A 288,358-nucleotide genomic window follows, 5' to 3' on the forward strand; every position below is an offset into this window, starting at 1 on the left:
TATAAGTTCCTCAAGCCTCATTTTCCATGAAGTGGCAAACACGCAGTGCTTATGATGTGCTGGGCATTGTTTTAAGTGCTTTGCACTTGTTGCTGTGTGCCACGTTGACTCGATTCTGACTCATAGCAACCCTACAGTGACTCTATAGGACAGAGCAGAACTGCTCAAAAGGGTTTCCTAGGTGGTCATCTTTATGGCAGCAGATTGTCAAGTCTTTTCACCCACAGAGTGGGTGATGGGTTCAAACTACCAACCTTTCAGTTAGCAGCCAAGCACTTAACCATTACACCACCAAGGCTCCTTCTGTGAGGTGTCGGTACTATTATTATCTTCATTCTATCAATAAGGATACTGAAGCCCAGAAAGGCTAAGTATCCCCCAAAGTAGCAGAGCTGGGACTAGAACCCAGGCAGCCTAGCTTCAGGGTCTGTGTTAACACTCTCCTGTCCTGCTTCTTGTGAAATCAAGATAATACTAGAACCTTCTTTGTAGGGTTGTTGTGAAGGTTAAAGACTGTAACGTGCAGAGGGCCCAGCAGAGCTGAGCAATGCTGTTATCACAGGTGTGTTCTCTGTGCAGTGGAGCCCAGCCTTCACACAGAACTCTGCGATTTCTGGGCCAAGCTGGAGGGTGTGGGGCTGTGGCTGGCTCAGGGCAGTGTCCACTTGGCTCTGGTGCGTGTTATAGGGCTCTCTCTGCTTGGCAGAAGGACTTTGCTCATAATGCTCATTTGTCTGAACTGTAGTTCAATGACTTCTGCATTCTCTGCACGCACTCCCCTGGGCCCAGAGGGGTCAGAGGGGGACGGCATGGGCTCCGGCCAGGCCAGGGAAAGCTGGCTGGGTCTGGGGCAGCAGCATAACCTAGTGTCGAGAAACCCCAGCTCTGCCATTGCCTAACTGTGATACCTTAGGCAAATCACATAACCTCCCGAGGCCTCAGGTCCTTCATCTGTGAAATGGGGACGCTTAGTGGTACGTGGGAGTCCCTGGGTGGTGCAAACATTTAACGTGCTTGGCTTCTAATGGAAAGGTTGGAGATTTGAGTCCACCCAGTGGCACCTTGGAAGAAAAGCCTGATGACCTACTCTGCGAAATCAGCCATTGAAAATCCTATGGAGCACAGTTCTACTCTGACACACATGAGGCCACTGTGAGTTGGGATCAACTCAATCGGAACTAGTAATGGTACTTACTTCATCTGGTGGTTGTGAGGATGAAAGGAGACGTGTATTGCAATACACGTCATGGTGCTGAATAAATGACAGCCAATTATTAGTCTCCAGGCTTTTTTTTTTTTTTTTTTTTAAGCTGCCTGGGGTTCATTCCTGGCTCTGCCATTTCCCAGTAGGTGACCTCAGGCAAGTTGCCTAACCTCTCTTTGCTCAGTTCCTCGCTTGTAAGTTGGGCACAATGACAAAACAATATTAAAACAATTCAAGCTCTTAGGATTGTGCCTGGCACATAAAAGTTGCTTGCTCCATACATGTTAGTGCTTGTTGTTCCTGAAACCCTGGTGGCGTAGTGATTAAGAGCTACAGCTGCTAACCAAAATATCAGCAGTTCAAATTCACCAGCCGCTCCTTGGAAGCCCTATGGGGCAGTTCCGCTCTGTCCTATAGGGTCGCTATGAGTTGGAATCAACTTGATGGCAACAGGTTTTAGTTTGGTTTTTACTATTCTCCAACTGTAAGACCTCGAGCAATTCTTTGTCCCTCCTCAGGCCTCGGTTTCTCCCATTTGTTCAATGAAGTTTGGATTCAACTGTGCCATTTGCTGTTCCCAACTCTGCCTCACTGAATAGGTCCCCCTGAGCAACAGAAATAATATTAGGGGAGGCCAAAATGCCCTGTCTGGGAGGGCAGCCACCATGGCTGCCTCAGTCCCAGCTGTGTCCCCAGTACCAGACCTGGGCCTGGCACATGGAAGACCCTTGGTAAATGGTTATTGAATTAATTTTTTTCATATAACAAACACTGAATTGTGCTTACTAAGTGCCAGGCACTCTTCTGAGAGCTTCACAGATACAAATGCATGTACTCCTCAGCAATCCTGGAGAGGGGAATATTATCCCCACTTCACAGACAAGGCAAATGAGGCAGAGAGTTAAAGCAACACACCCAGGGTTACATAGATAGTTTGTGGCAGAGTCAAGATTTGAACCCAGGTACTCTGGTTTTGGAAACCCTGGTGGTATAGTCGTTAAGTGCTATAGCTGCTAACCAAAAGGCTAGCAGTTCAAATCCACCAGGCACTCCTTGGAAACTCTATGGGATGTTTCTACTCTGTCCTATAGGATCACTACTATAGTTGGAATCAATTTGACGGCAACAGTTTTTTTTTTTTTTTTTTTTGGTAGTCTGGTTTCAGGGTTCATCTTCTGACCTTCTCTGACCTCGTCCCTTCTATTCAGGAGTTGGGGGGTACTGGATACCCATCCACTGGCATCCATTACTTGTTCCCTGGAATGGGACCTTCCCATCATTGTGGGTAGCTGAGCAATGGATCTAGCCTCCAGAGGACAGCCTGCCAACACCTGCCACTCCGCCAAGTCCCAAAACCGCCTGGGCACAGCTCACATCCTGCTGTTCTTCCGGAGCAGAGGACAGAACAGGGAAAGGCCAAAAGGCCTGGCTTACTGCTGAGTCATCGGGAGGTGGGGTGAGCAGCCAGGATGGGAAGGGCAAGGGGTTCCTTACATTCATCCTCTTCTCAGACATTCGCTGCTGGGGTCAGGTTTGGCCAGACCCCAATGCGGGCCTCAGAGCCAAAGGCCTGAATCCACTCAGCCCAGGCCCTCTTGATGCTCAAAGACTAGTGGGAGAGGAGAAATATGTTAGATTTAAAACCTGTGCCCTGTGTTACTCTAGGAAGAGGAAGGTCTTTGCTCGGCTGAATACTTTGATGGCTGCATTGGGTGTGAGAGGCACTGTCCCCACCCTGGCCATGGCCTGGAAGGCTGGAGGGCTGGAGGGAGGACTCTGGGTAAGGAAGTCTAATAAGAGGTGTGTGTGTGGGGTGAGGGAGGAGGTACTTGAAACCTGAAAGCAGGAGGGAGGGACGAGAGCAAAGAGAGGGAACCTGAAGAGAGGAGCACCCCGTCTAGAATCATAGGAAGGTCAGCCCAGAAGTCCCAAGGGTGGAAATGTTTGCTGGACCTTTAAGAACAAAGGTATTTAGCTAGAAATAGAACTACCATACCATCCAGCAATCCCACTCCTTGGAATATATCCTAGAGAAATAAGAGCCTTTACACGAACAGATATATGCACACCCATGTTTATTGCAGCACTGTTTACAATAGCAAAAAGATGGAAGCAACCAAGGTGCCCATCAACAGATGAATGGATAAATAAATTATGGTATATTCACACAATGGAACACTACTCATCGATAAAGAACAGTGAGGAATCCGTGAAGCATTTCCTAACATGGAGGAACCTGGAAGGCATTATGCTGAGTGAAATTAGTCAATTGCAAAAGGACAAATATCGTATAAGACCACTATTATAAGAACTTGAGAAATAGTTTAAACTGAGAAGAAAACATTCTTTTGTGGTTATGAGAAGGGGGAAGGAGGGGGGAGCACGGGAGAGGGGCATTCACTAATTAGATAGTAGATAAGAACTACTTTAGGTGAAGGGTAAGACAGCACACAATACAGGGGAAGTTCAGTACAACTGGGCTAAACCAAAAGCAAAGAAGTTTCCTGAATAAACTGAATGCTTCAAAGGCCAGCATAGCAGGGGCAGGGGTCTGGAGGCCATGGTTTCAGGGGACATCTAAGTCAATTGGCATAATACAATCTATTAAGAAAACATTCTGCATCCCACTTCGAAGAGTGGTGTCTGGGGTCTTAAATGCTAGCAAGCAGCCATCTAAGATGCATCAATTGGTCTCAACCCACCTGAATCAAAGGAGAATGAAGAACACCAAGGACACAAGGCAATTACAAGCCCAAGAGACAGAAAGGGCTACATGAACCAGAGACTACATCATCCTGAGACCAGAAGAACTACGTGGTGCCTGGCTACAACTAATGACTGCCCTGACAGGGAACACAACAGAGAACCCCTGAGGGAGCAGGAGAGCAGTGGGATGCAGGCCCCAAATTCTCATAAGACCAGACTTAATGGTCTGACTGAGACTAGAATGACCCTGGTGGCCATGGCCCCCAGGCCTTCCGTTGGCCCAGGACAGGAACCATTCCCAAAACCAACTCTTCAGACATGGATTGGACTGGACAATGGGATGGAGAGGGATGCTGGTGAGGAGTGAGCTTCTTGGATCAGGTGGACACTTGAGACTATGTTGGCATCTCCTGTCTGGAGGGGAGATGAGAGGGTAGAGGGGGTTAGAAGCTGGCAAAATTGACAGGAAAAGATAGAGTGGAGGGAGAGAGCAGGCTGTCTCATTACTGGGAGAGTAATTGGGAGTGTGTAGCAAGGTGTATATGAGTTTTCGTGTGAGAGACTGACTTGATTTGTAAACTTTCACTTAAAGCACGATAAAAATTATATATATATAAAAAAGAACAAAGGTATTTGATATTCCAATTTCAGTTGTTTAGCAGTGGCGTGCCCCACTGTCACCACAAGCCTTTCAGACCATCGGTCACACTGCAGCCTGCAGCAGTGGTAAATGTGGGAGTGCGAAAGGATGGGCCAGTGTCCTAGGAGTGGGGCGGGATGTGGACAGCAAACAGGAGACACTAGAGGCACCTCGGGATTGAGAATTCAATGCATGCAGCCCTGGGAGGCTGATGGGAGGGATGGCCTGTAACCTTCACATCTCCTGGGGGTTCAAGCCATGAGGTTAACACTGCAGACTTTAGAGTCCAACCCACTTACTACCTGTACAACCTTGGGTGACTTACCTATACTTGCTGAGTCTTGGAAACCCTGGTGGCATAGTGGTTAAGTGCTATGGCAGCTAACCAAAATGTTGGCAGTTCTAATCCACCAGGCGTTGTTCCTTGGAAACTCTATGGGGCAGTTCTACTCTGCCCTATAGGTTTGCTATGAGTTGGAATCAACCCGACAGCAATGAGTTTTGGGGCTGAGTCTTAATTTCCTCACCTGTAAAGTAGAAATAATAATAGTGAAGACTAGCATTTTTTTTCAGCCCCTATGGTAGTACAATGGAGCCCTGGAGGCATAGTGGTTAAGATCCCAGGCTGCTAACCAAAAGGTCAGCAGTTCAAATCCACCAGTCGTTCCTTGGAAACCCTATGGGGCAGTTCTACTCTGGCCTATAGGGTCGGTATGAGTCGGAATCAAGTTGATGGCAACACGTTTGTTTTTTTTTGTTTATGGTAGTGCAAGTGGTTTGCGATTGACTGCTAACCTAAAGGTTGGCAGTTCAAACCCACCCAGTGGCTCTGCAGAAGAAAGGCCTGGCGAGCTGCTTCCATGAAGATTACAGCCAAGAAAACCCTATGGGGCAGTTTTAATGCATGGGGTCGCCATGAGATGGGGGCCTACTCGAAGGCAACCGACAACAACATTATGAGCTAGGTATTGATATAAATGCTTTAAGTGGACAGTCCCATTTGATTCTTGCCACAATCCTTTGAAGTAGATGCTGTTTTCAGTTGGGGAAACTGAAACCTATGGAGATTAAGCAACTGGCCAAGTCTACATAGTAAGTAGTGTTGTTAGTTGCCATGGGGGTCAATTTTGATTCGTGGAGACCCCGTGTGTGCAGAATGGAGCTGCACTCCATAGGGTTTTCAAGGCTGCGACCTTTCAGAAGCATATCTCTAGGCCTTACTTCTCAGGCACCTCTGGGTGGGTTTGAACCAGCAACCTTTTGGCTAGTAGTCCAGTGCTTAACCATTTGCGCCACTGAGGGACTCCATCCAGTAAGTAGCGGGATATGAAAACCCAGGGCTCACTCCAGAAAATATGCTGTTAACTGTTACATAGACCTTCTACCTCATAAGGTGATTGCGAACGTGTTATCAGAGAGGATCTGAACATTAAGGGAATTTATTATTTCACCAACAGGAAGTCAAGGGGCATTTCTGGCCCCAGGGTTTAATTGATTCAGTGCCTCAGTGATGGCATAAAGACCCAGGAGCTTTGTCTCCTGCTTTGCCTTCCTCCACATTGGCTTCTGCCTAGGGTAACTCCCTTCTTGGTGGTAAGATGGCTGCCAGCAACACCTGTGACAATCGTCGTCCTTGCTCTTCGCCAGCAAGAGAAAGGAGCTGTGCCCCTAAACCAGGCATTTCAATCTCTCCCTTCAGTCATATTGGGTGAGTGGGACCATGTGGTCATCCCTGTACCGATAATAGCACCAGGAGTATGCCAGGAGCTGACTGGCTTAGACTCCTTTGCATCCACCAGAGCTGAGATAGGGGCCCACTTCCCCAGAATCGGGGGGCTCCCTGGAGGAGCGTTCAATTTGGAAGGCATGCGGGGAAGCAGTGTGTGGATGCAACTTTAAATAATTAGTGACCCCTGCTGAGGGTGCCCAAGGTACACAAATAATTTCAGCACCATGTGTTCATCCAGTGGCGAGTGGTGCCAGGTCCAGAGGAGGAAGTGGTTTGTTTGGACTGAGGGTGGAGGTGTGTTTGTTAGAGTATCCCTGGAGGCTTCTCCTCTGAACCCTGAAATATGAGGAAGCTTTCTTTAGCTGGAAAAGTCTGCTAAGGGGGTCAGCAGTACAGCAGGAGCAAAGGATCTGCGGCTTGCGGGGAGAAGGGCACCAGCCAAAAGCCAGACGGGAGCTGGAGCTTAGGGGGAGGGTAGCCTGGGAGTGGAGACAGGTGCCCTCGGAAGACAGAACTGGCTCCTCTCCACCTTCGCTTGCGGTCTGAGAGAATACTAATAATATAAAAAAAATAATAATATCCGCTAACACATTGTTAAACACATTGAGTGCGTAATGTGCCCTGCACTTTATATGCATTTAATCCTCGTCACAGCTCTATGTGAAAGTACTATCACTCCTCCATTTTACAGAGAGGTTAGGTAATTTGCCCAAGGTCACACAGCTGGCAGGGGCAGAGCTGGGCTATGAATCCAGGCAGTTTGACCCAAAGCCACTCCTCTAAAAATGTCCTCTACCCCCGTCACTGTGCCCCCTCACAGAGGAGAGAGGGACACAGCAGTGCAGTGAGTCACTGCAGCTGGAGGTGGCCCCAGCAGGGACCCGCATCTGGCAGACAAAGACAGGAAGCCGGGTTTTGTCTCTGGTGGGCAGGGGAGGTAGCCATTGTTTACGCGTAGGAACCAACTTGACAGCGTCTAACAACAGCCTCGCTCCTCAGACTTGAGAGACAGGGAGGAGGTGGGGGAACTGGTGTGCACAAGAGGATATGGAGCCTGGAGGCCTTGCTTCCCAGGGCTTCAGCCAAGTCTCCCTTTTCTCATGTGAAATTAAAATAATAATTCTCATTATTTCAAATATCAGGCCATGGGAGGGGGCAGACAGAAGGTGGTAGAGAAAGCAAAGCTGCTTACTCCCACCTCATTCAAAGGTCGTTTGTTTTCCTTATTAAAGCAGAAATCCTGGGCTGAAAACGTTAACCACGATTGCCGTTACGGCTTAACGTTTACTTCTGCTTTTCTAGTTTTTGTTTTGTTTTTTTTCAAAATTCCCTACGATGAATATGTGTTACTTTTGTTCCCCTAAATTTTATTTAGTTTGTGGTTGTTGTTGAGAATATACACAGCAAAACATGCACATTTTACTTTTTAACGGACCAAAAAGGAAAAAAGAACAGTAAAATTCATTATTAGAATCCCTCCATGGGCTATATCTACATAAACCTATGAATACTTGAATAGAATGTCTTTGGAAGGCAACCCAGGAAAATGATCAATGTGGTGGCCTGGGGGAGGGGACATGAGAGACTACAGGAGTGGGGGGGGCGGCTTTTCCTCTGTAAGCTCGATGGAATTGTTTGAATTATTATTATTTTTAAACCATATGCTTACATAACCTCTCCAAAAAAGGTTTTTTAGGTGGAAAAGTATAACCAGACCCAAGCCCCAAATCCCCACTGGGTCCTCCTCTGGCTGTCCTTGGGATCCATCTCTGGACACCCCTCTTCCATTCGTAGTCCTGGTTCTTTAGAGACATCTCTTCTGGGGAGACCGTGGGTCTGAATGGAAGGCTCTGGAAGATGGAGCCAAGGCCCTTGTCCTGGGGAGTCTCCCAGGCTCCCAGCCAAGAGGCCTGCAGCTCAGGGAGCAAAATTTAGAAGATGCTTCCCTGCCTTTTTCGCTTGTGTGTCCCCACAATGTTCACATTAATAAAGTCATTTCATGCCTGTCCCCACTCAACCTGGAGGGCCCAGGGTAGGGGTACGCAGCAGCTCTTCACTGGCTTCTCACTGCCCCTCCTCCCAAGGAGAGAGACCACACTTCTTAGCACAGTGCGAGGCCCTCCCTGACCAGCTCTGTCTTCCTGTCCAGCTTCATCCTCTCCACTCCCTGCTCTCAAACCAGCTGGGTACCAAAAAGGGCCTATTTTCTCTCCTCTCCAGACTTTCACACACGCTGTTCTCTCTGCCTGACATTCCCTCTCCTGCATCTGCCCAACTAATATCCACTCATCTTGCAAACCTTGACTTAGACAAGGCCTCCTCCAGGAAGCTTTTGGTGATCAATCCTGTCAGGGGACCATTCCTCGGGACTCCCATAACACCTTGGGCTTCCCTGGTGCAGAATTCTAACGGTGTCGCTTTTACACTTACCCTGTAACTCTGGGCAAATTACCTAACCTCTCTGTGCCTCAGTTTCCTCATCCATAAAACAATGCTTACTTAGCTCATAGAATTGTAAAGATTACATGACTGTCATGGATTGAATTGTGTCCCCCCAAAATATCTGTCAACTTGGCTAGGTCATGATTGTACGATTATGTACCATTTTGCCATCTGATGTGATTGCCCTGTGTGTTGTAAATCCTATCACTATGATGTAATGAGATGGATTAGTGGCAGTTATGTTGATGAGATCTACCAGATCAGATAATGGGTTAAGCCAATCTCTTTCGAGATGTAAAAGAGAGAAGCAAGCAGAGAGACAGGGGGACCTCTTACCACCAAGAAAGCAGTGCCAGGAGCAGAGCGTGTCCTTTGGACCCGGGGGTCCCTGCGCTGAGAATCTCCTTAACCAGAGGAAGATTGATGAGAAGGACCTTCCCCCAGAGCTGACAGAGGGAGAAAGCCTTCCCCTGGAGCTGAGGCCCTGAATTTGGACTTGTGGTCTACTTGACTGTGAGAGAATAAATTTCTCTTTGTTAAAATCATCCACTTGCGGTATTTCTGTTATAGCAGCACTAGATGAATAAGGCAATGAGTTAATACAGAAAAAATGCTGGAAACAGTGCCTGGCACATAGTAAACCCTCAATAACTCTTGGTCCTTATCACAGGATATTTGGAATTGCCTGCTTGTTAAAAGCTTCCTGAGTGCTGTGGCTGGGTCATGTCATCCCAATTCCAAAGTTCGCAGCATCTCAGTTGGGGCCTGGTACATATTGTTGTTGTTGTTAGGTACTGTCGAGTCAGTTCCGACTCATAGTGACCCTATGTACAGCAGAATGAAACACTGCTGGTCCTGCACCATCTTCACAATGGTTGCTATGTTTGAGCCCATGGTTGCAGCCACTGTGTCAATCCATCTCGTTGAGGATCTTCCTCTTTTACCTCTGACCCTCTGCCTTACCAAGCATGATGGTACGCATTAGGCTCTCAAAAGGTACTTGTTAAATAAATGAAAAGAAACAATAGATTCAAATTAATAAACATTGCTTGAACACTGGCAAAGCATTTGAAGTATCAGAACACTTACTTGGTGTCAGGCACTGGGCTAAGTACTTTCTATACATTATCTCATTGAATCCTTGTGACAAGGGTTTGAGTTAGGTACTTGTAGTATCCCTATTTCACAGATGGATAAATTCTCTATCCTCTTGACTCTGTTTCATTTTTCATCATAGCACTTATCACCCCCTGGCATGTTATAGATTTATTTGTCTGTTTGTGATCTGACCAGGCTTCCCATGACAGTGGAAGTTTCTCTATTTTGTTCACCTTGGTGTTCAGGAGGCCTAAGAGAGTGCCTGGTACATGGCAGGTGCTCAGTTTGTATCTGTGTTAAGCATCCCTGTTTCTGGAAAGCCTTCCATCCGGACTACGAAAGACGTCCCTACTATGTGCCCCTACTTTCAGAGCACATAGTATGTACACTTCCCAGAAACCAGCAGTTATCAGGCTTCATTGATATTGCTTCTTAAATCTGTGGTGTTCTTGGCCAGGCTGCCAACTCCAGGAAAGGCAAGGCCTGAAGTTAATAGCAGTAATAACAAACATTTGTTGAGCATTTAGTGTGTACCAGCTCTTCACACGAAGCATCTCACTGAGTAGTGTCAGTGTCTCTGTGTGTGGTCCCCACTTTACCGAGAGGGAAACTGAGGCTCATGGAGGTGCAGAGGTTTGCTCAAGTAAGTCACTTGCTGTTGTTAGCGTTAGCTGCCATAGAGTCAGCCCTGATTCATGGCGACCCCATGCACAAGAGGATTGGACCATTGGCTGATTTTTGGAAGTAGATCACCAGGCCTTTCTTCCAAGTCTTTCTGAGTCTAGAAGCTCCGTTGAAACTTGTTCAGCATCACAGCAATATGCAAGCCTCCACTAACAGATGGGTGGTGGCTGTGCTTGAGGTGCATTGGCCAGGAATTGAACTCAGGTCTCCCACATAAAAAAAAAAACCCACATAGAAGGTGAGAATTCTACCACTGAACCACCAAGCAATCTGGATTTAAAGTTGGGTCTTTAACCACTATATACATTGCCTCTTCGAAAAAGATCACAGTCATGTGTACCACATACTGAATGGGAGCACTTGACAACTGTCTTTCCAGCACCGCCTGACAAACAGGAACCAGAGAAAAGGTGGTTCCCTACGTCCTGCTGATTCTCCAGCCCCACTTGAGATGATCTGGCAGGGGGAGGTGCTGAACTAAAGTCTGCCAGGGAAGGACTTATGGCCATCTTTTTGGGAAGGCCATAACAGCACTTCGTCCTCCTCCACTTTCCAGGGTGGGCCCCAGAGGCTCCGAATCCCTTGACGTTTTCACTTTGGAAAAATGCAACGGATGAGCCCGCTGTGTTCCAAGCTGGCCTGTCTTTGAGGCCCAGCCCCGTCTGCCAGACACCGTGGCCCCAGTGATGATGATCTAAGAGGGCTGGATGTTCTCCCTGGCTATTAGCAAAAGGGAAACTAAACAACCCACAAAAAAAGTCCTTAAAAACAGAAATAATAGAATGAATTCTGGCACCTCATTCACTCTCAAAGGGATTAGGAGAAAAAAATAGCCTGGATTTCAGTTGGGGATTCAGCTTTGCCCTCCCTTTGAACCTCAATGACGGCTGTTTTATTTTGAAATAATTTCAAATGAACAGAAGAGTTGCAAAAATTATGCAAAGAACTCTTAAATTTTCTCAGATTCACCAGTTTTTTTTTTGCATTTTGCCACATTTTGTTTATGATTCTCTCTCTCTCTATACATACATGTATATGTATATATGTACATATATGCCATGACTATATTTGTGTATATAATGTATATGGAATCCTTAGTACTGCAAGGGTTAAGCACTTAGCTGTTAATTGGAAGGCTGTAGATTCAAACTCACCCAGTGGCTCTGCAGGAGGAAGACCTGGCAATCTGCTCCCATGGAGATTACAAACTAGAAAATCCTATGGAACAGTTCTACTCTGTCACATGAGGTCACCACGACTTAAAAATTGACTTGACAGCGCCTAACAACACAACACAACACAACACACACACTCACACAGAGTCCCTGGGTGGCACAAATGCTTAAGCACTGGACTACTAGCCAAAAGACTGGCAGTTTGAATGCACCCAGAGATGCCTCAGAAGTCAGACCTGGTGATTTGCTTCCCAAGGGTCACAGCCTTGAAAACCGCGAGGAGCGCTATTCTCCTCTGCACACGTGGGATCGTCAAGAGTCGTAATCTACTTGATAGCAACAATATATACACGTGTGCATACACACAGTTAATTTTTTCTGAACCATTTGTAAGTTGACTGCAGACACCATGCCCCTTTACCTGTTAATACCTCAGGGTGGATTTCCTAAGAACAAGGACATCCTTTTATACAACCACAAAACAACGATCAAATTTAGGAAATTTCACATTGATGCAATGCCATTGTCCAATTTACCATCTGTATTCTAATTCCGTCAACTGGCCTAATAACGTTCTTTTTAGCATTCTTTCCCCTCCTACAGGATCCGGTCCCTGATCACATATTGCATTTAGCTGTCGTGTTACTCTTCGGAAGAGCAACTCTGCCTTTGTCTTCCATGACATAGAAATTTGGAAGAATGTTGTTGTTAGGTGCTGTCGAGTTGGTTCCGACTCACAGTGACCCTATGCACAACAGAACGAAACACTGCCCGGTCCTGAGCCATCCTTACAATCGTCATTATGCTCGAGCCCATTGTTGCAGCCGCTGTGTCAATCTACCTCTTTGAGGGTTTTCCTCTTTTCTGCTGACCCTCTACTTTGCCAAGCATGATGTCCTTCTCCAGCGACTGATCCCTCCTGACAACATGCCCAAAGTCTGTAAGACACAGTCTCACCATCCTTGCTTTTAAGGAGCATTCTGGTTGTACTTATTCCAATACAGATTTGTTCATTCTTTTGGCAGTCCGTAGTATATTCAATATTCTTTGCCAACACCACAATTCAAAGGTGTCAATTCTTCTTCCGTCTTCCTTATTCATTGTCCAGCTTTCACATGCATATGATGCGATTGAAAATACCATGGCTTGGGCCAGGTGCATCTTAGTCTTCAAGGTGACATCTTTGCTTTCCCCCCACGTGTCTGTCAGTTTGTCGTACTGTGGGGGCTTGCGTGTTGCTGTAATGCTGGAAGCTATGCCACGGGTATTCAGATACCAGCAGGGTCACCCATGGAGGACAGGTTTCAGCTGAGCTTCCAGACTAAGACAGACTAGGAAGAAGGACCTGGCCGTCTACTTCTGAAAAGCATTAGCCAGTGAAAACCTTATGAATAGCAGTGGAACATTGTCTGATATAGTGCTGGAAGATGAGCCCCCCAGGTTGGAAGGCACTCAAAAGATGACTGGGGAAGAGATGCCGCCTCAAAGTAGAGTCGATCTCAATGATGCGGATGGAGTAAAGCTTTTGGGACCTTCATTTGCTGATGTGGCATGACTCAAAATGAGAAGAAACAGCTGCAAACATCCATTAATAATCAGAACCTGGGATGTACGAAGTATGAATCTAGGAAAAGTGGAAATCATCAGAAATGAAATGGAATGTGTAAACATCGATATCCTAGGCATTAGAGAGCTGAAATGGACTGGTATTGGCCATTTTGAATTGGACACTCAAATAGTCTACTATGCTGGGAATAACAACTCAAAGAGGAATGGTGTTGAACGTTGAAGAATACAGACCAGTTACTTTACAGAACGTTACTCAGTTTGGGTGTGTCCGATGACTCCTCATGATTAGATTCAGGTTATGCATTTCTGACTGGATTATTACAAAAGTAATATTGTGTGCTTCTCAGGGTATCACTTCCAGAAACACCACATGTCTGTCTGCTTTGCAACGGTAATGTTAATGTTTACCACCTGGTTAAGGGGTGGTCTGCTTTTTCCACTGTATAAGTTACAGTGACACTCTAAGACCAGGTAAATACCCTGTTCCTGCTGATTCTTGCAGTGTTTGTTTCTGATTAGCAGCAAGAAGTGCTGGGTGCCCTTTCACCTTCTTCATCCTTGTCATCCTCACCGACGGTGGGGGCTGGGATGGACCTCTCAGCATAACAAAAACCAGTTTCAGTTTTGTTAACTCTGATTCATGGTGATTCCATGTGTGTCAGAGTAGAACTGTGCTCCATAGGGTTGTCAATGGATGATTTTTTTCAGAGGTAGATCCCCAGGCCTTTCTTCTGAGGTGCCCCTGGGTGGACTCGAACCCCCAACCTTTCCGTTAGTGGCCAAGCGCTTTAACTGCTTGCACCACCCAAGGACTTAGTATAATAAGGTATCAAAATTATCCTATGAGATGCAATTGATGTTAGCAAGAGGACATTTGTGGGGCTTGTACATACCCCTCCTTGGGAGCCTGCATGGGTGGGAGGGGAACCAGGGACTCTAGTGGGGTGGAGCCGGCACCCGAAGGGTCTGGGCAGTTCTAGGGGGAAAAAAGGACTCCTTCCTTAGCCTCACCTAAAAACTAAGAGGCAACCAGATGGGAAAAGAAAGTTAAGTGTTGGACTCCAAACTGAGGACCTGGCTGTGTCTGTGATCAGCTCAGGCAAGCCTGTTTTCCTTCTGTCAGGGACTGTCCCTCGTGTGCTTTCAGTCGCAGCAGGGCACAGCGCCGTGTTACACAGTGTTCCACACAAACACTGGGAGTCCTCATCTGGATGTACACATGGCAATAGGACGCACAGCTCTATGAGAAGAGATTAGCAACTGTCTCCTGCGGGAAGCAAGTGAACGAACAAATAAATCCAGCCAGGCCGTCTGAGGATCCCCCAGGTCCCCAGTGAGTGAGTAAGGCGGGATGCAAGTGCGTGGGCTGCAGCTGGGAAAACATCAGACTCCCTCTTCCTTTCCCACACTTGCGGGTGCTTCCCTCGGTTGCAGGTTGCAGCGACTGTAGCCGGAGTGCTTGTTTATTCTTTTGAAGCGTGAAGGACATTTCTCAGCTTGGAAAAAGATACAGTTGCCTGCTTGAATTTCAAATAGTTGAACACCCCCTCAGCTACCTAGCTGTGATCTAAAGGGCCGATTGTTCAGGGCTTAAAGTACCAAACAAATGAACCAGAGACTTCCAGGGGTGGAGAAGGAATGCCCTCATTCAAGCCAAACTTTATGACTCTGAAAGGATTGTTAGTTTTTTGCTCTGATGGTACAGGGAAGGAGCTGGGAAGTGAGTCACTCCTGGACTTCTCCCGGGGCAAGGTGTCCCTGTACCTTCAGGCAGTGGGAAATGGGTGACAATGTGCTATGGGGGGGGGGAGGAGGGGAGCAGGGCAGTGTAGCTCTAGAGTCGGAATTGATTTGAGTTCAAATCCCAGCTCCGCTGTTTACTTACGAGCTGTTTGACCTGGGGAAGTGATTTAAACCCTCTGAGCCTCAATTTCCTGCTCTGTAAAATGGGGGCAATATTAGTGTCTAAGTCTCAGACGTGTTATAGGTATTAAATGGTTCATATACACAATCAACTCAACCAGGGACACAGTAAATGCTCAATACCACTATAATAACAGTATTGTTGTCAGTGGTGGTGGTGGTGGCAGCGTAGTGGTTAAGAGCTCCTCTGTTAACCAAAAGGTCACAAAGGTCGGCAGTTCAAATCCACCAGCTACTCCTTGGAAACCCTAGGGGGCAGTTCTACTCTGCCCTATAGGGTTGCTATGAGTCAGAATTGACCCCACAGCAACGGATTTTATACACAATGCACTCAACCAGGGGACTTAGTAAATCCTCAATACCCCTATAATAACAGTATAGTTGTTGTTGTTGTTGTTGGGTGCCATCAAGTTGATTCCAAATCACAGCGACCCCATGTAACAGTAGAACTGCCCATAGAGTTTTCTTGACCGTAATCCTTAGGGGGGGAAGATCACCAGGTCTTTCTCCTGAGGAGCCTCTTGGTAGGTTCGAACTACCAACCTTTCAGTCAGCAGTCGAGCACTTATCCATTTGTGCCACTAAAAACTAGGCTCTAATAATAATAACAACGATGATCACTAATATTATTTCTGAGCCTCCAGGCTACTATGTTAGGCTTGGCTAGGAAATTGGGACTGGGTTTGGGGTGGGGACAGTAGTCAAGGGAGCAATGGGTGTCATTGAGCTGAGGCCACTAGGCACAGAATGTAACCATTCTGGTGGCCAACTCCACCAGTGTCCACCCCGTCAGCAGCTGCCTTCTCAGCAACCTCCAACATCATTTTTAATGGCTTGTATTATCCCATTATTTAGATGAATTAGGTTTTATTTAAGCAAGGAATCATTTTTTAAAAATGATTTTTATTGTTCTTTAAGTGAAACTTTACAAATCAAGTCAGTCTCTCACATATAAACTTATATACACCTTACTATATACTCCCATTTACTCTCCCCCTAATGAGTCAGCCTACTCCCTCCTTCCAGTCTCTCCTTTCGTGACCGTTTTGCCAGTTTCTAACCCCCTCTACCCTCCCATCTCCCCTCCAGACAGGAGATGCCAACACAGCCTCAAGTGTCCACCTGATACAGGTAGCTCACTCCTCATCAGCATCTCTCTCCAACCCATTGTCCAGTCCAATCCATGTCTGACGAGTTGGCTCCGGGAATGGTTCCTGTCCTGGGCCAGCAGAAGGTTTGGGGACCATGACCACCGGGGTCCTTCTAGTCTCAGTCAGACCATTAAGTCCGGTCTTTTTATGAGAACTTGGGGTCTGCATCCCACTGTTCTCCTGCTCCCTCAGGGGTTCTCTGTTGTGTTCCCTGTCAGGGCAGTCAGCGGTTGTAGCCGGGCACCATCTAGTTCTTCTGGTCTCAGGATGATGTAGTCTCTAGTTCATGTAGCCCTTTCTGTCTCTTGGGCTCATAATTACCTTGTGACCTTGGTGTTCTTCATTCTCCTTTGATCCAGGTGGGTTGAGACCAATTGATGCATCTTAGATGGCCGCTTGCTAGCGTTTAAGACCCCAGACACCACTCTCCAAAGTGGGATGCAGAGTGCAAGGAATCATTTTTGATAGCTGCAGAATATTTCAATGACTGGATAGACCAGATTTTGCTAGGGAAGCAAAGTGGTGTATTAGAATCAGAACAGGCTTTGGAGATAAATCTTCAATCATTTAGTCATACTTTTTTCAACACCAGCTTTACACCAGGCCCTGTACTATGTACTGGCCATACAAGGGTGAAGAAGATAGACATAGACCTTGCCCTCAAAGAGCTTACAGTCTAAAGGGGAAGACAGGCATGTACCTGGACCTGAGTTTAAGCCCCTGGTTGTGTGATCTTGAGCAAGTTACATACTCCCTGAGTGATAATTGCTTCATATGTGCAAGATCAGTGTAGAATGTTATAATCACAGTGTGCAGTCAACCAACATTAGTTCTCCCTTCTAATGATTGGTAATTTTAATTTTTTTCTTATTCTTTTGCATTTATGGGCGTACTTAGATATATCATCTTTTTCTTTTAGAGATGGGGTTATTTATTCATTTTAGGGTAATTCCTGTGATTGAGCTAAAGAAGTTTTTCTATATCCTCTTGTGAGTGTTAAGCTTGTGTGTCAGCTTGGCTGGGCTACGATTCTCAGTGGTTTAGCAGTTATGTTGTAGTCTGGCAGTCGAATGATGATGCGATCACTTGCATGATGAGATTTGATATAATGTGATCACCTCCATGATGGGATCTGCTGTGAGTAGCCAATCAGTTGAAAGGGAGTTTCCTTGGGGGTGTGGCATGCACTGAATACAAGTGGACTTTCTGGCAAAGCTCCTGGGCTTTTTGCTCGCACTAGATCCTGCAGCTGGCCCCTGCTCATCTGACCTCCGGTTCTTGGGACTGGAGCTAGAAGCTTACCTGCCATCTTACTTGCTAATCTTTGGATTCATCTGTCTTCGAAGACTGTGAGCCAGGGCCTTGCTCTCTGACCTGCTGACACTGGATTCACCAGCCTCTGTGCCTATGTGAATCAGGAGAAGCCTCTATCCTGACCCGCGGACTTGGGATATTCCAGCCTCTATAACCAAGTGATAAACAGAGAAAAGATTGAAGTTGTCAAGGGTTTCATTTTACTTAGATCCATAATCAAAAGCCATGGAAGCAGCAGTCAAGAAATCAAAAGATGCATTGCATTGGCCAAACCTGCTGCAAAGGACCTCTTCAAAGTATTGAAGAGCAAAGATGTCACCCTGAAGACTAAGGTGCGCCTGACCCAAGCCATGGTATTTTCAATCACATCATATGCATGTGAAAGCTGGACAATGAATAAGGAAGACAGAAGAAGAGTTGACGCCTTTCAATTGTGGTGTTGGCGAAGAATATTGAATATACCGTGGACTGCCAGAAGAACGAACAAATCTGTCTTGGAAGAAGTGCGGCCAGAATGCTCCTTAGAGGCAAGGATGGCGAGACTGCGTCTTACATGTTTGGACATGTTGTCAGGAGGGATCAGTCACTGGAGAAAGACATCATGCTTGGCGACATACAGGGTCAGCGGAAAAGAGGAAGACCCTTAACAAGGTGGATTGACACAGTGGCTGCAACAATGAGCTCAAGCATAACAACGATTGTAAGGATGGCTCAGGACCGGGCAGTGTTTTGTTCTGTTGTGCACAGGGTCGCTATGAGTTGGAACCAACTCTACGGCACCTAACAACAACAATAACAACAACAACCACGTAAGCCATTTCCTTGATATGTATACCCTTTACTGGTTTTGCATCTCTATAGAACCCAGCCTAAGACATGTCTTTTACTCTTCAGTGTTCACTAGGCAGAGTAGAGGACAAGAGCCACTAAATTGGTGGCACAAGATCAGGAGAAGCCAGTCACCAAAATTGTCTGGGCATGAACTTTCTTATCTGCCTCTCCTTACTGTTCCTCCAACATACCAAGTAATTCCTGCCTCAGGGCCTTGGCACTTGCTGTTTTCATTTCCTAGAGCATTGTTTGCCGGGAGATCTTCCTTATTTCCTTTAGGTCTTTACTCAAATGTCATCAAAGAGGCCATCTGTCTCCTCTCCTCCCCAATCTCTCTCTCTGTCTCCTTACTCTGCTTTGTTTTTCTTCATAGCTCTTATTTTCTCCCAACATCTACATATTTGCCTGGGTATTGGCTAATTGTCTGTATTCACAAATAGAATGTAAGTTTTATAACACTTTCTGTCCTAGACCTGGAACAGTGCCTAGGACAAAACAGGAACTCAATAAAAATTTGTGGTGTGAGTGAATAAAGAGATCAAATGAGCAATAGTATTTGCTAGTGTCTGGAAACAGTAAAAAGCTGTTCACATGGAAGGGAGAATAATAATAATTGGAAACTTAATACAATACCTTATTTGGATGGTAGGCCCTGGCGGATCTTGGCTGGAGCCTCTGTGGGTGGGGGAGGAAGGATTTCCTCTCTGCCAAGCTGCAGCAAGAGTCTAATGGTCTCTAAGGGGATCCAATCCAATTAAGGCCCTGGCTCCAAGTCAACTCGGGTTCTCTTCCTGGCTGGAGCGGCTTCCAAGTAACAAAATGAAACCTGTAACATCCCCAGGATGAGACAGTCTTCAGGCAAGCAGGGCAAAAAGGGGTTGAGGGTAGGGTTTCTGCCCTCAGGGGAATAGATCTGCATTGCACCCAAGTGGTTTGAATTCAGGGTGTGTGTGTTTGTGTGTGTCTGACAGTGCCAGACACAGAGGCTAGGACACCATCGTCATCCCCAACCAGTTCCTTGCAGGGAGGCAGCTGGATGGCTAGGTGCAATGGAAAGGAGTCAGATGCAAAGTGAGGAGATGTGAGTTCTAGGTTAGTTCTGCTCCCACTCAACTATGTGACAGGGAAGGAAGTCTGTCCATGGGTTTAGGCTTAATTGCACTGAAAAGGCTTCTTCAACTTTTTTTTTTTAAACCAAATTTTGGATAGGTAATACATACACAAAGGAGCCCAGGTGGAGCAAAGTTTAAATGCTCGGCTATTATCTAGAAGGTTAGTGGTTCGAACCTACTCAGCAACTCCATGGGAAAAAGACTTGGCCATCTGCTCCTGTAAAGACTTCAGCCTAGAAAACACTAACGGGCAGTTTTACTCTGTCACATGGGGTCATTAGGAATCTGAATGCACTCCACCACTCAATGGCACAGAACAACAGCAAAAATACATATACATAGGACAAAATTTAAAAGGTCTGAAATGAAATGAAACAGTGTATAATAAACATATTTACACCTCTATCCCTAGCAACCCAGTTCCCTGCCCTGGGGATAAACACTGTTACCAATTTCTTGATTATCCTTCCAGAGAGGAATGCACATGCAATATAAAAATGCATTGTGGTCAAGTCAATTTTGACTCATAGGGACCCTATAGAACAGAGTAGGACTGACCCATAGGGTTTCCAAGGAGTGGCTGGTGGATCCAAACTGCTGACCTTTTGATTAGCAGCCAAGCTGTTAACCGCTGCACCACCAGGGCTCCATATATGACATACAGTTATGCAAATATATGTTATTATTAGGTGCCGTCCAGTCGATTCCAACTCATAGAGACCCTATAGGACAGAGTAGAACTGCTCCACAGGTTTTTATTGGTGGAAATCTTTGCAGGAGCAGATTGCTGGGTCTTTTTTCCCTTAGAGCCACTGGTGGGTTTGAACCATCAAAATTTCAGTTAGCAGCTGAGCGTTTAACCATTTGCACCTCTGGGGTTTCTTTGAATATGATATACAGGTACACAAACGTGATATACAGATATCATATTAAATTTTAGATTAACATTTGGTTGTTAGTTGCCATCGAGTCAGTTCCGACTCCTGGCAACCCTATGTGTGCAGAGTAGAACTGTGCCGTAGGGTTTTCAAGGCTGCGACCTTTCGGAAACAGATCGTCAGGCCCGTCTTCCCAGGAGCCTCTGGGTGGTTTGAACCACCAATCTTTCAGCTAGTAGTTGAGCACTTAACCTTTTGCACCACAAGGGACTCCATTAGATTAATATAAAAAATAGGAAGACCTAACATCATGATAATTTTGAGTCTCCCTAGCTAAAAATGGAAACCCTGCTGGTGTAGTGGTTAAGAGCTACGGCTGCTAACCAAAAGGTTGACAGTTCAAATCTACCAGCTGCTCCTTGGAAACCCTATGGGGCAGTTCTACTCTGTCCAACAGGGTCTCTATGAGTTGGAGTCGACTGGATGGCAACAGGTTTGGGTTTTGAGTAGCTAAAAATAGATTATGCTTCTCCATTTATTCAGGCATTTTTCAAAGTCTTTTTGTGTGTGCGTGCGTGTGAGTTAAGCATAAAAAAAACAGGCATAGGGGATCATAAATAATAACTAACTTTTACTGAGCACTTACTATTTGCCAGGCACTGTGTTAAGTGTTAAGTGTTTTACATTTATTAACTTTCTTAATCCCCGTAACAATCCTATGAGGGAATAATAGAATAGGTATAATTAGAAAACATTTTCTAATATATATGTTCCTTAAATGCATTAAAATCTTTTTTTTTTCCCCAAATGGGGTTTGCACATATTATTAAGGTGATTTCCTAGATATTTTTTTGTATTTTTGGTTGCTTTTAAGAAATGGGATCTTTTCTTCCATTACAATTCCTAACTGGTGGGGCTCTGTATATAGGAAGGCATTGATCTTTTAAAAAAAATTAACTTTGTATCTTGTGAATTTTATTATTGTTAGTAGTAGTTTTTCAGTTATTTTTCTTTGGAGCTAAAGGTGAAGACAGCTAACCCAGTAGAGCCTGTTCCCGTAAGGCTTTGTTAATAAATTCTTTTTGATGCTAATAATGACCCCTTGGAGCTCTGGTGGCAAAGTGGTTAAGAGCTCAGATGCTAACCAAAAGGTCAGCAGTTCAAATCCACCAGCTGCTCCTTGGAAACTCTATGGGACAGTTCTACTCTGTCCTATAGGGTCACTATGAGTTAGAATTGACTCAATGGCAACAGGTAAACTTGTGTAAACTTTCTCCCCCCTCCCTGCCTCAACACGAGCCTCTGGTCTAGACATTATTCCCCCACTTGACAGAAGAAGAAACTGAGGCTCAGTGAGGTGAAATGATTTGCCTAAGCTAGTTAGTGGCAGTGTTGATATTCGAATGGAGGACTGTCATGCAAAACCTTTTAAGCTCAGTACCAGGAGGCAAAGGAGAGATGGAGTTGGTGGAGGTTGTTTGCAGAAGCAGAGGGTGACGTTTTCTGAGTGTCTACATTGTGCCAAAAGCTTTATGCATCATCTTTTTTTTAACACTCCAAGGACTCCCTGAGGCTGGCATTATGAGCAGATGGCTGGCCAGGGCATGGGCAATGAGGACAAAGAGATCTGGGTTTGATTATAAGCTCTACCATTTACCCACTGTGTGAACCTAGGCAAACTGCTTCATGTCTCTGAGTCTCAATTTTCTCTACTGTATTCTTGTTACAGTAGTACCTGGGTAGTCTTCCCCAAAATGAAGATCCATCTCCTGGAGCTGTGGCCAGGGAGCATTGGAGTCAAGAACTTGGAGCATCCACAAACTGGAACTCTGTTCCTAGAGCCTGGAAAAGTTGAATTCAAAATGTGTCTCCAGCTCCTTTATTAAGTGACTACTCTCCCCACTCCCCACCTCCCCCACCCCTCCAGCCAGGAGCCTAGATCTACAGGGAGGCTGGAAAGGTTGGTGCTTCTGTGGACACAGTATTTAAGACAGGATAAACTTCAGCCAAAGTTGTGGTTAAGTCACAATTAGCAGATTTTATAAGACCTTTCGGGATACGTATCCTTGGGGTTACATTTGAAGTTCAAAGCTGAGTTGGGATTTTCCATAGCTGGGTTGACTGGCATCACAGGGACTAATTGAGCACCTGTTATGTGATAGGTATAGTGAGGGAAACAAATGATAATGTAGCTTAGGAGATGGGTGATTAAATGCAATGCTGGGACATTTATTTTATTTATTCTTTCACTCAACCTGGTTTGACTGAATTTCTTTTATGTGCCAGGTACTGTATTAGACATGTTGTTCTTGTTAGTTGCCATGGGGTCAGCTCCAAATCATGGAGGCCTTACGTATAAGAGAAGGAAATGTTACTAGGTCCTGAGTCATCGTCATGATTGTCTGAGTCCATTGTTTCAGCTACTGTGCCAATTTATCTTCCTGAGGGTTTCCCTCGTTTTCCCTGACCTTTTCTCGTGACTGGTCTTTCCTGATGATATATGAATTAGGCATCTCATTGCTGTGGAGTCGATTCCAACTCATAGCGCTTGACCATCTGAACCATCACTGGGACTCCCCAGTAGGAGGAGACTGGTAATAAACAAATAAATAAGTAAAATATATATCAGGTGGTGGTAAGTGTTATGGAGAAAAATAAAATGGCAGGTGCAGCCTGCAATATTGAGTTGGGTGGTATTTGGGGAGATGTCCATGAAAAGGTCACATGTGAGCAAAGACTTGAAGGAGGTGAGGGAGTGAGAGTTACAGGAATTCTGGGGGAGGAAAGTTCCAGATGCAAAGGCCCTGAGGCAGTGTCCTTGGTAGGCTCAGGAAAGCAGCAAGGAGGTCAACATGGCTGATGAGGAGGGAACAAAGCTAAGAGCAGTAAGAGATAAAGCAGCAGGGGTGTGTGAGAGAGAGCATCTCCACCCATCTTCAAGATTTGTGTGTGTGTTATAAAAACAAACATGAGTTTGGAATATAAAACACGCACACATTGTTAAAGTTGGAAGAGGAGCCTTGAATGCCATGTGTTTATGAAACCTCTCCTCTATAAATATCTCTTCCTCTCTATCTCCCCAGGCCAGCTCTGTCAATCTAAGTAAGCCACACAGGAGTGGAAATAATTGGGAAACCCTAGGTATGAGTGATTGTGACTGGGCTCTGGAGCCTCTGCCTGGGGGGCTTTCTGGGGAGCAGATAGAGTCCCTGAGAGATCCTCACTGCCTCGGGGCTCTGTGGAGGGGAATGCCACTCACTTTCTCCAACATAATATCTGTACCTGGTCAATGAGGCCTGAAGAACCCTGGTCTTCTCCTGCTTCCTTGGTCAAGTCATCTCTGTACACGGTGCTGGGACGCAGAGCTGGGCCTACAACACTCACCACAGGGACTCTTTGCTGACTCAAACTGAGTTTGATGAATCCCTCAGGCACACCTCAGAAAACAGGAACATCTCCGCCACCCCCCACAGGAACACACACAAGGTGTTCCTTGCCTAAGAGCCGAGCTGGGACTTTCTTTGAGGTTCCATTTGATCTTCTTTTGCTTGGATCTGCGTTGAACAGGTTCACCATTTTTGTTCCTTTTCATTTGGGGCGGAGGGGGAGCCTGGAAGGGACTTTGGTTCAGTTCACGATCTGGTAAAAAATTAACACTGGATCCAGTTCAGAATCCAGCCAGTCAGTTCAGTTTGTTTTTGGTTCATATCCCCATCTAAGGGGCAGACTGGTGGACTTCCTTTTCAACAAACAAGCGAGTCACTGAGTGCCTTGAGTATGGCCTGCAGGGGCAAAAGGGGACAGTACAAGACCCAGTGCAGTTATAACAGCCATCATTGAGCTGATACAAGGTTGGGCAAGTACCAGTAATTAGCCCCAACCCCTTGTAGATAATCAAACACAGGTTTAGAAGTTTTAAGGACCTTCAGGTGTCAGGATTTAAACAGTCTGACTCCAGAGTGCTCCTAATCTCTGGGATACACTGTCTCTTTAACAGTTGCTGCAATAAAATTCAACTGGAGCAACTTGCTGGGAGAGGAAAAAATTCTAAGTTTCACTGTATTTTCCATTTGTTCAAACATTCTGAGATGTGCTGTACACTAAGGGTATGGAGACAAATCTCCAAAGTCTAGCCATTCCAGAACTCACCATTCAACCTAACCTGGGGAGTGGGGAGCAGAAGCTACCAGTCAAATATTACAGAAAGTCATAAGAGGAGATAAATAACTGTTTCCAGAGGACGTGACATTTGCCCCAGACATTCAACAGCAGGAAAAAATACATAAATAAAAAATGTGCTTTACAGGAAGGTTTACAGAGCAAATTAGTTTCTTATTAAACAACTAATACACATATTGTTTTGTGATGTTTGTTGCAACCCCGCAACATGTCAACACTTTCTCCTTTTCGATCTTGGGTCCCTATTTCCATTCATCCAGCTTTTCGGTGTCCCCTTCTGCCTTCTTGTCCTTGCCCCTGGGCTGGTGTGCGCATTTAGTCTCATTTACTTGGTTGAGCTACATGTATTATTGTTTTATGGGCCTGTCTAATCTTTGGCTGAAGGGTGAGCCTCAGAAATGACTTCAGTTCTGAGTTAAAGGGTATCCGCGGGGCCATACTCTTGGGGTTTCTCCAGTCTCTGTCAGACCAGTAAGTCTGGTCTTTTTTTGTAAGTTTGAGTTTTGTGCTGTATTTTTCTCTATCTCTGTCTGGGACCCTCTATTGTGATCCCTGTTAGAACAGTCGGTGGTGGTAGCCAGGCACCATTTAGTTGTGCTGGACTCAGTCTGCTGAAGGCTGTGGTAGTTATGGTCCATTAGTCCTTTGGACTAATCTTTCCCTTGTGTCTTTGGTTTTCTTCCTTCTTTCTTGATCCAGGTGTGGTGGGACTGGTGGAGTATCTTAGGTGGCCACTCACAAACTTTTAAGACCCTAGATGATACTCACCAAAGTAGGGTGTACAACATTTTCTTTATAAACTGTGTTATACCAATTGAAGTAGTTGTCCCCTGAGACCACGGTCCTCAGCCCTCAGCCCAGTAACTTGGTCACTCAGGGGGACTAGCTGTGTCTATGAAGCTCCTATGACCTTGTATTGGTCAAGCCGTCAACAGCAGAAAATTTGATGGGAGTGCCTACCACGTGCCTGGGTGAACACATCACAGTCTCTGCCCTCAAGAGTTTCTTTCAAACTCAAAGCAGTTCCACTGGTTTGAGGATCACCTGCTTCAGAATTGCCCCAGAGATTGTTGAAATGTGAATTCCTCCCTTTTCCCGAGAATCTGATGAAGCAGCTCTGGGTGTAGAATCCAGGTGATTCTAATGCAAACCCGAGATTGCCAGGTGAATAGAAAGAGATGGTTCCAGGCAGGGGAACAGCATAGGCGGCTTGGAAGTCCTCAGTAGCCTTTAAGCACAGGGGCTGGAGTTCAGGACTAGACTCTGGGAGGGATTATTTAGTACGCAGGGCCTAGCTCAGAGCCTGGAACACAACAGGGCCTGTAAGTGTTAGTATTCTGGCTCCCCAGATAGAAACATTTAGTCAAAGGGAAACTAAGAAGTCACAAGAGGAAGAAAGGGGTGTCTCTGAGGGGATGAAAATAACTTTCCGAAAGGCTGTCCAGTAAAAGGCAGCCCCGTGTAACAGAGGGAGCTGGGGAGGTGGCCGCTGCGGGAAGGGGAGACGAGTCCTGGGGCCTGAGCCGGGGGAGACGGCGAGAGGCGCCTTATCGCCTCCCCAGACGGGTCAAAGGCGTGAGGTCACCTGGCACCACACCCGGCGCAGCTGCGGAGGACTCGCCTCTGCTGCAGCGGGAGGCGGTGTCAGGCTCGGGTCTCCGGGGAGAATTTCTCTCCCGCCCCCTCGAAAGGGGTGGCAAGGCGATCCATCCGCCGCTCCCCGCAGGCTGATTCTCAACCACCCCCCAAGGCCACGCCCCGGCCCTAGACCACGCCCCCATAGCAAGTCCTGGAGGCGTCCGAGTGGTTTCTCCGCCGGCGCCAGGCTGGTCCCTCCGCCTTCCCCGCCCGAGGCCACGCCCCCGAGCTCCAGCCGCTCTATTTCCTTTGGAGAGTCCGAAGGCGCAGGGCCTTGGCCCCGCCCCCTGCGCGGGAGCCCGCCCCGCCGCGCCCCGCCCCGCCGCGCCCCGCCCCGCGATTTGAAGTGGCTCGGGCTGCGGCCGCCTCAGAGTCGCGCGCGGGACGTGGGGCGGTACTGACTCGCTGTGGTGGCCGCGAGCTTGACGCCCGGACTCTCGAGGGAGACGCAGAGCGGCGGGAGCCGGCAGCCAGAGCAGCCTCGGAGTAGCAGCCGCCGTCTACCGCAGAGCCCAGCCGACCGGCCATGGCGTTGTCTATGCCGCTGAACGGGCTGAAGGAGGAGGACAAAGAGCCTATCATCGAGCTCTTCGTCAAGGTGAGCGCTCGCCCCGCTGCCCAGCCGGGACGAGCCCTCGGTGCCTGCTGGGCCGCGGGGGCGGTGTCCCGGGCGTGGGACGCCCCCCGCCCCAGCGTGCTGGAAGCGCCCCCGCGAGGCGCCCCGCGCCCGGGTCTGAGGGGAGCGCTGGCCCCCGCGCCCCCGGCCCATTGTCTCCGGGCCACCCGCGCCTTCCCGCCTCCGAGGGCCTGTCGAGGGAGCGGGGTGGGGACCGGGACACAGAAAACCAGCAGAAACGGGGCGGCGGGCTCCGCGGGCGTCGGGCGGTCGTCCCGCGCCCCGGTGGGTCGGGCAGAGCTGCCGGCTGAAAGGCGCCGCTCCCCTCCCGCGACTCCCCAGGGTGAGGGCGGCGGAGCGTCCTGTCACCCAGCCCACCCGGGCGCTCGGTGGTCCCCGACCCCACCCCACCGCACCCCACCCATTGGCCCCCCTACATCTAGGCTCAGCCCGGGAGCCGGAGCCTTGAGACAGTCGTGAGATGATAAACTGAACTTCTCAAGGCGCTTTTTGAAAGAAAATTCCGCTCTCTATAGGTATGAAACCATAACTTTAATTTTCGAAGCAATCTTAAAAAAAAAAAAAAAAAAGACACACACCTGGGCTGCCGGAAAAGACCGAGATTCCCAACTTGGATTTTCCTTCCTTAGGTATTTTACCACCATCTGGTTTTCTTGTTTTCAAACGCGGAGTGCTTTGTATGATGCAACATTTTGGCTGCTCCCCCCGGTGTTGTTGCCTCGGGAAAGGTTGTGTGTGCTCTTTTGTTTTGAAAGAAAAACTGATTCGGAGAAAGAATTCATAACTTGCTTGGGCTCTGAAAGGGTTGATTTTTTCCCCTCTTGTCTCCTGACTTTTTACATCCTGGAACTACCCTTTTTGCTTACAAATACTACCCCTTTTCTTTTTCTTTTTTTTCTGTAATATTTTTTCGGTTTAGGAGAGGAGAGAGAGTAGAACTTAAGAACATCTGGATCCAGCTGCCTTCCTCAAAACTTCTTGGAAATCCTTAGAGTTCTCAGTAACCTCCTTAAACAGTCTCATTCAGAGCTGGGCAACATACTGGGAAGTTTGCAGGAATCTAGAATTATTTCGTTCTTTTTTTCCTTGAGTTTTTATTTTCAAGAAAGGGTGACAATGAAGCGTGTATTTGAGAGATGGAGAGAAGAAATGATGTGCAAGTGATCAAAACTGTGCTTATTTTAGGATTTTCTTTTAAGTAATAGTTTTGGAAGCTATTTGGTCCTGGAACGGAAATAGACAGGTATAGAATCCTTAGAGAATATTCCAAAGGTCTCTTACTTTGGGTGGCAGATAACAGTATTTTCTTTTTACATCCATGTTTTTATTTGTTTTTCTTCTAAGTTTTATTTAGTTTGTTGCTGAGAATATACACAGCAACCAAAACCAAAACCAAACCAAGCCCAGTGCCGTCGAGTTGATTCCGACTCATAGCGACCCTACCGGACAGAGTAGAACTGCCCCATAGAGTTTCTGAGGCGCGCCTGGCGGATTCGAACTGCCGACCGTTTAGGTTAGCAGCGGTAACACTTAACCACTACGCCATCAGAGTTTCCATACACAGCAAAGCATACACCAATTCAGCAGTTTCTACATGTGCAATTTAGTGACACCGATTACATCCTTTGAGGTATGTAACCATTCTCATCCTCCTTTTCTGAGTTGTTCCTCATTAACATAAACTTACTGCCCCTTAAGGTTCCTATATAATCTTTCAAGTTAAATGTTGTCACTTTGATCCCATAGAGATAGTTCTTCAAAGAGCATAATTCTCAAGGCAGATCTTTTTAATGGCTCCAGAAAGTCTGGAGTCCATGAGAATTTGAAATTCTGTTCTATATTTTCTCCTTTTGATCAAGATTCTTCGATGGAATCTTTGATCAAAATGTTCGGTAATGGTAGTCAACACCACCCAGTTCTGGTCTCATGGCAAAGGAGGTAGTTCATGGAGGCAATTAGCCACACACTCCATATCCTCCTATTCCTGACTCACCTTCTTCTGTTGCTGCAGATGCATAGAGAACTCTTGTTGAGCCCTGCATGGCCCCTTGAAAGCTTTTAAGACCCCAGGCACTACACAGTGAACTAGGAGGTAGATCAGGAGCACTAATTAAGCAATTAACTGGGATGTCCCATGAAACCATGACCCTAAACCTCCAAACCAAGGAATCAAATCCCGTGAGGTGTTTGGTTGTACAGAAGCAGCCTCAGCAGCAACTTTTTTGTTGTTGTTAATGTAAATATATCACAAAACTTTTGCCAATTCAACTTTTTACATGTGTACAGCTTATTGGCTGCAGTTAAAATAATTGGCTGTGCGACCCTACCATTAATCAGTGCGATTTTTCTATCGCTGTTAACCCCCCTTTTTCCCCTTCCTCTCACCCTTGGTAATCACTAATAAACATTGGTCTCTATACATATAATTTGCCTTTTTTTGTCTCCTTGTATACGTGAAGTCATACAATATTTGCCCTTTCGTGATTGGCTTATTTCGCTCGTCACAGTGTCTTCAGGTTCCATCCATATTGTAGCATGTACCAAGACTTTATTTCTCCCTTTCGCTGAGTAGTATTCCATTGTATGTATGTACCACATTTTCTTTATCCATTTATCTGTTGGTGGGCGTTTAGATTGTTTCCACCTTTTGGCTGTTGTGAATAGTACTGCAGTGAAATTGGTATACAAGTCTCTTTGAATCTCTACTTTCAAGTCATGGATATATACCTAGGAGTGGAATTGCTGGGTTATATGGTAGTTCTATTTTTAATTTTTTGAGGAACCACCACACTATTTTCCACAATGCTGTACCATTTTGCATTCCCCCCAGCAACGGGTAAGCGTTCGAATTTTGCCACATCCTTGCCAACATTTATTATTTTCTGTTTTTTTAATCTTAACTATCATAGTGGGAATGAAATGGTATCTCCATGTGGTTTTGATTTGCATCTCTGATGACTAATGATGCTGAGCATCTTCTCATGTGTTTGGTGGCCATTTGAATGTCCTCTTTGGTGAAATGTCTATTCAGGTCCTCTGTCCATTTTATGATTGGGTTATTTGTCTTTTTGTTAAGTTGTCAAAGTTTTACATACATTTTGGTTATTAGATTCTTGTCGGATACATGGTTTCCAAAGATATTCTCCCATTTGGTATCTTGTCTTTTCACTTTTTTGGTAAAGACTTTGGATGAACAAAATTTTTAGTTTTTGTGAGGTCCCAATTATTTGTCTTTTGTTCTTTGTGCTTTTGTTATTATATTGGATAATCCATTGTTAAAAGGTGGGCCTGACAGAGTTGCCTCTGCTTGTTCTAAGAATTTTATGGTTTTAGTTTACACATTTAGGTTCTTAATCTATTTTGAATTTGTTTTTGCGTATGGTATGAGGCATGGATCCTGTTTCAGTTTTCTGCATGTGACAATCCAGTTTTCCCGGCACCATTTATCGAAGAGACTCTTCTTTTCCGTTCAAATGGTCTTGGCACCCTCGGCAAAAGTCAGTTGACCATAGATGTGTGAGTTTATTTTTGGACTGTCATTTCTGTTTCCATTGGTCTGTGTGTCTCTTGTTATACCAGTACCTGACTGTTTTGATTACTGTAGCTGTATAGTATGTTTTAAAATCAGGAAGTGTGAGTCCTCCTACTTTGTTCTTTTCTTTCAGCATTGTTTGGTTCGTCTTTCGGTTCCATATAAAGTTGAGGATTGGTTTTTCTATTTCTGTAAAGAAGACCATTGGAATTTTGATAGGCATTGCATTCAGTCTATAGATTGCTTTGGGTAGTGTTGACATCTTAACAATATTAAGTCTTCCAATCCATGAACATGGAACATCTTTCCATTTATTTATGTCTTCTTTAATCTCTTGTGGAAACCCTGGTGGTGTAGTGGTTAAGTGTTAGGGCTGCTAACCAAAACGTCGGCAGTTGGAATCCACCGGGTGCTCCTTGGAAACTCTGTGGGGCAGTTCTACTCTGTCCTGTAGGGTTGCTATGAGTCAGAATCAGCTCGACGGCAATGGGTTTGATTTTCTTGGTTTTAATCTCTTTCAGCAATGTTTTATAGTTTTTATTGTTTAACTACTTCATGTTTCTGGTTAGATTTATTCCTAGGTATTTTATTCTCTTAGATGCTATTGTAAATGGAATTATTTCCCTAATTTCCCTTTCAGATTTATCATTGCTGGTGTATCGAAACCCCAATTTTTTTTTGTTTGTTGACCTTGTACCCTACAATTTTGCTAAATTCCTCTATTAGGTCTAGAAGTTTTCTTGTGGACTCTTTGGGATTTTCTCTATGTAGAATATCGTCTATGAATTGAGATAATTTTGCTACTTTTCCAATCTGGGTACCTTTTTTTTTTTTTCTTGTCTTGATTTGCTCTGGCTAGGACTCCTAATACAATATTGAGTAGAAGTGGCAAGAGTGGGCACCCTTGTCTTATTCCAGTTTCAAGGGGAAAGCTTTCAGTCTTTCTCCATTAAGTATAATGTTGGCTTTACATGTATGCCCTGAATCATATTGAGGAGTTTCCCTTCTACTCCAATCCTGTTTTAGGGTGTTCAGTAAGAGAGTGTTTTGAATTTTATCAAATGCTTTTTTTACATCGATAGTGATGATCATATGGTTCCTTTCCTTTGTTCTGTCGATGTGGTGTATTATGTTGTTTGATTTTCTAATGTTGAACTATCCCACCATTCCTGGAATAAATCCCACTTGGTCATGGTGTATGGCTCTTTTAATGTTCTGTTAGATTCTGTTTGCTAGTATTTTGTTGAGGATTTTTGCATCTATATTCATAAGAGATAGTGGGCTGTAGTTTTCTTGTCGTGTCTTTGTTTGGTTTTGATGTCAGGGTTATGTTTGCTTCATAGAATAATTAGGGAGTATTCCTTCCCTATATTTGGAAGAGTTTAAACAGTATCCGTGTCAATTCTTCTCTAAATGTTTGGTAAAAATCCCCAGTGAAGCCATCTGGTCCAGGACTTTTTTTTTGTTGGGAGGTTTTTGATTTCTTCACTTGTTATGGGTCTGTGAGACTATTTCCCCTTGAGTCAGTTTTATTAGATTGTGTGCTTCTAAGAATTTGTCCATTTCATCTAGGTTATCTAGTTGTTGTCATACGGTGTTCCTAATAGTCTGTCATAATTCTCTTTCTATCAGGTCAATTGTAATGTCCCCTCTTTAATTTTTTATTTTGGTTATTTGCATCTTTACTCTCCTGACACGGTACTTTAGTGGTTCAGAAGGTGTAGGAAGGAACCTCAAATAAGAGAAAGGAAGAAAGAAAAAGAGGAGAGTGAGAAGCAGCATGGAGAAGGGAGAGATGTAGGTTAGAGATCAGTGTTAAAAATTTTTTTACTAAATGTGTTAGTCTTCTAGTGCTGCTACAACAGAAATACCACAAGTGGATGGCTTCATCAAAGAGAAGTTTATTCTCTCACAATTCAGCAAGGTAGAAGTCTGAATTCAGGGCACCGGCTCCAGGGGAAGGCCTTCTGTGTCTGTTGGCTCTGGAGGAAGGTCCTTGCTACCAGTCCTCCCCTGGTCCGGGAGCATCTCAGTACAGAAACCTCAGGTCCAAAGGCCATGCTCTGTTCCGGGCACTGCTTTCCTGGGTAGGAGGTCCCCCACTCTCAGCTTGCTTTCCTTTCTTTTTATCTCTTGAGAGATAAAAGGTGGTGCAGGCCACACCCCAGGGAAACTACCTTTACATTGGATCAGGGATGTGACCTTAGTAAGGGTGTTACAATCCCACCCTAATCCTCTTTAACATAAAATTACAATCACAAAATGGAGGACAACCCCACAATACTGGGAATCATGGCCCAGCCAAACTGATACAAAATGCTTTTGGGGGAACATAATTTAATCCATGACAGCTAGGAGTAGAAAGGACTTTCCATGAACTCAAAAAGTGTATCCACCAAAAATGATACTTAATAGTGAAACTTCAGAAGTAGCATTAAATTTAGAATCAGATAAGGATCTATCTGTTATGGCTTCTATTCAGCATTGTACTGGAGGTCCTCACTAATGTAATAAGACAAGAAAAAGAAATGATGCATAGAAGGGAAGAGATCAGTGCTGAGTGCCCCCCCGCCAAACAAAAACAGAAACAAAAAATCTAAACCTGTTGCTGTTAATTCCAACTCATAGTGACCCTGTAGGACAGAGTAGGACTGCCCCACAGGGCTTCTAAGGCTGTAATTGTTACAGAAGCAGACTGCCACATCTTTTCCTGCAGAGTGTCTGGTGGGTGCTAACCTTTTGGTTAGCAGCTGAGTGCTTAACCACTGTGCCACCAGAGTTCCTCAGAATCCCCCAGTATTAATGTAACCCTTCAGTGAGAAGGAAGTGGGTGTGGTACACTGTTTTCCAAACTTCAGTTACTTGCTTTTACCCCTTCCCAGGTTTCTATATTTGTGTTAAATCTGTGCTATTACTTACTAATACAACCTGTTTTTTTTAAAAAAACAGCTTAGTTGTAGACATAATATCTATAAAACTATGGATTAAATGTGCTAATTATGTTTTTTATATGCATAGCTTTTAAAAGTAAAAAATGTTTGTGAACTGCCTAAAAGTGTCCTGTTTACTATTAGTTGTGAGCCTTTCTCACTAGGTTTGATGGCAGAGAACCAGGGTGCAAGTCACAGTTCTGTACTTACTGGCAAGTTGTTTCCCCTCTCTGAGATTTATTTTCCTCATTTGTGAAATGACAGGTTTCTGCTGCCCTGGGATTCAGCGTAGGCAAAATTTTGCACTGTTACAGACCAGGATAGTTATTTCAAAGACGAAGAAAGGGACCAGGTCAATTGTGGTAAAGCTATTCTTGATTTCTTGTCAGTACCTGTGTGTGGGATATGCACATGGGGGAAAATGACCTTATAAATCATTTTGGAAGCAGTGAGGGGCCAGAGGTATGCATCAGGGTTGTTATGCCTTTACCATACTTACACAATCTGTATGCTGAGCAAATAATCCGAGAAGCTGGACTATATGAAGAAGAATGTGGCGTCAGGATTGGAGGAAGACTCATTACCAACCTGCGATATGCAGATGACACAACCTTGCTCGCTGAAAGCGAAGAGGTCTTAAACTCTTACTAATGAAGTTCAAAGACTACAGCCGTCAGTATGGCTTACACCTCAACATAAAAGAAGCAAAAATCCTCACAACTGGACCAGTAAACAACATCGTGATAAATGGAGAAAAGGTTGAAGTTTTCAGGGATTTCGTTTTACTTGGATCCACAATCAGCACCCATAGAAGCAGCGATCAGACAATCAAATGACATACTGCATTGGGCAAATCTGCTGCCAGAGACCTCTTTAAAGTGTTAAAAAGCAAAGATGTCACTTTGAGGACTAAGGTGCACCTGACCCAAGCCGTGATATTTTCAGTTGCCTCATATGCATACAAAAGCTGACCAATGAATAAGGAGGACTGAAGAAGAATCAATGCCTTTGAATGATGGTGTTGGTGAAGAATACTGAATATATCATGGACTGCTAGAAGAACAAACAAATCTGTCTTGGAAGAAATAACAGCCAGAGTGCTCCTTGGAAGTTGAGGATGGTGAGACTTCGTCTCATGTACTTGGGATATGTTATCAGGAGGGACCAGTCCTTGGAGAAGGACATCATGCTTGGTAAAGTCAAAGGTCAGTGAAAAAAAAGAAGACCCTCAACGAGATGGATTGACATGGTGGCTGCAAAAATGGGCTCAAACATAGCAATTGTGAGGATGGCGCAGGACGAGACAGTTTTTCATTCTTTTGTGCATATGGTCGCTGTGAGTCAGAAACAACTTGACGGCACCTAAAGACAGTAACAACCTTGTAAATGTAATTATTTTGAAAGCAGTGAGGGGGCAGAGGCTCCAGTTGTCCAGAGTAGTGTGTTAAACCGTGCTAATTATTTTGCCCAGAGGTGTCTGAGTCTGTAGCAGAAAACTATTATTTACAGTTATTGCACGTAGCAGAAATAGGATAATTAGAAATGGGAGGGGGGCATATAGGGGGTTTAAGAGGATATGGAGGGTATCTATCTAGGACTGAGCTTTAAATTTAAGAGAATTATGCTTCCCAACTAACGTGACTAAACTTACAGCCACATTTCCTTCCTTTTGAGTATTATTTTGGCGTTGTTTCCCATTTTTGTTTGTTTACCGCAACACCTAGAGGATAAGACACCCTCTCATTAGTAAAAGAGGCTTCTAATGGCAGTCTTCCTCCACTGTGGAGATGCCCTCCTGCACACCCTAAGGATCCCAATACCAAAAAACAAAAACCGAAGCCATTATCGTTGAATCAGTTCCAACTCACAGCGACCCTGTAGGACAGAGTAGGTCCAGACAGGTGTGTATGTTCTGATACCAGCCTCATTTGGGAATCACCCTTATAATCTGATCTCTCTCTCTGGATTTCTAACCCCAAGGCAAGTTACTTCATGTCTGTGTCTCATCTGCACAATTGGGATACTAATCGACTCAGCCTCATGGGATTAAATATATGTAGTATGGGGCCCTCTTGGCGCAGTGGTTAAACATTTGGCTGCTAACCAAAAGGTCTGTAGTTGGAATCTACCAGCTGCTCCTTGGAAACCCTATGGGGCAGTTCTGCTCTGTCCTGTGCGGTCACTATGAGTTATAACCGACTCGACGGCAGTGGGTTGGATTTTTGGTTTTAGTATGCAATAAGTTTAGAATGTTGTCCAGTACTCAGTAAGCAAATATGTGTTATTGTCACTTGTATGTAAATGTTTATATGTAGATCTCATGTGTTAAATAGACAATAAGTTCTTTGAGGGTAGGACCTTTGTTTTCACAGTGCCTGGTACATAGAGGGTACCAAGTGTTTAAAATGAGGTTTCTCCCTCCTATTTCACAGCATTTTGCTGTCAATATATGTGTCTTCTGGGCTTTGAATCAGAAACCACTTAAATAGATCCTGACTATCTGAATTTCAAACCTTGGTCCTTTGTCCAACTTTCCCTAGGCACCAAAACTCCATGTGATTTTATCTACCCATCTCTTTTTTCCTCCATTATTACTTTTAGTTTTTTTCCTGTATCTACCGTATTTTCTACCGACTGTTCTTCTTGGCTGTGTTCCTAATTTGGAGAACCAAGACTTCTGTAATGGGTAAAAGTAAACATCTGTTGGGCCACAAAATGAGAGAAGTTGGGAGGATACTGGATTTTTTTCATTTGTTTGTATAAGCCCAGCTCCTGTTGATGCTGTTGCCTCTCTCAGGCCTGCCCCGTAGTGTTGTGTGAGATGATGGCTGTTTCCGATGTCAGTTTTGGAAGTGGTCTCTTTGCAGAGCTTTAGGGGCTAGAATTTAAACTTGTCGTTTTACTGCTGTGAATAGTAACAGCTATTTTTTATCATTGCTGATAATTTAAATTTAAATTTAATAATTTAATAAATTTAAATTTAATAATTTAAATTATTAAATGATAACTTATATGTATTAATTAGGGTTGTCTAAGGGGACAATGGTGGTTCAGTGATAAAATTCTTGCCTTCCATGCTGAAGACCCGGGTTCGATTTCCCACCAGTGCACCTCATCTGCAGCCGTGTCAGTGAAGGCTTGCATGTTGCTATGATGCTGAACAGGTTTTAGTGGAGCTTGCAGACCAAGAAGGACTAGGAAGAAAGGCTTGGTGATCTACTTCTGAAATCAGCCAGTGAGAATCCTATGGATCACAATGGTCCAGTACCCAACCTATGTTGGGAATGTTGTGGGGATGATACAGAATCAGGCAGTACTTTATTCCACTGAGTATGTGGTTTCTGTGAGTCAGGGGCTGACTCAGTGGCAGCTAACAATGCCACCAACAAGCTTTTGATAAAAGTATCCCCCTTAAAGCAATGGATCAAATGAGATGGAAGTTTCTTTGTTACCTAGCAGTCCAGGGAGGGTGTCGTAGATGTTGGGGGGCTTTCCTCTCAGAGTAATTTAAGGACCAAGTTTTTTTTCTGCCACCCCCTAGGCTATTGTCTTCCTCTGAGTTGTCAGAGTGGCTGGCAAGTCCTGACTGCAGCTAGTGGGAAGTGGAGAGTGTAAAGGAGCTACATCTCTCTCAAGGTTTCCAGCCCAGAGGTTCCACCTGTCATTTTGTTTCACATTTAACTGCAGAGAACTTAATCACATGGCCTCATTTAACTGCAAAAAAGGCTGAGAAATATTGACTAGCCGTGTACCACCGGGAAACCCTGGTGGCGTAGTGGTTAAGTGCTACGCCTGTTAACCGCAGGGGTTGGCAGTTTGAATCCGCGAGGCGCTCCTTGGAAACTCTATGGGGCAGTTCTACTCAGTCCTATAGGGTCGCTATGAGTCGGAATCGACTCAACGGCACTGGGTTTGGTTTTTGGTTTTTTGTGAAGCGCTAAGAACGGTGCTTGGTTGTTCTGAATTGTTGTTAATATTAATTGCAGGCTTCATCAATAGAATTCAGAGGATTCTGTAAATCTTTTAAATTACATATAAAACTCCATGTAAACCTTCTTCCTAGAGGTTCCTAACCCTTGGTTAAGAACCACTATTGTAAAAGAAGTAAATGGTAGAATTTTGAGAGTTTACAATAATTCATACAACTAAAATATAAAAGGAGGGTGTCTTATCATCTAGTGCTGCTATAACAGAAATACCACAAGTGGATGGCTTTAACAAACAGAAGCTTATTCTTTCACAGTCTTAATAGGCTAGAAGTCCATATTCAAGGCATCAGCTCCCGGGGAAGGCTTTCTCTCTTTTTTGGCTCTGGAGGAAGGTCCTTGTCATCAGTCTTCCTCTGGACTAGGAGCTTCTCAGTGCAGGGACCCATGGTCCAAAGGACCCGCTATTCTCCTGGCCCTTGCTTCTTGGTATGAGGTCCCCAAATTACTCTGCTCCCTTCTCTCTCTTATATCTCAAAAGAGATTGTCTTAAGGCACAATCCGATCTTGTAGATCTCATCAACATAACTGTCCATAATCCACCTCATTAACATCATTGTGATAGGATTTACAACACATAGGAAAATCACATCAGATGACAAAATGGTGGACAGTCACACAATTCTGGGAATCATGGCCTAGCCAAATTGATGCACATATTTTTCGGGGGCACAGTTCAATCCATGACAAAGGGGTTGGGCTAGGTGATCACTAAGGTCATTTCTGGTTCTGATTATCTGTGACTTACAGTATTAGGCATGAGCTAAGTGCCTAATACTGAGCTAGGTACTGTGGAAGATATAAAAAGTTATATTTCCTGTCTTTAGGTCTATACATTATGTTGGAGAGAATAACAAAAAGATGGCATATGCTTAAGGAGTCAAATGTGGTTCACATTAAGTTGGGCTAGGAGATGTGGGGAAAGATGGAAGTAGGATCGACCCTGACCTTGAAAAAGTGAGTGAATAGGTGGATTGGGAGTATCCAAGAATGGGAATGTTAGCTTTTAGCCATCAGTTACAAACTCCTTATGCAGGAAACATTTGATAGATTGGTAAGATTGAAAGAAGGAAATCAAGAATGATTCGAATCCATGGTGCCAGGGAGACAATTTATATAATGTCAGGGAGACAAGTTATTTAAAACTTGAGGATGGTTTAGGTCTTTGCTCATACATTACAATTTTTCTAGCCTTTTTCATGGCTCCTGCATTTGCCTATTTTTCAGATTGCTGTCTGTTCAATAACTGCTGTCGAGTTGATTCCGACTCATAGTGACCCTATAGGACAGAGTAGAACTGTCCCATAGGGTTTCCAAGGATGTAGATGTTTACAGAAGCATACTGCCACATCTTTCTCCTGTGGAGTGGCTGGTGGGTTTGAACTGCTGACCTTTTAGTTGGCAGCTGAGCACTTTAACCACTGCACCACCAAAGGCTCCTGTCGGTAGCAGTTAGGAAGGGGAAAATGGATGATACAGATGAGCAGACTCTCAGCTATTTTGCCAGTCTAAAATGGAAGTTCTTTATACTTTGTTTCAATGGTAGACTTCAACCTGAACTTTTTGTTTTATATACACAGAGCAAATGAAATAAAATTTCTATAGGAAATTATGCCAAGAACTTTGTTCCAGTAATTGAACAAAAAGTATTTTAACATCAAGACAGTATTGCCTTGAATCTAATAGGTTTGCCATTTATTCAGGATTTCCAGATGGGAAAATTTAGGAGATAGAAATGAACATAAAATGTGAAGTTATTGTAAACTCTTTTCTTTGTTACTTTTTGCCTGAGCTGTTCCTAAAAACCCAAGGTGGTGATTTTGGTTAAATGTAAAATTCTGAGAGAAAGGGGCCCAGAATGGGGAAGAGACAGGAGGCTTCCTAGCCAAGTGGTTTGGACACATGGGAAACCTAACGTAGCCTGAGCAATGACAGGAAAGAGGCAATCAGGAGGACCTGGCTGTCACTAAAAGTCACAGTTGTTTTAGAAGGATGCTTACAGAGGTGTCTAGAAGCCGATAAAAGGATGGTGAGCAAGACTTTCCCACTTCCTGTTTTTTAGAGCTGTGGAGCCTTAGTGTTCTGGAGCCTCGTGAATAGGAAATTAGTGAGTTCATATAAGGGAAATGTGTTAGGATGGGAAGTATAATTAAGGCATGAATTAAGATTTTGATCAAGTAGGGAGTAAGCTAGGATGGGTTTGTCCATTTTAGAGGCTTTGATAAGGAATGGACAGGGAATTTCTGAAGGAAAATAACATTTATGGCATGATTACAAAGCACCTAAGTATGATTTAACAAATTTAATTCAGGGTATCAGTTTGTGAATTTTCTTGGAACTTTGAATTCTGTTGCCATTTTTGAATCTTGGCTGTCCCTCAGCGCTTAGTACCAAGTACAGGTATAAGGAATACCAATTAGCCTTATTTGGGTTCTGTTTATTTCCTTTATTTAAAATACAAAACCAAGAGACTGTATTATCCTAATTATAAATTTATGAAAGCGACAACTTAATGTAGATAAATAAGACTGTATTTGAAAGTTGTGCCGAAGATAGATTAGGAATATCTTAAATTTTAACATCCATGTTTTGAAGAAGTAATAGTATTAGAACCAGTGCCAAGTATTGGCCTTAAAGTTCATCCTGTATGTATTTTACATACTTTTAAACTACCTTTCATATATTTTTTGTTTCTCTTGAAGTTGCAATACAGCATGACTCAAGTTTACGCTAGGAGTATAACAGATTTTATTTTTTTCTTTATGGTAATAAAATTATTTTTCCAGCTTTACCTGTGCAATAATTCATTCTCATGAAAAGGATTTAATTCTTGTTATAGAATAATAAAAGTGTCAGTCATCTGTAAAGACTGCAAGTGTTGAATTCTACCACCATGCAGTTTAGCTGTGCAGTTTTGTATGTGGGAGAAGAAAAAGAATCTGAACAAACATTGCCGAATGAATACAAAAACATTTAGACAAAAGCTGAGGTGATTAATTAAGAACTTCTAAGAATAGGTGAATTCCATGTATGTTTTCCTCCAATAACAACCAGATACTTAATTTTGGAGGTAGAGACCAGGTGCAGTTATTCTAGAACATATTCAGAAAAGTTCCTAGAGTGGATGTTGATTAAAACCAAATTAGGCTGTTGTGCTACTTAGAAAAGTGCAAGAGTGGTAGCTGTGAGAACATATTCACAAGACTGAAGTGAAAATTTCTCAAAGACATAAACTTCTGAAGAATGTGCAGTTTTATATTACTTGATGTTCTAGGTTACAGCACATTTCAGTTAACACAGGGATCTAAAATTTTGGCTTAAAAATATTTAGAGCTTGTCAGTTCTTCATTAAATCATGTAAAAACTGCTGCTAGCCATCAGTAACACAGACTTTATTTACATTTTGTAATTGTCAGTAGGATCCTTGATTATAAATTCACTTAAAGTAATTTAGCATGAGTAATTTTTTAATTTTTAACCTTAAGTCTGTTTTTAATTATTGGCTCAAAATTTGAAAAGTAATGTCATTGCCTTTCTGCTTTCTAGTATATTCACGTGTGTATTATGCTTTTTGAAAATAAGTGTTTTTTGCATTTGTAAAACCTACAAAATAAAAATAAACATTACTATAACCCTACCTCCTAGAAATGACTATTGTTATGTTGTTATATGTCCTAGTCATTTTTCATAAACTTGCATGAATTATTAATGAAAGTTTATATATAATCTTTTAATGTTCTTCATAGTAATAGAATATTTAGATCAGTGAAAAATGAAATCCAATATGATATGTAACATGTTATGAATTAAGTTAGTCATGTCAAGGGTTTCATTTTACTTGGATCCACAATCAACACCCATGGAAGCAGCAGTCAGGAAATCAAAAGACACATTGCATTGGGCAAATCTGCTGCAGAAGACCTCTTTATAGTATTGAAAAACAAAGATGTTACCTTGAAGCCTAAGATGCACCTAACTCAAGTGTTTTTAGCTACCTCGTATGCATACAAAAGCTGGACAAAGAATAAGGAAGACTGAAGAAGAACTGACGCCTTTGAATTGTGATGTTGGCAAAGAATATTGAATATGCTGTGGACTGCCAAAAGAACAAACAACTCTGTCTTGGAAGAAGTACAACCAGAGTGCTCTGAAAAGCAAGAATTGTGAGACTGTGTCTCACATACTTTGGGCTTGTTATCAGGAAGGATCAGTCCCTGGTGAAGGACATCATGCTTGGTAAAGTAAAGGGTCAGTGAAAAAAGAGAAGGACCCTCAAGGAGATGGATTGACACAGTGGCAGCAGCAGTGGGCTCAAGCATAACAGCAATTGTGAGGATGGCACAGGACCGGACAGTGTTTCATTCTGTTGTACATAGGGTTGCTATGAGTCGGAACCGATTTGGTGGCACCTAACAACAACAGCAACAAATTAAGTGAATTGGTTTATTTTATTTAGGTTTTATAAAAGAAACTCAGATTATATCTGAATTTATCTTTCTAGCAACACTAAAAGAGCATTTACTCTGTTTGATCTTTGCTGGAAGGAAGCAAATACAAACCTTTATGTTGTGACATCTGGCAACACCTAGAATTGCTCATGCAGTACATACGGTTTAAATGGTGTGAAGGCAGGCGTTTCCTTTGTTGGCCTTTAGGAGAAATTTGTTCTGAAAGTCCAAATTATTTTTTAGTATTAATTTCTCCCTTTAATATCTATGTAATGGGTAAGATATGCCCATTTTATAGTTGGAGATTATAAGATACAGTCTTTGGCTAGGAACAGTCTAGCACAGTATAGGGACTAAAATAGAAGTAAATGTTGAATATTTTCCATGTTCTAAGTGCCCGAGAGATCAAAGAGTAAGAACAGGCCCTTTGTCTTCAAGGATCTCACAATGTAGCCTAATGAACAGTCAGATGGCAAGTAAACCGTCATGGTTGATGATGGTAGTCAGGTTCTTAGCATCATCTTTTTTCCATAAAATATATTGACTTTTTGTCTCATGTGCTTTTTTAATCCAGCTGAATTAAAGCCTTAAGAAATGATTTATGTGGCAACTTAAATGAGATAATTGACTTACAGATAAATGAGGTGTTTATGTTATATTCTAATAGGTAAAAGGTAGCTGGTATTTCTAAATCTGCTAAGTGCAGTTTATTGCCATTTATTTAAAGAAGCGTATATTTTCCCTCAATAACTAGTTCTCTGTTATATTTTGCAATTTTAATCTAAAATAAAACTGATGTTTTTTGCCTCAAATCTTAAATGGATCCGACCGTCCCTAGTTGCTTATTGAATTAGGTATAAACTCCTTGATCCTGTAGTTATAGTCTTTCAGATGATGTATTATATTTCCAGCCTTGTTGACCACTGCAGCCCCAGATATACTTCATATTCTAGCAAGATTGGTCCTGAACATGCTGTGTACTTTTCTACCTTTGTAGAAGATTTTTTCTGATGGTTCCGTTGCTTGACATACCTTTGGCCTCTCCAGCCTCTTTCCCTATCCCTAATTTCTGCCTGTCAGAATAACATCTGTCTCCTTTCATTCATTTGTTTAACAAATAATTGAGGCACTGTTCTAGGTGCTGGGATGCATCAATGAACAAAGTCCCTGCATTATAGCAGTTGTGTTGTAGTTCGGAGAGGCAAATGATAAATATATGTCTACTAGTGATAACGTGCTATGAAGAAAAATAAAATAGTGTAGAGAGTATAGAGAATGGCAAAACAAAACAAACGAACAAAAAACCCCAAAACCCCCAAGACCTTTTGGTAAGCAGCCAAGCTCTTAATCACTGCATCACCAGGGCCCCATAGAGAATGGCAGTGGGTGCTAGTTTTAGCTTAATAGGATCATTCTGGTAACCCTGTGCATGATAGAATATAGGGAGACAAGGACAGAAGCAGGAGTACTATCTCAATAATTCAGGCAAGAGATGATGGTGGCTTGGACCAGAATGGATACAGTACAGGGAGGAGTGAGAAGTAGTCTGATTCTAGATATACTTCTGAAGTGGAGATAAGCATTTCCTGATGTGGAGATAATAGGGTTTCCCGATGGCTTGGATGTGAAATGCAAGAGAAAGAGCACCCAAGGATGATTCTGAGGTTTTTGTCCTGAGTAGCTAGAATGGTGGAGTTGCCATTAACTGAGATGGGGGAAGGCTGTGGGAAGAGCTGGTTCTGATGGGGAGAAAATCAATTTTTGACATGTTAAATATGTTAAGACTTCATGAAACCTGTAGTCTAGTGGGAGAGACTTCTGTTAAACACAAAAGTAAATACAGTATGTAATTAAGGAAGAGAATAGGGCATCTTGAGAAAGAATGATGGAAATTAGCTGGAAGCTCACTGAGGGCTTTTCTGAGGAAATGACATAGGGAAGAGCATTCCAGCCTGAAAGAGTCGGCGTGTGTAAAGGCTGGAAATACTCAAGAAATTGAGGTGAGTATGGCTGGAATATAGAGAACCAAAGTGGGGAATGAGGGAGGCTAGATCATGGCGGTCCTTGCATGGTATGAATTTTATCATAAAATGGCAGTTTTCAAAAGGGTTTCAGTGAGGGAGTGATACGGCTAGATCTGTATTTTAAGATGAGCACTCTGGCTGCTGTTTGGAGGATAGATTGAAGGGAAGCAAGAGTGGAAACAAAGAAAACTCTTTGGAGGCCATTACAGTCAGGAAAGATGATGGTGACTTGGATTAGGGTGGTGATGGAGAGAAGAGAAGAGATTTGAGATTTTGGAGGTAGCGGAATAGGAGATGTTGACAAAGAGCACGTGTGTGTGCAGGAGAATTGGGTTTCTAATTGATGAGGTGCCTTTGAGATGGATGAGGGGCAGATGTTGGAGGGGTTATCAGATGTTCATTTTTTTTACCTAATGAGTTTGAAGTGACTGAGATATCAAGTAGAAAGGTAGGCATTTAGTACAGGTCTGATGCTTAGAAAGAAGTCTAGGCAGGTGAGAGAAATTCAAGACTTGACATATATATGATATTCATGTGCTATTTATTTAAAGTGGTCGAAGTCATTCTCTGCATGAGTGAAGAATAAGGAAAGTGCCCAGGACCAAGTTCTCAGGAATTCTCAACACTTAAGGGTTGGGGGAAAAAAAAAAAAATTTTTTTTTTTTTAAGGGTTGGGTAATGGAGGAAAAGCTGGGAAAGGAGAACAGGGAGGGGTTTAAATACAGTAGTAGTAGTAAGAGGACAACTATGAGAGTGAAGTGCTTGAGAAGCTACTAGCTAGCTGCGTGAGTCGGTTTGGACTCATGGCGACCCCACATGTATCTAGGAGACAGTTTTAAGATGAGACTGACCAGTTGTGTTGCAACTGCTGGGAGTCCAAGTAAGATAAGACTGTGTTTTGGAAATTGAATGCAAAGTTTTAAAAGTTTTCTCCTGATGCGTGGCTAGACTTTGCAAGATTAACTCTCCATAAGATGGTACATTTGGGGGCATTAATATTGTACATTTTTTCTCTGATGTTGGAACTAAGAACAGTCCTTCCCATAGGCAAAATGAAGTTCTAGCCTGAATAAAATCTGTCCTTTACCGTTTAATTTGACCTCTTATAAAACTTCCCCTGCTTCTGGTATCCTCTCCTGGCATTTCACAGAATTTTTATCATTGCTTCCTTCCTTTATTACTGGCAAATATCCCTTTAAATGTGGTAAGACGGTTGTAATGTAAGGCATTTGATTACTTGCCTAAACCTATTCCTTTGTCTTTTATTTAAAATAATATCTTGTGCTCAAATTTAGGACTCACCGATAAAGCCCTAAATTCCTTCTTATTTACGAAGGAGTTTGTGCATTCTTCTACTGCAACTCCTTTTTTAGTACCAGTTTAAGCAATCATTCATTAAACAAGCTAAGTGCCAGGAACTGCTCTACACTCTGGGGAAACAAAGAAAATGTGTCTTCAAGCTCCAGTAGACCAGACATGGTCCATAATGTAGGAAGGAATACTGTACACCATCCTCTTAGAGGGGAAAATATTATCCATGGAATCATCATAACTCATCAGCAGGGGAGACTGAGGCCTTTTTCACTATTTGGAAGGTCTGGTTTGCATATTTATTCCCACTGACTTACTTTTCTGTTCATTTCTTAAATACATGATATAGAAGAATATTTCATGCTTAATAATTGTAAACATTTTTACAGCATTTTCTATATGCCAGGCACTGTGTTAAGTGCATTTCCTGTAATAATACATTTGGTTGTTACTCAATAAAATGTTGAAGAAATGTACTGAAGCTCTGTTTTCCTTGCACAGACTTGATTCCAGAGAGGGTGGTGGAAACAAAAGAAATAAAAGATCATGTAATTGTCTGGGAAAAAGCAAATGCCTATTAAATTTACAGAAATCATTGTATAAGAAGCCATAGAAATAGGTTGAGAGAGTGATTACAAATCACCTCAAACAACAAGGGCTCAGTTCGTATTTGCTGTTTTGATTTAGTGCTTCAAAATGATTCTTCTAGATTGAAATGAAGAGATTTACTTTTTTTTTTTTCCTCTCAAAGTAAAAGAGATTGAAGGGAGAGTCCAGGACTGTGCTTCGGCCCTCAGCAAGGTCTTTGTGATTCCATTTCTTTGTCACTGGAATGAAGAGCCGTGACAGTCATTGTCCTGATGATCCAACAGGGACCCCTATGCTGGATTATAATGTTGCCTCAGTATTGCTTATGAAGGTTATTTCTATCCTTTGTAATGTTGCAGACTTGAAATCTCAAGATGAGTGCAACGGGATGGTTGTTGAATTGAAGTATCATTTGTATTCCCTGCGTAGGCACTGAAATAGTCTGTTTTGAAGTTGAAGATTGTTGAAATTAGTATGTCAACTAGGCAATTGAGTTTTCGTGTGGAAGACTGGATCTTTAGTGTTATGTTGTCATAGCATAGTGGTTAAAACGTGGACTCTGGAGCTGGGTAGCCTGTATTTGAATCCTGATTATGCCTTAGAATCTCCACTGGGGTCATAGGATCTACCTCTTTGAGTTTCTGTGGTGATTAAAAGAGTTAATATTAGAAAAACACTTAGAACAGTGCCTCACACATAGTGAGCATTGTTTGCTTATTCTTCCATGAACCTCTGGGGATGCTGAGTTGAGAATGTGTTGACCCGTGATTAGTTTATATTAGTTCAATATGTGTAGTTTAAACCTCCAGGATGTTACTAAGAGGAGTATCTACCAGCCTGCCACTACACATAGGTGGGGAACTTTCCCTTATTTATCAGAAAAGCATGATTAGTGCAAAAAAAGTCTGAGGTTAGACTTGCATTTATCTGTGAACTTCAGTGAAGCGTGATCCTAATATGTGTCAACACTTACTAGGTAACTAAAAGACAATGCGATTGGACTCTGACATCTTAGACCGTCTGCCTCAGCAGCTCTTTCTGGACTTGTAGCTAAAGCTGAGAGTCCGTTATTAGTAAGTTTTTTTTTTTTTAAGTGGATGTTAAAAGAATAGGAATAAGATACTACATATAGGCCAGAGTGGTTCTGAGGAGTACCTTTGAATTATGGATTTTGGCTTCTATGTGTTTCTCTCCCTCTGCTACTAAATTTTACTATTCCCTTATTTTTATGGTATTCAGTTCATTTTATCTAATGATCTCTTTAGGAGAAATACAGACATGTTTAATAATGTTTTAATCTTTATTATCCCAGAGAATTCTTTATCTAATTTCTAGCAGAAGAAAATAAGATACTGTAGGTTTATAGGTTTTATGCTTAGTATTTGAAGCAGTAGGGAACCCTGGAGGTGAAATGGTTAAGCGCCCGCCTGCTAACCGAAAGGTTGGTAGTTTGAACCTACCAGGGGCTCTGTGGGAGAAAGATGTGGCAGTCTGCTTCTGTAAAGATTACAGCCTTGGAAACCCTATGGGGCAGTTCTTGTCTGTCCTATGTGGCCACTGTGAGTAGGAATCGATTCACGACAACTGGGTTAGGTGAAGAGGTAAGGGTAGAGTTGAAGTCTCCTATTTCTTAATTTGTTTCTAGACCCTAAGAATTTTTACTTTTTTATTTTTGCCTTATACCACAATAAGATGGTAATAATGTTTTAAAACTTTAGCATGGCCGTAATTGATAGAGGTAAGGATTGTGAAATGACTTTAAAATTCTTCATTTTATGGTAATGTTATAAACCCCTTGAAACTGCTTAGTTTATTTCTATACAGGATAGAGGACACTATAGATAAAAATGAGCAGTAGGTTTTTGTTTTCCCATAACATTAATGCTTATTATGGACCAAGTACAAGCCCTTTTATATATGTTAGCTAATTTAATCCTCATAAAAAAAAAATAGACACTCTAAGTACTATCAATTTTTACACATAAGATTTAGACAGGTCATTGCTTGTCCATAGGGCAGGAATTTTTACCAAGGTCTTTGTGATGACAGAGCATGAATTCTTGACCACTAAGAACTTTTTTTCTTTTTAAGGAGTCCTGGTAGCACAGTGGTTAAAGCGCCTGGCTGCTAACTGAAAGGTTGGTGGTTCAAACCCACCAGCCACTCCATGGGAGAAAGATGTGGCAGTCTGCTTCTGTAAAGATTTACAGCTTCAGAAACGCCATGGGACAATTCTGCTCTGTCCTGTAGGGTCGCTATGAGTTGGAAATGGCTTGATGGCAATGGGTTTGGGTTTTTAAGAGCTGTAAGGAGCCTTGGTGGCACAATGGTTAAGCACCTGGCTGCTAACAGAAAGGTTGAAGGTTTGAACCCACTCAGTGGCTGCGTGGGAGAAAGACTTGGAGATCTACTCCCATAAAATTGTTGTTGTGTGCCATTGAGTCAATTCCAACTCATACCAACCCTATATGACAGAGTAGAATTGCCCCATAGGGTTTACTAGGTTGTAATCTTTTTTTTTTTTTTTTAATAATTTTTATTGAGCTTTAAGTGAACATTTACAAATCAAGTCAGTCTGTCACGTATAAGCTTATATACACCTCACTCCATACTCCCACTTACTCTCCCCCTAATGAATCAGCCCTTCCGGTCTCTCCTTTCGTAACAATTTTGCCAGTTTCTAACCCTCTCTACCCTTCCATCTCCCCTCCAAACAGGAGATGCCAACACGGTCTCAAGTGTCCACCTGATAAAAGTAGCTCACTCTTCATCAACATCTCTCTCCAACCCATTGTCCAGTCCCTTCCATGTCTGATGAGTTGTCTTCGGGAATGGTTCCTGTCCTGGGCTAACAGAAGGTTTGGGGACCATGACCGCCGGGATTCCTCTAGTCTCAGTCAGACCATTAAGTCTGGTCTTTTTATGAGAATTTGGGGTCTGCATCCCACTGATGTCCTGCTCCCTCAGGGGTTCTCTGTTGTGCTCCCTGTCAGGGCAGTCATCAGTTGTGGCCGGACACCATCTAGTTCTTCTGGTCTCAGGATGATGTAAGTCTCTGGTTCATGTGGCCCTTTCTGTCTCTTGGGCTCATAGTTGTCGTGTGACCTTGGTGTTCTTCATTCACCTTTGATCCAGGTGGGTTGAGACCCATTGATGCATCTTAGATGGCTGCTTGTTAGCATTTAAGACCCCAGATGCCACATTTCAAAGTAGGATGCAGAATGTTTTCATAATAGTATTATTTTGCCAATTGACTTAGAAGTCCCCTTAAGCGATAGTCCCCAAACCCCCGCCCTTGCTTCGCTGACCTTTGAAGCATTCAGTTTATCCCGGAAACTTCTTTGCTTTTGGTCCAGTCCATTTGAGCTGACCTTCTGTATATTGAGTATTGTTTTGTTTTTTTTTTTAATTGCGCTTTAAGTGAAAGTTTACAAATCAAGTCAGTCTCTCATACAAAAATTTATATACACCTTATTATATATTCCTAGTTGCTCTCCCCGTGATGAGACAGCGCACTCCTTCCCTCCACTCTCTATTTTTGTGTCCATTCAGCCAGCTTCTGACCCCCTCTGCCCTCTCATCTCCCCTCCAGACAGGAGTTGCCCACATAATCTCATGTGACTACTTGATCCAAGAAGCTCACTCCTCACCAGTATCATTTTCTATCCCCTAGTCCAGTCCAATCCCTGTCTGAAGAGTTGGCTTTGGGAATGGTTCCTGTCTTGGGCTAACAGAAGGCCTGGGGACCATGACCTCAGGGGTCCTTCTAGTCTCAGTCAGACCATTAAGTCTGATCTTTTTATGAGAATTTGGGGTCTGCATCCCACTGCTTTCCTGCTCCCTCAGGGGTTCTCTGTTGTGTTCCCTGTCAGGGCAGTCATCAGTTATAGCTGGCCACCATCTAGTTCTTCTGGTCTCAGGCTGACGGAGTCTCTGATTTATGTGACCGTTTCTGTCTCTTGGGCTCATAATTAACTTGTGCCTTTGGTATCCTTCATGCTCCTTTGCTCCAGGTGGGTTGAGACCAATTGATGGACGCTAGATGGCCGCTTGCTAGCGTTTAAGTCCCCAGACACCACTCACCAAAGTGGGATGCAGAATTTTTTAAAATAGATTTTATTATGCCAGTTGACTTAGATGTCCCCTGAAACTATGGTCCCCAAACCCCCGCCCCTACTACACTGGCCTTTGAAGGGTTCAGTTTATTCAGGAAACTTCTTTGCTTTTGGTTTAGTCCAGTTGTGCTGATCTCCCCTGTATTGTGTGTTGTCTTTCCCTTCATCTAAAATAGTTCTTATCGACTATCTAATTCGTGAAAACCTCTCTCCCTCCCTCCCTCCCCACTCTCGTAACCATCAAAGAATATTTTCTTCTCTGTTTCAACTATTTTTCGAGTTCTTATAATAGCGGTCTCATACAGTATTTGTCCTTTTTCAGCGGACTAATTTCACTCAGCATAATGCCTTCCAGATTCCTCCATGTTATGAAATGTTTCATGGATTCACCATTGTTCTTTATCGATGTGTAGTATTCCGTTGTGTGACTGCACCCTAATTGATTTATCCACTCATCCGCTGATGGGCTCCTCGGTTGCTTCCGTCTTCTGCTGTTGTACACAGTGCTGCAAAGGTTGTTGTCTTTAAGGGAATAGATCACCAGACCTTTTCTCCTGTGGAGCTGCTGGGGTCTTGGAATGGTGACTCCAGGGCACCTAACAAAGAGCTTTGTTGTTGGTTTATATTCTTCTCTATTTAAAACTTGAGTTTTTACCTAACAGGGGTTTGGTTTTCATTATTTGCTATTTTCAATTACTTTGAAAAAAGAAGAAAAGAAAAAATTCTGAGAACATTTAAGAATATTTCTAAAACATACTAACACCAGTGAGCCTAGATGCTCAGTAGGTGAATTTGGCTGCTTTTAGTCTCTTGGTTAACTTTGAAAGGAAACTGTAAAATTTCCATTATCTCACCTCTTTGCATTTCGGGGGCCTGGGTAATTAGTATTTTTTTAAGAGTTACAAACTTGTAAGGAAGCTGACTTGAATTTCACATATATTTGGTTTTAGGTTTGTTTGGGGACCTGGGTAATTAGTATTTTTTTAAGAGTTATAAACTTGTAAGGAAGCTGACTTGAATTTCACGTATATTTGGTTTTTGGTTTTAGGTTTGTTTTCCAACTTAGAAATCTGAAAGTGGTCTGGGTTTTAAAAAGTCACATACTAAACTGTTGGTATTTTTCTCTGAGCTTTTGTTTTTTTAAATAACTCTTCTTGTTCAAAGGACCCAATCCTTAATCTTTACATTGTTGATAGACAAAAAAGCAAGGAAGTTTCTTTTCGTGGAGAGAGGAAATGGCTGTCAGTTCAGGACTTTATCCATATTAGGTATAAACTAAATATAGTTGTATGATCCAGAGGTGAAGTCACATCTATAAATAGTTTCTTAAGCAAAACTTATGAGATCAGCCAGTGCTTTTAGAGCCAGTTTTTTTTTTTTTTAACTTTTGACTCTCTTTAAAATGTTGCCAAACTGATTAGTCCTATAGTCTGCCTTTCTATGTCCCTTAAAAAAAATTTTTTTTTTTTTACAAGGAATCTTTCCTTAAAACAAATTCTACTTTGTATGTGTCTCCTTTTGAGGTGAGGTTGTTTGTATAGTAATTCCTTTAAATTTCTTATTCTGTCATTTTCTTATTGCCAATTTTTTTTTTTTTTTTTTTAAGTTGGTATTATCCTTAAGTCTTTTTCACCGTGAGGCTGGATTCTTCTTGTCTTGTGTAAGAAACATCTGTTTTACTTAGTATTTTCTTGCTTTATTCTGTTTTTAACCATTAAGTCAGGTCTCATGTGGTTGGTTGGCTGGTTATAGAGATTCTGGTAGAACAGAAAGAGGGAATAAATCTGTTTCTGGCCAAAGCACATGTTGTTCTCAAAAAAAGACTTTTAAAAGCCCCCCAGAAGCATTCTTATTCACGATAACTGTTTTCAGCTCTTTGCTCTGCAGAGCTCTTTGCAAGCATGCCAGAACGTTCAGGCACTTATGAATGCGCTTTGCTTCTGAAGAGAAGAATTATATATGTTTATGGCATATTTTAAGGAGCCCAGGTGGCGCAGTGGTTAAGCGCTTGGTTGCTGACCGAAAGGTCAACGGTTTGAAACCACCAGCTGCTCTGCAGGGGAAAGATGGGGCAATCCTGTAAAGGATTATAGCCTTGAAAACTATGGGGTGCAGTTCTGCAGTTCTGCCCTGTCCGGTAGGGTTGCTATGAATCGGAATTGACTTGACGGCAGTGGGTTTTGGGTTATGGCATATTTTATTAGAGATATTTTGGAATACAACTTCACTGTAAAAAGTTTAGCTTAACATCTCATTTCTAGGGGCGGGGGCGGGGGGGGGTCAGTTCATGAAACCAAATGCCCTCCAAGACTTACCTACCACACCTGCCACCAAATCAAAACCAATCCAGTTGCTGTGGAGTTGGTTCCTGCTCATGGAGACCCCGTATGTTACAGAGTAGGACTGTGTTCCGTAGTGTTCCAGTGGCAGTGCCTTGTGGCAGTGGGTCACCAGGCCTTTCTTCTGAGGCGCCTGTGGGTGGGTTCAAACCACCAACCTTTTGGTTTGCAGCCAAGCACTTAGCTATTTGCACTACTCAGGGACTAAAATAAATTTAATAATAAACCACAAACCTTGATATTTGGGAGATAATGCATTAATTCAGTAAACATCTTTTAGTTCATTTGGGCAAATTGGTATGAGTGGTACGGGGATAGAAGCATGTAGGAGAGTATCAGGTCTGTTTCTAGTGTTGTGTTGTGTGTTACCTCATAGTAAAATACCAGAGATAAAAGTATTCAGTTACTGAACTTGAACATGTAATTTGGGTTTTATGACTAGTCGCTCACTAGATAGCTATTGAGCTAAACTTAGTAACAGATTAGTTTAGAGGACTAGAATCTTGAACTTATATGACTGGAAGCCCAGGTTCAAGTCCTGTGTGTATCATACTGATCTGCTATTGTTCTCATCTATAAAGTGGGTATGTTTTTTAGAGGTGATATCTAACCTAGTATGGATTTATTTTATGCACCAGATTAACCTTAGTCTTGGGTGTTTAGTTCAAGACATAACTTTGAGACTTGAGATTCCAAAGTCAGATCCGGAGAATTAAATTCTCATAACTAGAAGCACCCTATTAGAAAACAAAATGGTGGACCAAGTAAAAGTCTTCTGTGATAATAGGAAATTTGCTCTGCAAGTAGAAAATACTGCTAGAGTGAATTCTTTGACCTGTAAGAATATATTGTATTTTCCAAATGTGAACTAGCTGAACAATACAGTTGAAGGGAAGGTTTTTTTTTTTTTTTTTAATCTAAAATAAAGCACACAGAACTATTCCAAGTTAAAATGTGCCTTTATAATATTTAAAGCACTTGTGCATTGAAGTGGTAAATAAAAAATTTCAATAAGCATACTGTCTTGTACTATTCAGGGTTCAAAATTTATTTTAGGCCAGCCAAGAAGATAGATAAGAATTCTGAATATTAACTTTTCACAGCTTCATTAGTAACTTATTTGGTAATGTTTTTATGGAAAATTGATAATTCAAAATAATATCTCAGATACACTCATTGATACACTTATTGAGCAGTAGTATTTTGTTATTGAAATATTTTTCTTTAGCATCTGAACCACTATAATTTTTTTATTGCTCATTGTCATCATTCAGAGTAGCTAATTCACTTAGTCATAGAAAGGTTCAAAATTCTGCTCTTAAACAATACTGTGAGGTATATCTTTATAGCCAGTTTTTTGTGTATATCCATATCGTGGGATTCTGTTTTAAAAATCCCACACAAACCTCACTTATCCTTTCAGTTCTTTTCTTTTCTTTTGTTTGCCTAACGTGTAATCTCTTAGGAAAAAAAAAAATGCTTTCTGGAGAATTTAGAATTTGTACAAAGGGAGAAATTGGATTTTTACTTTACTGCTGAACTCTTGGAATTCTAGTTAAAATTGTTTGGTCTGGGAACTTGTTGATAAACAGCAGTAGCTCTCTCACCCACTAAATTTAGGTAGCTGCCATAAGCACAGATGGGGGAAGAGGGTATTTTTCTTGAACACTTAATTGGTTTCTGTCACTCTTAGGATTCTTTCTGAACCCAGTTTATGCTAGGGCATGTATATTTTTAAACTACTCTAGGGAAAGTGGACTGCTGGATTTTGACTTGCAGAAGAATTTCACCAATCTCCTAACTTATTTGATAAACAGGGGAAGGCCCTGGCAGTTAGTGATTTTATTATCTTTAGTTAAAAAAAAAAAAAAAAAAGAGGATATTAAAAGAATGAGACTTAGGCAATGAAAAGCTTGAGACAATTTTTTTTAATGTGACCAAAGTGAGAGTAACCAGTTATAAAGGGTGAATGTTTCTTTTTTAAATATTTTCATGCCTTAGTAAACACAAATTAGCTTTTTGTAGTCCTGAAATTAGCTCGTTTAATTGCCAAACATTCAAATTCAGAATAGTTTTATCTGAAAATGTCTTGCCTTTGCTTTCATTCTTTAAAGATATTTTTGTTGGATATAGAATTTTGGGTTGATTTATGCTGCTGCTGCCGTTTTCCCTCCAGCACTTTAAATATGTTGTTTTATGATTTCGGGCCTCCAGTGTTTCTGATAAGAATTCAACTGTCGTTCAGATCACTGTTTCCTTGTATGCAGTATATTTTTCTCTAGCTGCTTTAAAGATTTTATTTTTGTTTTTTAGCGTTTTCATTATGATATACCTACATGTGTTTTTTTTATATTAATCCTGATTTTGATGTTCACAAAACTTCTAGATTTGTCTTTATTTGGGAAATTTTGGCTGTAATTTCTTGAAATATTTTTCTGCCTCCTCTTCTTCTGGGACTCTAATTAAACATATAGAAATTATGATATTTTCTGCAGATCTCTGAAGATCTTTTTTTAATTTTCCCCCCACCTCCTTTTCAGATGGAATAATTTCTTGAATCTATCTTCAGGTTCACAGACCTTTTTTTCTCTTTTCTCCATTCTCCTGTTAAGCCCATCTAGTGATTTTAAAAATTTCATATATTTTTTACTTCTAGAATTTACATTTGGTTCTTTTTTTGTGATCTCTTTCTTTACTGAAAATTTCTATTTTCTTTATGAGCATATTTTCCTTTATATCCTTGAGAATAGTTACAATAAATGGTTTAAAATACTTGTCTGCAAATTGTAGCATCTGGGTCATTTTAGGGTCTGCCTCCTTGATTATTTTTTCTCTTGAGAGTAGATCGTGTATTTTTCTGTTTTCTTCCTGTGCTAAATAAGGGGCAGAGTAGGCAGTCCCACTTTCATTGCTAACTGCGTGCAGCATGAATTGAATTCCCACCTGGAAATGGACTCAGTCCTCACCTTCCCACTTCTCCATCCTTAGTTGCCAGCTGCCCTGTGGCCATGATCAATTACATCACGGCTCACGATAGTGAGGCTTAGTCAGTATTGGGCCCCCAGTTGAGCCTCTGTCCTTGGGACTCTTGTCAGCTTCACCAAGTGGCCATTATAAATTTCATCGTGCCTCCTGAGGCTTAGTGTCAGTCCCCTGGGTGGTCCAGCTCTCTGAACCCAGAACCAAAGGCCAAATTGCTATCTGTACCTCGTACTTCCTATGTGGAGTAATTTTGGGTATTGTGAATAACATGTTTTAGGAATTTTGGATTTTGTGATGTTCCGCTGAAGAATATTGATTTTTTTTTTTTTTTAAAGCAGGCAGTTAATTTAGCTGAACTTAAATTTCAAAACTCTGTCTCCACTGTGGTAGGTGGCAGCTCAAACTTCAGTTCATTTCCTTTAGCTGGCCTCCTTGGAATCCACTCTGCATGTGTGCTTCAGGGATCAGCCAAAGATTTGGACAGAGTTTATAACACAGAATTTGGGGCTTCCCTCCTTGGGTTCTCTTTTTCAGGGGGTTCTTAACCTCATTTTCTAGGTTGCTTCAAACTCTCTCCTTTGGTTCTTCAAACCAGCAGGACTGTGCATTTTCCATTGGCGTTTTAGTTGCTTTGCATGGCACTTTTGGGGAATAGATAAAAATTGGGGACAGTCATCCAAGTGCAGATCTTTTCTTTCACGTGTCAACTCCCTTCCAAAATCTGTCTGTTTTTTACTGTCCAGTACTTTCAGGTGGTTGTTTTTATCTAGAAGTTAATCATTGTTATGGGGTGATGAGGAGGCGTGAGGAGGTTGATCAAAACAAAATTTTTTAAATGAACTTTTAAATTCTAGAATAGTTTTAAATTTACAGAAAAATTGCAAAAATAGTACACAGTTTGCAAATTAATTCTAAATGAAATTATTTCTGAAATGTATTAATGCTTCCTGAACTTCTTAAAATGCTGAATGTAACTGCCAATTAAGGTTCAATACTCCAAATATAAATTAATCTCTGCAGTGCAGTGATGGCCTCAGGAGCTGTTGAGGTATGTAAGACAGCTTTTGCCTTTCGGCAAAATGGCCTCAGCTGTTAGGCTTTAGGAACCTGGGTGTGTGTGTGTGTGTGTGTGTGTGTGTGTGTGTTTTCGTGTGTGTGTGTGTTTTCGTGTGTGTGTGTGTGTGTTTTCTATTTCTTCCTTTGGCAGTTTAGCTCAACTGAGGCAATCCATTTCCTTTAATTTGCTATTGTAATCTGTTTGTGGCTCAGTAAGCCAGATGAACAAATTTGTTAAAATTTATTTGAAATAATAATTTCTGAGAGCTTGAATGTTGAATTTATGAGTCAGGTACATGATCTTGGTGACATTGATGTTGATTGTCCAGAGGCTTTTTATGTAGATGTGTGCGGTCCAGTATGGTAGCTTCTAGCCATATGTGACTGTTGAGTCCTTGAAATGTATCTAATTTGAGTTGTGAAGTATAAAATATACATCAGTTTTAAAGACTTATTAGCACAAAGAAAATAATGTAAAATACTTCATAAAAAGAAAATAATGTAAAATAATACTTCATAACTTCATATATTGATTACATGTTGAAGTGGTAATATTTTAGATATATTAGGTTAGGCAAAATATGTTATTAAAAATTAATGTCACTTGTTTCTTTTTACTTTTTTAATGTGGCCGCTAGAAAACTTAAAGTAGCATTTGTAGTTACATTTTATTAGTTGTAGTTCAGAATTTATCTTATTTGATAGTAATGTCCATGTGAGTGAGGTAGTGCTTGTACAGTAAGATCGTGACACTGAGCAGGTGAGATTCCAACATCTCATCCCTACCTTGGTGTAAGACACTGTAGAGTCGTGGGTGATAGCATGGACCCTAGAATTCTAACCTCAGTTCTGCCTCTCATCAGTTCTGTGACCTATTGCAAGTTAGTTTTTCTGAACCTCATATTCCTCATCTGAAATATGAAGAAAACAATACCTAATTTCATATGGTTATTGTGAGAATTAATATATGTAAAACACTACGATTATAGTGCATATCAAGTGCTAAATGAACGGTCACTGTTAACTTGCTTCCAGGCAGTTTTGGAGACATTTTGATTTCTTCTAGGTGATACTTAACGGGGAGTAGAATTAGCATTAATCCAGACAGGAAAATGGATTATGCCTTTGGTTACCTTTTGATTTTTTTTCTTGTCATTTAGTATTTTTAATCAGACGGTTTATAATTTGTTCTGAAGAAATAACAGACTTTGCTCCTCCTGTTGTAGGCTTTTGATGAATGACGTAAACATCCCAGCAGAACTTGTTTCATTATGATTCTGTTGTGTTTAGGTAGAAAGTCTGGTCTTTGTATATCTGATACTTCGTTTTAAAGAAAGTTCTGGTTGAGACATTTCGGATTTGGTTTTAGTACCATTGTTGTTCCTAATCATAGCGAGCTTTAGTTTTCATCTTAAGCATGTGCTTCACATATGTAACAGAACAAAAAGTACTCCTTAGAATCTTTTCTCAACTGTCATTAATTCCCTTTCTTTTTTCAGCTAGTAGTTTTAGAGTGGCAGTTTTGCATCCAGCATTTTTCCAGGCAGTATAAAGAATTAAAAAGAAGTTTTATAGTGTTCAAGCAAGTTCGTATTTTGGCAAGGATTAGGGTAAGGAATGAGGTTCTCGTGTGTCTAAGCATTTGGAACATATTCTTGTATGATTTTCTTAAATCTGAAAAAAGAAAAGTAAAACATGTTCATTATAAAAAGGCAAATAGTACAGAGTGTGTAGCCCTCTCCCCAAGTATGTCCTGGGAAAACAACGTTAATTTTGGTTTGTAGCCATCCGCCATCTGAGAAATATTGTCCAGATATAAATGCAAAGATTATAGCTCTTGGAGGGTTATTAATTACTAGCTCTTGGAGGGATTTTCCTTTCTACCCATTAGCAAAGCGTATTACAACCCCAACCCAAGGCTTTCCTCTACCGAGTTGTTCAAACCAGAAACTAGGAGTTACTCAATTTCATTCTTTCTCTCACTTCCCACATCCAAACCATTGACAAATCTTTAGGATTGTACCCTCACCATTACATTTAATCCATGCATTTCTTTCCATTGCCTCTACGCTAATTCAAGCCAAATTTCACCAGGACTGTTGTAATAGATACCCCAGCTTCCATTCTTCATCAGCACCATGCTCTCGCTCTGTTTTGCGGAAGGTAGCGAGTGTTACTGTCTTAAGATGGAAATTGGTTTTTGCCCTCATATGCCTCCACCAAAACCCTTCGGTGGTATCTTCTTACCCCATTCGCTGGCATCTCCTCCCTCTCCCTCCTCAGTGGAAGCCCCATGAAGTCAGGAGCGTGTTCTCTGATTGGCACATAATTTTTTACTGAGCGCTTACCATATGCTGAGCAATATTTTAAGAGCTTTTTATATATTAACTAATTTAATACTTATGACAACTCTGCGAAGCATGTTGTCTTACATGTAGAGAGATAGATTGACAGATCAGATGGCAGGCCCCTGGCTCATGGACTGCGAAAGCTGACCAATCCAAGATTGGGAGTTAAGATGGCAGGCCACTGGCTCAAGTCCAAGAACTGGAGGTCGGATGATAACGAGCTGGATGCAGGATCCAGAGGGAGCAAAAGCCAGCGAGCTTTGCCAGGACATCCATATATATATTGGATGCAGGCCACACCCTTGAGGAAACTCCGTTGACTGTTCACATCAGATCACATCATGGAGGGTAACTACATCAGTACCTAACTGCCACACTACATCATTTCATAACTGCCAAACCACATAACTTAACCACCACATAGGTATTTTCCCCATTTATGTATAAGGAAACTGAGAGCCAGAGAATTTAAGTCACTTGCCTGAGGTCACATAGGTGGTTAAGTAAAAGAATCAATAATGTCTCTTACCAGGCAGTCTGCTTCTAGAGTCCTTGCAGTTAACTATTGTGTTATGCTTTTTTTTTTGACACAGTAGGTGGTTGGTAAATATTTGTTAACTGAATGAATAAATTCTTCCCTTTGGTGAGCATAAAATTCAAGCTTTTTACTTAGATCTAGAAAGTCTTTCATGATCTGGCCCCTACTATCATTAACCAGCTGCGTCTTGTACTCTCAGCAGTCCATCTACAGTGGCTGCTTGCATGGCTGGCTCCTTCTAATTTTTTAGGTCCAATTTTTCAGTAGGTGCTTCTTGTCCACTCTTAGTACTTTGTTTCTCTTTAGGCAGCTATTACAGTTTAAAAATTCTAACTTGATATATTTATTGTCTGTTTCTACTACAAAAATCTGAGTCTCATGAGGCCAGGTCTTACCTGTCTCATTCATAGTTGTTTCCCCAATGCCACATAGTCCTCAGTAGCTGTTGAATGGTGAGGAAGTATATTGGGGTTCTAGGAAAGGAGAAAAGAGCCCTGGTGGCTCAGTGGTTAAGTGCTCAGCTACTAACTGAAAGGTCGGTGATTCAAACCCACCAGCCACTCTGGGGGAGAAAGATACGGGCAGTGTACTTGTGTAAAGATTATAGCCTTGGAAGCCAGTGGGCAGTTCTACTCTGTCGTACAGGGCTGCTGTGAGTCAGAATCAACTCACTGGGAATGGGTTTTTGTTTTGGTAGGCAAGGAGGTGTTCTGTAACATGTTAGGTGAGTGAGGAAAAAGAGCCACAGTTTGAACTTAAGTGGTAAATGCTACCGTGACCCCTGAATTCTTAGAGCAAAGTCTAAATGGCGGCTTATGGAAAATATAATTACTTATAAGCAACCAGAGCCCTGGAATGGCTGCTATTTCTCCTTTAACTTATATGTAGAATTTTCTTATTTTTAACCACTCAAACATTTTTATTCTTCCTACTAGTCTTTGTTGTTGTTTTATTGTTGATTGGTTTCTGACTTTGGAGAGACCCCATCTCACAGAGTAGGACTACTTCGTAGGGTTTTTCTGGCGCTAATCTTTATGGAAGCAGATTGCCAGGCCTGTTTCTTCTATAGTGCCGCTGGGTGAGTGAGTTTGAACCGCCAACCTTTTGGTTACCAGCCGAGTGCAAACTGTTTGTGCCACCCAGGGACCTTTCTACTAGTCTTAATTAGAGATAGATAGCAATATCAGTTGGGATTCTTACAGCTGCATATAACAGAAAATGGCACCTCAAATGGGCTTTAACCTCTAAGGGGAAGTAGTAGTCTAGTAGGAGAACTGCTTCAAGTGTAGTATGTCAGGGTGTGGCTCTCCCTCTTTGTGATTCTCTTGGCTCTGTGCTCTTCTGGTGTTGGTTTCAGCTCCCGACTAGTATCTAGCTGGCCACTGCAGCAACAGGTGTCATATCCAAGGGTTTCCTCTTCTGGTGTCTTTGAAGAGTGAGGAATTTTTCCAAGATGTCCTGGAGCAGGCCTGCCCTTGTGTCTCATTGACTAGAACTGATCACACGATTAAACCTACATCAGTCACTGGTACGAGAAATGGAACTCTCATGACTGACTGAAAATCAATCAGGATTTACTCTTAGAATTGGGGAATTGGGTCATCATCTCCCGCATCTCTTGAGGGAAGGAGGAATGGGTGCCTGATCAAAAATAGGCGTTGAATTGGCAGAAAAAAGTGGGAGGATAGATGCTGAGCAGCCAGCTCTCAAAGTCTGCTGTAGTGGCTTTTATGGCTTGTAAACTGCCTCTAGATGATTCGGAGACCTAACTTAAAATTTTGAGAAAAATGAACTATTCAGGAAGATTTGATTTAGTAGATTTTCTTTTCTTCCTATACTGATAACCTGGAATACACTACTTAGAACTCAAAGATTTTTATTGTCATGCAGTCAGCAGAAGCTGATAAGCAGTAAAGCATCTGTAGCCGGTGCCGTCCTGTGGGAAACTTAAAAAAAAAAAAAGCATGCCCTCAGTGAGGTTACAGTCTAGCTCAGGAGATAAGGCGTAGACACGTGAAAAGTAATAATGTGGAGTAACAACTGGAGAGATGAAGAGGCAAGGCGTAGACACGTGAAAAGTAATAATGTGGAGTAACAGCTGGAGAGATGAAGAGGCAAGCCGTGATTAGTCGTTAAACACCTGGTATAGGTTGGGAGCTTGTTAGAGATGCAGAATCTTGGGCCTCACCCAAAATCTACTGAATCGCAATCTGTATTTTAACAAGATCCCTTGGTGATTTGAAAGCACTGCAGTAGAGGTTTCTAGGACAGGTAACTGGTTTAAGCTAGAACGATCTAGAAAGATTTCTTAGAGATGAGACTTAAGCTTGACCTAAAGGACGGGTGTGGCAGTGGGCATTTTAGGTTTAAGCTGATGTGAGTTTAGTCACCTAAGTGTCCAGATTTATGTGGCCTTGTTGTACAGGATGAATGGGGGGAATGTGGAGGAGTGGTATGGGTCCTACAGAACACCAAAGGGAAAGCTATCCTAGGAAAGGACAATGCATAAGACCTCACTTTTAGAGAGTGTTGTAGACATTCAGAGTTTTTGTTTTTAAATTAAATGGCTGCATTAGGTAACTGAATTATAATTTAGTTATTAACTAAAGGAAAGAGAAGCAGACAACCCTTGAAACTACTAGAAGGGGAATCATCTTTCCCATTCAGTAAGTTTAAACGTGGATAGCTATGGGTGGAACAGCTTAAAAAAAAGAATGCTGTTTCCCCAAACTGTGATATTAGCTGAAATCATTTGCAAAATTGTATATTTTAGTTTATTTCCTCAAGCAGCATTCAGGTTACTTTGAATCTTAATGATTTTAGTAATAACTATACATTTTTTAGTAGGTTATTTCTGATCGGTAAGCATGATAAACTTTGGCTATAACTTTAGTCACCTCTTCCTTTTATTAAAATTTAAAAACAAAATGAAAAGACATGTTTTTCTATAGTTTTGAATGATTTCTGAATTCACACTGATTTAAACTAAAGAAAGAAAATATCAAATCTAGTGTTATAAGCTGAATCACCAACTCACAGGAGGAGCCACTGGCAAGCTTATAAAACTGAAGCTCACAAAACCAGGATTTATTGGGGGAATGTTTATGAAGGTTTTGAAAAATGTTAAACAGGTATTATTTCAATTGTGATAAAGTTGGGGCAGTAAATATATTTTCAGGTTGCACTGTATCCTAACTAGGAATATTTACTTTTGGTGTGTTCTCAAATTTTAAATTATTCAGATTAAACTTTCTAGAACATAGATACAAAGATGAGAGTCATATCTTCTCGTTTGTTACAGAATCTCCAGTGTTTAGTGTAGGTCTTTACATGGTTGGTGAATGAATAAAAAATAAAAATTTTAACTTTAAAAGATTGATTTTTATCTACATTTGGAGATAATATGTATATACAATAAAAGTGAACTATAATATAGTTAGAAACCATTAGGACTAAAGTGGTAGCTAGATAATTTTTTAAAACTTTGTTTGGAAATAATTTCAAACTACCAAGTTGCAAGAATAGAACAGTACAAAGAACACTCACATACCCTTTACCCAGATTTGCCTATTTTTAGTGTTTTATCCCATTAGCTGAATTATTTGCTCTTTCACTCGTAAGTTGCATATATCATGGCCCTTTACCTCGAAATATTTTAGTGTGTATTCCCTAAGATGAGTGATATCTTCTATAACATTATAATTGACAACTTTAGTAAATCAATCCTGCCTTCTCCCCGCCCCTTTCCAGAATAAAAAATTAAGACTCAAAGAGGAACTACCCATGGATTATATACTTCTAAGTGGAAAATCGATCCTGGTTTGAAAATCATATATTATCTCTGGTCAGCAACATCACAGCAGAATCTTTTGGTTTTTTCCTGTGAGAAATCCTATAGTAATAACAACTTAAAATTGTTGTTCTAAACCAGATATAACTACCCTGCAGCACTGCATCTATAAAGGGACTCTGTATCACTGAAATTGTCCCTGTTTGGTTATAAGGCAGACTCTTAGAAATGTTAATCTTCTGTTTTCCACTAAGAGATACTTGCCTCTGCTTCTTAGTTTGTGTGGCATAAGAATGTCCTTTGATTAGAGTGTCTGGGTCTTATGAAGCTTCAGGCTGGCTTGGTTTAAGTCTCGATATGCCCAAATTAGAGGCAGGATATCTTGGCATTCCTTTAAAGTGAGAGAGGAGGCTGCTGTTTACCTAATCTGACCCTGACAGTGACCAGGTTACGGGCCTACAAAGGGCAAAGTCCAACAGGCATCGTGAAGAAAGAATTCAAAGGTTAACCATGGAGCGAATTTATTTCCAGTCCTGATTTTTTTTTGGGGGGGGGGGGGTGTACTTTTTTTCTAAGTCAGTGTTTGTCTGCCCATCAAATGCATCAGAATTAAAATCACACGAAATGCTTTTCTACCAATCACCCATCTACCCATTGCCTTTGAGTCGAATTCTGACTCATAGTGACTCTACAGGACACAGTAGAACTGCCCTGCCCTGCCCTATAGGGTTTCCAAGGCTGTAATCTTTATGGAGCGGAGCCTTGGTAGCACAGTTGTTAAGAGTTCGGCTGCTAACCAAAAGGTTGGCAGTTTGAATCTACCAGCAGCTCCTTGGAAACCCTATGGGGCAGTGCAACTCTGTCCTATAGGGTCGCTATGAGTTGGAATCAACTCGACGGCACCGGGTTTAATCTTTACGGAAGCAGACTGCCATGTCTTTCTTTTGCAGAGTGGTTAGTGGGTTCAAACCACCAACCTTTTTGTTGGCATTTAAGCACTTAAACCACTGCTCCACCAGTGGAGACATTCTGAATAAGAATATCTGGAGGTGGGACCTGGTAATCTGCATTTTAAACCCATTTACTTGAGGATTTTTGTGTATTTTAAGATTTAGAATCCTCCTATGTACTTTTGTTATCTGTATTTCCTTCATCTTCAGAGCTTTTCACATTCATTTTATAATTTATGGTGTTTTACTTCATTTGCATGTGTTTATGAAATCATTCAGCTCTGGGTGCTAAGCAAAAGGTTGGTGGTTCAAACCCACCAGCTGCTCTTTGAGAGAAAACATCTGTATATATGTTGCTGTAAAGATATCAGCCTAGGAAGCCATATGGGGCAGTTCTTTTCTACCCTGTAGGGTCAGTATGAGTCGGAGTTGACTCGACTGCATACAGCAACAAGGGCGGGAAGATTTTTGTTTGCTTGCTTTTTTCTTTAAATGGAGGATTCATGTGCATAGTACAAATATCAAAAAGTATGAAAAGAGAATTTAATGAAAAGTAAATCTCCCTCCCCTGTCTCTCAGTTTTCAAACATTGAGCAGGTACTATTCTGAGTTCTCTCTATATATTAATTTATTCAGTTCGCCCAACAACCTTATGAGATAGGTGGTTATTATCATGATTGTATAGAAGCCGAAAACAGGCCCAGAGAAACTAAAAACACTTCTTCAAAGTCACACAGCTAGAAAGTGGTGGAGTTGTCTGGCAGTCTGGCTCTGGAGTCTGGCCGGCTCTGCTGAGTGGGAGGATATAAGGATTAAACAGATTAATACATATAAAGAGCTTGTTTTAGGAAAGCAGGGAGTTTGTCTTTAGTAAGGCAAATGTTCCATGGGAACTCTTTAGTCCTAGCTGGAGTTTTATGATATGGTTATGGCCAGGAAAAAATAATACATTCTTCTTTGCATGGCCCAGAGATTTTTCACATCTTCTTAAATAAAGGCTATCTTTGCATCCCTCCATTTATTGGACTGTTTAAACTTTACATAGACTAATTCTTACAGCATAGGGCCATAATATATATCATTTAGAAGAACTTATATTAAAAATACTCAGACTGTTTCTCCTCTTATTGTTTTTTGAAAGAATAGGGATTCTAATGACAAAGTGGTTGAACTGAAAAACCTGTTGCTAACCTTTAAGTTTTGTGCATGAAGTGTCTTTAAGGTAACACTAAATTCTTACTGTATGCCAGGAATCGTGTGTATTCTAATGGATTTGATCTCAGTAGTAACATGGTATAGGAAGATATCTTTAGTTTTGTGAACAGACAGGAGTTTCACAGATACGAAAGTAATTTACTAAAGATTACACAGCTGAGAAGTGGTGGTGAAGTCAGGATTCAAATCCACATATGTCTGATTCTAAAACCTTTTTATTTCCCGCGTGCTATGTAGGCCCTGTAGAAGGATAACAGTTTATTAAACCTCTAGACTGCAACCTTGGTTCCAGCATGTGTTTAGCAAAAACGTGAAAGAAATAGGCAATGGCATCAGGTGACTTTGTTCAATAATTAGGTTGTTTTGTGACTTTTAAGTTAACCTAAATCAAGGCAAACTAATTTGTGTCTTGAAGTGTTTAACTTTATTCTTTTTGACAGCACATTGCTTCAGACAGTCCATAGAAGATGTATCAAGGAAAATAATTTAATGATTGAGTAGCTCATTCTTACCTTTAGGTCCCAGCATTTCTCTTTTACCCAGTCATTTTCACCCCTCACCCTGCCATAAACACAAAGAAATAGATGGGAATGATGTTAAAAGGTTCTCCTTTTTGGGTGTTTTAAAGTCTAACTATTCTAAAGACTAATTAAGCTAGGTTTTCTAAGTGAGCAGTTCCTTAACCTTGAATTAGTAAAACATTAAAATATTTGTTGCATTTACTGTTGACCCCTATTCTGCAATGTAGGAGTTAATCCAGCAGTTTCTGATTAAATACCAGTATTATACAATTCAATAATTACAACAGGGGTCTGGGGAAAGGAAAGTGAGGCTAGTAGTTATTCTGAGGAATAGTATGTGAGAGGAACCACAGGTAGCAAGGTAAGCGAAAATACCCCCTTTTGTAAGAATAAAACCAAATTAATGCCAAAACTCATTCTTTGTCTGGAAAATAGCAGTTATTTCTGAGTTGGTAGGATTATTCAAGTTTTTTCTTTGATTATTTGGGTTCCCAAATTTTTAAGAAAATTTCATAGATGTGTGTTTTTCTGTAATACAGAATCATTATTTGAAAAATATATATTCAAAATTAATAAATTTCTTTTCAGTGTTTGTGTGTGTGTGTGTATTTATACTTGTAATCTATATCTGAGGAGTCCTGGTAGCACAACAGTTTAAGCTGTAACCAAAAGGTTGGCAGTTCAAACCCACCCAGCCACTCCACAGGAGAAAGACCTGGTGATCTGCTTCTGTAACTGCCCCATAGGGTTTTATCGGTTGTAAAGATTACAACCGATAAAACCCTATGGGGCAGTTTTACTCTGTTACATGGAGTCTCTTTGAGTCTGAAATTGACTCAGTGGCACCTAAATGATGACGAGAATCTATCGGTGTATGTTTTTAAACAGCTTTATTGAGATAATTCACACACTGTACAGTTCACCTATGTAGAGTGTTCAGTGGTTTTTAGTATATTCACAAAATTATAAAACTGTCACCACCATCTAATTTTAGAATATTTTCATCACTATAAAAGGAACCCGTAGTCATTAACAGTAACTCCTCGTTTCCCTTTCTTCCTCTCCCCTGGCCCCTAATAAGCATTAGTCTACTTTCTGTCTCTGTGGATTTACGTGTTCTGGACATTTCATGTATATGGAATCATATAATATATGGTCTTGTGTAACTGGCTTCTTTCACTTCACATAGTGTTTTCGAAGTTCATCCACATAGCATGTATCAGTACTTCTCTTTATTGCTGAATAATATTCCACTATTTTTCATGCCACATTTTATATACTTTTTATTTTGCTTTTTCAATTTTGTACTTCTAAGGGACTTCCATTACTGGGAAAATGGAGTAGATATACTTTTTGCTATTCCTCCCACTTAGTACAACTAAAATCCCTGGACATTATGTATAAAACAAACATAAAAACAATCTGAAAGGTGGGGAGAGAAGCAAGACCAGCTAGGGACCTTGGGAACCAAGAAATGATGCAGTGCTGAGTTCCCTGAGGTTTTTTTGACCTCATACATCCCAGACTTGAAGCAGAAGAAGCTGGCAACCTAGAAACACCAGCAGGTATAGATAAAAAAAAAAAAAAGCTCTAACAAAAGTCTGCTCTCTCTAGTCAGAGAACCAGGAAAGGGGCAGCCTACTAAGACAAAACATTTAGACAATAACTGCTTTGCTTCTGCCAGATGCCACAGAAAAAACTGCCCCCATGCCAATGCCTACAAAAGCTGAATAGGGAGTCTAGACTTCTACCCTTAGAGACTGTAACACCCCTGCCAGGGTGGTATCAGAGAGGGCCAGGTAGAGAGCCGGGGCTTTCTTCCTTGCTGTCCAGTAAAGAGGAGCCCTTCTCCTTGCCCGCATGGGTGGTATCAGAGGAGGCCTAGTGGAGAGTCAGGACTCTCTAATGAGTCACATCCACTGCTGTGTCAGTGGAGACCACATGGGGAGCTGGAGCTTCCACTCCTGCTTGGCAATAATGAGGAGCCTTCTCTCCTTGGGTGTCAATGGAGGCTGAGTGAGAAACCTGGACTTCTGGCTCCATTTGGTAGTAACAAGGCAGTGCTCCCCACTACCCTTCCAGAGTGGTGTCAGAAAGCCAGCTAAAACAAGAGGGTTTAAACAAGATACAGAGTATCACAACATAGTACGAAAATGTTCAGGTTTCAATTGAAAATCATTTACCAGACCAAAAACTAGGAACATCTCAAACTGAATGAAAAAAGACAGTAGATGCCAACACTGAGATGACAGAAATGTTAGAATTACCTAACAAAGGTTTTAAAGGAGCTGTGATAAAAGTGCTTCAGTGAGCAATTATGAACATGTTTGAAACAGATGGGGCGGCAGGGTGGGGGTGCGGGGGGAGGAAGAAAACTTCAGCAAAGAAATGGAAGGTATAAAGAAGAACCAAGGGGAAATTTTAGAACTGAAATAGGCGGTAACTGGAATACAAAGCTCAGTGGATGGGCTTAACAGCAGAATGGAGTGGACAGAAGAATCAGTGAACTGGAAGACAGATGAACAGAAATTACCCAATCTGAATAACAAATACACTGAACATTTAATACTTCTGTATTTCCAGGTTTGATGTTATCCATCTAACTGTCCTTTTCAGAGGCTTCATTTTATTCTATTGACCCAGCAATTATACATACAGAACTTTTTCTATAGAAACACTTATACAGCTGTCCAAAGATACAAATAAAAAAGGAGAAATATTGAAGCATTGCTTGTAATAGCAGGACACTGGAGACCATCCAACACCCATCAGTAAGAAATTTGTTAAATTATAGAACACCTATAAGAAAAAGAGTTTAAGATTGATTACATTAAGTTTAGAATAAAATATAAATTGTAAAAAAGTTATGTTTGGTATGATCACTTTTTGAAAGAAAAAGGTATATACATAGAAAATAAATCTGGAAGAGTATGTGACAAACTATTGGATGGTTACCTCAGGGTAAGAGAACTCTTGACTTCCTGTAGTGTTTTATTTATTTTTAAAATAATGAGCCTATATTACTGTTAGCAGTTTTTTAAAAAAGACATACTTTTCTTTGATGCTAGTGTTAGATAACATGTATTTTTGATCATACCTCTTTGTTGAAATGGCATTTTATCCGTATAACTTGGTTTAAAGGAGGTAGTTTTTTATTTGTAACTTCTAAAAATCAGAATTTCTCCACAATTTCACAGTATTTACTGAAAATATCATCTGACTAAGTAGCTTCCAATTTTCTAATACTCCTAAAACTTTGAAAGAACTGGTACATGGCAGTATTTCTTGTTTGAGTTGTCATGAGTTTTGGGGGGTTCGTTAACGAAAGGCTGTTTTTCAGACCTATCTTGGAAGGATGGGCATGTTGCATGTGCGTGAAGGAAAGTAGTTTGGTGTGGAGTAAGAAATGTGTAACAAGTTTCTGATATACCTGAAGGAGAAGTAAATTGAGAAGTTTTCCAGAGAATTATAAACAGAGGAGGCAGTCTGAAAGCAAAAGGACATTTACATACTGAGCAGGTATTTTGAACCTGCCTGTGTTTAGGGGGAAACCCTGGTGGCATAGTGGTTAAGTGCTACAGCTGCTAGCCAAAAGGTGAGCAGTTCGAATCCACCAGGCGCTCCTTGGAAACTCTATGCGGCAGCTCTACTCTGTCCTACAGGATTGCTATGAGTCGGAATCGACACGACGGCAATGGGTTTGGGTTTTTTTTGGTGTTTAGGGATTCTCATGTCTGTGCTTTAAAGTATACTCTGCAGACCGTTGTGGGAGATCGCGGTGTGGTGTTTTTGATCTAAGCACCAGCCTGTTTTTTTTCCAACTGGCCTTTAGTTTAATGTGAGTTTCTAAGTGTCTACGTGTAAGATCTTTATGACATCTTCTTTACCAATTTACTTATTTTAATACTGCTATGACACGTAGTTTGGGAATTTATAGTTCATTTTATAGATTAAGTAAATGAACTAGTACAAAGATCTTGAGTCAAGACTAGTTTTTTGTTTATCAAACTGTTCTGCTTTTTCAGTAAGTCTCAAGTTTGGGATACTTTTTCTTAGAAGAGGTTGTATCTTGTATTTATACCACTGCAAGCATGTTTAAACCAGTAGGGGGAAAAAACAAAAACAACAAGATATCTGAAAGCCAGAACTTGGTGTGAAAATATTCACCGTTAAGCTATTTAATTAGAAAGGTAATGTGTTAAATTTATTTTGTCTATAAAATCACTTGTATATCATCTTTGTTCCATCCTGTGAATGAACAGTCAGCATCTTCAAAAAAGCAATTTTGGGTAGTAGTTTGTTATATACCCACCCAGTAGCAGGGCGATTTAGTCCTATAAACGGACTTGTGCCTTGAGGAAGGAATATCCTAGCCTTCCCAGACCAGTGTTTCTCAATGTGGTCAGCAAATGCCTTACTACGGAATCTCTTGCATACAGAATCTCTGGATTTAAGCCCCAGAAATCTTCATTTTAAAAATTCCCTGTAGGTTGTTATTAATCCCACTCAAGTTTAAAAACTCGTTAGTTAGATGCCATCTTTAGGAAGTAAATTTTTGTACCAGTTGCAGTATTAGGAATTAATATGTCCTGCTCTGGTGAAAATTTTGTGTGTATTTGGCTACTAATAAAGAATGATCGCCTTTTTTAAACCAAGTTCAGATTAACTCATGCTCTCTTATTAGGGTAGGGTTCTGGGATCCTCCTTGTATGCCCATTGTTTTGTTGATTGCATTATATTTAAACAGTTAACTGCCCTTTTTTTTTTTTTAATGCCCCCCCCCACCCCACCATTGGTTTAGGAATTAATGACTTTTACTAATGTAGCATTTTACACAAGTGCCCTTGAGTTTTTTTGAGGGATGCTTTAAGAAAATCCATGGTACTTTTCCAGCATCTTTGAATGACTTGTTTAAGAGTTGCTTCTGGCTTTCTCTCCATGTACTCCATGCTTGAGTGGGCTGTGTTGATCCCTAGTGAGTGCTAGAGCAGCCTCTTCCAGCAGGCCCACTCTCTTTCCTCCCCCCCCTACTTTATTTCTTCTCTCCCTCCCTCCTTTTTAAAGTTGGGCCCTACATGATTGAATGAAAGATGATTTCTTCTTCTACCTCATGGTTGAAATTGGGAGCCAACTGCTCTTCATTAAGCAGGATTAGAAATAGCTTATAAAGATACGTTTGTTATGTTCTTGTTCCCTGAAGGAATGTATTAAACAAGATATGGGATATTTATTATGAATATTTATTAAAATGAGAGGGGGAGTGGTGCTTATTTAAGTTCTTTGGAGACAGGTACACTTGTAAGTTTCCTTTTTGATGTTGACATGTAATGAATACTGTCAAATAGGATAAGAAATGACTTCTACATGTCATAAAACCCATGACAGACATTGTTTTTGTCCTGAGGCAAAGTTATATGTACGCCCTGGATTGATTAGATCTACATTATCTAACATGGCAGCTATTAGCTACGTGTGGCTATTAAAAATTTTTAAAAAGTAAATGAAATTAAAAATTCATTTCAAGTACTCCATGACCATATGTTGCTAGTGGCTACCATATTGGACAGTGCAGACATTGACAATTTCTATCATTGGAGAAAGTTCTTTTGGACAGTACTGTATAATACTGGCCATTTCTTAGAAAGGAAAGAAGCAAAGGAAAGAGTAAAATAATAAAGACCTGGATTTCTGCCCTTCCTTCCACAATATAACTTTTCCTGTCTTCTTGTACTCTTGATTAAAATTCAGAAAGAGGTCTGTTGTTTTGAGTATCATCTTTTTGACCTTGTTTTTTTTTTTTTTTTAACACTTCTGTTCCTCAGGCCGGCAGTGATGGTGAAAGCATAGGAAACTGCCCCTTCTCCCAGAGGCTCTTCATGATTCTTTGGCTCAAAGGAGTTGTGTTTAGTGTCACAACCGTTGACCTGAAAAGGTAAGACATGATTGCAGTTTGGGATCAACTTAAATTGAGAGCAAATGCTTTACTGTCTTTTCAGTTTGATCCATTCCCCAGTCTCACATTTTGCATATATTGTATTAAAGTTTATCTGATTTCTAGACGAATTTAATTTTGCTGAAGATAATAAAACTTTCTCAAGATCATTAAACAGTTGCAGCAGTGCATGGACAGGGAGCTGCCAGAAATTCAAGCTGGATTCAGAAGAGGACGTGGAACAAGGAATGTCATTGCCGATGTCAGCTGGATCTTGGTTGAAAGCAAAGAATACCAGGAAGATGTTTACCTGTGTTTTATTGACTATGCAAAGGCATTTGACTGTGTGGGTTGAATTGTGTTCATGCAGAACCTGTGCATAGACCAAGAGGCAGTCATTCCAGCATAACAAGGGGATACGGCATGGTTTAAAATCAGAAAAGGTGCATGTCAGTGTTGTATCCTTTCACCATACTTTGTCAGTCTATATGCTGAACACATAATTGGAGAAGCTGGACTATATGAAGAAAAATGCAGCATCAAGATTGGAGGAAGACTCATTAACAACTTGCGATGCACAAATGACACAACCTCGCTTGCTGAAAGTGAAGAGGACTTGAAGGACTTACTGATGAAGATCAAAGACCACCGCCATCAGTATGGATTACACCTCAACATAAAGAAAACAAAAATCCTCACAACGGGACCAGTAAGCAACATTATGATCAACAGAAAAAATATTGAAGTTGTCAAGAATTTCATTTTGCATGGATCCACAATCAACACCCATGGAAGCAGTAGTCAGGAAATCAAACAACTTATTGCACTGGGCAGATCTGCTGCTAGAGACCTCTTTAAAGTGTTAAAAAGCAAAGATATCACTTTGAGGACTAAGATGCGCCTGACCCAAGCCATGGTATTTTCGATCGCCTCATGTGTATGTGAAACCTGGACAGTGAATAGGGAAGATCGAAGAAGAATTGATGCATTTGAACTGTGGTGTTGGTGAAGAATACTCAATATGCTGTGGACTGCCAGAAGAAGGAACCAGGCCTCTGAACTGGTTTGTTCCGGTTTGAACTCCTGCTGAGAATTTGCATTTCTAATGAGCTCCCAGGAGATGCTAAAGCTGCTGGTTGGAGACCAGTTCTGAGAACCACTAGTGGAGTGGTGGTTCTCAAAATTTACTCTACATGAAAACCATTTGGGGATCTTGTTAAACGTAGCTTCTGATTCAGTATATCTGGGGTAGAAATGTAAGTTCTCAGCAGGGGTTCCAACTGGAACGAACCAGTTTGAAGCCCTGGACTGAACAAATATGTCTTGGAAGAAGTACAGCCAGAATACTCCTTAGAAGCGAGGATGGTGAGACATCCTGTCATGCACTTTGGACATGTTATCAAGAGGGACCAGTCCCTGGAGAAGGACATCATGCTTGGTAATATAGAGGGTATTTGAGAAAGAGGAAGACCCTCAGTGAGATGGATTGATCAGTGGCTGCAACGATGGGCTCTAAGATAGGAATGATTGTGAGGATGGTTCAGGGTAGGGCAGTGTTTCGTTCTGTTATTCACAGGGTTGCTATGAGTTGGAATCAACTTGACAGTACCTAACAACAACAATAAGTATTTTGGACAATTCACAATGTCAGTAAATTACATGTAGCCTCTCAGCCTTTTTAGGAACTCTTGTGTGTTTACCTTAAATTTACCAGAGGAGCACCAGGACCTAAATTTTCACAAAGACCCGAGGAACTCTTTGAACTTTCTAGTGTAAACTTGGAGCTATAAAGTACTTTCTAAGCAAATAACACATGGCCTATATAATTCGGATCCCTAAAGACAAGAATGGAATTTTAGGAGGATAAATACCACTGATGCTTATTTCCTTTAGTCTGCTTTTCAGGGAATAACTAGAGTTTTCCATAAAATGATTTTAGTCATGTTTGGTTAAATGAAATAGTAAAATAAGAGCAATTTTCCATTGTCCTGTGATTGTTCTTGCAAGTTGAAAATTTGCTTCTAGCTTTCTCTTCATAGTGGGCAGAGCTGAGAAGAACCCTGATGTGTAAGCTCTTTGTACTCAGGAACTTCTGTTCTCCCTTAGTAAACAGGTCTAAGGTAAAGAACTTCATACTTAAAAAAAAAAAAAAAAGAAAAGATCATGTCAAGGATTAAGAATGGCTATCTGGTCCGTGGGTGGTGCAGATAGTTTGCTAAGTGAAAGGATGGCGGTTTAAACTCACCCAGCAGCCCCACTTTTAAACTTACCCACCCTGACAATCTGCATCCATAAAGATCACAGCCAAGAAAACCCTATGGAGCTCAGTTCTACTCTGTAACACATGGGCTCACCATGAATAAGAATCGACTCGACGGCAGTGGGTTTGATTTTTGGTACCAAGAGAAAAATCTAGGATTTTGGCAGTGGGAATGTATTACTCTGGGCACAAATGCCACAGCATGGTTTGCTGTTTATTTTTTAAATGTATAAAGTCATGAATGGTATCCAAGAGAAAATATAGACAAGGCATTACCTAATAGATGGCAGAACTCTTTGTCTGTTACCTCTCTGTGGGCATCACATACTGAGAGTTGTTTGAGAGCTGTGATGCCATTCCGAGTTATAGGTGGTCATACTCTGGGGTCTTTATCAGTTCCTTAAAATTTATCCTTTACTTAACTGCCAGTGACACATATTTGAAATTTCCCAAACTTAAAATTTATTTATTGAAAATGAGCCATGAAGTCTTTTAGGAACACCTTGTATGGAGCCCTGGTGACACAGTGGTTAAGAGGTTGGCTGTTAACCAAAGGGTCGGTAGTTCAAATCCACCAGCCACTCTGTGGAAACCATATGGGTACAGTTCTACTCTGTCCTGTAGGACCGCTGACATGGATTGAATTGTGTCCCCTCAAAATATGTGTTAATGTGGTTAGGCCATGATTCCTAGTATTGTGTGTTTGTCCTCCATTTTATGATTGTAACTTTATGCTAAAGAGGATTGGGGTGGAATTGTAACACCCTTACTAAGGACATATCCCTGCTTCAGTGTAAAGGGAGTTTCCCTGGAGTGTGGCTTGTACCACCTGTTATCTTACAAGAGATAAAAAGAAAGGGAAGCAAGCAGAGTGTGGGGACCTCATAGCACCAAGAAAGAAGCACCAGGAGTAGAGCGTGTCCTTTGGATCCAGGGTTCCTGCGCGTTGAAGTTCCTAGTGCAGGGGAAGACTGACGAGAAAGACCTTCCTCGAGAGCCAACAGAGAGAGAAAGCCTTCCCCTGGAGCTGATGCCCTGAATTTGGACTTCTTGGCCTACTGGACAGAGAAAATAAACTTCTCTTTGTTAAAGCCATCTACTTGTGGTATTTTTGTTATAGCCACACTAGATGACTAAGACAGTAGCTATGAGTTGGAACTGACTCGATGACAATGGGGTTTTTTTGTTATATGTATGAATATAGAGATAAAATTTGGAGAATAGTAAGAGTTAAAATTAAAACTCTAGGCTCTTGGAAGACGTTACCTTTTCATGTTGGACAGAGCTGTTGTAAGAATGAAATAATTCATGGAATTACCCTTCTATTACTGTTTTTTTCCTACATGCATTCACAAAGTAAGTTTCCCAGCATAACTCCTAAAAATAGACTCTGCTGTCCAGCACACACCCTTACTGTGTCCTAAAATACATGGATTTCTCCTATTCCATTTTTGGCTTGGAGTAAGTGAGTTGACGGCCATGCTTTGAAAAAGCCCTCTTTGAACAGCTCAATACAGTGCTTGATTATGGTACATACCAGTAATAGTGTCATAAATGATGTGAATCTGTGGTTCAGAAAAGAAAGTGAACCCACCAACTTTATTTCAAAGAGGTCTGTTTTATTTTCTATAATTAGAAAATATTGCCACTCAAAAGAAGATGTATGCTTATTTCCTAGGGCTTTGATTAAAATCAACAGTTCTAATAGCACTTAAAATTAGAGGCTAGATTTTTAGTGTTTCTTAAAAAATTTTAGGTTTCCAGTACATCTAAAAAATACTTCTGAAGGGCAATTAAAAATATGTAAGTGTTAGATACGTGATAATGAGTTCCCTTCTCCACCAGCCACTGGTCATCAACTTCTCCTTCACAGAGGTAACTGCGTTCAGGTTTGGTGTTCATCCTTCCACATGTTTCCTATGAGTTTACGTGCTAAAATATAAAAATACAGCCTTGAAAAGCGTTTCAAAAAGAAGGTACTCCAAGAGAGTGAACATCTCTCAAAAGTACAGTGTAAAATAAAGTTGTCATAGAGAAATAAAACATCCTATAGTAATATCTCTTTTATTTTAAAACATTAAATATGACTGTTTTTAGAAAGCTGTGGGGGAGAAAATGCCCACGGTGCTTATTTTCTTGCTTTTCCTGGTGGTTGCCTAATTCCTCAGCTGAAAGTACTGATCCCAGAACAAACCAGTGGAGAGCAATAGACCTCTCCTGAGAGCCATTTTAGCAGCCTACTCTATGCTCTGGAAAAATTGTTGTTATATGGCATTATACCCATAAGAACAAAACCATTTTGAGTTTTGGCACTGTGTAACATGTTCTCTTTGAATCTCAATAGGTGTTAATGACTATCCTGGTAGTGTTCATGTATCCCTTGTGAGGTTTTGAACAGTCTCCCATTACTTGCCTGCCAGTGCAGCCTTAATGCTTTTGTGGAAGTCATTTCTAAACCTAATTTTCTGTTCATGCTGCAAATGTATTAAAGAACTTTTGGATAAAAAAGAGTCTTCAGAAGAAATTTAGGTTTACATCAACTACCATTTGAATAAAAAGTTCAGGTAGTTATTGTTAAAACTAAAAATAATATTAAGCCAATAATAGAAATTGAAGTTTATTTAATATATGATTTGCAAATCGGGGCAGCATTTCCTACTAACGTGTAACCTGTTGCTGTCGGGTCAGCAGAGTAGAATTGCGTCATAGGGTTTCCAAGGACTGGCTTTTGGATTCAACCTGCCCACCTTTTGGTTAGCAGCCAAGCTCTTAATCGCCGTGCCACCAGGGCTCCCATTTCCTACTAGAGAGTCAAAAATGTTTCAAAGAAGAAAGAACCTTCACAGATTTTTTTTTTGATACCCCAGTTTATTGTTAGTAATTATACATTGCCATGGAAACAGGGCCAGAATGAAGTTTATAGAATAACTTGTAGACATGGGAAACCCTGGTGGTGTAGTGGTTAAGAGCTCTGGTGGCTAACCAAAAGGTCTGCAGTTCGAATCCACCAGGCATTCCTTGGAAACCCTATGAGACAGTTCTACTCTGTCCTATAGGGTCGCTGTGAATGGGAATTGATTTGACAGCAATGGGTTATCAACGGGTTATTGTGGACATGCAGGGTTCCATATATATATTTTTTCTTTTTAATTTTTATTGTGCTTTAAGTGAAAGTTTACAAATCAAGTCAGTCTCTCACACAAAAACTTATATACACCTTGCTACATACTCCCAGTTGCTCTCCCCCAATGAGACAGCCTGCTCCCTCCCTCCACTCTCTCTTTTTGTGTCCGTTTCACCAGTTTCTAACCCCCTCTACCCTTTCATCTCCACTCCAGGCAGGAAATGTCAACATAGTCTCAAGTGTCCACCTGATCCAAGAAGCTCACTCCTCACCAGCATCCCTCTCCAATCCATTGTCCAGTCCAATCCCTGTCTGAAGAATTGGCTTTGGGAATGGTTCTTGTCCTGGGCCAACAGAAGATCTGGGGGCCATGACCACCAGGGTCCTTCTAGTCTCAGACCATTGTGTCTGGTCTTTCTATGAGAACTCCATATATTTTCTTTGAAGACAATTAAAATACTTACTGATTGACCTGAAGACAAAACTTCTAGCCTGACTTTTGGAATTGCTGTTGTCAAAACTGATTGCACATGGATGATTCTTTAAAAGAGCAGAATACCAGGGGCAAACTAACTATTGTTTGACTTAAAGATGACTTTCAGGAGACCAGTTTTAAGGTTCTAAGATTACCTCAGGGCAGTAGTTTCAGGTGGGTCATTTCAACCTCTGTGGCTCCAGAAAACGTGGATTCCATGAGAATTAAAAATTCTGTCTGTATTTCACAAGGTAATTATGAGCCCAAGAGAAAGAAGGGGCCACATAAACCAGAGACTACATCAGCCTGAGACCAGAACTAGATGGTGCCCGGCTACAACTGATGACTGCCCTGACAGAGGACACAACAGAGAACCCCTGAGGGAGCAGGAGAGCAGTGGAATGCAGACCCCAAATTCTCAAAAAAGGCCAGACTTAATGGTCTGACTGAGACTAGAATGACCCTGGTGGTCATGGCCCCCAGACTTTCTGTTGGCCCAGGACAGGAACCATTCCCAAAGCCAACTCTTCAGACAGGGATTAGACTGGACAGTGGGTTGGAGAGGGATGCTGTTGAGGAGTGAGCTTCTTGGATCAGGTGGACACTTGAGACTATGTTGGCATCTCCTGCCTGCAGGGGAGATGAGAGGGTAGAGGGGTTAGAAGCTGGCAAAATGGACACGAAAAAAGAGAGTGGAGGGAGGGAGCAGGCTGTTTAATTAGCGGGAGAGCAACTGGGAGTATGTAGCAAGGTGTATATAAGTTTTTGTGTGAGAGACTAACTTGATTTGTAAACTTTTACTTAAAGCACAATAAAAATTAAAAAAAAAAATTCTGTCCATATTATAAATGAAAATACAAAAATACAGGACATATTTAAAGGTGTTATTACAGGTCATCAAATAAAGAGTAGCCATGGTATGTAGAAAGTACCAGGAGTAGAAACCTGGTTCTGCGTGGATAGGGCTTACTGGGACCGTGAGCATACCCTCATATTTAAATTCACAAAAGGGAAGTTGTCTTGGCTATCTATGGCTGCTGTAACAGAAATACCACAAGTGAATGGCTTCAGCAAACAGAAGTTTATTCTCTCACAGTTTAGGAGGCTAGAAGTCCAAATTCAAGGTGTCAGCTCCAGGGGAAGGCTTTCTCTGTTGGCTCTGGGGGAAGGTCCTTGTGATCAATCTTACCCTGGACTAGGAGCTTCTCTGCGCAGGAACCCCAGGTCCAAAGGACGCACTCTGCTCCCAGTGCTGCTTTCTTGGTGATAGGAGATCCCCCACTCTCTGCTCACTTCTCTTTCCTCTTATCTCTTATAAGATAAAAGGTGATGCAGGCCACACTCTAGGGAACTCCCTTTACTTTGGTTCAGGGATGAGACCTGAGTAAAAACGTTGGCATCCTACCCTAATCCTCTTTAACATAACCCATTCTTGCCTCATTAACTGCAGGCAGAGATTAGGGTTTACAACGTATAGGAAAATTACATCAATCACGAAATGGAGGACAACCACACAATACTGGGAATCATGGCCTAACCAATTTGACATATATTTTGGGGGGACACAATTTGATCCATAAGAGAAAGGAAAAAAACCAAAATATTTCTTCAGTGTCTACTGTGTGCAAGACACTGTTGGGGGTACTACTCTTACCATCCTATTTTCGGACCTGCTGTTGAATAGAATGCAGTGCTTCGTTTTGCTGGTATCACAGGGCCTTTCTGGCTGACATGTTCATGGCCATGATCAAGATCTTTATCTGGAAGACTTCCACTGTCTTCATTATACCCGGAAGTTCCTAAATCAGAGATCAGCATCTTTAGTCCACAGTTAGATCTTAGTGAAACCTGTAAGTGCCACAAATAAGCCTGAAAGAAGAAAGTAGTAGAACTGTGATGAGAGACAGACACATTGAGACACTGACTTGGATATGGCTGATTGTGACCATATATTGTCATGTATGTTAGGGTAAACTTGTGTTTTGAGAAATGGGTATAGAAATGATAACTATTTCAGAAATCAGTTTTTTTTTTTTTTTTTTTAACATAATAGCAATTCTGTATTACGTTACCAGTGAGTAAAATCCCTGGTATTCTTTGAGAGAATAAATAAATTGGGCAATACCACTTATAAAATGTTTGGAAAATGAATGTTTCCATTCTCCCATACCCGTTTTAAATACAGAAACTGTCTCATCCTTTGCATTGTCACTAATGATTTCCTTCTTCATATGTAAACATACAATTTGTAACTTGTTGTATGAGCCAACCCACGTGCAGGTTGCTGTAATAATGGCATAAAGGTTTGGAAGATCATTGTCATACTTTAGACTTTAACAATATTGTAATAGTTTAAAGTTTTATAATGGAAATATGAAATCGAGAGTTCTGCACATCTTAAATGGCCGTTACAAACTCAGAACAAAATCTGATTTCCGAATAGATTCTTCTGTTAGTTTTGCTTTCATTATCATGTCTCTGTAGTTCCACTCTCCTGAAAAACAATCTTCAGCAAGTTGAGACACTGATTTCCAGGAAGTTCTTCAGTAATAGCCCGAATGACACATGCAGAGAAACTAAATGGGATGGAACAGATCAGTATTGTAGAGAAACCATCCATTCATTTTGTATTGCTGGCCAGTCAGGACAATACATTTTTGGCTCTTCCCTTTTGTAAAGTTAACTTGAGCTACTTGAACCTCTTGCTAGTGTTATTGTAAATTGTGGGTTTGAGTTGTCTGTTGTAAAGTTAATATTGAGACAGGAGGAGGTAAGTAGTAAAAAAAAAAAAAAAAAAAAGTAGTAGGAAGGTTTTATTGAATACTGGTATTTAAGAGACAGGGGGTTAAATTTTTAAAAAATTTTGTCCGTCTTAAAGGGTTGATGGGAGTGTTTTATACGGGAAAGATCAGGGTTATTTAATGTTTTGAGTACGTAGTTTACAGATGGTTTTATACATTATAAAACAATTATAAAAATTCTTTACTAAATTAAAGATAAATATGTCAGGTACTTGGACTCTGATTAGTATATTTATAATAGGCTGAAAAACTTTTATAAGAATTTCTCGGCTAGCAGAGTCATTTTGTTAAGTCTACTGTGGCTGAGATAGGGAGTAAGAAAGAAAGTTTTTCTGTTGGTTTTTAGGCTGAAGGCCATTTTTTAACAGAATGAAGAAGAGAGACTGAGGCTACAGGAGTCGAGATAGTTTTGTATTTTGGGGGAAGAGATTGGTGTGGTTGGTGTAATTAAAAAATGTTTAGAGATTAGAGTATTATGGTGTTAGTCATGTTAAGTTTTAAATCACCTATTTTGAATAGGGGAAAACATGTCGTAAGGTATTAGGGTGTTTGTTATGTTTAAGAGTGGAACAGGCTGTTCAGTTATATTTTGAACAGAGTCTGTACTATTTTTTAAGGACTAGGATGGGCAGAGATTAATTACAGTTTATATAGTTATATTAAAACAAATGAGAAAATATATTTTCTCTAATATTAAAACACTAAAGAAAATGCATTTTCGCTACTTTACTACAACAGTCCTGGATTCAAGATACATGTATTTCATGTATGTATTCAGAATTACACGTTTACCGTGTATAGGGTATGTACGAGAAGTTTCCTGCTGCATGTTGCTGTGTTCCTTTTTAAGATGATTTAAAAAATGATAAATCCTGTTGAGGCCACTAAAAGCTGAATTAGAAAAATTAGTTGCTGGTGAATATTTTTCTATCCCTGTCATCCTATAAACTCTATAAAGTTCATTAAGAGTTATAGAAACTATTTGAAAACTTCATAGCTACCATTTTGTTTTAAAATGATTGATGTACAAGTTGACATTAAATTATGCAAATATTAGCAGTTTAGCAAAGTTAATAAAATAATAATAAAAACAAATAAAATTCTTAAATGGTTAAATTGGGAAAATAGACAAATGCTTAATAACTCGGAGTCTTTTGTGTGTTTTGAGTTATGTATCATTCATTGGAAACCCTGCTGGCATAGTGGTTAAGAGCTATGTTGCTAACTAAAAGGTCAGCAGTTTGAATCCACCAGGTGCTCCTTGGAAACTCTATGGGGCAGTTCTACTCTGCCCTATAGGGTCGCTATGAGTCGGAATCAACCCGACCATAGCAGGTTTGGTTTTTTCGTTTATCATTCATTTAACGACTTTTATATTAATCAAGCCTGAATACAGCAAATCTGAAAAAACCTGTTGCCATCAAGTTGATTCCGACTCATAGCGACCGTATAGGACAGAGTAGAACTGCCCCATAGGGTTTCCAAGGAACAGCTGGTGGATTCGAACTGCCAAGCTTTTGGTTAGCAGTTGAGCTCTTAACCACTGTGCCACCACGGCTCCGCAGCAAATCTAGTAAAGAATAATTAAATTGTTCTGAAACAAATGTAGGATTCTGTGGTAACTTCTTTTGTGTGTCCAGTATTCTCTTGATCTGCGTGAATTAATTTTATGTCTTGAAACTTTGTTATAGATTGAATTGTGTTCCCCCAAAGTATGTATTATAATTCCTAACCTCTAGGAGCCCTGGTGGTGTAGTATTTAAGAGCTTGGCTGCTAACCAAAAGGTTGGCAGTTTGAATCCACCAGCTGGTCCGTGGAAATCCTATGGGGGCAGTTCTACTCTGTCCTAAAGGGTCATTGTGAGTCGAAATCGTGGGTTTGGTTTACCAGGTTTTTATGCCTTTGGTTATAATCTCATTTGGGAGTGGGCTGTCTTTGTAATGCTAATGAGGCAGGATTAGTGTAGGTCTCTATTCAGCCTCTTGAGATATAGAAGAGATTAAACAAGCAAGGGAGAGAAGCGGAGATGGGAAAAGACAGATGCCAAGCTACATGAAGATCGCTCAGTAGCAGGAACTCAGAAGAGACAAGGAGCTTCCTCCAGGGCTGACAGAGAGAGAAGGCATTCCTCTACAGCTGGCACCCTGAATTCGGGCTTCTAGCCTGCTAAACTGTGAGAAAATAAATTTTTATTGGAAAGTCACCCAATTATGGTATTTCTGTTACAGCAGCACTAGGTAGCTAAGACAGCCTTCAAAAGGGAGCTTATTTAAAGTCTGTGTTCTATGTTCTTAGTATTCCCTCCACCTGCCTGCCCCCCAGTTATCGAGTCAGCCAGTTATAGGTAGGTCATCTCCAAGAGCCAGCTTCAGTGTCCTCAGTATTTTGTACCTGTGCTGAATTTATTTTATACCAAGCAGCTGAAACTGAGCCACCAGCCTGACATTCTCCACTTGTCGCAAGTGCACCAAATTAAATTTTAATTGAAGCTAAACCACTTAAGTTGCTTAAAGTATTAGCTCCTACAAGACTCCTCCTTATTGTTCCTTTTTCCTCCCGTTTCTTCTTTTTGTTTATTTCTCTTTATTGCCTTTTCTTCATCTAGAAACAAAGTAGAACAGAATAATTTCCTTTATCTAAAAGGCTAGTGTGGTAAGATTTAAAAAACAAAATCTAAAGAGTTTCTGTGTTCTCATCTCAAGGCTTGTGAGTTCTATACCCTATGCTTTTTATAGGTAATGACAGTCCTGGGGTTACAAACTTCAGACTTACTGGACAACTCTGGGCAACTTGTACCTGCACTTCAGTGTTATGTAAATTTGCCCTCAGTTTTAACCAGTTGAACCAACCTGAAAATCTTCATCACAGTCACCTCCACTTGCTGCGTGTGCAGCTTTTAAATCATTGAAAAGGCTTCAAGCCTTTCTTGGACTAAAATAAGGCTAAATAAGAACCATATGCACCTATTCTGACTTTCCTCCAAATTCGACTTAAAGACACCGTTAAGAACGAATCTCTTTTGTAACCCGGGGACTGCCTTTTATCACTTTAAGGGAGATATAAACATTTGGATGAAATGGAATGAATTGTTGAATATGTATTGAAAGAAGCCAAAGATATCATGAAATCTTCAACCATTGCCTATTGGTTCAGCATTTATCTCAAATGGCAGTTCCTGTAATGTTACATTTCTGTGAAGCATCTGTAAAATGAACCTTTGTGGGTCAGATAAAACATCTGAGACCTCAGAGTGCCAGGTGAGCCCTAGACGTTGAAGAATCTTAGATTCTATTTGATTGATGACTTGAGATAGCTGTAAGCTAATCACCTCACTGCTTAGAATTTGCCCTTTCATTGAAGTCTACTAGTTTTTTTTTTTTCTTTTTTTTTTTAGAGGCACTAAAGCTTCTCCTCAAATCTACTTTCAAATGGAATAAGGACTTGACATAGTTGTTCTTCATCTCAACAGTTAATCCTAGAAAATAATTTTATTATCTTTGATATTTTAAATCTATATAGCCTTTCAAGAAAAACAAGATTGACTATTAATTAGTCACTAATATTACTGAAGGAGCCCTGGTGACACAGTGGTTACAGCGTTCAGCTGCTAACTGCAAAGTCGAACATTTGAACCTACCAGCCGCTCCTAAGGAGAAAGATGTGGTTGTCTTCTGTAAGGATTACAGCCTTGAAAACCCTATGGGTCAGTTCTACTTTGTCCTACAGGGTCTTTGTGAGTTGGAATTGACTCGACAGCAATGGGTTTTGTTTTTTAATATTAATGAAATATTGGTAATGATAGGCCTTGTTTCACTTTCCTTGGCTCTGTATATGCCTCTAAATTAATCCAGTTTCTTCTTGTTGTTATGTGCTGTTAGGCCGCTGTTGCCTCCAGGCAACCCCATGTGGTAGAATAGAACTGCCCTATACAGTATTCTAGGCTGTAATATTTATGGGAGCACATCTCCAGGTCTTTTTCCCATGCAGCTGCTGAGTGTGTTCAAACCACCAGCCTTTCATTTAGCAGCTGAGTGGTTAACCATTGCTCCACCAGGGCTTCTTAATTTCTTATTACTAATCAGTTAATGCTGCCTAATCAGCTATGCACCATCAGACTCAAATAGAGTTTAAGTTAAAACTGCCAGTTTTATCTCCTGTGATACCGAAAGTAGTAATGCCTTTCATTTGCATAATTCTGTTTAGTTCACTTTTACGTATATTATTTGATTTGATCTTTACAGGCAAAGTAGGTGTTAGATCCATAGTACAATACAGATGAGGAAACCCAGGCGCAAAGCTGTGATTCAGTTAATAACATAGCTGGTAAATTGGCAGAGCTATTCGATCTGGGGCTTCAACCAGGCTCTTTTTCTTATAGTCTTTGGTTTGTCTCTACCATGCTAGCTTTCTCCCTCCTCTAATAATTACTTTTGTTTGGAGACCTTAAAAGCTATCATAATTATAGAAGCAATAGCTGTTACTTATGTTTGCCCGTCCCCCCACCCCACCATTATGGGTCACTTTAAAGCATTGGCCCCTTTCTTCCTCTTTACTCAAACCTCCACTTGCTTATGGAAAAGTTATTTGTAAAAAGACAGATTTATATTATAACCTTACACTTAAGCGTTTGACTATTTGCTAATCATAAAAAATGCTGATGGTTACATTTTACAACTTTGGAATGAGCAAATTGTTTTCCAGATACTTGGAATTTGTACATGATAAGATTAAAGAACATTCTTATCACTGACATAAATCCATTTGAGATGTATATGTTCTCTTTTTTCTTGTGTATTTTATACAAAATTTTTTAATCCTACTTACTTTGATCAGATACTGTTGTTCTTGACCTTTGTGCTACCTTTTTTTTTTTAAATCTTTTTTAAGATGTTAAGGTTTGAAAATAAACATAATCTTTAACTTATTAGGGTTTCTAGATTCTTGATTGTGTCAAGGTCTCCCTGAGTTGAGGAGGAAACAAATTATAAGTGGGAAAAAAATGTGCATCTGTGTGTGAGAATGTGAATGGGAGACTTGAAGACAAAAGGTAACTACAGTCTTAGATATGATGCCATCCTTTAGTGATCAAGGTAGAACAGGTGGTCTGGATGATGAGTGAAAAGGAATAACTAAAAGAAACCGATGAAATGAAGAAAAGTATTAGCTCTAATTTGAGGCTGAGTTACAAAAGTAACTGGAATCTTTTATCTCATTATTTAAATACATGTGGGAAGACCTCATTCAAGTTTCATGCATTCCCATCATTTTGTGCTGATTTTTTTTACATTGTTAGACCAAAGAATGTGCAGTGAAAGAATGTTGAAAATGAAATCAGATTTTGATCTTTTAAAGTCCACCTTTGAAGCCTAAGCTCTTATAGGAGTTGATAGAAAACATTTTTTTTTTCTTTTCCTTTCTTTAGCTTTGGGAGGAGACATAGGCTTTAGAACTTGGATGGAGGGAGGACTCTGAGTTAGAAAAGTTAATTTGGACAAGTCAGGTAATTAAGTAAGTTTTGTATCTTTGGTTGGAATGTATTTATAGGAGAATGAGATACTATCGAAACCTAATTTGAAAGAAATAAGGGAGGGAAGAGGTTGAGAGAGAAAGAAATTGGGAGAGAAAGAGAGAGAAATGAAAGGAAGAAGAATGAATAAGACCAGGGGAAATGGATAAGTTAGGCTATAAGGCTCAGTATAGTTTTTAGGGCACACTCTATTGTGAAAACTCTTGTTAATGAAAACGTATTTCACTTTCACAGTACCTTTATTTTATGCAAATTCTGTGAGTTTGTGTTCCTTAAAAAAAGAAGGAAGGAAACCTATTTCAAAAACAAGATAAACATCTCTATGGGCTAGATACAGAATAGAAATCCAGGGAGTAGGGCTGAAACCTTTAAGTGTGATGGACTCTGGTTTCAGAAGCAGGCAGAGGCAACCAGGGGTTTGATTTCTGAGGGTGTAAAGTGGTCCATTGATTGAAACCAGGGGCTGGCAGGGACTCTTCTACCCATTTAAAAAGCTAGGAAAAAGCTACTTATTAATGCCTGGGTTTATGGCTTATGTGAAGCTGTGTGTATCCAGGGAAGTGGGAGCATAACAATACCTCAGATTGCTTGCCCTCTTGGTGACAGGGTTTGTACCTAGAATGTTACCACAGGCTTAGAGCATCAAATCATTAATACACAATCTGGTACTGGATCAGAGATCCACAGGATCTACATGGAGGCAGGTATAGAAGTACTAATCAAAGAAGGATGAGCACAGATCAGGAGGAAATAAAACCAATACAAAACAGTACCCTACATTCAAGATACGTCTGTAAACAAGATTTCAAACAATGAGAAGAAAACTAATAATATGAAAGAGAAAGATGATAAAATAAAAATTAGGATGAATTCACTCCAGACAAAATTAGTGGAACAATGTGAGATGTGAAAAATTCTGTAAAATTAGTTTGGGACCCAACACTAAAGACCATTCTAACATGGGCACGATAGATGATCCCAGATAAAATGGAAGAAGAATGTAGAACAAACTTCAGATTCCTAAAAAAAGGTCAGACGTACTGGACCAGTAGAGACTAATGGATCCTCTGAGACTATTGCCTGAAGATACCCTTTAAACTTGGAACTGAAGCCACTCCTGGAGGTCATCATTTGGCCAAATAATAGATTGGTTTATAAAATAATATCTCCCGTGAGTACTGCTGTCCTTTAAATAATCATTTATATGAGCCCACAGTCAATATTTACCCTAAAGCAAAGATGAGAACGTACGGGTAGGAGAGGGAAGCTAGATTAATGGAAACAGAACAGCCAGAATGGAAATAATAAGAGTGCTGACCCATTGTGAAAAGTGTAACCAATGTCACTGAACAATATATAGAGAAATTTTTAAATTGAAACCTAATTTGCTGTGTAAACTTTCACCAAAAATAAAGAATAAAAAAAAGTTGGTTTGTGACCTTTAAAGAGATAAAGGGAAGAATAACATTCTTAAGAAAGAACATGAGATGAAACAAGAACAGGCAGAAAGGAAATAAGAACAGGTGGATATAGAAAAGAACCATTTAGAAATTTTAGAGAAAAAAATTTTTTTTAAAGCAGACACCTACAATTCCACAATCCTAATTTGTCATCCTAAAAAGCCTACTGGAAACCCTGGCGGCATAGTGGTTAAGTGCTATGGCTGCTAACCAAAAGGTCTACAGTTCGAAGCCACCAGGTGCTCCTTGGAAACTCTAGGGGGTAGTTCTTTTCTGCCCTGCAGGGTTGCTGTGAATCGCAGTTGACTCGACGGCAGTGGGTTTGGGTTCTGGTTTTAAAAGCCTGCTAATTTTCAGTGTTCTTTCGTTCCGTTCCAGGTATGCGTTGGGCTCATTTCTGTACATATGCTTTGACACGGTATTGCTTTCTTCTCCTTTACGTGATATTTAAGTGTTTTTATATTAATATTAATTATTTTTAATGATTGCGTAATATATTGCAGTTAAAGCAACTTGACTGGTAACTGAAAGGCTGGCAGTTCAAAACCATCAGCTGCTCTGTGGGAGAAGGACGTGGCAGTCTGCTTCCCCAGAGATTTACAGCCTTGGAATCCCCATGGGGTCGCTGTGAGTCAGAATCAACTCGATGGCGGTGGATATATTATTCCCTTATAATTAAACATCTAGATTGTTTCCTGCACTTCGCTACATAATACTGCAGAACTTTTTAGCTATTATTTGCCTACAACAGATTCTTCGGAGTTATATATACTTGAGTTAAGGATATAAACATTTTCATGGATTTTAAAATGCCATTGTCTAATCCAGTGGGGGTTAGTAGGGTGGGATGTGTATGAAATAAAATGGACCAAAATTGATTTGTTGTTGAAGCTGTGTGATGGGTACGTGGGGGGTTATAATCCTGTTCTCTCTACTTCTGGTTAGTTAAAGCATTTTCCATAATAAAAAAATTAAAATCATATTGCCAGATGTGCGTCACGAACTTCATGTTCCTACCCTTTTTTACCCAGTAATTTCAGTTTTGGGGAATACAGACAGTCCCTGGGTTACCAACGTCTAATTTACAGACAGCTCTTCTAATTTATGGACAACTCATACTTGCTCTTTAATGTTAAGTAAATTCACCTTCACTTTGAAACAATCAAACCAGCCCCTACTTGGAACAAAATCTTCATCACAGGCACCTTCACTTGCTGCATGTGCAGCTTTTAAATCATTGAGAAGGCTTCGAGCCTTTTCTTGCACTAAAGTGAGGCTAACAAGAACCGTACTCACCCGTTCCACCTTACCTACAAATTCGATTGAAAGATTTGAAGACACAGTTAGGGATGGCTTCCGTTCGTAACCCAGGGACTGCCTGTATATCCTAAGGGAGTAACCTAAAAACCAGGAAGATTTACTTATAATAAAAGTTGTGCACTGCAATGTTATTTACTTTCTTCCCGTTTTTTTGTTGTAAATGTGCCTTAAAATGATTAAGTTAATTATGAGTCAACTATACAGTGACATATTGGACAATCATTTTAAGATGTTTATAATGTTTTTAATGATTCTGGGCTTTGGAATTGGAGAAACGTGAGTCATGGTCCACCTCTGCCACATACTAGGTTTATGGCCTTAGTAAGTTACTTGCTTTTTGTGAGCATCCTGCCTGGTAGGATACCTCCCTCCTGGGAGTAAGGTGTAAAGATTATGTGAGATAATGCATGTAAAGCCCAGTGCTTGGCCCATAGTAAAAGCTCACACGTCACATTATTTATTTTAAAAGAACATAAAATTGGTAAATACAGTATGATCTCTCTGTTAAAACTTAAGTAGGTTGGAAGGAGGTACTATTCTAAGTTAGCTTGATTTTCTAAATGATTGCTTTCTTTAACTGTCCTGTGTTTTCCACTTTTTTTACAGTAAGCATATATTCTTATAATTGTTGTTAGGTGCCATTGAGTTGATTCCTACTCATAGCGACCCCATGTGACAGAGTTCTTTCTCCCTCAGAGCCTCTGGGTGGGTTCGAACTGCCAACCTTTTGCTTAGCAGCTGAGCACTTAACTGAGTGCTGTCAGGCCATATTGCTTTTTGTAGCTTGCCTTTTTTCTTTAATTATGAAAAAATTTCAAACCTATGAAAGAATAGCAATAATAGTACAGTTATCAAGAGTTTGCCACATCTGCTTTGTCCCTCTTTTTTTTTTTTTTTAATTTTCTTTCCTGAAATGTTAAGCAAATCCGGGACATACCATCTCCCCAGACTTGCTTCAGTGTATATCTCCAGGCAGTATGGACATATTCTTATCTAACCACAATGCCATTATCACATCCTGTTGTCATTGTATAATCAGATTTGTCCTTTTATCTCCAAAATATCTGTTTGTCCATGGTTGGCTTGTTCAAACCAGGACCCAGACAAATTCCACTCATTATATTTGGTTGTTATGTCTCTTAAGTTTTTCTTAATCCATAAGTCTCTCCCAGTTCCCACTTAGGACTTTTTTCCTTATGCCGTTGACTTGTAGATCAGTGGAGGTATATTTTGTCCCAGATTTTGGATTTGGCCCAATGCTTCCTTGTGTTATCATTTCACTTTGTCCTCTAACTTCTGTGTTTCCCGTAAATGAACTCTTTGGTCTCAGGGCCCCTTCATGCTTGCAAATTATCAAGGATACCAGATAACTTTCAGTTATGCGGTTATACCTATAGATTTTACTGTATTAGAAATTAAAGCCGAGAAATTTAACAAATACTAATTCATTCAAATATAACAATAATAAACCTATCACTTGTTAAAAGTAACATCTTAAAATAAAAAATAACTATTTCCCAAAACAAAAAAATTAGACGAGTTCTATATTTTTGCAAATCTCTAATGTCTTTCCTAGTAGAAGACAGTTGGATTCTCATTGGTGGCTCTATATTAATTATGTTGTGATATCACATGCCAAGTAGCCTATGGAAGCTGTGCTATACACGCTTGAGAGAATGAGAGTGCAAACGGTAAATGATCGTCTAGTATTGGAATAGTTTTGACCTCATGGACCACCAGTCACCTGGATCACATTTTAAGAAACCACTCTTCTTGTAGAGACTTGATTAGATTTTTTGGTAAGGAATCTTTCATAGGGGTGTGTATGCTTTATATTTTATCATTAACCAAACCCACTGCTGCAGAGTAGATTCTGACTCATTGCAACCCTATAGGACAGAGTAGAACTGCCCCATAGTGTTTGCAGGTTAGGAGGAACATAATAGATGATTTGTCACTTAATGATTCTTTTTAATAGGGTAGTACCAGTATTCCTTGATATGAAGAGTTGTAAAGATATCAATTTCACCGTATTATGTGTTCTGTGGTATTTCCAGTTTTTCCTAATTCATAGAAGAAAAATGTCTTCATTGTTTAGCTTTGAATTTCTCTGATACTTGTGATGTTTTACATTTTCCATGTGTTCACTTATTATATCTATCACTTATCAATTGCTTTTGACCCTTACCTATTTGATTTTTTTTTATGAGTTTCAAAATGAATTTAGACAAGATCCTTATGTAATAAAGATTTTAAGCCTTACTCACCATGTTATTTTGTCCAGTTTGTTTTGCCTTTTTCCTTTGGCTATGCTATACTTTCGTTTTTTTCTTCCGGCTGTGCTATACCCACTCCTCACTTATTGACATGGTTAGGGTCTGTGGTGTAATGGATTGCTTTTGTGTGGCCTTTCTCGCCATGGTTTTGTAACTCCCACCCAGGTGATTGGGTGGGGCTGAGTGTTAGGGTAATTGCGGCCCACCAAGGGAACTGGTCAGTTTTACCATCCTGCTGGGTTTGAAATGAGCCACCCCAGAGGCAAGAAAGGGAGAAACTCACCACCACCAAGGAAGAACAGCCAGGAGTCACCACATCCTTTGGACTCGGGATCTTTGCACTTGAGAAGCTCCTGGAAGTAGGAGACTGAGAGAGCATGAGCGAGTTGTAACCCTGAAGACAGTGAGAAGCAGTGGCAGAGACGTGGCAGCAGGAGATGGTATGGTGGGCTTCCTGGCCCAGGAGAGAGAAAGATGAGTGCCTTTGGGCAGAGGCCCAGGGCCAGGAAGAGGTGTGCCTGTGAGCACAGCTGAAAAGAGGCTGTCCTGATGGAAGAAGTGTATTCTGAGTGTTCCTTAGCTTGAACTGTAATCTGTTACTTCCCTAATAAACCTCATAATCAGGAGTATTATCTGTGAGTTCTGTGTAGCCATTGCAATGATGTACTGAACTCAGAAGAGAAGTAGAAAGTACTGTGGGCGGGGGGGGGCGGGCGATAGATGTCAGAACTGGTAAAGATGGCGGAGAGAGGAGGCATGTCTGACTTCCACCTCATAGGAATCAGCCTTGGGCTGTTGATCTTGATTCTCCTTTCCCTTTTTGAAGTTAGAGGATGTCAGACACTGCCCCCACACCATTTTTGCAGTTGTCCAAAGTCCAGTCATTATGTGAAAATTGGTGTAATGTGAAGATGGAGGATGACCACATCAGATCACAAATGGAAGATGACTGCATCATTACATAACTGCCAAATTACATTATTACACAACTGTCAGATTACATCATCACATAACTGCCAAACCACTTAAAATCATGGCCCAGCCAAGTTGACACCTAACCTTAACCATCACAGCCACTGTTACTCTTGTGTTGCACCTCGGCATTTGTTACTGCCAGACATACGTCGTTAATGTGTAAAATAGTCGGAGAGTAGATTTTTTACTATTGTTGTGAATGCAAAATGTTGGATACAAGATAGTCCATAAATGAGGAGGAGGTGTATTTCATACCTGTTGCTGCCCAGTTGATTTAGACTCATAGTGCCTATAGGGCAGAATAGAACTGCCCCATCAGGATTCCTAGGCTATAATCTTTACGGGAGCCGACTGCCACATCTTTCTCAAGTGGAGCGGCTGACGGGTTTGAACCACCAACCTTTCAGTTAGAAGCCAAGCACTTAACCACTGTGCGACCAGGGCTTCTTTTGCTATGTTTTATATCTGAAGTAGTTATTAGGTAGTCATATGTGGTAATTGTTATCCTTGTAAGCCAGAACTTCCAGGAGAATGAAAAAGAGGTTGAACCAGAATTTGGAATCTTGCTGTTGGAAAGGACTGTAGGAATCAGCTGCTTTTCTCTCTTAGGAAAACATGAAGAGAAGTTCTGACTTATCTGTCTTTACATGATGAGTTGGTGCCAGAGTTGAGACCAGGGGCTGACTTCCCAAGTCTTTTTTTTTTTAACCTCATCCTACCACCATTTCTATTAAGCACGTAAGTTTACTTTGGAATGAGAATGAAGGACTTTGTCTTTTGGTTAAAATTAAAGACTCTTTCTGAGGATTTAAAGTATTGTTGTCTTCTTAACATAAAAAAGATCAGATTTTGACCATTATTTTGCCCAACAGGAAGCCTGCAGACCTGCAGAACTTGGCACCAGGGACCCACCCACCATTTATAACTTACAACAATGAAGTCAGAACGGATGTAAATAAGATAGAGGAATTTCTCGAAGAAGTCTTGTGCCCTCCTAAGTGAGTATGAAACAGAATGTGCGTGGAAATACTGAAGCTTTGTCTTATCTGACCCTTAGAGACCTTTCTCCTGATGGCACTTTAATTTTCACAGGGTTAATTTTGCGATGACTAGGAGTCCCTTCTAAGGTGATTTATCATTAATGCTACATAGATGTCAGAATTGGCTTTCAGCTAGGCTAATAAGCCATTCTAAGAAAGGTGGGAAGCTGGCTAAGCTGTATGGTAAAAGCAGGTTTGGGAACATGTGAGATAGGTGAGGAGAGACTGGTTATTTGAGGGATATAGGTCCCAAACAGAGATGGAAGTTTAGTGGGGAGAAAAAAATGGGAGAAGGCCAGGTTTCAAGCTGAACCCCCAGCAGCCAGAATGTTTAAGCAGGAGTGTAGTGCAGGCTGTCAGGTGATTTGCCGTCAGGCCTTTTTAAAGGTAACTTTCTGATGGAACTTGCAAGGGAATTGACTTTTCAGACTTTGTCCTTGGGATTCAGAGTTTTGTATTTACTTTTTTCAAGGCGTTTCAGGTCCCTAGACTGAGCATATTAACCTACACGGTTAAGGATTTTAAAGTGCTCAAGTAATTTCTATAATGTGAGGTACAGTTGAAGAACAGATGTATTGTGAAGATAAAAAAAAAAAAAAATTTTTTTTTTTTATCTTAGTTAACCTAAATTGCAAATGTGCAGTTTTGCATCATACTATAATCTTGGCATAGGTTCAAATCATAATTGGTTTCTTTTAAGGTTTTTCATGTTCACTATCCTGAAAACAGAAATATTGTATTTTAGTCTTTTTCTCTGACCCGAGCCTTTCTTGCTTCTTACAACTTTTGACTTCTACAAAAAAACTCCATGTCCAAATAAATTGTCAGGAATGAGATTAGTGAGTTAGGAGGCTCGAAAATAATCACTCACTCAGTATTCACCCATTCATTTATTTATTTGTTCCTTCTGCAGTTTACTGAGCAGCAAAGCACTATGAGTATCCTAGTGAACAAGGCACACAGTTCCTGTCCTTAGGAAGCACAGTCAGGTGTGGGCTGGTGGGGATGGGAAAGTGAGTGGAATCAAGAAAAATTTTAGAGAAGAGATAAACTTGAACTGAGCTTTAATTAAAAAACAAAAAAGGTGGCATTTGGCAGGTGAACCAGAGAGTGACAAGCATTCTAGGCAGGAGAAATATTTTTAATGAATAATGTTTTTTGGGGGGACCTGATGGTGGTTCAGCCAGTGAGATGGTCAGGATCAGAGACGGTAGGTAGGAAGGCTTCTAGGAGAAGTATGAGTAATGATACCTCTGCCTACAACTCGCCACCTTCTGTGGTGAACAGAACTGCCCTCTGTTTAGCAATCTTGTGTTAAGCCTAAAATTTCATTTTCTTAAACCTTTTTAATGCTATATTCTAGAAGCATATCCTCTGCCTTCCTTCTTGTCCTTTTCAGAGCCTCAAACGTCCTTTATCTCTACTTTCCAGAAATGCTAAAGCTTCCTTCCATGCCCAGTAAAGTCATATCTCCAGACCAATTTTAACAAAACTGTATCTTGACTTTTCCCCTGGGCTATGTTAGAACACCAATAAATCAAAGCTGGGATGTTTGTAAACTGTAAATTGAAGTTTTATGCACATGAGTTAGGAACTGTTATGAGCATGCATTCAACTTAGAGGAAATGACTTTTGAGAGATTATTGCATAATGGAACCCCCTTGATCTCTTTTTACTCTTAAAGTTGGCCAGCTCTAAGGGAAGTTCACGTTTACCGACTTGTCCTCAGACACTAATTGAAAGTAGTCTTCCTCTCATGTAACTACAGATCATTGTATCAGTATTTAATTATAAATAGAGAAAATAGACATTTTCTCATATTCTCTTCTGGCCTTCAGCAACAACAACAAAAATCGAGAGTTTATTTTTCCGTCTTGTTATTTCTCTCAGAGGGAATAGACATTAAGAGAAATAGTAGAGGTAATATCAGAGTATTCTGGTTTCTTGGCATGCAGTGGAAACCCTGGTGGCATAGTGGTTAAGAGCTATGGCTGCTAATCAAAAGGTCGGCAGTTTGAATCCACCAGGCGCTGCTTGGAAACCCTATGGGGCAGTTCTACTCTGTCCTCTAGGGTCACTATGAGTTGGAATTGACTCGACAGCAACGGGTTTGGTGTTTTTTTTTTTTTTTTTTGGTGGCATGCAGTGCTCTCTGCAAGACATAATAACTGTGGATTGGACCTTAAAAATAAGCATTGTCATTTTGCTTTTTATATATAGACATTCTAACACTCTCACTTTTGTTTGGGTACATTCATAAAGACACTGTAATCAGAGATGGGCTTTTCTTTTGGTTTAGATTAAACCCTTGAAGACATTTCTGTTATAAAGTGTTCATAGCATGCTAAATTCTCTCTAGTGGTACTTTCCTTGTCTTTGTGTTATAGTTGCTGGTCTGAAGAAAGTTTCTAAATATATTTTTAAATTTTTACTATATATGGAGAGGATAATTCTCGATGCTGCTAATGTCTGTGCAGTTATTATTAATTAACACTTGAATACTTATGCACTATGCTTTTTAGATTATTCTGTGAATTATTTCACTTAATCCTCAGAGAGGCTTTGAAGAAACTAAAGATGAATAATCCAAATAATTTGTCCAAATATTGACAGTTACTGGTGGCAGAGCTGGGATACTTTCAAAGCCAGGCCAATATGACTTTAAAAATTTGTTTCTTCTATTTTTTGGTTTCCACTTCTCATTTCAGTGGGGCTGGCTTTTATAAAAGAGGTAAAATATAAGTCTTTAATTGGGATTGTGCTTTTAATCAGTACAAAATTAGAGGCTAGCCTAAGCTTAGAGGAAGGGTGGAAGAGAAACCAAAGACAGTTTACTTGACAGTGATGAGCAGGTGGAGCTGAGGAGGTTGTCAGACTTAACTCAGTGAATCCTTTGAAAAAGCAGGTGAGGTACATAACATCAGATGAAATTTTTTTGTTCTGTACATTGAAAATACAGGGAACAGCGTGTTTGCGTTGGACCTACCTTCCCCCTTGGTGGGCGCTGCAACCCATAATTGAAATGCTGATCAAACAACATAATCTCTGTCAGGGGGAATTGTTTCTAGAGGATGAGTGGGAAGAGGACATGCTTCTGGGCCCAGTGCATGCATCCCTTTTCCTTTCTCCTGTTGTTGTAGGGTACTTGGGGACCATCTTGGCTCATTGCTCTTTCCCTCTGGGCCCAGTGTTGCAGATCCTCCTCACATTCTTAGGATGAGGAGAAAAGGCAGAAGTGTTGTGCAAGCTGGTAGACTAAACTCTAAAAAAAAAAAAAAAAACTCTAGTGTTTCTAATAACATGTTTCTGGCATTTGATGCTCCTGAGAACGGTGTTTTGATGTGAGCACTTCCTGATTTAATCATATAAACATAGATAAATGCAAGCAACTGTCTGCCCTAGAGTTGTTTATAATTTAGAGACTAATGAAACGTTAAATTAAAGAACTGTTGTTGGCCTGTGTAACTACAGATTTTAAAATGAACTTTCTCGTCTCCTCTGGGGAAAGTGTTTCTGTATTTTTTTCCCCTTTACGTGAATGAAGGAGCTACTTTGTCAAAAAGCCTTGAAACTTGGATTTTTAATTGAAGCAGACCTCTCTACCTGGCTAATTTACTCGTAAAAGACGAGAAGGAAGATAGAAGGAAGCTAAATAATTTTGGAGGAGAGCTCTATACAGCGTTAGGCTTTTTTTTCTTTTTTTAAATGAGAAATGCAGACATTGAATGCTGAATTTCAGAAACTGACTTCCAAGAATAATTCGATAGGCAGTGTCAACAGCCTTTAGTCTTAGATTAATGTGAGAAAGGAGAAAATGTCTGCGTTCTTTCCTAAAAGGATGGAAATATTCTTCGCCAGTGTACCACTGATAGTCCATGATGTCATACAGCACAAGGGACTGATCTGAAGTCCGTAGCCCCTGGAAGCTCATACCCATTCTGGCGTTGGCACTCGGCCTTTTCTGAATCTTTGCCCTTCTTTTGTTAAATGTTAAAACAAATGCTCACATTAAGTAAATCACTGCTTGATCAAGCTCTTTGCTGAAACTTAAACAACGGGCGAATTATTTAAAATTCAGTGTCTGGGGTGATGCATACAAAGTTGGCAACTGATTTTGGACCAGTTTGTTCAGAATTTGTGATTTGTCTTTTAGAGAGAATCTGCTCTGTAATAGAAAAGAAACACTGGGCTAAGGGGCAGGATATCTGAGTTTTAGTTTTGTCATACTTTTAACTTGTTGAGTGACTTGAGGGCCAAATATGTAAGCTTTTTGGAACATCCTTTCCTTTTAGGCAGACTGAGACATTCGGGATGAGTGGCCTCGTGTAGCTATGCTATTATATGTATTAAATTAATCGTACAAATTTAATAATTTGGATGGGGGAGAATGGACATGTTTAATTTGCTTTAGAGAGCAGTGTTTTTTAAGAATCCTGGTAGCATCCATTTCCATACAATAAAAGTATGCTAATTTTAAGTTATTCTTCATTCTTACCTGTTTACTAAAATATATTTCTAGTTGGAACTTTCTAAAAAGTATTAAGTGTGTTTCTGTGTGCTCATCATTACATCCTAGCACTTACTTAGTACAATGCTTTGCACATAGTAGATAATAGTTATAAGAGCAAATGAATGTGTGCATGAATAAGCGAATATATAAATGGTGTGTAATTCAAGCCTGCCTTCCTATAAGTTATTTCGAGAATCATGAGGTTTACTTTATTAGATAAAGTAGGTACAGCTAAATATTGGTTGGGGAAAAGAAGACTAATTTTAGAAACTTGGCTAGAGGAAGACACAGATTTATTGGAGAGGTACTTATGTTCCTGGCACTATTTTTGGTTTGGAATGAGTCAATGAGTGTACTGTATTATAAGCAGTAAAAACATTTTAAACTGGAGGCTGGTTTGGTTGTTTTTATAGTTGAAGGGAAACCTAGGGATATATTGAGCCTGGGGATTAACTCCTGTTACAGCTCCTCCTTTATATCCTTCTTGTCAATATCTATGTCCAATTTTTAGAAGCTGTATCTCTTCCTGAATTTTAAATAGTAACCAGAAGAAATATGAGAAGAATATATAAACTAACCTAAAACTACAGCTTGCAACTGAACTAAATTTCTTTCTAAATATAACCCCATTTTTAATTTAAACAATTGAGGCAAGACAGTGCCTCTTAAAATATATGAGTAAATCAGAATAACTGGTTCCATGTGAGATTCTTTCCAAAGCCTTAACTGCTTCAGAGACCATTTTCTTGTGAAATTTTGCAGGCCCATTAAGCTAATAGATCTTCCCTGAAATGTTGCTAAGAATCGGACTTCCTCTGGCGAGTCTCACTAGAACTGACGCGAGCTCTGCTGCAGGCATGAGTGGACGGTTGAGCTTTTGCACACGCATTTTCCAATTAAAGGAAGAAATAATACCTCTCTGAAAGTCATGGTCAACACTGAGTATATGTGTTTGAAATCAAATATGTAAAATACACATTTGTGTGATTTTTTTTCTTTTTTAAAGCTGATGTGTCTTAAATGCCCAGCCTCAAAACAGAAAACAAAAAAAAACTTTGAACAGTACAACAGAGCACTTGTCATGATAGTTTCTTATAGCTTATTTTTCTGTCGTTCAGGATACCCTTATAAATTTACCATGGAGATTTTTAGTTTTGGAAAATCCTGAGTAGAGGATTGAAGTGAGTGATATGCCTCTGTCTTAATCATCTATTGGTCCTATAACAGAAACTCTGCATGTGGATGGCTTTAACAAACAAATTTATTCTCTCACTGTCTGGGAGGCTAGAAGTCCTAATTCAGGACGCCAGCTCCAGGGGAAGGCTTTCTCTCTGTGTCAGCTCTGGGGGACGGTCTTTGTCTTCAATCTTCCCCTGGGTCTAGAATTTTCTCAGTGTTCGGACCCTGGGTCCAAGGAATGCGCTCCTCTCCGGTCTCTTCTTTCTTGATGGTAGAGGTCCCTCTCCTCTCTGCTCGCTTCTCTCTTGTTATATCTCAAAAGAGATTGACTCAAGTTACAACCTAATCCTGTAGATTGTGTCCTGCCTCATTAACATAACTGCCTCTAATCCTGCTTTACTAACATGGAGATTAGAATATACAACACACAGGAAAATGACATCAGATTGTAAAATGGAGGACAACCACACAATACTGGGAATCATGGCCTAGCCAGGTTGGCACACATTTTTGGGGGACACAATTCAATCCATAACAGCCTCCTACTACTTTTGACCTTAACCTGCTGTGGATGATCAAGATGCTTGACCAGCCTAGACTCTTTTCCTACTGTCAAGGTTCTCTGCTGCATAGGGCATGGCATACCAAGGATTTTGTGGACATTGCTATTTGAGCAAGCCCTAGAGCTATGCTGTCTACTAGCTTTTGAGTGCTTGAAATGGCTAGTGCAACTGAAGGAGTAAAATTTTATTTTATTGTGATTAATTTAAATTCAAATAACTATGTGTCACCAGTGGCTGCTGTATTGGACAGTGCAGATATAGAACAGTTCTATCATTGCAGAAAGTCCTCTTGGACAGCGCTGCTCTTAAGTTCTCATTCTTAGATACCCGCTGGCCTGGTGCAGATCTCTGAACAAGTAGACTGTTTACCCCAGTATTAATTTATAAAATGGAAATAGAGCACAAGTGCCCTTTTGTTGCCAAGAATATTAGTATGTGAATTAAAAACAAACTGCTGAGCTTTGTTGTTTCCAAAGGAGGGGAAAAATGCATCTTAAAGCTACCATAGAAAACAGACGATGGCATTTCTTTGAGTAATAAACTATTAGAAGATGTCCAGGAACTACTAGCAAATGGTTTGTTGATTGAGAGAAGTTCTGCTGATGCGTCTTTAGAGGCTCTATAATCTTTGTCACTTTTTCTATTTAGGTACTTAAAGCTTTCACCAAAACACCCAGAATCAAACACTGCTGGAATGGACATCTTTGCCAAATTCTCTGCATATATCAAGAATTCAAGACCAGAGGCGAATGAAGGTAGCAGAGAAAAGATTGAATTAGCCCTGCAAACAAACAAATGAAAACAAAAATGTATCATGACAGTGATTATAGATTAATATTTTGGAGTCTAAGCATTTCCATAAGTATGAAAAACTGTCTTTTAGGGTCTGTCAGAGATTTGATGATAAATGGGGATAAACCCTTAAATTGCTGCTTCCCCAGCTAGTGGCACAGTGCTTAGCACATGGTGGGTGCTTGATAAAATGTTTATTGAGTGAATTAGTTCTCCTGTTCTTCTGAGAAGTTACTGTGAAGATAGCTTTGCAGAGAATTAATGGTATCAAAAACTAATGGATGGTATGGTTGGGACAGTTTGGAATAGATTAATTTAGCTTAATGTAAACTATTACTAAATCTAAATCTTTTGTTTATTATGAAGTGTCAACAACCTAATATCAGTCTGAGTAGTTTTTTGTGTTGTTGTTGTTAGTCGCCATCAAGTTGGCATACGCCTTGTTCATAACATGATGAAACGTTGCGTGGCCCTGCACCACCTTCATCGTTAGTATGTTGGCACCCATTTTTGCAGCTATTTTGTCAGTCCATCTCATTGTGAGGGTTTTCCTCCTTTTCGATGACTCTCTACCAAACACGATGCCCTTTTCTGGTGATTGGTCTTTCCTGATGACGTGTCCAAAGTAAACGAGACAGTCTTGCCATCCTTGCTTCTAAGGAGCATTTTGGTTGTATTTCTTCTAAGATTGATTTGTTTGTTCTTCGGGCTGTCCACCATGTACTTAATATTTCTTGCTAACACCACGATTGTAATGCGTCAATTCTCCTTCTGTGTTCCTTTTTCATTGTTCAACCTTTGCATGCATGTCATGTGAGGCTATTGAAAAGACCATGGGCTTGGATCAGGCACACCTTAGTCATCAAAGTGACTTCTTTTTAAAACTTTAAAGAGGCCTGTCTGTTGGAGCAGATTTGCCCAGTGCAGTATGTCGTTTGACCTCTTGACTGCTGCTTCCGTGGACATATGATTATTGATCCAAGTAGAATGGAATCTTACTTCATTTATTGTGATGTTAGTCCAGTTTTGAGGATTTTGTGTGTGTGTGTGCTAACTACCCTTAAAAAGTAATAACTGGAGTTGCTTAAAAAGGCAATTAGACTTACTAGCCTTCCCAAATTTTTCTGCATTGTGCTAAGTAGGATTTTAATTCTAATTTATATTTTCATGGTGAAAATTGCTTAGGCCGTACAAATAGGATTTTCTTACTTAATCAAGGACACTATCTTATTATTTCATTTTTCAAAGTTATGGTATAGTGACATGAAGTCACTTTGACAGAGGGCCCATTTAATGAATAGTGTCTTATACCATTTGGTAATTTCCCTTTTTCCTCTCTTTGGGATGTTAAGTATTGTTCTCTCTGGGAAAGCTGTATAAAGAACATTAGAGTTTATTTAAATGTAACAATAACCAAAATACCTAGCTTCTAAAAACACTTTAATTCATCATAGTTTTAGATAAGTTGGTAGCTTGGGTGGGGTTATCTTGACTAGATGTTTATGGTGGCAAATGAACAAGAATACCAGAGGGGGAAAATCAGTGCTGATTAAGCGGGCGTAAGTATCTTCTAAAAACCGAAACACTTGCTCATTTCCTCATGCTGTCTCAGTGGGCAGGTGTCCAGGTCATCACGCTGTTTATTTTTTCATAATTGCAATATTTCGTATTTTAGTATTGAGTTTCCATTTTTTTGCTCTTGGATTCTGCAATAATATCCACTGCATGAATGTTTTTCTACAGCAAAAGGCGGGCAGGTGGGAAGGGAAAAACTGTACTGCACAGGCCTGGCTTACATCTATTGAAGGTGTTCTAGTAGCTCCTTGGTTTGGGAGCAATTTTTCTTAGTAATTGGCCTTTTATTTTCCTGACTGTATGTTTCTGTTGCAGCAATTTATACATTAACAGTTACACTGGAGTCCCCCGCTCCCCACAGACAGTGTCTTCTCTGTTTTCCCCTTCCTTCATGTAGGCCGACTGCTCTTTTCATGAAACTGTCTTCTTAGACCCTGATGCTCTTGCTGCATAGTTCTTTGATTGATTAAAGTCATAATGTTTTTATTTCTCCCTGTGACTTCTGGGAACTGGAGGGTGGTTGAATTTCTTCTGACACTTGGTGGGAAGGAGAGAGGAAGAAAATGTGTTTACTTTTAACAAAACAATTGCTTTTGGGGACACGGTTGGGGGAAGAGAGCAAGGGAAAAAGTGACTCATTTAAGTATAACTTTGTATTCTATTTTTTCCTATCGTAATACTGTCTTAAGTAGCCACCTACGCTTACTGTCCTCAGAGTGCTGTACCGAATAAGAACAAATGACATAATGGATTAGATAGTGCACAGCTTACAAGGTTTTATATCAAATTACCTATTGATAAATAAGAATTTTGGCTGCCAAGCAACTTCTCCCCACAGGGACCTGTCATTGGCATGAGACATTAGAAAACATATTCTAAATCACTTTGGAGCTTAATGGGCCTCCCTGATGGGTGTGTGTTGCAGGTCCCTTATCTGTCTGCTTAGTGCAATGAAATGCTCTTTATAAGCCTGGGAAATTAGTGATCTGCCTTCTTATTCCCCTAAATACCCACCCAAACAATAAACAACTTATACAGAGATTTGTCATTTGTGTGGTAATTCAGAGTAGGCGAGTCTTTGATTTATTAGCCTATTAAGTATTTTATAGGAAACCCTGGTGGTGTAGTAGTTAAGTGCTACGGCTGCTAACCGAGAGGTCAGTAGTTCAAATCCACCAGGCGCTCCTTGGAAACTATCAGGCAATTCAACACTGTCCTGTAGGGTCGCTATGAGTTGGAATCGACTCGATGGCAGTGGGGTTTTTTTTTTTTTTTAAAGTATTTTACAAGATCTAATGTATTTGGATTGTTTTAAGACCCAATTCTGAGTAAGGGGCTCGATGCCTAGATGCTATGGTTTTAGGCTAGTGAAAGTGAAACAAAAGGACTAATGTTTAGATTGGGGCACAAAGTAAACAAATAAGATTTAAAGAACAAGATAAAGAGAAACCCTGATGACTGATTGATTGATAGGTGGGTGGAAGGAGGAGGGGAAGGAGGTAGGGGAGGAAGGGAAGGGAGGGAAGAAGAGGGGAGGGAAGGAGGAAGAAAGAAAAATAAACTATATGATTCTTTTGGTAAGTTGTCCAAATTGATAGGGAGTAAGAGTTTACGTAGTGTTTTGAAGCATTAAAAGAGCAATTAATAGATAAATCATTTTATGGGGATGATTTAGGTATGACTTGTTTCAGATCTAATTTTTTTCTGTTTTGTGATTTCATCAATTTATATATTTTATTAAGCTCACAACTGTAATATGTAGTTTCTTGGTATTTATAATATTCTTAAGAGATCAGTTAATTTGGTAGTGATGAAATATGTCATTATATGCTTTGAAGCATCTTTTATAATGTCCAAATTCCTATTTTTAAATGAAGGCAAGAAATCTAAGGTGTCTTATTTTGTAGTTGCTTTTTATTCAAGATCTTCTTTCTAAGGAAAAGTCTCTGGAATCAGGATGTTTGATCATTACGGTATCTGTGAAAGCACATAGTATATTTAATAGTCTTTAAATACCCATTTTCCACTGATTATGTAACCTGGCCTTTAAAAATTGTTATAAGGTCACTTTTATTAAAACTAATAGTAGTTTTAAAATATAATTTTATCCATGTAAGTGCTCATAATTTTTAAAAGGTCTTTGTGGTCTTCATTGTGACTTGTATTGCTTTTCAACAACAGATACCCTCTTTGTTACATTTAATGCTTTTTGACTTGAGTCTTACACATTGAAATTATATAAATTATGGAGGAATGTGTGTGTTTTTAAAAGGTAAAAATAGCATGGAAGTAAGTTTTAACAAAATTCATAGCCCTGCCTTAATCCTGTTCCATAACCTCTCCCCCCAAATTTAATATGTACCCTTCTTTTTTCTGTGTAATTTTGCAAATATTGTATGCAAATGTATTTATATAGAGAGTTACATTCTGCAGTTGGCTTTTTTCATTTAGGGTAAAAATCCTTCTATATCAAAATATAAATACCGTATTTTTTGTGCAGATAATGCGTGTGCCTTCTCTTTGTGTTCACCAGCTGCTCCTGTGAGGTATTTTTATTAGCAAGTTGTGCTATTTTTTTTTTTTACAGCAATGTGTGTAAGAGGACTGGCATGGCAGCACTCGTGAGGGTGCGTGTTATTTGCATAAAAATGCGGGTATACCCTCGTTAAAAAAATGCTGCTTAATATTTTATAATATGGATTTTTGTTTAACCATTTCCCTGTTGATAGACATCTAGGTTGTCTCAGGTTTTTTACCCTGACAAACTCTGCTGCCAGTGATGTCTTGGTGCTATATTCCTAGAAGTCAAATAGGTCCAAAAGTTCATACATTTTAAGTTTTGCTTGATTTTGCCATATTGTTCCCCAAGTCTATACCAGTTTACATTTCCATTTAAATGAGAATATTTGTTTCCCCACACTCCAACCCTGGTGTGTGTGTATGTGTGTATTTTTTAATTTCGCTCTATTCATAGGCAAAAAAGTGATTTGATTTTCATAATTATTCAGTGATTGTGCAGCCTCTCTAGCACTTTTTCTTTTCTTTTCCTTTTTTTGAAGATTATTTGAAATAGTCTCAGGGACATCAACATTACTACAACAGGAGTGTTAGAGAATAATAGTGTTCCTTACTAATTACAAAACAAGTATTACTTTAATGGCCTTCTACTGCCTTCTAGTGGTTAAGCTTGACACTTTCTTTGTATTAGCCAATTTCATGTTCCTTGGTAATGGGAGAAAAAAAAAAAAACCACTTCTTTCTCTCTGGTAATGGGAATGGTTTGTCTTCAAAACTTTTATTAGGTTTATTGAATGATGCTCTTTAGTAGTATGTCTTAGCACTACTTAGTATCTTTTTTTTGTTTGTTTTCTTGGCCATTCCTTATGTTGGTAGATAAAAAATTATATCAAACTAATTCATTAACGTGCTCTTTGTTTTCATTAATATGGCCTTCATTCGGACATTCTTAACTGACGAAGAAAAATCCCTGATGTTCCAGTCAGGTACAGAAGAGAAGCCAGTGTCATTACGGGAGTTTTGTTAAGGCCAAAATTATAGAAAGAAAAGTGTAACTACCATGTTTTTCTTAATTTTGTCAGTGTCTTACTTCAAGGATTATAAACATTGTATGTTATAAGCATTGTAAATGTAGGTTATTTTATTTTTGTATTGGACACATTGAAAATTAATTCAGGAAGAGGATTACTGCACTGTAGTTCCGAGATCATAAACTTGCTATACCTCTCAAATCCACTTTGAAGACATTTATTTCAGTGTTTTAATTCAGGCAATGTTATTTACTTTATAGACCATGATTGTATTCATTGTAATCAAATCGAAGAATAGGTCCTTAGACTCTAATATGCAGTTATTCTGTACTCACTGCTTTTCTTTGGACACGTATTGAATCTTTAAGTTTGTTCTTTTATAATGCTGAGATTTTGCTGTCTCATTTTTTTCTTTTTTCCCTTTAAGACTACCATGAAAAATTTTCCATCATACCTGGGACTTCTTACTAACCTAGCTATTTCTCACATTGCATTCTCTTGTTAATTTATAAACTTTACATCTCAGCTAACTGTATGCATTTTGAAGAACATGCATATAATTGATAAAAAGATCTCTCTATTATGTTTGTATTTTTAGTCTTTTATTGTTAATGGCTGCATTCCCTGTCACTTCTCCAATTCCAATTGAGAACTCTTAACTCATCAACTTTATCTTATTGGGTTCTAGTACCCTCTGCTGCTTATCTGTTCTCTCTAAGAAATAAACTAGTTTGATCTTGGCTATGGCCAGGGTGACCTTTTATTAATAAAATAGGTAATTCTTTGATCTTTAATCTTTTCACCTATTGCTTGAGATGACACATTCCTATCTGTTTGATATTTACCTAAGATAAAAAATACTACCAATTCTTCCTTACATTTTTAAAATGCATATTAGTCAAGATTCTCCAGAAAAATGAACCAGTAGGATAGATACAGAGATAAATAGATAGATGATTGAGATATATATATAGGTAAAGAATGAGAAATCGATTCATTAATTGATTTCAAGGAATTTGCTTACATGATCTGTGGGGTCTGACAAATCCAAAATTTGTAGGCTAATCAAGCAGGCCGGGAACTCTTGGGCAGGAGCTGATGCTGCAGTCTTGAGGCAGAATTTCTTCTCCCACAGTATTCTACTCTTAAGGCCTTTCACCTCCATTTGTCTGTCAGTTTGTTGTACTGTGGTGGTGTGGGTATTGCTGTGATACCCACATAGCTGGAAGCTATGCCACTAGTATTTCAAATACCAGCGGGGCCATCTTTAATGGACAGATTTCAGTGGAGCTTCCAGACAAAGACAGACTAGAAAGAAGAACCTGGTGATCTACTGTATTCCTGAAAAAAATCAGCCAATGAAAACTTTATGGATAGGAGCAGAACATTGCCTGAGATAGTACTGGCAGATCAGCCCTTCAGGCTGAGAGGCAGCCAAAATACAATTAGGAATAGCTGCCTCCTCAAAACAGAGTCAACTTTAATGATGTGGATGGAGTAAAGTTTTGGGGACCTTCATTTGCTAATGTGGCGTGACTCAAAATGACAAGCAGCTGCAAACACCCATTAGTAATCGGAACGTGGAAAGTACGAAGTATGAATCAAAGAAAATTGGAAGTTGTCAAAAATGAAATGGAACACTTGAAGATAGGTATCCCAGGCATCAGTGAGCTGAAATGGACTGGTACTGGCCATTTTCAATTGGGCAATCATGTGGTCTGTTATGCCAGGAATGACAAATTGAAGAGGGGCATCACGTTCATTGTCAAAGAGAACATTTCAAGGTCTATCCTGAAGTACAGTGCTGTCAGTGACAGAAAAATATCCATACGCATATAAGGAAGACCAGTTCATATAACTACTATTCAAATTTATGCATCAACCTCTCATGCCAAAGATGAAGAAATCTGAAGATTTTTACCAGCTTCTGCAGTCTGAAGTTGATCAGACATGCAGTCAGGATGCGTTGATAATTGCCGGTGATTGAAATGTGAAAGTTGGAAACAAAGAAGGATCAGTAGTTGGAAAATAAGGCCTTGGTGATAGAAACAATGCCAGAGATAGCATGATAGAATTTTTTAAGACCAATGACCTATTCATTGGAAATACCTTTTTTCAACAACATAAATGGCAACTATACACGTGAACTTTGCCAGATGGAATACACAGGAATCAAATCGACTACATCTGTGGAAAGAGATGATGGAGATGCTCAATATCATCAGTTAGAACAAGACCAGGGGCCGACTGTGGAACAGACCATCAGTTGTTCATATGCAAGTTAAAGTTGAATTGAAGCTGAAGAAGATTAAAACAGGTGCACAAGAGCCAAATGATGACCTTGAATATATTCCACCTGAATTTAGAGAATATTTCAAGAATAGATTTGATGCTAGCAAGTGGCCATCTAAGATGCATAAATTGGTCTCAACCCACCTGGAGCAAAGAAGAATGAAGAACACCAAAGACACAAGGTAAATATGAGCCCGCATAAACCAGAGACTCCATCAACCTCAGACCTGAAGAACTAGATGGTGTCCACCTACCCCTGATCACTGCCCTGGCAGGGAACACAACAGAGAATCCCTGATGGAGCAGGAGAACAGTGGAATGCAGATCTTAAATTCTCGTAGAAAGGCCAGGATTAATGGTCTTAATGAAACTGGAGGGACCATGATGGTCACAGTCCCTGGACCCTTTGATAGCCCGAGATTGGAACCATTCCCGAAATCAACTCTACAGACAGGAATTGGCCTGGACTGTAAGGTAGACGATGATGCTGGTGAGGAGTGACCTTCATGGCTCAAGTAGACACATGAGACTGTGCGGGCGACTCCTGTCTGGTGGTGAGATGAGAAGGAAGAGGGGGGACAGGAGCTGGTTGAATGGACACGGGGAATATAGGTTGGAGAGGAGGCATGTACTGTCTCATTAAGGGGAGAGCAGCTGGGAGTGCATGGCGGGGTGTGTATGGCTTTTTGTATGAGAGACTGACTTGATTTGTAAACTTTCACCTAAAGCACAATAAAAAAAAAAGATTTGACACATTGAACACTAATGACTGAAGACCAGACGAGTTGTGGAATGACATCAAGGACATCATACATAAAGAAAGCAAACGGTCATTAAAAAAACAGGAAAGAAAGAAAAGACCAAAATGGATGTCAGAAGAGACTGTGAAAGTTGCTCTTGAACTTAGTGTAGCTAAAGCGAGTAGAAGAAATGATAAAAGAGCTGAGCAGAAGATTTCAAAGGGCAGCTCAAGAAACAAAGTATAATAATGAAATTTTCAAAGACGGAGTTAGAAAAACAAAAAGGGAACAACACGCTTGGCATTTCTCAAGCCGAAAGAACTGAAGAGAAAATCCAAGCATTGAGTTGCAATATTAAGGATTCTGTGGGCAAAATTTTCAGTTGCTTCATATGCATTTGAAAGCTGGACAATGAATAAGGAAGACCGAGGAAGAATTGATGCATTTGAATTGTGTTAGTGAAGAATATTGACTGCCAGAAGAAAGAACACATCTGTCTTGGAAGAAGTACAGCCAGATTATTCCTTCAGAGGGAGGATGGCAAGACTTTGTCTTGCTTACTTTGGATATTTTATCAGGAGGGACCAATCCCTGGGAAAGGATATCATGCTTGTTAAAGTAGAGGGTCAGGAAAAAAGAGGAAGACCTTTGCCAAGATGAGTTGACACAGTAGCTGCAACAATGGGCTCAAACATAGCAACGATTATGAGGATGGTCCAGGACTGGGCAGTGTTTCACTCTGTTGTCAGAACCAACTCATTGACACCTAACAACACCACGGCCTTTCAACTGATTGGATGATACCTACTCACATTATCAAGAGTAATCCCTTTTACTTAAATTTGATTGTCGATGTTAATCTCATCTACAGAGTACCTTTATAGCAACACCTTGATTAATGTTTGATTAAATAACTGGGTAATATAGCTTAACCAGTTGATACATAAAACTACTACAAAAGTTTTTTTCTCTCTGTAGAAATATACAATGCCTGCCTTCTCAGCTGCCCATAAAGATATAACCATCAACTACAAAATTTTCCACTCATCTTACTTTAAAACTGAGTGTCCTTTCTACATTTTCACCTATTTTCCTTTTGATCCTTCTTCATATATTTCAGAAATCCAAAATTCGTATACTTAATTATGGGCCTTTTAAGTCTGGGCCAGCTGTTGACTAAGTGCCCAGAATGTACTTCAGTAGTGCCAGGAATTGTAGGGGATTCAAAAGAAGCACAAGACACAGATTTTACCTTCAAAGAATGTATAATGAAGTTGCGGAAGCAAGAATAGTGCATTAACTTAATAACAGGCATTAGAAGGGAGAAGTTCATGATTTGGTAGACTATAAGTTTAGTATAAACTAGCCCTGAGTTTAAAAAATTAATACCTTTAGAAGTCTAATAGTAATGGTAGGTACTCATATCAAGGACTGAACATAATTAATACATTTTAAAAGTATATTTCAAAATAGAATATATTCAGTTATCAGATACTGACTTTAAAATAACTTTAAAATATTCAAAAACTAAAAGACAATGGAGAATTTCAGCAAAGAACTGGAAATTATAAAAGAAAATGGAAGTTCTAGAATGAAAAAATATATCTGACATTAAAGAACTTGATAGATGAATTTAAGATTAAACATTGATGAAGAAAGAATTAGTGAAATGAAAGGTCTGAAGAAAATATCTAAATGGAAGCACAGAAAGACAAAAGGACAAAAAAATATAGGAAATAATGTGACAAATACGGGCACAGTGGAAAAGGGCTTGTTACCGAAATTTTGCAAGTTAGAGCTGCCTGCTGCAAACAGCCAGTTCTTGAGACGGGTGAGGTGGGTAGCAAGAGCTTTGTTATATACTGATATATAGGAGACAGAGGAGAATAATCTCCTCCTAAACCTGCTTCTCTGAACTGTAGGCGAGCTTGAGGTTTTATAGGAAAGGGGACATGGGTTTTAGGAACTTGTGGAATGTCTGTTCTCCTTCTGTGTGGTCACGGTGGTCATGTCTGAGACATGTTGACCTTTTTCTGTCATTATCTCATGACTGGCACCATCCTGGTTCGTGATCACAAGATGGGTGCATCGTCCTGTCTAATGGACTTAGATCAATATCACTTGTTTTTCCAAAGTCTTAAGAGGAACATTGTTTAATTTTTAACTTTTAGAGGAACTAAACAGCAAAATCATACTTGGAGATGGAGACAGGCTAGGGGAGGAAAAATGGTGCAGGTTTTGTTCAAGATATGGCTAAGCAGCCTGTTCCAGGCTGACATATATGTAATTAGAATGTTAGGAAGAGAGTAGAAGCTATATTTAAGGAGGTAATTGCCAAGAATTTCCCAAAATTGACATAAGATAACAAGCAATAGAGTCTAGCATTACGAAACCCAAGAAGGCCCAGTATGAAGAAAACTATACCTATATACATCCTAGTTAAATTGCTGAAAGCTAGAGACAAGATCTAAAAAATGACAGCTCAGTAAGATTGAGCATTGATTCTCAACAGAAACAATGGAATTCAGAAGACAATGGTATGAGAACGTCAAAGAGCTAAAAAAATATATGAATTAGAATTCTATAAGCAGTGAAATATTCTTCAGAAGTGAAAGCTAAGCAGAAACTTTCACTCCCATGGCTTCAGTTTTCATTTATGTTTTAAGGACTTCCAAAAATGTTGTTCTAGCCTCAGTCTCGTTCCAGCCCCTGACACCTAGCTGTCTATTGGATGCATCTGCTCAAATGTCTTACAGACACCTCAGACTCAACATGTATTGAAGACCTCTCCATATTCCCTAAATGTGCTTCTCCTCTAGGGTTCCAGCATTCACCCTGGGAGCAGTTTGTTGATCAGCTTCTCTGTAGTTCTCCTGCTGTCCTAAAATGTAAACTCTCTGTGACTAGGGACCTTTAATGTTTTGTTTAATAGTGAATTTAACAATGCTTAGAGCAATACTTGGCACGTAGTAGGGGTTCAATTTTTATTTTGTTGAACACATCCATCTCCATTCTTCCATATTCCCTTTGGTTTCCAAGCTCTGTTGGTTTTGGTCTAAAATCCATTCAGTCCTTTTTCTGCCTCCAGCCCCTTACCTAGCCAAGTCTGCCATCTATTTCCTGGACTGCCATAAAGGGACCAAGGGATGAATGGGTGGGAACAATTTGAAAGAAGTAGTATTGGCTTGTAAGACATATTTAAGTTGCTGGTGAAATATCCAGTGTGCAACATCTGAAACTTTGCCTTTTTCCTTAAAGGTCCCAACAGTGACACTTTATTCAAACTTGTAACTATATAGATTGTCACCTCATGAATTTCACTTTTTTTATGACCAAGTACTGTAATTATCAGTTTAAGTTACTTTATTCTGGAGGTGGGAGTGAAGGTGGGTTGGGAATGTAAAGAATAAAAAGGGAGAATAGAGGACCTATCTGTTGTTATTACGTATCGGTCATTCTTTTCTAGTAACATTCCCAGTTCGCCTGTGCTAAGGGTCACTAACATTGACTTTCCAGATACACAGTGGTGGCTCTGTCCCACTTCACTCTGAATTGTAACAATCATAACATCTTAGTCTCTTTGGATTAGTCTCTGAACCGCTCTCATCTGACCCCTGTGTTTTTCCCGTGCTGGTCTGGGCTTCTTATTTTTAAGATAGTGTAAAAACTCCAAAAAGAAACGCTTTGACTTAAAAGTTTTCTGCTTAGACTGTTTATATTGGAGTTTCTTAATACATTTCTTGGTACTAAATCTAATATTCTTGGTGGAGCAAGATTTAGAATTGAGGGCAAGAATCTCTGACTCTGCAAGATTTTCTTCCCCTAGATTTAATAGGTTTGCTTCTTTTCATCCATTTTTCCAGTTTAAACATTACCTGTTTTAGGCCATATGTGTTCATGGTGAGACATTTAGCTATGAGCCAGTTTTTACAGATGCCACTACCTGAAACTGTCCTGCTTCTGTGTTTACCTGAATAAACTTGTCTGTCTCATTCCCTGTTCCTCCACCTTTACCCCCCAGTGTCAATAAGCTTCAGGAGAACAGAAACCTTTATCTGTAGTGTTTTATAGTGCCTAGGGTCAGAGCAAACATGAGATAAACAGCTTTGGATGAAAAAGCAATGCTTTTACTTTGAGGTTTTGATAGTCCCCTTCTTAACAGCACTCCGGTCTTTGTTTCAGCGTTAGAAAGGGGTCTCTTGAAAACGCTGCAGAAACTGGATGAATATCTGAATTCTCCCCTCCCTGATGAAATTGATGAGAATAGTATGGAGGACATTAAATTTTCTACACGTAAATTTCTGGATGGCAATGAAATGACATTAGCCGATTGCAACCTGCTGCCCAAACTGCACATTGTCAAGGTAGGCCTGTTGGATGTGGTTTCAAATTGCCATTAGACCCAATAGTCTTTTTACTAAGATAGCACTTCATTTGTGCTTAAAACTTTTCTGATGGTCTGATACTTGTTGTTGTTAGGTGCCATCGAGCCAGTTTAGGCTCATAGCAACCCAATGTGACACAGTAGAACTGCCCCATAGGATTTTCTTGGCTGTAATTTTTATGGAAGCAGATTGCCAGGCCTTTCTCCTGTGGAAACGCTGGGTGTGTTTGAACCACCAACCTTTCAGTTCGGCTAGCACTTAACTGTTTGTGCCACCAGGGCTCCTTATGGTATTTGACTAAGAACTTAATAATGCTTAGACAATAGTTTAAACACCCAAGGGTTAATTAAGTAGAAAATTATGTCTTGTAAATTGAGGTATATGAGAAAGAGGAATTATTTTTTTTTCCATGACTGCATAAAAATTCAAAGATGTAATAGATGACTTTGAGTTGGAGTTTATACACTGACTCATATTGTTACATTCTGTTCTGTGATCACTCGGCCTTTTCTATTCAAGGCAAAAAAAATTTATCGAGCATTTATTATGTGAGACACTGTGCTAGGCACAGTGGTAAATAGAATAGCAATAAACACTAGTTGAAAAGTAGAGGTCTACGGTAAGAAAAACAGAAGTCTAAAATAGTATGTGTGTTTTCAAAAGTATTTATCCAGTGATTACACTTGGCTGTCTGCATGTCCAGGAAAGGCATTTGCAATCACTGTCACACTTCTAAACCTCTGGTGTGTCTTGAAGTTCTGGTCATTATTTAAACCTCTAGTTAGAACGAAGATAGCGGGCTTCTTTCCAAATAGAAGCACTTCTTAAAAAGATTTACGGAATTAATAATTTGCTTTAAAATCACAGGTCTGATTTATAAGAAATGGAAAATAACTGTTAACTTTTGATCTCTTTGTTTTTCAGGTGGTGGCCAAAAAATATCGCAACTTTGATATTCCAAAAGAAATGACTGGCATCTGGAGATACTTAACGAATGCTTATAGTAGGGATGAGTTTACCAATACTTGTCCCAGCGATAAGGAGGTTGAAATAGCATACAGTGATGTAGCCAAAAGGCTTACCAAGTAAAGGAGGCTTTACTTAAACTAGTGAGGCTTTCACATCTTGCCCTAACAGAATATGCTTTTCCTAACAGACTGTTCCTCTTCCTGTGACGCAGAAATTTTATTTTGCATGGACTTGTAGTTACTCAAGATTAGGATAAAGGGATAGACACGGTGGTATAGTAGCTATCTTAAAATACACACTCCTAAGCAGTATTATTTGAAAATTCTCTTGCCCCGCTTACCTTCCCTACCCCTTTCCTCCTCTCCTCTAATTTGGAGGACACTTTGTCACAAACTTTGCAGTTTAGAGGTAGTTTGCCATCTTTTTGGAGCCCTCACTGTATGTCCTTCACTGTGTATAGCTGGCAGGACTTTCGAGGTGCAATGTTTAACTGTTAACATAGCCATGACTTCATCAGTCAGCCCCAAACTGGTGCACAATGCATGGTACAAGGACTATTTATGTATTTTTGGAATTTTATAATATTTAGTAAGAGTATGTGAAAGGATTGCTACTGTATCAGAAATATGCTGTTTCAATTTAGTCTATCCTGGATATGTACTACCACCAGAGAAGAGAGCCTTTTATGAAAAGTCACTACAGATCTTGCTGTTTTCCTTTGTAGAGGGATTTTTATTTTTGCCTAAAGGCATCTATCATTTATATCAATTTTAACATCTGACACTGTATATAAGCTAAAAGCTTGCAAGATCTTGCTCAAGCGTTTTATCCTTCTAAGAGAAGCTGATGGGCACCTGATAACACTCTGTCTAAATCTGTTGTTTGGTATATGTATTTTGCCCAGTGCCATTCATTTGGAACATTATTGCTTTTTTCTGTTTTGTATTAATTGTTAAAGTTCCTTTTAAGGTAAGCATAGACTTCTGCTGCTTGTAGATCTTTTGAACTTCACTACGTAAACTAATATTTAGTTGATTTAGCTATAGCAGTACAATGATTAGTAACGTAAGTATTAACACTTAAAGAAATTAACCTAAGTAATGTAGACCGGGCTTGTCAAAATATCAAGTGAAGTTTTGTTTCTAAAGCATATTTAATGTAGATAGTTAATCTAAAGAGTGCATTAACCATCCTATATTAAATATAAGGTAAAACACAGTTCACCAACTTTCCCATTCCACCCCCATTTAACGTTAGACTTTGGGTAGAGGGTTGTTCACACCTTTTGAACTAAATTGTAGTTGTGATGACTATGTATTTTCTACAGTTTTGCCTAATCTCAATCAACACACTTCTGTGACTTTAATTTTTCTACAGCTATATTGAGGAGTAGCACTCTGCATATTTTTGTTTATTTAAATTAGAAGTCCTAAACCAGGAATTATTTGTGTTCTAACAGGGGAGGACAGACTTGGTGAAAATAAACAAAAGTTTCTATGTATTTATTCATTTTTATTTTTTAATAGATTTTCTAAGTACTACTCCAAAGACTGTGGTTGTGACTATAATACATTTTTGGTAAATTTTTATACCTAACTTGTTTTAAGAAGTGCTATTTCTCATAGGCTAGTTTTAGACATTTTAAGTACATTGCTTTAAAATGGCAATGTTTTCCCCCTCTTATATGCTAACATTTAGTAAACTCTGGCTTTTTGATAGCAGCCTGACTTTTATAAGCATACTGCATTTTTTTACCTATCAGTAATTAGCTTGGTATAGAAAGATAAGTTCCACATTTCATCCGTTTGGTTCAGGGAGATTTCTTTGTCTTTCATTTCTTAGAACTCCTTATTGCTGAATTAAAAATTCTGACACTTATCTTTTTGTAATTAAATATTGGACAGTGATTTATCTGGTTTCAGGAAGAAGTGCTGTCAGGTGCATCAAGCAAATTATTGAGAAATTACATTTCACCAGCTTGAGTGGGTGAGAGTGTTATATCTGTACCAGTACAGAGGCAGGAATCATCACTTCACTTACTTTTAAAATAGTGGTAACTTGGCATGCAGATGACATGGTGTGAAAAAGATTCCGGAGAAGGGCTGTGTATTCTTCCTAGTGAATGGTGGACTAAGTGGTACAAAGGGGAGGGCAAATGGAGGAAGCAGCTATGTTCCTCAAAATACAGTGATCAAAAACACATTCTGAAACTCGGCTGTGAAGTTATTTTCACTTTGGATATCTATTCTCTTCATCATTTTTTAAAGTACTTATCCAGTGAGTATACTTGACTGGATGTTCAAGGAAGGCATTGTGCTAATTGTCGTACTTGGCTGGTCTATGTGATTTTGACCAAGGCAGAATTATTTTTATCTGTAGAAAGATAGATTTTATTACATCATCAGGGAAGATAGTCAAATGAAATTGAGATTGGAAAATGGACAAAAACTGAGAAAAAGGATGGTCCTACAACATGCTTTTACTTCATCATATATTTGTGGGAAGATCATAGCTTAAAATCTTGGGAGATTTGGGACATTAAAGTTCATGGCAATTCATATAGTGTATGAAATCATCTGATATTGTTTCTACAACTACCAAATCATTTCCCCCTTCAAACATTTGAACTCTTTTTATTCCACTTCAGTGAGGAGACTAGCATCTGAATGGAAGGTCCTCCTACTCTCTGAGGAAAGCTCTCTACTGTTTCTGTTGACATAATCCCCTCCCCACCTTTTTTATGTAGACAAAAATTTTTTATACAGTCGTTATCTTCTTTTACTAGTACTGTTAACTTGTGATAGAATTTAAATAAGATCTTATTTCTCAGTAACTTTGGCTTTTAAGATTTATTTTTAAATCCTTAAGCAACCTGTATAAAATTAAGAGATTGCTGACATTTATTCTTACACTAAGTTGATAAATGCTAGAATTTAGGCATTTTTACTTCTGTGGAGTTTTGAATCTCTAGAGTTGTGTATAGGTAGCTTTTATTTCTGTGCATTAAAAAAAAAAATCCATTTAGAAAATGCTACAAAGTAAAAATGAGAGGAAATAGAAATGTATTTTTTCCATGCACATTTTGGTACACATTTCATTAAGTTTATTGCTTAAACAATGTCTAGTCTTAACACTGATTTTAATCAGTATTTGATTCAAAGAGAAGGAAGCATTCATTAATACTATATGGCCTTTTTTTCATTCTACCCTTTTAAATTATCAAGGTTGGAGCCACCAGAATTGTATTTTTATCGTGGAAAAAAATTTCAACTTCCCAAGCCAGAATGCTAATATTTTCTTTTCTCTCTCTGGAACATTATACACCAGTATGTTGCTGGCAGCTATTGTATTAAAAAAATAAAGTATATTTTCACTATCACAAAGGGCTCTTTTTTCCCCCCTTCATGAATATAAATAACAACTTGGGATAAAACTGTTTTGAGACTACCTTTTTTTTTCCCCCCTCTGCAAGTGGAGGAGTCAGCATATTTAATCAATTAAAGGGGGGGAACCATATGATCATCCCATAGGTGCAAAAAAAGAATTCGATAAACACTTCCATGAAACTCTTTCTTAGCAAAATAGGACCAGAGGTAACTTTTTTTTAACTTGGATAAAGATGTCTACAAAGAATCTACAGCAAATGTACATGAAGATGAGACAGAAGCCCTCTCTTTAAAGTCAGGATATAAGACTGAATCGCCCTCTATCACAGCTACTATCCAGCTACTTTCCACAGCTTTTTTATTAGAGACACCCTAGCCAATGCAGTAAGACTAGGAAAAGGAATAATGAATGACAAGTGACAAAACAGTTGCTATTTTCAAATGATTTATATAAATAGAAAAATCCAAAAGAACTTACAAGCCATTAGAAATAAGAGAATTCTACTGGACACAAGATTGTGGAACAAAATCAGTATATTACTATATACTAATATTAACCACATTAAAGACTTAGTAAAGCATTTGGTTACTTCCGGGGCAGGAAAACTGGGTGACTGAGGAAAAGAGGTGGGAGATTGTTAATGTTTACTTGCTTGAGTCATTAAAAATTTGTAACATGAACATATTATTCTAAGAAATAAAAAGTGCTTTTAAAGATTAAAAAAGATACTAAATTTTAAGGTATTTAGAACAAATTTAACAAAAAATATGCAATTCCTTTATGTAGAAAATTGAACAATATTATGAAGAACCTAATAGAATATCTGCCTAATGGTTAGATATACCATGTTAATGGATATAGAACTCAAAAACTTAAGGATTTCACTTCTGCCCCAAATAATTTATAAATTCAGTATATTTCTAACAAAATCCAATGACTTTTTTGGGCGGGGGGACTAGGTGAAAGGAGTCTAAAAATTGATATGGAAGAGTTATGCCCCAAATAGCTAAGATATGTCTGGAGGTGGCCAGGTGGGGAGAAAGGGAAGTTGCCTGACAAAATATCAAGACTTACTAAAAGCTTGCAATAATTGATGGATAAGATACAGTTTGTCACAGCAACACAACACTCCTGCTGCAACAACCAGCAAAGGCTGGATTAGAACACCAAAATAATATTTTTAAACACCAGAGAACTCTGGAAGCAATAAGGACTAAACAATTTGAAATTTCAGAGGGCAGGGAAGCCCTTCTGAGGTAAGCCGATGCTCTGGCCATTTTCTCCCACGAATGCATTTGCTAATTTGGGGCCCATGCTGGGGGTTGGATTTGGCCCCATGCAGAGGGGCTCTACTGAAGAAAAAAAGACTTTTGGTTATAGGGCACATTGGAAACTTGAGGCACCCCAAACATATGACTGGTTTTCCTACAGGACATTTGCTGAACTCTAGAACTGCACATGGCATGCTGGAAGCTAAGCCCAGGGATTCTGAAAAGCAGACTAAAATCTGTGGTCTCAACAATGCTCAGGAGACAACATTTTATTAGAGGGGGGAGCCTGCCCCAAGCACAAAGAAAGCAGCTTGGTTGCCTGAGGTGGGAGTGGGGATTAACTGTGAATGGGCATGAGGGGTCTTTTTGGGGTGATGGAAATATTGTAAAAATGGATAAAGATGTGGTGTCTAGAATATATAAAAATTATTTGAACTCAACAATAAAAAGAGCCCGATTAAAAAATAGGCAAAGGATTTGAATGGACATTTCTCCAAAGGAAATATACAAATGACCAACAAGCATATTAAAAATGCTCATCATTTATCATTCAAAAAAACCGAAACCCATAGCGGTAGAGTTGATTCCAACTCATAGCAAACTATAAAAACGAAACTAAACCTGTTGCCATTGAGTCAATTCCGACTCATAGTGGCCCTATAGGATAGAGTAGAACTGCTCCATAGGGTTTCCAAGGAGTGCCTGGTGGGTTCCAACTTTTTGGCTAGCAGTCGTAGCCACCAGGGTTTCCATAACAACCTAAAGGGGAATGCAAATCAAAACCACAATGATATATCACTTCCCAACCACGAAGATGGCTGTAAAAAATGAGTAACAAATATTGGCAAGGATGTGGACAAATTGGAACCCTCATAGGTGGCTGTTGGGAATGCAAAATGGTAAAGCCACTTTGAAAAGCAGGTTGGCAGTTCCTCAAATCTTTAAGCATAGAGCTGCTGTATGACCCAGCAATTCCACTCCTAGGTTTAATACTCAAGGGAATTGAAAACTAATGTCCAAGCACCATCTTGCACATAAATGTCCACAACAGCATTGTTCATGATAAAATGGAGACAATCCGTCAACTGATAAATGGATAAACAAAATGTGGTATATTCATACAATGGAATAGTATTCAACAAAAAGAAATGAGGCACTGATACATGCTACAACATGTGTGAATGTGGAACGTGTTAAGTGAAAGAAGTCACAAATGATTTCATTTATATGAAATGTCCAGAACAGGCAAACCTATAGGGACAAAGTAGATTAGTGATTGCCAGGGGCTGGAGGTAGGGAAGAATGGGGAGTGATTGCTAATGGATATGAGGTTTCTTTTGGGGGTGGTAAAAATTTTCTGGAATTAGTGGGGATTAGGTGCACAATTTTGTGGAATATACTAAAAACCACTGAACATATACTTTAAAAGGGTGAACTTTATGGTATGTAAGTTATATCAATAAACAAATTTGAAGGGAGCAATTCTGTCTTGCTAAAGGTTTTAATCAGTATATTGACAGGTTGATTGGCATAGTTAATGATGTGAGTTTCCTTCTTTGTGTTTGAATAAATTCAGTTTAAATGTCCAAAGTAAATATAAAATGAATCGTGTTGTTGCTTTTGCACAACTCTCTCAACGGGTGGGTTTTATAGTATGTAAATTATACTTCAGTAAATCTTTTTTAAAGCTTAAAAAAAAAAAGCAAACTTGAAATTAATTAAATTGGATGGATTTACAGCAGAATAGGCCCAGCAGGAGACAGAGTTAGTGCTTGAACATAGGTCAGTAGAGAATATCCGAGTTGAAGCACAGCACAGAGATTAAAAAGAATGCAAAAACAAAAAACAAGAATAGAGCATAAGAGACATGTAAGACACAGTCTAAAAAAAAAAAAAAAATTTCAAGTTCCAGAGAGGACGGGACAGAAGCAATATTTGATGAGATAATAGCTCAGAATTTTCAAAAACTAAAGAAGGGCATCGACTCAGATTCATGAAACTCAGCAAACTCCATGTGGAATAAAAACATAGAAACCACACCTAAGAATATTATGGTCAAACTACTGGAAGACAGAGAAAATTCCAAAACTTGCCAGAGAAGAGTGACATAACTTTTGAAGGAGCAAAAATAAAATAAATGGCAGACTTCAGCAGAAACTTTGGAAGCCAGAATCTTTAAAGTGCTGGGGAAACAAAACAAAACCCTAGAATTTCATACTTAGTGGAAATAGTCTCAAAAGTAAACACAAGCCTGCACACGAACAGATACATGCACACCCATGATCATTGCAGCACTGCTTACAATAGCCAAGAGATGGAAGCAACCAAGGTGCCCATCAACAGATGTATGGATAAATTATGGTATATTCACATAATGGAATACTACTCAATGATTAAGAATAACAATGAATCTGTGAAACATAACATGGAGGAATCTGGAAGGCATTATGCTGAGTGAAATTAGTTGCAAAAGGACAAATATTGTATGAGACCACTATTATAAGAAATCAAGAAAAAGTTTAAACACAAGAAAATATTTTTTGATGGTTATGAGGGTAGGGAGGGAGAAAGGTATTCGCTAATTAGATAGTAGACAAGAACTGTTTTAGGTGAAGGAAAAGACAACACACAATACAGGAGAGGTCAGCACAACTGTACTAAACCAAAAGCAGTTTCCTGAATACAACTGAACTCTTTGAAGGCCACAGTAGGAAGGACGGGTGTTTGGGGACCATGGTTTCAGGGGACATCTAGGTCAACTGGCATAACAAAATGTGTTAAGAAAACATCGTGCATCCCACTTTGGTGATGGCGTCTGGGGTCTTAAACGCTAGCAAGCAGCCATCTAAGATGCATCAGTTGGTCTGGAGCAAAGGAGAAGAACACCAAAGACAAAGATGAGCCCAACAGAAAGGGCCAAATAAACCAGAGACTACAACAGCCTGAGGCTGGAAGAACTAGACGGTGCCCAGCTACCACTGATGACTGCCCTGATAGAGAACATAACAGAGAATCCCTGATGGATCAAGAGAACAGAAGTATGCAGATCTGAAATTCTCGTTAAAAGGCCGTACTTAATGGTCTGACTGAGACTTGAGGGACCCGGAGGTCATGGTCCCTGGACCCTTTGTTAGCCCAGGATTGGAACCATTCCTGAAGCCAACTCTTCAGACAGGGATTGTTGTTGTTAGGTGCCATTGAGTTGGTTCCAATTCATGGTGACCCTATGTACCACAGAACGAAACACTGCTTGGTCCTGTGCCATCCTTAAAATCATCATCCTTCCAATTGTTACGCTTGAGTCCATTGTTGCAGCCACAGTGTCAATCCATCTCATTGAAGGTCTTCCCCTCTTCCGCCGACCCTGTACTTTACTAAACATAATGTCCTTCTCCAGGGACATCTCTCATGACAACATGTCCCAAGTATGTAAGATGCAGTCCCACCATCCTTGCTTCTAAAGAGCATTCTGGATGTACTACTTTCAAGACAGATTTGTTTGTTCTTTTGGCAGTCCATGGTATATTCAATATTCTTCGCCAACACCACAATTGAAAGGTGTCAACTCTTCTTCTGTCTTCCTTATTCATTGTCCAGCTTTCATATGCATATGATGCAATTGAAAATACCATGGCTTGGGTCAGGCGCACCTTAGTCTTCAAGGTGACATCTTTGCTTTTCAACACTTTAAAGAGGTCTTTGAAGCAGATTTGTCCAATGCAATGCATCTTTTGATTCCTTGACTGCTACTTCCATGGGTGTTGACTGTGGATCCAAGTAAAATAAAATCCTTGACAAATTCAATCTTTTCTCCATTTATCATGATGTTGCTCATTGGTCCAGTTGTGAGGAATCTTGCTTCTTTATGTTGAGATATAATCCATACTGAAGGCTGTGGTCTTTGATCTTCATTAGTTAGTGCATCAAGTCCTCTTCATTTTCAGCAAGCAAGGTTGTGTCATCTGCATAACGCAGGTTGTTAATGAGTGTTCCTCCAATCCCGATGCCCTATTCTTCATATAGTCCAGCTTCTCAGATTATGTGCTCAGAATACAGACTGAATAGTTTTGGTGAAAGAATACAACCCTGATGCACAACTTCCCTCACTTTAAACCATTCACTAGTATCTCCTTGTTCTGTCTGAACAACTGCCTCTCGATCTATGTACATGTTCCTCATGAGCACAATTAAGTGTTCTGGAATTCACATTCTTCTCAATGTTATCCATAATTTGTTATGATCCACATAGTCGAATGCCTTAGCATAGTCAATAAAACACAGGTAAACATCCTTCTGGAATTCTCTGCTTTCAGTCAGGATCCATCTGACATCAGCAATGATATCCCTGGTTCCATGTCCTCTTCTGAATCCAGCCTGAATTTCTGGCAGTTACCTGTCAATATACTGCTGCAGCCACTTTTGAATGATCTTCAGCAAAATTTTGCTTGGGTGTGATATTAATGATATTGTTCAATAATTTCCTCATTTGGTTGGATCACCTTTCTTGGGAATAGGCATAAATATGAATCTCTTCCAGTTCTTCCATTTGATTGGCCAGGTAGCTGTATTCCAAACTTCTTGGCATAGATGAGTGAGCACTTCCAGCGCTGCATCCGTTTGTTGAAACACCTCAATTTATATTCCATCAATTCCTGGAGCCTGTTTTTCACCAGTGCCTCCAGTGCAGCTTGGACTTTTTCCTTCAGTATCATTAGTTCCTGATCATATGCTACCTCTTGAAATGGCTTAATGTCAACTAATCCTTTTTGGTATAACGACTCTGTGTCTTCCTTCCACCTTCTTTTGATGCTTCCTGCATCGTTTAATATTTTCCCCATAGAATCCTTCACTATTGCAACTCGAGGCTTGAATTTTTTTTCAGTTTTTTCAGCTTGAGAAACACCGAGTGTGGTCTTCCCTTTTGGTTTCCTATCTCCAGCTGTTTGCACATGTCATTATAATACTTTGTCTTCTCGATCTGCCCTTTGAAATATTCAGTTCTTTTACATTATCATTTACTCCTTTTGCTTTAGCTGCTTGACATTTGAGAGCAAGTTTCAGAGTCTCCTCTGACATCCCTCTTGGTCTTTTTTTTTTTTCTGTCTTTTCAATAACCCCTTGCTTTCTTCATGTATAATGCCCTTGATGTCATTCCACAGTTCGTCTGGTCTTTGGTCATTAGTGTTCAAGGCATCAAATCTATTCTCGAGATGGTCTCTAAATTCAGGTGGGATATACTCAAGGTCATATTTTGGCTCTTGTGGACTTGCTCTGATTTTCTTCAGTTTCAACTTGAACTTGCGTATGAGCAATTGATGGTCGGCCCTGGCCTTGTTCTGACTGATGATATTGAGTTTTTCCATCATCTTTTCCATACATCTACACAGATGTAGTTGATTTGATTCCTGTATATTCTATCTGGTGAGGCTAGTCACCATTTATGTTGGTGAAAAAAGGTATTTGCAATGAAGAAGTCGTTGGTCTTGCAAAATTCTATCATTCGATCTCCAGAATTGTTTCTATCATCAAGGCCATATTTTCCAACTACCAATCCTTCTTTGTCTCCAACTTTTGCATTCTAATCAGCAGAAATTGTCAATGCATCCTGATTGCATGTTTCATCAATTTCAGACTGCAGAAGCTGATAAAAATCTTCAATTTCTTCATCTTTGGCCTTAGTGGTTGATGCGTAAATTTGGATGATAGTTGTATTAACTGGTCTTCCTTGCAGGCATATGGATATTATCCTATCACTGACAGCGTTGTACTTCAGGATAGACCTTGAAATGAAATGTTCTTTTTGACAGTGAATGCAACACCATTCCTTTTCACGTTGTCATTCTTGGCATAGTAGACTATCTGATTATCTGATTCAAAATGGCCAATACCAGTCCATTTCAGCTCACTAATGGCTAGGATATCGATGTTTATGTGTTCCGTTTCACTTTTGATGAATTCCGATATTCCTAGATTCATACTTCATACATTCCGTGTTCCGACTATTAATGTATGTTTGCAGCTGTTTCTTCTCATTTTGAGTCATGCCACGTCATCAAATGAAGGTCCTGAAAGCTCTACTCCATCCACGCCATTAAGGTAAACTCTGCTTTGAGGAGGCAGCTCTTCCCCCGTCATCTTTTGAGGGCCTTCCAACCTGGGGGGTGCTCATCTTCCGGCACTATATCAGACAATGTTCTGCTGCTATCCATAAGGTTTTCACTGGCTAATTCTTTTCAGAAGTAGGCTGCTGGGTCCTTCTTCCTAGTCTGTCTTAGTCTGGAAGCTCAGCTGAAACCAGTCCTCCACGGGTGACCCTGCTGGTATCTGAATACAGGTGGCATAGCTTCCAGCATCACAGCAACATGCAAGCCCCCTCCACTATGACAAACTGACATGTTAGACTGGACGATAAGACAGAAAATGATACTGGTGAGGAGTGAGCTTCTTGGCTCAAGTAGACACATGAGACTATGTGGGCAACTCCTGTCTGGATGCAAGAGGAGAAGGCAGAGGGTGACAGAAGCTGGCTGAATGGACACGGGGAATACAGGTGGAGAGAAGGAATGTCCTGTCTCATTAGGGTGAGAGCAAGGAGTACATAACAAGGTATGTGTAAGTTTTTGTATGAGAGAGTGACTTGATTTGTAAACTTTCACTAAAAACACACACACAACAAGAAAGTAAAGGCAAAATAAAGCCATTTTTAGAAGACTAAAGCTGAGAAAAGAACTGTACTATAAGATTTTTTTTTTTTTTTTTAATAAGAAATACTAAAGAAAGTACTTCATCCTGAAGGAAAATGACCCCAGATAGAACTGTAGCACTGGAAAGGGTTAATATGTAGCAAATACAAAAGAATATTGACTAAACAAAAATATCTTGAAGATTTATAAGAAATGCAAAAGTAAGTTATATAACAATTATGTAACAAGAATGGAAAGAAGTTAAAAAAACAACCAAACTCACTGCTGTCAAGTCGATTCCAACTCATAGCAACCCTATAGGACAGAGTAGAACTGCTCCATAGAGTTTCCAAGGAGCACCTGGTGGATTCGAACTGCCAACCTCTTGGTTAGCAGCCATAGCACTTAACCATTTCGCCACTAGGGTTTCCAGAAAAAAGTTAAGTGGAGTTCAATACTTGTAAAATTGTTTATTTGGGAAGTGGTAAAAGTACTAATATAAAAAAGACTAAGAAGTCAAGGGTGAATATTGTAATCTCTAGGGTAACTAAAATATTTACAAGAATAAATAGCCCAAAACCTAAGATTCAAGGGAGAAAATGAAATTTTTAAAAATCTAAATAATCCAAAAGAAGGCAAGACAAGAGGATTAAAGGAGGAGGTGGACCAAGATGGCGGAATAGACAGATGCTTCCGGGGAGCCCTCTTTACAACAAACACCCAAAAAAACAAGCGAAATGAGTATATTTATGACAAGCTAGGAGCCCTGAGCGTAAAAGGCAAGCTTAGAAAATGAAATGAGGGGCAGGGGAAGGAAGAGACCATTCAGAAGCAGAGAGGAGTTACTGGAGCTAAATCTCAGGGAGCCCTCAGGCACCATTTCCAGAGTGGTGGTGGCCAGCTGGTACTAGCGTTAGGCCACAGTTTCCTCAGGGAGAAGCAGCCAGTCACACAGTCTACTCACACCTCCAGAACCAGAGAAGAATGGCGCTGTCAGCAAAAGCTAAATACTTGCATATATTTTGACGTGCCCCCATACCCCCAAGCTGGCTTCAGTGGCTGAATTCCCTGGGCCTGAGATAGGCGCTGTTAAGCACCTAGAGCCATCCTACCAGCCTTGAAGAATGAAAAAATTTGCATTTGGGGGAAAAGATAATTTGCCAGCTCCACTAACTGGGGGAGCTCAGGACAGAATCGGCTCCTGTTCAGGCATAAACGGTCTGTGGACTTTGAACACCTTTCCCCTCTGCATGGACCTGTGTGGGCCTATTTCAGGAGAATAGGCCCTTGTTAGCAGACTCCAACCATTTCAGCTGTGCGCTGGAGAGGTGAGTGTTTGGTGTTTGACATTGCTTTGCCTATTAAACAGGGTCCTCACCTACCCACATCAGGGGCCTAAGGACTGGTAGCTCCACTCAGGTCACCCAGCCACCGGCAACAGGGGTCCAAGGATAACTGGTATCTCCCAGTCCTTACAACCAAAAACATTGGGTGCCCACGGTCCATCTGCAGAACTCACCCACCTGCATGCTCTAGGGAACAGGGATGTGCTTTCCTTAGAGACACTCAGGGGTCATTTCTCAGCCCCCTGCCTTGTTCAGAGTGTGACCCCCTGCAGCAATCAGATACCGGGACCTACACCAATCACCCCTGCCCCTCTAAGACTATAGGACAGAACCTGTACTGCACACTTGATGATCAGCTTCCTGGACACCTGAGCTGAATTCATACAAAGGTGAATGGACTCCTAGACTGATATACCTGATAACAGCTCTAGCCATCTGGGGACAAGAGGTCAGAGTTCCAAAGGTGAAAATAATCAAGCTAGCTTACTCAAGCAACCCATCTGGGCATATCAAAACAAAACAAAGCAAGAAGCTATGACACACTAAGCAAACATAAACTAATACAATAACTTATAGATGGCTTGGAGACAACAGTCAATATCAAGTCACATAAAGAAACAGACCATGATCACTTCAACAAGCTCTCAAAACAAAGAATCCAGGGATCTTTAGATGAAAGTGCATTCCTGGAATTACGAGAGGCAGAATACAAAACATTAATATACAGAACCCTTCAAGACATCAGGAAGGAAATCAGGCAATATGCAGAACAAGCCAAGGAACACACAGATAAAACAATTGAATAAATGAGAAAGATTATTCAGGAACGTGATGAAAAATTTAATAAGCTGGAAAAATCCATAGAAAGGCAGCAATCAGAAATTCAGAAGATTAACAATAAAATTACAGAAGTAGACAACTCAGGAGAAAGAGTAGCAGAACTGAGCAAGTAGAAGCCAGAATTTCTGAACTTGAAGATAAATCACTTGGCACTAATATACTTGAAGAAAAATCAGATAAAAGAATTAAAAAAAATTAAGAAACCTTAAGAATCATGTGGGACTCTATCAAGAGAAATAGCCTATGCGTGACTGGAGTACCAGAACAGGGAGGGATAACAGAAAATACAGAGATAATTGTTGAAGATTTGTTGGCAGAAATCTTCCCTGATATCGTGAAAGATGAGAAGATATCTACCCAAGATGCTCATTGAACTCCACATAAGGTAGATGTTAAAAGTAAGTCACCAGGACATATTATAATCAAACTTGCCAAAACCAAAGATAAAGAGAGAATTTTAAGAGCAGCTAGGGATAAATGAAAAGTCACCTACAAAAGTCACCTACAAAGGAGGGCCAATAAGAATAAGCTTGGACTACTTGGCAGAAACCGTACAGGCAAGAAGGCAATGGGATGACTTATTTAAAAAATTGAAGGAAAAAAATTGCCAGCCAAATCATATATCCAGCAAAACTGTCTCTTAAATATGAAGGTGAAATTAGGACATTTCCAGATAAACAGAAGTTTAGGGAATGCATAAAAACCAAACCAAAACTACAAGAAATACTAAAGGGAGTTCTTTGGTTAGAAAATCAATAATATCAGGCATCAACCCAAGATCAGAACACTGGGTAGAGCAATCAGAAGTCAACCGAGACAGGGAAATCAAAAAAACAAAGCAAGATTTAAAAAAAAAAAAGAAAAGAAAAAGCTCAAAACAGGGTAACAGAGATGTTATTATATAAAAGAAGACAACACTAAAACAATAAACAGGGACTAAGAAATGTAATCATAGACCTTCCATATGGAGAGGAAGATACGGCAATACAAAGAAATAAAAGCTAGGTTTAAATTTAGAAAAATAGGGGTAAATAATAAGGTAACCACAAAGGAGACAAACTATCTTACTCATCAAAATAAAATACAAGAAAAAAAATAGAGACTCAGCAGAAACAAAATCAACAACAAATATGAGGAAAAGACAATATATAAAGATAATCTACTCAGCACATAAAATCAAGTGGGAAAAAAACTGTCTACAACACACAAAAAAAGAAGTCAAAATGATAGCACTAAATTCATACGTACCCATAATTACGCTGAATGTAAAATGGACTAAATGCGCCAATAAAGAGACAGAGAGTGGCAGAATGGATTTAAAAACACGATCCATCTATATGCTGCCTACAACAGACACAACTTAGACTTAGAGACACAAACAAACTAAAACTCAAAGGATGGAGAAAAATATATCAAGCAAACAACAATCAAAAAAGAGCAGGAGTGGCAATATTAATTTCTGACAAAATAGACTTTAAAGTTAAATCCATCATGAAGGATAAGGAAGGACACTATATAATGATTGAAGGAACAATACACCAAGAAGATATAACCATATTAAATATTTATGCACCCAATGACAGGGCTGCAAGATACATAAAACAAACTCTATCAGCATTGACGAGTGAGATAGACAGCTCCACAATAATAGTAGGAGACTTCAACACACCACTTTCGGTGAAGGACAGGACATCCAGAAAGAAGCTCATTAAAGACACGGAAGATCTAAATGCCACAATCAACCAACTTGACCTCATAGACATATACAGAATACTGTACCTAACAGCAACCAAGTATACTTTCTTTTCTAGCGCACATGGAACGTGTGCAGAATAGACCACATATTAATTAGGTCATAAAGCAAGCCTTCGCAGAATCCAAAACACTGAAATTCTACAAAGCATCTTCTCTGACCATAAGGCCATAAAAGTGGAAATCAATAACAGAAAAAGCAGGGAGAAGAAATCAAACACTTGGAAACTGAACAATACCCTGCTCAAAAAAGATTGGATTATAGAAGACATTAAGGATGGAATAAAGAAATTCATAGACTCCAATGAGAATGAAAACACTTCCTATCAGAACCTTTGGGACAGAACGAAAGCAGTGCTCTGAGGTCAATTTAAATCAATAAATGCACACATCGAAAAAGAAGAAAGGGCCAAAATCAAAGAGTAATCCCTACAACTTCAACAAATAGAAAGACAGCAACAAAAGAAACCCTCAGGCACCAGAAGAAAGCAAATAATAAAAATTAGAGCTGAACTAAATGAAATAGAAAACAGAAAAACAATTGAAAGAATTAGCAAGACCAAAAGCTTGTTCTTTGAAAAAATCAACAAAATTGATAAACCATTGGCCAAACTGACAAAAGAAAAACAGGAGAGGAAGCAAATAACCTGAATAAGAAATGAGAAGGGCGGTATTACAACATACCCAACTGAATTTAAAAGAATCATATCAGATTACTATGAAAAATTGTACTGTAACAAATTTGAAAACCTAGAAGAAATGGATGACTTCCTAGAAACACACTACCTACCTAAACTAACACAAACAGAGGTAGAACAACTAAATAGACCCATAACAAAAGAAGAGATTGAAAAGGTATTCAAAAAACTCCCAAAAACAACAAAAAAAAGCCCTGGCCCGGACCGCTTCACTTAAGAGTTCTACCAAACTTTCAGAGAAGAGTTAACACCACTAGTACTAAAGGTATTTCAGAGCATAGAAAAGGATGGAATACTACCAAACTCATTCTATGATGCCACCATATCCCTAATACCAAAACCAGGTAAAGACCCCACAAAAAAAGAAAATTACAGACCTATATCCCTCATGAACTTAGATGCAAAAATCCTCAACAAAATTCTAGCCAATAGAATTCAACAACATATCAAAAAAATAATTCACCATGACCAAGTGGGATTCATACCAGGTATGCAGGGATGCTTCAAAATTAGAAAAACAATTAATGTAATTCATCACATAAATAAAAGACAAGAATCACATGATTTTATCAATTGATGCAGAAAAGGCATCTGACAAAGTTCAACACCCATTTATGATAAAAACTCTCAGCAAAATAGGAATACAAGGAAAATTCCTCAACATAATAAAGGGCATTTATACAAAGCCAACAGCCAACAACATCCTAAATGCAGAGAGCCTGAAACCATTCCCCTTGAGATCGGGAACCAGACAAGGATTCCCTTTATCACCGCTCTTATTCAACGTTGTGCTGGAGGTCCTAGCCAGAGCAATTAGGCTAGATAAAGAAATAAAGGGCATCCAGATTGGCAAGGAAGAAGTAAAATCATCTCTATTTGCAGGTGACATGATCTTATACACAGAAAACCCTAAGAAGTCCTCAGGAAAACTACTGAAACTAAAGAAGAGTTCAGCAGAGTATCGGGATACAAGATAAACATACAAAAATCAGTTGGATTCCTCTACACCAACAAAAAGAACATCGAAGAGGAAATCACCAAATCAATACCATTTACAGTAGCCCCCAAGAAGATAAAATACTTAGGAATAAATCTTACCAGAGATGTAAAAGACTTATACAAAGAAAACTACAATACACTTCTGCAGGAAACCAAAAGAGACCTACATAAGTGGAAAAACATACCTCGCTCATGGATAGGAAGACTTAACATTATAAAAATGTCTATTCTACCAAAAGCAACATATACATTTAATGCAATTCCCATCCAAATTCCAACGACATTCTTTAATGAGATGGAGAAACAAATCACCTACTTCATATGGAAGGGAAAGAGGCCCCAGATAAGTAAAGCATTACTGAAAAAGAAGAACAAAGTGGGAGGCCTTCCTCTACCTGATTTTGATTTTTAGTACCTATGGCCACAGTAGTCAAAACAGCCTGGTACTGGTACAACAACAGATACATAGACCAATGGAACAGAATTGAGAATCCAGACATAAATCCGTCCACATAAGAGCAGTTGACATTTGACAAAGGCCCCAAAACAGTTCAATGGGGAAAAGCCTGTCTTTTTAACAAATGGTGCTGGCATAACTGGATATCCATCTGCAAAAAAATGAAACAAGACCCATACCTCACTCTATGCACAAAAATGAGCTCAAAATGGATCAAAGACCTAAATATAAAATCTAAAACAATAAAGACCATGGAAGAAAAAATAGGGACAACACTAGGAGTCCTAATATTTAGCATAAACAGTATACAAAACATTACTAACAATACAGAAGAAAAACTAGATAACTGGGAGCTCCTAAAAATCAAACACCTATGTTCATCCAAAGACTTCAGCAAAAGAGTAAAAAGATTACCTACAGACTGGGAAAAAGGTTTTAGCTATGACACTTCTGATCAGCACCTGATCTCTAAAGTCTACATGATACTGCAAAAACTCAACTGCAAAAAGACAAATAACCCAATTAAAAAATGGGCAAAAGATATGAACAGACATTTCACTGAAGAAGATATTCAGGTAGCTAACAGATACATGAGGAAATGCTCACGATCATTAGCCATTAGAGAAATGCAAATCAAAACTACGATGAGATTCCATCTCACTCCAACAAGGCTGGCATTAATCCAAAAAACACAAAATAATAAATGTTGGAGAGGGTGTGGAGAGACTGGAACACTTATACACTGCTGGTGGGAATGTGAAATGTACAACCACTTTGGAGATCGATTTGGCATTTCTTCCTTAAAAAACTAGAAATAGAATTACCATACCAAAAAGCAAACCAAACCCAGTGCCATCGAGTTGATTCTGACTCATAGCGACATTATAGGGCAGAGTAGAACTGCCCCATAGAGTTTCCAAGGAGTGCCTGGAGGATTTGAACTGCCAACCCTTTGGTTAGCAGCCATGGCACTTAACCACTATGCCACCAGGGTTTCCAGCAATCCCACTCCTTGGAATATATCCTAGAGAAACAAGAGCCTTTACATGAAGAGATATATGCACACCCATATTCATTGCAGCACTGTTTACAATAGCAAAAAGATGGAAGCAACCAAGGTGCCCATTCAACGGATGAATATATAAATAAATTATGGTATATTCACACAATGGAATACTACACATCAGTAAAGAACAGTGATGAATCTGTGAAACATTTCATAACATGGAGGAATCTGGAAGGCATTATGCTGAGTGAAATTAGTCAGTTGCAAAAGGACAAATATTGTATAAGACCACTATTATAAGAACTCGAAAAATAGTTTAAAGAGAGAAGAAAATATTCTTTGATGGTTATGAGGCGGGGAGCGAGGGAGGGTGGCAGGGCGGTATTCACTAATTACAGAGTAGATAAGAACTACTTTAGGTGACGGGAAAGACAGACAATACAGGCGAGGTCAGCACAACTGTACTAAACCAAAAGCAAAGAAATTTCTGGAATAAACTGAATGCTTCGAAGGCCAGTGAAGTTGGGGCGGGGGTTTGGAGACCATGGTTTCAGGGGACATCTAAGTCAATTGGCATAAAAGAATCTATTAAGAAAACATTCTGCATCCTACCTTGGAGAGAGGCGTCTGGGGTCTTAAACGCAAGCAAGCAGCCATCTAAGATGCATCAATTGGTCTCAACCCACCTGGATCAAAGGAGAATGAAGAACATCAAGGACACGAGGTAATTATGAGCCCAAGAGACAGAAAGGGCTACATGAACCAGAGACTACATCATCCTGAGACCAGAAGAACTAGATGGTGCCCGGCTACAACCGATGCCTGTCCTGACAGGGAATACAACAGAGAACCCCTGAGGGAGCAGGAGAGCAGTGGGATGCAGACCCCAAATTCTCGTAAAAAGATTAGACTTAATGGTCTGACTGAGACTAGACGGACCCCAGTGGTCATGGTCCCCAGACCTTCTATTGGACCAGGACAGGAACCATTCCCAAAGCCAACTTTTCAGACAGGGATTGGACTGGACAATGGGTTGGAGAGGGATGCTGGTGAGGAGTGAGCTTCTTGGATCAGGTGGACACTTGAGACTATGTTGGCATCTCCTGCCTGGAGGGGAGATGAGAAGGTAGAGGGGGTTAGAAGCTGGTGAAATGGACATGAAAAGAGAGAGTGGAGGGAGGGAGTGGGTTGTCTCATTGCGGGGAGAGCAACTGGGAGTATGTAGCAAGATGTATATGAGTTTTTGTGTGAGAGACTGACTTAATTTGTAAACCTTCACTTAAAGCACAATAAAAATTATATTTAAAAAAGGAGGAATAAAGGAACAAAGCCTAGGACAAACTGAAAGAGTAACAAAAAAAACAAAACAGAAAAAAACAAAACAAAAGGTTAGCTATAATCCCAACTATATTAGGAATTATGTTACATGTGATGGACTAACCAACCCAATTAAAGTGAAAGAGTGTCAGGCTGGATAAAAAAAGTCAAAACTGTTTAAAACAGAGAAACTTTAAGGGCACAGAAATATTGGAATTCAAGAATGGAATAGAGTTAATTCATTGACAAGATAAACAAAAGAAAGCAGATGTAATATACATCATACAAAGTAAGCTTTAAGGCAACAAGTATTACTAGAGATAAAGGACATTTTATAATGATAAAAGGTTTGTTTCCTAGGAAGATACAACAATCCTAATTTTCTATGCATCTAATAACCCAGTTTTGAATACATAAAGCAAAATTTGACCAAGCCAAAGAGAAACAGACAAATACCTAGTGACTGATAGAACAGCAAGAAAAAACAAAACTAACAAAGCAATAAGGGTATAGCAGATTTGAATAACACAATTAACCAATTTAACCTAATTGACATATAAAACCCCCCAAAAACCAAACCTGTTGCCCTTGAGTGGATTCTGACTCATAGTGACTCTACAGGACAGAGTAGAACTGCCTCATAAGGTTTCCAGGGAGTGACTGGTAGATTCTAACTGTCAACCTCTTGGTTAGCCACCAAGCTGTTAACCACTGTGCCACCAGGGCTCCATCAAGTTGACATATTTAGAGCTCTATATCCACTAGGCCCTGTTGGCACAATGGTTAAGTGCTCAGCTGCTGATTGAAAGGTTGGTGGTTCAAACTCACCCAGCGGCTCTGAGGGAGAAAGACCCAGTGATCTGCTCCAGTAAAGATTACAGCCTAGGAAACCCCATGGGGCAGTCCTACTCTGTCACTTGGGTCGCTATGAGTCGAAAGTTGATCCAACGGCATCTAATGACAACATAAACATATCCAACAACTGCAAAATGCCCATTGGACATGGAACTTTCAGCAAAGTAGATTGTGTGCTGGTCCATACAGCAAGTCTCAACAAGTTTCAAAGGACTGAAATCCTACTGTCTTAGGCTGGGCTCTCTAGAGAAGCAAAACCAGTAATGCATATAAATATATAGAGAGAGATTTAGTTCAAAGAAACAGCTCACGTGATTGTAGGGGCTGGAACATCCCAAGTCCTTGGATCAGAATAGATTCCTTTCCCAATTTACAGAGCTGCAGAGCTGGTGAACCCATGATGAGCAGGTCAAAGAGCAGGACTCCTGCTCACAGGCTATGACAGTCAAGGAATCCCCAAGGTCAGCAGGTAAGACCGCAAGGTTTCTCCTGAATCACTTACCTGCAGGGGCTGGTGAACCCAAGACAGGCAGGTTGGGGAGCAGGACTCTTGCTTGCAGGCTGTGAAGATCAGCGAATCCCAAGATAGACAAGTAAGCTGCTAGCTCAAGCCCCAAGAACCAGAGGTCAGACAAAAGACAGCTGCTGAATCCAGAACAAGCCAACAACATTTGCAAGGTGAGCAGGAAGGAAGTAGGGGGTGGAAGGTGGAGAGATGAAGGCTGGCGGGGGGGGGGGGGGGGGGGGAGGTGAGGACAAGCCCCACCCCCGCCAGTACCACTCAGCAGATTCCATCATGGGGGTGATCACATATCAGATTTCAACAGGGAAGTGATCACAACATTATACAAATGCCATATCATGGGAATCATGGCCCAGCCAAGTTGACAAACAATCTTAACCATCACACATACAAAGTAATGTTCTCCGTCTGCTGTAGAATTGATCTTTCAAAAAAACCAAACCCATTGCTGTCAAGCTGATTCTGACTCATAGCAACCGTGTAGGACAGAGCAGAACTGCCCCGTATGGTTTCCTAGGCTGTAAGTCTTCGAGGAAGTGGACTGCCACATCTTTCTTCCAAGGAGCAGTTGGTGGGTTCCAACTACTGACTTTTCAGTTAGCTGAGGGCTTAACTGCTGCACTGCCAGGGCTCTTCTGGAATTAAACTAGAAATCAATAATTGACAGATAGCAAGAAAATCCCCAGAATAAGGAAGCAGTTATTTACAGTAAGTGCAACAAGCCTACAACCTTTATAGGAATTTCAAAGTTTTAACAAACATGTTTATGTGCCATGAACTATGCTAAACACTTTACATATATTCACTTAGTCTCCCTAACAATCTTATGTGGTACAGACTGTTAGTATTCCATTTTACAAATAAGGAAATTGAGGCATAAGGAGGTTAAGAAACTTGCCCAAGGTCACACATCCAGTAAGTCGCAGAGCCAAAGTAGAATCCAGGGACTGTAACAATGTGCAGTGTGCCATGTGATCTTTAACATTGTTTCTGCCTTTCACTTTAGCACAGACTTGCTCCTTATCGCTGATGGTCAAGGTAATTGGGCTGCCAAGTAAGCAGAGCTCCAACTGAGGCAAATCTATTCATGGGTTTGTTTCTCTGGGGCAGAAAGTAGAGGATCTAGGCCCAGACAAGTCCCGCATCCCCCATATGGGTTTACCACCTTCTGCTGGAAAAGGCATTACCGGCGCCCTTGACCTTAAAGCCCTTGCACGCCTTCATCAGATGGGTGCGGTTCTAAAATGACCAGCAGGGGGCGCCAGTTCGCCTCCTTTGGGTTCACTTCTGCAAACAGGGCTGTGACAGCTGCAGTCTGGGGAGCTGTCAGCTCGGTTCAGCAGCGTTGTCTGCTTCCTTCCTCTTTATCAGATCTGTCAGGGCTGTTGCGTGTTGTCTTCACCTCCGGCCTCCTTCCCTCCTTCCTGTGTCGAACGGACGTTCTCTGACGCAGCCCCTAATCTACACCTCCGCGCCTCCTGCCTGGGCAGAAGCAGGGCCAGGTCCCCCTTTCCCGCCCCCACTCGTACCCTTTTGGCGGGCGGGATCCTGCTTTGAGGTCAGGTCGCCCCAGGGCTTTGGCTTCACTTCCATCCGACGATGCAGAGCCCAGCATGCGCTGGGCTCTTGCAGGTCTTTAGCACTTCTGCAAACCCTGGCGTTGAAAAAGGCAGCTGGAGGAAGCGCTTCGGAAGCAAAACTAACAGGTCTGGTGGCAGTTGGGTCGAGGGAGGGCAAGGTGCTCTGCTGCGGTTAGTGCCGAGGGACTCCTCCCGGCCCCTCCCCTCACCCCTCAGCCCCGGGGGTCGCAGAGGCCTCTGACGTCCATATGACTGAAGGGTATTTGTTGAAGGCCTACTGTGTGCCTGCCACTGTGCCAGGGGCTGGGATGTGGTGGTGAGGACATTGGGCAAGCTCCTAACTCTCCAGGAGCCCGCACAGGTAGACAACCACACACAAAGCAGGCCACCTTGAAAGACATCAAGTACCACCTGGAAGTAACACTGAAAAGTGGGTGGCCAAGGGTCAGGGCTGCTTCTGCAGGACAGACAGGGAAGGCCCCTGGGAAGAGGTGACCTCTGCCCTCAGACTTCAGCGATGACTTTTTCTCTAGGAAAACAGTCTACAGTTCCAGAGGGAAACTTCCCCCCTCAGCCCCAGGACCAGCAGAAGATCCTCCCCCTTGAGAAGTGGCATCATGTAGGGAGAGCAGGCGTCAGGACATCTTTTGGGGTAAAAAGGGAAAGCCAGTGACACATTTCTGATCCCATTTCTTATAAAATAGGAGATGGATGTACCTCAATTTCTGCAAGTGTACCCTCTCTCTGATTTCCTCAGCCAAATTATAAGGTTAGTTTTCATGTTTCTAGCCTTAATCTTCTCAACAATCTCATGAGGTAGGTACTATTGTTATCTCCATTTAGATGAGGAAACTCAAGCACAGGGAGGCCAGACAGTTTGCTCAAGGTCACACAGGCCCTCTGGCTCCTGAATTGGAAGCCTTCATTTTCCCTCTGTTGGGAGGGGCTGAAGTGGGGGCCCAGGGAGGCTGATTCTCCAACCAGCAGTGGAGGAGCCTGGAGCTCCCCACGTGGGCTTTTTTCTACTGGAAGCTCAGAAGGCTCAGGGATGCACCACATCAAATGGGGGTGACAGATCCACCCATTGCCATTGAGTAGATTCTGACTCGTAGCCACCCTGTAGGACAGAGTAGAGCTGCTCCATAGAGCTTCCAAGGCTGCAGTCGTTACAGAGGCCGACTGCCACATCTTTCTCCCACAAGCGGTTGGTGGCGCTGGTGGGTTTGAACTGAAGACCATTAGGTTAGCAGCCAAGCGCTTAACCACTGAGCCATGAGGGGTCCTTGGTGGTGACAGAAGTGGAACTAAACAGTTCCAATACTAGGCATTGAGTGCGTTGTTACCCTATTTTTTTGTGTAAATGAGGAGGGGTCCTGTTTGGTGAAAGGGGACTCTGGGAGGCCAGCAAGAGCAGAAGGCACCCCCTACTGTTCTTGGCTCAGAAACGGTGGCTCAGCCCCCTGCTGTCTGCAGAGCTCACAGTAAGCTGGATGAACCGAAATTTCCCAGCCATGGAAGGGGCAGGAGAAGAAAACCCAGATCTCACTCCATTCCCTTCCCTAATTGGGCACATTTATCCAAAGGATTTCATCTCATTCCGTTAATTAGTTTACTGCAGAGGAATTGCTCCTAACCTCTATGTTGTTGTTGTTAGGTGCCATCAAGTCAGTTCTGACTCACAGCAATCCTGTGCACAACAGAACGAAACACTGCCCAGTCCTGCGCCATCCTTACAATCGTTGTCATGCTTGAGCCCATTGTTGCAGCCACTGTGTCAGTCCATCTTGTTGAGGGTCTTCCTCATTTTCACTGACCCTCTACTTTACCAAGCATGATGTCCTTCTTCAGGGACCGATCCATCCTGACAACACGTCCAAAGTATGTAAGATGCAGCCGCGCCATCCTGCTTCTAGGGAGCATTCTGGTTGTACTTGTTCCAAGACAGATTTGTTCGTTCTTTTGTCAGTCCATGGTATGTATATTCAACATTCTTTGCCAACACCACAATTCAAAGGCATCAATTCTTCAGTCTTCCTTATTCATTGTCCAGGTTTCACATGCATATGATGCGATTGAAAATACCATGGCTTGGGTCAGGTGCACCTTAGTCTTCAGGGTGACGTCTTTGCTCTTCAACACTTTAAAAAGGTCCTTTGCAGCAGATTTGCCCAAAGCAATGCATCTTTTGATTTCTTGACTGCTGCTTCCATGGGTGTTGATTGTGGAACCAAGTAAAATGAAATCCTTGACAACTTCAATCTTTTCTCTGTTTGTCATGATATTGCTCATTGGTCCAGTTGTGAGGATTTTTGTTTTCTTTATGTTGAGGTGTAATCCATACTGAGGGCTGCAGTCTTTGATCTTCATCAGTAAGTGTTTCAAGTCGTCTTCACTCTCAGCAAGCAAGGTTGTGCCATCTGTATAACGAAGGTCGTTAATGAGTCTTCCTCCAATCCTGATGCCCCATTCTTATTCATAGAGTGCTTCTCAGATTATTTGCTCATCATACAGATTGAATAGGTATGGTGAAAGGATACAACCCTGACACACACCTTTCCTGACTTTAAACCACTCAGTATCCCCTTATTCTGTCCGGACAACTGCCTCTTGATCTATATATAGGTTCCTCACAAGCACAATTAAGTGGTCTGGAATTCCCATTCCTCACGATGTTATCCACAATTTGTTAGGATCTCTATAGATCTTCCCAAAATTCTGTGGTCCTTGGGAGAATCTTGAAGTTGCCTATTATAATTTAGTTTTTTTCTTGATCAGAGAAAAAGACCAAAATGTGAATAAAATGGAGCCCAAATCCCTGGCTCCTCTCTCCCAGGTGCACAGTGTTGATTTGATTATCAGTAGAGATTTTTGCTTTTTAAAAAGAAAAGTTCCGCAGTGTTCTAAAGTTACTTTTCAACTTGATATTCCGAACTGACATTCACTGTCAGAGGCATTTTAGAGATCATGGTGACATCACGAGGGAAACAACCTGGCCCCCTTGTCTCACTGATGAAGGAACTAAGGGTGAGTGATTTGTCCAAGGCCCCATAGCTAGATAGTTGCAAAGCGGGGACTCCTAAAATAGTGCTCTCAGGACTAGAAGGTGGATTTGGCATAAATATGTGATGGCCACCAAGTAGGGGCAGAGTTGCCTCGAGAACCATGTGTTGATCCTGATGTCATGATTCTCCTTGGCTTTCAGGGAGTTCTCTGGATGAATTTAAGGACTTAAAGATTGTGTTTAATAAAGAATCTTTGGCATCCAGAGTCTTTATCTCATGTTGAAAAACAGATATACCATTGACTCTATAGGATACCCCTTCATTCAAGAATTCCACAGTTGAGTGCCTGCTGTGTATAAGGCACTGGCTAGAAGATGGGACTAAATGGAGACACGTGATTTCTGCCTTTTAGGAACTGCCAGAATGGCAATGGAGAAGGGACAGAAACACAAATAGCCAGGCTATAAAAGCAAAAGGTGAGAACCGATTCACAAGAATGCTACTCATTTGTTCCCTAGAATATTTATTAAGCCTACTCTGTGCCAGCTCTGGAAACCCTGGTGGTGTAGTGGTTAAGTGCTACGGCTGCTAACCAAAGGGTTGGCAGTTCGAATCTACCAGGTGCTCCTTGGAAACTGTGGGGCAGTCCTACTCTGTCCTATGGGGTTGCTATGAGTCAGGATCGACTCGGCGGCACTGGGTTTTGGTGGTTTGGTGCCAGCTCTGAAAGGGCATGATTGCTTTCCCCTGGGAAAATCAACAGGTTATCAAGACGGTATTCCTAAAAGGTTTTTTAACTGTTTAAATGATTATCAGAGTAATTCTGCTCATTGTAGAAATTCTGGAAAGTACAGAAAAGAGTACAGAAACCCATACATAAATTTCCCCCAACTTTACCACTCGGAAGCAACCCATTTTGTGATGTGTTTTCCAGCCTATGGCCTAGTATTTTTTTTTTTTTTATTAAGAATTTTAGAGCTTACTTTCTTTTTATTACAAGCTTATTATATCATAAGTGTTTCCATGTTGTCTAGAACTCTTATATTGTGAGGCTATTTACTCAGTCCTATCTGTATGTCATACTGTGGTGGGTTGCGTGTTGCTGTGATGCTGGAAGCTATGCCACTGGTATTTTGAATACCAGCAGAGTTACCTATGGCACACAGGTCTCAGTGGAGTTTCCAGACTAAGACTAGGAAGAAAGGCCTGGTGATCTAATTCTGAAAATTAACCAGTGAAAACCTTATGGGTCACAGCAGAATACTGTCTGATGTAGTGCTGGGAGATGAGCCCCCTAAGTTGGAAAACACTACACAATAGCCGCAACAGTAGACTCAAACATACCAATGATCATGAAAATGGTGCAGGACCAGGCAACGTTCTTTCTGTTATACAGAAGGTCACTAGGAGTTGGAACCGACTCAATGGCACATGGACGTATTGTGAATTACATATACCCTTCCTCCCTGCTTGGAGGACGTTTAGGTTGTTTCCAGCTTTGCGTTGTTACGCATTTACATTGCAGTGCACATCTCTGTACGTACATCTCCAGTCGTATTTCAACTTCTAGGTTTTGGAGACAATAATCAGACACGTGAACAAAAACAATGGGCTAGTTTTCTTTTTTTTTAGTTAAGAAGACTGATAAATATCACTAAAGTATTTGCCATAGGTTTCTAAGGAAACGGGAAAAAACGTGGACAATAGGTAGGAACATTTTTCAGGCTTTTGATGAATATCAGCCAGGGGCTTGCCAGAACTATTTCACCAGTTCACAGCCCCACCCTGGTGCCTCAGCTAATGCCAACTTCCTGCGTTGCAGCTAGCAGGGAGCAGTACCCATTTCTTCACCGTGACTAATTTAATGTTATCTCATTGCTGTCTGCATTTCTTTGACCCTTAGAGAAAGTGAGCTTTTTCTTTTCCTCTCCCAAATGTTGATTGGTCATTTTATAGTTGCTTTTTATTGTTTCTGTCCTTTGCCCTTTTATCCATGGCCATCTTTGTGTTTTTCTTATCGATTTTATGTGGCTTCTTTATAAATTAAGGACCCGAAGCGTCTATCTGTGGTATTGGCTGCAAACATTTTTCCAGTTGTTGTCTTTTAATTTTGCTTTTTTTAAAATCACACCGGAATTTTTTATTTTCATATAGCACAAATCAGTCAAACATTTCCTTTGTGGTTTCTTCCACAGCTTTGAAGCTTAGAAAGGCCTTCCCCATGTAAAGAGTAGTTGGCTGAGGGAGTTCCCAGGTGAGAGATACTATGGGGGCTTGGCCTGGAGGCTGGAGGTAACAGTGTTGGGTGTATGGAAGGGACAGGTAGGCGCGAAGGCTGAACTTGTCATTTGGGGTCTGATCAGGGACGCCTTTTAAGGCTGTGCTGTGGGCTTGTAGGAGTCCCTGGGTGGTGCTAACGGTTGTTGTTCTTGGCTGCTAACTGAAAGGTTGTAGGTTCAAGTCCAGAGGCACATTAGGAGAAAGGCCTGGCAGTCTAATCCCAAAAAATCAGCCGTGGACAACCCATGAAGCACATTTCTACTCTGATGCACATGGGTTTGCCAGGAGACAGAAGTGACTCCACAGCCGCTGGTGGGGTTATAAGTGAAAAAACAAACAGACCAAATCAGACCAGTTGCTGCGGAGTCCATTCTAACTCTTGGCAGCCCCACGTATTTCAGAGGAGATTTTTCAATGGCTGTGATCTTCTGGAAGTAGATTGCCAAGCTTTGCTTCTGAGGTGCCTCTGGGTGAATTTGAACCACCAACCGTAGTAGCTGAGAGCGCTAACCATTCGCACCACCAAGGGGGAGTTAATGAAGGTATTTGAGCAGGGGGATGGCAGATGTGAGAGGCTGCAAAACGGATTCTGTATCTTCAGGACGATACCTGAGTATTGGAATGTTGGATTCTTACCAAGAACAATGCGAAATCTATTCGGGGAAGCTATTATGGGAAATGCAAAGTTCATAGCTCAGTGAAACTTGAGAATTCTCTCTGTTTTCGTCTGAGTCTGCAGCTGCTTTGGGGATTGCAGGGTGATATTTCTGCCCTGGTTCTGTGCTATCAGCACCGGGAAGGATACTCCAGACCCACAAACTTCCCTTTGGCTTGACAGCAAGTTGATACTGCTCTGTTTGCCAGCCATGTCACGGACACCTTCTCTCTCTGCTTGGCATGGCTTCCCTCCAAGCCCGGCCGGGCTGCGAACCTTGCAAATACGCCTCCAGTTTTTACCTTTCCTTAATGAAAACAGTAGTTGCACTAACCGATTTTGCTAGAGAAACCACACTTGAACAATTTGTAAAATCCCTAGGATGGAGTTCTTCTGGGTGGCCAAGTTTTTTGGCAAATAAAGACCTAACTCCTTGGAGGACTGTATTTTACTCTCTGGTTAGACACCTTTTAGAAATGTATATACCTCTCTGCCTGCCCTCTTCCCCTCCTTCTTTTTTTTTTCATTCTCTTTGACAAGACAGTGTAATACATTATGAAATGAAATAGTTAAATATTGAAAAATTACCCAGAAACACAAACATTTCAGTTTTTTCCATCCTGCCTTCTGTGTGTGTGTGCATTGTATGGGGGCTGCAAATCACCTTAGGGGCTCTTTTGTGGTTCTGCCCTTTCTGGTGACCAGAGCTTGAGCAGTGTCTAGATCTTACACGGTGCAGTGAAACGACAATTTTAAATACTTTTTGTCAAAATAGAGTGTACCGGCAGTCTAATACGCCAATCATAAATATACACCTTCATGAATTTTCACAAACTGAACACACCCAGGGAACCAGCCCCCGATCAAGAAATAGAAGCTTATTAGCACCTTGAGTGGCCTCCTGACCTCTCCTAAGGCCTGATCTCTCCCCTCCACCCCAAAGGTAGCCTCTGCCTTAGCTTCTAACAGCAGATTCGTTTAGACTGTTTTCATGCGTTGCAGCAATAAAATCCTGAAGTTGGTCCTCTTTGGTATCCGGCTCCTTTTGTTCCACATTATGTTTGTGACATTCATCTGTGTTGAAGTATGTAGCAGTGATTTGTTCATGATCATGGGGTATGGTATTCCATCGTATGGGTATTGTTTATCTATTACTGTGGAACAAATTGGAGCCCTGGTGGCACAGTGGTTCAGAGCTTGGCTGTTAATCAAAAGGTGGGCAGTTCGAATTTAACAGCAGCTCCTTGGAAACCCTATGGGGCAGTCCTACTCTGTTTTCTAGGGACATTATGAGTTGGAATCGACTTGATGGTAATGGGTTTTTTTGTTTGTTTGTGTTTGTTTTGGTGGAAATATTACCCCCAAACCTAGTGACTTAACACAATAACAACATGTATGATCTTTCACAGTTGTTGTGGGTCAGGAATTTTAGGAGCAGCTTAGCTGGGTGGTTCTGGTTCAGCATGTCTCATGAAGTTGTAGTTGAGAGATTGACTGGGACTGCAGTCATCTGAAGACCTGATTGGGGCTCGAAGATATCTACTTTTAAAATTGCTCACCAACATGGCTGTTGGCAGGAGGCCTCAGTTCCTCTCCACTTGAGCCTCTTCTTAGTGTGGCTTGAGTTTGTTCATGACATGGTGGCTTGTTTCCCCCAGAGTAAGTGATCAAGAGACCAAGGTGGAAGCTGCAACGTTTTTTATGACTTGTCCTTGGAAGCCACACATGGCCATGTCTGTAACATCCTATTGGTCACCAGACCTATTCAGTGTGGGAGGAGATTTCACAAGGGCATGGCTACCCAGAAGCGAGGATCATTGGGGGCCTCTAGGAGACGCAGTGAGCTCTGGTGGTGCAATGGTTAAATGCTCGGCTGCTAACCAAAAGTTTGGTGGTTCGAACCTACCCAGTGGCTCTAGGGGAGAAAGACCTAGCAACTTGCCCCCGTAAAGATTACAGCCTAGAAAACCCTATGGGGCAGTTCTACTCTGTCACGTGGGGTCTCTATGAGCTGAAATTGACTCGATGGCACCTAACAACAACCACAGAAGGCTGGTACCGAGTATGGATAAACTACGGATTGTAAAAAGATCATTTCTTCTGTAGTATCTTCCATCACATCATTGTATTATAAATTGTTTGCTATTACAGCTAGAGCTGACATGGATATCTACATGCCTGTAGCTTTCTATTTCTGCTGAAGTAGTTCAGAGCAATACACTCCTGAGAATGGAATTCCTGAGTCAAAAGATCCCAGCTTGTTTACGGTTCTGGTACCACTGTCACCTTACTGCTTTTTAAAAGAACTGTGCTCATTTTCAGTGCTACTGGCAAACAAACAGTAGGCTGATTCCACTTCAGCTTTACTGCATTGGGCGTTAACGTCACCGGGCAAAACACTGTGCACGAGACATCAGAATGACCCTCCGTCATGAAGAAAACAACGACTGATAAACCTCAGCCACTGTTCCGGTTGCGATACAGCTATGCCTGCAGGGGCAGCTGCAACACGAATGCAGGGGTCCTTCTCTAAGTGGCCCCAGATGGTCAGTCCTCTGGACGTTTTTCGACCAAGCTGGTTTTGAAGTTGCATTTTCTGTCACCTCGTGGAGCGGCAGCCTGGTGGGGTGGAAAGAGTAGGGGCTTTGTAGCAAGAGAGTTTGGGGTTCAAATTTTAGCTCTACTGTGTACTAGCTGAGTGAACTTGGGCACATTGCTTTCCTCAGTATCCCCATCTGTAAAATGGGATCATAACCTCAAATTCCTAGGGTGGTTTGAGGATTAAAGAGACAATGATGTAGCATTCCCGGCGCCCTGCTTGTTGCATAGTCGACACTCAACATGTCTTGTTTTTCTCCCTTCTTCTCCCATTTCCTCTTCTTGGGTCAATAAGTTTCACACATTTTACACCCACTTTCTGTGATAGGTCCTTGGTTCTCCTGAAGAAAAAAAGTACAGTAGTTTTTGTTTTTTTTTTCTCTAATTATAGCAGTGGTGCACATACACCATATAAAAATTTTGGAAACTGTGGGAAAGTACAAAGAAGGAAATAAAAATTACCCACAATTTCACACCCCAGATCTGGCACTGCTAACGCGTGGGTGTGTCTCCTCCTGGGTGTTGGGCCACTTCTTGTTCTCAAAATTCTAAGGTATGGGGCAGTGTGACAGTCTGTCCAGGCCCCAAGGCTGTGCCCGGGGTCCCCAAGCCAGCCCACCTTTTACTGCATGTGTGGGAACTCTGAGGAGCAGGGGATCTCTGCAGGGACAGCAGGTAGACTCAGTCCTTACCACCTGCAGGGAGCAGGACCAGAATTTCCTGGGGGACAAGAATGTTCTTCAGTCTCCCCTTTCCCCTGCAAGGCCATGGCCTCTGGGATTGGCTGCCCTAAACTCATCTAGACTTTGGGCACTTCCTGTCTCTGAGCCTCAGTTTACTCATCTGTTAAGTGAGCAGCTGGCCTCTATTTCCAGGTCTAATGGGGCACGGGAGGTGTCTGTGAAATGCAAAGTGCTTTGTAACTTGGAGGGTCTTCTATATACGTATGGAGTCCCTGGGTGGTACAAATGGTTAAATGTGAACTGCTAACCACTCTTCTGAGCAGCTTTAATAGGTTACCCTGGGAGGAGCCCCCTTGCCCCCCCACACACATAGGAGGCAGAAGCCTGCCCAGTAGCATCCGTCCCGGAGGAGAAGACAACAGTGCAGGGTAGGGAGAGGACAAAAGGAATCCTGGAGACCCTTTCTCACCATTTCCTTCTCTTTTTCTTTTTTTGTTTGTTTGATGGAAAATAACTCTTTATACATTTTTACATCAAATAGATTTTGGGCACCTCCTATGGACCAGGCAGTAGCCCACCTGCTGGGACACAGTGGTGAATAAACTAACATGTCACCGCCCTCATGGAACTTATATTCTGTTATGGGATAAAAACAATAAATAAATAACTATACAAAGTATAACATGTAGTGATAACCCATAATCACTATTCCGACTCATAGTGACCCCACGTGTTATAGAGTAGAACTGAGCTCTGTAGGGTTTTCTTGGCTGTAATCTTTTTTCAAAGTTTTATTTTGTTGTTGCTGTTGAGAATATACACAGCAAAACATACACCAATTCAACCACTTCTACATGTCCAATTCACTGACATTGATCACACTCAAGTTGTGCAAACTGGTCTCACCCTCTTTTCTGAGTTGCTCCTTCCCCATTAGCAAAAACTCACTGCCGCCTGAGGTTCCTAGCTAATCTTTTCAGTTGCTGTTGTCAATTTGATCCCATATTGTTGTTTTTAGATGCAGTTGAGTTGGTTCAAGCTCACAGCGATCCTAGGTACAACAGAACGAAACACTGCTGGGTCCTGCGCCATCCTCAAAATAGTTGTTATGTTTGAGCCCATTGTTGCAGCCACTGTGTCAGTCCATCTCACTGAGGGTTTTCGTCTCTTTTGCTGACCCTCTGCTTCACCCAGCATGATGTCCTTCTCCAGGAACTGGTCTCTGCTGATAGCATGTCCAAAGTACCTGAGACGAAGTCTTGTCGTCTTTGCTTCCAAGGAGCACTCTGACTGCCTTATTTCTTTCAAGGCAGATTTGTTTGTTTTTCTGGCAGTCCACAGTATATTCAATATTTTTCAACAACACTATAATTCAAAGGCATCAGTTCTTCTTCAGCTTTCCTTATCTATAAGATCCATATAGATAGTTCTTAAAAGAGCAAGGCGGACATTTTTTTTTTTTTTAACTGGTTAAGCTATACTATTGTTTGGTTTTAAAGAAGATTGCAGGGGGTATTTTTGTTTAAGTTTTAAAGATTCTCTCAGGGCAATAGTTTCAAAGGTTTACCCAGCCTTCATGGCTCCAGAAAGTCTGGAGTCCATGAGAATTTGAAATTCTGTTCCGATCTCACCATTTTCTTTTTTAAAAATTATTAGTATTAAAACACTGCTTTTATTGTAAAATGTTTCAAACATTTCATAGAGAAGAAGTGTAAGAATAATCCAACGAGTATCTGTACATCCACCACCTAGATGGAATAACTTGACACTTGGCCACATCGTCTTATCTATCCATATTATACACGTATAATGTCTGTACCATGGACTACCAGAAGAAGGAACAAATCTGTCTTGGAAGACATACAGCCAGAATGCTCCTGAGAATTGAGGATGGCGAGACTTCATCTCACATACTTTGGACATGTTATCAGGAGGGACCAGTCCCTGTAGAAGGAGATCATGTTTGGTAAAGAAGAGGGTCATCAAAAGAGAGGAAGACCCTCAATGAGATGGATTGACACAGTGGCTACAACAATGGTCTCAAACATAACAATGATTGTGAGGATGGTGTGGGACTGGGCAATGTTTGTTCTGTTGTACATACGGTCACTATGAGTCAGAATTGACAGCACTGAACAACAATAACAGCAAAGCTTCTAAGGGGCTGAATCAGGGCTCCAACATGGGAGGTTTGTTGGCTCCTGGGATTACACCTTGAGAATTGTGCCCCACAGGGCAATTTTTAGGGGGCTATTCCTAAAAAAAAAAAAAAATTTTTTTTTTAGGAGCCTAATTCAGGCCCAGAGCACTGGAGAGTCTGTAGTAGGTTTGGGGTGGGGCCTAAGCAGTTGGATTTTAAACGAGCTCTTCCCACTCTGGGGCGATCCTGCTGTGTCCCCTCGTTTAAGAGCACATGGAAATTCAGGGCCCAAGCCCTCTCTCAGCCACTGCCGGTGACTGTTTGCTGACCTGTGAGTCCCCAAGGGTAGAAGTCATGTCACCTTCATGTTTATATTCCACCCTTCTTGTCCTGGAGGTGCAAAACGGGATCAGGGAGACACCAGGCATTCTGTGACTCGGGTCGAACAGGGCCCCAGTCTCATCACCGCTTTCCCTGTAGCATCAGACGCAGGGTGTGGTTGGCAGGGAAGAGGTGAGGTTGAATGTGGCCCCCACAGGCACCAAGCCATCCTGGCTACCCTGGTCACCCTAGGGAGCCTGGAGGCTGGGAATATGACTGCTCTGGGCTTCCCAGAAAAAGGGGCAATGTTGCTGTCTCCCCTGTCTTGGCGATGACCATCAGCTTGGGTCTGGGACAGTCTGGTGGGGGTCCCCCAGGCTGGTGGCCAGTGCTGGGGGCTCCTAAAGCCTTCCAGCCCTGACATCATCCCCGAGGGCCCATCCGTCAGACAATAGACAATTTACCACGTCTCTCCCAAGATGTTGGCTCACGGGGGTGCAGGCCTTCAGACGGCACACCCTTCTGACAGAACCTGTTGTTCAAGTTGACAAATTCACTACAGAGGTTACGCAGTTTGGGTAGATCTTGTAGGAGGGGTGGGGTGCGGCCTTGAATAATTCCAAATTTGCACTAACCAGTCTAGGATTTGCCAGGTTACCTGTTCTCCAGAACAAACACCTCTCTGGGGCCACATCAGAGCTCAGCGGCCTTTTCTCAATCATCAGATAAGGTAAGGCTTTTTTGTATTTGGAACTTGAAAAAAATCAGGCTGGGCTTGAAGATCAGGCAGGAGACCAAAAGGACACTTGAATTGTGAATCCCTTTTGTTTGTTCTGGGGGAGGGGCAATTAGTAGACCTTCTTGGCTGCTGCTGGGCTGTAGAAGCTTCGATGCCAGCATCCTGAAGGAGAGGTTGCGGGAGGAAAAACCAGTTGCTGTGGGCTCGAACCACCAACCATTTGGTTAGTAGCCAATCGCTTAACCATTTGTGCCACTCCGGGACTCCTTAGGCAGGGGAAAAGGGTGGCTGTGGGTGAAGGGAATGGCATTGGTGGGTATGGCTGGTAACTCAGACTGAGGCCATACATTTGTGGGGAGATGGGACTCCCCAGGTTCCCAGAGTCAGAGAGGAAACTGAGGCTTAGAGGGGCCAGTGTTGTGCCCAGGGTCACATGGTCAGGGGCAGAGCTTGTATGTACACCTTCAGTGGACATTGGGCATCTTTCCAGGCCTCGCTCTGTCCTGCTTCCTGGTGACAGACCTGCCCTCCCACCCCGAATGCTTGATCGGTGCCTGGACCGACCCCGCCCTAATGGGGTCCGGTTGTTCCTTGCCCTTATCCACTTTCAGGCTTCCTTCCTGACTGCCAGGGTGGCTGACCTATAGCGACTGCAGGCCCCACACCAGTGGTTACAGGTGCCCTGCCAGCTCCCTCACTGTGTCAGGGCTAGCCCTGTACAAACCCCTCATCCTCGGTCCCTCCTGACTGTCCCGCTTTTCTGGCAGACGTCGACTGACTGGACGCTCTGCTCCCTGGGCTCATGCTCTCTGGCTCTCTCTGACCACCCCTTCTTCCTCGTTCAGTCATTTCTTCCCCCTCACGCCCTCAGTACAGGCCCTCCCAAGGTTCCTACTAGTGATAATAGCAATGACATTAAAAAGGGTAATACCTCCTGTTCACTGAGACTTTGAACCAAGCACTGTGCTAAGTGCTTTACAAGCATTACGACCCTCACACGACGCCACAGGTTTGGGGGAAGAAACCGTCTCCTGCTGCAGCCAGGGGGGGGAGGGGCTGGCATTTTTGGAAAACGTGGAGTTGTTAGGTCTTTTGGCGATTGGCCAAGATGTCCTCCTTAGAGGAAAAGAAATTAGAAAGTGTTATGTGCGAGTGTGTTGAGTGAATGTGTGTGTGAGTGTGAATATGTGTGTGAGTGTGTCAGACCATCTTGTACCAGGCCTGACTCCTAAGCTTCACAGGAGTGGCCAGTGGGGGACAAGCAAGTGAGGCCCAGGTGCTCTCCACAAGTGACTGTGACCTCCAGGAACCCCAGGGCTCTCACTTGCCCCCGGCCCCTGACCATGGAAGGTGCTACACAGAGGGACCCCTCTTGGGATCGTTCCAGAGTTTGAGGTGTGCAGGTATGTTTTCTTCTCTCAGAACAGCTCTGTGTGCGCGCGCGTGCAAGCGCTCAAGGTCCGAGCTTATCCCATTCCCCGCGTCTCCCCTGACCTCCATCCACTAGACTTTGTGGAGTCGTTCTCGTTAGCTGGCGTGATTCATTGTGTGAGGGGGGTTTAGTGCCGCTCATAAAACACCACTGGACGTGCTGTTTTCGTTTTTCCTCTTTCTCTCCCAGCCCCTCCGCTCTAGCCTGGGATTCTCCCCCGAGTTTGGCCAGATATATAAAATAAATACCTGCCGTGCGGGAGGAAATGACCTGCGGGTTTGGGGAGCCTTTTTAATGGGGGCTGAGAGCTGCTGACAGTTCCACGTTTCCCCCGTTTTACCATTTCATGTTCTGAGACCTGCCTGCGAGCTGAGCAGCAGATCCCAGGGTGTTTCGGGGAGCCTGGGGTGGTGGGGGGCGCCTCACCACATATTTCAGTAAGGCGGCAGCTCCCCGCCTGGTTTCTCAGCCCAGTTTCTCATTTAGCTTTGCTCTGGGTTTATCTCTGTCCATGGATTTCTTTCTTTCTTTCTTTTTTTTTTTTTTTAAAGCTTTTTGATAAGAAAAAGAAATGCATGTTTGTCTCTAAAACTATAAAACCAGTTGCCGTCCAGCCAGTCCCAACTCACGGCAACCTCATGCGTGTCACAGTAGAATTGTTCTCCACAGGTTTTTTTGTTCTTTCCCTTTTTATTGTGCTTTAGGTGAAAGTTTACAGAGCAAATTCATTTCTCATTCAATAATTGATACACAAATTATTTCGTGACATTTGTTGCAATCCCCATGATATGTCAACTCTCTCCCCTTTTCCACACTGGGTTCCCCGTTTCCATTCGTTCCGTTTTCCTGTCCCGTCCTGCCTTCTCGTCTTTGCTTTTGGGCAGGCGTTGCCCACTTGGTCTGGTATACTTGATTGAACTAAGCTGCATGTTCCTAAGCTGCATTGTTTGTTTTATAGGCCTGTCTAATCTTTGGCTGGAGCTCTGGTGGTGGGTGGTTAACAAATCGGCTGCTAACAAAAAGGTTGGCAGTTTGAACCCACCAGCCACTCCTTGGAAACCCTATGGGGCAGTTCTACTCTGTCCTATACCTATAGGGTTGCTATGAGCTGGAATTGACTTGATGGCAATGGGTTAATCTTTGGCTAAAGGGCGAACTTTGAGCGACTTCACTTCTGAGTTCAAAGGGTGCCCTGGGGGTCATAGTTTGGGGTTCCTCCAGTCTCTGTCAGAACAGTAAGTCTGGTCTTTTTTTGTGTGTGAATTTGAATTTTGTTCTATATTTTTCGCCAGCTCTGTCTGGGACCCTCTATTGTGATCCCTCATTGTGATCCCCGTCAGAGCGGTCGGTGATGATAGCTGGACACCAACAAGTTCTTCTGGGCTCAGGCTGGTGGAGGCTGTGGTCCATGTGGTCCATTAGTCCTTTGGATTAATATTTCCCTGTGTCTTTGGTTTTCCTCATTCTCCTTTGCTCTGGATGGAATGGGACCAATAGTTGTATCTTAGATGGCTGCTCCCAAGGTTTTAAGACCCCAGGTGCTACTCCCCAAAGTTGAATGTAGAACATTTTCTTTATGAACTATGTTATGCCAATTGACCTGGATGTCTTCTGAGACCATGGTCCCTAGCCCTCAGCCCAGCAACTCAGTCCCTGACAGAGTCTGGATATGTCTATGAAGCTTCTATGACTTTGTCTTGGTTAAGTTGTGCTTACTTCCCCTATATTGTGCACTGTCTTTCCCTTCGCTAAAGTAACACTTAACTACTGTCCAGTTAATGGTTTCCCCTCCCCATGCCTCCTCTCCCTCGTAACCATCAAAGACTCTTTCTTTCTGTGTAAACCTTTTTTTAAGTTTTCAGAATAGTGGTCTCATACAGTATTTGTTCTTTTGTGATTGACTTTTTTCACTCAGTATGACGCCCTCCAGATTGATCCATGTTGTCAAATGTTTCACAGATTCATCATTGTTCTTTATCTTTGCATAGTATTCCACTGTGTGTATGTACCATAATTTGTTTATCCATTCATCTGTTGATGGGCGCTTAGGTGGTTTCCATGTTTTTGCTATTGTGAATAATGCTGCAGTGAACATGAGTGTGCATATGTCTATTCATGTGACAGCTCTTATTTCTCTAGGATATATTCCTACAAATGGGATTGCTCAATCATATGGTATTTCTATTTCTAGGTTTTTAAGGAAGTGCTGTACCATTTTCCATAGTGGTTATGCCATTTTACACTCCCACCAGTAGTGCATAAGAGTTCCAATCTCCCTGCAACCTCTCCAATGTTTGTTATTTTCTGTGTTTTTTTGATTAGTGCCAGTAATGTTGGGTTAAGATGGTATCTCATTGTAGTTTTGATTTGCATTTCTCTAATGGCTAGTGATGGTGATCATTTCCTCATGTGTCTGTTAGCTGCCTGAATGTCTTCGCTGTTGAAGTGTCCTTCATATCCCTTGCCCATTTTTTAATTGGATTGTCTTCATTGTTGAGGTGTTGCAGTGTTTTATAGATTTTAGAGACTAGGCCCTCATTGGATATGTCATAGCCAAAAAATTTTTCCTAGCCCATGGATTCTCTTTTTACTCTTTTGGTGAAGTCTTTTGATGAGCGTGTTTGATTTTTAGGAGCTCCCAGTTATCTAGTTTATCTTCTGATGTTCGTGCATTGTTAATTATGGCTTGTATCCTATTTATGCCATGTATTAGGGCTCTAACATTGTCCTTATTTTTTCCTCCAGGATCTTTATAGTCTTAGGTTTATGCTTAGGTCTTTGATCCATTTTGAATTAATTTTGTGTATGGTATTAGGTATGGATCCTGTTTCTTTTTTTTTACAGTTGGACATCCAGTTTTGCCAGCAAAATTTGTTGAAAGAGACTGCGTTTTCCTCGTTTAATGGACTTTGAGCCGTTGTCAAAGATCAGCTGACCATAGGTGGATGGGTTTACAACTGGGTTCTCAAGTCTGTTCCGTTGGTCTACGTGTCTGTCGTCGTACCAGTACCAAGCTGTTTTGACTACCGTGGCTGTATAGTAGGTTCTGAGACCAGGTGGTGTGAGGCCTCCTATTTTGTTCTTCTTTAGTAATGCTTTGCTTATATGGGGCCTCTTTCCTTTCCATAAAGTTAATGATTAGTTTTTCCATCTTGTTAAAGAATGCTGCAATTCCTATTTGATAAGAATTACATTACATCTGTAGATTGCTTTGGGTAGAATCGACACTTTCACGATGTTGACTCTTCCTATCCAGGAGCATGGTATGTTTTTCCATTCATGTAGGTCTTTTTTGGTTTCAGAAACCCTGGTGGCATAGCAGTTAAGGGTTCGGCTGCTAACCGAAAGTCAGCAATTCGAATCCACCAGGTGCTCCTTGGAAACCCTATGGGAGCAGTTCTACTGTGTCCTATAGGGTTGCTATGAGTCAGAATCAACTCGACGGCAATGGGTTTTTTTTGGTTTCTTCCAGTAGTGTTTTCTGGTTTTCTTTGTACAGGTCTTTTATGTCCCTGGTTAGATTTATTCCTATTTTATTTTTTTAGGGCTATTACAAATGGTAAAATATTTTCCTGATTTCCTTTTTGAGCTTTCTTTGTTGGCATGTAGGAATCCAACTGATTTTAGTATGTTGATTTTGTATCCTGCTACTCTGCTGAATCTTTCTATCAGATCCAGTAGTTTTCCTGTGGTATCTTTAGAGCTCTCTATGTATAGTTTCATATCATCTGCGAATAGGGTTAGTTTTACTTCTTCTTTACCAATTCGGTTGCCCTTTGTTTCTTTTTCTCGCCTTATTGTTGTAGGTAGCCTCCGCAGGTTTTCAATGGCTGATTTTTCAGAAGTGATCGCCATGTCTTCATCCCGAGGCACCTCTGAGTAGACTCAAACCGCCAACCTTTTCGTTAGCAGCCAAGAGTGCTGTTTGCACCACTCAGGGACTCCTTAAATCTACAAACATAGAAATGAAGACCTTCCCTCCCCCTTTCTGTCCTAATGTCTCTCCCCACAGGAACAATGCAACCTGCACTGTGTTGGGAGCAACTATAGGTTTCTCACCTCTTTTTCTGAAGTATAAATTGCTTGAGGCCTCTGTTGGAATCATCTTTATCCCAGCATGACCCCTGGCTTATGGCTGACCCTTGGCAAATGTTGGATGAATGAATGGAAATGATGAAACTGTGTCCATTCAGTCTATCCCGAAGGGCAATTGAACCCAGGAAGACATGTCTCAGCCACCCTGGAGTTGGAAGATCTGTATTTGGGGTGTGGTCCTACCCCTTCATCCCTGCATGAATTTGGGCAGGTGTCATTTACATTTTGGAACTTCAGTTTTTCCATCTGCACAATGGGGATATTACCTGCCCAGCTTGTTTCTCAGAGCTGTGAAGGTCAAATTAGAAGGCAGAGGGAAAACATTCCATGTAAGATAAAGCCTGGAGAAATCTCTGAGACAAAGCACTGTGTGGGAAATCAAGTTAGGACCAAGCAACACAGGATGGTGGTGTTCATTATTTTTCATGTCTCCCCCCTCTCTCTCTCCAGATGAGAAGACAAAGGCCTGGAAATTACTGTCCAAATCAACGCTGGCTGCCTCTGGGAGGGGTATACAGTTAGGGGGTGGGTGGCCAAGGAACTCTTAGCTTTATTTGCAATATTTTAACTTTTTATAACTGTGATGTACTCATGTTTTACTTTTGTATTGAAATAAATTTTAATGTATATGTATGTAAATAAAGTACAATTAATAGTAGTCTCCATTTACTGAACTCTTACTCAGTAACATGCTGTGAGGACTATGATTATGCCCATTTTACAGATGAGGAAACTGAGGCACAGAGAGGGGAAGTGACTGGCTCAGGGTCATGCAGCCAGTGAAAGCTAAAACAGAGTCTGAACTCAGGTATGGTTGACTTCACTGGGGGTTGTTGTTGTTATTGCTGTCAAGTGAGTTCTGACTCATGGCAGCCTTGCGTATAACAGAACGAAACCTTGCCTGGCCTTGTGCCATCTTGTTTGAGTCCATTGTTGTACTATTGTGTCAATCCATCTCATTGAGAGTTTCCCTCTTTTTCGCTGATCCCTGCTTTACCAAACGTGACTTCCTTTTCCAGCGATTGGCCTTTCCTGATGGCGTGTCAAAACAAAGCAAGCCAAAATCTCACCACCTTCTCTTCAAAGGAGCATTCTGGTTGTAAGTTTTCTAAGATAGCTTTGGTAATTCTTCTGGAATTCCATGGTATATTCAATATTCTTCGCCAACACCATAATGCAAAGGCATCAATTCTTCTTCAGCCTTCCTGACTCATAGTCCAACTTTCGCATGCATATGAGGTGATTGAAAAGACCCTGGCTTGGGTCAGGCTCACCTTAGTCATCAAACTGACACCTTTCTTTTTAAAACCTTAAAGAGGTCTTTTGCAGCAGATTTCTCCAATGCAGCTGAGGATTACTAGTCCCCAAATGGACATTGGCAACAGCGGATCCTGGGCAAGGCAGGAGAAGGCAGTCAGAGCAGCCTTGTGACACAAGGGGAGAGATAGCCCACAGCGTGGTTACCAGGAAGTGATGACATCATGTTGAGGAACAAAGGGTTTGGAGTCAGAAAGACCCTAGCAGTGCCACTTCTGGCTGTCTGACCTTGGGCAAGCTTCTTTGCCTCTCTGGGCCTCGGTTTCCTCATTTGCAAAAAGGAGGGAGAAACCACCTACCTTACAGGCTTGTGTGGATTGAGCATGTAATAGACATAAGAACACCTGGTAAACTGTGAAGTGCTGTTTATTTGTACCTGAAACTAGCGTTTATTATGCACCCCTTCACGAGGGGCTGGGGATAGAGCAGCAAACACAACAGACAGGATCCCGGTCCCCTGGATGTTGCTTTTGAGTGGCTGAAGCCAGTCAACCAGCAAACCAGTAAGATACTTCAGAGCGTGGTGAGTGCAACGAAGGCCATGACACAGGACGATGGGATGGTGCCAGCCTTGGAGGCTGCGGGGCTTGAGCCAGGGTGACCAGCACAGGCCTCTAGAGGAGGTGACCTCTGAACAGAGGCCAAATGGTGGGAGATCAGTGGAAGCTTGTGTGTTGCTATGTTGCTGAACAGGTTTCAGCAGAGCTTTCAACTAAAGTGGACTAGAAAGAAAGGCCTGGTGATCTACTTCTGAAAATCAGCCAGTGTAAACCCCTTGGACCACAATGGTCCAATCCGCAGCCAGTCACGGGATGGCACAGCACTGGGTGGTTCTCTTATGCATGGAGCTGCCACGAGTCACAAGTCGACTTGACAGCAGCTGACAACAACAACACATCACGTTAAATGCATTTCCTTGTTTGTCCCACCTGACTCGTTTTGGGTTAGGAGCTTGATGGGCACGACTCTACATATCTAGTACTAGCACCAAGCTCTAGAGAAGTTCACTATTGTTGTTACGTGCCATCAAGTCGTCTCCAACTCATAGAGACCCTGTGCACAACAGAACAAACCTCTGCCCAGCCCTGTGCAATCCTCACAGCCGATGCTGTTTGAGCCCATTTTTGTAGTCACTGTGTCAATCTATCTCTTTGAGGGTTTTCCTCTCTTTTGCTGACCCTCTACTGTACCAAGTATGATGTCCTTCTCCAGGGACTGATCCCTCCTGATAACAGGTCCAAAGTACTTGAGATAAAGTCTTGCCATCCTAGCTTCTAAGGAGCATTCTGGATGCGCTTGTTCCAAGACAGATTTATTTGTCTTCTGGCAGTCCACGGGATATTCAATACTCTTCACCAACACCATGATTCAAAGGCGTCAATTCTTCTGTCACTCAGACGTTCACTGAGGCACCTGCAACGTGCCAGACCTCCTAAGGGCTTTGTGTGCATTGCCTAGATTAATTTTCCCAACAACCCTGAGAAGTAGATACTATGATTCCCATTTGCCATCTGGAGGATCTGAGGTTCAGAGGTGGAGGGGGTGCCCAGTGCCATCTGCTGTGAGTGGCAGAGCTGGGACTTGAACTTAGCTTCTCTGGCTGAGTGAAGGTCATGCTTATTAACCACAGGAGCACAGAGCCTCGCTCAGCACATCCAGGCGGTGGGATGGGATTGCATGAGACGTCCTCACTGGGAACACTTTCAGTTCAGCTTCTGGAAGCCTGTCCAAGCCCCTCCGTCAGCCCCTTGCAGATGAGGAGGCTGTTCCCATGGCCGCTTCTCCATTCTGGAATGACCACAAAGCAGGCGGGGATAGCAGGTCTGACCACAAATAGACAGATGTTTCCACATGTGGAAGTTGAGTTTGAGTTTTGGTGCAGTTTTCGTGGTTCCCTTTTCACTCTTTTGGGTCATGGTCAAGTAGCTCTGATGTGTCTCCATCTCTACTGCTCACTGTGTTTACCAGCACCGCCACCAGTTGCCATGGAGTTGACTCCGACTCATGCCGACCCCGTGTGTATCAAGAGTAAAGTTGTGTCCCATTGGATTTTTAATGGCTGATTTTTTGGAAGTAGGTGGCCAGGCTCCTCTTCTGAAGTGCCTCTAAAAAAAAAAAAAAAAAAAAGGTGGACTCAAGTCTCCAACCTTTTGATTAGCAGCTGAGAGCATTAACAGTTTGCACTATCCAGAGACTCCATCACAATCTTTAGACTGTTCTTAATCACTCCTCCCACCCCTTTTTAGCAGAGTACTGTATGGTCTGCATCACGCTTTTACATGTACTAGCTCAGTGAATCTTCCCAGCAACCCTGGGACGTGGGCCCATTTAATAGACTGAAGCTCAGAGAAGCTAATTGACAGCAACAATAATTAGCTGCTTTTTACTGAGCTCTTAGCATGTGTCAAACATGACACTAAACCATTTTGCACATTGTATCTCATTTAATCTTCATAACCACCCTGTGAGGTAGATATTATCCCTCTTTGGACAAAACTGCCCCATAGGGTTTCCAAGGAGTTCCTGGTGAATTTGAACCGCCAGCCTTTTGGTTAGCAGCCCTCGCTCTTAACCACTGCACCACTGGAGTTTCCATCCCTATTTTAGAGGTAGAGAACTTAAGCTCAGAGAGCACAATGGACTTGTCCAAGGTCACAGAGTGACAAATCCAGACCTAGAACCCAGGTCTCTTGACTCCTGGTCCAGTGCTCTAACCAACTCTTAGAACACCTGCAAAACATCTGTACTATAGTTCAACGCAGCTCTGATACCATTGGCTATAAGACACATCACTCTTGTATGTACCACTAGCGAAGAAAAAATGCTGTCAATTAAACTAAGACACAATACTTTCTTATCATTTAGAATTTTAATTTTGTACTTATTCAAAGAGCACTTTTAAACTTAATTAAATGCAGATTTTAATATTCATCACTCTGTGCATACACAAAAGAATGGTTAAGACTTTTCCACATTCAAAAATCTGACTGACTCAGAATGGCCAATGTCCATGTTTTTCCTCACAATATTGTCCTTTGCGCCAGCAAGTGTTGGTGACATAGATTTCTCTCTTTCTCTTTTTAAAAACATTTTATTGAAGTATAACTTACATGAAATAAAGTGTACAAGTCATAAATATACTTAGTGAGTTTTTTACCCATGTAACCCAACCCAACCCATTGCCCTCAAGTCAATTCCAACTCATAGCGACACTATGTAGGACAGAGTAGAACTGCCCCATAGGGTTTCCAAGGAGCGGCTGGTAGATTTGAACTGCTGACCTTTTGGTTATCAGCCATAGCTCTTAACCACTGCGCCACCAGGGCTCCTTTGCTTATGTACACACCTATAATCAGTGGTGGGCTGGAGCTGGCTCATACTAGCTCATGAGAGCCAATTGATAACAATTCAATAATTTAAAAATCAGTTGCTAAACTCTTAGTAGTTTAAAGTCAGCTCGGTGGGAGTGGAGCCCTGATGGTGCAGTGGTTAAGAGCTTGGCTGGTAACCAGAAAGGTCGGCAGTTTGAATCCACCAGCCACTCCTTGGGAACCCCATGGGACAGTTCTATTGTGTCCTATAGATTGCTATGAGTCGGAATCAACTTGATGGTGATGGTTTTTTTGATTTATGGTGGGAGTATTTACACCATGGAAATTGGCAAATGCTACAATTCAGTCCCTCCCTTCCCCTCAGTTCTGGATCTAGATTACTCAACTAGCTCACCACCAAGTGTAACCACTACCCAAATAAGAGAAAGAGTTAGAAACTCAGAAGGCTCCTTTGTGCCCACCTCCGCAAGTTCCTTCTCCAAGGGGACCAATATTTGATGCAGCATTTCTTAAAAGAACCCACAGAAGAGCTGAGAGCCACTGGCACTGGGCTCTTGAGCTGGCTTTGCCCTCGTGCAGAGGTAGCCCACTCTGATTCCCATGTGAGGAATGCTGCTAAACACGTCTGATTTACCGCCTCCTCCCCAGGAACTACAGCCACTTGATTCCTAGAGGTTAAAAGAATATTCCTCTATTGTCTCCAGAATTTTCTTCTAAACCACAGAAACCCAGACTGTGAGATCTGATGTTTGGCATGGGCAGGCAATGACAAATCCATTAATTGCCAACGGCAATTGTAAATCACACCCCAAATTCCAGAGCTATCGAAATGTGAAAAGTGAGCTCCTTGAATTGTGTGTTTCCCTTTTGAATGTTGTAGTTTACTGTCTCGAGGGCTGATAATGAAGCCCCACCTAGCAGATGTGCCCCACGTCCCCCTCACTGGCAGCAGTGTCTCACGGGCCTCTTCCCGGGTCAGGGTAGTGTCTGCCTGCTTCTCTGATGGCTCAGCCAGGTGTTATTACCTCTGGCCCTGACCTGAAAGGAGAGGATCAGGATGCTGTGGGAAACCTCAGCTCTAGCTTTAAGCTGCTTCGGAATGATCTTTTCTGGGTGCACATGGAAGCTGGGCCTTTTGGGGACTGTTCAAAGTGCTCGTTAGGACGCATTTCTGTGATGACCGTTTCATTGTTAGCTTTGTCTCCTTAATCTGACGGTGAGTTTCTGGAACTGGATTTTTTTTTTCCCTAACTTAAACAAATATTTTTTTTACTTTGTTTTCATTTTTATTTTGAAGCAATCATTTCCCACCCCACCCCGCACTCTGAACTCCTGGTAGCCACTAATCTACTTTGGTCTCTATTCATTTGCCTATTCTAGATATTTCATGCAAGTGAGATCATACAATATTTGTCCTTTTGTGTCTGGCTTATTTCACTTAGTGTAATGTTTTCTAGGTTCATCCATGACATAGCACGTATCAGAACTTTATTTCTCTTTATGGCTGAATAATTTTCCTTTGTATGTATGTACCAAGTTTTGTTTATCCATGCACTTGTTGATGGACACTTAAGTTGTTTCCACCTTTTGGCTATTGTGAATAGTGCTGCAATGAACATTGGTGTATCTGTTTGAATCCCAGCTTTCAATTCTTTTGGTATATATCTAGGACTAGAATCAATTATCTACCACTCATCTCTCAGATTGTCGTACTGTGATGGCTTATGTGTTGCTGTGATACTGGAAGCTATGCCACCGGTATTTCAAATACCAGCAGGATCATCCATGGAGGACAGGTTGCAGTGGAACTTCCAGACTAAGACAGACTAGGAAGAATCTACTTCTGAAAAAATTGGCCAGTGAGACATTATCATAGTAGTGGAACATTGTCTGATACAGTGCTGGAAGATGAGCCCCTCAGATTGGAAGGCACCTGACTGGGGAAGAGCTGTCTCCTCAAAATAAAGTCGACCTTAACGACATGGGTGAAGCGAAGCTTTCGGGACCTTCATTTGGTGATGTGGCACCACTTAAAATGAGAAGAAAGAGCTGCAAACATCCATTAATAATTGCAACGTGGAAGGTACAAAGTATGAATTTAGGCAAATTGGTATTAGTGAGCTGAAATGGACTGGTATTGGCAATTTTGAATCAGACAATCATATGGTCTACTGTGCTGTGAATGACAAATGGAAAATGAATGTCATCGCCTTTGTTGTCAAAAAGAACATTTCTGATCTATCCTGAAGTACAAAGCTGTCAGTGATAGGATGATATCCGTACAGATACAAGGAAGACTAGTTAATACAACCATTACTCAAATTTAGGCACCAACCACTAATGCCAAAGATGAAGACATAGAAGATTTTTGCCAACTTCTGCAGTCTCAAATTGATCAAAATGCAATCAAGATGCATTGATAATTACTGGTGATTGGAATGTGAGAGTTGGAAACAGAAGAAGGATTGGCAGTTGGAAAATATGGCATTAATGATAGAAATGATACCGGAGATTGCATGATAGAATTTTGCAAGACCAAAGACTTACTCATTGCAAATACCTTTTTTCAAGAACGTAAATGGTGACTATACACACGGACATCTCCAGATGGAATACACAGGAATCAAATGAACTGCGTCTGTGGAAAGAGACGATGGAGAACCTCAATATCACTGGTCAGAACCAGGCCAGGGGCCGAATGTGGAACACACCATCAATTATTCATGTGCAAGTTCAAGCCGAAGCTGAAGAAAATTGAAACAAGTCCACAAGAACCAAATTATGACCTTGAATATATCCCACCTGAACTTAGAGACTATCTCAAGAGTAGATTTGACTCGTTGAACACTAATGACCGAAGACCAGATGAGATGTGAAATGACATCAAGGACAGCATACATGAAGAAAGCAAAAGGTTATTAAAAAGACAGGTAAGAAAGAAAAGATCAAAATGGATGTCAGAAGAGACTCTGAAACTTGCTCTTGAATGTTGAGTAGCTAAAATGAAAGGAAGAAATGATGAAGTAAAAGAGCTGAACAGAAGATTTCAAAGGGTGGCTCAAGAAGACAAAGTATTATAATGACATGTGCAAAGACCTGGAGTCAGAAAACCAAAAGGGGAGAACATGCTTCAGTATTCCTCAAGCTGAAAGAGCTGAAGAAAAAAATTCAAGCCTTAGGTTGCAATGTTGAAGAATTCTCTGGACAAGGAATTAAATAATACAGGAAGCATCAAAAGAAGATGGCAGAAATATACAGAGTCACTGTACCAAAAGGAATTGGTTGACATTCAACAATTTCAGGAGGTAGCATATGATCAAGAACCAACGGCAGTGAAGGAAGAAGTTCAAGCTGCGCTGAAAGCATTGGTGAAAAATAAGGCTACAGGAATTGATGGAATACCAACTGAGATGTTTCAACAAACAGATGCAATGCTGAAGTGCTCATTCATCTACACCAAGAAATTTGGAAGACAGTTACTGGGCCAATCGACTGGAAGAAATCCATATTTTTTCGCATTCCAAAGAAAGTGAATGGAATGCAGACATTATCAAATGGTATCATTAACATCACATGCAAGTAAAATTATGCTGAAGATAATTAAAAAATGGTTGCAGCAGTACATCTACAGGAAATTGCAAGAAATTCAATTTGAATTCAGAAGAAGACATGGAAAAAGGGTTATCATTACTGATATAAGATAGATCTTGGCTGAAAGCAGAGAATACCAGAAAGACGTTTACTTGTGTTTTATTGACTATACAAAGGCACTTGCCTATGTGGATCCTAACAAATTATGGATAACATTAAGAAGAATGGGAATTCTAGAACACTTAAATCATGCTCATGAGGAACCTGTACATGGGTGAAGAAGCAGTCTTTCAAATAGAACAAGGGGATACGGCATGGTTTAAAATCAGGAAAGGTGTGGTCAGGGTTGTATCCTTTCACCATACCTATTCAATCTATATGCTTAGCAAATAATCCAAGAAGCTGGACTATATGAAGAACGGGGCATCAGGCCTGGAGGAAGAGTCATTAACAACCTGTGATATGCAGATGACACAACTTTGCTTGCTGAAAGTGAAGAGGACTTGAAGTGCTTATTAATGAAGATCAAAAACTACACAGGCTTCACTATGAACCAAACCTAATATAAAGGAAACAAAAATCCTCACATCTGGATCAATAAGCAAGCAACATCATGATAAATGCAGAAAAATGTTAAAGTTGTTAAGGATTTCATTTTACTTGGATTCACGATCAATGCTCATGACAGCCGTTGTTGTTGTCAGGTGCCGTTGAGTCGGTTCCGACTCATAGCAACCCTATGCACAACAGAACGAAACACTGCCCGGTCCTGCGCCATCCTTACAATGGTTGTTATGCTTAAGCTCATTGTTGCAGCCACTGTGTCAATCCACCTCGTTGAGGGTCTTCCTCTTTTCCGCTGACCTTGTACTCTGCCAAGCATGATGTCCTTCTCCAGGGACTGATCAGTAGTGGTCAATAAATCAAATGACATATTGCATTGGGCAAATCTGCTACAAAGACCTCTTTAAAGTGTTAAAAAACAAAGATGTCACCTTGATGAGTAAGGTGCACCTGACCCAAGCCATGGTATTTTCAATTGCCTCATATGCGTGCAAAAGCTGAACAATGAATAAGGAAGATCAAAGATTTGATGAATTTGAATTACAATGTTGACGAAGAGTATTAAATATGCCATGAACTGTCAGAAGAACGAACAAATCTGTCTTGGAAGAAGTACAGCCAGAAGACTCCTTATATAGTGAGCCTTCATCTGGCTCACCTTGTGCACGTTATCAGGAGGAACCAGTGCCTGGAAAAGGACATCGTGCTTGGTGAAGTACAGGATCAGTGAAAAAGAAGACCCTCAATGAGATGAGTTGACACAGTGGCTGCAAGAATGGGTTCAGACATAGCGACGATCGTGAGGATCGCACGGGACTGGGCCATGTTTCGTTCTGTTGTGCACGGGGTCATTATGGGTCAGAACCTACTCAACAGCACCTAACGACAGCAACATGTTAATTCTGTGTAACTTTTTGAATAACTGCCAAATGGTTTTCCGCAGCAGCTACATCATTTTACATTCCTATCAGCAATGTATGAGCGTTCCAATCTCTCCGTATCCTTCACCAGCACTTATTATTGTCCATCCTTTGAGTGCTGAAGACAATTCTTCTCCTTCCCTGTTGCCTTCTCTCCAGGCTAAATCACATTAATCACCGTGGCAGCTGCTTCTCCCCTTTTCCTGTTTACACACAGCAAGAAACATTCTTTTATGGTTACCAGGGATGGAAAGGGGAGGGAGGGAGAATTATTAATTAGATAATAGACACGTGTTAATTTTGGTGAAGGGAAAGGCAATACATAATGTTGGGGAAGTCGACATAGTGCAACCAAGGTAAGGGATGGTACTGAGAGGTACGTGAGAATGTAGAGTGACTACAGTAAATACTACAGCATATGTAATCCTGCAACAACAGTAATAAGAATTTGTGAGTGGATACATAGGTAGACATGTATGCTAAATAAGTGTGGGAGGTCGTATGGCAGTGTGCTTACACACATAAATAGGTATGGTTGTGGCTATTTCTACATACCTATTTCTATGTACTGCATGTATATTCATATATATAATAGAGCACATGGGGGCACCATTATGGAAACTTCTTAGACATAACCAAACATCTCCCAGGACTGAGATACTGGGATTGAAGGTTTAGAACCATAGTCTCAGGGGACACCTAGGCCAATTGGCATTAAAGATTTCCTATTAAACATAATGTTCTACATCTTGCTGTGGTGAGTAGCATCTGGGATCTTAAAAACTTGCTAGGAGCCATCTAAGATACAATTATTGGTCTCTTACCGACTGGAGCAAAGGACAGTGAAGAAAACCAATGACTCAAGGAAGCGATTAGTCCAAAGAACTAATAATCACCCACAGGAACCACAGCCTCCACTAGCCTGAGACCAGACGAACTAGATGGTACCCGGCTACCACTTCTAACTGCTCCTACCAGGAACACAATAGAAGGTCCCACTCAGATTGGGAGAAAAATGTAGAACAAAATTCAAATTCATAAAAAAGACCAGACTTACTGGTCAGATACATACTGGAGGAACCATTGAGATTATAGCCCTAAGACACCCTTCTAATGTGGAACTGAAGTCACTCCTGGAAATCACCTTTCAGCCAAATAATAGACGGACCTATAAAATAAACAATAACACCCGAGAGGAATGTGCTCCTTAAAACAATCACCTATACAAGATCAAAAGGGCAACACTTGCCCAAAAGCAAAGATGAGAAGGCAGAAAAGGGCAGGGAAACCAGATAAATGGGAATGGGGACCCCAGAGTGGAAGTGGAGAGAGTGCTGACACGTTGCAGGGATTGCAACCAATGTCACGGAACAATTTGTATATGAATTATTGAAGGGGAAACTGATTTACTATGTAAAATTTCACCTAAAGCACAATAAAATATTAAAAAAAAAATCCATAATGTTTAGCTAGAGTGATTTCAGGGTTTACTATTAGCTTTGGGGGTTTATAGAGCAATTATTTGGCATTTCCTGAACATTAATTAAAACAGACAAGGGCCTTGTCCATGCAGTGCACATTCTAGACAATGTTTCCAAAGTGGACAATTGGCAGCATGTGAGATATTGTAGGTGGTACATGAATTAATTTCTTTTTAATTTTAGCATTTTTTAAAATTTGATTCCTTTGATCTAGGCATTTCACTTTTGGTAGTGATACATATTTTTTATTTTTTTATTGTGCTTTAGATAAAAGTTACACAGCAAATTAGTTTCTCATTAAATAACACACATATTGTTTTGCGACATTGGTGCCAACCCCACAATGTGTCAACATTCTCCCCTTCTCAACCTTGGGATCCCCCTTACCAGCCTTCCTGTCTTCTCATCCTTGCCCCTGTGCTGGTGTGTCCATTTGGTGTCATTTTGTTTTATGGGCCTGTCTAATCTTTGGCTGAAGGGTGAACCTCAAGAATGACTTCAGTATTGAGTTAAAAGAGTGTCCGGGGGCCATACTCTCAGGGTTTCTCCAGTCTGTCAGGCCAGTAAGTCTGGTCTTTTTTTTTTAGTTAGAATTTTGTTCTACATTTTTCTCCGGCTTTGTCCTAGATCCTCTATTGTGATCCCTATCGGAGCAGTTGGTGGTGGTAGCTGGGCACCATCTAGTTGTGCTGGACTCAGTCTGGTGGGGGCTGTGGTAGTTGTGGTCCATTAGCCCTTTGAACTAATCTTTCCCTTGTGTCTTTGGTTTTCTTCATTATCCCTTGCTCCAGACAGGGTGGGACCAGTGGAGTATCTTAGACGGCTGCTCACAAGCTTTTAAGACCCCAGACTCTACTCACTAAAGTAGGATGTAGAACATTTTCTTTACAATCTATGTTATGCCAGTTGAGCTTGATGTTCCCTGAGGTCCCCAGCCCTCAACCCAGTAATTCAGTTTCTCAGGGCGTTTGGATGTGTCTATGAAGCTTCCATGACCTTGCCTTGGTCGAGTTGTGCTGACTTTCCCTGTATTGTGTTCTGTCTTACCCTTCACCAAAGTTACCACTTACCTATTGTCTAGTTAGTATTTTTCCCTTCCCATCCTTCCCTTCCCTAGTAACCATCAAAGACCGTTTCTGTGTGTAAACCTTTTTGTGAGTTTTTATAATAGTGGTCTCATACACTATTTGTCTGTTTGTGATTGAGTTATTTCGCTCAGCGGAATGCCCTCCAGATTCATCCATGTTGTGAGATGTTTTGCAGATTTATCATTGTTCTTTATTGTTGTGTAGTATTCCATTGTGTGTATGTACCATAGTGTGTTTATCCATTCATCTGTTGATGGGCACTTAGGTTGTTTCCGTCTTTTTGCTATTGTGAACAATGCTGGATTGAACATGGGTGTACATAAGTCTATTATTTATTATTTATGACGGCTCTTATTTCTCTAGGTTATATTCCTAGGAGTGGGATTACTGGATCATATGTTATTTCTATTTCTAGCTTTTTAAGGAAGTGCCATACCATTTTCCAAAATGGTTGTACTATTTTACATTCCCACTAGTAGTGCATAAGAGTTCCTAGCTCTCTGCAGCCTCTCCAACATTTGTTATTATCTGTTTTTTGATTCGTGCCAGTAATGTCGAGGTGAGGTGGTGTCTCATTGTAGTTTTGATTTGCTTTTCTCTAATGGCTAGTGATCACGAGCATTTCCTCATGTGTCTGTTAGCTGCCTGAATGTCTTCTTTGGTGAAGTGCCTGTTCATATCCTTTGCCCATTTTTTCATTGGATTATTTGTCTTTTTGTTGTAGAGGTGTTGGATTTTCCTGCAGATTTTTAGAGATTAGAACTTTGTCGAATTTGTCACAGCCAAAATTTTTTTCCAGTCTGTAGGTTTTCTTTTTATTCCTTTGGTGAAGTCTTTTGATGAGCCTAAGTGTTTAATTTTTAGAAGATCCCAGTTATCTAGTTTATCTCCTGGTGTTTTTGTATTGTTAGTTATAGCTTTTATACTATTTATGCAGGTGTAAGGGCCTTGAGCATTGACAATTTTTTTTTCCCTATGATCTTAATAGTTTTTAGTTTTGTATGTCGGTCTTCGATCCATTTTGAATGAGTTTTTGTGTATGGTGTTAAGTATGGATCCTGTTTCTTTTTTTTTTATAGACGGACATCCAGTTTTGCCAGCACCATTTGTTAAAAAGGCTATCTTTTCCTCATTTAATGAACTTTGGGCCTTTGTCGAAGTCCGGTGATCGTAGGTGGATGGGTTTACATCTGAGTTCTTGATTCCGTTCCATCAGTCAGTGTGTCTATCATTGTACCAGTACCAGGCTGTTCTGACTACCATAGCTGTATGAGGTCAGGTAGCACAAGTCCTTCTACTTTATTCTTCTTCTTCAATAGCACTTTACTTATCTGGCACCTCTTTCCCTTCCATATAAACTTAATGATTAGTTTTTCCATCCTGTTAAAGAATGCTGTTGGTATTTGGGTCAGGATTGCATTGTATTTGTAAATCGCTTTAGGTAGGATCGGAAACCCTGGAAGCATAGTGGTTAAGAGCTACGGCTGCTAATCAAAAGGTCAGCGGTTTGAATCCATCAGGCACTCCTTGGAAACTGTATGGGGAAGTTCTACTCTGTCCTATAGGGTCGCTATGAGTCAGAATTGACTTGACGGCAACGGGTTTGGTTTCTTTTTTGGGGGGGTAGGATCGACATTTTCACAATGTTGAGTCTACCTGTCCGTGAGCATGGTATGTTTTTCCATTTATGTAGGGTTTTTTTTTTTTTGGTTTCTTGCAGTAGTGCTTTGTAGTTATCTTTGTATAGGTCTTTTTTGTCCCTAACTATTTTAATTTTTTAGGGGCTATTATAAATGGTATTACTTTCCTGATTTCCTTTTTGTGGTTCTTTTTATTGGTGTATAGGAATCCAACTGATTTTTGTATGTTGATCTTGTATCCTGCTACTGTGCTGAATCTTTCCATTAGTTCCAGGAGTTTTCTTGTGGAGCCTTTTGGGATTCTCTATGTATAGTATCATATTATATGCAAACAAAGATAGGTTTATTTCGTCCTTATCAATTTGAATGCCCTTAATTCTTTTTCTTGCCTTATTGCTCTAGCTAGGATTTCCAGCACAATGTTAAATAGGAGTGGTGCTAAAAGGCATCCTTGTCTTGTTCCTGTTCTCAGGCGAAATGTTTTCGGCATCTCTCCATTAAGTATGATGTTGGTTGTTGGTTTTGTGTACATGTCCTTTATTACGTTGAGAAGTTTCCTTTTTATACCTATTTTATTGAGTTTTTATCAGGAATTGGTATTGGACTTTATCAAATGCCTTTTCTGTGTTGATTGAGATGATTGTGTGGTCCTTTGGTTTTATTTATGTGGTGGATTATGTTGATTGATTTTCTAATGTTGAACCTTCCTTGCATACCTGGTATGAATCCTACTTCATCATGGTGTATTATTTTTTTTTGATATGATGCTGAATTCTATTGGCTAGAATTTTTGCATCTGTATTCATGGGAGATATTGGTCTGTAATTTTCTCTTTTTGTGGTGTCTTTGCCTGGCTTTGGTATCAGGGTTATGCTGGCTTCACAGAATGAATTTGGAAGTATCCCTTCATTTTCTATGTTCTGGAATAGTTTGAGTAGTATTGGTGCAAGCTACCTCTGAATGGTAGAATTCTCCAGTGAAGCCATCTGGGTCAGGGCTTTTTTGTTGTTGCTGGGTTTTTTTTTTTTTTTTAATTACCTTTTCAATCTCTTCTCTTGTTATGGGTCTGTTCAGATTTTCAACCTCTGTTTGTGTTAGTTTAGACAGGTAGTGTGTTTCGAGAAATTTGTCCATTTCCTTTAGGTTTTCAAATTTGTTGGAGTATAGTTTTTCATAGAACTCTATTATGATCTTTTTTATTTCAGTTGAGTGTGTTGTAATGACCACCATTTCATTTCTTGTTTGGGTTGTTTGTGTCCTCTCCTGTTTTTCTTTTGTCAATCTGGCCAGTGGTTTGTTGATTTTGTTTATCCTTTCAAAGAACCAACTTTTGGTTTTGTTGATTCTTTATTGTTTTTCTATTCTCCGTTTCATTTATTTCTGCTCTGATCTTTATTACTTCCTTTCTTCTGGTGGCTATGGGCTTCTTTTGCTGTTCTCTTTCTATTTGTTTGAGTTGTATAGTTAATATTTTGATTTTGTTCCTTTCTCTTTCTTTTTTTTTTTTTTTTGAAGTGTGCATCTATTGCTATAAATTGACATCTGAGCACTGCCTTTGCTGTGTCCCAAAGGTTTTGGTATGTGTGTTTTCATTCTCATTTGATTCTAGCAATTTTTTGATTCTATATTTGATTTATTCTATTACTCAGTGGTTTTTAAGCACGGTGTTATTCAGTTTCCATGTATTTGATTTTTTTCTTTGCTCTTTCTGTTATTAATTTCTACTGTTATGTCATTGTGATCAGAGAAGATGCTTTGTATTATCTCAATGTTTTGGATTTTGTGGAGAGTCACTTTGTGGTCTAAGATGTGGTCTGTTCTGGAGAACGTTCCATGTGCACTGGAAAAGAATGTGTACTTTGCTGCTGTTGGGCGGAGTGTTCTATATATGTCTATGAGGTTGAGTTGTCTGATTGTGAGCTTTAGATTTGTACCTTTATTGAGTTTCTTTCTAGATGTTCTGTCTTTTACCAAGACTGGTGTGTTGAAGTCTCCTACTATTATTATGGACCTGTCAATTTCTCTTTTCAGTGCTGTTAGAGTTTTTTTTTATGTATTTTGGAGCCCTGTCATTGGGTGAGTAGATATTTATTATGGTTATGTCCTCATGATGGATTGTCCCTTTAATCATTATGTAATGTCCTTCCTTGTCTTTTTTTTTTTTATTAACTTTTATTGAGCTTCAAGTGAACGTTTACAATTCAAGTCAGTCTGTCACATATAAGTTTACATACATCTTACTCTGTACTCCCACTTGCTCTGCTCCCTAATGAGTCAGCCCTTCCAGTCTCTCCTTTTGTGACAATTTTGCCAGCTTCCCACTCTCTCTATCCTCCCATCCCCCCTCCAGACAGGAGATGCCAACACAATCTCAAGTGTCCACCTGATATAATTAGCTCACTCTTCATCAGCGTCTCTCTCCCACCCACTGTCCAGTCCCTTTCATGTCTGATGAGTTGTCTTCGGGGATGGTTCCTTTCCTGTGCCAACAGAAGGTCTGGGGACCATGGCGGCCGGGATTCCTCTAGTCTCAGTCAGACCATTAAGTATGGTCTTTTTATGAGCATTTGGGGTCTGCATCCCACTGATCTCCTGCTCCCTCAGGGGTTCTCTGTTGTGCTCCCTGTCAGGGCAGTCATCGATTGTGGCCGGGCACCAACTAGTTCTTCTGGTCTCAGGATGATGTAGGTCTCTGGTTCATGTGGCCCTTTCTGTCTCCTGGGCTCTTAGTTGTCGTGTGACCTTGGTGTTCTTCATTCTCCTTTCCTTCCTTGTCTTTTATGGTGGATTTTATTTTAAAGTCTACTTATCTGAGATTAGTATTTCCACTCCTGCTCCTTTTTGGTTCCTGTTTGCTTTGTATATTTTTTTTTCCATCCTTTGATTTTTAATATATTTATGTCTTTGTTTCTAAAGTGTGTCTCTTGTAGACAGCATATTAATGGGTCCTTTTTAAAATCTGTCCTGTCACTCTCTGTCTCTTTATGGTTGCATTTAAGCCATTTATGTTCAGTGTGATTATTGATAGATGTGAGTTTATTGCTATCATTTTGTAGTGCTTTTTTTGGTGATACCGACATTTTCTTTGTTCCTCTTACTCTCCTGTGCTGATTTCTTTTGTTTGTGGATTTTTGTTTGTTTGTTTCATTTTTGTAGATACTGAGACTTTGTTTTTCTTCTTTATTTTGATGAGTGTGTTTATTAACTTTCTTTGTGTTTACCTTGAAATTTATTTACCCCATCTTCCTAAGTTTAAACCAGTCTTTTATTACTTGATATCACCTTGACTTCCTCTCCATTTGGGAGTTCTATACTTACAATATCTCTTCCTTCTTTTATTGTTCTGATGTTGTTGTCATTTACAGATTGACCTCTCTGGTTCCCTGTTGTAGATCTTTTAGTTTTGTTTTATCCTTGAGAGTTCATTACCTAGATTGGTATCTGGCTGATACTGTCCTGTGTCCTAGATTCAGGTTGTTGTCTGATGTTGTTGGTTCTCTAACTGAAGGAGTCCCTTAAATAATTCTTGTAGGTATGGTTTGTTTTTTACATATTCCCTTAATTTCCATTTATCTGGAAGTGTCCTAATTTCACCATCATATTTAAGTGAGAGTTTTACAGGGTATATTATTCTTGACTGCCAATTTTTTTCTTTCAAAGTTTTATATATGTCATCCCACTGCCTTCTTGGCTCCACAGTTTCTGCTGAGTAATAAGAGCTTAGTCCCATTTTTCCCCTTGGTATGTGACTTTTCATTTTTCTTGAGCTGCTCTCAGGATTCTTTCTTTGTTTTTGGTTTTAGTGAGCTTCTTGGATGGTCAGCTTTTCATTTTTCATGATATTAGGAAAGTTTTCTGTCACCAAATCTTCAATGACCCTCTCTGTGTTTTCCATTTTCTACCTCTGTTCTGAAACTCTGACAACACACAAATTTTTGCTTTAGATCATATCCCACATCATTCTCAGGGTTTCTTCTTTTTTCTTCATTCTTTTCTCTGATTTTTACTCAAAGTGTTATCCAAGGATTTGTCTTCAATTTCACTGATCCTGTCTTCCACTGTTTAAAATTTGCTACTAAAACCTTGTATCATACTGTCCATTTCCAACCTGTTCTTTATCTTTTGGGTTTCTAATTGCTGTTTTTGTATGATTTCTAGTTGTTTGTTTATTTTGACATTTTGTTCTTATATTATTTTCTTGAATTATTCCATTGCTTTTTCTGTGTTTTACCTGATTTTCTCTATTTTTCCTTATTTCTGTCTGCATTTTCCTTCTTCTCTTTCTGAATCTCTTGGAGAGCCCTGAATATTACAGTTTTGAATTCCATATCAGGTTGTTCCCAGTGCCTTTTCGTCTATCAGAAGGTCATCTGGTGTTTCATTTTGGTCACTTTCTGGAGCCATCCTGTCCTTTTTTTTTTTTTTTTTTTTTTAAAGTTTTGATATTTTCTGCTGTCTCCAGGACATTCAGGAATTATTTTCTTCATTTACTGATTGTAGGTTTGTTTGTTTCATCCTGCTTTTTTTGTTTTATTTGGTTATATATGGGCAGGTGGGCTAGGTGTGTTTTGTTGCTTGCTCATCTGTGGGCACAATACTTCTCACCACTTAGTTCAGGTGGCCAGTCCAGTCCCTCAGCTACGGTCCAGCAAGGCAGGTCCAGTGGGGGTGAGAGGAGCAGGGATGGGTTGTTTGTGTCATGAACTGGGGCTGATGGGATGGGGCCATGAGGCAGTGTAGGGCGGGGTCCAGGTGTCTGAGGGTCCATGTTGGTGCTGCTTGGGGGTGCAACACTTAGTGCATGGTGCAGATAGGAGTGGGAAAATGAGAGGATGTTATGTGTGGAGCTAAGGGGGTGAGAGAAAGAAGAGAAAGAAAAGAGAGAAACAGAAGCAAAAAAATGAAGAAAAAAGTAAATAAAATGGTGGCATGGTAGGATTTGGTGGGTTGGGTTGGGGCAGATCCTGCAAGACCATGTGCCAATGGGTCTCTGACTCAGTGGCCAGACCTGTCGAGAAGGGGTATAGCCAGCACACAGGGCTAGGTGGATGGGAGAAAGGAAAGGAAAGAAAGAGAAGAAATAAAAAACAAAACAAAACAATAACAAAAAGTAAATATGGTGCTGGGGGAGCCGACTGTTGAGGGTGGGGTGCAATTGGGGCTACAGCAAGCTGATACCTCTCTCACCTGGTGGTGCAGCATAGCCCATCAGGAAGGGGCAGAGGCAGTGCAGGGCCTAGGTGGGAGGGAGAAGGAAAAGGGAGAAGGAGAAAGATAAAGAAAAATTAAAAAAATATGGCACTGAGGGAGCTGGCCTGTGGGAATGGCGCAGACCCAGGGAGGCCGTGTGCCATAGGCTCTCTAGCTGAGTGGTACAGCACAGCCTGTTGAGAAGGAGGTAATGGTACATGGGGCTAGATGGGTGGGAGAAGGGAAAAGAAGGGAAAGAGAAGAAACAACAATAACAACAAAAAGAAAACAAACAAACAAAAAATGGTGCTGAGGAAGCCAGTTTGTGACAGCAGCACAGACCCAAGGAAGCCATGTCCCAGTGACTCTCTAGGTGAGTGGTGCAGCACAGCCCTTTGAGAAGGGGTGAGGGTGGTGCACAGGGCTAATTGGGCAGGAGAAAGGAAAAGAAGGAAGGGAGAGAGAGAGAGAGAAGAAACCAAAAAAAAGAAGAAGAAGAAGAACAACAACAAAACAAATAAACTAAAAAATATGGCACTGAGGTAGCCAGTTGTTGGGGGTAGAACAGACCCAGGGAGTCCGCGTGCTGGTGGCTGTAGCTGAGCAGTGTGGTATGGCCCTTCGAGAAGAAGTGGGGACAGTGCACAGGGCTAGGTGGTTAAGAGACAGGAAAGGAAGGAAGGGAGAGAGAGAATAAACAAAAAACAAAAACAAAGCAAAACAAAAAAATCCCAGCCAAACAAACATGCAAAATATGGCACTGAAGGAGTCAGCTGTGTGGGTTGCATGGGCCTGCAGAGGCCATGTGCCAGTGGCTTAATAGCCAAGTAGTGCAGCACGGCCTGTCAAGTAGGGGTGGGGATGGCACATGGTGCTTTCCAGATGGGAGAAAGGAAAGGAAGGAAGGGATAGAGACAGAAGACACAAACAAATATATGGCACTGAAGGAGCTGGCTAGTGGGGGTGGCGTGGACCAGGGGAGGCCTGTGCCAGTGGCTCTCTAGCCAAGTTGTGCAACACTGCCCATTGAGAAGGAGCAGGGGCAGCCCACAGGTCTAGGTAGATGGGAGAAAGGAAAGAAAGGAAGGGAGAGAGAAGAAACTGAAAAAAAAAATGGCCCCGAGGGAGCCTGCCAGTGGGGGTCGCGCTGATCCAGGGAGGCTGTGTACCACTGGTTCTGTGGCCAAGCGGTGTGGCACAATTCGTCAAGAAAGGGAAGAGACAGCACATGGAGCTAGTTGGGTGGGAGAAAGGAAAGAAAGGAAGGGGGAGAGAGGGAAGAAACAAACAAAAGCCAAAACAAACAACAACAACAAAAAATGGCACTGAAGGAGCCAGCAGGAGGGCACAGGGCAGACCCTGGTGGTAGTGAGCTAGTGTCTCTCTGGCTGAGCAGCCATGGCCCATTGGGAAGTGGCGGAGTCCGTGTAGGGGGAAGAAGGGCTTGGGGCAGGGGGTGGTGGGAAAGTATGTATCCCTTGTTACCAGGTATTCTGTCTCCTGTTGGGGGCTCCATGAAGTTGACTTCTGTACTTCCTGTCTGTGTTCCTTGGTGGCTGTAGTCCAAGATGGTGAATCCATACCACATCAGCTGGTAGAGGACCTCCACTCCCTGGATTTCCTTGTTCTTTCTTATCTGTCAGTTTCTTATTCCATTTGGTGCTTGATCAAGTTCTCTATCCCTTCATTTGATGCTTAGGGTTCCAGGATTGACGTTTGTGTCTGTTTTACTTAGTTTTTTGGGTCTTTGCTGCAAAGGGACGGCATGGTGCTTCTGTCTATTTTACCATGTTGGCTCTGCCACCTCCCATATTTTATTTTTAAAACCATGAATATTTAAGTCAAAGAAAGAGGCAACATTTTAAAGGTAAACGCTAAGTAAAATACTAGTGTAGCCGATCCTCAGATATGGCAAAAAGTGGAAAGGTTGTACTTGAGTGAGTGATGTTTGGGAAACACTGTTTCTAGTGAATTCTTGCTCCTTGATGGTTTCTTCTCGCTTGGGGAGATCTTTGTTCAGGAAAAGATGCCAGAACTTGAGGAGCTGTGTCCATCCACCCTGAGGGCCAACTTGGCAAGACCCCAGCCAGGCTCCCGCTCCTCTGCTCTCCCCAGAATTGCATTTGTGGATAATGGATCTCCAGAGTACAAAGGAGTGATGCCTCCTGCTCACCAGCTACCAGCCACACCTTCCTTCTCACCTGACCAGGCCTGATTCAGCTGCCAGGTCCAGCACCTCCCTCATTTGGCCAGCACAGTTCCAAAAACAGCCTTGAGAGCATTCGAATATGTTTTCCAGCAGGACTAATGGAGCTCCTGTCCAAAGCCTGGACCCAGGCTCCTGTTTCCTCTTGGTAGGATGGCAGTTCCTCACCTCCTAGAAGGTGGCATAAGTGTGGTTTTTCATTTTCTTGCTTTGCTTTTGAAACATAAGCATCTTTTTGAGTTTCTTTGGCCAAACGATGATGGTGCAGGTCATCAGCATCCCTGTAAAGCCAGTGTTCCATGAGCTGCCTCTTACCCATCACCCTGATGTTCCCAGGCAATGCTGAGGGCCTAACTTGGGAGGAGACTGTAGCTGACACTCCATTTATGCGAGCCTTCCTTGGCTCCTGTGTGTCTTTGTTTCTAACAGCCTGCATGTGTGACTCTCTGCAGAGGCCTTCCCTTGGGCTACTAGAGCTGCTTTGTGTCCCTTTCCCCTTCCATATACACAGACCAAGCCAGAAGTACCTAAACATTTATGTCCCCTGGTGCCACCCTTACCATGGTAGTGACTGACAGGTGAGTGTGCAGGAGTATGAAAGCCCAGCTCACTTGTCTCAACTTGGGAACAAACTCTCCAGAGCCCCCCAAGGCTCAGGCTCAAGTTGACTGTTTGCCTTCTCTGTTTGCCTCCCCCCCCATCCCCCTTTTGTTGGTTGTCCTGGGACCACTTCTTTAAGAAATAATTTTTTTTTAGGAATCCTCTTCTCAATGTCTGCTTCTGGGCAGCGCAACCTGAAACAAGTGTCCATACCTGGAGCCTGCTGCAGCCAGGAGGGGTAGGCAAGAACTCAGCCCAGGGGAACCACGAAAGGGCCTACCTCACAGGAACATAAGCGTTCAATGATTCGAGGGTGATGGTACTTTGTAAATGGAAAAGCCCTCGAGAACACTGAGTTGTTTGCCATATGAGTCTCCTGCACGTTTTGCTCAATTGTCCTTTCCTCAGGCAAGCCTTCCCCAATCACACAGTCTAAGAACTGCTAACCCTGTTCCTTTCAGGCTGCTGACCAACCAGCTAGGAGTTAGTGCCTATATGTGACTCAGGCTACTTCTTCCTTCATAAGATGGAGATGACCAGATCTATTGCTTATGACCTCACATGCTAACCTGTCTATGAACAAGATGTGAGTCCTTTACTCCTCTGACAGGTGATTGTAGGAAACCTCCCATGAGGCCCTAGGTGTGTGTTGAGGGGTAGACATAGGTGCAATAAGAAGTAGGTGACATGGGGGTCTGGCCCACATTTTCATGTAATATTCTTGTGCCCTCTCATCCTGCCCAGTCCTGATTAGTTGTACAGTGAAGTGCTTCTGTGCCCTTCTAATATTATGACTTGGTGGCTCGGATAATGTCCAGCTCATTATGGGAAGCTCAGGTGACATAGTTTCTTGGAGTCTCATGGTCAGGCACTCAGTCTCTACTAGGATCCAGTAAGTATGCCAGAAATTATTTTCAAAAGAATAGTTTTCTGCTGCTGATAACCCTAGGGTCTGCACTGGGGATTTTCTACTAAGCATTGCCCAAACTCTACCTAACAACCTTATCTAGCACCATGGAGTCTTCTTGGTCATATGATTCAACTTCTTTCCTACAGATTGGACCTGCTGCAGAGATATCTCTTGTTTTGTCTCAGACTGACAGCTTTCTGAATCACCTAAGAAATAGGTCAAAGGAGTAGTCCCAAGTGTGGTACATGCTGCTTCAAAATTCAAAGATGCCATCCAAAGCTGAACCTCTTTTTGGTGGTGTGTATTAGTTTCCTGTAGCTGCCATAACAAATTATAACGAACTGGCTTAAAACAACAGAAATTTATTCTCTTAACACTTCTTGAAGTCAGGAGTATGAATCCCAGGTGTTGGCAGGGTTGCATGCCCTTTGAAGAATCTAGGGAAAAATCTGTTCCTTGACTCTTCTAGCTTCTGGTGGCTTCAGGAATTCTTTGGCTTGTGGCTGCACCACTCCAGTCTTTGCCTCTGTGGTCACGTTGTCTCTTCCTCTTTTCTTTGTGTTTCTCCTATGTGTATCTCTTATGAGGACACTTGCTATTAGATTTAGGTCCCACCTGGATAATGCACAGTGATCTCCTCATCTCAAGATCCTTAACTAATTATATCTGTAAAGACCTTTTTGCCAAATAAAGTCACTTTCACAGGTCCTGGGCCTTAGGACATGGACATATATTTTTGGGGGTCATTTTCAGCCTGCTACCTGGTGGAAGGTGCAAGGTGTAGCAATTTATCTTTTGTCTTAGAGAGGGTGCCTTGCATGCCTCAGATATTGGTTCCCTCAAATCTTCATCAATATGGTGGGTCCCTGAATCTTCTTGGGGTTGATCTTCCACCCTTTGGCATGCATGTTTCGCTAAGGCATCCAGGGTCCTTGCCACTTTCTGCTCACTGAGTTCAAACCAACAAGGGAGCAGGGGCAACACCCAGAGAAAATGTCTGGGTGGCTTACTGACAGCATCCGCTATAATTCCCTTGATCATTTTGACATTCCGCAGACATCGGTTACCCTGGTCCACTATTTTATTGACATCATTTAAGTGCTGGCTGCTAACAGCTCACATCTGACCCCTTCTCTGGAGAGTTGCTTCCTGCCAAATAGTAGGCACCTTACCAGGGAAGTATGCCCTTCCAGGGAGTTGGCCAGCCACACTGACAGACTGACACGGGAACTCAAAAGGCCAACTCCCTTATCTCAAGGGGTGCAATTCATGCTCCAGAGCCCCTCAGGGACCAGAATGAGGGTGGCCTCCCGCCCAAGGACATCATCGCTTAGCTAACTGTCCTGCTTATTTTATTCCCTTCTCCTGAAAGTACTGCCACAAAAATCTCCACCTCTGGATTTGCTTCTTGGAGGTCTGACCTAAGATACCCCATGAGGATGATATTATGATAGAGAACAGGAGAGTGAAGAATAGTGAAGGCATTCTGCTAACCCTGCCATGTAAAGGTAAACAGCTTTGCTTCTTTCCGCTGTTGGGTATCATGAAGAAAGTATTTGCCAAATGAATACAGTTGCATACCAAATTCTGGAGACTGTGTTGATCTGCTCCAGTAAAGATACCACATCTGGCACAATAGTTGGGATTAGGCTATAATTGGCTGAATTTATGGTAGTCTGCTGTTATCCTTGCTACCTTCTCAGGGAAACGTTCCCTGACTATCTTATCTAATGTTGTCTTCCAATTCCTAGTCTTCAACCATCACGTTATCCTGTTTGTTTGTTTGTTTTTAAAATAGCACTCACCACTGTAATGGATTGAAAGGCGGCTTGGTGGCACAGTAGTAAAACACTCAGCTGCTAATCACAAGGTTGGCGGTTGGAACGCACCAGCCGCTCTGTGGGAGAAAGATGTGGCAGTATGCTTCTGTAAAGATTTACAGCCTTGGAAATCCTATGGGGGCAGTTCTACTTTGTCCTATAGGGTTCTTATATGAGTCAGAATTGACTCAGTGGCAGTGGGTTTGGGCTTTTTTGTTTGTTTGTTATGGATTGAATTGTGTCCCCCCAAAAGATATGTTAAAGTCCTAACTCTTGATATCTGTCAAATGTGACCTTATTTGGAAATAGGGTCTTTTAAGATGGAGGGCCCTGGTGGTGTAGTGGTTAAGCCTCCACTGCCAACTGAAAGTTCGGTGGATTGAACCCACCAGCTGCTCTACAGGAGAGAGACGTGGCAGTCTGCTTCTATAAAGATTATAACCTTGGGAACCCTATGGGGCAGTTTTACCCTGTCGTCTAGGCACTGAGAGTCAGAATCAACTTGATGGCAACAGGTTTGCCTTTTTGGTTTAGAATGGACCCTAAGGTCCCTGGGTGGTGCAAATGGTTTGTGCTTGACTACTAACCTAAAGGTTGGTGTTTTGAACCCACCCAGAGGTGCTGTGGAAGGAAGGCCTGGTGATCTGCTTTCATAAAGATTACAGCCAAGAAAACCCTATGGAACAGTTCTACTCTGTAACACATGGGGTCACCATGAGTCGGAATCAACTTGACAGCAAAGAGGTTTTTTGTTTTTGTTTTACGGTGGGTCCTAATCCCATCCGAGTGGGGTCCCATAAAAGAGAACAGACACAGAGAATAAGGCAGAGGAAGCATGGCCATGTGGCGACAGAGGCAGGCGCGGCTGCAAGTCCAGGAAGCTAGGAGACAGGAATGCTACAGTTCTTGTCTCAGAGCCCTCAGAAGGAGTCAGCATGGCTGATACCCTGATTTGGGCTTCTGAGCCTCCAAAACTGTGAGAAAATAAATTTCTGTTCTCTAAAACCACCCAGTTTGTGGCATTTTGTTACGGCACCCCCAGGAAGCTAAGACACTAGCTGAAATTATGTGATTTATTTATTTATTTATTTATGGCCTTTCTCCTCAACTAGAGCGCAAGCTCCCTGTGCCTAAGGACTTTGACTGGTTCTCAAGCACCCTACGTTATAAAACAACAACAGCAACAACCAAACCCATTGCTGTTGAGTCAATTCCAACTCATAGCGACCCTACCTTAGAGTAGATGATAAATTGATACTTTCTGAATGAATAAAACAGCATGCCAATGTTCTTTCACCTGAAGTAGATAAAAAGGAAAATGTTAGGTTTCTGTGAAGATTCTAAAGTGGAGGCCATTTCTGGGGGTCACTAGGGTGGGGGGAGGCAGGTCAAGGTGGGCTGTCTTCTAGGTGGTAAAAATGCTCCTGGCCCGTGCCAGCCCCTCACGGGCCTGTCTTTTTGTTGAGTCTGGCACAGACCTCAAGGAAACATAACATTTTTAATAAAACCTCAGAGTCAATAAAGGTGAATGGGCTTGGGTGCCTCCCCTGGCGGCCCCAGCTGTTGACTTTAGAAGTCAAGAGTTTAGGATGTTGCCCAATTCCCGTGCAGTTTGGAGAGATATAAGCTAGAAGGGCCTGGCCCATTTTATATGAAAACAAAACAAAACAAAACAAAACTCGGTGAGCCCTGGAAAGATTCCACCGCCAGCCAGAATCCAACGTCCATTCAGAGTGACCGAACTCCTCACGTTGGCTGCTAATGGAAAGCTAACTTCTCATTCCTCTGTGCGTTTCCAGGGGCTGCAATGGAAGGCGTTGCCGTGGAGCAGTTGGCCACCCCTTCTGCTGCCAAGAGGGCCCTGCCGGGTTAAAATAGTTTTATGATAATATGAGCCTCGTATTTTTCTAATTTCAGGCATGGGTGATTTAGGACTAAGTTGTTTTCATGGAAAAAGAAATAGGAGCTGTTTGAGGCAGAGCAAGACTGCCGCCTCGACAGATATTCCCACCATGAGTATGGATCTAGGGCGGGCGACCTGCTTTGAGGAGGCTGGAGACCTGCCTCCAGAGCGCCCTTTTGGGTAGGGGAGGACAGGCTGGGGTCACGGGAGGGACACAGAGATGGTGATTTCTGTTGTTCAATTTCATAGTTTGTGAAATCTTAAAATCAGCTCAGAACAGTGGGCCTTCACCCTCAGAAGCAGAGAAAGGGCCAGAAAGCCCTTCTGCTTCTGTTTTTTAAGAAAAGACATTTCCTCATTTCTTTTTCCCGCTCTTGATCATCAGTCTTTACAGCAAGCCTGCGTCACGGGGCACTTACACATACACACTGTATAGACAGTATATCAATTATGTAGTCAAAAATAAAGATAAAAAGAACCTAAATCTCCGGAAGGATCGGATTATGGCTGTTTTCTGTTTTCTTCTTTATATTTTCCAAGTTTTCTAAAATGAGCCCATGTGTTATGTTTAATAAGAAACACTACCTCTTTCCTAAAGTCAACTTAATTCTTACATTGAGCCCCCAATACCTTTAGCTGGAGGGAAACTCAAACAGAACTGTCTCAGGCGTTCCTCTAGCCTTGTCAGGATTGGGAGGAGACTCTGCCTTTGTCCCTCAGTTTTCTCATTCATTAAATGGGGATAATGATAGTACATTCCTCAAAGGGCTGAGTTAAAAATTGCAAAATATTTGGAATAGTGCCTGGCATGTAGTAAGTATTCATGAAGGATTAGGTATTATCATTATCATTGTTCCAAAGATAAATGCACAAGGAAGGCACCAACTCATCATGTGGCATCAAGGAGGGCTGCCTGGAGGTGATGCCTCAACTAATGGCAGATGAGTTGGTCTCATGATCTTGAAATCCTCTGCATGGGTACTTATCAAGGTCTAAAAATTTAATATAATACACGCCTGATGTACACTTGGAAACCCACGTGGCGTGGTGGTTAACTGCTACTGCTGCTAACCAAAAGATTGGCAGTTTGAATCCACCAGGTGCTCTTTGGAAACCCTGTGGGGCAGTCGGAATTGACATGAGGCAATGGGTTTGTTTGTTTTCAATACATGCTCATGTTAGAAAACTTGGAAGACAGAAAATATAAAGAAGGAAACAGAAAACAGCCATAACCCCATCCTTCCAAAGGTTTCATTTTAGATTATTGTTTAATTGCTATTTTTTTTTTACTACATAATTGATACACTAGGACTGGACAATGTTTTGTTCTATCGTACATAGGATTGCTATGAGTCAGAACTGACTCAGCAGTACCTAACAATAGCAAATTGATATGTGGTATATACGTCGTGTGTCTGATTATAGAAATATTTATTCCTAGAAGAGTATCTGTATATTTACAGAAAATAAAGATCTAGGTGGGAAATAAACCAAAAATATTAACAGAGGTAATCTTCAGAGAGGTAGGATTATAAATAATTTTTCCCGTGTTCTTTTCATTAATCTGTATCATGTAATTTTTCTCCCATGACTATGTATCATTTAATGTAACTTTAAAGTGTTACTTAAAAATTTAATGCATAGAACTTGAGAGTTTTGAACTCAGAGTCTTAAGTCCTTGACATCTTTGGATCATGATGGCTGAACCTCACCCTAAGCTCTGGACCCTGGGTCTCGTGTATGATCCAAGGGTCGTCATGAGGAAACCAAGGCAGGACGTAAGGCTTCCCTAAAAACTTGTGGGGTGGGGAGTCAGAGAGAGGGCAAGGTGGCAATAACAAAGACTGTTATTAAGACCTCACCCCCAATGGCTCCATCAAATGCCAGGAACTCTGAGGAACTGAGTCTTTAAACCTGCATGGGGCATGGGGTCCTTCCTGTGATTTCAGGGCTATAGTGTCTTAGAGAACGCTTAGTTCCTTCTCCCACTATTTTGGGCAGGCTTCATGCTCCTTTACCTGGACCACTGCAGTGGCCTGTGAACAGGTCTCTGCAGTCCTCCCCATACCCCAAGTCCTCTGTCCACCCCGCCAGCCACAGAGATCTTCTCTAACATAGACATATCTGGACAGGCTACCACTTCTCAGCTTGGCTCCCCAGTGGTGGCAGGACCAAATCCAAACCCCTCAGCTCAGCCTTCAGCCCTCAGACTGGGGCTGCTCACCTCCCTATTCTGTCACCATTACTCCCTCTCCCCCACCACTCTCCCCGCCCAGCCACACTGCTGCCCCCCAGGGCTTTGCACATGCAGTTCCCTCTGCCTATAAGGCCCTCCTGCCCTTCTTTGCCTATTGACTCCTAGTCATCTTTCCATCTCATCTGAAGAGGAGGGATGCCTCCTCCAAGAAGCCTCCCATGTTTGCCCCAATCCATGCCATGTATCCCACGGGTCAGCATACATGTTTTCCTGTCTGCCTGATCCAAGAGCTCCTCAAGGACAGGACTGTGACTTAGTCACCTTGTTCTTCTTGGTACCTGGCACTTGGGGGTGGGATGGGGCTCAGGTCTATGCCTGGTGAATGAATGAATGAAGTCTGCCCCTGGTCTTGTAGACATCGGGCTCAAAGAGCAGAGTAGGGGGTGGTATGGCCCAAATAGCTGCCACCCACTAGACCACCAAAGAGCCTACAACTCTCTCCAGCAGCCGGTTTGGGCAGAAGGGGAAGCTGGCTCCAGGTCTGGCTCTAGGGCTACCCTGTCCCCTTCAAATGAGGACTTCCTCCAGGCTGGGCTGAGGGCAGCCTTTCTCTGCCGGTGAACATAAATATAGAAAACAAACTGCGTGCTCTTAGCTGCAACACTAAAAATAGGAAGTTCGGAATCCGGCTCCCCAGGCCCCTCTAACCGCGGGACCACACAGGTGTGGATGCGGATGTTGGGGGGATGCGGCCCCTCTCCCCCTCCTTACCCCCAGCCCTCCTGGGGAGGAGGGAGGGGTATTCTGGGTTTCCGCCAGGAACAGTTCATTCTTTCACTCTGCCTTCCCCACCCCCGGCCTGTTTGACAGCTCATTTCATTTACGACCCCAAAATGAACCAACCCACTGAGGTGCATTCCCTGCTCACATGGAACGCTGGGCTTTTGGTGTGGTGGCAAGCTACCCCTGGGCCGCAGGCTGCCACCCAGTCAGGCTGGGGGCCCTGAATGGCTGTGTTCATGGGAGTGAGGTGCGGCCTGGCCGTCTAGGCTGCGGAGGGGTCCAGGCTGAGTAGGGAGGCAAGTCTGGGCTTGCATCAGCCCTACCTTCCTGACAAGCCCAACGCCAGCCCTGCAATGCCTCAGCTGGACACTGACCGTTTCCTTGAACCCTCACAATTCTCCTCTTGGGTGCGTGTCTTTGTCTCCTGCCTTTAAGAATCTGCAGGATGTCCGTTTCTCAAAATAAAAGCCAAAGCCACCCCGTGGCCAGAGGCCCAGCAGCTGCAGGGCTGCTCCTGAGGCCGGGCGGGCAAGTCTCTGGGGCCACAGCCCTCAGGGGGCGCCAAGCACAGCCCAGTGCCGAGAAGACCTCTTCTGAGAGCCCCAAGGCCTGGGCCACCTCCCTCCGCCAATCATCAGGCCAGCCACAGGTGAGGGGTGCAGGTGGGGCTGGTGCAACCGCAGGGCAGCACCCAAATCAGAGGGACTTCTAGAGCCTTGAAGCTGGGCTCCTGAGTCCAAGGACTCCCAAACTCTGGCACCACATGGCCTCCTCTCCCTGGACCAGCTGCTTCACATCTTAAGCTCAAGGCAAGCGTGGGGGGGGGGGGATGGGGTGGGGTGGGAGGGGGTGGGCCCAGGTTCCAAGAGCCTGGGATTGCGGTACTCGGAAAGTTGACCCTTCCTTCAAGACAGCAAATCTTTGTCCCAAAGCAGAGCCTTTAGGGGTCACAGAATCTGTGATTCTGCCACATACCTGCACACAGTAGGTGCTCATTCAGTATTTGTTAAATAAAAAGGGAGGCTCAGAGAGGGACAAGAACCTCCCACAGTCGCACAGCTAAAAACCAAAAACCAAACCCAGTGCCGTCGAGTTGATTTCGACTCATAGTGACCCTACAGGACAGAGTAGAACTGCCCTGAAGAGTTTCCAAGGAGCACCTGGCAGATCTGAACTCCCAACCCTTTGGTTAGCAGCTGTAGCACTTAACCACTGCGCCACCAGAGTTTCCACACAGCTAAAGAAGGGGAAAAAAACAAAACCAAACAAAAAAACGCTTTCTCCACTCTAAGACATTTTCCAGGCTCTTTTGGGGCTGACCCTCTGGTGGTGTAGGGGTTAAGTATTGGGCGCTCGACTCCACAGCAATGGGTTTGGTTTTTGTTTTTTCTCCTGAGGTTAGGAGGTTCTTCCTAATACCTAACTTGCATTCCTCTGACTGCAACTGAGGCAGCCCCTTCTCACCCTTCTTGGGAGAAGGGGGGGTGTCCTTCATTCTCCACTAGCAGCCCAGCCATGCCCAACCCTGTCGCCACCTACAGGTCACTGTGGTTATTGCAGCCCTTCCCCCAACAGCCTTCCACCACTGTGTGAACCCAGGCAGCCAGGGCTTCTCTGCTCCTTGGTTTTCCCTTCCAGGAGCTGCGTGTGCTAGTCTGTGGCTGCTGGGACTACAGAGGCCATGGCTCCTCTCCCATCAGCAGTGGCACCAAAGCATGGCTGGTGAGGAGAGGCATGAACTGTTGCCCCCTCCCCCTGATAATCGCCATCACTCCCTACAAAGTGACCCCAAATAAAGACATAAGTTAAATAGAAGTGGAGTGCTGACTGTGCACATGGTACTTCAGGACCGGCCCTGCCCATCCCGTGCTGACGCCACACAGAGCCCACCCAGAGAGGAATTCTGCAGCCATGGCCAGCATAGTCGTGGCAGGGAGGATGCTGGGAGAGGGGGGACCAGGGTTTAGGCTAGGGAAGTGGGAACTTCCTACCGGGTGTTGGCTTTCAGGCAGACCAACCCAACCGAACAGGGCAGAGTCTTGGGGTTAGCTTTTGAAGTAAGTGGGCATCACTAGAAAATCGGTTCTGTTTTCATGAAAATTCCCCTCCACGATTTCCATGGAACAGGCCCAGTGGGCCAGGCACTGGGCTGGGTGTTGGTGCCCTGTATGGGCCCAGCCTCCTTGTTGGCAAGGCTGGGAGGTTGCCGAGCCCGATCCTCACATCATCACACACACAGCCCCCATTACGCTGTGGTCCCAGCTCAGCCACAACGCTGTGGGAGGTGTGGAGCTAGATGACACCCCTCTTTGCGCCTCAGTCACCTCATCTGCAAAGCGAGGGAGCTGAAGCAGCTGCTTGCTTTGTAGTCTTGCCTGTTGCTAACTTACCACTGTTTCAGCAAACACAAGACCCAGGGCGGGGACAGCGGGAGGGGGGTTTCTCATCAAGGCTATTTTATGCTCTGCCTCTGCCCCCTCCCCAAACCCTGAGTCTTGGGCACAGGCTGGAGTAGGCGCACAGCTTCCTGTTTACTTGTGCAAAATCACAGGCCACTGGAGAAGGGAGGCAGGTCTGATGGCACCCTGAAGACCTCTCTGGTGTCCCTCTGGGGTTCCAGCCACACCAGGAGCCTGTTTTGGAACCGGGTGGTCTTGGTGGCCCTTCTGATGGCCCTGGGTACGGGAGAGCAGGGTGCTGAGGGTTTCCTGAACAGTGAATTTAGTCCTGTTCCTGCTCCAGGCCCCACCCCAATTCCTCCCCAGTAATGGGGGCGGGCCGGGAGTGACGAGGTCTCCACCCTCCTCCACTCCCCATGCACACAGCCTTAGAAGCCTGGCACTGGGATCCTTCAACACACCTTAAAAAAAAGGGGGTTATATTATTGCAACAAATCAGTCAAAATTCCATTTTACAGTTAAATAGTACAGAAGACAGTTTACTGTACAAGCAATTTGTGCATTAAAAACAAACACATCAAGCAAATTATAGTGCAAAGCAGTTTCCGCCCCTCCCTGTCCCACCCTCTCCCCAGCTCTGGGTTGGTTTCACGGCAGATATGAGAGTAGCAGGTATTAACACCTCAGCATGACAATATGTCACAAAGGATCTGTACCCACCACCAGCAGGCTTACAGTATTATTGTATCAAAACCCCTAGTTTTGTTGTGCTTTCTAAATCAGTGTTTGCTTAGTACAACTTTTAAGCAGCCTTGCAAATAAGGGCCCATTTTTACCAGCCCAGGCTGTCAGTACCCACTACAGGCTTTAGAAATGGACTCAGCATGGCATCACTTTTAGCCTGGCGGGTGGGGGAGGGATGGGCAAATACGGGTCAGTTTATTTCTTGTCCCTGTCCCCACCAGGTTTGGGTATCAGGAAGGGGTAGTAATCTGGGATAGGGCTGCAAAGTGCTGGGCACTGGGAACCCGAAGGTGCCTCTCATGCTGGCCCAGGGCCAGTCTACAACCAGAGAGAGCAGGAGTGAAGGTTCAAGGGCAATGAATTTGCAGCTGCTTCCTGAGAAGGGGTGGAGAGTCCCCCTGGGTGTAGGGAGTCAGCAGGACACCCCCGGCAGCTATTTTAAAGAGATGGAGACTGCTTTTTCCAGTGAGGGCAGGACAAGGGAAACTGCAGCAGGAAGAGTTTGAGTAAGATCATGGGAAGGACTTCCTGACTTGCCAGAGAATCTTTCCTATCTGGTGCATCTAGCTGTTGTCCCACATTGGGGATGGCACAGCAGGCCATGAGCCATTACAAACACAACCACCGCTAAGAAGCATTTTGTAGGAGATTTCCATACCCACAGAGGACGTGGCCGAAACAATTACTAAAAACCACATGCTGGCTAGCCCTTATAAGAGTTTTCTTGTCCTTTGCCACTTAAGCCTTTCTAGAACTAAAGAACTCAGTCAGGAGAATCCACGCAACCTGAGCCCTGGAAAAGACCTGCATTCCCATCTGCAATGTGAAGGGGCGATCCTTCATCCTGAAGCACAGGGGGCTGAGCCAAGGCTGGCCCACCCTTTACAGCCCTTCTGTTCTGCCAGCACGCAGCCACGGCTCTCTGCTTCGCACAACCTGCCCAGCCATTGGGACACCCACACATCCCCCCGGACAAACGCTCAAGAGCCACAGAGGTGAGATTCCAGCATCTCCCCAGTGTTTCCCTTGGCGCTTTCCTGGGTCGGGCCTCAGTGGAGGCTGGTGAGCAGCTCCTGATACAGCGTGACCTCCTGAGGAGGGAGATACTGAGACCCTACCAGCCTCAACCCTCTTGGAAGGCACCCGAGCCAGTGGGCAGACATTGCTGCTCACTCCTGTGAAACCTTGTGTTTGAAAATGTTTGACTGCAGCTTCTTTTTCTAAATTCAACTTTAAAAACTGGTTTTGGTTCCAGACTGACTGCTTTTGGAGCACAGCTGATTAAGGATAGAGAGGTGTGTGTCGGGGTTGGGAGACTGGGCCGAACCCTCCCAGGAAGCCTGGGGCCCGCGGGTGGAGCATAGCTTGGCTGGACCTGGGTGGGTCAGGGATGCTGACGTCTGACCCACTGACCCCTCACCCAGTGCTTTCTGCTAGGACCTTATCCTGCCCCTGTGCTCTCTTTCTCCAGAAATGGAAATTATGAGACCAGCCTAGGAGGAAGGGGACTCCAGCCCCGCACCGAGAGAACAGAGGGTGACTGCCCTGCGCTGGTAAAGTGCATGGAAGGGCCCAGTCTGCAGGCGCTTCCCCTGCTTTCAGGGACCTGCTGCTACAGGCAAATCTACTCCGGCACCTGGGACCCACAGGCAGCTGAGATGGGGGCAGGGGCTTCTTAGCTGCCAGGGATTATAGGGAAACAGGCCTGGGGGAACCAGCTTGGCTGTGTTTTCATCCCATCTCTGCCAGCAATTTCCTGGGTCCTCTCCATGGGTCCCTGCCCCATCTTTACAATGAGGGGAACCCTCTGAGGAGGCGGGGGCTTTCCAGTTCTGACTCCATTTATGTAAATGCAGGGACAGGCCTGGGCCCACGAGGCACAGGGTCTGAGGGTGGTGAGGCAGTGGGGAGGCCTGTGGACAAGAGGCCCAGACCTGGGGCAAATGCTGCTGTCCCTGGCACAGAGGTGGTCCCTGTCCCAGGAGACCTGGGCCCCATGACAGCCCTGGACACACTGGGGACGGGAAGGCCATTCCAGGGGAGCGGGGGGGCTGCACTTCCCACAGGAAGGTGGGGTGAGATGACTAAGAGCTGGGTATCCTGGGGGAGGTCCTAGCCCCTCTGTACAAAGATGTGGCCGGACTAGATGCTCTCAGAGCTATGCCAGCTCTGGACCCTAGGACCTATGGACCCCAGCACCACGACTGGCCTGGGGCCTAAATCTCATTCCTGTCCGCAGCCTTGGAGCTGCGGCAGCCACTTGTCCGGAAGGTTCCTGAGGCTCCTGCCTCTTGCAGGAGAAGTCCTCGTTGGCCTGGACAGTCAGTAGGGCCGCCACACGGCCTCGTCCATGCGTCCTGGCGTGCTCAGGGCTGTGGGTGAGTTGCTGTGGCTGCCGTTGGCCTCCACGCTGTCGCTCTGGCCACCTAGGCTGGGGTTCATGAGGTTGCCGGTGGCAACGGAGGAGGCACTGCTGGTGCAGGAGGCCAGCATGCGGGTGGGTGAGCGGTCGCCCCCGCTGCTGCTGCCGGCCACCATGGAGAACTGGTAGGAGCCGGAGGACGCGCCGTAGTAGAGGTGGTAGGGGGACGGGTTGGCCTGGAAGGGCCCACTCTGGTTCTGCGGGGCGCCAGGGTAGGGCGGTGGGAGGTAGGTGTGGTGGAAGCGGCTGGTGGCCGACATGCCTGCCACTCCAAGGCTGCTGATGTTGGTGCCCGAGGGCGTGGTGCTGTAGGGGAAGGCAGCCGACATGGCCCCTGGGTAGTGCATCCTCGGGTCTGGGAAGCGGCTTTCTGTGAGGGTCGGCAGGGCTGAGAAGGAACGGTCAAACTGGCGGGGGTCAGAGAACGGGTTCAGGTCCGGGGTGCCTGTGGGCAGAAAGGAGGGGGTCAGTTGTAGCCTGAGGAATTCTGGTTCACAAAGCCCATTTTGGGAATTTGGCCCAGGCTCTGCCCTGGTCACAGAGAGACCAGTGTCCAGCCCAGGCCCTGCTCTAGCTACCTGGTAGTTTGGCTCCAGGACCACGTGTATCCCAGCCACTGCTCCATACTTTTGTAATCACAGACCCCCATCAGCATTTGAAGGCGCTTTAGGACTGAGACTAACCCCCTTGGTGTAAAGATAGGAAAATTGAGGCCCAGAGAGGGTGAAGCACTTGCCCAAGGTCACACAGCACCCTGGGCCTGGAACAAAATCCTCGGGTTTCCTGACACATGTCTACTAAGTAGTTGTCTCATCTTTGAGACAGCACAGAATTGAGGTTAACTGGTGGTGTAGTGGTTTAGAGCTTGGCTGCTAACCAAAAGGTCGGCAGTTCAAATCCATCAAGCGCTCCTTGGAAAACCTATGGGGCAGTTCTGCTCTGTCCTATAGGGTCGCTATGAGTCAGAATGGACTCCACGGCAATAGGTTTGTTGTTTTTGGTTGGTGTGGCCTCTGGAGCCAAACTGTTGTATGCTGTCGAGTTAATTCCAACTCAGGATGACCCTATAGGATCGAGGAGAACTGCCCCATAGGGTTTCCAATGCTGTAATCTTTTATGGGAGCAGATTGCCAGGTCTTTCTCCCTCAGAGCCACTGAGTGGGTTCGAACAGTTGACATTTTGGTTAGGGATCCAGGCTGCCTGGGTTTAAATCCTGGATCTGCTACTTACTAGCTGTGTGTCTTTGTGCAAGTCACTTCAACCTCAATAGGCGTTCAGCCTCCCCACAGGAAAACCGGGATAAAGGCAGCTCTGAGGGATTAAGTTCGTTCATACCTGTAAACTGCTGAGAACTGAGCTGGCCCCGGGGAAGGGCTCAATGAGGGTCTACACGGCTCCGGCTGCAGTGGCTGCTGCTGCTGGGTCGCCCCTTGCTCTGGGCACCCAGAGACACTGAGGCCCCGCCAAAATCAGCCCTGGCCCTGGCTCTTCCTTGTATCCTGACCAAAGGATGACTCTGGGTGGCAGTGCGGGAGATGGATGGGCCCCCCAGCAGTGGCCCAAGAAGTCTGTCTGGCCCTAACCCCTCTGTCCCACCCATCAATGAGTAAGGGCCAGGACAGAACCCAGGAGGGGTCCGACTTCTACTCCTGGCCCAGCTCCGGGTGAGCACTGCCTGCCATGACCGAGGCTGGGGGCATGTCAGGCTTCCTGCTTCTACACCTCTGCCTGAGGTGCTGTGTGACCACGGGTGAGGTGTGCAACTTCTCTGGGCTTTGGAATCATCTCAACCTGGCTGGAATGTGTTTCTGTCAGCGGCCAGCTCTCATTCTGGGTGTGGATCAGAACGGAGCAGTTCTCCCGGGCTCAATGTGGAAGATGTGGGGGCAGGGGTCTGAGTGCCTGGGGCCTTCCAGATAGTCTGGGACCCTCCCTAACAGGTCCCCTGGCTGCTCAGTGCTGCCATGAGGCCAAGGGGGTTAGAAATGCCTGGCTCCCCACCCTCATCTAGAAACACCAGGAGTGTAGGAAGAGGTCTAGCTGGTAGTGTCTGCACCCCAAGCACAGCTGAGTATAGGGTTCACACCTCTGCTCCAAGCTCCACCTGACAGGAGCCCCATTCTCAGACAAGGAAGCCCAAACACGGACCCGAGGATGCAATGGGGGTGAGGGGGGCTGTGGTCCAGGAAACAAGGCCCTGTGTGGTGGGGCCTGGGCCTGCCCAGACATGTCACTGTCCCCTCTTGTCTCCTCCTGGAGGGTGATGGGGAAGTACCTGTCCTCAGCAAACCCTCCGACTGGCCAGCAGCTTCCCTGAGGCTCCAGCCCTCCCCTCCCGGCCCAGCAGCCCCAGGAAACCCGAGCTGGCCGGGCCACTGTCGAACAGCCAATCCCAACACTGGAAGGAAATGTTTATTTTCTTCTCCAAATTGCCCCAGCTGCTGGATGGTGGCTGAATGAGCCCTTTGAGCTGTGAGAAGCCCCCATTGTGGGCAGCCGCAGCCGGGCGGGGGGGGGGGTGCTGGGGGCTGAGGTATGGAGGGGCAGGGGCCTCCAGTGGCCAAAGCCAGGAGGTCAAAGGTATTAACAGGCACTATAGGGTCGCTATGAGTCGGAATCAGCTCGACGGCACTGGGTTTGGTTTGGTTTTTTTAAGGGGAGTGATGGCGGGGTGTGTGCTGAGGGGATCTCCAGAATGGAGCCTGAAGGCAGAGCCTCGTCCTACGGTGGTGGTGGTGGGGGTGGGGGGGGTGGTGGTGGCTGGTGAGAATAACTTTCCACAAGCCTAGCCCTGCCAACACATCCCTGTGGCAGGTACCACTTTCTTCCCACTTTACAGATAAGAAAACTGAGGCTCAGAGAGGTGAAGTGACTTTTCTGAGACCCTACAGCCAGAAAGTGGCTGCGCCAGAATTCCTAGCCAGGTCTACCTGCCTATGAAGTTCGTGCTCTTCCCCTCGTCAGGGCCTTTCCTCTTATTCAGAAGGGGACAGGCCTCAGTAGGGGGCTGGCTGGGTCAGGGGCTGCCTGAGGCCCAGTGCTGCACGTAGGTGAGGGAGGGGCTGGGGGCCCTGCCTCAGGACACAGCAGAGGGGTAAGGGCTGGGTCAGTCACTGCCCGCTGTGGCCGAAACTCCTCTCCTCCCAATCCCAGGGTGGAGGCAGGGGCTCTGCCAGCTGCTTGGCCAGGCTGGGCCCTTTGGGGCACAGGGGGTAAGCCGGCCTCAGGTTCCCTCAGGCACTGATTCCCGGCCCCTGTCCACTCAGCTGTTGGCTGGGGGGGGGGGGGCGGGCGGGGGCAGAGGCAGAGCTTCCCTTCCACTGGAGCTGGTGGACAGGAAGTCACTGTTCACGCCCACAGGCTGGAATCTGGGGCTCCCTGACTGGGCCCCAATATCTAGTTAGGCCCTGGTTCTGCCTGTGGCAGACAGAGAAAGGCCTGGGGTAAGGCTGCTGGACATTGATAAATGCCAGTCCATGGGGACAGAGCACGGAGTGCAGGTACCTACACTGCCTCTTGGGGTCAGGCCCCAACCTTGGCTTCTCCAGGGCTCAAGAGCTGCTGAGTGTCTCAACCATGCTAGCCCATGTGCTCAGAGAAGCTAGGTCTGGCCTCTTCTAGCCTTGGAACCTGGGCAGGGCCAGGGCCTAGCTCCTGGAGCCCAGGCCAGTACAGTGAGGCCTGCTCCTCAGACAAGGCCACTGGCTCCCCTGAGGGATTGTTCCCCGCCCCTCACCAGTCATCATATTGTGCCTGGCACACATGCAAGGGCTGGGGGGCAAGACCTCCCTTAGCAGAGAGACCCAGTAGGCCCCAGCCTGCATGGAGGAGAAAGGAGTGGAGCAGGGGCCAGGGCGGGGGAGGTCTCCACTGTGCCTTCCATCCCAGGCTCTTCCTTCTCTGGGCCCTTCTACCCCCTTCCCTGTGGAGACTTTGGTCCTCGTCATTGATGGGCTCTGTGACCCAAGGGTGGCCCTTAACCTGTTGAGCCTCAATTCACTCATCTGCCGAATGGGTTCTAACCAGGCCTTGGCCGACAAAGAAAGAACAGACACCCACAGTGCATGGCAGCGGGCAGCTTACGCCACCCCCCCAAGTTGTACTGCTAAATGGGTGCCCTCTGTCCCCCTGGCCCACACCCCCGACACCTCCACCCACTGGCTGAGAGGGCTTGGAGGGCAGAGCCGCCCACTGAGCACCTACTGTGTGCCAGGCATCTGGGAGACCTACCTGAGGTCTCGCTTTGATTCTGCCTGCTGAGTTCATCCGGCACTGGGGACAGGGACCCGTCTTGGTCCTCACTCCTACCTCAGCCCAGAAGCCGCCCTCCTGTTTCCTATTTAGTGGGGATCTCTAGGTCGGGTGGGGTACCTTTCCCAAGCACTGCTGAGTGCCTCTCCAGGGCTGGGACAGCACTTTACAGTTTACAAAGCTCACCTGAGTACAGTCCTTCATCCAAGTGCTACCTCAGCCCTGGACAGAGGCACTCACCGCCACCCCACTTTCAGATGAGAAAGCTGAGGCTTAGAGAGGGGTCATCGTATCTGTCCCAGTCTCTAGGAACTCCTGACCTTGGGCAAGTCATGTCCCAATTTTAATGAGGTCACTATGGGATTCATGTCCATTTGCCCCAGGGGACAGGGAGCTTCAGGAGGGCAGGGACCAGCCTGTCCCATTCATGCTGATCGCAGAGGCAGGCACCTGGCACAGGGTGGGTGTCGGAAAGTACCTGCTGAGTGAATGAATGAAGTGTCTAGCCCTGGGCCAGGCAGAAGCAGGCCTTCAGAGGGCCTTTCTCTCTATAGCAGAGGGAACACGTCCAGGCCACCCCCACCCCGCCACAGCCCCCACTGGCCATACCTTGCATGGGTGTCTGGGGCTGGCTGCTGAAGTGGCCCGTGGTGCTGAGCGAGCCGCGGGGGCTGGGTGTGCTCGGAGTCACCCGCATGCGCAGTCGCTCCAGGTCCCCGAAGCGGTCAGGGAACATCTTGGTCTGGTCCTCCAGCTTCTGCCGATGCCCTGAAGGTGGGGAGGGTGAGGGGACCCATCAGCAGCCAGTTCTGTCAGGCCCTCTGCTTTGGGCCTGCTTGCGGTCTCAGGACCTCAGGGGAGATGGCCGTGCCTAGCTCTGCTGGGAAGTTCTTTCTGGGGTCTAACCTTAGGCCTCTGTAGGGAAAACCCCTAGGTCACACCAACATCTTCCCTGAATGGAGAATGGCCACTATCGCCCCCCAACCCCGGGGCTGCCATGACCTCACCACCCCATCCTCACCACCCTGCACGAGGGAGGTAATCACCCTTGGTTCGTAGGTAAGGTTCAGAGAGGAGCCCAGGCCACAGAGCCAGTAGGGATTGGAGTTAGGCTTTGAACTCGGGGCTACCGTTGGTATAACAGTACACCAGCCACTGTGTATGCCCCAGGACTGCACAGGTAGCATGTTATTCCGGTTCCATGCACTTAGCGTCAAGGCGGTCTCTTCTGAAACGTGTGAAGCTCAGCAGACTGGAGTCAGAGCCTCATTGTTGTGTAGGCTGAACATTCTATTAGATGACGCTTCCTGAATGTGTTTAGTTATGTAAACTTTTGCCTTTTTTCCTTTAATTTCTGTGAGACAAGGACTGCAAGCACAATTATGGCTTTCCTGTGTGATACAGAAGCCTGATGGGTTTGTTTTGGCTTTCTATGTCATATTTGGAAAACCAGAGGTTCCCCACGTAACCTCATGGAAAGGTGTGTTATCTACCTAGTTCTCAGTGGCATACTGCCATGCCACAGATTGGAGGCGCCAGAGGGCCACTCGCCTCATTGGTGGACTGTATTGCCAGGTCATAGTTCTCAAAATTCCCATTACCAACCCAAAATTTAAACACATTCAAGTGGTAGGCATACATTCCAATACTGAAAACACATGCCACCAAAATTAAATAAAAATTTGGTAAAGAAAGAGTTAAGTCTGAGCCTGTGACCAAGATCTCTAGAGTACGATGTTTGGCAGAAAGGGAAACTGAGGGAAGAGGCATTGGAAATTGGCTTAAACAGGCTGGGGAGAGGCAGAGAGAAGCCAGGAGTGCTGCCGCCCATAGCCTCCTAGCATCCAGGCCACACAGGGCGTCTGTGACAACAGGTGGTTGGGAAGGGGCTGACAGCTCCTCCGGCCCTGAGCCATGCCTACACCTGCCCTCTCTGGGTCTCAGGCAGGATGCTGGGGAGAGGCAGGGGGCCCTTGAGTGAGGGCTGGACTTCCCCATCTCAGACTGGAAGCTGGGGACAGGGGAGCAGTGTACCTGGAGAAACGGCCTGCACTTGCCACTGCCTTGCCTTCCTCCCCACCATGGCTGAGGGAGGAAGGAGCCCAGCCTCGTGTCCCGGACCCAGAGGTACTGGAGGGTCAAAGTGGCCATGCCCCTGCCCTTGTGCAGCCAGCCTAGGCCGAGGAAGCACTTCTTGCGTGGCCTCGACCTTGCAGGAACCCTCCCCACCTCCCCATCACTGGTTCAATGACTCATTTTATATTTCACAAGCAACACACACAGAGTTACAAAAATGAAATCATTACAGATAAGGTTAACAGCCCCTCCCTAGAAGTCCCCACTGTGATCCGTTTCAAGATTTTTCTTTCTATCCTTTTTATGGTTTTACATGCGTGGCCTTTCTTGAATAGTCTCAGCCTGTGTACTTCATTCTGTCACCTCAGTTTCCTTATCTGTAAAATAGGGAGAGTAACCGAGCCCCACAGAAATAACAATTTCTGTGATCTTCAGAATATTCCCTGGTACACAGTGTGGGTTCAACAAGTGTGATAAGCGTTCTTACTGCTATGCGGTTAGCTGTCCCTCATTCTTGCCACATCTCCGTGGAGGTGGCAGTTTATTTGGTCATTCCCCTCTGGATGGACACTTAGGTTGTTTCTGAATTTTCTCTATTGTTTCCTTACACGCAGTACTCTCAGAGTGTCCCTGGTCACACCGCCCTGCGTTGGGGGTTTCTCTAGGAGGACACTGGGAAATAGACTGCTCACCTGGAGGGCAGCGCATTCCTGGGCTCTACTGATCAACCTCACTAACACCCAGCCACCTAGCACCATCACAGTGCTGACCCAACTGCCTCACTGGCCCCCGAGAGGGGCAGCCAGGTAGTCAGGCAGGTGGGGAACTGGGGCTCAGAGAGGTGACGAGACTTGCCCAAGGTCACACAGCTAGGAAGGGGACAGACTTTCCTGGATCTGAGCCCTGTAGGAAAGGAGGGTAGGGAAGGGGGAGGGGGAAGACACGATTTGCCTGGGTCCTGGGGTCTGGGTAACACACAGACTTTTCTAGAATGATAAAGAGGGAAGAAGAGAGGAGCAGGTAGAAGCTAAAATGGAACTCCTCACTGTCCTTCCCTGCCTAGACAAATGAAGTCCCTGGGGACCGGAAAAGTGTGGAATGACTGTTGACCACCGCTGGGAATGAGGGCCATCTGGAGGTCTCAGGACAGGCCTGATTTCTGATTTTTAAAGTAGGCTGCAGAGGATTCTAGTATCTGCTGACATCTAGGCTCTCTACACACTGCTGCCTCAACTGGGCATCCAAGAGCCCTCAGAAACACGGTGGGGAGTTCTGGGAGCCAGTGTGGGCCTAACAAGCCACTGAGAACCAGGGATCCCCACTTTCTCCTCCAATGAAGCCCTAGGCCAGGAACCCATGGGACACTGGGCAGCGGGAATAGGACCTCTTGACCTTCTGTGGCTGTCTCCCAGGACCCTTGACAACAAAGGGGAAAACATGGGTTGGGGGTGAGTTTGGCTGGATGCCTATAGGGGTCAAGCAAATCTGTAAATGGGACAAGAGGGTTAGGCGGGGGAAGGGGGCAGACTGGAGAGAGTGTGCCTTGTAGAAGGGGCAGCTGCCTCCCAGTCCAGCTGATCCATGACCTGGTGGTGTGGGCCCAGTGCTGCCAGAGCTTCCCATTTCCAGGAGAAGCCAGGAACCTGTTTTTATGTGAAATCTCCTATACCGTATATGCTGGTAATTAATTCAAATACATAAATACTTAAAAACACCACCACCACTATGTGGGACAGTCTCTCTGAGTGAGAGATTTCCTTTTCTGGTTAGTGATACAACCTTGGCCACTGCGGACCGGTTCATGGGTCCCCAGCAGCGGCTGGTCTCAGGGGGAGTGCTGCAGGGCTCAGTCCTCAACCTGACAGGCCTTGGAGGAAATGCTGCTGCCCTTGATGCTTAAAATTTTTTTTTTTTTTTTTTTGATGCTTAGGCCACTGAAAATGCAGGGAGATGTGGACGAGCTGAGGACGAATGAATTCAGAACAATGTCAACAGGCAGGAAGCTGGCTGAGTGGACGTGGAGACCTCAGACTGACCCAGCAGCAGCTTAGGTACAAAGGATCTGGGTGTCCTAGTCAACCACGAGCTCAAAGTGAGCCAGAGAGGCTACAATTTAGCCGGCACAAAACTTCATGTCTTGTTATCATCACTGGCAAATAAAGTCTCCTGTTTCTGAGTCACAGTGTGTACAAAGAGGGTTTAGAGTTACTCCTGGGGCCTGCTGGAGGGAGGGTGGGGTGTACAGGCAGCCTGGGTTTGGGGACCGGCCCTGTTACTCGCAGCCTCACTCAAGTTACACAGTCTTCCTCCCATCCAAAGCTACTGTGTGCCCGTCATGCCACCCTCACAGGTTGTGGTGCTGGCCAAACAAGGTCTTTCACATCGGTCACCTCTAACATGACTGTCACTTCTGCCTCTGCTCGTGCCCAAAGGAGGCTGGATGACCACCCCTATCGTAGAGACGAAGACTCTGAGGCCACCGTGGTGAAATCTGTGCTTGGGACCACAGAGCCAGGGAGAAGTGCCAGCATTCACCCCCAGACCCGCTGACTCTAAGTCCAGTACTCTTTCTCCTGACACTTTGTTTGGGCCCATTGTACAGATGTGGACGCCGAGGCTTCAAGATAAGACCTAAGCTAAGTGTCAGGCATGGGGTATGAATCAGGTAATCTGATCCCAGAGCACATGCGTCCACCATTATGTTTTTCTGCCTTTCTGGGCTGAATTCCTGGAGAAGGAGTATTTTATAACAGGGCTTCACACCAGGTTTGTTCTGGTTCAAAACCCTTCTGAGGATCTGCCGTTCTACCCCAGATATACCAAACAGAATCTTATTTGTACATTATAATCTTATTATTCTTATTTATGCATACAATTCTTATTTATACATTAGAATCACCTAAGGATCTTGTTAAAATGGAGACTGATTCAGTATATCTGGGGTGGAAATGCAAACAAATTGGTTGGACGCCCTGTTTTAAAAGCACTTCAGGAATTGCTTCCTTGTTGCTGTGGGACACTGGAGACACTGTGGGGAGGGGCAAAGGGGAGCCAAGACGGCTGCATGTGGCCAGGGCGCCAGTGAGTCTCAAAGCCACGGGGGTGAGCCTTCACACTTAGGAGCAGAACGGAACTTCCTGTGCCCGAGGACAAGAAGATGAGCCCACAGAAAAGGCCTCTTTCACTCGGCTACCCACAGTGGGAGCTGGGTGGGGAGCTCTGGCTCTAGCACACTCCATCGCCTTGAGTCTGGCCCTTCCCTTCCCCATGCCTCAGTTTCCCCTCTGTACAGTCGGCTCACTGAGGCTCCTCTAGCTCTGAAAGTCCCTGGCTTAATATTGCAAGGATCAGTGGCTGTTCGGACTGGGGCCCCCAAAAAGAAAGAGGGCAGGCTGCTTGCTCCAGGGCCCACCTCTTCCCAACTGCTCCAATATTCTCTGCCACCCCGCCCCCCCCCCACTCTTTGGAGCCTTAGCTCAGGCACAACCCCAGCCGGAATAGTTTCCTATCCTTTGGGGCTCAGCCCAATAACCCTCCTCCAGAAAGCCCCCTTTTCCCAGCCGGAGCCCCCGTGTATGTCTGCAGGCAGTCCTGGCAGGTGTGGTAACACTGCAGATGGCGCTGAGGGTTTCTGAGCTCTTCCCCCAACCCTCCCCCCCGCCATGTCTAAGTGCTTGCCCTGCACGCCTTGCGTCACCTTGCAACACCCCCAGGAGGGAGGTCTACCACAGTCCCTATTTCACAGGTGAGAAAACTGAGGCTCGGAGAGGGCCAATGACACGTTCAAGGTCACAAAGAAGGCACCTAGCTGCCTGTTTTCCCTGTAGCCCACCCCTTAGGAAAGGAGCCTGAGTTTTGAATGTTAGGGGCTCAGACAATGGGATGTAGGGCCCAGAGCTGTTTCTGCAGGGCCAGGAGGATGGGCCTGGGCACTGAGTCCAACTCTCTACTCAGATCCTGCTCTAACCCAGCCAGCCCCTCTCCCCTCTGGGCCTGTTTCCTTATCTGTAAAGTGCCCGCCATACTGCCCAACCCTTGAGGGTGACGACAAGCTGGAGAATGGACAACAAGGTGTTTAAGAGTGGAGTGCCATTGGGGGAGGATGGGGAGCCCCTGAGGAAGACCCCACCTTGGCCATGGGCCTGGCTCCAGCAGCTGGACTCAAATCGCAAGCCCCCAACATCGCCCTGACAGGTCCCTGTAACCCTCATTTGTGGGAGGGTGGATCCCAGCTTGTCTCCTCCTGGCCCCAGTGACCCGAAGCATCTCTCCCCCATTGGTGTGCTGAGTGATCTTAGGCAAGTGTCCCTGCGCTGGGCCTCAACTGTCTCATCTGTAAAATGGGGATCACAGTCTTGAACCCCTAAGAGTGAGGACAGGCTGTGAGAATTAAACAGCCCAGCCAGCCCTGGCCCTCAAGTCAGGAAGTGGACTCCAATGCTGGCTGGGCCATCTACTCGCTGGGCATGCAGCTCCTCTTCACATCTATACCTCAGGGGTGACAGCCTCACAGGAATTGGACAAGGATCAAAGTGGGGGAACAAACAACAGCCCAGACAGGTGGAGTGACTCATCTGGGGTCACACAGTGGGAGCGCTAGAAGACAAGGGCTGGATTTCTGGTTGGGGGATCCCCTGCCTCCATTCCCAGGGCATCCCTCATCACCACCAGCCGGGCCAGCCTAGGTCCCAACACCGGCCAGATACCTGATGCTTCTGGGGAACTGAGAGGCCAGCAAGGCCATTCCCTGCCTCTACACTGGACCAACACAAGCCCCTGTGACAAGAGCGGTAACCCCTTAGCAGGCACCTGTGACATGCCAGGTACTGTGCTAGGTGGGCTATGCATATTGTCTCCAAGAGTCACAAACCTCTGAGAGGCTGCTACTGTCACCCTCATTTTACAGATGGGTAAGGGAAGATGTGGTCAAGGTCACATGGTCAATGTGTGGCACCCAAGATTCAAGCTCAGACTGGTCAGCTCATTTCATGGAGCTTAGCTGCTAAGGTCTTGGGAGGGAGAGGAGAGCTGGGTCATTTGGCCATGAGGTCCCCTGGCAAGCGGCCAGTTCAGCACCCTGCCTCAATGTGCATGCATATGCATGTGCGTGTGCGGGTATGTGTGCATGTGTGTGTGGCAGGAGGCAGCAGCAGGAAGCAGGGGTAGGCAGAGTCAGGCAGGACCACAGGAACAGCGTCGTCTGCTGAAGAACAATGTGGGCTCCAATTACCAGGCCCTTCACCCTTTTTTTTTTTTCCACCCATCTGAAGCCACTCGGCCACCTCCTTTGGCTGCCCTGCTCGGCCCTGACGCAGCCACAGCCCAGACACAGCAGCTACTGTCTGCCCAGCCCAAGGGGTGGGGCGCCTAGGCCTGAGGCCCGCTCTGCGGCCTGTCAGGAGATTTACACCCGACTTTTAACAACCGCCGCGGAATCGCAGGCGGGTGCTGGGGGAGGATTTATAAAGCAGCGCGGCCTGGGGTGGTCTGCTGTGAATCGGCCCCCTGTGAGCGGATGAAAGCGTGGGTCGGTGGCTGGGCAGGGAAACGGGCTGGCGGGGGGCCAGCAGGCAGGGAGGCGGGCTGCTCCCTCCCAGGGCCGCAACTGGGGCTTCCAGCGGCCTGGGGTTGATTAGGGGAGCCAGGGAGGTCTGAGGTTAACCCCTTCCCTCCTGCTGGGCTGACTCCCTGGCTTCCTGAGGCTGTTCCCAGCCGAGGAGATGCTCCTGGGGGCTGTGGGAGCCTTGGGAGCTGGGACAGAAGCAGATGCCTCTCCTCAGCCTAGGTACTCCTCTGCCTCCCCACACCTGAAGCTGAGGGAGAAGCTGGCAGCTTTAGAACCTTCAAAGGCTCAGCTGCAGGCTTAGGGTCACCTTTACTGCCCACAGCAAGTCCTCAAGCCCCCAGCAACCACACTGGCTATTTGCTTACTTCTTTCAGGCCTCTGCTCAAATGTTGCCTCTTCGGGAAGCCTCCTTGAGCCCCTGCCCAAAACCACAGCCCACCCCCCTCCCCACCTTCATAGGACTTCTCATTACCTGAAATCAAATTATGTATTTATTTACTTTGTCTATTTAACAAATAATTATCGAACACCTAAGAAGTGCTCACATTTGTATCCCTGGGGCCTATAACAGTGCCTGGAAAAGAGGAAAATAAGCCCCCACGAACAAATCTGTCTTGGAAGAAGTACAACCAGAATGCTCGTTAGAAGCAAGGATGGCGAGACTGCATCTTACATACTTTGGACATGTTGTCAGGAGGAATCAGTCCCTGGAGAAGGACATCATGCTTGGCAGAGTACAGGGTCAGCGGAAAAGAGGAAGCCCCTCAACGAGCTGGATCGACACAGTGGCTGCAACAATGAGCTCAAGCATAACAATGATTGTAAGGATGGTGCATGACCAGGCAGTGTTTCGTTCTGTTGTACATAGGGTCACTATGAGTTGGAACCGACTCGATGGCACCTAACAACAACAAGCCCCTACCCTTGTGGCACATATACGATAGCAGGGGGAGAGGAATAATAAATGGAGTAAATCAGTGAACCACAGAGCATATTAGAAGATGACAGGTGCTCTGGGTAAAATTAAAGCTGGGAAGGACAAGGGGGAGTGGTGGGCATGGGTGGGTGCAACCCAAAATAGGGTGGCCAGGAAAGGCTTCACAGAGAAGTCTAAGTAAAGACTTCAGGATGGACACCATGCATCTGGGCGTGTCTGGGGGGAAGAGTGTTCCAGGCAGAGGAAATAGCAAGTGCAAAGGCCCTGAGGCAGGGGCATACCTTGCCGGAGTGGGGTGAGAGAGGAAACAGGGCACAGAACAGCAGGGCCCTGTGGCCATGGTGAGAACAAAACTTGTTTACCATCTCTCCCCACCCTAGAGTGTGAGCCCCAAGAGGGTGGGAACCTTCTGTTGGGTTCACTGCGGTAGGTGCCCCAGCTTCTAGAACAGTGCCTGATACATGGTTGGTGCCCAGGGAAATATTTGCTGAAATCATTCCATGTACGTTTTTGGGAAAAAAGGGTCCACAGCTTTCAGGTTCTTAAAGGAGTTGGTGAACCAAAAGGAAGGTGCGGGAACCACCCTGCTCAACCAGGATTAATAACCTGTGTCCTACCCTTTCGGGTACCAGCACCTGCTTAACTAGGAAGATGGGTTTAGTGGCTGTCAAACTGTGGTCCACAGACCCCCATGTCAAAGTGGCCAGGCACTGCGCTGCCTCCTGCCTGAATCCCGGGGCTGGCTAAGCAACTAGCCCCCAGTGACTACGAGGGACACCAGCATTGAGAACCTCAGAAACCGAGGCCACAGAGGCAGGAAGCCACCAAGCCAGCCTTCAAACCCAGCTTGCCACCTGGCTTCAGGTCAGGCATGCTCTGCAGGGCAGCAGAGGGGAACGACCCAGCCACAGAACCCACAGCTAGGCCTCAGGGATCTGCGACTCCCACTCCTTGGCTCCCAGGACCAGCCCTTATCCCAACCCTACCCCCCGTAGAAGGCTCAGCCCTCACATGAGGCCGGAATGGAAAGGCAGGATAAAAGCCCCGAAAGGGAATCCTGGAGCTCAAAAGGTGGGCTGTAATCCATGAGGGTTCTTGGACATTTCCTGTGGGCTGGGTTGCTGTAAACTCATCTAACCCACACAAAAATCCCCTAAGGCAGATACTAATATCACCTCCATTTTACAGATAAGGACGCTGAGGCACGAAAGGCCCTTCCATGTGGCCCTCACTTGCCTGAGCTCCAGGCTGGAGACCCCAGAGTCCACTGAAGCTCACCCTCGGGCAAGTGGCTTTAACTCCTTGGCCTCTGTCTCCTCCTGGGGCTGTTAAGGATCGATTAATGAAGACTTTATCCTCATTCGTTTACCCTCACATTGGCCCCAATTTGGCTCCTGTCTGTCTTGATTCTGACCCTGGAGACTTAGAACTGGACAATCACCTCCTTCATTCGAGACTCTACACCTCTATTAACATGGCCTGAGGTTCTCAGCAGCCACCCTGCTGCTGACCAGGAGAGGCTCACCACCAGCTAATGGTAGTGGTGGGAGTACAGGGAGGAGCTGGGTACCAGGATAACAGAATGGCATGGATCCAACGAATCACGAGGACCCTCCCTCTGCTACAGCCAGGTATAGTACACACTTGGCCACTGATCTCCAGGCCTGCAGGGTGGTGATGCCATCCCCATTTCATGGATGGGAGAGCTGAGGCCAGTGACTTGTCCAAGGTCACAGGGCGAGTAATAACCACAGTTACATGAATGAGCACCTGCCAATCTCCTCTAAGTGTTTACACAGGTTGGCACGTTTTCTCACAATTGCACCACGAGCTAGCCACCTGTATAAATCCCCTTTTCAAACAAAGGAACTAAGGCATGGAGATGACTTGCCCAAGGTCCCACAGTCAGGCAGTCTGGTGGAATAATCACAAAAATTTCTCAGCCATCACCACCTTGGGCTTCCTAGAGTAGGCCTGGGTCACTGACCCAGTTCACAGATAACACAACTGAGGCCAGAAAGGAGGCATGACTTGCCCAAGGTCATGAAGTCCAAGGCCAAAGGCATGGACCTGTTCATGTGGGATCCCAGCAGGAAGGACCAGTGGGAACTCTGGCCAGAGCAGGTGCTGGCCAGGAGCTCATGACCACATGCTGGTGCTCAGGAGAGGCAGAGGGGGTGACCCTGAGAGGCCTGGAGGAAGCTCTTCCAGGGCCACTGAGCCCAGCCCCGAGCCTTTCCCGACTGTGGAATGGGCCAGGAATTGGACATATGGGGAGCCAGATCTGCCTGAGTCCCAAGAAGGGAGGGGCCAGCCCAGGGCTAGGCTGGGTGCCCTCACTGAGAGGCCCTGGCACAACGCACTCCATTTCCAAGCCTCCCGGGGCCCCTCAGTGGTCTCTAGGAAGACTGAGTCCAGGGCCCCTCCCACCACCTGGCTCAGTGTGAGGCCAGTGGCCAGGAGCTCCACTTCCTCACTGGGAGCCCTTGGCTCTGCTGTCACAAGGATCCCTGGGATAATGAATGTGGGGGGTTTTCTAAACTGCAAAAGGCCTTGATTACAAAAAAAGAGATGGACAGAGCAGCTCGCAAAACAGATGGAACAGGTCATGAGTGGGCAGAGTCCTGACAAACGCTCAGGCCACAGCTCAGGAGCAGCCAGGCCAGAGCAGCTGGCTGGCAATTTGTTTCATTCATTCATGCAAACAGACCTGTAGTCTACTCTGTGGTAGCTGCCCCTACAGATTTCTTGGTCTAAATCTGCAAACTCTAGGTTCTTCAGAAAGCAGAAGAAAATTTAACACAAACTCCCTTTAATGCTAAAACACATGAATCAGGACTCCCTCCCATTGTAAAAACAAAAAAAAGCCCACTGCCATCGAGTTCATTCTGACTCACAGCGACCCTGTAGGACAGAGGTGAACTGCCCCACAGGGCTTCCCGGCTGTAATCTTTACTGGAGCAGGCTGCCACATCTATCTCCCACAGAGCGGCTAGTGGGTTCAAACTACTGACCTTTTGGTTAGCAGCTGGCCACTTAACCACTGTACCGCTAGGGTTCCTCTGCCCATAGCAGGTGCTCAATAAATCACTGCAGAATCACATTTGCGTTCCTGATCTCACTTGTGTTGGCCCTGGGGTCAGAGCGCCTGGGCTCAAATCCCAATCCATCTCACTACCTGTCTGACCTTGAGCAAATCACAAACTTTCAAAGGGAGTTTCCAGGAAGGACTCCGACCAGCTCCAGCCTCTTGTTTTTTCCCTCCCTCCCTCCCACCTTAGCCACCAGCAGAGGAAGCTGGGGTGGAACAGAGCAGACCTGGCCCTGCTGCCACCCCCTCACTCCTAGCCCCCACACCCAAGCCACAAACAGGGCTGAAGCCTCTTCCATCCCTTTCCTTCCTTGGCTGATGCAAATCCGCACGCCCCCAGCTGACCCCCAAGGGGCAGTCAACCCACCAGAGTGGAAGGGTGTCAACAAGACAGTCCTGGCACTGTCCCACCACCACTCATCCTCCTGGCCGCCTTTCTGGCCTTCTGTAGTCGGGGCTAAGCCCAGAGTATTCAGGGCTTTGTTGGCAGGCACACAAAGCATGTGTTGGGCAGAGGAGCAGAGCTGAGGACCGCAGCCCCCTCCCCCCAGCCGTGCTCCAGGAACCCAGTGTCATCTGTCTGACCTTCACTGCTGCTCTTCCCCCACTGGGTTCTCCTCCCCTGCCCAGGGTGCTCAGTGACTCCGACACTTACGTCTGGGCTCCCGCGGTCCATCCACGGTCACCTTGATGGCTCGGTGGTAGGTGGCTACTTGGGTAGGGTTGGTGAACACGGTGATGGTCAGGGTGAAGCTCTTCCCTGGGTGTGGGGGAAGATAAAGGCAGGAGGTTGGCACCTGGAGCTATTCACAGCACCCTAGTCTCCCACCGTGCACCCCACCCCTAGAAGTTCCTAACCTTCAAGAAGGGGCAAGTCTCTCTCCTTTGAACCTGGACAGAAGATGGGACTCTGGGTGAAGGTCAAACTGCTGGGTCTGGCATTCAAAGCCCCTGGACATCTGACACTAACTTTATCACCTTTGTCCCACCCCGTGCTCTGGCCACTCTGGCTTACTTCCTCCCTGCTTCTGGATCTTTCTTTGTGCTATCCTTCCTATCCCTCACAATTCTGCGGTGACAAGCAAGGATGGATGCAATTTTTTTTTTTCCCCTGAAAGTCATTAATGACCTTTGTAGAAGATTTCAAGAACCCAGAGAATGTAACAAAGAAGAAAGAGTCATCCCGAAGCCCACTAACGAGAGACAAACACTGTCAGCATTTGGGTGTTTTCTCCTCCGATCCTTTTTGTACGGGTATGTGTATTTACATAGTTGCGGTGGCACTAGAAATTTATTTTTGTACCCTGCTTTTTTCATTTAACATCACATCATAAGCACTCTCCCATGTCACTAAAAATTCTTCATAAACTTCATTATTTAATGGCTGCAAATTATTTCAACTCATGGAAGCCTCATCTTTTATTTACCCATTTCCTGACTCTTGGGGTATTTACATCGTTGCTAATTTCTTATTGGTGTGTGCAGCTGTGGCTGGAAAAGGAACGATTTGGGAGCTGCAGACATTTAATTTGTAGACACGACTGTTATTTCCAGAATGCTGTTCTATTTTTAGATATACATTTGGCTCCAAAGTCTCCATTCAAAATTCCTAAGAGCAAAAAGCAAAAAAAAAAAAAAAACTTTAAAATAATAACTTCTTGCCATTTGAAATAGAACAATGACCTTCTGATTCTGAAAATCTTTGCCTATATCTCTGCTTACTTCCTTAGAAGAGACTCCAAGAAGTGGAGAGTGATTTCACTGCATCCGTGAGTTCAGACATAATTGCGGGTGCTGATCTCTCGAGAGGAGACTCTTCAGAAAGTGGCACCAGGATTTCAGTCATGGGGACCAGGATGTGACCATGTGTCACATTGCTATCAACACCACGACCCTGTCTATCAGGAGGGAAGGGCTTGGAAACTCTTTGATTTCGTTTGCCTTTGTCCTGTTATTAACGAGACTGAAACTTTTTCTTTGTTTCTTATCCATCATAATCCAACATATATTATTTCTTCATGTTCTTTTGTACCTTCCTATTAAGGCTCTTTCTAGTGCCTTTAAAAAAAAATTGTTACATACTGGGTTTGTTAACATTTCCTGTGTCATATTCATGGCCTTTTGCTTTCCTAGTTCATTGGCCTTTTCATTTTCTGACATAAAACTCTTTTTCATTTTCAGTTTTCTCTCTCATCAATCTTTTGTGATTTCTTCTATTGTCTTTATGTTGGGATAGTTCCTCCCCCCTCCCCCCGCCATCTAGAAAGCAGATATAGTTTTACCTTAAACAAACAACAGTCTCTCTACTTCTTACATTAATTCTTCAATTTATCTGGAGGTTTACTGGTTGGCATGGTAGAAGGGAAGGATTTTTCTTCCAAGGGTAACCCAACTTCCCCAGCACCTTCAGTGATGGAAGAGTTCCCTTCTTGCTGAATTCTCCAGTAATCCTAAGCCTCCAGGATGTAGGAGGTGGGGGCATGGAGGTCTGCTGATGCCCCAAGTCAGACTCCACCTTCTGGTCCTCTGCCCCCCACCATACCTCTCTGGATCCCAGTTGCAGGCAGGGAGCTCCCTGAGGGCAGGGCCAATGGCCTTGTGCACAGGTATCCCCTGTGGCCTGCACTGGATGGGCACCTGAGGGAGGCTGCCCAAGAAAATCCCTCCATTGTCTTTCCACCACTTTTCAATATCCCCACTTGGCAGGTGGGGAGATGACAGCTCAGGGAGGGGACCCACATCTCATGGTTCTCTTTGCACGTGGGAGATATTTGTTGGCTGAGTGATGAGGTGAAAATTCTAGCCCCAGAAACGGGAGGATCAGAACAAAACTAACTGAACTGGGCTGCTGGGGCCACACCAAAGCACCCAAGGGCCTCTGAGACACCCGGAGGAAGTTTAAAGCTAAGGAGCAAGGGAGGTGTAACTCCTACTGGGAACGTCGGGGCCTCTCTAGAATTTTCCTGAGCCAGCAGGCTGGAGGCAGGGACAGAAATGGAAAGGGCATGGCCCCTGGAGTCCCGAGTCAGAAGAACAAACTTGGCCCCTCACTCTCAGACCACAGGGACACTTTCCATGATTTCTGGAAACAGAAAGTGCGGATGATCTAGGGAAACATCAGGCAGCTGGCTCTCTGCCCGCCCCCTCCTGAGACCCTCCTCTCCTCCTACCTCCAAGTCTTCCCTCACCCTAAGGTCCCCTGGCCTTTTAGTTGGCATTGCCCTGCTGACCACCCGCCCAGGCTCCAACCAGCAGGGCACTATCGGGGATCCCTGGGCCTGCAGTGGGAACTGGGTGGTGCCGTAGGCAGATGTCTCCGTGCCGATGGCAGTTTAGGTAGACAGCCCCGAGCCAGCCAGAGCAGCTGGCTGGGCTGAGACCGCTGGACCCCAGCCCTGCAGCAGCGCCGCTCAGCTCCCTAAATGCTCCTTTTTCTCACCTCACTGCCTTCAGATCTCAACTAAAAAGTCGCCTTCTCAGCGACGCCCTTCCTGGTCACTTTATACATACATAAAACAGGCGTTTTTAACTTGGCATCCGTGGGCCCCTCCTAGAGCTGAATGGGCTGTGAACGGGGATAGGAAAATACGTAGTTTTTACTGTCCCTCACCTCTAACTGAAATTTAGCATTTCTCTCAAGTATGAACATCGACAACAATCCACAGCGGTATTATCAACAGTACCTGTGACCTTGTCAACAGCAGACGTCACAGGTATTTACATATCACATTACAGTCATTGCAGACTTCTCTAAATATCTTTCATGTTTATCACTGCTTCAAAGTCATGGTCGTCATCAACCAACTGCTAGACCTTGTTATTTCATGCTTCGCCAAAGCAGCACATTTACCACAATTCTGCTTTTTAACAGCCTGTCTGCTGTGTTTTACTATAATTGGTTTTCATTGTAATCTTGTATATTTCATTTTATGCATTTAAAAACTTGATTCTGAGAAAGGTTTATGGGCTTCACCAGACTGCCAGAGGTCTGGTGCGAAAAACCTTAAGAACCCAGGTCTGCAGCCTCACAGAGCCTCCTGCTCTCAACTCTCTCTGTTCCCTCTACCTGTTTGAATTTCTCCATAATGCTTATTACCTCTAATAATCCATCCACTTTACTTTTTAGTTTTATTTTCTAACTCCCTCTCTTAGACTGTAAACTCCCTGGAAGTCAGAATTTTTGTCTTGTTCACTGCTGTGTCCCCAACCCCTAGAACAGCACCTGGCACATAGCAGGTGCTCAATAAATGTTTGTTAAAGGACTCAAGGGCAGAGATTGCTGTTTCCATTTTACAGATGAGAAAACTGAGGCTCACAGAGGAACAATGAGTTCACTGGGTCACATAGTGTGCAGGTAGAGCCCAGTAAGGTTAGAATGTGCTGAAGAGACCCTCAGCCCAGCCGTCCACACACATTAAAGACGTGCTCCTGGGGAATGAGACACTAGCATCTCTACCAGGCAGCAACCCCCCTGAGGTCAACAGCACTCCTCAACAGCTTCCTCTCAGTTTCCAGGTCCGGGCACCACCCCTCCCAGGTACCCGAAAAGAGTAGGGAGGGAATGGGGACGAAGGGTGTGGTGAGGCCCAGGAGCAGGAGTAGGTGGGAAGGGTAGGTGTCAAGTACAGCAGGAGGCAGAGACCAAGAGGCTGCTGATCCAGGGCATCTGAGGCCCCTTCCACTGAGGCCTCAAGCCCCAAAAACCAGGGGTGGGGAAGGCTGCCTCTGAGTGCCCCTTGCCCTCCCTGCCCCTCCCCAGCGTTCTCTCTGCCCGACAGCAATCCCACTCTTCCACCTCTGGCTTTCTCAGAGTAGGATGCTTGCTGAGGAGACAAAGTGGGTGGGCAACTTTGGTGAAACACTCTGGGCAAACTCGGAATCAGCACAGGAGTCCAGGAATTACAAGTCAAGGCACTCCAAGGGCTGGTCCTGGTGGGAGGGGAAGAAGTCCCACGTCTGGGAAATAAGTGTCCCTCAGGGCTGAGTAGCCCCAGACATTCCCCTAGAACCCATGGTCCTAGGCCAATCAACAAGTACAGCCCTGTTGGCAGTGTGGCCTCTGGCAAGACCTCCTACCTCTGGCCTGGGTTCCTCTGTTATAAACCCCACCCACACAGCCACAAGAGCTCCACTGCCGGAAGGGCATATGTTTGGGGGACCTCTGACATCAGATGGCGTCTTCATGTATTTCCTTCCCCACAGCGGTCACCCTGGCTCACCCAGGGGACCCCTCAGCTCACCCCAAATCTCTGTTCACATACTACTGCTTCTTTTTAACCAGTTAATGACAGTTCAGGGACTAACGCTCGTTTCCTTTTCATCTAGGTCAGTGGTTCTGAGTGAGCACCTCCTAGGGGCCATTTTGGAGATTTGGGGTGGTGAGTGGCCATCACAGAGCCTGGTGGGACTTGGGGATGGAGAGGGGAGGGTGCCAATACCCAGTACTGCACAGGGCAGTGACTAATTCATTGCTCCTGTGGGTGAAAAACTTGCTTATCAAAATTCTCTGAACCATGAACCTAACTCAGTTTTCTAAAAACAAGGTGATTCCTTTTTTTGGGGGGCACACTTCTAATAGCTACAGAATTTTCCAGAAATACAAGTGCTGTATAAATTGAGGGAAAACTGCCTTTTTTTTTTTTTTAATTTTGTTCAGAATTTTGCCAAGAGTTGTTCACAACTTTGAAAATCATGTCAGTGACGACAGAGCTGCTTTCTGACTCAGAGTCGCGTCCACCTGCTTGCTGGGTGCACTGTGGCGTTCAGGAGCTTCTGCATCGAGTTGTGAGCGTGTGTCCACCCCGCTAGTGTGGTCTCGCCCCAACATTTACATATTCAAAGATAGATTTTATTATGAATTACTTTCCCTTTCTTCTTCATTATAGCTACAGAATTATACAGATTTCGAAGCTGCATGTAAGTAGACAGACTATGATAGCTACAAACTCCACAGCAGGACGGTAAACCAAACCCAAACCAAACCCACTGCCATTGAGTGGATTCCGACTCATAGAACTACTCCATAGGGTTTCTGAGGAGCACCTGGTGGATTTGAACTGCCAACCTTTTGGCTAGCAGCTGTAGCTCTTAACCACTACGCCACCAGAGTTTCCAACGTAAAGGGCATGTTAAAAACCAAACCAAACCTGTTGTAGTCAGGTCGATTCCGACTCATGGTGACCTTATAGGACAGAGTACAGTCGCCCCCTAGGGTTTCCAAGGAGGGGCTGGTGGATTCAAATTGCCAACCTTTTGATTAGCAGAGGAGCTGTTAACCACTATGCTCCAAAGGGCGTGTTACAAAATATTTATTATAATAAGGGGACGCTGGGTGTGGTAAGGTGGCAACCTAATCACTGCAGGAAGACACCAGTAATCTGGTTTTCCTTCCCTGCCTCTTCTTGGTTCACACCTTCAGCCTTATCTTAAGAGCTTGTAATGTTACTGTGTGTATATCTTTCATAGCAAACTATCTTTCTGAATGAAGACAGAATAAAGGAATAAGAAGCAAGGAAACAAGCAACAAGTAGAAGCTTCCACCTGGCTTCTTAATGCCTGGCAGAATTCAGAGAGCCAGGGAAGGGCTCTGGGTCCCAAACCCCAAATTCCACTCCCAAAGTGGCCCAGATTGTCTGCGTCAATCAGTGATTTGTTCTCTCAGATGGGAATTTCCCCATCTGTGAAATGGGTACAGCAGATGAGTTGCTGTACAAGACCCTGCACCCTATTCTCAACGCCAGCCGCCTCCACCTCTCCCACTCAACAATTCACACCATCTGGGTTTCCCCCCCACCCCCGCCCAAACCACACCATAATCAGACAATCAGTGGCTGTCACCACTCAAAGGGACCTCAAAGACCTCCTGAAGGCCCAGGCATTTGAAGTAATGAAATCTCGAACAGGCATCCAGCTCTCACTATGTGTCAGTTGATAGGCTTGTATCAATTTCTTTCATCCTCACAAAATCCCATGAGAGGTATCATTAGCCCCATTTTATGGATGAGGAAACTGAGGCACACAGAGGTTAAGCAATTTGCCCAATATTACCCTGCAAATCAGTGTCAGAGCTTGGACTCCAACCCAGGTGGGCTAAGCTCTCAGAGGCTGTGAGCCTCCAGGGGCTAAATGCCTCATCTAGAGTTCTACAGGTGGTCAGAACTGCTACTCAGGCCTCTGTCCTGCCTACCAGGACCGCTGAGACCAGTGACAGTGAGGCTGTGAGAGCAGTTTATAAACTCAGCCTCCTGCGCCTATCTCCCAGAGCCCAAATCCAGCCTTAGTCATGCCTGCTCCAAGGGTGTGCTGCTAAATGACTCTTTGGAAACCATCTCCCTCCCTGCAGGCCTTGGGGAGGGGGGGCAGGGTGGGCGCAGATCTGTGGGCTTGAAGCCACAAAGAAATCATCTTCAGTGCCCACAATGGCCAGAGAATTCTCATCTCTTATTTCTCTACGTTTTCACCTCCTAGGAGAGGAGCAGGGTAAGAGGAGGGAGGGGCTGTGGGAAGGAAGGACAGAGCTCCTGGTGCCGTCGTGGGCTCCCGGGAGCTGACCTCCCCTTCAGCCAGCCTCACAAGAGGCAGCAGCTATAGTGCCCCCTGTCCCCCGCCCGGCCTGGCAGACCTGGGGTGGCTCGGTCCAGCCACCGCCCTGCAGTCAAACCGCCAGCCGTGCCAACCACAGACCAGCAAGTGACTCTCCTCTCGGGGCCGGGGTTTGGGATTAAATTGCAAAGGGTTTGAGAGATTGGGGATGACAAAAGGGGCTTGGAGACTAATTAGGAGCAGCAATGAAAGCTTAATTCATAAAAGCAAACATTTTCCATCCATCAACCTGCAACCAGTTAAGGGCACCGTTTGAAAGAAATCTGTGCGTGGGGAAGGGAGCCAACAGGGACAGGAAATGTTTGAAAGAATGTAAACTATTTCAGTTTCATAAAAAGTAACAAGTAAACAGTTATTACATGCAAATAATGCCCTGGTTTTAATTAATGCTGAAAAGTCAAAATATGTTTGACATTTGTATGTATACACTGAATGGTTAGAGAGGAAAAAATGGTGCCCAGATGCCCGTTTCCGAACGGGGCTGGCGGCTCAAAGGGAACTCAGACCCTGAGAAGGCCTTGTTTATTGGTGATGAAAAGTACAATTCTGCTTCAGCCTGTGTTGAGCAAGGGACCGACTCACTTTCTTAACAAAGCTGGAGGGGCAGGCCTGAGGCTGGGGAAGGGCACTCCTGGCCTGAGCCACCTCTGAGGAAGACTGATCTTAAAGGGCCAGCAAACCCTCCATTTTCCGTTTCGCGGGGGCAGCGTTTCTGGAACTTCTCTGTCCAGAAGTGAAGTGATGGAGTTCAGGGTCTCAGCAGCCTCCCACCCAACAGCCCCTGGCAGCAGCTATAGTGCTGTCCTGTTCTACCTTCCCTCATAAGGCCAAGGAAGATCAGACAGGCAGGGTGGCACACCAGTCTTGACTCTGGGGCAGGAGATGTTAGTCATTCGGCTGTGCTTTCCAACATTTACCATCCTGCACTGTGCTCCTTTCTCTTCTAAACTATGTTGGGGATCAAAGGGCTGGGGAAACTGTGGCTTTGGGAGACCAAAGCTGGGGAGAGGTGACCTAGAGGCATGGGGGAGATTTCTGACCCAGTGGGGAGAGCTGCTGGGGCACCTGGGCCCCAAAGGCCAAGGACTCGTCCTCTAAGCCTGCTTGCTGAAAAACCTCCAAGTCCCCCTTTCTCAGCTTGTTCACCCACAATCTCTTTTTGTGCAACCTTTTGTGCATCTTCTGCGTGACCATGGGTGCTTAACCGGGAAGCATGGAGCACGGAAGGCTACAGGGGTTAGTACTTGCTAGAAAGCGGATGAAAACTGTCTTTTTTTGGGCAAGAGAACCCTAACTTTCTTCACATCCTCAAAGCATTCTGAAACACCATACAGGGTTCCAGCCGGCTGTTTTAGACAGGGCTGGGCCTGGAGACCTGTTTCTGGCACTCCCCTTGGGATCCTGAGTCCTCTCTCTCTCGGCTTTCCTCCCCCCACCTCTGCCACAGTCCGCGCGTCAGGGCTGCTGCGGTCTCCCTCCCGCTCACCTCGCCCGCTGCGGCCCACAAATCGAAGGTCATTGAACCTGGCCACCTGGTTCTTCATGACGGCCGAGGCGTTGCGCAGTTCCGCCGAGTAGTTCTCATCATTGCCTGCCATCACGGTCACCACCGTCCCATCTGGCACGTCCCCCAGAGCCACCACCTGAGGGCACGGGGGAGGGGGCAGCTTAGAAAGGCTGGGGAAGGCAAGGGAAAGGAGGGGAGGGGCTAGGCCAGCAGCTCCCCTAGGTCCCTGGCGCACTGCGGATTTCTTAAACGGTGGGTGGGGAAGAAGCTTAAAAACAAAGACTATTCCCAAAGATAACCAAAACAAGGGGAGGAAATCTCCACCTTCCATACCAAAGTCCTGGATCAACTAGTTAAGCCGTGTCCCCAGAAATCACCTTTTCAATTATACTAAACCTACGCTGGCGCAGTGAACTGGCTCAGTCGCTGTGACGTGGGCTGCCTTCTTCCCTTCGGCTTGAGCAAAAGCGCTATCAGCATGCAACCGAGTCTCTAAGTAAAAATAATGTCAAACAACAATAATAATAGAACTGCTCCAGCACCCCATGAATGCAAGAGTTGTTTGGGGTGTGGCATTTGGCCCAGTTTATCAGCCTCTTTGGAGCTTGAATCCGTTATGCAGGGAAGACGTTAAAGCAAGCTGGTGCTCCGTTAGGAGTGGTCCAGAAAACCTCCTTACGGTGGGGGGTGGAGGGGGGCTTTTGATAGCAGAAGGATGCACCTGCTGGGAATTGCCGGGTGGAGGTAGAGATGGCCTTCTGATACCCGCTCCCCCCCGCCCCCCCAGCATGGAGAGGCAGCCGCCTTTGGAAAAGGAATCAGACTCTGAAGCCGGAGTCACAGTCATTTAAACGTGGCTGCCGCGTGCAGGGACTGGGGATCCAGATGGTAAAAATTTCAAGGAGAAAATGTTTGGGGTCTGATTAAAAAGGCCAGATTTCCTGTCAACATCCTGTCTTCTTTTAATTTCAAAGATTCCTTTTAAGCTCCAAGTGACAGTAAAACCTCCGATCTGACGATTAAAGTCACACGGGCCTCCTCCCCCACCCTTCCTCCTCCTCCCCTGGAGATTTCCCCCACTGGTATTTTAAGATGTCACCAGGGAGACCTCAAAGAGCCACTCATCCCTTTTTCCAATTCGGAGTCGTCTTAATGGGAGCGAGGACGGCCTCAGCTGCCAGCGGCCGCTGTTTCCAGCCACCTCGGGCACCACCACCCCGGCCGCCGTCCCTTCCTGCCCTGCCCTTTCTCAAGGCAGCTGTGAGAGGTTTAGGGGAAAACCAAGGCGTTTTCGTTTCATCTCGCTGCCCCCTTAAAAAAATGAAAACGAAACAGTCGCCTACTCCTTGGCACTGAGAAAAGGATCCTCTGAAGGCTAGGGGCTTCAAGGGGGTGGGAGTGCCCCCAGCTCAGCTTGGCATTCGGGACGCAGAACACCCCGGCGCAGCCATTTAGAGTGAAGTGCTCCGGGTTCCCGGCCTAGGTCGCCTTTCAGACGCCAGAGGTTGAGGGGTACGGTATGAGCAGGAAGTGTTTCTGAAGTGGTGCAGGAGGGGTGCTACCAGCAGCGGAGGGTCGGCCCTGTCCTACCTCTGCACCCCACCTCGGGTCTCCTCGCCCCAGTCCCGGGGATCCTCTTCCCGGTTGCCCGCAGGGCTGTGCCCGAAAGGCCCGGGCTGGGAAAGTCAAGCCCCATCTGCCCGTTTCCGCATCAACGTCTCTCCACAAGGCTTTCCGAAGCCCAGGTGGAGGGAGACATGTCCCTTAAAAGTCATCTGTGCGGGGCGCATCCAGCATAGAACGCCCGAAGCCGCGGGGCCGAGCGCGCAGCGAGGCCTAATGCGCCTTGCGTCCGGGCTGCGGGGCGCCCGGGTCTCGCCGCGGGGTAGCAGGCACGTCCTCCCCGCTCCCCTTCCCTCTCGGGGCCCGGCTCCTGCAGCGGGGAGGCCGGGAACCCAGGGCCAGTGTCCTCCCGCCCCGGGCCCCGCACTCACCTTGAAGGCGACGGGCAGCGTCTTGTTGCAGCGCCAGTGCGAGGGCAGCACGGAGCAAAGGAAGTTGGGGCTGTCGGTGCGCACGAGCTCGCCCGCGTGGTCTGCCAGCACGTCCACCACCGAGCGCACCTCGGGCCGGGCGCGCCCGCCGGGGGCCACGGCCGCCGGAGCGCTCAGCGCGCCGCTGTTCTCACCCATCTTGCCGCCGCCGCCGCCGCCGCCGCCGCCGCAGGAGAAGGCCGTGGAGGGAGGTGTGAAGCGGCGGCTGGTGCTCGGGTCTACAGGAATACGCATAACAGCGGCCGTCAGGGCGCCGGGCGGGCGGCGGCGGCTCGGGCGCCTCCTCGGCCGCCGCGGCCGCTGGAAGCGGGAAAGCAGAAGCGGCGGCGGCGGAGCGGGGCCTCAGGGTGCAGGGGGCGGTGCCGGGGACGCCCCGCCGGGCCCGCCCGCAGCGAGGCCTCGCCGCCCCGACGGCCGCGCGCAGCCTGGCCCGCTACTCCCGCATCCCGGGCGTGCGGCCCCCGGCGGCCGCCCCTCGCGCGGTCCCGAGGCAGCGCCCGTGCGGGCTGCGCCCCCGCCTCCCGCCCCCACGGCCGCCCACGGCCGCCCCACCGACTGCGCGCCGGCGGCCCCACAACAAAACCTCGAGAATCAAGTGGAGGCGCCGCGGGAGCAGCGAGGGGTTAGTACCCCGGGGCCCGCGGGGGCGGGGCCGGCCCCGAGCGACGCGTCGCGCAGCCAATGGGAGCCCCCATCGCGGGTACCTTGGCGGCACTCGGGAGGGGAGGACCGGGACCGCCAAAAGCCGCCCAACGGGGTGGGCGGGGCCTCCGGCAGCCCCGCCCCGTGGAGAACGCCCGAGTCGGAGGCCCCAAGGCTGTGGCTGAGGGCCCCTGGAGAGTTCTGGGGAGCCCGCCGATGCTGAAAATTTGTTTAAAACGTCCGGGCCCCACAGAAGGCGCCGAGGTCGCGTCTCCCCTGACGCGGGGGCTGCACCCCCCCTTTCTTCTTCCCTCCTAGCTGGCCGCGGCCGCAGCTTCCCGAGCTCTAGGTGCCCGGGGCCTGTGACGCCTCCACCCTCAGCTGGGGGCCGCGAGGGCCCCAGGGCCGGTGACACCCAGCGGGGAGCCGCCTAAAAGAAGCTCCCCATCCCCCGTCCCGTAAATTATTTTGAACCAAGAGCCTGCGTTGCACAAGAGATTCCGCGCCGTCCGGGACCGGCCAGGGACAGCGCGCCAGCCCTTCTGCAGCTCCCAGCCCTGCGGGGTTTGGCTTGGGCCTCGGGGCCCCGGTGCCAACCTGGGGACAGAGGGAGGAGGAGTCTCCCACGGGCCCGCATCCGGCTCGGGGGAGACAAACCTCGCTCCTCTCTGCTCTCCCCTCAAAACAATTTTCAGGATTGCGCAGGCCTAGCTGAGTCGTTCTTCACTGTGGCAGCCTGTGGCGCTTTGGCACACAGGAAGGGGCCTGAAAAACGCGAGTGTTTGCCCCAGACTTTTTTCCTCCGCGAATGCAACTGCGGTCCTGGATGGTGGAGAAGGGCGTGGGGCCGTGCAGGGAAGAAAACGTCAGAGAACGAGGGACTGACTGCAAAGTTAAGGCCCCCGTTTCCAAAGAAGAGAATTTTCTTCATGTGGAAGGAACATGGCCCTCGTAGGTCTGAGCCCATGTCTTCCCGGACCCGCGGGATGCGAACAGCTTTGACAAGGCACTGCCTGCGCGCCAAGCCCTGGGTTTCCGCTCTCACTACCAGCTGCGGGGCCCAACTATTCCTAAGGCTTCGCTGCAAACCGCCTCCCCCTCTCCCGAGTCCTAGGCCAGGCCAGTGGGCCTAGGACCGGGCCACAAAAGGGAGGGGAACCGGAGGGATCAAAACCCCCATTCAGGATTACTGGCCTAGCTGCGCTCCCCAGACTCTCCGGAACGAATGCGCGCCCGATTTCCCGGCCGCTTTGGAGAATGGGCTGGATTTTCGTTGCCCCCAGCGCAGGACAGGTGCAAAACGACGAATTGCAAGCCTCGTGGGCAAAGAAGCAAAAGACCCCATGGCGGCTGTCAGAGCCCACCCGGGATCTGAGCCCTGTCTAGTGCACTCTATTTCGTTGTAGCCAAACGAAATCAAACCCCGCGTGCGCTCCTGCGGGGATGGCTCTGGCCCAACGGCGGCCACCGGCAAAGCTGGCCCCTTCCCCTCTCAGTGGTGTGGTGGTTAAGCGCTAGGGCTGCTAACCAAAAGACCTGCAGTTGGAATCCACCAGGCGCTCCTTGGAAACTGTATGGGGCAGTCCTACTCTGTCCTATAGGGTTGCTATGAGTCGGAATCCACTCGACGGCAATGGGTACGTTCCTCTCTCGGGACCTCACTTCAGCCTCTCAGACCATTTCAAAAGCGGGGACGGTGAGAGTTCCTTACTGTATCTTTTAAGAGCGTCAGTTCCTCGGATTCGAGAATCCTGGGCCAAAGGCAGTCCACGGACCTTTGGAAGCTCTGGCAAGAGCAGCGGAATGAGGAAAGCAAGGGATCCGGGCCTCAGTGTGCCCGACATTCGGGAGCTTCCCCAGGAAAGGCCCACCGCGTAGTGGTGGGGTAGGGCTGGGGACCAGCGAGGACCAGCACCGCTTGCTGCCCTCGAGCGGCTGTGGGGCCAGACCCGCTGCGTCTGTGGTTGAGAAATTCGATTCGTAGGGTGGTTTCAGTTTGCACCCTCGCCCTCAGTTGCCCCTCTGCCTGATTTAGTTGCCCCTCCCACCCGCCTCGGGTTCGCAAACGGGTTTCCAGGGAATAGGGCTCATGTGGGTCCCGGCAAGTGGCACAGGACCCGGCAAAGCTACGTCCCTCGGGAGGGCGCTCGCTGCCCGTGGGCGCGGGAGCCTGGAGATGGGGATGTCGGATGCTGGGGGCCCCAGCCGCAGGTCGCTGTGGCTGCCGGGGCAGGAGCAGTCCCGGGAGCCACCGCTAGTTGGAACCTGCGCCTTGCCGGAGGCCGAGCTGCCGGGACCCGTCCTGCGCACAGATGCGCGCCAGCTGCAGCACCCGCGTCCAGGCGCGGCAGGCTGCTTCCTATGAGCTACCCTTTCTGGACAGACAGCCTGCCAATTTTTCAAAATCTGTGCCGCTATGTCTGGACAAACGGACGGCTTTCTGTCAGACCGAAGGCCGCCTTCCCCACCTCCAAGGGACAGTGGCTTTCCCTTCCCATCTCCGACACACTGAGGGTCCCTCCTGCCTCTGACCAGCAGGACTGCTCCCCTGCACAGTCCTTTCCAGTCTCTTTGGGGAGAAGCAGGAAGGGAGCACGCACAAAAGAACAGGACAGCTAGTTCCCAGTTTCCACCGACGGCCAACCTGCTTCCTCCCCATGCATGACTGACATACTGTCATCTCTTTTTTGCTGTTTTGACCGACAAAGGGACAGTTAGCTGGTTGCTCCCCCACACCGTACCCGGGACATGTCTTTCCTCCTCCAGGACTGATGGACTAACAGCCTGCCTCTCTCATATGGCCCCCATCACAAATTGTCTGCAGCAGGGTGAGGACTTGGGAAGTCAGGATACTCTCCTCCCCTCCTTTGGCCTAGAGTCTGGTAAACTGGCACCCAGGCCCCAGCTTGAGGCCTGCAGAGCACTGGTTCTGGGGACCACTCCTGCTGCCCTGGCCCTTTGCCCCAGGAGGGGGTCCGTGGGATCCGAACGACCCTATGACAGGCACTCAGCTGGCCGCTTGTCTCCCCAGGGTGTCTAGGAGTGCACTGAGTGCACTCGGGGTGGCGAGGTGCCAGCACGTGTCTCCCGCCATCCAGAGAGCTTCCGAGGGCGGGTCTGATTCCTCCAGAGTCCTGCTGCCTGGGGAGCGTTGGGGATGCCCCAATGTGCCCAACCATGGAATGGACATGTATGCTCTGGAGAACCTTCTTAGAGGTCCATGGGCTGCCGAAAGAGAACCCCTCAGAGCCTCAGGCGCAGGATTAGACTGCCTGAATTTGTCTTCTTCCACCACCTATTGTGATCTTGGGGGGAATTGTTTAAAACCTCTGTAAAGTGGGGGTAATAATAACGGCCTTCTCATAGAATTGTTGTGTGGAAAGTGCTTAGCAGAGGTCTGACAGATAGGGGGTGCTTTATCCATGCAAGCTGTCACTGTTGTTATGAAAAAAATAAGATCTGTCATCCCTTGGGAAACCCTCATGGCGTAGAGGTTAAGAGCTGAGGCAAGCTACGGCTGCCGACCAAAAGGTTGGCAATTCCAATCCATCGGGCACTCCTTGGAAACTCTATAGGGTAGTTCTACTCTGTCTTATAGGGTTTTTTATTTTGTGAGTCAGAATCGACTCAGTGGCAATGGGTTTGGTTTTGGTTTTCTGGGGGTGGGGGGGGGAGGACATTGTATCCAAAACGCCATCAATTGGCTGGCAGGAAAGAAAACAAATGCTGCTAATTGAACTAGGACTTACCTGTATATAAAAAATTCATCTTAGAATCAGTGAAAAATGGTAATTTATCTAGGTTAGGAGATTTTTGTCTGCATGGTTGGGGCCCTCCCCCCAGAGAACTTAGCTCTGGGACCATCCCCCCCAGACAACCTCTGGAGAGCCCATGAATGTGGGAGGACAAGTGTGTCTTCACATGATTACAGAGATTGGTTTTAGTCTTAATTTTTGGGGGAAAGGGCTGCACTCTGAGGGGAGGGAGAGGAGCTGGGGAGAGCATGATGGTTAGGACGCGGCTACTGGCTCTGCCGTTGACCGGTTATGTGACTTTCACCGAGGTTCTGCAGTCCTCTGAGCCTTGGTAACAGCTGCAGTTGCTGAGGTTTTACCGTGCGCCAGGCGCTGTGCTTGGACTTTACATGCATCATTCGATTTTACATCAATCTTAGGTGACACATGTTATGCCCATTTAACCAAAGAAGAAAGTTGCCTAAGGTTTACCTGGCTAGAGAGGACCAGAGCAGGTTAAAAACTAGGTCTGATTTCAAATTTGGAGGGCAGAGGCACCACCTGACATCCACACCATCCCCTCCCCCGTTGATTAAGTGAGGTACCGACGGTATTTACATCAGCATCTGTATAGATATAGGTTGTTAGGTGCCATCAAGTCCTTTTCTTGACTCAATAGGCATATACATACATTGTGTGATATACATAGACATATACAAAGGAACCCTGGTGGCGCAGTACTTAAGCGCTCAGCTGCCAAGTGAATGGTCACCTGTTTGGCAGTTGGAACCCACCAGCCACTCTGCAAGAGAAAAATGTGGCAGTCTGCTTTTGTAAAGATTGCAGCCTTGGAAACCCTATAGGCAGTTCTGCTCTGTCCTAGAGGGTCGCTATGAATCAGAATCGACTTTATGGCAACTGGTGCTGGTGTGCTATTACGATGGTGGTGGGGCTTGTTGTTAGTGCTGTGGAGAGCTAGAAGCCATAGCACCCTGTTAGTAACAGCCACGGACTTGGAAAAAAGCAGACCAGTTCAAAACGGGGCTCTGGAGACAGGGGCTTGCCAGGGTCACTCAAGGAGCTCTGGTGGTGCAGTGATTAAGAGCTCGGCTGCTAACCAAAAGGTTGGCAGTTCAAATCCACCAGCCACTCCTTAGAAACCCGATGGGGCAGATCTATATAGGGTCGCTATGAGTCGGAATCGACTTAATGGCAATGGATTGTTTAGGGTCACTCAGGAGGGCCCACTGCACTCTCTCCCACAGAACCTATGCACCTTGATGCAGGATCAGCTGTAGTTCCCGATTTACAGGTGAGAACACTGAGGCCCCCGAACCGGAGAGACGTGGCCCTCGTCACCGAGGAAGAAGAGAGACCTGGCCTGAGTCAGGGGCTGATCTCCGCCCTCCCGAGCCCACTGCCCAAGCCCAGGGCTGGGGCGAGCACGTTGGAGCCGCGGGCACCGCCTCCGGCCGGATGCAACCCCAACGACTGCCGCCCGAGGGGAAATGCCGGAGTTGGCCCCGTCTCCCTGGGGCTTCAGTGTCCCTATCTGAAGGACGGGTGTGCACTTTCCGCCGTGTCTCCAGACGCTGGCCTGCTCTCTGCGGAACCCCAGTGGGTTTCGCTGTGACCTCTGGGCTGGAGCCCATGGCCCCCTCCTCCACACCCAGCCCCTTGCCACCTCCTCCAGTGGAGGAACCCGGTCAGAAGGAAAGGGGAGAGAGGGAGTGCACAAGCGCACGGGAGTCCCAGCAAGGGCCTGGCACAGAGGGGAGGAAGCAGGCCTTAACCCGAGCCAGGGAGAAGGATTCCGGTTTCCGCTTCCACCGCTGGCTTGGGTGTCTATTGCCCTCCCTGCCCATCACTTTTGCTTTGTGAATAGGAACTGACCAAGTTTATTAAATGCCCACTGTGTGCTGCGAGTTCTACCCCAATTATTGATAACCTCATGCCACCTCTTCAGTGTAGAGATTTTATTCTGTCCATTTTACAGAAGGGGAAACTGAGGCCATAACCAAAGCTAGATGGAGGTGAGATTAGGTATGTAAAGTGCTTTGCACAAAGTCTGAACATTTGAGTGCTATTATTATTGTTACCATTATCATTGTCCCGTGGCTGTGGCTCTGGTCAGGGTGAAGGTGGGGAGCCTAGGAAGGCAGAAACAGAGGAGTATCACAGTTAAGAGCAGTGGAGCCTGTCTGGGTCCAGCTCCCAGCTTTCCTGAAGACTCCTTGTGTGGCCTTGGTCACGCTGTCTACTCTCTCTGTGCCTCAGTTGTCTTATCTGTAAAATGGGACCAGTACTACCAACTACCTCATAAGGTGTTGGGGTCAAATTTAAAAGCCTGTGGCATGTAGTAAAAGCCAAATAAATGAACTGTGTCTAGGGCCACGTTGGGAATGCTCCTTCTGCCACAGATCACAGGGTTTTGGGGCCCAAGCTTTGCCTTGCATGTAGCTGGAATAGGGGCCAGGAGGCCTGGGTTCCAGAATCACCCCTGCCACTAATTTCATTTGCTGGTGGCCCTCTGCTACCTGAGCGTTTTCTTTGCCTGTAAAACCAGCAGAGGCTACTGGACTGTGTGATGACTCACAGCCTTCTCAGCTCCTACTCTTTCTAATCCACAAACGTGCCTGGCCACTCCCGGGTGGGTGAAAACAAAAACAAACAAACAAAAAACCATTGCCATCAAGTCAATTCCAACTCATAGTGACCCGAAGGACAGAGTGGAACTGCCCCATAGAGATTCCAAAGAGTGCCTGGTGGATTCAAACTGCCAACCTTTTGATTAGCACTTAACCACTACACCACCAGGGTTTCCCCGGTGGGTGAGGGCTTGGGATTTGCTCTGACCTGGTCACACTCCTCCCTCCTGATGCCAGGTTCTGGCAATTGGGGGGCGGGGTGTGGTCTTGGGTCACTTAGGGTCTATTGCCCTTCCCCAAACCCCCTCAGCATTTTGTATTAAATCTTCAGAAATTGGAAAGCCCTGTATCTGCTTGTTCTCTGCCCCTCACTGTTCCCAGCCACAGACACCCAGACAGTAGAACGGGTGTCCAGAATCACACAGCAAACTATTGTCAGGGCCTGGCTGGGTCCTCTTCTCTCAAATCCCTCCCTCAGAAGCACCCTTGAAGACTGACTTGGGCTTCCTGGGAGCAGGAGACCCAAGCCTAGCTCTCTTCCTAACAAAATAAGAATGACTCCAGAGGGAATGGCTGTGAAAGATTGAGGGAAGGGAGGTTAGATTCAGGCCTGAGTTTGAAACTTACTCTGCCATTTACTGTGGCCAAGTAAGTGGCTTCAAGTCTTTGAGACTCAGTATGATGCGGGGTGCAAATTAAGCTTAGGAAACACCATGGGGCAACTCTGTGAGCCGAAAATCAAAATCGACTTGATGGCACCTAACAACAACAACAGTTGTGTTAATTGTGAGGCTAACAGGACACTCAGCATATGTCTGAGGCACAGAAGGCGTTTGAATCAATAGCGGGCATCCTTGCCTTTTCCCACTGTTGCTTGTAAATTCTTTCCTTAGGAAAGAGTTTAGGGGAGCCCATAGGGTCTCTGGCCTCCTTTCTCGTCCATGTCTGGATTGTTCTGTTGGGTATGTGCCTCTAGAAGCTGCCAGATTCTTAAACCTTCTAGCTGTGGGCTGGCCAGAGCGGGACCTGGCCCAGCAGCCCTTACTTCCTGTCCCCTCCCACCCCACACACTCCACGGGGCTTTAACTGAGTACTCCCCTTGAACTTTGGCTTCCTGTTTGACAGTCCTGGCTGTGGTCCTCTAAGACCTGGGATCCAGAAGACCTGGGTTCGAATTAGAATTCCACTGCCTGGTTTTCTAACAGTGTGATTGTGGGCAGATCATTCGCTTCTCAGCAGTTTCCTTGCTTTTAATGGAGAAAATGAATCATCTCAGCTTTGCAGGGCTGTAGGGAGGGCAGAGTACACAGGGAACCCTACAGGACAGCTCAATTCTGTCACGTGGGATTGTGATGAGTTGAAAATCATGGTAGGTTCCTTGACAAATACTGGTTCCTGCCTTCCTTTTTTTTTGTCTCCTAGAGCTGTGTAGCTCTGAGGAAAGAGTTTCCCCTCTCTGGGCCTCAGAACTTAAGAGGTTCAAATAAGAAGGTCTCAAGGGCCCTTCTAGTAACATGACTCCTTGATCTGGCTCTGTCTCCACTCTGCTGGGACTCAGACTCTTAGCGGTGGGTGGACACAGAGCTACTTGCAGAGCCATCAAATCAGAGGACTCTTTACTGAGGCGGGGGGAATCGGTGAGGAGAACCTTGGTAGCTTGAAGCCCAAGGAGGCTTCTGGGAAGGGTGCACCCTTTCCCCAGCCCCAGGATGGGGCTTCATCATTGGCTATCACCTCTTGCATACCCTACAGTGAAGGAAGGACACCAGGATTTCCAGGTTCAAATAGGTCCTTGGAATGAAAGCCTCCAAGCCTTAATCAGGTGGCAGGAATAGGAGCCAGTCAGAATCCAATCCTGGGATCAGATTGAAACCATGGAATTCGAATCCTGGGCTCTATTAATCGTTACTGACAACAGTTGAGCTCTCAGCGTGCCAGCCAGTTCCACGCTTCATACTCAATCAGGCTTCACAGTGTTTTTATGGGGTAGCTCCATTATCACCCCATTTTACAGGGGAGAAAACTGATGCACAGAGGGGTGCAGTAACTTGCCCAAGGTCACACAATTGGGAGCCTTGGAGCTGGGATTCCAAACAGGCAGCCTGGCCCCAGGGCCCACATTCCTGACCGCCAAGCTCTGTTCTCACAGACCACAATCAGACGCTTGCAGTTACAATCATGGAATAGAGTTAGAATCCTGGCATAAGAATCGTCAGACTCAACAGACTCATATACCCAAACCCCCCTTTATCAGATGGCGGAACCGAGGCCCAGGAGGAGAGGAGTCTCAGTCAAGGTTACAGTCCGGGCCAGGGGCCGAACCTGGCTCTGACCTCCCTCCGGCTGCCTCCCACCGGCTCCCTGTCCAGCTGCCTTCCTCTCCGTGGCAGGCTGTCTGCGCCCTACTGCCCACCCAGCACCTCTGAGGCCCAGTGGCCTCATTAGGGATTTTCCACCTCCCAGAAAAGGTCCTAATGACTGTCAGTCCTTGTGAAGCCTTAATTAATCTCAGAGGCCGACAGCTCAGAGGAGACCGGGGGCTTTGGCCTTACGCAGATGAAGATTACAGACAGCTCCATTTCATGTGGTAGCGAAGGAACGCCTCAGACATTCCTGCCAGCAATAAAAGCCACATGGCTTTCCAGTGTCCCCCCTGGAAAAGAAAAAAAGTGTGGCCCTTGGCGGAAAGCAATCAACTATGTGCTGTATGCATGGCATGAGATAAAAACGGGCATAACGAGCCGGAGAACAGTCAGGCTTTTATGCCGCCTTCCCTGGCCACTGAGAGTAGCAGGGCTGGGTGGTCAGGATCCCAGCTGCGGCTCTGGGGCGGGGAGGGCATAGCCCACCTTGTGGTGCTGGAAGCCACAGCGGAAGGGCCTGGAGCCCCTCCCCCAGAACTGGATTTGAGCCCCCACAGATAACCCAGGGCATGCGACCCATGCTGAGGAGAGCCCTGCACTTGGCTTTATGCTCTGCTGCCGCTGCCTTTAAATTCTTAATAACTTTTGAACAAAGGGCTCACATTTGCATTTTGCACTGGGCTTTGAGCATTTTATAAGCAATCGCCCACAGGTTACCCCATCGGCTAGTTGGTGCCTCTTTTCTGGACCCTTATTACCTGGCCACACTTGGGGAGTAGGGTGTCTTGAACACCTACTCCAGACTCTGCTTATGTTATCTGAGGAACCCGGCAAAGCAACCTTATGAATTGAGCAGATGCAGAAACTGAGGTGCAGAGAGGCTTCTACACAGCAAGGAAGCTAAGATTTGAACTTAGGGCTCGAGATCAGGCTTTATTATTCCCAAACAACAGATGGGAAAACTGAGGCCCAAGAGTTGAAGGTGCTCGAGGTCACAGACAGTCAACAGTTAACCAAGGGCTAGGTACTGAGCTGTGCAACAGCGGACCTAGGCCTGTATCCACATGGCCGGTGGGGGAGGGTGTCCCCAGTTTTAGGGTTGTTCGTGCCACTTGTAAACTTATTAGCTTTCTCCAACTCCCCATTCAAAACACCTAGAAGTCTTTCCTAACGTCTTTCTCTGCTATATCATGCTCCAGGTTTCCTCTGCCACCCTCAATCATTGGAGAAGAAGTTACACTTTGCAATAATGTACCTTGGTAAACTCAAAGGGGTCCAAAACCCTCGATGAATCCTAGAAAGTTGGGGCATTGTCGTATCCCATAGCCTGGGCTGGACCTGACACTCATGGACTTGACCGCTAGCTCCAGTGGAGCTGTTCTTTGTCCCTCCATGGGTGTGGCCCAGGGCAAGTCCCTTCCCCTCTCTTGGCCTCAAACTCCTGAGCAGGGAGATAAAGAGCATCGGGCCACCTGATCCCCAGGAGACCTGTCCATCTTCAACGTTCTAGAATTCCATGACAACCCACAACAGTTCTACTCATTTTCCCATCCCGGAAAGTGAGACCTAGTGAGGGGCAGGGACTTGCTCAAGTTTACACAGAATGTACGCAGGCAGCTGAACCCACCTCTGAGGCTCCTGCCTCCCGACCCATCCGTCTCTGCACAAACTTTCAGGAGGGCCCAGCCGCAGCCCAGCTCAGCTCGCCCTTGTCCTGCCCCCTGCCCAGTCTGTCAGCCACCCTGGGTACCCAGGCCTGGAAGCCACAGCCAGGGGTCCTTGGTGGGTTCTGAAGACCCCCATTAGGAAAAGTGTGCCCAGGAGATGGCAGCATATTTTTTTCTCATTCACACTTAGGTTGTCTGTGTTTCCTGGATAAAGCCCTCTTTTCCAGGGGTCATAATTTGGCTGTAAAATAGAAAGAAAGAGTCAAATGCTTGGACCTGAGAGACGAGCTAGGGCTAAAGCACCGGGAGGCCAGGATGAGGAAGTTTCCACTGGACCCTTGGCAAACAGACACAGACACACTGACACACACACACACACACGTAAAAACACTGCACATGCTCACGGGCATGCATACACACAGCACACAAGCTCATGGACACACTGACATACCCTTCCTCACGGGTACACTCTGTCACACACACTCACTGGCAGCTCAGATACACACCTGTGTGGGCAAGCCCTCCTGGAGGCTGACATTGTGATGGTGCAGCCACACAGGTAAACAAGTGTATGTGTGTATAAAGGCACACCTACAAACAGACACATCTATCTGCTTCAACATGAACAGGCCCATTGGTGTAGATGCATCCACATATCCCCATAGAGAGTTAACGCATACAGACACACACAACGGTTGTGTAGACACAGACCATCCTATGGACAGATGGACATGGAAGCATTGAGGAGGTGTCAGTCAGGGCTTGAGTTTTGGATTTGTTCTCTGGTTCAGCTCCTTGAGGAGTTGAACCCTGGCTGTGGAAGTTTCCGCTTTTCTTCAATTTAGAGGCATTGACTTTCTGGGTGGTTTGCCTGCCTGGAGCTTCTAGACCCTTCCCCAGCATCTGTGTTCTAGCCTCGATCCCTTAACATTGAGTGGAGGGTGGACTTAAACTCCTATTGTAGCTGTCCTCCTGGCGCAGAGAAAGGCGGCTGTAACAGGAGAGTTGTAGTTAGGCCTCCCTGAGGCAGCCTGAGCTGGAAGGCAGAGCATTGGCTTGGTGTGCAGGTTCAGGCTGAGAGGCCCTGGCCATGAGACTTCAGACTCTTCACCTATAAAATGGAGATAATTGCTGCTGCTCAAGGGTGGCTGTGAAGAAGCTCCCAGCACTCAGCGGGAGCTGAGAAACAGCTGCTACGGCCTGACCACCCCTGGAGGGGGCGTCAGTCTGAGCCCCCTCTGTTAGAACTTGTGTGACACCCCCAGAGACCTCAGCATGGGGAAGAATCTTGAAACCATGTCATACGATGAATTGTTAAAGCAACTGGGGACGTTTGTCCTGGAGAAGAGCAGGCCTGCGGGGGATGAGCGCTACACTTTCAGATCTATGAAGAGCTCCTGGGTGGCAGGGACCACAAGGATTTTGGGGACAGAACTAGGGCCAGTGGGTGCAGGGAGAAGAATTTGGGCTCCATGCAAGGAAAAGAAGTATTGAGAGCTAGCTAGAGATGGACCGAGAAACATCCCTCTGGAGGTAGAGAGCTCCCCATCATGGGAGGTATTCAAGTTGAGGCTGGGCTATCAGAGAGGGAATTCAAGTGTTAGATGGGGCTTGAGGCTAGACCAAATACCCATGCCCAGCACAGGGTAGGTTCACAGGAAACATTTATTGAACAAATAAAGGAGTAACTCCAAAGCTCTATTTCTGACCTGACAGCCTGTGGTTTGGTTGTGCCAGTTCTGAGGTCCCACCCTGGCATCTCCACCTGGTAGCTGTGTGACATTGGGCCTCACCCGGCCTCAGTTTCCTCATCTATAAAATGGAGAGAACAGTCTATCTCCCCTGCCCTTTCCCCCATGTGAGTGCCTTCAGTAGCCTCAACAACTCACATCCTCTGTTGTTGGCCTTTCAGGTGGTCCCCAAATTGCTGCTCTTATAAATAGGAAATGACATTGAAAGCAAAAAAAGCTGACAGATAAGCAAAAGAATGGTTAATCCATTAATCAGGAGCGTGCCCCCTTCCCCAGCTTCATGGCAGAGGGGAGCGAGAGGGATGGGATTGGGGAGGGGACAATGGGAGCCCTAAGGTCCTATTAGTGCTTTATTTTGGCAGCTAGGTGGCAGGTACATGGATGTCCGTTTTATTACTATTCTTGAAACAATACTTATATTTTAAAAGGCTCTTTTGTGTATAAATTTTACAATAAAATATTTTTAAAGAAAAAAGATAGAAGAAGAAATCTCTCCCCAAACTTCTGGGAAAAAAAATGAACCCCCTCCCCAAATTGAATAGAGTTGAAAAACTACCCATGCTGCTTCAAAGTTGGGGAGTGTTCCTTCCCCAGTGAGTCATTGCTTCAACCAGATTGTCCTGTCTACCAGCTCATTCTCAGCCAAGTCATCTGGTGGCCCTTGAAGCCCTTCTAATCATGATAGGCCCACCTATGGCATGTTTCTGGGTACCTGGCCCCTGCCAAGATCATTCCCTATGGAGCTTCTTAACGCCCACCAACAGCCCCAGGTACATGTTACTGGGCCTACTTTACAGGTGAAGACTTCCATTGAGTTAAGTCTCTTGGACCCAGCTAGGAAGGGGCAGAGCTGGAATGTGGACCAACATCTGTTGATTCCAAAATTGTGCCCTCCTGGCTTCAGCAGCCTCACCCCAGGGGCCAGCCCCTCAGTGATAATAATAATGAGTAATGCTGTATACTCTTCACGTGTATTATGTCATTTAATCTTCACAGCTACCTTATGTATTAGGTACCATTATCATCACCCCCATTTTAACAGTAGGAAAACTTGCCCAACTTCACGCTACAGGTGAGTGTCAGAGCCAAGCTTGAACCTGGGCAGCCTGACCTTGGAGCCTGTGCTGCTCAGCCTGCTTCGTGGGGACACAGACACCATGGGAGCAGGACAGGGCTTTGCCCCTGAGGTCCACGGCTGATCCCCAGGGGCCAAAGGACCTCAGGGGTGGATGGCTAGGATTGGGGGGCACCGCTGTTCCCAGAGTGGCACCAACCCTGAGTGAGGAGCTGTGTCCTCTCCTTGCCTGCCAGGACTGTGGCCCTCGGGGAGGTGGCAAGGATGTGGGCAGAATTGAATGAGCCGCAAAAATTCCCCGCAGGCTCAGACACTGGGCCACTCTGTCACTGGCCTGAGTTTTCTCCTGGAAGAGGAGTGTAGAATGGACTCAGACTTGGGGACTGTGAGCCTCAGTCGAATCAGGGGAGGACTGATAATTTAAGGGCTTTTTAGCCTGGCCGCATCCCTAGGAGCACAGGGGATAAGGCTCCCAGCCCTGTCTTGGGGGACCTCTGCACCTAGATGGGCATCAGGGGGTGAATCGTGTCCCCCCAAAATATCTGTCATGATTCCCAGTATTGTATGACTGTCTACCCTTTTGTCATCTGATGTGATTTCCCTGTGTGTTGTAAATCCTATCACTATGATGTAATGAGATGGATTAGTGGCAGTTATGTTGATGAGATCTACCAGATTAGATTGTGTCTTAAGCCAGTCTCTTTTGAGATAACACAGAATGGCAAGCAGAGAGACATGGGGACCTCATACGACCAAGAAAGCAGCATTGGGAGCAGAGCGTTTCCTTTGGACTAGAGATTCCTGCACAGAGAAGCTCCTAGACCACAGGAAGATTGATGACAAGACGTTCCTCCAGAGTGGACAGGGAGAAGAAAGCCTTCCCCTGCAGCTGGCACCCTGAATTTGGTCCTTCTGGCCTACCGGACTGTGAAAGAATAAATGTCTGTTTGTCAAAGCCATCCACTTGTGGTATTCCTGTTATAGCAGCAGTAGATGACTATGACAATGAGGAAGAGAGAGGTGGAAAGGATAAGGAGAGCCAGAAACAGAAAGAGGAGGAGGCATAGATGCATTCAGTCAACACATATTTATTGAGCACCTACTGTGTGCCACAGGTTATTCTAGATACTGGGGATACTGTAATAGACAAGACAGCCGTGGAGCTTCGTGGAGCTGTGATGCCAGCAGGGGAGACAGAAGATAAACAAGGAGGCAAATAAGCAAACTAATGCCAGATAGTGACACTGCAGAAAACAGACCGGGGTAAGGGATAGAGAGAGCGACTGGGTGGGTGGAGGGTTGGGGGGGTGTCACTAATGCTTTAGACAGGGTGGTCAAGGATGGTCTCTCGGAGGAGAGGACATCTGAGCCAAGATTTGAAGGTTGAGAAGGACCTAGATGGGGACCGGCTTCTCCCCCGCTTCCTCCTCCTGTGTATTGCAAACGTCCACTGTTGCTAAAACTTCTCTGTACCCTTTCCCCTTTTGCTTCTCTCAAAACATACAGGGTGGAATTAGGCAGCCTGGCTTACAGTTGAGGAAATCGAGGCTAGATGTGGAAGGGGCTCCTGTAGCATCCTCCTACGCCCAAACTCCAGGGCCAGACCCAGGCCTCTGCCACCCAGCCTGGTGCTTCTTGGTGCCAGCATCATCCAGCATGTTCTCCAACTGCCCAACTCTAGGCAGGCTACAGCTACTGTGGAGTCAGGCGTGGGCACTGCTCCTCAAGGGTCACGGGGATGGAAATGTGGGCAGCTGGGCAGGGCCCAGAGGGGGCAGCAGCTCAGGGCTGGGCGGGGGTCCTGAGGGAAGGCGCCCATCCTTGATTGGAACAAGGTGGCAGTGCGGGGAGCTGAGCTGGGCCTCATTGATCTTGCCCGGTGTTCCAGCCACCGGGTGGGGCCACAGCCGGGCAGGCTGCCGGTTTTCCCAGGTGTGGGGACACCCTGGGGGAATGGCTTTTCATGTGGTTGTAGGATAGGCATGCCACACAGCACATGGGGGAGGCCAGGGCGTTGGGGGCACGCTGGTGGGGGCAGGGTGTCTGGAGTTTTGGAATCCCAGAGCCAGCAAGTATCACGCTTCTGGAGACAGTGTCACGGACTTGAGGATCTGAGTCCGAGCATCCTAGAATCTTCATCATAGTGCCTGTTTACTGAGTGCTCACTGTATGTCAGGCACAGGTCTGAGCACTTTATGTGGTTTGACTCATTTCATCTTCACTCCACCCTAGGAAGTGGGTTCTATGATCATCCTGCTTACAGTTGGGGAAACTGAGGCTCAGCGAGGTTAAGTAACCTGCCCAAGGTCACACAGCTACGAAGTTTTTGTCCTAGAATATAAGACCCCTAGAATAAGAGCCTCGGAATGTGAGGATCACAGATGGTCGGCTCTGGGAGGACCCTTGGAGGTCCTTGCGTCCAGCCTTCTTGTGTGAGGGAGCCAGATCTGGAGAGGGGACTTGACTTGCTGAGGTCACAGGACAGTCAGTGGCCAAGGGGAGTCCAAGGTCAGGACTTACCACTCCTCCAGGTCACCCTGGGAGCTCAGCTGGCCCCTGACAGTGAGGTCCCTGACCCTCAGCCAGGACCTGAGGGTGCGTCTCCCAGATGTTACTAACTTTTCTGGGACATAGTTTCCTGCTGGTACAGGAAGTTCTTTTTAACATCTAACCTTAATCCCTCATGTTGCAGAGAAACCCTCTTCCTTCTCATCTTGCATACTTCTGAGAAAAGTTCAGCCTTTGATGTTGGACGAAGGCTGTTGATTCCTTGGTGTGGTGAGAGGGGACAAAGTACCCCTCCGCGCTCTGAAATATCTTCTTCACCACCTGTCACCGTGCCTGAAATGTCACCATTAGTGACTTAGTCCTTTGAGCCTTAAAGAGTTTCCCATTAAAATGTGAGTGCTCTTGGGGTGGGTATCAGCTTAGCAGAACCAGGAGCGGGGAGCTCAGGGACAGTTGAAGGGCAGGAGGTGGTGGGGCATCACTGATTCTCCTCTTCCAATCAGCCTTGATGGGGTCTCGTGTGACCTGGTCCCTTCTCACCTCTCTGTCCTCACCTCCTTCAACTCACCCCCTCTGCCATCCTACACTGGGGTTCTTGCTGGTTCTCAAACACTCCAATCATACCCCCTCTGCAGGGCCTTTGCACTTGCCATTCCCTCTGCCTGGAAAGCCCTTCGCAGCTCTGCCTGTGTGGCTCAACTCCCCACCTCATTCAGGTCCCTGCCACCTCCCCAGAGACGCTTCTCTGACCCCTTGTGGTAGGCAGACTATCGTTGTGTGCCATCGAGTCGATTTCCCACTCATAGCCGCCCCATGTTACAGAACAGAACTGCCCCATAGGGTTTTCTTGGCTGTAATATTTACGGAAGCAGATCGCCAGGCCTTTCTCCCACCAAGCCGATAAGTGGGTTTGAACCTCCAACCTTTCGCTTCGTAGCTGAGAGCTTGACCATTGTACCACCAGGGCTTTTTGGTGGGCAGACTAATGGCTTCCAAAGACGTCCACGTCCCAACCCCTGAAACCTGTTACCTCACATGGCAAAGGGACTTGGCAGATGTGATTCAAGTGAGATGGGGAGATGATCGGGGGGTGGGGGGAGGTTAGAATCACAAAGGTGCCTGCAAGTGGAAGAGGGCAGCAGAAGAAGACAGTCAGAGGGAGGTGTGACTACGGAAAAATGATTAGAGAACCAGAGAGATGGCAGTATGAGGAGCACTTGGCCCGACGTTGCTGAGTTTGAATATGGAGGAAGGGGTCATGAGCCAGGGAAAACCAGTCGCCTCTAAAAGTTGAAAAGGGCAAGGAAATGACTCTCCCCTAGAGCCTCCAGAAAGGAACACAGCCCTGCCAACACCTTGATCTTAGTTCACGTAGACCAGTGGAGACGTCTGACCTCCAGAATTGTAAGATGATAAATTTGTTTTAAGCCATTAAATTTGCGGGAATTTTTTATAGCAGCAACAGGAAACGAATACATCCCCCTGCCCTGATTTATGCTTCTCCAGCTCAGTTCTCATTGCCTGAGAAATTCTATCTGTATCTACGACTTGCCTCTTTTCTCTCACAGAATGTCAGCTCTGAGGGGCCTGGGATGTTGTTTTGTTCGGTGTTGTTGCCCCAATGAGGGCTGCCAAATTTGCCAAATAAAAATATAGGAGGCCCAGTTAAATCTGAATTTCCGATAAACAAGGAACAGTATTTTAGTATAAGGTTGTTTCAAATATTGCAATTATTTGTTGTTTATCTGAAAATCAAATAATTGGGGTGTCCTGTACCTTATCTGTCCACTCCATCCAGTATCCAAAACAGTGCCTGGCTACATACAGCTCCATAAATGTCTGTTGAATGAAGGAATGAATTAAATAAATGAACAAATTAACTCATTTGTAGCTTAAAAATCCTCTTTGGCTCACGGGATAAAGTTTAAATAATAGCAAATAATTAAAAGCAAACCGTTTCATAGCCCTTCCTATAATGCCAGGCTCTGTTCTAGAACTTCATAATTATCAACTCATGCAATACTTAGAGTAACCCAATATGGTCATTAGCCCATTTTCCAGAGGAGGAAATTGAGAACCAGGAGGCTTAGTGACTTGCTCAAGGTCACATGGCCATTGTGACAAAAAACAAAACAAAACAAAACAACCAAACTCATTGCCGTTGAGTCGATTCTGACTCTTAGTGACCCTAAAGGACAGAGTAGAATTGCCCCACAGAGTTTCCAAGGAGTTTCCAAGGAGCGGCTGGTAAATTTGAATGGCCAAGCTTTTGGTTATCAGCTGTAGCTTTTAACCACTACGCCACCAGGCTTTCCATTGATTGACAGAGCCAGGCAATTCAAGATGCTTGAAGAACCTGGTTTACAGAACATTCTAGCTTTATCTCCCAACACCCTTCCCCCACCGGCTCCATGGATCTTTCTCCAATAGCCCACGTGCCTTTGTGGGGCTGCCCTCCCCTATTCTTTCCTCCTGCTTGTACACCAAAGCCCCGTCCAAATTGTCCCTGTCCATGAGACTGTCTCTGACGCTCCAGGAGCACTTGGCCCCTCCCTCCTCACTATTCCCCCAGCCCTTTGTCTGGCTGTGTTGTAAGGACTTGCTGTCACGTCTTCGCCTCCCTAAACCGTGGCCTTCTGAGGGCAGAGACAGGTCACTTTCGGCTATGTGGCCACGGAACTTAGAACTGAGCCTGACCCTAGGGGGGTTTCCAGAAGCATTAGAGAATGAATGAGTGAGTGAATGAATGAATGAGCAAGTGAATGAATGAATGAGTGAGCATCTTTCCCACCCTGGCCCTCAGTTTTAGAGTCTATAAAAGGGGAAGAACAATTTCTAGTTCTCTTTCCCGCCACCCCAGCATCTCTTAAAACAAAACACATATTTTTCTGATTATAAAAGTAATACACATTCATTAAAGAAAAATTGGAAAATAATAAAATTATGAAGAAAATTGAAACCACTCATAATTCTGCCACCCAGAACAATTGTTAGCATTTTGGTTTTCCAGCCTTTTGGTATTCTTACTGTGCGTATAGATTCAATTCTTCCTGCTTCCCTCCCCGCTCCCCTGTCTCTCTTTTATAACGTTGGGAACTTACGGCCCATGTTGTCTTAAACCTGCTTTTGAAACTCACCAACATATTGTGTGCCTTCCCCCGTGACACTGAATTCCCTCCAGCAGCATGGGATGAGTCTGCTGATGACCGGCCATGGTGGGGGCCGGAGTGCAGAGAGGCTCTGCCCACTACCAACCAGGCTGGACCACCATAGTGTTCCCTTGTGGTTGGCCATTCAGGAGTTTTCTGGATTTCTGTTATTATGAAAATGTTGCACAGAACACCTTTGTATGGGCATCTTAGCTACGTCTCTGATTCCTCCTTTAAGACCCATTCTGGGGCCGGGGTTGCCGAGCTCAGTGCAGACCTAGTGAGGCCTCTCACGCCGCCCCACGCCTACCAGCACCCTTGGCCTCCTAGGCTTGACAGGAGCCGGGGGGGTTACTCCAGCTCCTCCAAAGCAAAGCCTCACTGGTTCCATCCAGGGCTGAAAATACCCATTTATTCAGCCATTTGTCCACATTTTCGTCTAAGCTTCATCGTTTCCATCTCATACACTTGGTTCTGATTGAAACAACCACACAGGTCACCACTCTCTGAGGTGCTCATGGCCTCAGGCTGTGTAGACATCGTACATTGACTGAGCTCACCATGTACCAGGTCCTGTGCATTTCAGCATGTCCTCAAAATAACCCTTGGAGCTAGGGATGGCTGTCTCCCATCTCATAGATGAGAACGCTGAGGGTCTGAGATGCTAAGGCCACAGAGCAGGAAGTCGGGGATCTGGGCTCCACCTCCAGTCTGCCTGACTGCTGTGTGAGGGGACTCTCCTGCTCTCAAGGAGCCACACCGTGTAGATCCTGGGAGCTGTAGGCCCTGGGCCTTGTGGGCTGCGGGTGCAAAGTCCTTGCCCCCCTACACCTTCTGCCTCTTCCTTGATGGGGACACAGTCCCATTATCATCAGGAAGTAGACAAGGCACCGGCCTAAAGGTTGGACAGCCAGATACATCCTTCCCCTTCTGGCTCAATGTGTGCCCTTGGAGGTCACTGAGCCTCACTCTCTCCATCTGTAGAATGGAAAAGCAGGGTTTCAGATGACAGCCTCCAGGTTGCAGCTTCTCCCAGCAGAGAAGTGGTGATACTCGGCACTGAGTCAAAGGGAGAGAGAACTCTGCCAGACAGGCGGATGGCCTCACCACAGGCAGCCAAGCCTGGTCTCTGGGGGGCTGGAACCCGCCGGTTGGGGGGCTGGAACCCGCCGGTCTCAGTCCCAGGCTGTGCTGGGAGGGGCTTGGCAGCCCCAGATGGAGCCTGGCCTGCCCCGCCTGGGCAGATGGGAGGCTATTTTTTAACCGACCTCACAGGAAGAAGGGGCCAGAGATGAGTTCAAGGGGTTAACCCAGACCCCTGGGGACACTTCCTATTTGCATTCTCTTTCCTCACTACCTAGGGAGCTATCTCCACTGTCCTGGGGGTAGGCTGCAGGGGGCTCCCAGCTTAGCCCCTCACTGGCTGGGTGACCCTGCACAGGCCCCTTCCCCTCAGCCTTAGTTTCCTCATTTGCTGGGTCTCCTCCAGGCATCTCCAAGGCCTCTTGCAGCTGGGAAACCTTGTTCTGAGCCAGGCTCTCTCTCCTGTCACACCAGTCCTGGGTTCCAGTGAAACCTGACCCTTGGGAAGCCACAGCCCAGTGGACAGGGGCCAGAGGTCAGCATCTGGGGATCCCTGGGAAAAGGTGAGATTTCCTGGCCAGAGAGTGTCAGAGAAATGGGGACCAGCCTGGGTAGAGGCAAAGCATCCTTCCCCTGTGGCCTCCCCCTGTGGCCTCCTTCAGACCACACCACCAGATGTCCCTTGGTACCCACAGTGAGGAGTTCCTGGAAAGTTGAGTGTCTATAGTGGGGGGCGTGGCCTCTGAGGGGTAGGGGTGGGGTGGGAGTGGGGTGAGCTAAGGAGTTACTGGACCACAGGGTAGGGTCCTAAGGTCGAGGTGGGCTAGATGTTAGCTGCTGTGACAGAGTTCTCAGTGTACCCAGCAGTCCTACCTGGAACACCCTGGACCAGGTGCTGGTCTAGCCTGAAGGCGGGGCACATATGGGGGAGCAGTGCATGTGGGGGAGGGGAGCATGCAAGAGGGCACACAGTCCAAATGCTGTGCAGACATCTGGGAAGCTGGGACCCAAGTGACGGTTTGAAGGGAGCTGACTCTGACTTGCCTCTTTTTATTTATTGTCTATTTAAAACAATACTGCTAATAAATAACAGCAATCAAATCCCTCCCCTTACAGCGATAAAAGTAATATAAGCACAATGCAAAAACTTGGAAAATACAGAAAAACATGTTACACACACACACACACACACACACACATACACACACACACACAAGCGTACACCTGAAAAGTTATAAGCAGAGTGAATACTGTGAGCATCTTTGAGGGGGTGGGGGCCTGCGGGTATTCTGAATATAATCATACTGATTCCCACGCAAGAGCATTTTCGGTGGGGGGGGCTCGAAATGCCGAGAAATTTTAATATTATTGTAGTGAATTCTCTCAACAACCTGGAGATGGGTGCTGTTATTCTCCCCATTGTACAGATGAGGAAACTGAGTAAAAGGGAGGTTAAACGTCTCCCTCGGAGTAAGTGGCAGAGCCAAGATCTATACCCAGGAGCCCTGATGGTGCAGCATTTAAGTGCTTGGCTGCTAACCAAAGGTTGGAGGTTGGAATCCACCAGCCTCTCGGCAGGAGAAAGATGTGACAGTCTGCTTCCATAAAGGTTTATCGCCTTGGAACCCCATGGGGCAGTGTCTACTCTGTCCTATAGGGTTGCTATGAGTCAGGATTGACTCGACAGCAATGGGTTTGGTTTTTTTTTTTTCCTGGCTAATTTGAAAATGAAAATCATCTCTAGGGTCCGAGGCTTGATTCCAGCCTTGGCTTCTTTGGGGAAGCCCTGTTCATTTATTCATTCATTCTTTCAGCAGGATTTACTAAGCACCTCCTATGAGCTGGCCCTAGGTCATGGCATGGGGACTTGGCTGTGAACAAGACAGACAGGACCCCTGCTCTCAGGCTAGAGGGCCCAAGGCTGTGCCCCCAACTGACCACAAACTGAGTCCTAACATTGACCACAGCTTGATCCTCAGTCCAGGCTGCCACTGACCCCAACCCTGGTCACTAAGTGACCTTCAATCCACCTCCCCACTCAGCCATGGACCTGTGTGGGTTTTTCCTTTGTGACCATGTGTCCAGAAGCCAAGGCCAGTTTCCTTTCTCCTTAGCCCATTGTCCAGGAGGGCAGGGCCAGGGCGGCAGTCAGGAGCCTGCCCAGTACCCCAGACCCACCGCGCTGGGCCAAGCCTCCCTGGGGCAGAGGGCTGGGGTGGGGGTTGGCATCAGACCTGGCAGGGCCAGGAAAACCAGTCTTGCCAGGGAAGTCACAGGCAGGCGTAGAAGGCTCTTGAACTTGGGATGGGACCAACCCAGGAGTTTGAGCTGCACCTCAGAAAGGTTTTACCTTCCTCCCACTTAGAAAAAAATCTAACATGGCAGGTCTGGTCTGGGCCCTTTCTGTGACTGGCGTCATGTTTTTTGGGGGCCCCGCATGTCACCTCACTCTCAAGGCAGAGTGTTTTTGTGGGGCCCAGTGCAAAACAAAAATATGAGTCCCTTGTCCAAAGAGCAGGATAAAAGCCTTTTCCTTTCTTCCGTGGTCTCTCTCCTGACCTGTCTGGAGTTTTTTACATGTAATTTAATGTCATGCTCCTTCACACGCACATGCGGGGCAAGTGTAGACCTTCACAGAAGTCCAGCACCCCACCCCAAAACTTGGTGTGCAGGGTGTGCGCCCAGGCCCCCTGGGGGCAGAGGGACTGGGAGGTGATGGGAGAACACAGGACTGCCGAGAGCCATCCCTAAGAGGTGACCGAAGGCGAGACTGCCAGTGGGCTAAGACTGCCAGCCCGCGTGCACACCACTGTCCCACTGGACTTCACTTACCAAACATAAGTTCAAGGAAAAAATTACTGAGAATTTCAAGACAACAACTGAAGAACATTAAATCCCCAGCAGGGCTCGATTTCCTCCTTCCTGCTCCTCTGAGAGCAAGGTCCTTTGTGACTGCTGCAGGGGCCAGTCCCACAACTTCTACCCCAGCAAAGCCTCTGATGTATCGGGCGGAGGGCAGGGGAAGTGTGGAGCTGCCTTTTGTGCTGATGGGAGACCTCGTGGCAGTGTCCATGGGAGACCCCCTGACAGTGTCCATGGGAGACCCTGTGGTAGTGGTAGGCAAACCCTGGATTTGGATCTCAGCTTCATCACCTACAACCTGTGTGAACTTAGGCAAGTGACTTAACCTCTCTGAGCTTCACTTTTCTCCTCCGCAAAATGGGGACAAAAATACCTACTTTGTGGGGGTGTGAGAATTAGCAGTGATGTATAAAAAGTGCCAGGAGCCCCTGGGGGGTGTAAATGGTTAATGGGCTCGACTGTTAACCAAAAAGTTGGAGATTCGAGTCCACCCGGAGGGAGCTTGGGAGAAAGGCCTGGCGATCTACTTCTAAAAAAACCAGCCATTGAAAACATTATGGAACACAGTTCTACTCTGACACACATGGGGTAGCCATGAGTCGGAATTCACTCGACAGCAACTGGTTTATAAAGTGCCCAGCCCAGTACCTGGCCTGTAGTAAAAACTTATAAGTGACTTGGTGGTCTTCTCTGTTCTCTATGCACTCAGGCAAGCAGGGGGTCCATGAGCAGGGGCAGGGGCATCCTGTGTGATGCCCCTCATCCCCAGCGGAGGCATGAGGGGGGAATTCCAGGGGACTTCTGCACGATGCCCAGGGCAATGGGCCTGGGGCATGATGCTGGATCAAGCAGAACCCGCAGTAGGTGGGAGGAGCCCCTGGGAGACTAAGAAGAGGGGCCCGGAGGTCCTTACCAAAGGGCCCATGGGAGGGACTGTTGTGAGAAGGATAAATGGGCTCCTGCCAAGTGGGAAAGAAGCCCCTTGCTTGTGTCTGCCATGCTCAGACCTGGGAGGGCTTTGGGGATTCTGACCCAGCTCCCTGGGGTGCTCTCAGAGCTTAGTTTCTGCCCTGCCCTCTCTCTGGGCATGTATCTAGTACCTTCCACGTGGGCCATGTACTGCGTTTTATGAACCTCCCCTTGTTGGTCTTCAAAAGATTACTGACCCATTTCTCAGATGAAGATGACCCATTTCTCTGAGGCCGAAAGAAGGCAATGACTCACTCAAAGACACAGCAAGAAAGTGGCGGAGCTGATTCTGACCGACTTTCTCCAGCACTTGGGGCCCTCTGGCCTTTCTGGATGTGGCTGGAGGAGACATTAGCTGGGCTCGTGGAAGTGCCACCAGCTCATCCCAGGAAGGCGTCTGGTGGAAGCTGAGGGATGTTCCTTGATCTGGGGAAACCTCAATTAACTCCTAGCTGCTTTGCTGTGGTGAGGTGCACAGGATATTGACAAAGGCTGCCTGGGTTTGAACCCCAGCTGGGTGGCCTTGGGCAGATGGCTTAACCTTTCTGGGCCTCAGTTTTCTCATCCGTAAAATGGGCTTAATAATAGCGTCTACCTTATAGGATTGTCGTGAGGATCAAATGAACAAAAATATGTCAAGTACTTAGAACAGTGCCCAGCACTAGTAAGAGCTATGTTAAGTGTTTGCTGCTCATATTATAACTATTTAAGAGTTGAGTTGACATAACTTATATCTTCTAGATAGCCAATTAGACATTTATTAACTTCAGTTTTATACTTAAAAAACCAAAAAAAACAAACCCACTGCCTTCGAGTCCAATAATGTTCCTTTCAAGACCCAGGTAAATTTCTAGGTTCTTAAAAACACCTCCTCTTCCCACAGTGTCTGCAGCCCATGGTGGATTTAACAGCTCTGCCTAGAGCAGCTTTTCCCAAAATGGACTCCATATTACACCAGCCCTTTCAAGCTGCCCATGTTCATTTGCATGCTCAGGGCTCTGAGAAGTCCTGCAGCAAAAAAAGAAAAAAAAAACGAACTCTTGAACATTGTTGAATACAGCCATTCCCAATTTTGTTTGTCCTTGGAGCCCCTTTATTTCCACTCAGTACCTGACAACATCTGCTGGACATACCTTAGAAGACGCCACTCTCATTTCCTGGTTTTAGGAAATGGCAGGAGGAGAGAAATCTGTGAGTAACACCCCTTGCAATGACAAACAGTCCCACCTCTACGGGAATCACCTCCACTAGTTTGAATCCATCACCTGGCTGGTCCCCTACGTTCTCACAGCAGCCTTGGGAAGTCAGAAGCATCAATACCCCCATCTTACAGATGAGCAAATTGAGGTTCATGGAGGTTAAGTGGCCACACAGCCAGTAAGTGGTGGATCTGGGAGACAAACCCACGGCTTTGGATTTTAAACCCCGCATTCTTGCTTCTGCACACTGATAGGAAAAATAAAAATAGAGCCCATTTTGCCAGGATCAATCTTCCCCAGTAATTTGCTTTTAAAAATCTAGGTTTTTTTTTTCTTCTTTTTGTAGCAATAGAATGTATGAAAAACTTAGACATCAGTAGCTTTCTTCTGACTACAAAAGCAATACATGCTTATTGTGCATAAAACTTTTCAAACATTTTGAGTTGGAAAGTGAAAAACTTCATAATTCCACCCTGAGAGATCAGCTGGTTAACAATTGACCATACGCTTCTCTAGAGCTGCGTCATCCAACATGATAGCCACCAGCCGCACGTGGCCATTGAAGTAAAAATGAATTAGAATGGAATAAAATGAAAAATTCAGCTCCTCAGTTGCACTAGGCGCATTTGAACTTCTTGGTATTCACTTGTGGCTGGTGGCTACTGTATTGAACGGCATAGATATAGCACATTTCCATCATGGCAGAAAATTCTACTGGACGAGGCTGTTAGGCTCTTCCTAGATATATACTGACATCTATATGTAATAATTAGGAAACCCTGGTGGCACAGTTGTTAAGTGCTACAGCTGCTAACCAAAAGGTCAGCAGTTCGAATCCACCAGGTGCTCCTTGGAAACTCTATGGGGCAGTCCTACTCTGTCCTGTAGGGCTGCTATGAATTAGAATTGACTCGATGGCAACAGGTAAAATGGATATATGTAATAATTATTAATATGCTTGATGAGGCTCCTGGATATAGCACATGTCTCTGTATGGCCTTACACAGAGAGGGAAGAGACCCTGTAGAGGTAAAACACAGAATACAGAGAAGGAAAATAGACTAGAAGGAAATACACCAACTAACAGTGGTTTTCTCTGGCTGTTGAGATTACAGAGTTTATTTTTAAAACTGTCTGGATCCTCCAGGTGTTCTACAACATAAAATACAGGTGGGGTGGGGATGTTAGCTGCATTTGTGTTTTCCCTAATGTTCTCGTTTAGTTCTAAAATCTTCAAGATGTGATCTCACTCAAAACCAAAAAAAAAAAAAAAAAAAACAAGTTCCGTGGAGTTGATTCTGACCCATGGAGACCCCAAGTGTGTCAGAGTAGAACTGTGCCCCATAGGGCTTTCAGTGAGAGATTTTTCAAAGCAGATTGTCAGGCTTTTCTTCTGAGTTGCTTCTGGGTGGACTTGAACATCCGACCTTTCAGTTAGCAGCTGAGCGTGTTAACTGTTTGCATTGACCCAGGGGCTCCCACGATCTCACACATTTTCTTTTTTTTCTCTAAAACTCGTGGACTCACGAGGGATGGAAGCCTGCCTAAGCGGAAGGAATGAAGCACAAATGGAGGAAAGGCAGACAGAGGTTTATTTTCAGGGTGAGGGCCCTCCAGTCTATGGCTGGTTCACGGGTGTGTAATCTGTGCTGGTCCCCATGCCTTGGAGGGCCCCATGCTTGGTTTAATGCTCTGTGGTCACTGTCTTGAAATTCCCAAGGATTTTTGAACCAGGAGCCCCACATTTTCATGCTGCACAGGGCCCCCCATGTTACACAGCTGATCCTGGTCCTCAGGATTCTGCATGGGGTCAGTCTCATTTTGACTGCTCTAAACCCTTGCCCCTTTGTTTCCATCAGGCCACAAACGTGGCCATCTGTGGAGCACTCTATGTGCATGCGAACCAGTTCTCTTTGGCTGCTCAGATGTGTGTCTACAGAGAGATAAAAATAGGGCGGTGCGGGAGGGCCCCTGCGGTTTCTGCTCACACACACATACAGGCCCTCAAGGTGTACTTCTACACTGGCCTATTTCAGAGAGCTGCCCAGTGCACCATGGGATGCTTTGCTCACATCACTGCCCAGGTTGGATCCTGCTTGGACCCTGCTGCCTTGAAGGCCATCACCAACCCCAGGGCCTGTCCCACCTTCCTCCCCAGCCTTCTCTCCCTAGACCCCTCCACAAGACCCACTAGTTGCCGTTGATTGAACTCAGACTCACAGTAGCTCCATGTGTGTCAGAGTAGGACTGTGCTCCATGGGGTTTTCAATGCCTGATTTTTCAGATAAGCCACCAGGTTTTCTTCCAAGGTGCCTCTGGGTGAACATGAACCCCCAGCCTTTCATTAGCCCTCAAGTGTGTTAACCATTTGCACCAGCCAGAGACTCACAAGCTCTCCCATCTCTGTGAAACCTTCTCTATACAGGCCTTCCCGTGCCATTCACTCTGGGCTACCAGTGCTCCCTCCTTACCAAAAGCTGCCTATTCTAGACCCATCTCAGATCCTATCCTCTCCAGAAAGCCTTCTGGAAGGATTTGAGAAGGGCCTGGAGGTACCTGGGGAGCACAGAGGAGGATATGAATAACTTTGCCTGGAGAAGCCATGGAGGTGGTGAATTTGAACTGAGCCTTAAGGAAGAGGAGACATCTTCCAGGTAGAAGGGAGGGTTCTGTTGGGCTGGCTGTGATGTCAGACAGACCCCCAGCATGAATCTAGGCTTGGTCACTTATTAACTGCATGATCTTAGGCAAGTCGCTTTCCTTTGCTGAGCCTCGACTTCCCCATCTGTAAAATGGGGATAATAATAACAATGACATCTGTCATGGATTGAATTACGTCCCCCAAAATATGTGTGTAACAGTTTGGCTGGGCCATGATTCTCAGTATTGTGTGGCTGTCCTCCATTTTGTGACCTTAATTTTATGTTAAAGAGGATTCAGGTGGAATTGTAACACCCTTACTAAGGTCGCATCCCTGATCTGATGTAAGAGGAGTTTCCCTAAGGCATGGTCTGCATCACCCTTTATCTCTCAAGGGATAAAAAGGAAAGGGAAGCAAGCAGAGAGTTGAGGGATGTCATACTACCAAGAAAGAAGCACCGGGAGCACTGTGTGTTCTTTGGGCCCAGGGTTCCTGAGTGGAGAAGCTCCTAGTCCAGGGGAAGATTGATGAAAAGGACCTTTCTTCAGAGCAGACACAGAGCGAAAGCCTTCCCCTGGAACTGACGCCCTGAATTAGGACTTGTAGCCTACTAGACTGTGAGAAAATAAATTTCTCTTTGTTAAAGCCATCCATTTGTGGTATTTTTGTTGTAGCAGCAGTAGATGGCTAAGACAATATCCACTCTATGGATCATTGTAGAAATTAAGTGAAATGAGATATTTTGCAAAGGAACCAACACAGTGCCTGTTACACAGTAAGTCATCAACAAACTTGGTTCCCTTCCTCATTCCCTCACCCCTCTAAAGGATTGGTTTCAGCACCTCTGCCATAAGCAGGGGTCTGGCAGAGGGACAGGGAAGGCCCCCAAGGCTGGGTAGGAATGAATGTGGTGTGGGGACGGGAGCTGCGATTTGGGGTCAGTCTGCCCAGATACGAAGCCCAGCTCTGCTGGCTCCTCCCAGGGAGACACGGGTAGTCCATGGATCTCTCTGGGTCTGCTTATTTGTTTTCTCACCTCTGCAGTGGAGGTAGCAATGCCCAGCTTACAGAGCTCTGCTGAGGATTTAATGCGGTAACTGATGGTGTAACAGGGGCATCTCTAGAAGCCCCGGAAGGCTGAGACTCTACAGAGACAGGAAAAGCATAAACCAGAGTGGTGTGGGCGGTCAAGGAGGGAGAACCCACTCAGTGGGGGTGGGAGGGGACGAAGGTTAGGAGCCCTGGAACTTAGAAGAGGTTCTGCAACTCCCTGGCTGTGTGGCTTGGGCAAGGTCTGGTGCCTCTCTGGGCCTCAGTTTCCCCACCTATAAACTGGAAGCTATGGTGCCTGCCTATCTCACCAGGGTGTTTTCCTGAGACAACCTCTTTCCACACACCATCAGCATGTCAGCTCCAGAAAGGCAGGCATGTGTGACTGTTTTCTTTGCTGTTGAATCCCCAGTGCCCAGCACAGTGCTTGGCATGCAGTAGGTACTCAATAAATGTCCACTGAATGAATCAGCAGCACCAGCTTGCCCCACTTCGTATACCCCCCACTCAGCTCAAGTCCTGGGCACTGAGGATATGGGAATCCAAGGAAACTAGGCCTGTCTCTACAGAGCAATGTCTCGAGGTCAGGACCACAATGCAGGCTACAAGCATTTCTTGAGCACCTGCTGTATGCTTGGCACTCCCTGGCCCAGGGCAAGTGCTTTCTCCACAGCAGAGAGCCAGAGGCCAGAGAGGAAGGCAACAGGCAGAGCAACTTGGGAAGAGGAAGGGGGTGGGGGAAGTGGGGAGCGGCTGGGTCTGGTCTGGGCAGGGGCAGGCAGACCCCAGGCTGGAGCCCTGGCTGACCAGAGGTCCAGCTCACCTACTCTTGGGAGGGTGGTCCTGCCCCTTCATCTTTTGTTCTTTGAAAAAATTATTTTCCAAGAAAGAGGAATAAATAATATTTTTAAATTTATAAATTTATTTATAAAAAATTATTTATTTAGAAGAAATAATCTAAAAATAATTTATGTGTAGTGTTTAAATGTTTGGAAAGCACACAATCACCAAAAGAATACAGAAATCAAAGGCTCCTTGCCATAATTGCACCATGTAGCATCAGCCATTGTTGACATTGTAGTGTGTTTCCTTCCAGGCTTTTTTCTGAAGTTGCAGCCTCATTCCCAGAGGGGGCTTTCTGTGGGGAACGTGGGGGAACTGGGCTCTCCCTGTGGGCCTCCTGCGGCCCCTAACCTGAGGCTCCTCATATTAATCTTTCTGGGCCTGGTACTCGAGGGTGCTTAAGCTGTGGAGGGATTCGGCAAGTCTCGCCTCCTGCCTTGCTTCCTCTGTGGCGTGTGGGCAGAACTCAATTCACTGACAGAGGGCTGGAAGGAAAACCTCAGAGTCGGGGGCATGTCTTGAGGCTGTGGGTGTTGGTCCCCAGCCATTGGGTACCCAGGCGAGTTGGGTTTGGGGACAGGGGCCTGGCCTTTCTCTTTTTCCCCTCCTCCTTCATTTTGCCCTTTTTTCTATTTGAGCATGGGCAAGTATTCTATTCCCTTAATTCCTTCTGCCCCTCTATGCCCACCCACTTTCCCTTCTTAACAAAGGTGAGCCAAATAGGTGGACCCATTGATGCTAAGGTGACCTAGAACCAGCAACCAACCCCACGTGGCAGAGTAGAATTGTGCTCCATAGGGCTTTCAATGGCTGGTTTTTCAGAAGTAAATTGCCAGGCCTTTCTTCTGAGGTGCCTCTGAATGGACCTGAACCTCCAACCTTTCGGTTAGCAGCTGAGCACATTAAACCATTTGTACGACCCAGGGTCTCCCACAGTGACCTAGGAGGGACCTGCATTAAAAAAAAAAAAAAAGCCAGAGTGGGCAACAATTTGTCCCAAACGATTGAGAGCTAACGGTGGAATTTGTTATAACCATGTCACACAATGAAGGATTTTTTTTGGGGGGGGATTGATTTTAGTCAGCCCTGCAAATCATAAGTTACAGGCGTCTGCCCTTTCCGCTCACACGTAAGTCTGAACCTTTTGCCAAAAACATTTTTTCCCAGACATGAAAGAAAACCCCAAAGAGGAACCTAAAACTTCACGATGCCTGCGTCGACTGGACGCCAGTGGCGGGCTCTTGCCTCAAACGTTCAAAGAAAAAGTCAAACAGCGAAGGGGAAGTGAGGGGAGAGGCTGGGAGCCCCTCGGGTTGATCATCAGGTCATTCATTCATTCATCCATCCATTCGTTCATGCATTCTTCCTTTCCTCCATCTGTTTCGCAAGAAGCTCTGTGCATCTCCTCTCTGGGAGGCTCCATGAATATAACCCTTTCAACAATGTGTGGGGCAGTGGCAGGCACTAGAAGGGACAATGAAAGGGCCAGGGAAGGTGCCCCGGGGGGATGGCCATTAAGCTGGACCTTCAGGGGAGAGGAGAGGGCTTCTCACCTTCCTTGTCCTGCTCAGAGTCAGGGAAACATCTTTTAGAGGAAAAGGAACATTAGATATTAATAACTTTCAGCATTTATGGAGGGCTTGACTCTGTGCGGAAACCCTGGTGGAGCAGTGGTTAAGTGCTATGGCTGCTAACCAAAATATCGCCAGTTCAAATCTCCCAGGTGCTCCTTGGAAACTCTATGGGGCAGTTCTACTCTGTCCTATAGGGTCACCGTGAGTTGGAATCGACTCGATGGCAACAGGTTTGATTTGGTTTTGACTCTGTGCAGGAGCCCTGGTGATGCAGTGGTTAAAGCACTCAACTGCTAACTGAAAGGCCAGCAGTTCAAAACCACCAGCCACTCTACAGGAGAGAGATGTGACAGCCTGCTTCCGTAAAGATTTATAGCCTTGGAAACCCTATGGGGTCACTATGAGTCAGAATCTACTTGACGGCAGTGGGTTTGGTTTGGGTTTTTGACTCCATGCCAGGCCCTGTGTTAAGTGCATAATATACATTATCATTAAATCCACTCAGCGAGCCTCGAGGTGGGTACTATTAACATAACCCATTGTGGTCGAGTCAATTCTGACTCATGGCGACCTCGTGTGTTACAGAGTAGAACTGTTCAATGAGGTTTCTTGGCTATAATCTTTAAAAAAAAGCAGATTGCCAGGCTTTTCGTTCACAGCACCTCTGGGTGAGTTTGAACAGCCAACCTTTAGGTTAGTGGTTGAGCATTTGCGCCACCCAGGGAGACCTTGTGGGTATTACATGTTCTTTCCATTTTACAGAAGAAAAAACCAAGCACAGAGTGGTCAAGCCCTTGGCTCAAGGCTACATACACTGCAGGGCTTGGCTGCAGTCTGGACTCACAACTGCACTTTACATCACCTCCTCTCCAAAAGGTGCCCTCTTCTCCCCCACCCTCAGGGCCACTCTGCAGTCTCCCTCCTGCGCACCCTCTGGCGCCAAGGAAACTAGAGCGTCAGGGCTGGAGACGGAACAGGGGAATGAGATGTAGGAACACCTGCCAGGTGGCAAGTGATCAAACTGGGGATACTGCCGAGGGGTGCTGGCAGATTGAGAGGCTCCAGAAGCCAAGCACTCACTATCTACCAGGAGTTGTGTGCAGGGCTTTAGGGGCACAGCCCCATCTACTCTTTGCAACCACTCTTTGAGGTCAATGTTACTCACTACATTTTAAAGAGGTGGAAACCGAGACTCAAAGAGGTTAATTAACATGTTGGGCTACGCAGCCACCAAACAGCTTAAACCCGGTCGGTCTGACACCTAAGCTATGCAAGGCAGATGGTGGTCCCCAGGTGCCTGAGAAAAGTCGGTTTTCCTGTTGCTGAAGTCAACATTTGTTATAAATTGAATTGTGTCCCCTCAAAATATGTATCGAAATATCGGCTCCTATATCTATAAATGGAGTCCATGAGTGGTGCGAAAGGTTAAATGCTCTACTATTAACCAAAAGATTGACAGTTTGAGTCCACCCAGAGGCACCTCAGAAGAAAGACCTGTGATCTGCTTCTGAAAAATCAGCCATTGAAAACTCTGTGGAGCACAGTTCTGCTCTGACGCACATGGGGCAGCCCTGAGCTGGAGTCGACTATACAGCAGTTGGTTTATACCTGTAAATATGATCCCGTTTGGAAATAGGGTTTTCTTTGTTATGCTAATTAGGCCACACCTGAGTTGGATGGGTTCTATATCTAATCACTTCTGAGTTATAAAAAAGAGCAGAATGGACACGGAGACACACGCACGGGAAGACAGATGCTCTGTGAAGATTGTCTACAAACCAAGGAATGCCAAGGAATCAAAGAACACACGGGGCTACCAACGAGGCAGGAATTGACACAACTAAGACTCTGATTTGGACTTTCAGCCTCAAGTACTGTGAGGAAACAAATTTCTGTTCTTTAACACTACCAACTTGTGGTATTTCCCTTATGGCAGCAATAGGAAACTAAGACAACCTTTCAGAAGACCTCATCACTCTCTGGACCTCAGTTTCCTTATCTATAAAATAAAGAAGAGGCACTCTCTGCCCTCCCGCTCCAACATTCTCCTGAGTTGGCTCACTGCTCCTTGTTCTTGTTACTTCTCAAGGCATGAGTCTCATGCCCAGCCCCCACTACCCATTGCCGTCAAGTTGATTCTGACTCATACATAGCAATCCTATAGGACAGAGCATAACCGCCCCTAGGGGTTTCAAGTCTGTGACCTTTATGGAAGCAAACTGCCACATCTTTCTCCTGCAGAGTGGCTGGTGGGTTTGAACTGCCGGCCTTTCGGTTAGGAGCCAAGCACTTAACCACAGCACCACCAGGGCTCCTACACCAGTACCGACCACTAAGGTGTGGATGACTCACTGAGTCCCCAGGCCAGGCTGAGAACAGTAGCTCAGGGCAGGACAGGACTCATTGGAGGCTGCAGGTGATCATGGGGGAAGACTCTTAGCAGAGGGGGTGTTTGAGCACAGTCTTGAAGGAGGGGCGAGACTCCCCCAACTATCAGTGGGGCACATTCTGGGTGGTGGATTCGAGGAAGAGTTTACAGAAGAAGCATCTGTAGGAGATGGACATGAGAACCACTGAGCCCTGGGCCCAGGCCTCAGCTTCCCTAACTATGGAGGAGTCTGGTCTGGCTGAGAGGCAAGACACTGCTCTCTCCCTGCTTCTCAGAGCTTTCTGGAAGGTAAGGTTTTCAGACCCTGTGGCTCAGGAGTACCCATCTCTCCCCCTCCCCACTGCAATCCCCCGTCTCCATGGCTCTACCAGGTGACCGAGCAAACCTCAGCTTTGATGCGGCCACCTCGAGGCTGAGATGTCAATGGGCCCTCTATGTGGCCAGCGGGGCCGCTGGGGGCTGCCGGCTGTAGTGGGTGAGGTCTGGACACACAGTCCCACTGTGTGGGGCCCATTCAGGCCCACCCAAGCCCTGTGGATGGGGGGCTCCCAGGAATGCCCCTGCGGCCAGGGACAGACAGGGTGGTCTGACTGATGGTGTGTGTAGGCGGCCTTGGAGCCGCAGTCAAAGGGCATGGCAGACATGGTGCCAGACGCACTGTAGTGGGCCCAGGATGGCTGGAGCTCAGTCCGCTCATCTCTCAGTGTGCTTGGGGGTGGGAGGCCACCATGGGCACACCCACTCACTAGGTGACCAACTGTTCTAGTTTGCCTGGGACTGTGGGGTTTCCGGGGACTTGGGGACTTTCAGTGCGAATACCAGGAGAGGCCCCACTGTTGGCCCCCAACTAGAGCTTAAGAAAGGACGTGGGTCTCCTGCCCACCACTGACCACTCTGGTCTGGGCAGCTTCCTTCCTGGTCTGGTGGCCTTGGAGTCAGACCATCGCAGCTGGACCTGCCCAGGGCCATTTTGTCCACCCGTTTGCCCCTACCTAGGCCTGCCTCATCCCTGAGTGGTCATTTTCCATTTCTCCCAGATGTGTTCAGAGGAGTTACCGGCCAAGTACCCAACCACTGCTAAGAGAAGCTAGGCCAAACATACCTGGCCCGGTATAGGCTGGCCCCCCTTCCAGTGCTCCCCACCCTACAACTTGCCCTCCAATTATTCCAGGTGCTCCCAGGGTCAGAGCATTCTCTCTTGTCTCCACACCTTTGCACAGGCCATTCGCCTCCTTTGTTACCTCCTCAGCCTGCAAAACCCAGCTTGCAGTTCCCTCCTCCACGGGAATTGCGCTTTCTCCTCCCAGGCTGGGCCAGTGTTCCTCTTTCAGCTCCCCAGCCTCCCGCCGTTCTTCCCCTGTCATAACCCTCATCATCCTTTTCTGTGTAGCCATTTCTGTCCCCACCAGACTGTGAGCACAGTCACTCTTGTGTCCCCAGCTCCCAGCACCAGGCCAGGCTCCACATAATAAAAAAATGAAAGTGTTTACGGCGCACTTATTCTGTGTCAGGCATCTCCCGAGTTCTTGGCAGGAAAACTTTTGTGGAATGACTGGTTTAATAAAGGAAGATCTTTTCCTCCTGAGAGCTCCCCTAAATCCCGCATGTGGCAATTTAGACCCTTTTTCCCTGGTTCCTTCCCTGAAGGTCTGAAAGAACGCTTTTGCCACTGGGAATGTGGTTTAGGACTGCTGTAGGAGGCCTCTGTATGGGGGCGGGGAGGGGGTGCGGGAGCCCCAGAGGGTACAGAGAAGGGCCTCAGGGGGAAGATTCAGCATAAAGGTGTTGCCCCTCAACAGAGCTGACGCGTCTTCGGGGGTCCTTAAGGCCATTGTCCAAATTTGTCACACGGGGGAAACCAAGGCCCAAAATGAGGAAGGGACTTGCCCATCGTCACGCAGAATGTCCGGGTCACAGCCATTAAGTCTCAGCTTCCTCATTTATCAAGCAGAGGAATAAATAAATACCCCTGTCCTGCCTGAGGAGTCCCTGGGTGGTGGAAACAGATAAGGCACTTGGCTGCTAATCGAAGGTTGGCGGTTCGAGTGCACCCAGAGGCACCTCAGAAGAAAGTCCTGGCCATCTACTTCTGAAAAATCAGCCACTGAAAACCCTACAGAGCCCAGTTCTGCTCTGACACGTGGAGTCGTCACGAGTTGGAGCCGACTTGACGGCAGCTGGTCCCAATTCCGCCTGAGAGCCTGGGAGAAGCGATGGGGGAGCGGCGGAGAATCACGGGGGCACAGAGCACTCCGGCTGGCCCCTTCACCCCCTAACGCCTCCATCTAAAAGCCTGCAATTCCACTGTCAGTGTGCCCGCTCTTCGCGTTAAGCGTTGCCCTTTCCTCGTCGCCTCCTCACCCCTCTCCTGCAGGATGGGAATCAAATGCTTCTCTACCCTCTTCCCAAACCTCTTTCCTCCCCAGCGAATGGCTGGGAGCTTGGGTCGCCTGGGTCAAAATGAACACCCCCTACTCTCTTAAGCCAGAGAAACCAGGACGTGAAGGTGGGTGGCGGTTGTGGAACATATGGACAAGAACTCAGCCTCTTCAGGGACTGAGGACCCTCCCCTGTGGTTTCCAAGAGGCCCCCATTGCCACTGAGCACAGATGCCCAAAGGCAGGGGGACGGCTGAGATGCTTCATCCTCAGCCTGTCTTTACCAGTGAGAGCAAAAGAGAAGTCATCTCTCTTGGGCTTATGGGGAAACTGAGGTAGCAGGAACTCGGTGATACGGCTGGTGACCCACCCTGGGGATGGGGCAGGGGAGACAAAGAAAGCTGCACTGGGAGTTCGGTGACTTTGAGTGGCATCAAATTCAACCCTCTCCCTGCCTTATACCCATGAGAAAATGGCAGCCCAGAGATGTTAAGTGACTCAGGTGGAGTCACACAGCACATGAGTGACAGAGCCAGGCTGAGGGTCAGGCACGCGGCCAGTGGTCCCCAAGTCTGCCCAGGTTGTGCATTAGGGTCACACTTCCCTAGGCCCCACCCCAAGAGAGTCCAATTCCATAGGCTGAGGTGGGATCAGGAATCCAGGTGCTTAAAAGCTCTCAGAGGATGGTGATGTCCCTCAACCACCTGCCTAGCGCAGAGCAGGCTCCACCAAGCCTTCCCGAGAGACTGGGGTAGGGCAGTGCTTGGAAGGGGCAGGGAGGACAAAGACAAGGTGGAGGAAGAAGGGACACCCTGATCTGAGTCCTCCTGGTAAAAGCTCATGGACACTAGAACAACTCGGAAAGATTCTGAGATGAAAGCGCTGTAGACCCGGAGTTCTCAACGCACATAGAATTCTGGGGAGTCCACGAACTTGGACAGGAAAAACATTTCATCTTTCTTTTCACAACCTCTCACTGAAATTCAGCATCTTCCACAAATTTTGTCACCAATGGAGATCACAGACATTTTTTGGCCTCATTATGGTTATCGCAGCTTATCTTGAGATGTTTGTGCTCGTCACCACCCACCATCAGAGCAGTTCTTACTTAGACCCCCTTTAAGGTCTTATTCAGTGTGTGAATGAAGGAGCACACGGGTCACCATCTCACAAAGTTGCTGTTTTACAGTTTGGTAACTGTATTTCCAACCCACCAGCTGCTCCGAGAGAGAAAGACCTGGCGGTCTGCTCCCCAAAAGATTACAGCCTGAGAAGCCCTATGGGGCAGCTCTACTCTGTCACGCGGGGTTGCTATGCGTTGGAATCGACTTGATGGCACACAACAAGATTTATTTCCTTTGTCATCCTTTGCATTTTGTTTTATGCATTTAAATTGTAATTCTGGGAAGGGGTCCAGAGGCTCAGTGAGACTCAAGAGCAGTCCCTGGCAAAAAAAAAAAAAAGGGTTAAAGGCCCAGAGAGGGGCAGTGTGGAGTTGCAGGTCTGCAGACAGGACCCCGAGGATGGGTCTCTTTGGGGATAGAATTTGGCAGCTGGAGCCCTATGGGCCTCCGAGGATGGAAATTGGGAGACGGAGCCCTGAGGTGAGCTGTAAGCGGAACACTCGGAATAGAGCTGGGCAGTAGAAAGCGGGCCAAACAGAGTGGACAGACCTTCTCCTCGGAGTTCCAAAGAAAGCCCCCCAACACCAGACCCCATACCCCAAGGCCTCCCCACGGGCCCCAGCCTGGAGGCTACATCACACTTCCCTGTCTGACCAAGGGTCAGCCTGCTCTGTTCAGGCCCCCTGACTCTGGGCACATAACGGGCCAAAAGCTGGCAGCTGTCCACCCCTCTCCTCGTCAGTCACTGGTCCGCCATCTCCCCAGCCCCACAGCATCAAGCGCCCAACCTAGCTGTGCAGTACTCAGCCCCATCTCCCAAGGTTCCTTTGTTTTAAACCCTACATTTCTCCGTCTTGCTCATGGAGGGAGAAATACAGATTACAAAGACCCAGCAAATGGTTTTTATAAACTCTTATTTTCTTGCCACAGAACTGCCTTTAATTAGCTCCGAGAACTACAAAGAGAACAACATTATAATAGTAGCAGCTTGAAGGAAGCAGCCCCGGCTTTCGACTCCTGGACCTGGGATGGTAGCTTGTCACCAGCCACAGCCAGGTTGCGTGGGAGTGCCCCTACCACAGGGGACAGCAGCCCCCTTTCCTCCCCGACTCTGTCCCCATCTGCAGCCCATACAGCGTGCCTCAGCCTCACTCCAGGAACGAGGAATGGACCTCACTCTCAGACAAGCCCTTGCAGAAGCACTTGGACAACCAGCACCCAAATGTGCCTTGGTACATGCCCAGAGTCAGCTGCCCAAGGACTGGCTCCGAATCACTTTCAGCCGGCAGCAGGACAGGCAGTGAGCAGACAGCTAGGCAGTACAGTCAGACCCATTTCTGCATCTCAGCTGACCACCTCAACTGAGAGAAAGCAGTACCAGTCCCCAAACCCTGGAGTTCTAGCCCTCACTCAGGACCTCTATTTCAGAGGAGAGCTGGTCCCCATGTATGCCCCAGAGGCACACGTTCACATACACAACCCACCCCCAGCCTCAGACAATCAGAATGTTCCAGCCCGAGGGGGCCTTCGTTGGGGGCACAGAGAATCCAAGTAACTTGCCTAACGTTGCTCAGCAAGATAGCCACTCAAACCCAGGGACTCTTGATACCTCAGTCTCAAGTGCCCCATACTCTTCAGTGCTCCTGCCGGGGCAGGGGAGAACGGCAGCTGAAGGCTTCCCAGGCCAAAGCACATCAGCCTAGGGGCCAGACAGAGGCAGGAAAACCTCCCCTTGAGCTCCAGACTTAATCAGAGGCACAAATGGGGGACCCGTGGGCCCCCGCCCCTGCTGAAGGATACAATCCAGTCCCCTGGGTCCTTCCAGGCCATGGATAGAGGCACAAGCCACACAGAAACACTTTCTTCTTTCCTGTGACCAAGTCCCCCAAGCCGCTCAAATCCTGTTCTTCCCACTGATCAGCTTCAGTGCAGCCCAGAGCTGTGGACTTTCTCAGCCTAAGCCTGGAGCCTCTTTCTCCTCCCTTACCCCGGGGATGACACAGAAGATGTACGGAAAGGTCCTCAGAAGATCTCCCATCTTAAGGCACAGTCACGTCCCCAGACGGCCTCCCACGGCTCTCCCCAGGAGCAGGCCTGGCTCCAGGGGAGCTGAGCGTCACCCAGAGCCTGCATCTGCCTGAGCCCAAGTGGAGAGTCCAGGCTCTCTGGACTGGCTGAGAGCTGCAGGGTCTGGGAGCCCCGTTAATGAGGCAGGAAGCTGTTGGTCGCAGAGACACCCCCATGTCCTCTCCACCCCAAGACCCTCCAAGATCTGGCCTTTGAGGTCTCAAGGTCTTGCGGTATCCATTGCCCCAGCCGCTACCTGTCCCAACCAGCCGAGGATAAAAGAGGTTCCACCCCAGGAGACCACGGCGGCCACCAACCCCTCTTTCCACCTCAGGCTTTCAGAGGCTGGCGAATTTAGGTAGACGGGCCATGAACTTGAGAGCAGCTGGGGCGGTTGGTGGAGAGCCGTGGTCCGTGGCCTGGCCACAGCCCCCTACCCGAAAGGGCCCGCCCAGGACCTCTGGCAAGTGTTACTCACCGCGGATGAAGGTCGGCGAGTAGGTCGGGAAGGAATCAAAGATGCTGTTCGATGCCATGCCCCGCTCTGAGGAAGGCGAGAATTCAGCCCTTCAGGGGATTGGGGTGGGATGGATGGGGTTGGCTGTCCTTTTATTTTTTCCTAGCTACTTTTGAAAATAAGGGGGGGTGGGGGAGGTTGTTGCTTTTTGTTTTTTTGGTTTTTGTTTTTGTTTTTGGTCTTGTCTCCTTTTTCCCCCTACTGCTACGAAAAAGAAAAAAGGAAAGAACACGAGAGTGTTTGTGTGTGAGCAAGAGAGAGAGAGAGAAAAAAAATCCCCAAGGAAAGTAACTTTCTGTTTGTACCCAAGAATTTGGATTCCTGGCCCCACAGGAATGTCTACCCACAAATTCTCAACAGAAGCGTATGCAGAGTGTATCATTAGATGGCGGGCAGGGGCCTTCGGCAGCCAGGGCAGAGAGCGTGCAGGGTAGGGAGAGTGAAGCCCGGCTGCACCAGCGCCAAGGGAATGAATGAATGAGGCTTACCCTCAACAGAGCCCAGGCTCCAGTGGGTGCGAGGGCGGCCAGGGGGTGGGGAGGACCGGGAGCCAACGAGCTCCCGCGCAGCGCCCCAGAGGCGGCTGAGGGCCTGGCCTTGTGGTTCTGTGGTCGAGGGACCAGGCCTTCACAGTGTCAACCCAACCTCAGCTCACAGGATGCAAGAAGCCAGCTCACGGCCTTGGCCCATTGGCTGGGCCATGATCACCTGGGCCGTGATGTCACGGCTCTTAGAAGATCTTGTGGCTGCCCCCCTCTCTCTTTTTTTGGAAAAAAATAAAAAGAAAGAAAGAAAAAAAAAAGCGATGGTTTGTATTTGTGGGACTGGCCTCTGAATGCAGCCGGCAAAGCAGAACTGAAAGCAGTTGGCGCGGGGGCGGCCAGGGTGGTGGTTGGATCCTGTGTGGGAGACTCCTTAATGAAGGCCAGCGTTGGCCTGGGCAGCTGGGAGCTCCGCTGGCCCCTCACCTGGTGCTCTGAGCTGGGACCCACCCAAGCTTGGAGGGCTCCCCTCCATGACCCCATGGCCCCTGGGCTGTGGCTGACACCCTGCCATTGTCCACTGCTGCTGGGGAGAGGCATCCACAAGTGTGGCTGGGGGGCAGTTCAGGGGGGTTTTATGCGAGTTGGGATTAAGCACAAACGGGAAACATGTGAAGGCATCACAGTGCTCGCGCCCACTGTGGCCTGCCCACTGAGATGGGCCTTCCTTGTGGAAGCTGCTGGAACCACAGTGCCTGAGGACTCTCCACAGAGCATGGGTTCTGAGGCCTGAGCTTGTCGTTCAAGGCCCTTTGGCTCATTTTACCCAAGTGTGTATCCCTTTGTGGTTCTCAAAAAAAATCCCCAAACCAGTTGCCATGAAGTTGATTCTGACTCACGGCAAATCCACGTGTGTCAGAGTAGAACTGTATCCACACGGTTTTCAATGGCTGTGATCTTTCAGAAGGAGATCACCAGGCCTTTCTTCCAAGGAGCCTCTGAGTGGATTCAAACTACCAACCTTTGGGTTTGCAGCCAAGCACTTTAACCGTCTGGGCCTCCCAGGGGCATATTTGGGGTTCTCTGCTCCAACCTAACACTCCTAGATCTTCTTGCCTCCAGGCCTTTGCTCATGCTGTTCCCCCATCCCACAACCTGAAGTGCCATTCGTCAGCCCCTCTTGAAATCCTTCATGTCTCGGGGGATTCAAGACACAAAGGGACTAGAAAAGTAGGGAAGACATGGAAGACAATTCAATCCTTCATAGTTATGTTCCCAGAAGCCAGTCAGGTGTGGGGGGAGGGTGGTGGCTTTTACCATTTGCCTTGCAAGCTCTGTTGTTGTTAGGTGCCATTGGGTCGTTCCAACTCATAGGGACCCTATGCAGAACAGAATGAAACACTGCCTGGTCCTGTACCATCCTCAAAATTGTTACTGTGCTTGAACCCATTGTTGCAGCCACTGTGTCAATCCATCTCATTGATGGTCTTCCTCTTTTTCACTAACTCTCTGTTTTACCAAGCATGGTGTCCTTCTCCAGGCACTGATCCCTCCTGACAACACATCCAAAGTATGTGAGATGCAGTCTTGCTATCCTTGCTTCTAAGGAGCGCTCTGGCTGCACGTCCTCCGAGACAGACTTGTTTGTCCTTCTTGATCACGGTATAATCAATATTCTTCGCCAACACCGCAATTCAAAGGTGTCACTTCTTCAGTCTAGTCACTAGTCTAGCTGTTCTTCGGTCTAGCTCTAGTCTCCCCATTTCACAGGCCAAACCACTGAGGCCCAAGGTGTTGAAGCCAGCTTGTCTAAGGTCACACAGTATTCTGGAGTGGGTAAAACTTCAGCCTCTGACTCGCCAACCAGGGCCTCACAACGACATCATAATTCCCTTTAGCATCATTTAAGTCAAATTCTGAGACCTCAGAAAAGTCCCTTTGCAACCTAGGCACTGACCGCTGGCAGTGGCCAGGCCCCAGCATCAGCCTCGGATTCCTGGTATCCCCTGTGGTCCAACATGGAGCAGGATAATCCTCCAGGAGGAGGAGGGGCTTATTCAAGGTCACACAGGGACTTGTTTCTGCACTGTGTCACCTGTGAGCAGGATGCCAGAAAATGTCTCATCTGGAACCACATGACGGTTCAGTCTTTATCCCTGAATCGTGAGTTTATTAGGGGTGGGGAGTAGGGAGAACAAAGGTGTGTGTTCTAATTCGATCTGCAAACAAGTAGGTTTATAGTGACAGCCACGCAGGCTCTGGAATAAGTTGGACATGGTATCCAGTCCCAGCTCTGCCGAATCCAAGCTGTGACACCTTGGGGCAAGTCACTTCCCTTCTCTGGGCCTCAGTTTCCTTTTCTGTAAAATGGGGATAACACCTTCCTCAGAGGGACGGGCACCAGGTGCGGGCGTCGTCAACATTGGTTTCCTCGGCTGAGTCTCGGTGATGCAATTCAGGCCCTATTATGAGTAAGCCCACGTCAGGACCCATCACAGTCAGACAGGGAGGACAGCCTTCTCCTCGTCGTAAGCTCACCAGCTGGCCCACCTAGGTAGGGCCGTGGGGGTTCAGTGGCACAGGTGGAGCCTGCCAAGGTTGCGTTGGCCTTCTGGTTAAATTCAGAGTATTTTGGAGTCTGCCAAGTTGTAAAATAGATCAGAGAATGGCACAACTGGGAAGACCGCCATTTTATAGAAGCGGAAATTGAGGCCCCAGCGAGGCAGAGCCTCGTCCAAGCTCCCCAGTGAGTCAGTGGAACCCAGGCCCCTGATTCCCAGCCCAGGAGTTGTTTCTGCTCTACTGACACCGCCTCCAGTTTCTAACACACCACCCTACGCAGATTGCTGGTTTTTCCACACTTGAGAGCAGGCCTCCTACAACCAGAATGGGTCACCCTGAGGGACTCTTCCTTCTCCCAGCCCCTACCCGGGGAGCTGAGTCCAGGCTTGGGAATGCAAGGGAGCCCAAGAGGCTCTGTTGGGCCCAGAGGTGTATCTGTGCAACTCGGTTTGGGGGCAATGTAGCAAATGTTTACTGAGCACCAGGCATGGTCCTTGCCCTCAAAGAATTTATAATCTCATAAGCCCATGCTGGAATGTGAATGAATCTCTGAGGCTACCTGGGGAAGCAGAAGGAGTATGGAGGCTGGAACCAGCCAGAGCTGAAGCTTGCTTTGATCCTTATAAGCTATAAGGTCGTGGGCAAGCGGCTTTGCTCTTCTGAGCCTCAATTTTCTCACCTATGAAATGGGGCCAATTGCAGTTCCCACCTCCTGAAATTATAAAGAGGATTAAGTGAGAAAATAATAGTGTGTTTGGCACATTGTAGGTGCTCAATTCCCTGTGCTCCCTTCCCTTTAACTTCTGACTGTGGATTCCCTCCGCATGCCGTGGGCGGTCAGGTTTCCTCTTGTTTCCACTGGGGAAGAAAATCCAACAGCATAGAAACCTCTGAGCCAACTAAAAAAAAACAAACAAACCCAGTGACGGTTGAAGAAAGGAATCAGAAAAATTGTACCTCCATTCCTTTCACCCTTTATTTTAACTTTAAATGTATAAATGTGAAGTAAATGGCCTTCCCCTTATTCTTTTGGCATCAGCCACCCCAGAAGGCCCCACCTACAATTTCCAGTTTTGATTTCTTTACAGTGGAACATGAACGTAGAGGTGCTTATGAAGCAGTGTGCAACAGCTTCTAGATTTTACTATTTCCCTCAATCTTTTACAATGTCCCACCCACATCTAATTTATTTTTTAGCAACTTGCCTTTGCTGAGTCTTTCCAAAGTATTTGTCTTAGTTATCTTGTGCTGCTATAACAGAAAAAAAAAAAAATACTACAAATAGATGGCTTCAACAAACAGTTTATTCTCTCACAGTCTAAACCAAAAAAACCAAACCAAACCCAGTGCCGTCGAGTTGATTCTGACTCGTAGCAACCCTATAGGACAGAGTAGAACAGCCCCATGGAGTTTCCAAGGAGCACTTGGTGGATTTGAACTGCCGACCCTTTGGTTAGCAGCTGTAGCACTTAACCACTATGCCACCAGGGTTTCCCCTCACAGTCTAGTAAGGCTAGAAGTCCGAATTCAGGGCATCCATTCCAGGGACAAACTTTCTCTCGCTGTCGGCTCTGGAGGAAGGCCCTTGTCATCAACCTTCCCCGGGTCTAGGAGCTTCTCCGCGCAGGAACCCCAGGTACAAAGGACGTGTGCTCCTGGTACTGCTTTGTTGGGGGTATAAGTTTCTCCTGTCTCTCTCTGCTCAATTCTCTCTTTTATGTCTCAAAAGAGATTGACTCAAGACACAACTTAATCTTGTAGATTGAGTCCTGCCTCATAAGTGTCTCTAATCTTGTCTCATTAACATCATAGAGGTAGGATTTACAACACATAGGAAAATCACATCAGATGACAAAATGGTGGACAATCACACAATACTGGGAATCATGGCCTAGCCAAGTTGACACACATTTTTGGGGAACACAACTCAATCCATAACAGTATTCAACTTAGTTTTCTTGAAAACAAAGACTCTTGTTTTGTATCATGTCATTGGTAATATAGCATTACCATCAGTCAGGGTCCAACCAGGAAAATAGAAGCCATTCTGAGTATTGGAAATTGAGAGGAGTTAGTTCAGAGAGTTGGCAACACAGGTGTTGGGAGAGCTGAGAAGCCAAAGAGAGATGGTGAGATGCCCCAGGATGAGCCACAGCAGGAAGCCACCACCAACCTTTGGACAGGAGGGTACGGGGAGAGGTGGTGGTAGCAGGTCCTGGGGCTGGGGCCACCCAATAGAAACAGGAGGATGGTGGCCCAGTCTAGTGTTTGCTGGAGCCACAGAGGAGACCTAGCCACTACAGAGATGACACTTGAGACAGAGAGTGAAGGGGAGAAACACCCTGGCTTTTCCCTTTCTGTCATCCTTCCGTCTCTTCCTGTTGCCTCCCATTGGTCAAGTGCAGTTGGATCCAGCTAACCTAGGGCCTGGGAAAAGCCTGTGGAAGCCTTCTCCAGGGCCCTCCCGTTGCTGGGCTCCTCACCATAGTTTCATCATCACATGGACACTCAAGGGCTAGTGGCATCGAAGACAATCTGCATCACAGAGCCAAGGAAAGAAGGGTAGAGTGGATGTGAGGACAAACTGGTCCAGGGCTGGAATATTTAATCAAGTTCCGTAACCATGAAAACTCAACCGGCATAAACAGGTTTGGGAATGGACCCAACTGATGTTTGGTCCAATTTGACAGCTCAACGGGCTATTGGGAGCAGAAAGTGTAGCATCTCAGAGAGGGTTCTGCTAGCCAAGGGCATCAATTGGTGGATTATACCGGGGAGCACTGGTGAACCCTGTGAGCTGGTTACATGAGCATCAATTTAGAAAGCACTTAGCGTCAGTGGTGATGGAATCAGTTTTCAGAGCCTGTGTGCAGAGCTGATGTTTTCGTCATAACCTTGGGTTACTGTGCTTGAGGAATTATGTCGCCATTCATGACCACTGGATGCAGGGCCTGGTCTCCAAACTTAACAGTTTATAAGGACAGGGCATCCCTGAACCCATTGGATCCTCCCATCAACCTGTGGGGTAGGTGTGGTACCCCTCACTTTTCAGGTAAGGAAAAGGTTAATGCGGGGATTTAACCCCAAGTTTAGCTTCCAGGAGTCAGTGCAGCCAGCTTGGACCAGGCAGGTGGCAGATTTGAAGTGGCCACTGCTGGTCTTGGAATTCAAATCCTGGCTTTCCACCAGCAAATCACCATGCTGGGCCCATGGAAGACTCTGGAATGACATTTGAAATCTCTGCAGGCTGGTCAGGGGGCTTCACTTTCAGGGTCCAGCACAGAGACGCCAAGATGCCCCCCACCCCCAAGCCAGATCTGCCCCTGCTCCAGCACAGGCCACGCTCAGGACCAAGGAGGAGGGGGCTTCCCGGGGCAGGCAGCCGACCTCCCAGGAACCATGGTACCCAGACACCCGGCTTCTGCCTTCGGCCCAGGCCCAGCCAAAGGATCATTAGGCGAGGACCTACAACGTGCAGCGCACATGCTGAGAGCTTTACGCACAGTCCTCAGGACACTAAGCACTAAGTGGCTTTACTGCCGGTTTCCATAGGAGAGTCAGCGAGGCACAGAGACCCGTCCCAGGTCAATCAGTTTGTAGGTGGAGGAAGCAGGATTCAAACCCAGCCTGCCTTCTGCTTTCTGGGCCCCTTCTTCCCTGCCCACCCCCAGCCTCTCTCTTTCCTATTGTTTGTCTCACGAAACTGCTCTTGGTCCCCTCTTCAGAACAAAGCCCTCCCTCTCCTCCTGACCTTCCTGCCCCAGCCTGCTCCTCCAGGACACCCCTTGGCTGGAGCCCTCGCCGCTATCTCGGTATGCCTGTCTTATCATGTCCCCTCCCCGACAGGCTCTGTGGCATTGAAGGCCGTCTCAGAGCTATCTGTGTCCTCAACGTCTGCCTCACTCAGCTCCGCTTGCTGCCTTTCCTCCTGCCTGTGATTCCACCGTTAGCGCACATTTCGGTTTCAATGCGTTTCATCGATAATCCCTCTGTCAACAAGGCAGATAGAACTGGGGGGAGGAGCAATGCAGCCCGTAATGGGGACTGGCCAACAGAGGTGGAAAGAGCAGAGCTGGGCTTTATTGACTCCGCCATGAACAGGCATGAACCTCTCTCTCTGGCCAACGCTTGTTCACTGTTTAAAATAATTATCGAGGCCACTCCACTCTCTCCCATCCCACAGGCCACCTACACACAATGCTTCGTATGGGAGTTTTCAAAGCGATCCGAAAAGACAGGGCAGAGGTGGTTCTTCCCATTTTACAGCCAAGGAAACTGAGGCTTACAGAGGGGAGGTGACCCACGGGGTCACATGGTAAGAGGGATTCTACCACAGGCCTCCTACCTCCACATCCAGCTGTGTCCCCAAGATACCCCTTGACTCCCCTTCTCTCCCTAAAGCCCCTTCCAGGGGAGTTGAGGTGCTGGGGCCTTGGATTCAGGCCAGTGGGTTCAAATCCCAGGTCTGGCACTTCCTAATGGTGTGATATTGGCTGGGCCTGTCAGAACCTCACTGTCCTCACCTGTAAAATGGGTGTGAAAGTGAAGTGGGACGTTCTGGGAGAAGCACACGGTAGTGCTTGGTCAGAGTGAGCTCTTGTTCTGTTACTGTTGTTGCTGATGGCCTGAAAGCCCTGTGAAGGGGAGGCCTGGGGCGGGCGTGGGGGGGAGGATGGGGCAGGAGTGAGCAGTGGGAGGAGGCACCAGGCTGACTCACAACTTTGCTAGGGTCCTTGGTGCCCTCCAGCAGATTCCTGCCCACACCTCCCAGTCCCACCAAGCACCTGTTGGTGAGGGATGAGATGGGGAAAAGGCCCAGCTGTGAGAGACCCTGAGCTCCTGGTTCTGGAGGCAGGCCCAGTCAGGGCTGCCTGGGCTCCGGGCTGCAGGACCCCACTCTGGAGAGGGCTTTGGGCCACAGGGCATTCTCCCTGAGACCCTGTCAGCCCAGAGGCCTCTCTTATGTTCCTTTAGGACCTAGAAAGTCTTGCCCACAAGATGCTCCCCTCCCTCGGTAGGCCCCTCAGAGGAAAAATGAAAACCTCAAACTGCAGCCCCTTTTGGCTCCTGAGGTGATCTTTCTCTGGGTCTTTGGGTGGAATGATCTATTTTTAGCATCCTGCTGCCGGAGTGGCTTTGTATGGCCACAGCTTGGTTTGGAGGCAGCACTCCCCAGCCAAGGTGGGGCAGGTGAGTGGCAGGCAAGGGTGCCCCCACCCACAGGGCTGCCAGAGGGGGGAGAGGGGCTGTGGAGGGGCACACACCCTGGGCGCCTGGCCTAGGGCTCCTTCCTATTCCCATTCAGTGAGCTTGGGGTCAGGCCTTGTACATGGTCCATTCATCTCAGCACATTCTCCCCACAAACCGAATAATGACAATAATAATAACAATAATCAGCTAGCACTTATGTAGCGCTTACCACGGACTAGGCACTCTTCCAAGCACCTTGCATGAATGCACTCACCTGATTCTCACAGTAATTCGATTATTTAGCTAATGAGGAGAGTATGACTTAAACAGGTTAAACGATTTGCCTCAATTCAGCTTGGCAGATCCAGAGCCAGGGTTGGAACCCAGGCAGTCTCTACTACCGTTATTTACTCCTATTTTAGCTGTCCCTGGGTGGTGTAAATAGTTAAGTGCTTGGCTACTAACTGTAAAGTCGGCAGTTTGAACCCACCTAGAGGTGCCTAGGAAGAAAATTCTGGTGATCTTCTCCCAAAAGGTCACAGCCATGAAAACCCTATGGAGAGCAGTGCTCAGTTCTACCCTGACATGGAGTCACCATGAGCTGGAATCGACTCTATAGCAACCAGTTTAGTCCTATTTTACAGATGAGGAAACATAGGCTTGGAAAAGCTGATGAATTTGCTCAAAATAACCTAGATAACAGATGGTGAGGTCAGGACTGATGACAGCATTGTCTGACCCAGACCCCTCCCCAGGGTACGCTCACTGAGGGCTTCAGAGCTTCCAGGGTAGGTCACCTGTGGTCTCAGTTAATTCTTCCAACAAATGAGGTGTGTATGGATGGGGAGGGGGGGTTACTATTATTCTCCCCCATTTTACTGAGGAGAAAACTGAGGCTCAGCGGGGAGAAGGGACTTGCCTGGGGTCGCATAGTTAGGAAGTGGTGGAGTAGGGATTTGGACCTCATTTTCTGGAATTCCCAAAGCCTTGGTTAGAAGCTGCCATCTCAGCCCCTGCCCCAGTCCCAGCTGTTTTCCCCTTTGGCTTTCCTTGAAGGGGCTGGGCCCCAAGAGCAGCCAGGATCGGGCTGTAATTAAAAAAAAAAAAAAAATTGGCCTTTATGTTTTTTTCCTTCTCTGTCTCCCTCTCTCACTTATAATGACCCCGTTTGCAGGGGTGTGCCGGCCCGGCAAATTTGCTGACCCAGGCAAAAGGAAGGGGGAGTGTTATTATGTGGTTGGGAAATGGTGGGGCATTTTGTATGGCACCGATCTAGCATCCTAGGAATTTCAGCATCCCTCAAGGAAATGAGAGAATTAGCTACCATCCAGGGCTGCGGCTTCCCCGTCGCTGTGGGTGTGCATTTTCCTGACTTTAAACTAGGGCGTGTGGAGTGTCTGCAAAGAAGAGACAGCGTTGCAGGAGGAGGGGCTACCTGGGGTAGGGATAGAGCCCTGGCCTGTGAGGTTACTGGCTGAGGTAGACGCTTGGGGAACCCAGGCTCAGAGAGGGGCAGGAACCTGCCCTGGGTCACACAGCCACAAGCAAGATCTACTTCCCCTGACTCATGGTCTGGAGCTCTTTCCATGATGCCGAGCTCTGGGAGCAACTTGCTGGGTGAAACCAGACAAGTTCTTTTCCCTCTCAGGGTCAAGTTTCCTTATTTGTGAAAGGAGGACAGACCACCATCTTAGTTTGGGTTTCCCCAAGCAGATCCCGAGTATGAGGAAGGAGGTGTAGGCAGTTTATTTGGGAGGTGATCTCAGGGAGCCAGAGTGGGGCTGGAGGGGGTGGGGGTGGTGGCACAGGAAGGGGAGCATAGCCCATTCATGGTGCAGGAGTGAGGAGTTTACACCTGGGCACCTGGGGCTCAACCCCATGGGGACCCACTGGGGAACAGTGTGGAACACAACTAGCCATTCGGGGTATGGGGCATGTATACACCAACTCCTGCCTCTCATTGATTGAGGGTTGTTGTTCCAAGAATGATAACCCTCTGGCACAGATCTGGGCAAAGGTTGCTCAAGGCCAGAGAACATCTTGAGGCCAACCTATCCTTAAAGGGGAACTCTCTATTTACAGCATGTGATTGCTGAGACCTCTCCAGGCTCTGACAGGTAAGCATTCAGCATTTTGCATGCCCCTTCATCAGTACCCTCTCTCAGCACTTCTGAGCTGCTGCACCATCAGGGAAGGGATATACTGGCACAATGCTGTCATTGTTAGGTGTCGTCAAGTCGCTTTTCGACTCATAGTGACCCCATGTAACAGAGTAGAATGATCCTGTAGGCATTTCTAGGTTGTAATCTTTATAGGGTCTCTATGAGTCAGAATTGACTCAATGGCAACATGTTTTTTTTAATCTTTGTGGGAGCAGATTGCCAGGTCTTTCTCCCGTGGAGCCACTGGGTGGATTTGAACCACCAATCATTCGGTTAGCAGCCAAGTGCTTAACCATTTCTCCACCAGGGCTCCTTTACAAAATCACTCCCTCACTACTTGTCACAGGGCCTGAGGGTCCCCTGCCCATGCTTCAGCATGTTGGAAGTGGTCGATAGTGTCCCCTGGAGCCCCTGGAAGGCAGTGCTTCAGGGTACCCCTGAGGAGGGAGGAGCCAAAGATAAGGTTAAGTGGGGAGAGAGGGGGGACTCTATCCTTTCTACCACCCAGACCAGAGACACCTGATTGTGTCTTTTTATTTTAGCTTTTATTTATTTACTTTTATCAAAGTTACATACACTTATGTTAAAGAGTCAGACATCTCTATAAGGCTCTCCTTCCTTTGAGGCAAACACTTTCAACAATTTTAACTGTTTCTTTTAGAATTTATGCCATTTCTCTAAATAACATGCTTATAAAGCTCATTTTGATTTTGCACTTTTAGGTAGTACCTGATGACTTTCCACCATGGAAGAGGATTTGGCTCCCTTTTATCCCAGCCCCTTCCTTACCATGCACCTTTTCCATCCCTCCCTTCTCCCAGGATAGTTAAAATTTTGGCTAGATTAACTTTTAGTATTTTTCTTTTTATGGCTGGGTAAATGCTTTTCACAGCTGAGCCATATAGCCTACCATGCTTTCTTCTCTTTCCTTGCATAGCTTTTCATTTTCTTTTGAGCTGTAATTTGTCTAGTTTTTTATTTGCTTAGTTTTCTGTGTAACTGGCGCTCATTAATACTCAAACTCTACTCCAGTTGTCTGAATCTCCTCTTAAGATGTTTAATCACATCAAATATTCTATTCATTTCATCTTTTGGAGTCCTCATTCCTGGAATCCCTGGCCTGCTCCAGTCTGATGGGTTGCTCTCTATGTCTGCTTTTCAGCTGCCAACCTGGGATCTCTGCTGACTGTCATATTGGGGTTCTCTTTGCCTCCTCTTATGTTAGAGCCCTTTTTTTTCTGGATCCCTTTTTCTTTCTTGGTTTACTCTCTTGCTTTGATGGAGCACCTCTTCCAGTAGCTTCCCGAGAAAGGGTGCATGGAAGATATATTTATTTATGACCTTGTTACAGTTAATGATGTCTTTTTAGTCTAATAGCACACTTCATGGGTAGTTTGGCTGAGTATAAAAATCATGGTTGAAATAATTTTCCCTCAGACACCAAAGGTATTTCTCCATCGTCTTGTTTTTTGTGCTGCTGTTGATAAGTATGAAGACATTTGGTTCTTAATCCCTGAAAATAGCCTGTTATTCTTCTCTTTGAAAGTTTTGAAGATATTTCTTTGTCTCCAGTATTCCGAAATTTCACATTGGTAGGCCTTCATGAGGGTCTATCTTCATCCATTGTTCTAGACATTCAATTGGTTCTTTTAAGCTAGAACTTTATAGCCATCAATTCTGAGCAGTTTTCATGAATTATTTCTTTGCTCATTTTCTCCCTTCCTTTTTCACTGTTCTCTCTTTCTGTTGGAACTTTAAAAATTTTAAAGAGTTCTAAAATTCTTATCCTTTCTTATTTTCTGTTTTTTTTAGTCTATTTTCTAGGGACTATCTTCACTTTTTTTTTGATGACTCTATTGAATTTTTCGTTTCTGTTATAATAATGTTAATAAACACTTTTTTGTTTTCTAATTATTGCATTTCATATCTGCCTGTTATTACTGCAAAGATTCAATGCCTTCCCTTATCTCCAAAAGGGTATTAATCATAGGATTTTTAAAAGAAGATGTCATCTTTCTGCACAGTCTGCTTCCTTCAAGTTCCTCTTTTTCTTTCCATTTTAGCTTGTCTTGTCTTTCATGGTAGAAGGTTTCTTCATACGGCTAGTGTTCCTTGGCTGTGCGCCCCAGGGGGGCACTAAAACTCTGATTGGAAGCCCTGTGTAATTGTGCGAGATTGGTGACTCTGGACTTCATAGAGGTGTCTGGCGGGGGCGTTTCCTTGGTTAGTCTCTTTAGATCTTTCTTCTTAGTCTGCTCACATTCCCTAGCATAGACTCTTCTAATTGGCTTGGAAGGTATCTGACTGGCTGCCAGTGTTCTAGGGTAAGAGAGTTGTAAACATACGTACATAATGTTCCCTTGATTCTCCATTTTCAGTACAGTAGCCACTGCCTTTTATGTGGCTGGTCCTCTTCTGTCCAGAGACTCTCTGTTTTTCCCCCTCCAGAAAATAAATAAATATTCTGCTGTGGTGGGGGGAGAAGATGGGGGTGGGGCAGTATCTAACTGCTTCCTAGGCAGACTTTCAAATAGTCCTCCTGTTTTCAGCTTCTTCTTCACCCCCATTTCCGGATGTCTTTGGTGCTGCCAATCCCTGAATCTCTGGAAGTTTTGCGGTGTAAGCAGAGTTGCTTTCTGCCTTTCTTCACCTCTGCGTGGGGACATGGGTCTCTCAGGTATGCCAAGTCAGTGGCTTCTCATCTAGATGCTTTCCAGCTTTCTACACTTTGTGGCTGTTATCTTTTCTCCTGTTCTCTTTGACCTTGAAGTTTTATGCTAAAAACAAACAAACCAGCAAAAACACACAACAATCACCAACCAACCACCACCACCAATAACAACAACACTTTCTGGGCAGGGAGCAAAGGTAAATGCATGTATCTAAGCAGTTCCTTTCTGTTTCCCACATTAAGATTGTAGAAAAGATTTTGTTTGAAATAAGGATTACAGATATATCTTGTACAAACAAGTCTCAACTTTAAAAAGACCGTAATTCTAGCAGCCATAAGGTACTCCACTGGTGTCACCCCATCTGGAGAAAGGGAGAATGAAGAAAACCAAAGACACAAGGGAAAGATTAGTCCAAAGGACTAATAGACCACAACTACCACAGCCTCCACCAGACTGAGTACAGCACAACCAGATGGTGCCCGGCTACCACCATTGACTGCTCTGACAGGGATCACAATAAAAGGTCCCAGACAGAGCTAGAGAAAAATGTAGAGCAAAATTCTAACTCAAAAATAAATAAATAAAGACCAGACTTACTGGTCCGACAGAGACTGGAGAAACCCTGAGAGTATAGTCTCCAGACACCGTTTTAGCTCAGTACTGAAGTCACCACTGAGGTTCACCCTTCGGCCGAAGATTAGACAGGCCCATAAAACAAGACTAAATGGGCACACCAGCCCAGGTGCAGGGACAAGAAGGCAAGAGGGGAAGGAAAGCTGGTCACGGGGAAACTAAGGTTAAGAAGGGGAGAGAGTTGACACGTCTTGGGGTTGGCAACCACTGTCACGAAACAATACGTATATTAATTGTTTAATGAGAAGCTAGTTTGCTCTGTAGACCCTCATCTAAAAAAAAAAAAAAAAGTACAATAAAAAAGATTGACTCAAAAAAAAATCCTAATTCTCCCCCAAATTAATTTATAAATTATTTCAGCAATTCCAGTAAAGAGCCCCACAGAACTTATATAGAACTTGACAAATTGCTTCTAAAAAAAAAAAAAAAAAGTCATATAGGAGAATAAACAGCCAAGAAAAGCCAAGACAATTCTGTAAAAGAAACGCAAGGCGGAGGGTCACTCTACCAAATATCAGGATGTAGTCTGTTGTAGTAATGAAGTCAGAGGGACACTGGCGTAGGATTAGACAGCAAGGCTAATGAAACAGGATGAAGAACCCAGAAGCTGACTCTCCTGTACAAGCTGCATCAGTTAGGACCCCCACAGGAAACAGATGACATCCTCTGTCTTAATTCCCTAGGGCTGCTGTAACAAAAAAAACACAAATCGGGTGGCTTTAAAGAATAGAAAATTATTGCCTCACAGTGACGTTGGCTAGAAGTCCAGGTCAATGTGTCGGCTAGGCTATGGTCTTTCTCTGTCTGCTTTGTTGCCTCTTCCAGCTTCTGGCAGCCCCAGGCGTATCTTGGTGTTCCTTGGCCTGTGGATACATCATCACATGCCTGTCCTTCCTCTGTCTATCTCTGTGTCTGTTCTCCTCTTTTATAAGGACAACATTCAGATGGGGCTAGAGCTCACCCTATTCCAGTATGATCTTATGTTATCTTTACTGATAACATCTTCAAAAGTCCTACTTCCAAAGAAGGTCACATTCACAGGTATGGGGGTTAGGCCTTCAACATGTATTTTGGGAGAGACACAATTCAATCCGTATCACCCTCAAAGAACTAACCGAAGAGAGTTTAATGAAAGAGCTCTTTATGGAGGGGTGGGTAGGGCTAAGGAATCCAATAAAGGATGCACCAGGAGACTAGCAGCAATAGGAAGCCATTACCACCAACCTGAAGCGACGAGAGGAGGGAGACATTAGAGGAACCCAACAACTCTAGGAGACAGGATGCCTGGAGGAAGGAATGAAAACACTGTTCAATTCGTGTATGATTAGACTACATATTTCTGCTTCCCTCTTCTCCTACCCTCCTAACTCCTGTCAGTGCCTGAAGCCAGAGGGTAGGGAGACTAGGTCATGAATACCATAGGAGTCTACCTCCAGGTGAGCCAAGTAGGATGGAGAAAGGTGAACAGCATATCTGAAAGGGTGAATAGAGAATAACCAATGTATATGGACATAGCCAAGGACCTACCAGATACCTCCACTCAGAAGTCCACAGACAACACAAATGTTACAGAATCAAGCAGATGTCATCAGACCCCCCGCTCCTTCTTCTGTGAATGGCACTGCCATCCACCCCATCACCAAGCTAGATTCTAGATTATTCCACTCCCCATTTACTGCTGATTTTCCCTTCAAAATAATTTTTATACCGCCTCTCTGCCTGGCAGTAGAAGCACCTCATTCTCCACCTGTAAGTATACAGTGGACAAGAGCAGGTATGAGAACTTGTTGAAAGGGGACTTCTGGGGCCAGGGGTGTCCACACACACACACATTTCCTGTTACCAAGAACAGAGGAGCAAGGTGACCCTCCCCTTTCTACATCCTCTGCTAGTGACTTCCTTTTAAGGCAGCCCTGGGGGCTCCTGTGTTCTGTGGCAACTACCCCTGAGGTAAACCTGTCTTCTCTGAACAAGGCCTCCCCACCTACTCCTCCTGGCCTTCCCTGGGAGCTCATCTCTTTGGAGCAAGGGGCAGGCTTTCCCATCTACTTACCCCAGGCCTGCCAGGCTGTAGTGGCTTGAATGGTGGTCCTCCAAAATGATACGTCCATGTGCTAATCCCCAGAACCTGTGAATATTACCTTATATGGCTGAAGAGTGCATACTACTTTATATGGTAATATACGTGATTAAGTTAAGGATTTTGAAATGAGGATATAAAGATGGGCCTTAAATGCTGTCACAAGTGTTTTTATAAGCAAAAGGCAAAGTGAGATAATACAGACAGAAGAAAAAGAAGCAATGTGGTCACAGACGCAGAAACTGGAGTGATGCAGCCACAAGCCAAGGAATGCTGGCAGCCACCAGATTTTGGAAGAGGCAAAGAAGGAACTCCCCCCTAGAGCCTCCAGAGGGAGCATGGCCCTGCTAACACCTTCATTTCAGACTTCTCAAAGAATAAACTTCTATTGTTTTAAGCCACCAGTTTGTGATAACTTCTTTTGGCAGCTGTAGGAAACTAAGGCACCAGTTGAGACCCCACTTGCTAGCTAAAATCTAGGACTGGCAATTTCCTTTTCTGTCAAAGGGGCGTCATAGCATGTTGTGAGGAGGGAATGGGCTCATGTTTCCAGAATGACACACACAGGGTTTGGCACACAGTAGCTGCTCAAGAGACATTCGTTGAACTGAACTGAATTGAATTCTCAAGTGTAAAAGGCATGGGTTTGTCAACCAGGCAGACCTGGGTTCACATCCTCTTTCTGCCACTTGCTTAAGCTGTGTAACCCACAGTAAGTGAGGTAATCCCCGGGATCTCAGTTTCTGCACCTGCAAAATGGGGGTAGGAACAATATTCATTGCAGAGGGCAGCTGTGTGATTCAGGTGAGGTCATGAATGGAAACGGTCCAGATCCTGAAGTGGTGATATCTGTCACGGGATTAGATCAGCAATAGCCATCAAACATCCTGGGTTTCAATTGCCACTCTGCCACATGCTAACTGTGGGCCTTGGGCCAGTGCCTTAAACTCTCTGAAGTTTTATTACAATTTGAGGGTGGGAAGGCATCAGATTGGGGGGGGAAACTGATTGGCAGGTGGTTTCAGCAGTGCCCCTGGGTCCCCAGGGATCAGTGTCACAGGCCCCAGAATCTCCAATCAGCCACCCTGAAGGCCCCTCCCTCAGTCCTGAGCCCCCTGAAGGGCCAAGGCACCAGACACCCTCAGAAAATGGTCTTGTCGCTGGGATGGAAGCTATTCCACAGGCCTGAGGGGAACTAAGGGGAAGTTACCCTCCCCCTTCACACCCCCTACCCCGCCCCTGCCCCTCATGCACAGATGTTCGATTTCCCCCTTTCGAGGAAACAGATCAAAGAAACTGAAGTTGTCTCCCTGAGGCCTGGGGGCTGGAAGGGAAGAGCTGTTGTGGCAGGAGGGTCGAGCTTTGCTCTCTTCCTCTGAGGCTCAGCTAGGTGACATGCACCACGTGAATGATCTCTGGTCTTCACAGTCACACACTATCCCCATTTAACAGATGGGAAAATGGAGACTCATGCCAGGCAAGCCAGTGACCCTGAGGGCTGGGGAGCTGCTCCACAGGCCTGACCACCACAGCCCCTCTCCAGGTGTGGACTCCCCGCCCAGACCCTGGACTAACCCACTCTCCACCTCTTATCTCTTAAAATGGGGCTTGTGTTTGTCTCCCCTCCCTAATTACAAAAGTAACACTGTTCAGTGCTGAACAACTGAAGAGAATAAGGAAACATTTAAACCATTACTCGTCCGATTACCCAGAGTTAAACACTGCTAACATTTTGGTGTGTGTCTTTCTCTTGAGTCAGTGTCGCCCAAAGTAGGCTTCTTTGAGGAAAGCCTCACGAAATTCTAGGTGGGGCAATGACATTTTGGGAAAGAAAGAGAAAGAAGAAGAGATTTTCATGAATCTTTTCCACATGGATAGGTACTGTTCCAAAACTGGCATTCTTACCTTGAGCACACTGCTTCTGGGTCTGGGGGCCCCTGGAAATGGCATGCAAAATTATATAAAATGTGTAGTTTCTGGTAAGTGGGTTCATAACTTTCATAAAATTCTTGAAGGAGCCTGGGAACCCGATAAAGTTTAAGATCCCTTCTTCCTCCTGTGATTTCCGGTCCCGGCCCCTGCCAGCCCAGGTCACAGACTTGAGCAGTGACTGTGAAAGAGGCTAACCATGGGCCCGCCCTGGGACGCTTGCCAGGCACGTGTGGTCCTGGTTGTGCAGGATGAGCCTCTGTAGTGAGGACCTCAATGAGGGTTTTCGGGGAGTGGCCTGGGATCCACCTGCATCTGGGGCTTGTGAAAAAAGCAGATTCCCAGATTCTCTGTCGTGTGAGAGCCCCCCACCCCCACTGCAAGAGCCCTCTAGCTCCACCTTCTTGCACTTCTAAATATCGTCAAAGTGCCCTCTGGTTTTGAGTGTTCCTTAGTTTTGGAAAGACCCCTCTTGGTACAAACGGTTTGTGCTCAACTATTAACCTGAAGGTTGGCAGTTCACACCTGCCCAGTGGCACATCAGAAGACAGGCCTCGTGACCTAATTCTGTAAAGATTACAGCCAATAAAACCCTATGGAGGAGTTCGACTCCCTAACTCATGGGGTCGTCATGAGTCTGAATCAACCTGATGGCAACAGGTTTGGGTTTTGGGTTTTGGCTTTGCAGAGCCAGGGAGGGCATCTGGCCGCTTCCTGTGGGGCTCCCAGGGCCAAGAACCAAACGGAAGGATGGATTCCTTTCTTCCACCCATTGATATTTATTTAGCCCCTATTTTTTTTTTTTTTTTTTTTTTTATGAACATGCTGGGGCCCCGGTGGCACAACGGTTAAGCATCCAGTTGCTAACCAAAAGGTCTGAAGTTCAAATCCACCAGCTGCTCCTTGGAAACTCCGTGGGGCAGTTCTACTCTGTCTTATAAGGGTTGCTATGAGTCAGAATCAACTTGACAGCAATGGGTTTGGTTTTTTGTCTATGAACGTAATTGGCTACTAACTGAAAGGTTGAAGGTTTGAGTCCACCTAGAGGTGCTTTGGAAGAAAGGCCTGGAGATCTACTTTCCAAAAAAATCAGCCATTGAAAACTCTATGGAGCATAGTTCTACTTTGGCAAACATGAGGTCACCGTGAGTCAGAGGCGACTCGACAGCAGCTCACAGGGTCCAATTTGTCCCTTTCCCTGCCTGATCCCTCCTGCCCCTACTCCCCAGAATCCCTATGCTTTTCTGTCCTCTTCCCAACAGATCTGCTCCTAGTAAATGATGGAAATGCCTTCCCTCAGAGGCCTGGTGGACCACAGAGCCACCTGCCATATCACCTGAATTCTGGTGAGCCAAACGAGGCCAAGGAGGGCGTGGGGGGCTGTGATGGTGGAATTTCAGGCAGTGGGAAGCAGAGCAGAGAGAAAGATCTTCCCAGCATCCCAGAGCCAGCTGCTACAATGGCGTTAGGTCCTGGCCCTGATGTAATTCTGGAGCCCTGCCACTCCAGGTGGCTCAGCAATGACAGCAGAGTGCCCCTCCCAGCCCCCATTGAGGCTACAATGGCATTTTCAAGGCAGAGCAACCAGAAGCACGAGAGAAATCAAGACACTTCCCTCACCTGCACGTTAAGGCACATCAGATAAGCCTCTTCTCTTGTATGTGGTCGAGGTGTCAGACAGGCCAGCTGCTGTCTGCTTCCCTCCGTGGTTGTCACTGCTCAGATGGGCCTCCGGGAAGCCTGGGGGAGGGCATGGGCAGAGGCCACTCACGCATGGAGCCTGCGCTGGGGTGGAATCCTCAGCCCCACTGCAGTCCCAGGGGATGCAAAATGCTTGGCCCTCTCCTGGACTACAATCTCCCATGGCTCCCTAGGACTGCAGCATCACCTCCACACTCATCAGCCTGCTGTTTGAGACCTTCCAGGTAACCCTCTCGCTGCTTCTCATCATGCATCTTACACTGCCCAGGAAGGAATGTTCTCTGCACTTTTTGACCTCGAAGTCATTGCTAACAAGGGTTCTTCCTCCTCCTGGAAGTCGCCAGATGCCTATCTTATTTTTCTATTCTGTGCTTTTCTGGCCAAAATGCCAGCTTCCAGTTGTCTGTTTGTCCCCATGGTGCCTGACACGGTATGGTACATGGTGTGGGCATCAATAAATGCTTTCATTGGAGTTTCTACCCTGGTTTGGTGAGAATTCTCGCCTTCCATGCGGAAGACACTGGTTCGATTCCTGGCCATTGCATCTTAAGCACAGCCACTACCTGTCCATCAGTGAGGCTTATGTGTTGCTATGATGCTGGACAGGCTTCAGCAGAGCTTCCAGGCTGGGAAGACAGGCTAGGAAGAAAGGCCTGGTCATCTATTTCTGAATATCAGCCAATGAAAACCCTATGGATCACAATGGTCTGATCTGCAACCAATCATGGGGATGGCTCAGTAACGAGCAGCGTTTCATCCCATCGTGCACAGGGTCATCACGAGTTGAGGGCGACTCAATGGCAGCTAACAACCACGACAGATTTAACTCACATATATTAAGCATCTACTATTTTTTTATGTGCAGGGTGGAGTCCCTAGGTAGTGCAAATGGGTAATGTCCACAGCTGTTAACTGAAAGGCCGGAGGTTCAAGTTTACACAGAGGCACCTCAGAAGAAAGATCTGGAGTTTTACTTCTGAAAAATCAGCCACTGAAACTCCTGTGGAGTACAGTCTACTCTGACACACACGTGGTCACCCTTGCCGGAGCCGACTGGACAGAAACTGGTTACGTGCAGAGTACTTTCACATACTCGGCCTCCTTATATTCTCATAACGACATGTTGATATACCATAACCTGTATGCTCCAGGTCAGGAAATCAAGGCTCAGAGAGGCAAAGAGACACCCTCTACTCCCACAGCCACAAAGTACCGCAGTTGGGATTACATGGAGGCCTTTCCGAGTTCTGAGTCTGGGTCTTTTCGCTCTGTGCTTTGTGTTTACGGCTGGAACACACCGTGAGTCTTCCATCAAACTGGGTCTTGGAGAAAATAGAGAGGATAGGCTGCCATTTCCAAACTGACTTTGATTTCAACCCATTCTTTCTTCTTTATTATTATTATTTTTCTTATAACAAAAGAATCCTGTGCTTAGATCTGACTCTCAACTCCAGTGCTCTTTCCCTGACACCCTATTGCTTCTGTTTCAGGTGGAGTCCCTCAGCCAGAGAAGAACTGGGAAAATCATCTTGTCCATTCCCCTGCCTCCAGGCAACTGACTGTGCCAGCCAAGATCCTTCAACCCTTTAATGAGTGTCAGAAACCCAACCCAGGAGGGCTTGAAGAGGGAATGTACTGGCTCAGTAGATAGGAAGTTCAAGGAGGTGAATCTGGGCTTCAGGTATGGCTGGATCCAGAACCCCAGAAACATCACCCAGGCATCATTTTTCTCTCTTGGTTCTGTTTTCCTCTCTGTTGGCTTCATTCTTGAACAGGCTGTCTTCGTGGGGTACAAAGAAGGCTGCCAGCAGTTATAACTATTGCCTAAGCTTTGAAAACCATAGAGTGATGGCCTCTTTTTTTAAAATAATTTTTATTGTGCTTTAAGTGAAGGTTTACAGATCAAGTCAGTCTCTTGCACAAAAACCCATATACACCTTGCTACACACTCCCAATTACTCTCCCCCTAATGAGACAGCCCACTCTCTCCTTTCATGTTAATTTTGCCAGCTTCTAACCCCCTCCACCCTCTCATCTCCTCTCCAGGAAGGAGATGCCAACATAGTCTCAAGCGTCCACCTGATCCAAGAAACTCACTCCTCACCAGCATCCCTCTCCAACCTACTGCCCAGTCTAATCCATGTCTGAAGAGTTGGCTTTGGGAATGGTTCCTGTCCTGGGCCAGCAGAAGTTCTGGGGGCCATGACCACTGGGGTCCTTCTAGTCTCAGTCAGACCATTAAGTCTGGTCTGAAGAGAATTTGGGGTCTGCATCCCACTGCTCTCCTGCTCCCTCAGGGGTTCTTTGTTGTGTTCCCTGTCAGGGCAGTCATCAGTTGTAGCCGGGCACCATCTAGTTCTTCTGGTCTCAGGATGATGTAGTCTCTGGTTCATGTGGCCCTTTCTGTCTCTTAGGCTCGTAATCACCTTGTGTCCTTGGTGTTCTTCATTCTCCTTTGATCCAGGTGGGTTGAGACCAACTGATGCATCTTAGATGACCGGTTGCTAGCATTTAAGACCCCAGATGCCACTCTTCAAAGTGGGATGTAGAATGTTTTGTTAATAGATTTTATTATGCCAATTGACTTAGATGTCCCCTGAAACCATGGTCCCCAGACCCCTGCCCCTGCTGTGCTGGTCTTCGAAGCATTCAGCTTATTCAGGAAACTTCTTTGCTTTCGGTTTAGTCCAATTGTGCTGACCTCCCCTGTATTGTGTGCTGTCTTTCCCTTCACCTAAAGTAGTTCTTATCCTCCCTCCCCCACCTCGCAACCACAAAAGAATGTTTTCTTCTCAGTTTAAACTATTTCTCAAGTTCTTATAATAGTGGTCTTATACAACATTTGTCCTTTTGCAACTGACTAATTTCACTCAGCATAATACCTTCCAGGTTCCTCCATGTTATGAAATGTTTCACAGATTCCTCACTGTTCTTTATCGATGCGTAGTATTCCATTGTGTGAATATACCGTAATTTATTTATCCATTCATCCGTTGATGGGTACCTTGGTTGCTTCCATCTTTTTGCTATTGTAAACAGTGCTGCAATAAACATGGGTGATGGACTCTTTTTTAATTGTTGTTGTTAGATGCCATCAAGTCAGTTCCGACCACAATGACCCTATGCACAACAGAATGAAATAATGCCTGGTCCTGTGCCACACTCACAATTGTTGCCATGCTTGAGCCCATTGTTGCAGCCACTGTGTCAATCCATCTTGTTGAAGTTCTTCCTCTTTTTCATTGGCCCTCTACTTTATCGAGCGTGATGTCCTTCTCCAGGGACTGATTCCTTCTGATAACATGTCCAAAGTATGTGAGACGTAGTCTTATCATCCTTGCTTCTAATGAGCATTCTGGTTGTACTTCCTCCAAGACAGATTTGTTCATTCTTTTGGCAGTCCATGGTATATTCAATTTCCTTCACCAACACCACATATCAAAGGTGTCAATTCTTCAATCTTCCTTATTCATTATCCAGATTTCACATGCATATGAGGCAACTGAACCTTAGTCCTCAAGGTGACATCTTTGCTTTTCAATACTTCAAAGAGGTCTTTTGCAGCAGATTTGCCCAATGCAACGCGTCTTTTGATTTCTTGACTGCTGCTTCCAAGGGTGTTGATTGTGGATCCAAGGAAAACGAAATCCTTGACAACCTCAGTCTTTTCTCCATTTGTCATGATGTTGCTCGTTGGTCCAGTTTTGAGGATTTTTGTTTTCTTATGTTGAGCTTTAATCCATACTGAAGGTTGTAGTTTTTGATCTTCATCAGTAAGTGCTTCAAGTCCTCTTCGCTTTCAGCAACCTGGGTTGTGTCATCTGCATAATGCAGGTTGTTAATGAGTTTTCCTCCAGTCCAGATGCCTCGTTCTTTTTCAAATAGTCCAGTTTCTTGGATTATCTGCTCAGCATAGAGACTGAATAGGTATGGTGAAATGATACAACCCTGATCCACACCTTTCCTGACTTTAAACCATGCAGTATCCCCTTGTTCTGTTCCAACAACTGCCTCTTGATCTATGTAAATGTTCCTCATGAGCACATTAAGTGTTCCGGAATTCCCATTCTCCGCAATGATATCCATGATTTGTTATGATCCACACAGTCGAATGCCTTAGCATAGCCAATAATACACAGGTAAACATCTTTCTGGTATTCTCTGCTTTCAGCCAGGATCCATCTGACATCAGCAATGATATCCTTGGTTCCTCGTCCTCTTCTAAATCTGGCTTGAATTTCTGGCAGCTCTCTGTTAATATACTGCTGCAGCTGTTTTTGAATGATCTCCAGCAAAATTTTGCAGGCACGTGATATTAATGATACTGTTCTATAATTTCCGCATTTGGAAACCCTGGTGGTGTGGTGGTTAAGAACTGCAACTGCTAACAAAAAGACTGGCTGTCTGAATCCACCAGGTGCTCCTTGGAAACCATATGGGACAGTTCTACTCTGTCCTATAGGTTCGCTGTGAGTTGGAATCAACTCAACGGCAACAGGTTTTTCTTTTTTAATAATTTCAGCAAAAGTTCTTGGGCTGACACTTATGGGCTTGGTTCAGGTCATAGGAGGGCTCCTGAACAAATTGTTGTGACTCTGATGACCATGGGGCCAGGTATTTCTCCTTTCTGTGGTTTGACAATGATTCCTGCATGTATGAGGTAGATCCAGGGACCTGAATCAGCCTGAAACGGGAACTGCAAAGCAGAAGAAAAGGCACACTAATGTAATAGAGCCCAGGAATTCATCTGAATGGGGTCAAGCTTTAAACATTCCCTTGGGGAACATTTTAGCTGGAACTAAAACCTCCAGGGAACTGGCTTGTGACTCCCCGCTTCCTGCAAGGACCTTGGGAGTTCTTTAGTTTCTGGCCCTGCCCAATGCTCCAATCCTGCTACAGCATTCCCATGTGGTTGCACACCTCCAATGATTGGGACCTCACTACCTATGAGGCAGCCCATTCCATTTTTTGGCTATTCTGACTGGGAGAAAGTTCTCCTTTGTATTAGTTGAGCTGAAGTCATCCCTCTGTACCTCACTCATCAGTCCCAGTTCTGCTCTGTGTTCCTGCCCCCCACCCCCACTATGCTAATCCTTCATCCACACCAAACCCACCAGGCCTCTAAGTCAGCCGTCCCATCAGCTGTTCCCCAGATGCTCAGCCTAATGCATTACTTAGGTTGTCGCATGTCCTTCTCTCTGAAGTGGGTGCTGTATTGCACCCATTTTACAGAGGAGAAAACTGAGACACGAAGGTGCTTACTTAAGGCCATCTGACTAATATGTAACTGGCAGAAGATCTGCTCTGACTCCAAAGCCCATGTTCTTTGCCGCCATGCTACCCTGCCTTCAACTGTTCTTCAAATGACGTGGTTTTGAGAACCTCCAGCTTTCTTCTGGTCCCAGTTCAGTAGATCAGAGCTTCTCAAGGCTGGACACCCAGGACTGAACTGTATTAGCTAGGATTCTTGTAGTTCCGTATTATGGACATTCCTCTCAAACTGGCTTAATTGTTGGCTCATAGAACTGAAAACTTCAGGGGTAAATGGCTTCAGGCATGGCCGAATCTAGAAGCTAAAACACCACCTTCAGGGCTCAGACTCTCTTATTCTCCTTATGCAGATTTCCACAGTCTCTCTTCTGTCTTGGCCTCTTTTTCAGACAGGACTCCCTTCCTTAGTGGTCCTTACATCTTAGCAATGCCTGCTTCCCTTTTTCATAGTTCTAGCCAAATTCCCAGCGCTGATTCTTATTGGTGTGGCATGGGTCATGTTCTCTCTCTTAAACCAATGGGATACAGTGCTCTCATTGGTCAGGCCTGGGCCACATGCTCATGTCAAGAGCTGGGGAATGGTCATTCCCACCTAAACCACATGGGTTGAATGTGTGTGTATGAGGGGTGCATCCCTAAAGGAGAATAAAGATGCTATTGATAGAAGAAGTGAGAATGAATGGTGGGCAGGCACCAACGCAGATACCTACTTATGAACCAAATTTTCCCTATTGCTGGGGACCGCTTGCATGCAGGGGAGGGGACTACTCTCACCTCCCTTGTCTGAGCACCCTACCTTCAGTAATGCAGGCAAGAATCCATCTCAATTTTAGCAGTCATGTGGCCCAGTTAATCAGCCTCCAAGTGCTCACTCCCTTCCCCACGCACTGCAGCTCAGCCCTGCTTCCTCCTGCGGCACTTTGGACCCAGTTCCAGCACTTTTGCCTGCATCCCTCTGATTGCTCCCTGCTGGGTCTGCAGGCATGTCGCAAATACCTCTGTTGAATGTCAGCACCTACCATGTGCTACCACAGGCCACACACCTCACACCCACCCTCTCACAGTGGGTGTTACTTTCCTCTTTGACAGATGAAAGTATAGGGGTGCAGAGGGATTGTGCAAATTGCCTAAGGTCACACAACCAGGGCATGCAGAGCTGAGATTTGAACCCACAGAGATGGACAAGGCAGGCTCCCTGCCCTGAGTGTCTGCCGGTAATAATCATGGCAAACGCATCCTGAGTGTTTGCCATGTGTCCAGCACCATGCTAACGTCCTTTCATGTATCGTTGCAGCCTTTACAACTATGCAGGGCGGCTGCTATTATATCCCACTTAACTGATGAAGAAATGGAAACTCAGAGAAGCTATGCGGCATGTCCGAGGCCACACGCTAGTAAGTGGATGACAGTGGCGTCACTAAGGGGATGCGGGGGGGGGGCACAGACCGCATCGGGTGACACTGTCAGAGGGGATGACACCAAAATGACTGTCTATAAAAATTTCCCTATAGTTCTTACCACAACAAAAACATTTTTTGTAAGCCCAGCTTGAAAAATCAAAACCAACCTGTTGCCACGGGGTCGATTCCAACTCACAGCGACCCTATAGGACAGGATAGAACTGCCCCATAGGGTTTCCAAGGAGTGGCTGGTGGATTCGAACTGCCAACATTTGGTTAGCAGCCGAGCTCTTAGCCCACTGTGCCACCAGGACTCTAATATACCTGTAAGTCTAAAGCTGTATGCTAATTTACTTTTTGAACCTTCTAATTCATTCTGGTCATAGCTGGTTTATTTCCCAATTATAATGCTGCTTCCAATCACATAGCTTCATCCGCACCTACTACGAGCACACGATATTGTTTTCCTTGCTGCCAATGTTTTTATAGTCACTAATTTTGTCAAATTTTCTCATGTTTTAGCTACAATATTGTGGTAATTAGTATTTGTGAACCTATATGTATAACTATTCTGAGAAAGAAGTAGTAATTAAAGGAAAAGAAGAAGCAATATACAGGAATTACAATTTACTGGTAACATTCAGTACAAAAAACGATACTAAGGATTCTGCATGGTCTGGTATGGAAGGAGTCAATGGGGAATGACACCATGAGTTACCGCACTGGGTGACACCAACCCTAGTGACACCACTGGTGGCTGAGCTGGGATTTGAATCCAGGACCGTTTGGTTCTGGGTTCTTTACTAACACCCAGTGCCGCCCCTGCCCCCCAGCAGTAGCCCCCTCCTGGCGGACCCTGATCTAATGACTATGTCAGGCACTGTCCTAGTCACTGGGGACACAGCCAAACAGAAGGACAAAGACCTCTGCCCTCACAGAGCTGACATTCTAGAGGGGGAGTAAGAGAGAGAATAAACCACAAAGCACAAACAAAAGTAGACTATGGCAGGTGGTGAAGAACAGTCAAAAGGAAACAATACGCTGGATGAGAGGATCTAGAGCCACACAGGTGTTGGGCAAGACCTCTCTAATGAGGTAACGTTTGAACAGAGACCTGAATGCAGTGAGCAAGTGAGCTAGGCTGTTATTTAGAGGAAGAATGTCCTAGGCAGAGGGAATGGCATGTGCAAAGGCCCTGAGGTGGGAGCAGGCTTGGCATATTCCAGGAACAGTGAGGAGTCCAGTGTGACCGGAGTGAGTGAATGAGAGGCAGGGTGGGTGGAGAGGAATCAGGGGAGTAAACAGGGACCAGATGGGGTAGGGCCTGAAGCCCATCGTGAGGATTTTGTCTTCTCTTTCCAAGGTGATAAAAAGCCACTAGGGGATTTCAAACAGAGAGGGGCATGACCTGACTCGTGATTTTTGTGGCTCACCCTGGCTGCCATGTTGAGAAGAAACTATGGGGCCAAGTGTGGAGGCAGGGCAGCCCTGAGAAGACTTCTACAATAGTCCAAGCTGGAGTTAATGGTATCTGAACCAGGTGGAAGCAGTGGAGGTGGGGAGAAGTGGTCAGACATATTTTGAAGGTGGAGCCAAGAGAACTTCCTGACAGACTGCTGTTGAGGGGAGAGACAGCGCCTTATGCTACCGGTGACAGCTACTAGTAGCAAAAGAAGTTTTAGAGAACTAAAGCTTATTAAAACTTAGCTAAGATCTAACATAGCAAACGATTGCTTGCATTCTCTTGCAGCCTTGGCAACTGAAAACAGTGTAGTCCAAAAAATAGATCTTAATAAAATAATTCAAATTTTTGCAGACTTAAAAGCAAGAAAATTTTTCTTGCTTTATAAAATAATGTCTTTTATAAAAGCTTCTGAATATGTAGTTATTTATACAGTTACATGTGTTTGTATTTTATTATTTTGATTATTATGTTTTTTAAAAAAATAAATGTCTTTTTTTGTATGTGCCAGTTTAATCAGGGACAGACTGTACATATACATTTATTTTTTGTTCCATAGTAGTTGTAATAATAACAATAATAATAATGATGATGTGATCACTAAAGAAAATGTGATTATTATATTCGATGTAGTCTGTATGCAATTTTTATTTCTTACTTTGTTACTAAGGATATTTTTATTACAGTATTTTCCTCAACTTGTCATTTGTTATTTGAAATAAAGTAAACACATACGTAGAATTTTTTTTTCTGGTACTATTGTATCAAACGGCACCGCCGAAGCCCCTGCCCTGGGATACAAAAGCATTTTGTCTGGCCCTGGGGAGAGGGTCTCCCCGTCTCTGGTCAAGGATGACACTGAGGTTTTCAGCCTGAGCGAGTGGAAGGATGAAGTTGCCATTGTTTAAGAAGGGAAGAACTGCAGGAGGCAGGCTTGGGGGAGAACAACTGAGATTTTGCTTTTGGTCATGATCTGTTTGAGATGTCCAGTGAACACACCAGGCACAACTGGATATGAGCCTGGAGGTCAAAGAAGAGGGCATAAAGGAGGGAGGGGCCAGTGATGAAAACCATTGGAAAAAATGGGCTCCATTTTAAGTCTCATCTCTGTGGAGTCACCCAACTAACCCCCTCACAGCCATGGTCACATTGACTACCCAATAATGCCGTGAGGTTGGCAGAAATTATTATACCCACTTTACAGATGGGAAAACAGAACCTCTGAAAGGTTAAATGAGTTGCCCAATGTGGAGCACTGGAAACAAGGAAGGGGGAAGCAGTTGAATCTGTCAGGGCAAGTGAAAGTGATAGAAAATCCAACTCTCAACTTGGCATAAACAAAACAAAGCAAATGAACAGGGAATAAAGTCTTGTACTGGTCCACAGAACTGAAAGGTCTCTTGTTTCTGGTACAGCTGGATACACAGGGGCTCAAATGATGATGTCAGAAATTCTCTGTCCTTCTCTCAATTCTCAATTAAAATTTCCTCTGTTTTAACTGCATTCTCAGGCAGGTTTTTTGGACTCAATGCCAAATGTGGTCATAGTTTGCTGGCACAGCTGGATAACCACAAGTAAAAGAATAAAGTCAGACCCCTACCTCACACCATATACAAAAATTAACTCAAAATGGATCAATGACCTAATACAACAGCTAAAACTATAAAACTATTGAAAGAAAACATAGAGGTAAATCTTTATTCCCTGGGATTTGGCAATGGATTCTTAGATACGACACCAAAAGCACGAGCAACAAAAGAAAAAATAAATTGGATTTCATCAATATTAAAAAGTTTTGTGCATCAGAGGACACTATCAAAAAGTGAAGATGATCTATAGAAAGTGAGAAAATCTTTGCAAATCATATACCGGTTAAGAGTCTAATATCCAGAATATATAAAGAACTTCTATAATTCAATAACAAATAGACAACCCAATTTAAAAATGGACAAACAACTTGAATAGATGCTTCTCCAAAGAAGATATGCAAAAGTACTGAAAAGATGTTCAATATTACTGGTCATTAAAGAAATGCAAATAAAAACCACCGTCAGATACCACTTCACACCCACTAGGATGGCAATGTTGTTGTTGTTAGGTGCCGTCGAGTCAGTTATGACCCATAGCAACCCTATGAACAACAGAACAAAACACTGCCTGGCCCTGTGCCATCCTCACAATAGTTGCTATGCTTGCGCCCATTGTTACAGCCACTGTGTCAGTCCATCTCATTGAGGGCCTTCCTCTGCTTTACCAAGCACGATGTCCTTCTCCAGTGACTGATCCCTTCTGATAAAATGTTCAAAGTATGTGAGACGTAATCTTGCCATCCTTGCTTCTAAGGAGCATTCTGGTTGTACTTCTTCCAAGACAAATTTGTTCGTTCTTTTGGCAGTCCATGGTATATTCAATATTCTTCACCAACACCACAATTCAAAGGTGTCAATTCTTCGGACTTCCTTATCCATTGTCCAGCTTTCGCATGCATACGAGGCGATTGAAAATAACCATGGCTTGAGTCAGGCTCACCTTAGTCCTCAAGGTGACATCTTTGCTTTTCAACACTTTAAAGAGGTCTTTTGCAACTGATTTGCCCAGCGCAATGCGTCTTTTGATTTCTTGACTCCTGTTTCCATGGGTTCTGATCGTGGATCCAAGTAAAATGAAATTCTTGACAACCTCAATCTTTTCTCCATTCATCATGATATTGCTTTTTGGTCCAGTTGTGAGGATTTTTGTTTTCTTTATGTTGAGGTGTAATCCATACTGCAGGTTGTGGTCCTCAATCTCCATCAGTAAGGACTTCAAGTCCTCTTCACTTTCAGCAAGCAAGGTTGTGTCATCTGCATAATGCAGTTTGTTAATGATTTTTCCTCCAATCCTGATGCCCCGTTCTTCTTCATATAGTCCACCTTCTTGGATTATATGCTCAGCATACAGATTGAGTAAGTATGGTGAAAGGATACAACCCTAATGCACACCTTTCCTGACTTTAAACCACACAGTACCCGCTTGTTATGTTCAAACAACTGCCTCTTGATTCATGTTTAGATCCCTCATGAGCACAATTAAGTGTTCTGGAATTCCCATTCTCTGCAATGTTATCCATAATTTGTTATGATCCACACAGTCAAATGCTTTAGCATAGTCAATAAAACATAGGTAAACATTTTTCTCGTATTCACTGCTTTCAGCCAGAATCCATCTGACAGCAGCAATAATATTCCTGGTTCCACGTCCTCTTCTAAATCCAGCTTGAGTTTCTGGCAGTTACCGGGTGATATACTGCTGCAGCTGCTTTTGAATGATCTTCGGCAAAATTTTGCTTGCATGTGATATTAATGACATTGTTCGATAATTTCCACGTTTGACTGGATCATCTTTCTTGGGAATAAGCATAAATATGGATCTCTTCCAGCTGGTTGGCCAGGTAGCAGTCTTCCATATTTCTTGGGATAGGCAAGTGGGCACTTGCAGGGCTGCATCCGATTGCTGAAACTTCTCAGTTGGTATTCTGCCAATTTTCAGAGCCCTGTTTTCCACCAGTGCCTTCAGTGCAGCTTGGACATCTTTCATCAGTACCATCGGCTCCTGATCATATGTTACTTCCTGAAATGGTTGAATGTCAACCAGTTCTCTTTGGTATAAAAAAAATAGTGACTCTGTATTCCTTCCATCTTCTTTTGATGCTTCTTGAGTCAGTTAATATTCTCCTTGTAGAATCCTTCAGTATTGCAACTCGAGGACTGAATTTTTTATTCAGTTCTTTCAGCCTGAGAAATGTTGAGCGTGTTCCTCCCTTTTGGTTTCTATCTCCAGGTCTTTGCACATGTCATCATAATACTTTACTTTGTCTTCTTGAGCTGTCCTTTGAAATTTTCTGTTCAGCTCTTTTACTTCATCATTTTTTCCTTTTGCTTTAGTTACTCAACATTCAAGAGCAAGTTTCAGAGTCTCTTCTGACATCCATTTAGGTCTTTTCTTTCTCTCCTGTCTTCTTAATGACCTCTTACTTTCTTCATGTATGATGTCCTTGATGTCATTCCACAACTTGTCTGGTCTTCAGTCATTAGTGTTCAACATGTCAAATCTATTCTTGAGATGGTCTCTAAATTCAGGTGGTATATTCAAGGTCATAATTTGGCTCTCGTGGACTTGTTTTAATTTTCTTCAGTTTCAGCTTGAACTTGCATATGAGTAATTGATGGTCTGATCTGCAGTTGGCCCCTGGCCTTGTTCTGACTGATGATATTGAACTTTTCCATCGTCTCTTTTCACATATGTAGTCGATTTGATTCCTGTGTGTTCCGTCTGGTAGGGTCCATGTGTATAGTTGCCATTTATGTTGGTGAAAAAGGTATTTGCAATGAAGAAGTCGTTGTCTTGCAAAATTCAATCATATG

At 44.8% G+C, this 288,358-nt stretch overlaps 2 protein-coding genes and 2 long non-coding RNA genes across 5 annotated transcripts; 2 read left to right on the forward strand and 2 right to left on the reverse strand.

The window, feature by feature from the left end:
- The first annotated feature begins 26,640 nt into the window (after nucleotides 1-26,640).
- On the forward strand, nucleotides 26,641-115,537 carry CLIC4 (chloride intracellular channel 4). The gene is made up of 6 exons (XM_064281484.1): nucleotides 26,641-26,871; nucleotides 71,406-71,515; nucleotides 92,607-92,732; nucleotides 99,675-99,781; nucleotides 112,156-112,337; nucleotides 113,283-115,537. Exons 1-6 carry the CDS (start codon nucleotides 26,800-26,802, stop codon nucleotides 113,445-113,447), a joined length of 762 nt encoding a protein of 253 aa, XP_064137554.1. The 5' UTR covers nucleotides 26,641-26,799; the 3' UTR covers nucleotides 113,448-115,537.
- Nucleotides 54,081-134,657, reverse strand: LOC135230705 (uncharacterized). 2 transcript variants are annotated; one of them, XR_010321325.1, is made up of 4 exons: nucleotides 134,441-134,657; nucleotides 132,379-132,452; nucleotides 65,575-65,623; nucleotides 54,081-57,895 (listed from the first exon to the last, which is right to left on the reverse strand). It is a non-coding gene; the product is annotated as an uncharacterized LOC135230705 (long non-coding RNA). The 2 variants fall into 2 exon arrangements; XR_010321324.1 differs by lacking the exons at nucleotides 54,081-57,895; nucleotides 65,575-65,623 and adding exons at nucleotides 94,899-98,777; nucleotides 105,966-106,282.
- A 57-nt stretch (nucleotides 134,658-134,714) lies between these two features.
- Nucleotides 134,715-158,517, forward strand: LOC111752048 (uncharacterized). Its single transcript, XR_010321326.1, has 3 exons — nucleotides 134,715-136,167; nucleotides 136,746-136,810; nucleotides 154,437-158,517. It is a non-coding gene; the product is annotated as an uncharacterized LOC111752048 (long non-coding RNA).
- Nucleotides 158,518-184,465: 25,948 nt separating this feature from the next.
- Nucleotides 184,466-256,984, reverse strand: RUNX3 (RUNX family transcription factor 3). The gene is made up of 6 exons (XM_064281486.1): nucleotides 256,373-256,984; nucleotides 216,119-216,396; nucleotides 214,104-214,260; nucleotides 205,671-205,775; nucleotides 193,955-194,113; nucleotides 184,466-189,538 (listed from the first exon to the last, which is right to left on the reverse strand). The coding sequence occupies exons 1-6, from the start codon at nucleotides 256,428-256,430 to the stop codon at nucleotides 188,994-188,996; spliced, it is 1,302 nt and encodes a 433-aa protein (XP_064137556.1). The 5' UTR covers nucleotides 256,431-256,984; the 3' UTR covers nucleotides 184,466-188,993.
- Between the last annotated feature and the right edge of the window lie 31,374 nt (nucleotides 256,985-288,358).

This window comes from Loxodonta africana, chromosome 3, assembly GCF_030014295.1.
Source record: "Loxodonta africana isolate mLoxAfr1 chromosome 3, mLoxAfr1.hap2, whole genome shotgun sequence".
In the NCBI taxonomy this organism is placed as follows: domain Eukaryota; kingdom Metazoa; phylum Chordata; class Mammalia; order Proboscidea; family Elephantidae; genus Loxodonta; species Loxodonta africana.

Bases quoted from the DNA above. Each gene is read 5' to 3' on its own strand.
- CLIC4 (XM_064281484.1), top strand. From the start codon at position 26,800: ATGGCGTTGTCTATGCCGCTGAACGGGCTGAAGGAGGAGGACAAAGAG. The intron at 26,872-71,405 runs GTGAGCGCTCGC...TCTGTTCCTCAG, and splicing joins TCATCGAGCTCTTCGTCAAG to GCCGGCAGTGATGGTGAAAG. The intron at 92,733-99,674 runs GTGAGTATGAAA...TTTTCTATTTAG, and splicing joins GAAGTCTTGTGCCCTCCTAA to GTACTTAAAGCTTTCACCAA.
- RUNX3 (XM_064281486.1), bottom strand. From the start codon at position 256,430: ATGGCATCGAACAGCATCTTTGATTCCTTCCCGACCTACTCGCCGACC. The intron at 216,397-256,372 runs GTGAGTAACACT...GTATTCCTGTAG, and splicing joins CTCGCCGACCTTCATCCGCG to ACCCGAGCACCAGCCGCCGC. The intron at 189,539-193,954 runs GTATGGCCAGTG...TTCTGCCCACAG, and splicing joins GCCCCAGACACCCATGCAAG to GCACCCCGGACCTGAACCCG.